The sequence below is a fragment of the Ictidomys tridecemlineatus genome, unplaced genomic scaffold (assembly GCF_052094955.1).
Source record: "Ictidomys tridecemlineatus isolate mIctTri1 unplaced genomic scaffold, mIctTri1.hap1 Scaffold_320, whole genome shotgun sequence".
Lineage (NCBI taxonomy): Eukaryota > Metazoa > Chordata > Mammalia > Rodentia > Sciuridae > Ictidomys > Ictidomys tridecemlineatus.
Genome location: NW_027522388.1, coordinates 22730 through 311087, shown reverse-complemented (window position 1 = coordinate 311087; position 288358 = coordinate 22730). Strand labels below are relative to the sequence as shown.

At 37.7% G+C, this 288358-nt stretch overlaps 5 protein-coding genes, 1 non-coding gene and 1 pseudogene across 6 annotated transcripts in view; 3 read left to right on the top strand and 4 right to left on the bottom strand.

Moving 5' to 3' along the window:
* Window positions 1-44182, top strand: part of LOC144373231 (uncharacterized) — a 66094-nt gene extending 21912 nt beyond the window's left edge. The window contains 3 exon segments of the mRNA XM_078036337.1: window positions 33229-33334; window positions 42038-42049; window positions 42714-44182. Coding sequence (XP_077892463.1) covers window positions 33229-33334; window positions 42038-42049; window positions 42714-44182 — 1587 coding nt within the window.
* A 36608-nt stretch (window positions 44183-80790) lies between these two features.
* Window positions 80791-83761, bottom strand: LOC144373230 (uncharacterized; annotated as a pseudogene).
* A 30354-nt stretch (window positions 83762-114115) lies between these two features.
* On the top strand, window positions 114116-182393 carry LOC101964942 (putative vomeronasal receptor-like protein 4). Its single transcript, XM_078036336.1, has 3 exons — window positions 114116-114127; window positions 181462-182018; window positions 182117-182393. The coding sequence occupies exons 1-3, from the start codon at window positions 114116-114118 to the stop codon at window positions 182391-182393; spliced, it is 846 nt and encodes a 281-aa protein (XP_077892462.1).
* A 12490-nt stretch (window positions 182394-194883) lies between these two features.
* LOC144373229 (vomeronasal type-1 receptor 90-like) lies at window positions 194884-207107 on the bottom strand. The gene is made up of 2 exons (XM_078036335.1): window positions 206987-207107; window positions 194884-195377 (listed from the first exon to the last, which is right to left on the bottom strand). The coding sequence occupies exons 1-2, from the start codon at window positions 207105-207107 to the stop codon at window positions 194884-194886; spliced, it is 615 nt and encodes a 204-aa protein (XP_077892461.1).
* Window positions 207108-257088: 49981 nt separating this feature from the next.
* LOC144373228 (vomeronasal type-1 receptor 90-like) lies at window positions 257089-258054 on the top strand. The gene has a single exon (XM_078036334.1). The coding sequence runs from the start codon at window positions 257089-257091 to the stop codon at window positions 258052-258054; it is 966 nt and encodes a 321-aa protein (XP_077892460.1).
* A 22923-nt stretch (window positions 258055-280977) lies between these two features.
* Trnat-ugu (transfer RNA threonine (anticodon UGU)) lies at window positions 280978-281051 on the bottom strand. The gene has a single exon. It is a non-coding gene; the product is annotated as a tRNA-Thr (tRNA).
* A 3409-nt stretch (window positions 281052-284460) lies between these two features.
* LOC144373227 (vomeronasal type-1 receptor 48-like) lies at window positions 284461-285414 on the bottom strand. Its single transcript, XM_078036333.1, has one exon. The coding sequence runs from the start codon at window positions 285412-285414 to the stop codon at window positions 284461-284463; it is 954 nt and encodes a 317-aa protein (XP_077892459.1).
* Between the last annotated feature and the right edge of the window lie 2944 nt (window positions 285415-288358).

Below are 288358 nucleotides of genomic sequence, written 5' to 3'. Positions count from 1 at the left end.
AGTCACTGCAGTGAGGGTTCCTGTGCCCATAATTTTCACATCATTTGCTTAGACACCTGGAGTGTGATGACTTAATTGTACATTTTTTTGCATTTATGATTAATTTTTGCATATATGATTATAAGCATCATTCATAGTCTTCTTTTTAATATTTTTCTTTATTTATTTAATTTGGATAATATGATAACTTATGCCTCAGAAAGACCTAGGAGTTGTTAACTCAACTTCAGTTTTTCCAGAACTTCTATGTTCTGGAAAAAAAGTAGAAAATTGGTGAAAGAGCCTTGCCTTGCCTTTTGGGGAAGTAATTAGTTACTGAGTCTGTTTTTCTCAGCAGCCATGGGCTCATCTATTTTGTGTATTTCCCCTTGTGTGTAAGTTGTAGGAGATTGTCTCTCTTAAAGAAATGGTCCAGTTTCTGCAAGTTGTCTAATTTGTGTCAAGCACATTTAAAATAATCTTGAAGTCCCAATGCATTGTTGATGATTACACTTTTAAATCTGTTAGTTAGGTTTTCAGTCCTTATTGTTTTTTTCTTTAATATTATTATATATTTTACACTTTTTCTTTTTTTCTTTTTATGTGGCAGTGAGGGTTGAACCCAGTTTCTCCCAAGCACTAGGCAAGCCACAACCCCAGTCCCTGTCCTCTGTATTCTTAGCCTTTTGACAGTTAATCATTGATGCTGATGTTCATGAAGAACTTGATTTTGCAGACTGTGGATTTCCTGATTGTGGTTTCTTCCACACTTTTTCTGTTACCTACCTGTGGTTAATTTACGTTTACCTTGCTCTTCTTTCTCTGGTTTTCTGAAGTTGCAGTATCATTGGTTGCTTTTAGCTCTTCTTTTCTGAAATGTGTGTTGAATGACTTAGATACCAATACAGCGCCACCTCTGGTGTTCTCTTTGAATTTCGTATGATGGACTCATAAATGCATGGGTAAATTCAGTGTACATGAGTTGTATGTACAAGGTAATGATAACAGCATGAGTTGTATAAACAAGGTAATGATAACACCTGAAAGATGAAGAAAGTAGTAATTGAGGTGATACAGAACTCTATAATTATGGGGAATAATAATAAAAATTTAATAAAAATAGATACTGTTATATCACTTTGGATATGCCTCTTTCCTCTGCTGTTCATCTGAATTTGATTCTCTCAAATAAGCTTAGGTGGGTAAAGTGCTTTCTGAATTTTTGTTTTCTTTTGTTTTCAAGATTTTGTCAGTAATTAATATGTTACCACAATGTGTCCATTAGAAACAGCTCATATAGAAGAAAACAGAGTAAAACCTCAAAATGAAAACGGTTACTGCAAATTATAAAGTAACAGTGAAAATTTTAAAAAGTCACAGTATATTCACATAAATGTAAGTGGATCCCATAATGAAAACTCAGCGCTTTTTTTTAACAGTAATAAGTTACATTTTTATTTCCCTATTTTACAGGCTTTAATTTTGGCTGCTTTATGAATTCCATAAATTATTTATGTTTTTATTCCTAAAAAGCACATGTGAACTTTAAATTAACTTTATAAATATTTTTAGGGTGTAATTCTTTATCATTTAGTATATTCACATGTTTACCATCCCCAGCATTTAGTTTCAAAAACTATTTTAGATGAAAAGAAATTAGTGCCCACTAGCAGTTTTTCCTTTTTTTTTTTTTTTTTTTTTTCACATAGGTCTAGGCAATGACTTATATGTGTTTTGGATTCATGAATTTACTTGTGCAAAAAATTAAATATAATATTAATTGTAAATCACATTACAGTTTCTCTGCTTACTTTCAATTAGCTAAAGGTTTCCATGTACACATTCATTGTAACATTTAGTGCTCTCATGAATCCTACTTGCTCAATATGGCTGGGATAATAACTCAGAGGTAGAGTGCTTTCCTAGCCTGTGTTAGGCCCAGAGTTCAATTTCTAGAAACACAAATATAATATTCCTGAGTAACAGTCTACTGTGAGGATTTACATGTTTCCATTTATCTATTTACCTTGCATTGATTTTACATATTGGTTCTTATGTGTAGTTCAGCAATAAATATTCCTATATGAATGACAGTCTCAATACATTTCCAGTTACTTTTGGTATATTTCAGAAATGAATGCTTCTTCATCTAGTAATTCTTTATTTTACCAAGAAACCATCAATATAATTTTACTTTTGTATCAGAAAGGCATGGAATTTTCAATTTTCTGCATATTTACATTTTATTCTTTTCCAAATTGTTTTGTTTTAGGGTATTTTTGCAAATATTTATAATTTTTGTTTACTTAATATAAAACGGTTGCTTTGGATAGGCAAAAGAAATAAAAAAAATAATGTCAAAATAAACACATAGTTGTTCATTCAAAGGTAAAACAAAGACATATTAGAACTGTGGTAGCAGTTCTATGTACTCTGTACTATATACTATGTACTATGAAGTCATCTAGATTTTAAGAATTATCATTGACTTAACAGCTTAAAATTTTTGGGGTCTCTGGAATGTATAACATTTTTTTTCAATGGTTTACTCCCTTATTGTTGGGTAATTATGAAGGTTGCATTTTGTCACTGGAGTATGAGAGCCTCAAAAGGTAATTATTTGGGCTCTGGGCTCAATCAGCCTCTCAATCAGGAGGAATGACTGCTCTCTAGCCAAGTCTAAAAACTTGGAAAAGATAGTTCTTTGAAAACAAAAAGAAAAACTTGATAATTATGTCTTCACTTTCACGGTGAGGTTATTTTTTGTACAGTGGTTCTTTCAAATCCAATTTCTTATTTTTTATTTTTACTTTGGAAGCATAATGAAGATTCCACAGCTGAATCTGATTTATAAATATGTAATTTTTTTCTTCTTATTTTTAATAGCTTTAATTCTTATATTCTAGTGTAAAACATATTTTATGTTAAATATTGTACATAATCTCATGTAAAATCCAATAACATTACTTAAAATATAAACATGCATTTTTATCAATCTACATTAAAGAAGAGACTACTTTTTCTCCATTTAATTTTTCTGACACAATTGTCAAAATTAAATTGACCAGAGTTATGGAGTTTACTTATAGACTTCTAGTTTTCTTCTATTGTTGTGTTGTTCAAACTTATTTGTGTATATGCTACCTTAATATTCAAATAACTATAATGATTAAGGTAATAGGATATGTCAATGTCAGTAAGATATAATATGTAATGACAGAACTTTTTTACTTAATTTTATGAGACATTAACAGAAACAACTAGTGAAAAAAATTGAAGCAGAACATTTTTAGAAAAAAAAGGAAACACTTTTTTTTTAACCTTGGATTGAACCAGAGGCACTTCACCACTAATCCACATCCTCATACCTTTTCATATTTATTTAGAGACAGAACCCCTAAAAGTTGCTTAGAGCCTCACTAAGTTGCTGATGCTATCTTTAAATTTCTTATTTTTCTACCTCTACCTCTTGAGACACTGGGATTTTAGATAAGTGCCACTATGTTTTGTTAGTTTTTGTATTTTATAAAGATAAAATATTGTTAACTTGCATTATTGAAAATCATTCTCAGTTATTAACAGAAGTGTTAATAATCAGATAACTTTAGGATAAATGTGGCCTATTTAGGTAATAGCTGGAACCGAATTTTTATCTTTATACCACAGATTACTCTTGACAGAGGGGGGGCTTTGCGTAACTCAGGTTTCTTTTACAATTGATTTTTATTTAAATTATTATTTGTTTTCTATTCATTTATATTTATTTTTTTACTCTAACTCATATATGGTTTTATCTTATGATATTTAAAATAATTCTTGCAATTAAATTTAAAATAGTGCTCTACCAATGCATATATATCATAATCATGGAATGCATTTCCCAATTATGTCTATTTGAAATCCTTTTGTATTGACACAAGTTCCATTTAGCTTTATGTTCTCATATAGAAAGGCACAGATAATAATCTCATCAGGGAATTCTAGTGTATTCTGTGGTATCTTGTTTAAAAGTGCTGTGTTCTTCTACACTATTTCATGGGTTTTTAAATTTTCATTTTTAGCACTTTTGGGACACAGATGATGTATTGTTTTTCTAAAATTTCCATAGAATATTTTAATGCCATGCCTGTGGGATGCATTGTAGCATTTTCATATTTCTAACATGGTAAGAATATATTGTTGATTACTGATTTTTTTTTAAATTGAGACATCAGCCATTACTCAAAATTATTGCAAGTTCTTATTAGAAGGCCCAGAAGAACACTCTTGAGTATATTGTCCCCACTGGTGATGTACATAATATGGATACAGATTCTGCTCTTTTTGGTATGTCTCTGTCCAAAACCTCAGAGAGTAAGCAAATTTGCATGTAGTATGTGGTTTAGTGGAAATCTTTGGGATTTGAAGTCATGCATAGTTGATTCTGAATTCTACCTGGTCTGCTTAATAGCTGTGGATATACAAACACATTTTTTCCTTCAAATCATTATATAAGCTTCATGTATAAAATAGGGTTGAATGATATAGAGTGCTTGATATAAGCAATTCTTCCTTATTTTCTGCCTTTATAAAGTATGTATTGTGTTTTTCATCTTCACCTCTTAAAATGCAGAATCTCTTCCTAAGTTTATCTAATATTTCTTTCTTTTTTTTTCTGTCTTTTTTTTATTGGAGTGGGGGTGGAGTACTGGGAATTGATTTCAGTGGCACTTGGCTATTGAGCCACATCCCCAGCCCTATTTTGTATTTTATTATAGACAGGGTCTCAATGAGTTTCTTATTTTCTCAACATTGCTGAGGCTCAGTTTAAAGAATGTTTTTAAGAATTCTCCTGCCAAAGTCTCCTGAGACACTTGAATTTTGTTCAGGCATCCACCACTGTTATTTTCATTTTTTTATTTATTGTGGCTCATAGGAACCAGTAAAGATGAAAGTGAGTAGTATAGTACCTACACTCAGAAGATCTTGATTTCTTTTGATTTTACTTTTCAAATCCTGTTGTGTCCAAAATAACAAGCCTACATTAGTGGAGGAATTATCAAAGCAGAGAATCAAGGTACTGCTGTGAGGATGATAGCTAACCCCCTGAAGTTCACCAGCCATTAGCTAACTTTTTCTACCAGAAAAACCCAGATAAGCCCAGCTTGAATTAATAAAGCAGCCCAATCAAAATCTAATAAGCTTTAGAGTGAATCATTCACCATTTATAATTGGAAACCAAAATTCTGTCACATACTTGGAGAAAATTCTGTGGAAAACAGCAGTTGCCTTATTGGTACTGTTTTCCTTTTTCCCTATGTTAAGTCTGAACCATTATTGAGGTGCTGTTAGCTAATGCAGACATGTATACATCAGATTGATGCAAAAACTGTCACAATACCTCATACAAACTGAGGAAACAATATCACAGCCTAGGTAGGCATTAGGTCAAAGGCTAAGTAACAAAATAAGATGTTTGTCTTTAATATATTTAAGTTTTAGAGTCAAGGCTGTGAAAGGATATATCAAAATTAGACATCCAACTTTTGGAACTCTCTGTTATGCTATCTGACATCTGGAATGGGAATGAGTCTGTGTCCAGCATCAAATAGAAAAAACAATCATTATCTTTTATACCTTATCTTTTGGTCTTACTTCTATTTCTGAGGGCAGTACCACTACTGCTGTTTTGTTTTGTGGAAAAGCATATTAGAAAGTGTATTCTCATATCTTTTGTATGGAATGCAGGGGTCCAGGCACTTTGACTCCCCATGGACAGGGAAGCCATATTCTCAAAATGGAATGTGATCATTATGAATTAAGTTGTGCTAGAGCATTAAAATTGAGGGAGTTGTGAGGATGGAGTTCTAAATACATATATCTTCTTTATTAGTAATTTTATATTTGTCTCATAATAAGAATGCTCTAGATATATTCAGTTTTGTGATTAAAATAAATTTCAATTATGTATTTTTAATATTTTATATACTAAAATAGTTAAATCTACATCTGTGCCTAACATATTATTTGTAGTTGGAGATTAGGGGAGTGCTTCTCAGATGAGAGCTCTAACTGTCTTTTTATAAATTAGATCAAGAGACTTTAATTAAAAAAATTATTGCCCATTATATAGTTTTCAGTAATTAACAATATGTATGCATTTAATTCATACATTGATATTATCCTATATAAAAGGCTTAATGTAAATATCCTATTGCCAGGCTAGACTCCATAACTTTTGGATAAACTTGCGTTTTAAAAAAGCTGCTGTCTATACTCAATTATAATCACCTTTAAAAAATGAAGTAAATGCACACAAGAACATGCCTATCTTGACTCATTCTGGCCTCACTCATTCCTGGAGTTTATGGCATCTACTGTTATTAGATAGTAGGCTCAGTGGATTCAGACTAGGAGAGACGCAGTTTCTAATCAGGTGCTCTTGGATGATAATTGTTTAATCCAACATATGATAAGTACAAAAGCTATGACTTACACTATCTGATCGAGTTTTAATTTCTGGAGCTTGTAATTTTTTCAGATTCATTTCTAGGCTTTCTTAACAGTGCTCAGGAGACTGAGGTTCTGCTTCCACATAGATAATAAAAAATCTATTGGGAAAATGCAAGTCACCTTGAAAGCCAGGCAATAGTTACTGCGCAGAGTATTGAGACCGTATCTGTACACTGGAAAGGGAGAAGCACTCTGAAATATTGTGTGGAAATTATCTGGAGAGTAGTTGGATGCCCTGCACCTGAAATAAATCTCCTGAGTGACCCTTCACTTGTCTTTTTTTTTTTCTTTGACTATTGGCAATACTGCTACATGATAGTGGTCATGCAGTCATTTCTTTACTTACTCATTTTAACTCCTTGAATTTATATACAGAATTAATTTAACCATGTTATATGTTACTTCTGTTTTAAAGAGTTCAAGGAGTTTACATTATTTTCACAAGTGACTTATTTAAACTTACATTTTCACCAACAGAGTGCAAGGGTTTTCTTTTTTTCCATATCCATAGTTTCTTGACTCTTTGGTATTAGATTATTGACAAAACTATTCTCTTTTGGGGGGGTAGGCACTTGGGATTTAACTCAGACGTACATTCCCAGCCCTATTTTATATTTTATTTAGAGACAGCATCTAACTGAGTTGCTTAGTGCCTCACTTTTTCTGAGTCTGGGCATTGAACTCGAGGCCCTCCTGCCTCAACTCTCCAAGCTGCCAGGGTTACAGGCATGTGCAACTGTTACTGGTAATGTAAGCTACTCTAACAACTGTGTTCAGTATACAATTGTCAACTATTTGACTTTCCTATCAAATATTTCAGGGAAGATTGTGGAGTCCAATTTGTCAAGTAACCACAGAGAAAGTGTTTGGAAACCTTCTCTGGGAATTAACAAATATATGTGCTTTATAACCCCTTATCTGAACTACTGCTTGGGATTTTAGGAGCCCATTTAGTTGCTTGCAAATCAATAGTAAACAAATATTTTGTTATCTAGGGGAGATTTGCCTATGATCAGTAAGCTTTATTCCCAGAACTTGAGCAAATGGAATGGCTTTTTATTTGGGGTCCTCTGCCTAAGCCTCCTACTTTTCTTTCTCTAGAGTGTTTTCTTATATGTGAGGTAACTAGTTTCTTCTATTGAATGGAAGATGTTGAGATATTACATCAGTCAATAAAGAAAATTTTTCCTGCTGGGAAAAATTGGCTGTCATGGAATTTTTAGAGGGGGCAAGCTGAAGACTGGAGCTCTTTGTGTGCTAAACACCCATAAATGCATAAACAAAGTTATTTGTGATTTAACTTCTCTGTCCCAATCCCAGGGTATTAAGCCCATAGAAGCCCTTGGAAGAACATAGATAACTATTATTTTTTTCTGTATTCTTAGTGGTATTAATGTGAGGATCCTTCTACAGCACAAGCAAAATTACGATCTAAAGCACAGAAAACAGTTTAGTGGTAGGGTGTTATATATATGATCCCAATCTTTCTCTTCTTAGAGTTTCACTAGCTGGTGGTAATTCTGTTCCAATTACATAACACATTGCCAAAGGCTGGACTGAGATCCCAGCCTACCCTAGCTTTTTAAGATCATCAAAGGGTAGACATTTTCCAAGTTGTAGAGTTTATATAAATCTTTCAATGCATTTTTTTTTACTTTGCCTAAAAGGAACTTGAAATATTATATTTCCATTTAAGGTATTCATTAATGGAATGTGAGTCAGGAGGTACTACTTATTTATATTCCCAACATTGCCCTCACTTAATGTATGCCTTTTATCATTGGGCTATTATTGTAATCCTGTGTTTTGCAGATTGTACACAAACTACGCCAGTGAATTTTTCCCTCAAGTTGATCTTTCTTCAGGTTGGCCATATCAACCATTCACATGTGATGTTGTTTTTGAGGTGTTTAGATTTATCTTTACCTTTCAATTTTTATTAAGTATACATAAAGTTTTACATACATACACATTCATCTATGGATTTTTTTTCATTATTGTAAAATAAGTTCTTCTTTAAATTGAGAATTTGGGGGCTGCTGGTTTCATATATAACATATAATATTCCAGATGAATTTTAGAATTTTTTTCTCTAGTCACTTCTCTCATTAAAATTAAAATATGCTAATATTTTAATGAAGTGATATTGTAGATTTAGGGAAAATTTTGCATCTTGGTAATGATCAGTTTTATCATGTACACAATGATGTGTATGATAAAGTCTTTTATGTCCTTTTGTATATTTTTATTTTCTCAAACTCTACATATTTTTATACATGCATGAATGCAAACTATCATGTATGTGACATCTACATAAAATTATGTGATGACTCACATATTTTTCAAACTGGATATATTATGATGAAAATGGGTTTTGAAAATCATTTTTCTCACTGTATTCCCTTTGCCTTTCTAACAATATTCTTGTTATATTTTTCTCAATGTACATTGCTTTTTCTCCATGTCCTGGATTTCAGCTGTTTGGACCAATACGGCCATACCCATATATGTTATCATGGTTCAGATATGCAGTAATTTTAATAAACATATGCTTCTGCTGGGGAAGAAACATGTATTTTTAATAGCCACTTCTTAAAAGAAATAACAATTTTTACTCTCTCTTTGGTTCCTGAGAATTTACTTGCTCCATGTTTTTACTTATACTATTGAATTTTTGTGCCACAGATATGATTTTAATTGCCATTTTCAAATTTCTAAAGCTATTGACCTATTTTATATTTATTGAACACTATGTTTCCTTTTAAAAGGTGGCTATTGAAGTCTCTTCCCTTTCTTTTATTGGCACTGAGGATTGAATTCAGAGGCACTTAACCCCTGAACAACATCCTAGATTTTAAAAAATATTTTCTATTGATACATTGTCTCACTTGATTGCTTAGTCCCTTACTACACTTCTGAGACTAGGTTTGGACTCACAATCTCTTTCCTGAGTATCTTGAGCTACTGGGAGTATAAAAATCTGCCACCAATCATAGCTCTTACTTTCTCTATTTTGGAGTCTCTGTTTTTGATATTCTTTTTATTTTTATTTTCTATTTTGGTGCCTAGTTTTAAAATCAGGGATTCTTAACTACTGTGCAACATCCCCTAATATTTTTATTTTATTTTTTAAGCTATAGACAGGGTCTCTAATTTGCTTATGGGCTTGGATGTGTTGCTAAGGCTTGGGATCCTTTTGCCTTAGCTTCTGTTACTCCTTTTTCATATGTGAAGCATACATTTTGTCATATGTGAGACAATTAGTTTTTTCCCCAATTTTTTACTTCAGTTTGTACCCTTTATGGTATCATATTATAAATATGATTTGCATTTAAGTATTTTCCTGTTTTGTTATAAAGGTATCATTTAGGGGCTGGGGATGTGGCTCAAGTCATAGCGTGCTCACCTGGCATCCACGGGATGCTGTGGTTGATCCTCAGCACCACATAAAAAAATAAAATAAAGATGTTGTGTCATCCAAAAATTGAAAAATAAATATTAAAAAATTCTCTCTCTCTCTCAAAAATAAAGGTGTCATTTAACTTTGAAAATAAAAATAAAACATTTCTGTCTCTTATTGTTATTATTCTTCATGATTAAAAAAAAAGTGTGTCATACTACTCAGACACATTCACAGCCATTTCTAAAGTTTATTTTCAGTAAGCATCTCACTAAGATGCTTAAGCTGATCTTAATTTTGCAATATTTCTTTCTTTTTCTTCCAAGTAGCTGGTATTACATTCACCAACTATTATGTACACTGTATAAAGTTCTTTCTTGTAAAAACTTTGGCATAAATCATACTTTTCTTTTATATTAAGGTATATTTTACCAGTGAGTGATTTATTAAGTAATACCAGGAAATGATACAATGGCATTTTTTATGCAGATACTCCATTATTTAAGCAGATTTTTTTTGGAAAGTTTATCTTTTTTTTTTTTTTTCTCCTTTATGGTAGTTCTGTTTCTGTTTTATATCATTGTCTAAATGGCCAGAGTCTTTTTAAGTATTCTGTCTTTAGTTCCACAGGGCTAATAACTCACCTCATCATGATATCTATATTGATTGCTATAATGTTAAATCCAATAGTCATATGTAGCACAATGTTTTCATTTATGATGGACTTTATGTACTCTAATGGCTAAATTATAACCTAGGTGTGTAGTGGTATATACCATGTAGAATTATGTAAGTACCCTGCATCATTCATCTTATGGTGCATTTTCTATAATGTATCCACATAATTAAATGAGGCATCATTATACATACCATACATTTTACAAGTATATAATATATAAATATAAAAATTTTACTTATAGAATTTACCAGAGCTCTTTTAATTTTAGTTGTGTTCTCAATGCAACATTTGGAATTACTGATACTTTCTATGCTATATTCACTGTTAATATGTTCAAGTATCACTCCTTTGTTAGTATTTTCCCTATACTCTCTACATATAAAAATTGCCTTTCTCAAAATATTGAGACTGATATTTAGTGAATGAATTCCTACTTTTATTTTGAATTAATCATTTAATAGTGTAATTTCAGGTACTCTAATTTTTTTGTCTCGTTTATGCTCTTCCCCACCAACTTTTATGAAATTAATTTGATTATATTTAAAAATGCAAATACTTGATCAGCATCACACTCTACCGATCAATGAATTATTACAAGTGGAACATTACTATGTAACTACTATTTCTATCAAGAAATAGAACATTATTGATGCTACATAGAACAGCTTCATGTTCTCTTGCTTTCACTATACAATCCAGGCACCCTAGTGGTAACTTCAACTTTTTTGTTTCAACTAGTTATTTTAAAGTATTATTCTTTAAACAAACAAACAATCAAAAACAATTGGGACCATTTATTTATTTCATCAATTGTACAAGAAATGAGTAAAATATGTATCTCATTGTGTAGCAAACAAAATCTTACAGCAATTATGCCTGAAGCTTTTTAGGTGGACCAAATAGTGTTACTGCTGTTGACCGGTGACGAGTCCTTGCTTCCCCGATGTTGAAGAATAACACCAAAGAAGCATGCTGAGGCAAGGTCAGAGTAGAAATTAGAGGTTTCTTAAAAGACAGCAGAAAAGACTTCTTCCGGAGGAAGAAGGGGACCCAAGAAGTTGAATCCATGGAAGTGTGGTTGTTTCCCCTTTTTATAGTTTTGGTGATAGAATGTAGGTTGGAAGGCCTGAGGGGTGGGACACAGGTGGGCTTAATTATCACCTTTTGGGATGGGATTATCACTTCTCTGGGATGGGCTATCTCCAAATCTGTTGGGGGCTATTCATTAATACTTCTTCCAGGTGGACTTTGGCCTAGGGCCTTTTAGGGACTTCATTAACATTCCATGAATTGTCCTGTGTTTTCCCGGAGTCATTCCCAGCATGGCCTCCATTTTAGATTTCACTCGATATTAGACCCGATTTACCTAACTACACTGACTACCTAAATTTAAATCTGGCTTCATTTCCCGCTCTAATTTGGGAACTCCTTACTGCTGTAAGGAAAGTGGGCGAAGAATATCTTTCTGGCTTCTTCAGGCTGAAAAGAGACGGTGTGTTGGGCAAGAAGTTTGGAGTTCCCCTTTAAAAATCGGGTCTATCGAGTGGTCCATGATAGGCTGGAGGGCCATTTGAGTGATGGGTGGTCTATAAAAGAAACAAGAATTCATTAGTACTGGAACCATATTTATGTAGCAATAAATCCCATAGTACATGAATATGCCAATGAGTATCATGGCAAAGACAAAGACTAACAATGTTTACCACCAGGAAGTACCAATAACCAGGAGCTAAGATTGTTTCCATGATAAAGTTGCTGAGGACATGGCTTCTATCTGAGCATGTAAATCTTTAAGGATATTTGTCACATTACCAGAAATGTCAGGGATGTAAACACAACATTTAACTTTTAGGGTTATAGTTGTCCTTCCCTTAAGATATAGTTTAATAATTTAATATCATCTGATCTTGCAAAATCCTTTTACTAGTATGACCTGTGCCTAATAGAGAAATCTTTAATTCTGTTACTTAGGGCTGGATAACCATACTAGCAAACATTAAGCCTTCCTGTGTAGGTTAGAAAAAAATGCCTTAAACTAAAAGTTACTCTGGCAGTTCCTTTTGATAGTTATCAGGCATTCCTGTCTGAGATGATAGTTATCAGGTATTCCTGTCTGAAAATCTCTTTTGTAGCCTCCAGTTTACTTATTTTTGGAAGTTACATTTAACTATTATTATTATTAAAATGTCCAGGAATAGCTGTGTTTTGGCTTTGACTGTCTTTGCTAAGTGTTTAAGATGAAGCAAGTAAAACTGACTTTGTTTATATCTATAGTTAACAGTCAGCTGAGTTACCCTAGGAGTCCTCGGGAACTTCACAGCAGCTTCTCAGTTCTGCTAGTGCCATTTACGCTAGGATGGGTCCAGGCCTTGCTTGACCCAGGAGTAATAAAAAAGAAGGGTAGCTCAAAATACCAGCAATGGAGCATGAAGAGTTCAGTTATGAGAGGTTACCTGAGTATAAGGGTTGTGGGATGGTTTGAGGAAAAAGAAAAAAAAAAGATTAGGTATGAGTTACTGGAGACAATCTGAGAGAGCTCAGACAGAATAGGTTCAGAAGTAGAGGACCAGCAGATTTAAGTTGGATGAGCAGTGCCTGGAGAGGGATAAATTCGAAGTCTTGAAAGAAAATAAGAGTGACATTTCTGGTAAAGCTCTAAGAGCCGGAAGCCAGGTGTGTGGCATACTTGTTTGATTACAGCATTCTGTTTTTCAGGAATGTCCAAATATGAGGCCACTGGGGTAAGTATCCTGCTGCCACATATTTCCTGTCTTCTTCCTTATGGGATCAACCTCTTTTCTCATCTAATACACAGTTAGCAATTTCTTCATCCTCCTTAGATCCATTTTTTTAGTCCTTCACCATTTTTTCTTCTTTTTCCAATTTGCTTTTTCATTCATTGTGTCCACATTCAGATCCTTAATTCTCAAGGATGCCACATTCCTTATGCTTTACTCTGACATTGTTGTGGGACAGGGCATGGGCTCATGGGAATCTTGGTAACCAGGGCCCTGACTTAGAGAAACTGGACAGTGAAAGATGGCGGCAGAAGCAGTGTATTTTCATGATGAAAACAGGAGTGTCAGTTACCTGTTGGAAAATTCAGAATATTAGGTGCCAAGAGTAGAACTGATTACTCATTTAGGTATACCTATGTAGGCAGTTCCAAATCAATTTTCCACAAGGATTATAATTTCAGTCATTTTTTTTGCCTTTCTATTTCATGTTCTCCTTCCTGATTGATATGCAATAGTGAATTTGCTTTTTTGTAAACTTGTCTCAATAGTCATGATTTATACTCCTTTTTGTAAATTTACATAATTGTCTAATATTTCCTCTTTAATTAAGTGAATTAGAAATATTTTGACCATAACATTCTCTTTTGTTATGCCTTCTTTTTCTCAAAAATATAAACCACTTTTATTCTGTCATATCAACTTTTTGCTACGTATGTACTTTGCAAGTATTTTCTCTCACTTTATATTTTAGCTTGGATACCTGAGTTTTCCTCATCTACAATATTAAAACTTGGCCTTCTCATACAGAAATCCATGAAAATAAACAGGAAAGGGTCTTAAAAATTGAGTAGTATAAGTCACTGATATAGTTTCTTTTTCCCAGTATTCAAATAAGTACCATGCACATTCATTGTAAGAGGATGACCAAGGACAGGCAGAAAGTATAAATAGAGTATTAGTTGGAATAATCCAAAGCTCCATGTAATTAAGAGGGTTTCCAGGGTTTCAAGAAAAAATAAATAATACTTCCACTCTGTACACAGCTCTGTCTTCTGCTCTGCATCTGGAGACAGTGTATGATGTCACATTTTATCTGTCATAGTCACTTTTGTGCATAATTAACCTGTTTTGCTACATTCTCCTGGATCAGTGTCCCCTCTCTTCCTTCATCTACTGTGCATGAAATGTTATTTTTTCTGATTCTGTCAAATACTCTGTGCAAAAATAAAAATAAGCTTAATGGAGGATCTAACTTCTATGTTGCTGTAGTTCTCAAATTCTATGAGGCTTCAATGTTGTAACTTGTTATCACAGCACCATTTTCTCTCTGTGTGTGTGTGTGTGTGTGCGCGCGTGTGTGTGTGTATGTGTGTGTATAGTCTCTCTTTATTCTTTTGAAGGATGTATCACTACTAGGAGAAGGGAAACATTTGTAACCACAGAAAAAATACCGATAGCCATTTAAAGCTGGAATGATATTCTTCTAGAGTTTCTGAAGGAGTGTGTCTTTGGTAATATTTATTATTAATCCTCTGTCCTGATAATAAAAACATCCATAACTATAAATGAATATGTTTTTATTATTTTAAGATGTTATATTTGTGATTATTTCCTTTAGTTGCAATAGGAATCTATGGATTTTTTTGCAAGTTTAATTGACAATGTAACCAAAGTGAATCCTCCTAAAGTGGTAGGTGTCAAATATAAATACTGGTTGTCCAGGTTGTTTATATATATTTGTAAGTTTAATTGAAAGCTTCCTAGCATATTTTCAGAAACAGAATGAGCTTGGTAAGGCAAATTCTTCAGTATTTCATTTATTTATTTATTTATTTATTTATTTAATATCCTACCTGCTGCTTACTGCAGATTTGACTCTATCTTTTATATAACTTCTCATTACTTATTTTTTTTTATTGGTTGTTCACAGCATTACAAAGCTCTTGACATATCATATTTCGAACAATAGTTTCAAGTGAGTTATGAACTCCCATTTTTACCCCAAATACAGATTGAAGAATCACATAGGTTACACATTCACATTTTTACATAATGCCATACTAGTGACTGATGTATTCTGCTACCTTTCCTATCCTCTACTATCCCCTTCCCCCCATCTTCTCTTTCTATCCCATCTATTGTAATTCATTTCTCTCCTTATTTTTCTTCCAATTCCTCTCACAACCTCTTTTATGTAGTTTTTTATAACAATGAGGGTCTCTTTCCATTTCCATGCAATTCCACTTTTCTCTCTCTTTCCCTCCCATCTCGTGCCTCTGTTTAATGTCAATCTTTTCTTCCTGCTCTTCCTCCCTACTCTATCCTTAGTTGCTCTCATTATATCAAAGAAGACATTTGGTATTTGTTTTTTAGGGATTGGCTAGCTTCACTGAGCATAATCTGCTCTAATGCCATCCATTTCCCTGCAAATTCCATGATTTTGTCATTTTTTAGTGCTGCGTAATACTCCATAGTGTATAAATGCCACATTTTTTTAATCCATTCATCCATTGAAGGGCATCTGGGTTGGTTCCACAGTCTAGCTATTGTGAATTGTGCTGCTGTGAACATCGATGTGGCAGTATCCCTGTAGTACGCTCTTTTAAGGTCTTCAGGGAATAGACCAAGAAGGGCAATAACTGGGTAAAATGGTGGTTCCATTCCTAGCTTTCCCAGGAATCTCCAAACTGCTTTCCAAATTGGCCGAACCAATTTGCAGTCCCACCAGCAATGTATAAGAGTACCCTTTTCCCCACATTCTCTCCAGCACTTGTTATTATTTGACTTCATAATAGCTGCCAATCTTACTGGAGTGAGATGGTATCTTAGGGTAGTTTTGATTTGCATTTCTCTGACTGCTAGAGATGGTGAGCATTTTTTCATGTATCTGTTGATTGATTGTATGTCCTCCTCTGAAAAGTGTCTGTTCACGTCCTTGGCCCATTTGTTGATTGGTTTATTTGTTGTCTTATTGTCTAATTTTTTGAGTTCTTTGTAAACTCTGGATATTAAGGCTCTATCTTAAGTGTGGGGGCGGTAAAAATTTGTTCCCATGATGTAGGCTCCCGATTTACTTCTCTTATTGTTTCTCTTGCTGTGAAAAAACTTTTTAGTTTAAGTAAGTCCCATTTGTTGATTCTTGCTATTAACTCTTGTGCTATGGGTGTCCTGTTAAGGAATTTGGAGCCTGATCCCACAATATGTAGATCGTAGCCAACTTTTTCTTCTATCATATGCAGAGTCTCTGATTTGATATCAAGGTCCTTGATCCATTTTGAGCTAATTTTTGTGCATGGTGAGAGGAGGGGATTCAGTTTCATTTTGTTGCATATGGATTTCCAGTTTTCCCAACACCATTTGTTGAAAATGCTATCATTCCTCCATTGCATGCTTTTAGCCCCTTTATCGAATATAAGATAGTTGTAACTTTGTGGATTAGTCTCTGTATCCTCTATTCTGTACCATTGGTCCACCCGCCTGTTTTGGTACCAGTACCATGCTGTTTTTGTTACTATTGCTCTGTAGTATAGTTTGAAATCTGGTATTGCTATACCACCTGATTCACGCTTCCTGCTTAGAATTGCTTTTGCTATTCTGGGTCTTTTATTTTTCCATATGAATTTCATGATTGCTTTATCTATTTCTACAAGCAATGCCATTGGAATTTTGATTGGCATTGCATTAAACCTATAGAGGACTTTTGGTAATATCGCCATTTTGATGATGTTAGTTCTGCCTATCCATGAACAGGGTATATCTTTCCATCTTTTAAGATCTTCTTCTACTTCTCTTTTTAGGGATCTGTAGTTTTCATTGTATAAATCTTTCACCTCTTTTGTTAGGTTGATTCCCAAGTATTTTATTTTTTTGAGGATATTGTGAATGGAGTGGTTTTCCTTATTTCCATTTCAGAGGTTTTGTTGCTGATATACAGAAATGCCTTTGATTTGTGTGTGTTGATTTTGTATCCTGCCATTTTGCTGAATTCATTTATTAGTTCTAGTAGTTTTATTTTAGACCATTTTGGGTCTTCTAGGTATAGAATCATGTCATCTGCAAATAGTGATAATTTAAGTTCTTCCTTTCCAATTTTTATGCCTTTAATTTCTTTCGTTTGTCTAATTGCTCTGGCCAGTGTTTCGAGAACTATATTGAATAGAAGTGGTGATAGAGGGCATCCCTGTCTTGTTCCTGATTTTAAGGGGAATGCCTTCAATTTTTCTCCATTCAGAATGATGCTAGCCTGGGGCTTAGCGTAAATAGCTTTTACAATATCAAGGTAAGTTCCTGTTATCCCTAGTTTTTCTAATGTTTTGAACATAAAGGGATGTTGTACTTTGTCGAATGCTTTTTCTGCGTCTATCGAGATGATCATATGGTTCTTATCTTTAAGTCTATTGATATGGTGAATAACATTTATTGATTTCCGTATATTGAACCATCCCTGCATCCCAGGGATGATTCCTACTTGATCATGGTGCACAATTTTTTTGATGTGTCTTTGTATCCGATTCGCCAAAATTTTATTGAGGATTTTTGCATCTAGGTTCATCAGAGATATTGGTCTGTAGTTTTCTTTCTTTGATGTGTCTTTGTCTGGTTTTGGAATCAATGTGATGTTGGCCTCATAGAATGAATTTGGAAGGACTCCCTCTTTTTCTATTTCCTGGAATAACTTGAAAACTATTGGTATTAATTCTTCTTTAAAGGTTTTGTAAAACTCCGCTGTATACCCATCCGGTCCTGGGCTTTTCTTGGTTGGTAGTCTTTTGATTACTTCTTCAATTTCATCCATTGATATTGGTCTGTTCAAATTGTGTGTGTCCTCCTGACTTAGTCTGGGCAAATCATATGTCTTAAGAAATTTATTGATGTCTTCACTATCTTCTATTTTATTGGAATATAGGTTTTCAAAATAGTTTCTAATTGTCTTCTGTATTTCTGTGGTGTCTGTTGTGATATTGCCTTTTTCATCCCTTATGTTAGTAATTTGAGTTCTCTCTCTTCTTCTCTTCGTTAGCATGGCTAAAGGTTTGTCAATCTTGTTTATTTTTTCAAAGAACCAACTTTTAGTTTTGTTAAATTTTTCGATAGTTTCTTTTGTTTCAATTTCATTGATTTCCACTCTGATTTTAATTATTTCTTGCTTTCTGTTGCATTTGCTATTGTTTTGCTCTTCCTTTTCTAGGGCTTTGAGATGAAGTGTGAGCTCATTTATTTGTTTTTTTTTTTTTTTTTTTTTTTTTTTTGAGGAATGACCTCCAGGCGATGAATTTCCCTCTTAAAACTGCTTTCATTGTGTCCCATAGATTCCGATAGGTTGTGTCTGTATTTTCATTTATCTCTAAGAATTTTTCGATTTCCTCCTTTATGTCTTCTGTAACCCTTTGATCATTCAGTAACATATTGTTCATTTTCCATGTGATATTGGATTTTCCCTTCCTTCTTTTATCATTAATTTCCAGTTTCAATCAATTATGATCAGATACAATGCATGGTATAATCTCTACCCCTTTATATTTATTGAGGGTTGCCCTATGGCATAATATATGGTCTATTTTTGAGAAGGATCCATGTGCTGCTGAGAAAAAAGTATATCCATTCGATGATGGTTGGTATATTCTATATATGTCAGTTAAGTCTAGGTTATTAATTGTGGTATTGAGGTCTATAGTTTCTTTATTCAACTTTTGTTTGGAGGATCTGTCCAATGGTGAGAGAGGTGTGTTGAAGTCACCCATAATTATTGTGTTGTGGTCTATTTGATTCTTGAACTTGAGGAGAATTTGTTTTATAAACTTCGAAGCGCCATTATTTGGTGCATAAATATTGATAATTGTTATGTCTTGTTGTTTAATGGTTCCTTTTAACAGTATATAATGTCCTTCCTTATCCCTTTGGATTAACTTAGTCTTGAAGTCGATTTTATTCGATATGAGGATTGCCACCCCTGCTTGCTTGCGAGGAGCGTGTGCGTGGTATATTTTTTCCCAACCTTTCACCTTCAGCCTGTGTATGTCTTTTCCAGTCAGGTGAGTCTCCTGGAGACAGCATATTGTTGGATTTGTTTTTTTTGATCCATGTTACCAGCCTATGTCGCTTTATTGGAGTGTTTAAACCATTAATGTTTAGAGTTACTATTGATATATGGTTTGTACTTCCAGCCATGTTTGATTATTTATCTCGTTCTTTTTTTTTTAATTGCGTTTGTTTCACCATGATTAGTTTTCCCCCCTTCGTCTGTCTTTACTGAGGTACTTCCCACTGTTGGCTTTGGTTATTGTTTTCCGTTTCTTCCTCGTGAAGTGTTTTGCTCAAGATGCTTTGCAACGCTGGTTTTCTGGCTGCAAATTCTTTTAGTTTTTGTTTATCGTGAAAGATTTTTATTTCGTTGTCGTATCTGAAGCTTAATTTTGCTGGGTACAGAATTCTTGGTTGGCATCCATTGTCTTTCAGTGTTTGAAATACGTTATTCCAGGATCTTCTCGCTTTCAGCGTCTGAGTTGAGAAGTCTGTTGTTAACCTTATTGGTTTACCCCTGAATGTAATCTTTCTCTTTTCTCTTGTAGTTTTTAATATTTTCTCTTTATTCTGTATATTGGATATCTTCATAACAATGTGTCTTGGCGTTGGTCTACTGTGATTTTGTATGTTCGGTGTCCTGTATGCATCTACAATTTGAATATCTGTTTCCTTTTTTAATTCTGGAAAGTTTTCTGTGATTATTTTATCTAGTAGATTACTCATTCCCCTTGTTTGAATCTCTATCCCTTCCTCTATCCCAATGACTCTTAAATTTGGTTTTTTTATATTATCACATATCTCTTGTATGCTTCTCATGATTTTTAATCAGCCTATTTGAGATGGCTAGCCTCTTTTCCAGATGATATATTTTATCTGATGTTCTAGCTTCTACTTGCTCCACTCTATTAATGATACTCTCATTTGAGTTTTTAATTTGGTTTATAGTTTCCTTCATTTCTAAGATTATGGTTTGATTCTTTTTTATACTCTGTATCTCCTGATAAAGATGCTTAACTTCTTCCTTTATCTGTTTGTGTAATACATTCTCAATGTGTTCTTTCGCTGCTTGAATTTGCTGTCTTGTATCCTCTTTAAGGTTCTGTTCCATCTGTCTCAGGTGTTCCATGAGTTCTTTATATGACCATTTTTCTGGTGGTTCTATATCCTCCTGCATATTTAGGCTGCCCTGCATTGTTTGCACTCCTTTTCTTCCTTGCTTTTTCATGCTGTTCATATTGTTTCTTGTTCTGTTTGACTGCTGAGTTACTGTTTACTCCTATAAATATATTTGAAGCTTGGGAGGAAAGGTATTAGAAGGGATGGGTAGAAGTCACTAAAGAGAATAAGAGTAAGCAGGTGGAATTCAAGGAAGGGGGAATAAGAAAATTAATAAGAGATGTAAAGACAGGAGAAAAGAAGGATAGAAAAAAATAGAAGATTAAAAGGGATTTAAAGAAAAATAATAATAGTAGAAATGGAAAATGAGATTTAAAAATAGAATAAAATAAAATAAGATGGATTAAAAAACATTTAAAAAGACAGTAAAAAAAATTTTATAAATGCAGTCCTAGAGTTCGATTAACTGCTCTTCCAGTGGGTGGAGCTATGCCCACCGGGCCAAGTTTCTCCTCTCAGTAGGCGGGAGTCAATCACTGTGGAGCGGTACTTCCTTCCGGATTGGGCGGGTCTCCATTCCTGCTGTTCGCTGTGTGGGCGGGGCCTTTTGCAGAGCTGGTCAGGGGTCGTTTGCAGCACTGGGTTGGCAGGTGGAGGGTGGTCGTCTGCAGCTCCAAACCACCAGAGGAGGTTCACAGAGTCGGGCCCTCGAGGCCGGGCAGGCAGCGCCTGCTCCCCCAGTCACTGCAAGGGTGTAGGCAGCGGCCGCTTGGCGGTAGCCAGCGGCGGTTCACAGAGCTGGTCTGCGGGGGCCCAAGCAGCCAAGCAGGCAGCGCCGGCTCCCATGTTCACTGCGCCGTGTGAGCAGCGGCTGGTTGAGGTTCACCAAGCCAGCCTGGGGGAGGGGAGGGGACAGGCAGACAGCCAGCAACTGCTCCCAAGTTCGATGTTACGTGTGGGCGGTTCACAAAGCCGGGCTGCGGGGACCTAGGCAGGCCGCTCCTGCTCCTAAACTCGCTGCAGCTTGTGGGCGGTGGTCGGCGTGGGTTCACAGGGCCCACCCGCGGGGGTCCAGGCAGGCAGCAATGGTTCCCAAGAACTATGCAGCGTGTGGCCTGCGCCGGCTGCGATTCACAGAGCCAGCTCACGGGACCCGGGCAGGTCACTCCTGCTCCTAAACTCGCTGCCGCTTGTGCGCGGCGGTCGGCTTGGGTTCACAAGGCCCGCCCGCCGGGGTCCAGGCAGGGAGCAATGGTTCCCAAGAACAATGCAGCATGTGGCCTGCGCCGGCTGTGATTCACAGAGCCAGCTCGCGGGGACCCAGGCAGGCCGTTCCTGCTCCTAAACTCGCTGCCGCGTGTGGGCGGCGGTCGGCTTGGGTTCACAGGGCCCGCCCGCGGGGATCCAGGCAGGCAGCAATGATTCCCAAGAACAATGCAGCGTGTGGCCTGCGCCGGCTGCGATTCACAGAGCCAGCTCGCGGGACCCGGGCAGGTCGCTCCTGCTCCTAAACTCGCTGCCGCTTGTGGGCGGCGGTTGGCTTGGGTTAACAGGGCCCACCCGCCGTGATCCAGGCAGGCAGCAATGGTTCCCAAGAACAATGCAGCGTGTGGCCTGCACCGGCTGGGATTCACAGAGCCAGCTCGCGGGGACCCGGGCAGGTCGCTTCTGCTCCTAAACTCGCTGCCACATGTGGGCGGCGGTCGGCTTGGGTTCACAGGGCCCGCCCGCGGGGATACAGGCAGGCAGCAATGGTTCCCAAGAACAATGCAGCGTGTGGCCTGCGCCGGCTGCGATTCACAGAGCCAGCTCGCGGGGACCCAGGCAGGCAACGACCGTTCCCACGAATGCTGCAGCGTGTGGGCAGCAGTCGGCTTGGGTTCACAGAGCCCGCCCGAGGGGGTCCAGGCGGTTAGTGTCCGCTCCTATGTTCACTGCAATGTGTAGGCAGTGGCCATTCGGCGGCCCCCGGCGGGACTGTGCCCCTGCTCTGGGTTGCCGAGATTCAGTATTTTGTGACAATCTGACACCTCCTATTAAACTTACTAGTTCCAGGAAGGTCTCCTTCAGAGGAAATTTGCTTGAAGTTTCCCAGCAGGACGCATGTGGGTGTATTAATGAGTCTCTTTGATCCCCTTACCACGGAGGCATTGTATGTGCTGCCTCTTCACTGGCAGCCATGTTCTTCCTCCCTCATTACTTATTTTTAATAAAATATTTTGTTCTAAATAGTTTTTAATATATTTTATTTTTTGCAGTGTTCAAAAGTGTAGGGCTGATTCTGAGAAACTTCCTGAAAATGTTTTTATTTTTTAAAATTGGAGGAATTCTTTATTGCTTCTGTCATCTACTTAATTGAGAATAGAAAATTTATTGGTTAATGTTTCTTTCACTTCTTTCATTGAGTCGATGTATTTGTGTCTCTTAAATGGTCTTGTTTTTTTTTATTTTTGGTTTGTTTGCTTCTGAATTGTAGATTTTTGAGATTCAAACCAACATTTTTAATATGGTAAAAATAAGGTATATACCAAGTAGCTTACTTGTGTCTCTTGCTATTTAATTTTGTTTTTTTCCCTAATGAGTTATAACAGAGCTAAAAAAGTATATATTTTCAAGGTCACCATAAATGAAGTGTTTAAAAATAGAAAAAAATTAGATAAAATGGAAAAGCCAACAAAGCATATGCACTTGGGCTTCTGATTAATGTGGTGAATTTCTGGATGAATGTTATCTAAAGTGTGCTGTCATTGTGTACATAAAAATTTGAGAGTGAAGACTTAAATTCAGAATGGTCACATAGAACTCTTTTTCATCTCTAATGTGTCTTAAAGTTTTTACCAGGGGTATTAAAGGATCTCTATACTCAATATTGTGTAGTGTTCAGTGACTTTGAAACTGTTTCTGAATTCACTTTCCTGAAACTTTAAAAAGCTGAGAAAAAGTGTCTTGTAAAACATAAAACAATCAGTATAAAAGAATAGTATATTGTGTTGTTTAAATGGTATCTCAACCTATAAATAATTATATTAAAATCTATACATAGAAATATATGCACATAGGAAAGAAAATTTAACAAAAACTGTTAATAATACTTATTAATATTGCAGCCAAAATGTCACTAATAACATTTTATAATTTCTCAGTATTATCTATTGAATTCTGTATGTGCTGTATTATTTTCAAAATTTTACCACACTGCCTAAATTTTGTAATATATTAGAAATCTTCTTTTTGTGGTACCACTTATTGAACCTAGGTACACTTAAGCACTGAGACAAATCCTGTGCTCCCATGCCCTTTTTATATTTTTATTAGAGACAGTGTTTTGCTGAGTGGTTTAGAGCCTTGCTAAGTAGCAGAAGCACTATTTGTCCTTGTGATCATCCTGCCTCATGCTCCCAAGTCACTGGAATTATAGGTGTGAACCGCCATGGCTAACAGATATTAGCAACGTTAAGGTTGACACTTGTTTCTCTTTGTTTTATAATAATCTATGGTTATTTTGTACAAAAATTATTCAGTGTATTTTGAGATGTATAATGTGTACATAAACATTTATAGTACTTGCACAAAGGGTACAAAAAAATAAACAGTCTGTGGTAATGTTTTTATTTTGTATTTAGTAAACTCATATAATATTGGCTCTAATTAAATTGAAATGATAAGATGGAAATTATAATTTTCTTAGCAACCAGTAAAAATAAAATATATTCTCATTGAAATACTAGGAAAGAATAAGCTGAGTGGAATAATTATTTGTTTCAAATTATTGATGGCCCCATTCATCCTAATGGTCCAAAATAAGAAATAACTCAAATGTTCTTGAATGTTGAAATGAACAATTTGTAGTGCATCCATAAAATACAAAAGCAGTCATCAATATAAAGGAACACTTTACTGATGCACACATGCTTATTGACTCTTACAGCAGCTGTATTTAAATTATATTGCATTATGCCAGGCAAAATAAAATTATAGTTTTTTAATACATTACAGTAACATCCTTCTGGGGAAAACAAAGATGCATGTAAAAGAAAATGTTTTTTTTTTTTTTTTGGGGGGGGGCGGCAATGATGTAAATACTCTGTGCTTAAAAGCAGTGAAGTTTTTAACATTCCAATTTTTTTGAACTGTATAATGTATTTCTATGACATTCAAGACATATACATATGATATCACCAAAAAATAAATATGCAAGGAGGATGGCTGGCCTATGTTGTGAAATGGGTAGCAGCATAGAAAAAATAAAAATGGCATATAATACACAGGTATTCAATCTGGTTAACTGGTAAAATATTTACTTTTTTAAGATACATTTTACATTTATGTAGTAAAACATTCCCATGCTAGTTATTAAGAACCTTTTTGCTCTTTGGCTTAGTAGATGAAATAACTGATTTAGACTGTCCTGAGCAAGGCTGATTCAAAATGTGTTTACTTTTGAATAACTTCTGAATCTTTACATAAATGCTTCATGTGGTTTTATATGTGCATCATACTTTCATAAAAATTTTAAAAGTTATGTTTGTGAAATAATTATGTTTCTCAGAATATTAGTAAAAATGTATGATTTGGTATAAATCTCAAATTAGTTTTCTTTCTATTTTAATATTTTATCATTCTCAAGCATTCATCTATGTTCTAACACTTGAACATAACTTTATTTATTTATTTAATTCAGCAACCATTTGGTTAACATTATTTTTTATTCACTTTTTTCCCTCAGTACAGAGGATGGAACTAAGTATCACTAAATAGACACACAAACACACACACACACACAAACCAGTGGAGATATGTGTGTGTGTGTGTGTGTGTGTGTGTGTATGTATATGTGTATATATATAATTCACTGGAAAATATTCACTTTGGGAATATAATTTTTTTTCTTTGAAATGACACGAATTCTGTCATTGAACGTGCAATCCAAAAGCATAAGGTACATTCATTGCTAGAATTATTGACATGCAGCACAATATATGGTTTAACACAATTTTTAATAATTTTATCCAATTAAATTATTTGATAAAATGATGTGGTTCATAATCAAGGCACTTAAAAAGTGTGTCTGGTGTATTCCCAGTAATTTTTAACTGAGTAGAATTGGCAAAATGGATATTAATGATCAGTGTATGCAAAGGATATCAATAATATAATACAGGCACTCTGGTTTGAATAATTGCCCAATAATAGTTCATATATTTAAGGTTTATTTTCAAGGGTGTTTTATTTAGTAAAAACTTTTCAAAAATAAAACATATTTGGAATTGTTCAGTTTATTGTAGACTATGTACTTGAAAGAAACTGTTGACACCTGGTGCTTCTGTTTGTCAAGGGCTTCTGCCATAATGTGCTCACTCACCTCAAACATAATGGTATAACACCAAGCATATATCAAAAATAATCTCCAGAACTTTGATTTAAATATAACATTTTCTATTTGTTAGTTGATTATAACAAGTATATTTCATAGATAAAAAATTTGCATAAACAAAAAATAGAAATTAGGTGGCCAATGTCATGAGCACATATCTTATATGTCTTTGCAACTCATTCATCAAAAAATGTTAATTTAAAGTAGTAGTTTTTTGGTTTTACTGCACATGGTAATTTATTTCATATCTTTCAAAGACACACATTCCTGGGTTTTTCTCCAGGGATATGGATTACATTGTTTTAATGCAATATTGATTTATTTTTTATTTTTGGAAATTAAGGAGCCCTTCAGGTGACTGTACACTTTAGCCAGAACTAGGAACCATTGGTTCATAGTTGAAAACACATTAGCTCTATGTGGTTTCCTTGTGTGTTGTGTGGAGTTGTCCACTTCAGCCTTTCATGTGGGGGTATATAGAGAATAGATTTTCAATGTTGAAAAAAATCAAAGAATGTTTTTTTAATATAACTTTAGGTGTTTAGTCAAACTCTTTGTGGAGGAAATATTTTTTCAGTAGACCTATCTTGTTCTCTTGCTTTCATATTAAGAAACTCTTTTATAAAAATTATGTCTAAGGTTATTCTAGGTTAAAAATCATAAGTAGACTATGAACACCAAAAAAGAGAATAAACTAAGTGGAAGATACATTGTGTGTTATGCACATTTTTACTATTATCTCATGATGAAAAATAAAAATGAATCATTTAGCTTTATGTTCAAAACATAGTCCAAATTGATTTACCCAAATTATTCCCTATTAAACACACACACACACACACACACACACACACACACACACACACACAAACACACACACAAACTTGAATATTTTTAAAAGTGTTTGAATAGAAAAAAATAGTAAAGGATATGAGACCTAAATAATTGTGCTTGTATAGCATAGGTGTAATTCTTCAGTTTCTTAATTCTTAGAAAATTTTTTATGATTTTTTTTTTTGGTGCTGGTAATTCAACCCAGGGTCTTTTGCATTCAATTAAAGTATATCAAGGGCCCTAGAAAAGTTTCATGATTATTGTGAACTGGAGAAAATCTGAATTCTTGAGGCAGGGTGTTGTGATTCTAAGTTTAAAACCTGAATAACCTTTTAGTACCTGTGGCATTGTAAAGTTTTATTAATTTAGAATAAACATAAAAATTGTTCTCTGAAAGAAAAGAAAAAAAAAGCATAAAATGCAAAAATATCTCCAGTTCCATATTCTTCCCTGTATCTCAGCAATTGGCAATACTCTTTTATAACTGTCCTTATGAAGAGGCAGTATCTCTTTGCCAATATGTGAATTTAAAAATAGCTGTTATATTACACCAAATAGAAGAGAGAGAATATGCGAATGTACTGGTATAGTGCTTAGATCTAAAGTGTCTTGAATTCTTCCTGTTTTTGTCTTTGTAAACCTCATCATCTTAAGAAGAAGAAGCTCATATTAGGCTTATGAAGGAGAAGAGGCTATGTGGATGAGAATGAAAAGTCCACAGTAGCTGAGAATAAAAAGACCAGAGTGGACAGCCATCTCTCTTCCAGAAACAGGGTAACCATGTCAAATAGCTGAGCTTACACTTGTAAAGTATCTGCTGAAATCAGAATAGCCCAAATAAACCCAGTCCAAATTTGGCTTGCTCATAAACTGCTCATTTGAATCGTGAATTAGTTTGCTGGTGGTTGTGATAATTAACAGCTTTGTAGTACTTAATAGCTTAAATACATTTAATGGAAACAGGACGCCAGAATTCAAAACATTCTAATTTAGGCTTGGAAGAAGCAGTGAATTTATTTATTTATTTTTTTTGATTTAATGTTGAAAGCCCTATAAAACTATATTGAGTAATGCCAAAATTCATGTAGACATTAAGATGTTATTAGTATTTTAACTCACAGCATACTCTGCAACAAAAAATAAACCAGACAACCATTGCTGGATCACTAGGATGAAGGCCCAATGGCAAAACAAACAGAAAAGTTAATCATTTTGTTCACAACTAAATTTCAGTTTCAAGGTGTAGGCAGAAATGTAGACACGAGGACACTTTTCCCTGGATTTGCATCATCCTTTGTTTTCTGTCTAATATATGAAAAGACTACTGACCTTAACAGTTTTCAGTTTGGAAGAATGGCCTGTCTTAGGCAACTCTCACCTTATAGCACACTCCTGGGTCTAAAAATACCATTTCTTTTTCATTTGGTTTAAAGAAGAAATATTGTTAAGGAAGACATATTTCCTCACCTCTGATAAGAAAAGAGGGTTTTAGTCATTCAATTATCTGCAGTCCAGAAAATCACAGCATATCAGATATACACTTGTGATGTGACAGCCATTTGCCACATGTGGCTAATGAGTTCTTGGAATGTGGTTGATCTACATTGAAAAGTATTTGAAGTGGAAAGAAGTTTGAGGTTTGAAAGCTTAATGAAAAATACATATAGTTAGCTAATAATTTTCATTGTTTCTATATTGGAATGATAAAATTATGGATACATTGGGTTAAAAATATTTGAAAAATTACTTAGAAATTATAATCATAATTTTATTATATAATGTAATGTTTAATGATTTTATAACTTAAATTATTACAAAGTACCAATTATTTCTAATAACCTATAAGTTATAAGAATTTATAGGAATTTATTTATACATTCTTATAATTATTTATTTTATTATTTTCCTTACAAACTCTAAAAGTTCAGTTACACATATATTTATCATATTATTTCTTCCAACTATAATGTCTATCTCTGGAACAAAAACAAACAAACAAACAATAAAGCCTTATTTAGCCAGAGTATGAAGGTTATGAAATCAAAAATGTAAAGTTATTCTCACTTTATTATTTGCATTTGTGAATCTTTCTTTGGTATTATTATCCTTGATAATTGATATAAATTTATATTCAACATTAAATACTTATGTCCCCTTTTATGGCCAGGTATTCTGGCACATAGAAAGCTCTGTCTATAAGGAATATAATTTACAATTTGTTATTTTTTGGTCCTACAGCCTGAATTAGAATTATTCACCTTACACTCAGAGGCACAGGTGTCTAAGCATGGTATGTTCTCTATTCAGGTAAAAATTATAAAATAAAAATGATTGAGGTGAGAATTATTGAATCCAAGGAAAAACCAAAGAATAAAGGTAAGGCTTCAAAATCTTAGAAACAATTCATCTCTGTCTCAGGCAAATCTCTTGATCCATCTCCAGGTTTTTGGATGCCTGGGTGGCTTTGTAATGGGCCCTTTCCCTCTGACTTTCAGAGTCTAGAGTATTTCAAAAATAAGAAGACTTCAGGGCTGGGCATTATAAAATAAAAACAAATAGGCTGAGTAAAAGTATTCATAACTAATTGTGAGAACATGCAGTTTCCTGAGGTCACCTTTGTAACCTTTTAACCCTTGTCTAAATTTGACAGAGCTCAATATACTGCCACATCTGGCCCTAAGAATGGGTTTGACAGTCAGTATTTTACTTTTTGTCCTCTGATTGGTGACCTCTGTCAGGCCTGAAACCAGCTCTGTATTTTCTTACCTACACCCCTTCAGAGTGGTTGTTAAATACAGGATCAGGACGTGAGCATTTTGACTCATACAAATAATTCATATTTGAGAGGAGTTGTGGTCCATGGAGTTTTCAGTTTCTCTTTCCTTATCAGGGGGCATTCACTTTTTAAAGTGCATCTTCCAATGTAGGCAAGCATGAGTTTCCTAAATGCCATATTTTCTCTGCTATATATTATGAAGTATTATTCCCTGGAACATTTCAAATTACATGGAGTTTTAATTCATCTTTTTCTCTTAGTTTTGTATGGAATTTTAAAAAGTGATTGTGTGTGTGCTTGTGAGTGGTTGTACTTTTACATGAGAGGAACATGAGGTTATAACATGAAACTCTTTAAAAAGTATTTGTACCTAATATCAGGTGTGAAGATGCAAGTTCATAATCTCAGCATTTTAATATGCTGAAGTGAGAGAATTAATATGTTGAGAATAAAAAAATATTAAGTGGAGGTAAATGTTGCTCAGTGTGTAGGCACTGATGAGTTTAATCCTTGATATTATAATAAAAAAAATCTTTGAACTTTTGTTTATTTGTCTTTCATAAGCATAGACAGCAAGTTTAAGGCCCCCTTAAGAAAGTTTAGTGTGTGGTGTCTCTTCAGTATCTGTCATGTTTTTGAGTGGCTATGGGGTAAAAATTACATGAAGCTGACCCAAGGTGCCCACAGGTTCCATGTTTGTTGAATTACCTAGAGAATGCCAACCTGTTTGTAATTCTCTCTTCCTACACAGCAGCTTGTCATCAGGGAATGGAACACCTTGTTGGACTAGCTGGATACTCTAGATACTCTAGAGATTACAGGAATATCCTCTATAGGTTTCATCTAAATAGTTCAGATATTGGAATATTAATATTATCTTCCCCAAATGTTAGGTTCAGCTCCCCTGAAACACATTACTGCTCAGATCTATTGATTCTGTAACTGAAAAGAAAGGCAAATATGATTTTTGTACTCCTTTTTCTTACTCATGTAGGGATAATTGATTATAAGGTGCCAGAATTTGAAAGGAGAATAAGCTGCAGCAAGGAGTTAGGAAAAAAAAATCCTAGTGTGTTTATGCAAATGTCTTCAAGATAAAACTCAATATATGCTTATTGGAAGGCATAATGTAATGCCTCAAGTTTGGGGTGGTAACTAAATATTTAAGTAAATAGGATGGTGGATTGAGCATGTCTCACTTAGTCTAATATTTTTATTACCTATAAAATGCAATTTATTACAAATATTTGAAAGATTAAGAAAAGTTGCCAAAGAGAAAAGATAGATGCAAATTTCAAATAAAATTGTATTCAAACTAAGGTAATTTTTTGAGCCTGAAAAAGAACATCACTGAAGGTTAAGTTAGATCTTAGGTGTACCTGTGGCTATAATTTTCATTGCTGTGGAGCTATTTCTAGAATGTCAGATTGGAAAAAATTCAGAGATAGGTAATAAGCAGCTTTTGTTTTTCTAAATCTATTTTGCAATACTTCAAATTAATCAAACATAAGATATTGATGCATCCAAAATCTTAGGCTGTCAAGGGTTTCTTTTTAGAAGAAATAGCAAATAAATAAGGTGAAATAAAAATGGACCAAAGGAGGTTAGAACATTTATATCTTTCTGGGCATATTATTACATGCCAGTAATTACAACAACCTTAAGATTGAGGAAGAAAGATCAAAGCTGAAACTCTGTGTAGCAAATTAGTGAGAGACTGTCTCAAAAAATAAATAAATAAATAAAAGGCCTAGAATATATCTTAGTTGTAGAATACCCCTGTACCAAAAAAAAAAAAAAAAAATCAAAATTTCAAATGAAGTATTGTTTACCCTGAAGCCAATGAATACTTAGGAGTTTTAAGAAAATTGTGTGTATGTTGGTTTGGGCTGCCATGAGATGGCTCAGTATTCTAAGGGTTTCATATAAAGGAAATTATCTAGAGAATACCAACCTGTTTTTTTTTTTTTAACAAATATTTTGTTGTTACCCCTGAATGTAAAAGTGTTAAATTAAATATTATTTTATGTGAAACAATGGGATTATTCAAAATGAGTATCTGAATCAGCATATTTAAAATAGTGAGGATCTTGTAATTCATAGTGGGAAAGGGGCTCTTCTATGGCAGAACATAAAAATTGGAGGTAATATCTTCAACCATTTATTTCCTTAAATGGCCTATATAGTGTCGCATTTTCCTCTGACATTTTTTTTAGATTCTATGCAAGGTTTCAATTATCAGCTTCCAGATTTATATAATTTATAACAAGCTGGTATACATAAGTGTGTTCTGTTTTTATCAGTATAAGTAACTTGAGTGAGTTGATGTAGAGACCCCCTAATTTATAGGAAATGAATTATAAATATAAATATTTTTCTATTCTGGGGCTTAAAACTGTCACCTCAGTAAAATTTGATAGTAGTGAACACTAAACTTGTGGAATATATACTGAATGGTATCAGAACTGAATTATTGGACTACTAGTTGTTGAAATATTGGTTGTTATGCAAGTTTGCACATTTGGTATCAAAGGTGGTTGCAGAGTCAAGACTGGTGGCACAAACCTGTAGTCATTGTGATATGGAAAAATGAGGTAGGAAGAAAGTAAATATGATTCAGGACTCAGTAATTCAGAGACCCTAAGCAACATTGTAAGCCCATTTATCACAATAAAAAAAAATCAAAACTTCTTGAAATCCATTTCAGGGGTAGAGTGCCCCTGGATTAAATCTCTAAATTAAAAAAAAAATAATGCTGAATCAGAAGAAAGACATCACAGATCAGATTGTTAAACTAACTTCATGTATGTGTTTGTTCACTAGTGATAACTGAGACCCTGGTAAAAGGAGTATTTCCAAACTGTCAGAGAGGCATTAAGGGTGCAATAGCCTTTTAGAATTTTTTTTCTTATCTGCTTAGTATTCTCTCAATTTCTACGTTGAAATGAGCCAAGTGAGTATACAGTTTCACAGTGAGAGTGGTTTTACAAATCTGGAAATGTTAAACCTGATATGTCAGTTTCCTTATGAACTGAGAGATTAATAGTCTATTCACTTACTTTGCTGTTTTATTTTTATTTTTTGTTATAACTTTGTGCCATGTGATTCAAGTTGACCCAAGTACCTAAGTGTTTTGTAATAGTTTGATAGTTAAAAATTTTATTCTTTTGTTTTAAAAGTGAGTTGTGATGTTCTAAAAGTAACTTTTAAAATACAGTATAGATTTATGGTATATTTAAATAATGAGAAGATAGACAACTTTGGAGATAAACATTAAAATAATTATGTGGATTATTGAAAGTTTTGGTGTGTCTTTAGTGATGTCGTATGTCTTCTACACACTAAGGTGACCACTGTCATATGAGTATAGTTATTACTGTTTTGCTATTCATATCTCAAGTATCATTGATTTGTTTGGTTGTTCTTTTTTTGAATATTCATTAACTAATTGCAACTATTATTATTTATCCTTTGGAATTATGTTGGATTTTTTCCCACTTTTTTGGCTTCAGTGTTTTGCTTTACATGTGCTGCTGGCTGGATTTCATTATACCAAAATTATCCACCAATTTTACTGCTTAAAATGAATTATTGGGGCTGGGGATATAGCTCAGTTGGTAGAGTGCTTGCCTTTCATGCAAAAAGCCTTGGGTTCAGTCCCGGGCACCACAAAAAATGTATCTTATTGAATGGTTGACATCACTACCATATGTAAAAGCCACCTCTTTTAACTCTCATTAATATTTGTATGAAATAAAGTACTATGTCATTAATCATATGGTTTATGTAATATGTATTTCTTCATTTTTATTTCAGGAACCATTGACATTAAGAGATGTGGTCATTGAATTTTCAGAAGAGGAATGGAAATTCCTGAACCCCTCTCAGCAGACTTTATATGGAGATGTGATGTTAGAGATCTGTAAAAACCTACTCTTTATTGGTGAGCCTAAATTTCATTCAGGATTTTTAATTAAAAAACAATATTTATTTTTTTAACTTTATAGAGTATCTTATGGTAGCTTCTATTCTGCATTAATAAGTTTGTTTCTTGTTTTTAGTACAAAGATTGGGTATTTGTTTATGTAGAAAAAAATGTTAAAGATTTTTTTTTCTTTTTAGGTGTAACTTATCTTTTCTAAGTACTGATTACAATGTACTTAGAAAGAAAATGGTTTCAAAGTATTTTAGTATTTTTATCTAGAAAAAACATATTTGAGAAAATAATTTTGTAAACTCTTATAGGATATTTTCTCTTTCTTTTTTTCCTAATGAGTGTAACATTAAAAAGACGTCTTTAGTTACCAAGAAAATAACAAAATGTGACATATTCCATCAAAAAAAAAGTATTGATGTCTCTATGTAATCCTTGCTCACCACTTGGTTTCCAATGAAATAACCTTGGGATTTGAAGAGAGAAGTGACAGTAGATATATCAAATTGGGTAGAAATCAATGAAGCAAAGAATACAGATAAGAAGTCCAAAATTAAAGAGGAATTCACATTTAAAAAATGTTAATTAATAAGCTAAAATATGACAGAAAGTATTTTATGAAACCTAGGTTTGTTTCAGTTCCAATCATTAAAGAGCATTTCATACTCTCTGTTTACCATGCATATCAATTATTTAAGGTCCTTCCTGTTCTTCAGTGATCTCCCTACATTTCAATTAACAAAATATTGTAGGAAAATCAAAAGACGAGGGGCTGGGGATGTGGCTCAAGTGGTAGCTCAGTTTCCTGGCAGGCATGCAGCCTGGGTTTGATCCTCAGCAACACATACAAACAAAGTTGTGGTGTCCACTGAAAAAAATAAATATTAAAATTCTCTCTCTCTCTCTCTCTCTCTCTCTCTCTCTCCCTCTCCCCCCCACTCTCTCTCTCTCTCTCTCCCTCCCCCACTCTCTCTTTTTTAAAGAAAAAAAAATCAAAAGAAGACACAGATAAGTGACAGGAAATGTGGCATAGTGACAGAGAGGCCAAACTGTCAAGCTTTATTTATATCAACAGGTTAATTTAGGTCATTGGCATCACTAGTACACACTGTTCACTTTATTACTAGGCAGATTACAAACTTAGCAACATTATGCAGCTTATATATCAGTTATATACTAAGTTGCAATGTCCAGTGTTAGGAGTTTTGTGTAGCTCTCAAGAAAGTCCACTGTATAAAGTTACTGTTTTATGGACATATTTAGATTCAGTGAGCCATTCTGCTTGTCTCAAAAGAGAGTTTCTTTATTCCAAGGAGTTGCATGCCAGAGACTATGTTTCAGGCTGATAATATTCTAGTGCAGAGCCTTTTCAAGCAGGGCACTGCCATAGCAGCTTTACATAGCACATGTATTTAATTACTTGACTAGTTCCTAGGGAAAATTGCAGGGCATTCTAAGGCCGGGAAACAAAGTCTTGTCCCCCCTACAAATTATTCCACAATGACTGTGAGGATATGCATAACCTGGCATTTATTTGCATTTGGAGGCTCCCTAGAAAATCTGCTCATTCCCAAATATCTCTAGGCAAACCATTGTAAGGTATTAATATTACAGGAGAGTTTCTTTAATATAATTTAAATATTTATTCATTCAAATTTTTCTCATCAGAACTTTATATGAATGCTTATATTGAATATTCTGTAAAGTTTTTCCACCATGTAATGAATAGCAGTATTTCACAATACCTACACCTAGTGGAAATGTAAGTATAGCTGATCAATGTGGTTTAAAGAAGAATTTTTAGGGCTGGGGCTGTAGTTTAGTGGCAGAGGGCTTGCCTCACACATGTGAGGTATTGTGTTTTATCTTTAGCACTACCTAAAAATAAATGGATGAAATAAATGCATTCTATCCATCTATTGCTACAAAAATTAAAAGAAAGATTTCTATTGTAATACAATTATTTATAATATTGTAGGTAACATTTCTCTAATTCTTGTGTCTTTTTTGACTCTCATGCTTTAGAGACCTTCAGTGTTGTTCATTATGTTTTCTCACATTAGTGATACTGTTTTTGTTTTCATATCTATATGTAATAATTGAATAGAAATTATCATGACTTGTCACTTTAGGACAACATTAGGTAAAATTAAACTGCATGTGACCCATATGCCAATATTCAATCAAGTTTTCTATGCTTTTACTAACAAGTAAAAATATTATCCCTGTTTTATATATAATTGTATATTGCCTTGATTATTTTTTCTGCTTTTGTGCTTAATCATGTAATATATCTAAAGTTTGTTTTATATATATATATATATATATATATACACACACACACACACACACACACACACACACACACACATACACATGCAGCTGATTGAAAACAGAGGTTCTTGTAATATTGAGCTACATCATCACCCCCTTTTGACTTTTAGTTTGAAATAGACTCTTGCTAAGTGGCAAAAGTTGGAATTGTATTTCCATGTTTCAGCCTTCCAAGTAGCTAGAATTAATGGCATATTCATCATCTCTACATATATGAATCTGTTCTTTTTTCTAGGAGTAAGACTTTAGCTTTTGAAAGGTACCATAAAGTTATTTATAATTCTTTATCTTTTATATATTTGTCAAATATATAATTGTGGTCAAAATTGTATATCTTTGCTGAACTTATTGTCTTATATATTTTAAATTTACTGGTCAGTTCTGTTCATTCAAATTTTTTTGTAACATTTTTTTTCTAAAAAATTTGTATCACATTTTTTCTTCAAACAAGTTCTCCTTTTCCTTACTTTTTCATCCCTAATGCCATTTCTTTTGGTCTTTATATTTGGCTACAGTAGATATCTCTAAGAAGTAGAATTACCTGGTATGTTTTTGGTGGGGGGGGTGTGAATTACTATTTTACTTAACATACTCTCCTGAATGTTGATCATTGTAGATATTATATAATTTATTATCTTTGAAAAGATTTCTAACTTTTTCATTTCAAATTGCCTTCATGTAGTCATTTGAAATGATATTTGATTTGCTTGCCACATTGGTCTATTTTGAATGTTATTTAATGAGAATAGGTCTGTAAATATATTTTGATTTGACCATCAAGTTGAGGGCTAATTGATATACTTTCAATTTTATTACCATGGCTTTCTCATTTAACCTCATTACATTGAATATTGTAGCTTTTTTTATTTTATATCAGGAATTACTATTTAAATTTTTTAGTATGTGTAGTTATTGATGTACCAAGACTATTCTAAAGAATTGTTCAAATAACTTATTTTGTTTACACAAAAATAATATTGATTGTTTGGTATTACATAGTCTTCTTAGATTTTTGGGGGTGCTACTGGCAATTTTTTTAAGGACAGGTGCTTAACCACTGAGCCACATGAACAACTCTTTTTGGGGAAGGGTACTAGGGATTGACCTCAGGGGCACTTGTCCACTGAGCTACATCTAAAGCCCCATTTTTTAATTTTACATAGAATCATGGTCTCCTTGATTTGCTTAGCACCTTGCTGTTTATGAGGCTGGCTTTGAACTCACAATCCTGCTGTTTCAGTCTCCCAAGCTTCTTGAATTACAGGTGTATATTACTGTGCCTAGCTGGCAGCTATTTTCATATTTTATTTTGTGACAGTACCTAGGTAAGTTGCTTAGGGCCTTGCTTAATTGCTGAATGTGGCTTTAAACTCATATTCATAAATTTTGAATATCACTTTCACTTTTGCTTTCCAACTTACAATTTTATGTTACAAAGCAACTTCAATATTTTAATATATTTAACATTTGTTTTGTATTTTTAACCTGATGTCTTTGGAACAATATTCCATACATTATAAAGAAGATTCCCTCTGTAAACCTAATTAGTTTTCAATGCTTTTTGAAGTATTTCCATTCCCTGAGTACTAATGCAATGATTTTTTTTTTTTACATCAACTGGGGATTGATGTATCCTACTATTACTGTGTTGCTTTTTATGCTGTTGAATTTTTTTTCTGTGATTTTTTTCTATATATAAAAAATATGATTTGAGTTACAAATATTTCGACTATGATTGTATTCCAGAGATTAGTCATATTTATTTTTATATGATATTGTACTTTGTCTCTCATTTATATAATTATCATAACCTTTGCAACTTTGAATGTAATATTTGTTATATCTTTTTGTTTTTAGACTTTTGTGACCTTATATCTTAAGAAAACATTATGTATATTTGCATCTGACATAGTTAAAATATTTTTAGGTTTAATCTTGTTAATCACACTGTTTTCTGTTTAGTTTTTTATAAATTAGTTTATTTCTACTTAAATTCCTGATGAGAAAGAACTTATTTCTGTAGATTTCAAATTTTGTTGATTTTTTTTAATAAAATTTTCTACTATAAAAAAAACTGCCTTAATTTGTATTTCATAGATTTTATGGTGATTATTTTATTTTATTACCTTCAATGTTTATTTTATCATTACTTTGGAATTATATAAAAGTATATAGGATCTCACTGAGGTACTTAGTGCCTCACCATTGCTGAGTCTGTCTTTGAACTTATGGTGCTCCTGCATCAGTCTCCCCAGATACTGGGATTATTGTCATGTACCAGATCTTCCAGGAATATCTGTGTATTTTAATTAATTCTAGCCTTTGATATATTTTCTTCCTCAAATTTCTAATTTATGAGACTGTGTGTGTGTGCGTGTGTGTGTGTGTGTGTGTGTGTGTGTGTGTGTGTGTGTGTGTGGTGCTGGGGATTAAGCCCATTCTTTTGCATGTGAGGCAAGAATTCAAACATGTGACCTGTGTCCCCAGCCTGAGACATGGTTTTTAAAAGAATATTTTTAGTATATAATTTCTAACTTTTTGTTGCTATTTTTTCTAATTTTTTTTCAATTTTCTACATTGATATTTAGTTTATTAACTACATTTCAGGTTGTTTTCTGGCATTACTTAGATAATTAACAACATCAATTTTTGAACTCTCAATTACTAGTATTACATTGTTTGTTTGCTTGAGTTGATTATACTTTTTATTGTGTGAGCTATTATTTTCATTGGGATATTTCTATTCAAAATCTCTTCAATTAGATCATTATAGTCATTTTGGAAAATATTTGGAAGTTACGAAGTAAACAACAAAAAAAAAAAGGTGATGTGCAATGATATATAAATTTAATTCCATATAAATGGAAAGCTGAGACAGTGGAATGCCAGTTTAAAATAAATTTCATTATCTTTTTAATAAACTGTTTTTTAAGAAAAAGTATATAGATATAGATATATAAATATAGAGAAATGCCTGTGGATCTAGTTTGGTGATAGAATACCCCTGTGTTCTCTTATGAAATAATCCCCCCAAAGATAAAAATAAAAATAAACAAATAAGAGATATTCATTTCCTGAAACACTTGAGTCACAGGTGGATTCTGAATATGTTGAAGTGAAGGGCTATGATTTGACATTGTTGTAGTAATATTAGTCAGTTTGCATTTTGTCCTTATCTGTGGTGCTACAATTTCTTAAGATAATTTTCAAAATTTTCAAAGCTTTTGTCATCATGTTGTAGTGAATTTTATGTATTTATTGAATAATAATCACCTTGAATCATACTGTTCTGTGGCTATTCCCCCCCACTTTGATAAAGTTTTATATAATTGCAGAGTTATTCACAATAGTAAGTGAAATAACTTTGTATTATTTTTTTAGGTATGTCTTCTAATCAAAACCAAGAATTTTCAGGGGAGCAAGAAATACAATATTTTTTGTAAAACTTGAAAAAGCAAAGGTATGGAAAGCAGGACAGTTAATACTTGGTTTTAAACAAGAAATTGAAATTGAAAGAGAGGGAAGTTCAGAAAATTTGTCTTAATGAATGGAAAAAAATATGAAAATTATCTATTTAAAAAATTACAAGTTAATCAGGTTATATTATTACAAAAATCTCAGAAGACTGACTGCTCATCTAGTGCCATTCAGTTTTTCTTTCATTAAAACTTTAAATTACACTATTGTAATTGTAAAAGTTTTACTACTAAGTATTTTTTTTAAAACCACTTGCAATACACGATGTTTTAAATTGCAAATCATGTATCAAATTACATTTACACAATGTTTACAGGGCATTATGAAGCTGTCTTTTAAAAATATCTTTAGGATAATAAAGACTCAACCAGTTTTCTCAGCTTTAGAAATAGGATTAGAATAGAAATAGGCATTTTAATAAAAAAAAAAACTCAAAAAGTTATAAAGTGCTTATAGTCAGTTATGTTTTTAAAACTTTTAATAATCTCTACATAAGTGCAGGTTAGAGAAAAGTGTACAGATCATTAATTTAAAGTTGCAGCATTCTAATCTGTTTTTTTATAAAGTAATAAAAAGAGATTTTCTACACAGTATAGACAAATTGTCTAATTTAAACACATGCATACGATTTCTACTTAAAAGAAATACATGAAGATTAAGGAAATGCTGAAACAAGCCTTAGTAAGACATTTCTGTTTTAAAAGAACAATTCAATAATTAAATGTGCTTACAGTGAAAGTTTGGTAGGTATTGCTTTTAAATGCAATAATAATTAAGCAAAAAAAAAAAAGAAGAGAAGCAGTTTAATCTTTCTAAAACACATCAAGTAAGCATACAGCTCATCTGTCATGTATGACAATCCAAACACAGGAAAGTTCCAGGAACTTTTAGCAGAGTCTCCCAGAAAGAACACAGCCCAAATGGCTTGCAGGAATCACACCCCAAAAGCAGACATGAGGGTCTTGTGAGAATTATGAAAGGCTTCTGACAGTTTTCCAGTATCTTGCTAAGAGGTATAATAAAACAAGCCTGAGATAGAAGTAGTAGGGATGGTGTGGGGCAAATGAAGAACAATGAAGGGCTTAAGCTAATAATTGTATAACCCTTTGAGAAAAGTAAAGCAGCCATAGTGGTGATTTAAGACAACCTTTGAATGAGGAATGGCTTACCATTAAACTTCTCCTCTGTAAGAAAAAAAAAAAAAAAAAAGATCTATAATGTCTTTGTCATTTCATGATTCTGTCTACCATTGCAGAAGCCCACTTTTGTAGAACCTTCTCCCTGAAACTTGATAGTTTGAGTCAAGGGTGCTTGTAAATATTTATTTATAATTTTAATTCAAATTGAAGCAGTCTTTGTGTAGTTACCAATGTATTTATGGCTCATAAGTTAGCATAATTACTCCATGTCATGGGACATCAAGCATCCCTCCTGAGTAATTTCTTTTTTGTAAGCTGATGAGCCATCTGAAAAAAAAATAAATATATGAAATAATTAGTAAAGGAATATAAGACCAGGCAAAAACTTATGTTAAAAGCGGTAAAACATCGTATAGATTCTCTAGACTACATAAGTTCTGATAAACAATTGCTAGATAATTTTTTTCAGTTCTTTTTTTAAGGGAGTGTGCATCAAAGTAGGAATAAGATTTCAACAGGAAGAGTCTTTCTTGAGATAGGTTCATTGGCATTCTGACATGTCTCACCCATCTCTGTGATGCTAAGTGGCTATATGGCTCCAATGGATGATACCATCTCCAATGCCATGCTTAATTTAGACAAAACTAGGTAGTATATAACATGTACTGGATAGTCTCAAACCAGCTGGATTTCAACTGTGAGTTCCTAAATACCAGACTTTTTACCTAAAGTCTTCCATGCTTTTTTTAAAATTTCATGCACAATTTATAGATATCTTTCAGCAGCTCCATCTGACATGCACTGCTTCATCTTTCATATAAACAGGGATTTTGACCAGACTCCAAGTGAATATCCCAAAAGATCTATGCATTTTTGTGGTTTTGGTTGGAATGAGAAAAACTTTCCTAATGTGAGAAACAGAGACTTCCTGGATCCTATAAAAGTCCCTAATAAACTAAATCCTGTTGCCATTAGATTTTTCTGAGGCCCTAGAACTATTTATCTGTGCATCTCAAAGAATATGTTTTCAACAAATCAAAAGTATTCTCTAACTTATTTCAGTAAGCTAGTTACATAGAAAGAATTTTAAGAACACCCTCAGTGATAGATATTTTTGCTGGAAAGTAGAGCAGCCAAGCTCAGATGAAGTTTGCTCTTTGGCTTAATGAAGAATGCTCTGGCACATCAGGGCAATAATATTTCCCAGTACCTGAAGGATTCCCCACAAATTAAAACTAGACAATAGTGTGTTGGAGGAAAGGTGGAACTGTAGGAATGTGAAGCATTGGCTAAGCTGGAGAGAGACAAGAACACATATGGCAGTCACATTTGAGGACCTGTGTGTTCTTTTAAACATTTTTGAACAGCATTTTTAATTATACTGTTTCTCTAAAAAATGAAAAATTTGCAATGGAGTCTATTTCATGCTTTAGTTAGTCACTGGAATAATTTAAAATTCACCATTGAGTAAATATATACAAATATTTCTTTAGACAAGATAGAATAAAAAGAAGGAGCAGAAGAAATTTCTTAGTTTTAGTAGTCTCTCTGACTGTTACTTACAAAAATGATGAAATGAAGAGTTTCTCCTTGTGGCAATGCATGGAATTATAATGATTGTTGGAGTACTTGTACTTACCTAATATTGCTTAAGTTAAAAGTAGAAAGAATTTTAAAAACATTCTCAGTGATACTCAGAGAGACCTATATTTATGATAAATCTTTTAGGACCTGTAGACAGTCTCTACCCTAGGTAATTCGCAGCATAATAGATTTGGTGTAAAACAATGTAAATTCTGTGAAAGTCATTAAAGTTTTCTTCTTTTTTTAAATCTTAGAAATCACCCATGTGATCGTTTAAAAGAGCTTTACAATGAGAAAAGTGAAAAAGTTTTTAATCCATACCCAAAATTTATTTATCCAAGCTTTTATAATCAAAAGACAAATTACAGCTATAAGGTATGTGAAATCATTTTTAATAAAACTACAAGAATTTCTGACCTCCAGAGAATTAATATTGGTGGAAAGCTCTACAAGGTAAAGAAATATGTAAAAGCATTTAAAAATTCCTCAGTTCTTTATGAGAGATGTGATAAATCCTCCATAAGTAAAGAATGTGAAAAAATATTTTACTCAAATTCTATGTGTTACTAAAAACAATAGGCTTTACAATGGAGATAAACCTTACAAATTGAAGAAATGTGAAAATGTATTTAAGTGTTGCTCAAACCTCTTTAAACACTACAGTAAGCATACTGGAGAGAAATTCTGGAAATGTAAAGAAAGTGTCAAAGCTTTTAATAAAAAATCACACCTTCCTGAACACCAGAAAATTCATACTGGAAAAAAGCCATACAAATGTAAAGAATCTGAAAAAGATTTTAATCGAAAATCATGCCTGACTGAACACCAGAGAGTTCATGCTGGAGAAAAGCCATACAAATACAAAGAATGTGGCAAAGCTTTTAATACAAATTCAAACCTTACTGAACACCAGAGAATTCATACTGGAGAAAAGCCATACAAATGTGAAGAATGTGGCAAAGCTTTTAATCAAAAATCATGCCTTACTCAACACCAGAGAATTCATACTGGAGTAAAGCCATACAAATGTGAAGAATGTGGCAAAGCTTTTAATCAAAAATCATGCCTTACTCAACACCAGAGAATTCATACTGGAGAAAAGCCATACAAATGTAAAGAATGTGAAAAAGCTTTTAATCAAAAATCATGCCTTACTCAACACCAGAGAGTACATACTGGAGAAAAACCATACAAATGTAAAGAATGTGGCAAAGCTTTTAATCAAAAATCAAACCTTACTCGACACCAGAGAGTTCATACTGGAGAAAAGCCATACAAATGTGAAGAATGTGGCAAAGCTTTTAATCAAAAATCATGCCTTACTCAACACCAGAGAATTCATACTGGAGTAAAGCCATACAAATGTGAAGAATGTGGCAAAGCTTTTAATCAAAAATCATGCCTTACTCAACACCAGAGAATTCATACTGGAGAAAAGCCATACAAATGTAAAGAATGTGAAAAAGCTTTTAATCAAAAATCATGCCTTACTCAACACCAGAGAGTACATACTGGAGAAAAACCATACAAATGTAAAGAATGTGGCAAAGCTTTTAATCAAAAATCAAACCTTACTCGACACCAGAGAGTTCATACTGGAGAAAAGCCATACAAATGTAAAGAATGTGGCAAAGCTTTTAATAGAAAATCAAACCTTACTCAACACCAGAGATATCATACAGGAGAAAAGCCATACAAATGTGAAGAATGTGGCAAAGCTTTTAATAAAAAATCATGCCTTACTCAACATCAGAGAATTCATACTGGAGAAAAGCCATACAAATGCAAACAATGTGAAAAAGCTTTTAATCGAAAATCACACCTGACTTAACACCAGAGAGTTCATACTGGAGAAAGGCCATACAAATGTAAAAAGTGTGGCAAAGCTTTTAATAAAAAATCATGCCTTACTCAACACCAGATAATTCATACTGGAGAAAAGCCATACAAATGTGAAGAATGTGGCAAAGCTTTTAATAGAAAATCATGCTTTACTCAACACCAGAGAATTCATACTGGAGAAAAGCCATACAAATGCAAAAAATGTGAAAAAGCTTTTAATCAAAAATCACACCTGACTGAACACCAGAGAGTTCATACTGGAGAAAGGCCATACAAATGTAAAAAGTGTGGCAATGCTTTTAATCAAAAATCAAAACTTACTCGACACCAGAGAGTTCATACTGGAGAAATGCCATACAAATATAAAGAATGTGGCAAAGCTTTTAATAAAATGTCAGAACTTACTCGACACCAGACAGTTCATACTGGAGAAAGGCCATACAAATGTGAAAATAAGTGACAAAGCTTTTAATCAAAAATCACACCTTACTTGATACTGGAGGCTTCATAGTGAAAAAGTGCCATACAAATGTAAAGAATGTGGCAAAGCTTTTAATAAAAATCATGCCTTATTCAACACCAGAGAATTGATACTAGGGAGAAACCATACAAATATCTATAATTTAGCAAAGCTTCTAATTGAAGGTCACTCCTTAGTCAACACCAGAGACTTTTTATGGGAGAAAAGCCATACAAATTTGAGATTGTGGCAAAGATTAATCAAATATCTTATTTGACATCAGAGAATTAATATTAGAAAAAAGCTATACAAGTTTAAAGAATTTGGCAAAGCTCTTTATCAAAGATTACACATTTCTCAACACCAGAGAATTCATACTGGGGAGAAAACATACAAATGCAAAGAATGTGGCAAAGCTATTCTATTAGGAAAAGTATTGTTGTTCACCAAATATTCATACTGGATAAGAACCATGTAAATGTTAAGAATGTGGCAAATTTTAAGTATGCTTCAAGAAACAGATCATTCATACTTTCAACAATTCTCACAAATCCATAGACTGTAAAAGTATTTTCCTGTAAGATCAAACCTCATTGGTCACCAGAAACTTCATACTGGGAAGAACAATTACAATTGTCCAGAGATAGCTCCACAGCACTGACTCCCCATAAAATTCCAACCTTTGCTCAACTGGCCATTATTCATTAGCCAGTGGAAGTCGGCAGGAAGCATGATTGAATCCTCCAGCTTCTTTCCTTCTGTGAACCTCTCTAGGTTCAATTGTCATTTCCTACGTTTTTCTGTATTGATTGAATTCAAATCATCTTTTTTTTTTTTCAAAAGCTATATTTGGACTTAAAGGCCTATTTGTACCAAACCAACATATTAATAAAATTATCTTGTTCCCGAAGTCTATGATCACATCAATATTTTTCCCATAATCTCAGCTGGACAGAATAGTCCTATGTCAATGTCTTATTTCTTTTATTTTGGGTGTATACCGAGGATTAAATTCAGATGCACTCATCCACTAAGCCACATCCCATCCCTATTTTGTATTTATTTAGAGACACAATTTCACTGAGTTGCTTAGGGTATTACTTTTACTACTAAGACTGGATTTGAACTTGTAGTTATCCTGCCTAAGCCTCCTGCACTACTTAGATGCAAAACCAGTCTCAGCAATTTCACATGAATCTAAGCAACTTAGGAAGATCCTAACTCTAAATAAAAAGATTTGGGGATGTGTCTTAGTGGTAGAGAGCACTTTGGTTTGATCCCTAGAACAAAAAAAAAAAAAAAAAAGACAAAGAGGCTCAGGTTTTGGGGTCATCAGACTGAGTTTATGCTGTACATAAATTTGAACAATTTCATCATTTAAAATTTTTTAAAAAAATATACTAGCTATAGTTACTTAGTGATCACCATAGTGCTATAAAGCACAGATACCTCCACTAACTTTTACTATCACAGAAGTACCTCCATAATAATCCCACAATATTAAGATAATGCCTCTGTTGATGCAGGGATTCATTTGGTAGCTTCTGTTCAATTACTCTCTCAAAACAGGTGTGCACTTAATCCCAGAAAGTTTCAGTAATTCAGACTCAAAAATCATGCCTTACTCAACACCAGAGAATTAATACTGGAGAAAACCCATACAAATGTAAAGAAGGTGTCAAAGCTTTTAAGAAATATTATCAGGCATGGTAGACACGTCACACCAATTGGAGGATGGGCAGAGCAGAGCCGCCACCTGTGCCCGCAAGGTAGGCAGACCTGCGACTGACAGGCAGATCAGGCCTAGTGGCCTGCCGGCATGGTAGACATGTCACCCCAATTGGAGTAGGGGCACAGCAGAGCCTTCGCCCGCACCCAGAACATGCCCAGCGCCCTGACAGCGTGGTAGTCACGTCACCCCAATTGGAGTAGAGGCAGAGCAGAGCTGCCACCCATGCCCGGAAGGTAGGCAGGTCTGTGACTGACCGGTGGAACAGGTCCAGTGGCCTGCCGGCACGGCAGACACATCACCCCATTTGGACTAGGGGCAGAGCAGAGCCGCCGCCGGTGCCCTCAAGGTAGGCAGACCTGCGACTGTCCAGAGGAACAGGCCAAGCGGCCTGCCGGCATGGTAGACACGTCAACCCAATTGGAGTAAGGGCAGAGCGAAGCTGCCGCCCACGCCTGCAAGGTAAGCAGACCTGCGACCAACCTACAGAACAGACCCAGCGGCCTACCAATGTGGTAGACAGATCACCCCAATTGGAGGAGTAGCACAGATGCTTCCCGCCCTGTAAGGGAGAGTATTCAACTATACAAGAGCAAGATAAATATATATCAGGAAAATTTCAAAAACAACAGTTTGACCAAGCAGAAAGAAACATGAGCAGTATGAAACGACAAGGAAAGAAAGGACCACAAGCAATGCAGGTCAACTAAACTTTAGAAGTGGTAATAGCTGCAGCAGATGAAATGTCAGATAAAGAATTCAGGATATACATACTTCAGATGATCTGGGGTCTCAAGGAAGACATTAGACAGCAAAACCAGACAATGAAAGAACACTTCTACAATTAATTACATAATCAAATCCAAAATGCAAAAGATCAACTATACAGGGAGATAGAGGTAATAAAAAACAAACAGATATCCTAGTAATACAGGAAGCAATAAACCAACTTAAAAACTCAATTGAGAATACTACCAGCAGAGTAGAACACTTAGAAGATAGAACATTAAACAATGAAGACAAAGTATTTTAACTTGAAAAGAACATAGACAGCTCAGCAAGACTGTTAAGGCACCATGAGCAGAACATCCAAGTAATATGGGATAACATAAAGAGACCTAACTTAAGAGTCATTGGGATACAGGAAGGTATAGAGGTTCAAACCAAAGTAATGAGCAATCTATTCAATGAAATAATACGAGAAAACTTCCCAGACTTGAAAAATGAGACAGAATCCCAAATCCTAGAAGCCTACAGGACCTTGAATGTACAAAATCATAAGAGATCCACACCTAGACACATTATAATGAAGATGCCCAGCATACAGAATAAGGAGAGAATTATAAAAGCTACAAGAGAAAGGAAGCAGATTACCTTTAGGGTAAACCAATCAGGATAACAGCTGATCTTTCAACACAGACTCTGAAAGCTAGAAGATCCTGAAATAACATATTTCAAACACTGAAAGAAAATGGGTTCCAACCAAGAATCGTGTATCCAGCAAAATTAAGCTTCACGATGGAAGATGAAATTAAAACCTTCCACAATATACAAAAGTTAAAAGAATTTGCAGCTAGAAAACCATCTCTTCAAAACATCTTTGGCAAAACATTTCAGGAAGAGTAAATGGAAAATAACAATGAAAACCAACAGTGGGAGGTAGGACAGTAAAGGGGGGAAATAATCAAAGAGGAAAACAAACCATGTTTAGTAACATAAATAAACAAATATGTCTGGAAAAACAAACCATATTTCAATAATAACTCTAAATGTTAATGACTTAAACTCACCAATTAAGAGACACAGGCTAGTAGAATGGATCACAAAACAAGACCCAACAATATGCTGCCTACAGGAGACGCATTTGATAGGAAAACATATACATAGATTGAAGGTGAAAGGTTTGGAAAAATCATATCACTCATATGGACTTCAGAAACAAGCAGGAGTGTCCATAGTCATATCAAATATTATAGATTTCAATCCAAAGTTAATCAAAAGGGAGAACGAGGGACACTACATACTGCTCAAGGGAACCATACACCAAGACATAACAATCATAAATATATATGCCCCAAAGAACGGTGCAGCTATGTTCATCAAGCAAACTCTACTCAAGTTCAAGAGTCTAATAGACCACCATACCATAATCATGGGAGACTTAAACACATCTCTGTCACCACTGGACAGATCTTCCAAAGAAAAGTTGAATAAGGAAACTATAGAACTCAATAACACAATTAATAACCTAGACTTAAATGACATATATAGAATATACCACCCAACATCAAGCAGTTACACTTTTTTCTCAGCAGCACGTGGATGCTTCTCAAAAATAGATCATATATTATGTCACAGGGCAACTCTTAGACAATATAAAGGAGTAGAGATAATATCATGCATCTTATCTGATCATAATGAAATGAAATGAAAAATCAACGATAAAAGAAGGAAGGAAAAATCATGCATCACTTGGAGAATGAACAATAGGTTACTGAATGATCAATGGGTTATAGAAGACATCAAGGAGAAAATTAAAAAATTCTTAGAGATAAATGAAAACACAGACACAACACATTGGAATCTGTGGGACACATTGAAAGCAGTTCTAAGGAAAATTCATTGCTTGAAGTTCATTCTTTAAAAAAAGAAAAAACCAAATAAATGATCTCATACTTCATCTCAAAATTCTAGAAAAAGAAGAGCAAAACAACAGCAAAAGAAGTAGAAGGCAAGAAATAATTAAAATCAGAGCTGAAATCAATGAAATCGAAACAAAAGAAACAATTGAGAAAATTGACAAAACTAAAAGTTGGTTCTTTGAAAAAATAAATAAAATTGATAGACCCTTAGCCATGCTAATGAAGAGAAGAAGATAGAGGATTCAAATTACTAGCATACATGATGAAAAATGAAATATCACAACAGACACTTCAGAAATACAGAAGATAATCAGAAATTATTTTGAATCCTTATACTCCAATAAAATAGAAGATAGTGAAGGCATTGAGAAATTTTTTAAGTCATATGATCTGCCCAGATTGAGTCAGGAGGATATAGACAACCTAAAAAGACCATTATCAATTGAGGAAATAGAAGAAACCATCAAAAGACTACCAACTAAGAAAAGCCCAGGACCGGATGTGTATACAGCAGAATTTTACATAACCTTTAAAGAGGAACTAATACCAATACTTTTCAAGCTATTTCAGGAAATAGAAAAAGAGAGAGAACTTCCAAAATCATTCTACGAGGCCAACATCACCCTGATTCTTAAACCAGACAAAGACACTTCAAAAAAAGAAAACTACAGATCAATATCTAATGAACCTACATGCAAAAATCCTCAATAAAATTCTGGCGAATCGGATTCAAAAACATAAAAAAAAATTGTGCACCATGATCAAGTAGGATTCATCCCTGGGATGCAAGGCTGGTTCAATATACAGAACTCAATAAATGTTATTCACCACATCAATAGACTTAAAAATAAGAACCATATGATCATCTCGATAGATGCAGAAAAAGCATTCAACAAAGTACAGTATCCCTTTATGTTCAAAACTCTAGAAAAACTAGGGATAACAGGAACATACCTCAACATTGTAAAATCAATCTATGCTAAGCCTCAGGCTAGCATCATTCTGAATGGAGGAAAATCGAAGGTATTCCCTCTAAAATCAGGAACAAGACAGGGATGCCCTCTCTCACCACTACTGTTCAACATAGTTCTCGAAACACTGACCAGAGCAATTAGACAGACGAAAGAAATTAAAGGCATAAAAATAGGAAAAGAAGAACTTAAATTATCACTATTTGTGGATGACATGATTCTACACCTAGCAGACCCAATAGGGTCTACAAACAAACCATTAGAGCTAATCAATGAATTTAGCAAAGTGGCAGGATATGAAATCAATACGCATAAATCAAAGGCATTCCTGTATATCAGCGACAAATCCTCTGAAATGGAAATGAGAAAAAACACTCCATTCACAATATCCTCAAAAAAAAAAAAAAAAAAAACCTTGGGAATCAACCTAACAAAAGAGGTGAAAGACTTATACAATGAAAACTACAGAACCCTAAAGAGAGATATAAAAGAAGATCTTAGAAGATGGAAAAATATACCTTGTTCATGGATAGGCAGAACTAACATCATCAAAATGGCAATATTACCAAAAGTTCTCTATAGGTTTAATGCAATGCCAATCAAAATCCCAGCAGCATTTCTTGTAGAAATCGAGAAAGCAATCATGAAATTCATATGGAAAAATAAAAGACCCAGAATAGCAAAAACAATGCTAAGCAAGAATTGTGAATTAGGCGGTATACCGATACCAGACTTCAAAGTGTATTACAGAGCAATAGTTACAAAAACAGCCTGGTACTGGTACCAAAACAGGCGGGTGGACCAATGGTACATAATTGAGGACACAGAAACTAATCCACAAAACTACAATAATCTTATATTTGATAAAGGGGCTAAAAGCATGCAATGGAGGAAAGATAGCATTTTCAACAAATGGTGCTGGGAAAACTGGAAATCCATATGCATCAAAATGAAACTGAATCCCTTTCTCTCGCCATGCACAAAAGTTAACTCAAAATGGATCAAGGAGCTTGATATCAAATCAAGGACTCTGCGTCTGATAGAAGAAAATGTTGGCTGCGATCTACATACTGTGGGGTCGGGCTCCAAATTCCTCAATAGGACACCCATAGCACAAGAGTTAATAAGTGAGTCATTGAGGACTTCACCTGCATTCTTGTGCATGTGCGCACATGTGTTTGCGTGCACGCACACACACACACACAAATTAATATTCAGGCCATCAGAATCTGCAACCCCATGCTTGAGCTTGTGACCTGGGACATTATCTTGCCATCTCCAAGAAAAACCTTTGACTTCTGATTCTGTACATTCCAGAATTTTCTATGCAGTGTTTCACTTTCCCTTTCCAAGATGCCATACGAGATAAAAAAAAGCTAGAGTGAGATTCAAAGCCTTTTCATTGCCATCTTCTCTGTATCTGAGTAGTCTTTCCTTGTCCCATACATCCTGAGTTTGTGCCAGCCAGTTATCACTTGGTGTCAAATTGAGGATAAAAGGACAGAGGAGAGATTGTTGAAAGGCATCAGAATTCTCTGCTCTTCTGGCTCACTGAAAGACACTCTATTAAAACAAAGAGTCCTGTTGCTCTGCAGTCACTCACAAGGCTGCATAGGGTTCATTAAGCAAAACAAAAAAAAAATGATCACAAACAAAGTCCCTTGCCTGAGGGAGCAGATAGCAAGCCTCTAGAAGAACCTACAGTCATTTTCTTTCTTTTTTCTTCTGGAAATAAAAAGTACTTGTGTTACCAAGGCCTTTTACAGTTGTGACTCTCTTCTGTGACACTGGGGCTTTGCTTGCCCTCAAGGGGATAAATTCATAAACTGTTTATGTGTGTGTGTGTATTTTGGAGGCAGAGGAAGTTACTGTGGATTTAACTCAAGAGCATTTTACAGCTATTCTAGTATACCTGAAAAAGATCTCTAGATGTGTTTTCGAAATTTTACTGTGAGCCAGGATCTCACTAAATTGTTCAGGCTTACCTTGAACTTACAATTCACCACCTGCAGTCCCTTGAATCACATGATTTATAGGCATGGACCACCTCACCCAGGCATGCATCACTTCACCCAGTCATGACCTTCTGGAGAGAGCTAGTTTTTAGAAATATTCAGCCATCTTCCCAAGTTGTTCATGTCAAAATTAACTAATATAATTATCATACTACCGATATCCTTCTAATTTTGCTCCCAGCATCCAAAGTCAGTCTTTGTGTGATATAATAATGGCATGTCCAGTTACCAGAATAACAGAGATGGCTCATGCCCCCTAAAGCTCACTGAAAATATAATAACATAATAACCCTAAATCTACTTATGCTGTATCATCTTTTTTCCTGTGCAAATAGAAAAAAAGTTTTTTTACATGTTCTCCATCACCTCCCACACCCCTATCTCCTGACCAACCCTGGAGCTTCCCAAATGTCTCTTCACTACTGCTTATAGAAAGCTGTAGCTCTCTGTGACAGTGCATGTGTTCATGTGCATCTCCTATATATGATTAAAACAAACCCTAAGGACTCTTACAAAAATGGCAAATCTATAAACCTCCTCAAAAGGGCCAGAATAACTGCATCTGTAACCTGTACCACTTAGACTTGGTCATAGGGAGGCACTAAAGCCCCTGCTTTCTGTTAGGCTTTCCCCATCTTAGTGCTGGGGAACACAAAAGGCTTCCAGAGGTGGGAGGAAAGGAAGGGCTCTGCACCTGGAATGTGGGAATTGTGCAGGCACTATTCCTGTTGCATACAGTCTCTTCCAGCATTGTAAATGTGGGTTGCAGAAGAGGTACATTAGCAGATAATGTCCACAATAGTCTGGAGTAGAGCTAGGCTGAGATTTAAATTTGAGATATCTTCCCACCTTCTCAGTTACCCTCCTTATAAATACTTTAAAGCATCAAAAAAAGGCAGGCTATATGTTCTGGGTGTTCATAAAACAGAGTATACCTTTCAGGAGAAGAAAATATTGTCTCTACTTTTCTCTTCCAAATTGGTATTATTAGGGCCTATGATCATATCTCTGCCACTATCAGGACTTCAGGCTGTGGGCAAATAGTCAGCCTTTCCTGTATGAGGAGGAGGACCTGCACCATTTTAAATAAATTTCCTGCTACAGTACTATAGTAGTACTGTAGTCAAAGACCCTGACTTCATATCACTTCCTGGAATCTGCAGTAAAACCTGCCTCAGCATAGGGACACTTCAAGGACTCTAATGGGAGCAACAAAGAGAATCCCCCAGCCACCTGCAGAGTGCCTCCTCTGGCAAAAAAAAAAAAAAAAAAAAAAAAGAAAGAAACGCTCGCCATCTAGTGGTCTTATCAGGCAACTGTGGGGATCTGCACATCATGAGCCATAAACTTTATTTAAGAAAACCATGGTCCATCCAATCATGGCTACAGTGCAGTAACTTGGCCTTTAGAGATTTTTTTATTTTTTTTAAATATTTTGTTTTTAGTTTAAGGTGGATGTACTTTTTTTAAAATTTTATTTTTTGTGTGGTGCTGAGGATCAAATCGAGTGCCTCATGCATGCTACGAGAACACTCTTCCACTGAGTCGTAAATCCATCCCCCTTTAGAGTTTTTAAACAAGAGATTAGGTATCACTTTAATCTCTGGAAGCGAAGTAAAGGTTAAAATGTTTACAGGGATTGACTCTTAGCTGTGGGAGGCAGGAAAGATAAAGATCCCTTGATAGAACTTCACATAGACCCTGTACTGGTAAGTTTGTTCCTGAGTTTGGGAGGTTTCCTGCCTACTAATATCTTCTAGTGTTTGATAAACATATATATTTCCACATCACCTTCCTAATTTTGGCATTCATATTGTTTATTTTTTTTGTTCACTTATTTTTCTTAAGTCAACTTCCCTGGTATACTTACAGAAATGTCCTCAAAACCTTAAGTGTTTGTGGCAGTTTTAAACCAAAATGAGTAATGTTTGCCTCAAATAAAAATTACATTAAAACTCCATGAAAGAATTTAATAAAAGGCTAGCCATCTGTTCACCATTTAATATCATCCCACAACTGAGGTAGGGTCTTCTGAATCAATTTGAATAATTAGAGCTACCAGGTCACAGAAGAACACAAATGACAACTATGCTTCTTTTTCATATGCATTTTTCTATTCCTGTAATTTCCTCTGCACTCTAAGAGCAAGTCAAAGGAAGTACCAGGTCCTCTAAACCAGGATTCCAGGTTATCCTACCCCAAATGTGGCCAAGTCTTCACACCTTTTCTCAGGCACTAGATCCTGGCCACTGCACCCCCTAGTTTCTGAACACATACTTTTATAGGTGTATAAATTTATTCAGGGGCTTTGGTTTCTTCCAGCACTATTTTATGTGAACATAATATCGTGTTGTAACTCCCATTTTACCTTTAGTATGATTATTGCTTTAAGTTCCCTGGGAAAAATGTCACCAGGTTTGCAAGGTGTATCCAGGAAGCCAGGCAGTGCTAGGCCATGCACATTTTTTCTCACTTTTCTTCTGCCTATCTGCTGCACAAATGTCTGACTTAGACCAATTTTCAGGGGAAGACACAGAGGATACCAACCCCAGAGTAAAAAAGGGCCTTTGAGAGTAAGAACAAACACCAGTCACTGTGAAAAAAAAAGTCAGTCCTCAGGGACCTGGTCTAACTATCTTGCACAAACAGCTAGGACAGAGCTGTATTTGATCAATATTTCCTGATTCCTTGCACAAAGTTTTCTTTTATTCAACTGAGATTATTTCTATCACAAATGACATTGATCTCCTTTCTCTAAGGATAGAGTGTGCAAACTTCTCATTGTAAAATTGTCTAGTCTGTGGAACAGCCATATAGTCATAATGACTTTCTCTCACCAAGGAGATGAATCACGTGACCTCCTAGAAGCTAATGATCCTATAGAAATAGAAATAAAAAAAACTTGAAAAAACAAAAGAATATAGAGAGCCCCACCACACCTTGCCCTCATCCTGAAGACTCCAAGACATTTCATTCTGTGGATGGAGAAGGCTTCATGTGATTGCATAAACCAGAAGGCTGCACATAAAGTACATTTCCTCTGTTTCAGAAAGCAATATGAAGTCATTGTGGTTTGAACTCTTTTCTCTCACAGTTGGCCACTCAGCTCCCTTCTGCTCAGCCCTGTTTCACAACTTGGTTTCAGTCTGGCTCCTCTCTCAGTGATGGTAAGGGTCATCCTTAGTAGGTCAGCGCATCCCACCTTCTCAAAATCTGTACAACTACACCAGAAAGATAGCTGAGTATGGGTGAGAGACACAAAGAGTCTAAGGAGTTGAGGTCCCAACAATTTAAGGACAGATATTCTCCCATAAACCTCGACTTCCATGAAAGTGTGGTCTTGTGAAAAGGGAAGGGAGAGGAAAGAAATCATTCCCCAATCAAGAACACTTCCTCTACACTCACTTCTTGTTTTATTATTTAGCATTAGATGTTTATTATGATTATTTTTAGAATGGCTAAAAACTATAAGAAACCCAATTGCCCAATATAGCAATATGGCTGGGTATCTATGGTGCAACTACTCTACAAGCTCTTATGCAGACCTAAGAATAATGGTTTAAAAGTATGGATGGTTTATTTCAGATATTGTTCATATGTAAAAACAAATTGTTAATTGCATGTGTGATGAGATTACTACTGTGCTGGTTGATGCTGAATTTCTTGAGCAAAATGTTTCAACCCATCTAAAACTACAGTGGTCCTAGTGAACTTCTTGCTAGTGCATACAAATATACAAATACATGACTGAAGTATAATCCCTGTTTCTACTCAGTGCCTCAGAGTGGCCTGGCATACCCAACTCTGTCCCTAAGAATTTATGCTAGGAAGCTCATCCAGGTACCAAACCTGTCCTGCTTCATAGGAGTTGCAAAACCAAGAAAAATGACACTGTATTTTTCAGAGTGCATGTGGTCTTGAGGAAAATTTTTTAAAAATTTAAGGCTTGGAATGGACATTCCTATGAGGATGAATGTGTCAGTGTTGCTTGGGGGTTGAGCCCTGACCCTAATCTTAGGGGGTTTACAATTCAGGATGACTATTCACAGGTCTTGCTCCTTCTCCAGTATTGTAAGAGAACTCAAGGTCACTAGTACCTGTCAAGTACCATGACCACAGTTCTCTGTGTCTGTTTCTCTGTCTCTTTTCTTGCCCATTTTTTTTTCAGCAGGATCCCACAGGGAGTTCCTTCATCAGCACTATGTAAAGCCATATTTGGCATGCTTCTTGTTAACACTGGGATGAAACTAGAGATTCTTTGTTGGGGCTGCTACCTCTACTGGTTAGAAAATACAAGGGGAGTGTGGGTCATGTCTGCCATTACCAAGAGTCTGTTGCAGCATTAATCTGAGCTCTTGGACCAATGTGCCCAAAAGGGGTGTGTGCATTAATTAAACCTTGAAAATTCAAGAGGATATTTACCTCAAGTTGTGACTTCCAGAGATACATGGCACACCATAGCTGGGAGCATCTTGGGCACATTACTACCAGTCTCAGCTTGGCTTAGCTAAGAAACTGGTCTTTGGAGAAATGGCCTATCCCTCTCCTAAACATCTGAGGACCAGGCCTGGTTTGGATTCACTTACACTTAATTGAGAAAGGTGTATTTTTTGTCCCCAATATGTTTCATTTCTTTCTTGCTCGCTATTTGTTTTCCCTCTTCTCACCCTATGTTCATTTTTTCCATAATCATTGTCATGACAACAGTGTTAAAGTCATCCATGGACTCATGGTCATGTGTATTAAGCTTCAGAGTCATTCCATCAAGTGAAATCTTGTCCACACTTCATAAATAAAGCAAAACTGGTTCCCAAAATGCCATAGATGCTGCTACCAAGAAGCAAAAGTCAAAAACACTGAGAAGGCAGCACCTCTAGCAATTAGAGAAATGCAAATTAAAACTACACTGAGCTACCATCTCATTCCAATTATAAGGAATATAAGTAAAAGCAAATTTTGGTGAGGATGTGGAAAAAAAGGAAACACTCAAACATTGTGGTGAGACTGCAAATTTGTGTAACCTCTCTGGAATGCATTGTGGAGATTCAAAAAAAGAATAATCTGGTATTTAATGCCCCCTCACTTTGAACCAATTATCACATTCTTCAATATTTATATATATATATATATATATATATATATATATATATATATATATATATATATATATATATATAATATGTATTATATATTTTAAGAGAACATATATGTATATCATATATATATATATATATATATATATATATATACACACATATATTACTTGGTATCAGCATAATACAGTGTGACAAAGTCACATCAATGTTTATAGCAAAACAATTCACAAGAGTTGAGCTATGGGACAAAGCTAGATGCTCATCAACTGGTAAATGGATAGAGAAATTGTTGTATATATATAAACAATAAAATATTACTCACCCATAAAGAAGAATGACTCTACTACATATCCCAGTAATTAAATGGATATGGAGACTCTCATTGTGAGTGAAACAAGAAAAAAAAATAAGTGGAATGTTTTTGCTGATATGTGGAGGCTAAACCACAATAAATGAGAGAGAAAAAGGGGAGAAGTTTAGTAGATTATCCAAAGATACCTTCAAGAAAGGTAGAATAGATAGGAATAGGAAAGACATTAGAATGAATAATTAGAATAATTATGAATTATTGTTTTAACTAGACAAAATATCATTATTTATTTTTCTGGTGCTGAGGATTAAACCAGATCTTTACAAGTGAGGCAAGCACTTTTCCAATGTAATATATTCCAAGCTCAAAATAATTATGAATTATAAATAAGAGTTTCTATGCTTGTATAATTTTTTCAAAATGGATTATATGCCATTAAACTTAAGAATAACAACTAAAATAAATTAAAAATAGGGAATAGGAACATGAAACAAAATTGATAGAATAAAAGTCTGATGATTAAATGTCTTTAGGTTCATTTCAGAATTTTTTGAATCTCTCCCTATGTGGAGTCTGCCGAAGGTATTCAGGCCTGAAAAGAGAAGAAGAAGGGACTGCACCCATTCTGAATTGATATACAGGTGAAGGGATCCAAATAAGAAGGTAATCTCAAGGTCCCCCATGTTTAACTAGGGCAGAGAGGAGAAAGGTGCTTGATTATATATTTATTTAATGGCACATACATGGAGATATATATAGAATTATAAAAATCTGGAATTAGTTTCCTGGATTTACAATGAAAGCCAAATGTTTTTTCCTTGAAGAAAAAAATCCTTGACCCTCTTTTAACAATGTCTCCTCTGTATTATATGACTTTTTGCACCCCTGATATTTGGGGAGCAAGATACAGAGCTCTTTTTTGAATCATATCAAAACAAGCAGGCAGAGGTGAGAAGTAAGTAATGCTGGGTTTTTTTCTTTGTAAAGTACAGAATGTCAATCTGCAATTAAGGATGCACCCCTTGGCAGGGCTTTTTTGACAGTTGTAGGAAGGCAGGTGAACATTCAGGTCCCAAAATCCAGGTGAGTGGCGGGAGCCAGAAAGATTACCCAGGTTTGCCTTGTTCTGTGGAAAGCTGCCATCATGTGGCCACCATAGGTATTTCTTTCAAAAAATGTCTCACCAGTGACCAAGGGAGCCCAGGGACAGCTGGATTTTACACACGCCTGTGGTTTCTGATGTCTCTTCTGTGATATTCTTCTTATTCTGCCTCTAGATTAAACCACTTAGAGAAAAATCAGGCTCTAATGTGGACATCCACATCCAAGTCTACTACAAGGCACCTGTCAAACCTGCTGGAAACACTCACCAATGTGGGCAAAAGGCAATGTGTTTATTGGGCACTGAATATTTCTTTTCTGTTTTTACTGTTTTTGTTTTAGCTACCTGCCCCAGGTAGCCTATGTATCAGTCAACTCTACTGGCTTTCCAGTACTTTTACAAGATGTATTGACAACTTTCCAACAAACTGAAAGGCCATATTTATTTGCATATGTTTAAATTTATAAAAGATAAAAAGTCAGCACTCCAAAGAATGCTTTGTGATAGTCTTATTATAGGAAGTGGCCCAGGAAATGAAGCTTTGAAATAAACCTCAATTTTTTAGCATTAGAACAAAATAGAACTTAGAACTTTGGTAACCAGGCACACACATTCAATAGAGGGTGCATTATTCATCTCATTTAAAGAGAGATGTTTTCATGGTGTATTCAAACCTTCCAGGGATCTAGGCACAAAAATTTTCAGAGCACATTTGCATGTTGGCTCAGCCTTCACACCAGGACCTATGACTATTTATCAGAAGGCATTTATGGGTAAAAGAGAGCAGTTTAGAGAAGACCAATCCAGGAAAGTTCTCATCTGGGATCAGAGGTGGAATGTTTTTTTTACATTCTCCTTCTGTGTGTGTGGGGGGGGGAGGGAAGTAATTGAGGGGCACCTTCAATGGCAGAATTAGGTTAAATCAGGACATGGGTGGTGAGATTTATATTTAAATATTGGATTCTAGTTTGTTTTTACTAAAATTACTATCCAAACACCTTATTCTGTAATCCAATGTGTGGAGTGCTATGCATATATTTTATCTATTTCTAATCTGTGTATAAAATTTTTCAGTGAGAATGTCATCTTTGTAAACAGCCAGTATTAATTATTGTCCAACATTTAAATCAAAATTTTTGCCAAGCTCCTTGTAGACCATAGTAAAGCTACTTGTTAATTCTGTCTCTTGGGGAAAGAGGAAGTGCACCAGAAAACTCAGAGTGACATCTGTGGTGTAAGCCTAGCTAAGCCTTCTGGAAAATTGTCTCTTCAAGAGAAAAAGAAAAGCTGGAGATGGCCAGAATATGCAGAACAAATACCCAAGATGAAGAATCTCCTAAACTCTAAGAATTTTACCACTTGAACAATCTACATGGCCATTCCAAAAGAATTCTATATTGTATTATTCTCCCTGACAAAATAATACTTGTAAATCTTCAGGTTATATATGTGGAGAAATAACAGAGAAATCATTTTCACTTTGTTGTCAGTGTTTATTTGGCACTTATATTTCTTTTCTGTTGCTACTGTTTTTGTTTTAACTACCTACCCCAGGTAGCCCATGTACCAGTCAACTCCACTGGCATTCTAGTCCTTTATGAGACTTATATATGAACATCCTTACTAAGAAAATTTTGACACAAAGATAAGTGGGAGTTACATAAACAAAGGAGGTAAATGTAGTCTATATTGTTTTATGGACGTGCCATACCAGAAAACAAGTCTCTTTAGCCCCATCTGGTAAGAAGCTATGTCCTTGAATGCCTTTAGAATATTCTAGTAAGAAATTTATTTATTTATTGTTGCAGCAGGTCAGCCTTTCAATGCTTTTGGAATGTGATTTGATCCAATTGTACATTCATTCAACCAAGGGGCAGGGACAGTATATCTGTATCCTAACGGGCTGCATCAGTGTCACAGGGATCTCATAAGACAATGAATAGACTTAGTTACACAGATATTTATTTGTTCTAATTCTTGAATTTTTACATCATGATACTTGCTGGAATGATTTCCTTTGAGACCCACTCTTTGAGATGTAGATTGCCATCTTCTGTCTCCATGTTTGCAAGACATTTTTCTGGGCTTCTCTGGGTCCTTAGAAAGTAGGTTGCTCTAAACATTAAACCTTCAAATACAATTGATTATACCTCCTGCCACTATTTGCATATTAAGTGAAACAATTAAAATTACCAATAATTTGAAAAGAATATCCTCATTTAAGAGTCCTAGCTCAGTCTTTAATGAAGAGCTAATTTGAGAATAGCTTGGTTATTTTTCAGCCAGTGCCCATGTAACATTATTCTTTGCAGCTCATAGTTCTGTTCTTTAATAGATGTTTAGGTGTCACTCTTACCCCTGAATTGTGTCTAGCTTCTAGTATTAATTTGGCCAGGCCTGTTGTTTACTAGTACAGCTGTGGGCTTTCCCTCGTTTTTTTTTTATTGAGCTGCGTTTGATATTACTTTCTCTAATGTTAAATCAGTAATCATTGCCTATTTTTCTTAATTATTTTATCAATTTTATTAAATTTGTCTAATTAGTGGTAATCTATTACAGAATAGTAACTTTATGATTGGTTAAGCATTATTTCAAGGTTTTTTTGTCTATCTCTAATACAAGATATTTTTATAATGCCAGATAGGTTTTCTTTATTTCAAGATTTAAGTTGTTAACAAGAATATTTGGTATACATTTTAAAAGATTGTATTTTTAATCTAAAGACAATATTCTGAATATAAAGGTTTTTAAAATAATAATTTTCCAAAGAATCATGAAAGCTTAGATTAAAATATATTTATGCAGCCAAGTGGATTCACTTAGGTGAAGAATTTTTATGAAAAAAGATTTTGTTGTGTTTTGTTGTTGAAAGCAGGTATTCCTAAGACAATTTTCTGAATAGATTTTATTAAAATTATGAAAGTAACTGTGGTATCAACTTTTTTTCCTCCCCTAACGGATCACCAATGGAATCTCCTTTTTATGCTCAGTTTGGTCATTTGTCCACCTTGGCCTTCAAATACTGTTTGAATCTAAGAGTATTTTTAAGCATATTTAGCAAATATTTTTTAGAAATGTTCTGGCAAATACCACTCAGAGTTACTGGAGATTGAACTCAGGGGCACTTAATCACCGAGTTACAAAAGACCCCATTTTTGTATTTTATATAGAGATAGGGTCTCACTGAGTTGCTCAGTGCCTTGTAATTCCTGAGGCTGACATTGAAATTGTGATCCTCCTATCTCAGCCTCCTGAGCTACTGGGATTAAAGGCATGTTCCACAATGACTACCTGTGTAAGATATTATAAGTCAGTATATGCATGACATTTTTTTTAAAGTTTATGTGTTACTCAAAGGCATATAGATTTTTGTTTCTAATGAAATTCTACTTTTAATTGAAGATGGAAAGACAGTCTTGCATTGCTCCTGCCCATATTGTTGACAGGAAAAATCATATGTCATCAGATGTGTTCTGTACCATCAGAGGTGCTTTTTAGCCTGAAAGATGTTGGTAACCACTCTGGACAGTACAAAAATTTAAGTTCTGAGTAAGGGGTACTGAATGGTTATTGCACCCCACAATATATTTGACTTTTATCCTCACTCGAATAATGAGGTGTGATTCCAATTTTGGGAATCACTCAGTGAGGTTGAGTTACACACTTCTGTTCCTTAGGAATCCTATCCCTTTTCACTTTTTGGGAAAAAAAATTGTTCCATGGAACTTCCCCTTGTGTGTCCCCTATATAAGAATAAAAAATTCCAGTGGCTCTCACTGTTTCCATGGAAACTAAAGGTTAGAGAGCCATCCCAAAGTGTATAACGGTACTTTTTTTTGTCTTATGTGCTTCTTTTACCATTTTCTTACTTTTTGAAATAGTCAGAGTTGTGAACACAGCATACGTCAACCAGCTCCATTGGATGGCAATAGGAATATTTGTCTGGAAGCCTCCTACACATTGAAACATTGTATCAGCTTTAAATTTCTTCAGTCAGTTCACAGACACAACAGGAGTGAGATATTTTTATGGAGGGAGAGGAACTTTTTCTCCACTCCTACTACTTGTTAATGTTATCTTGTGTTGAGCTTTTATGCTTACAGGTAATTTTTTTTCAGTTTGAAGAGAAACAGTAAGTCTTATTTTCCAACTTGAAAAATTGCTTAAATAGCCTACTAATAGTTCTAGTGGCTATTATATATTGAAGACCTCTTGAAACATATCTTTTTTAATTCCTCCAATTGGATTCTGAGGCAAGTATAATTAGTTTCCCTTACAATCCTCACAACTGCAGATTAGAGCTGATAACTTAACCAAGGGCACAAATGATGAACTAGGATTTCAACCCAGGTCTACACACCATGCTCTCTTCTGCATAAGCCTAATTCTTCTTTACAATTTGCTCGCTAAACTTTTTTCATGCTCTTGATAATTTTTTCTCATATTGTTTTCATTTTTCTTTTGTGTAGAAGATCGGGTTTCAATTTGAAAAAAATAATTTCCAGTTTTGGCTAAAGATGAAAAGGCATTTTACTTTTACTACTGCCGAAATGGTTTGCAGGTAAAAATCAGATGGCTTCAGCTGTGTTCTGCACCACCAGATGTTTCTTTAAAAAATCTGAAACATTTGACCAAAAGTTTATTGTGCAAAATAAAACATTTTTTATGCTTGCTATGTAGGTTATATTTAGACTAACCTCAGTTTGTGTAGCAGTGTCAGTTATTGCTATAATTCAAAACTAGAATAATATTTTTTGATATGGTAATGGCAAGCAGCCATGGATAATACTTAGGATTTCTGGCCTGATCAACCAATAGGATAGAGCTTTTCCTGAAATGATGAGACCCTTTTTATATTTATTTATTTACTTACTTACTTATTTTGAGATGCAAGTTTGTGTGTGTGTGTGTGTGTGTGTGTGTGTGTGTGCGTTTTGATGGTTGTATATGCAGTTTATTTTTGACATTTGAAATTTGAAATATATATTGCTTAGTGAACATTTAGAGAATTGTATGTACTTAATCCAAAGTAAGCAAAGGTACCTTGGTTAATTTTGTCATGTTAATAAAATTTAAAATTTTTTTAAAAACCTCTACAACATGTGAGGCAATTGGTCCAGCTCAGGGACTCCCATTGCATCAGGCATGCTCTTATCTAGGAGTCACAGTGTTGGGTTTGGTTATATGTGGTAAAAATAATTTTTGAAGTATATAGGGAGTTGTTCAGTTATACAACTTCCTATATACTTCAAAAATTATTTTTTTTCAAAAATTATTTTTTCAACAATAGAAGAGGACTCAGAAATTGTAAGGGTTGCTCTTTTGTTAAGTGAGCTAGTAAACAGTGAAATGGTTTCCCCATAAAATAAGTGCCTAATGTCTGAAAATTGTTAACATGTTAGGTTACATGGAACAGCGGAATTAAAGTTGTTACGTATACACAAAGAGAGAGAGGTCTAATTCTCTCAAGGTTCCTCTTCTCCCTCTGGAAAGAAAAAGGCTTAGCATTTCTTATGTAGTTCATGTAGGAGAGGTAGTAACGGAATCCTCATACCCACCTTATAGCTGTTCTCATTTACATTTTTGGGCTCTTACAACATTACTGTCCTAAGATTATGATTTTCATTAAAACTCTGAGGTAAGAGAAGAATATTTTATTCTTTTTAAATATCCTGGTTATTTTATATTGGAATAACTCTGTTTCAATCTGTAAGTGTTTTCTAGTTTTTGTTTGTTTGCCTCACTCACCTCTCATGGTATTGAAATTGAATGCAGGGAATTCTATATCTACATCCCTGATTTTTTTTTTAATTTTGAGAAAGAGTCTTAGTAAGTTGCAGAGGCTGGCCTCAATTTTGTGATTATTGTGCCTTTGCCTCTTGAGTCACTGGGTTTAGAAATGTGTGACACCACACCTGGCACAGATAGTTTCCTAATCTTACCTATCCCATAAGCCTAGGTTTTGACCCTCTAAAACATCTTTCTTTTTATAACTATATCTGGCCTGCTGATGTGTATAGCAGATATAAAGAATTGGTGCAGCTGAATAAATAAAAGGATGTGAAGGAAAGTCAGGTACTGTCTGTAAACTTCATCATAAGAAGCAAAACTAAAATAGTAACCAACCTCAAGACAAAAAGTGTTTAGAGCAGAAAAATATCCTGAACGAGCAAATGAGATTTAGAAAAAAATGAGAATAAGATATAAAAAAAATGAGAATAAGTTTTAGGTAATCATGGATTATATTTTTCTGAGAATATAAATAATGCATGTTTATTTCCTTGATTTACTAAAATCAAATAGTAAATTTTCTATCATTGTATTTGCATGTTGGCTCCTAGTCTCTTGGGTCTTTCTCCTCTCCCTGATTGGGAGCTTGTATAACTCTCCGGAGTTGTAAATCCCTTAGGGTGTACGGCTACTCTATAAAGTGAAATGTTAAACTCATAATTCAAACTACGGATATCTGGGCATTATTTTAGTATCCCTAGGTCCTTTCTATAACTCTCTTAGTTTTCCCATAATGACAAACAAGAGAGTATATAATTTACATAAATAATATTCTACAAATAATACTTGATTAAACATATGAAATAATTAATGAAGACATTATAGCATTATTTACCCAATAGAATGTTTTACTATTTCATCGATTCATTAGCAAAGTGAATAGTGGGAGATGTGTGACCTAATAACATCATTAAATGCATGACAAGGTTAACATTAAGAAATTCACACTTTATTTAGCAACAAATTGCATCTGAAATGAAATATAAGTAAAAATGCATGGTGGACCATGCTGTGACCCTAGGGATGTAAGAAGCTTTGCAAGTACAAAGTCAGTCTCCATAACTTAGTGAGGCCCTATGCAACTTAGCAAACCATATCTCTAAATAAAAAGAAAAAAATCTGAGGATGTGATTTACTGATTAAGTGCTCCTAAGTTTAAGGGGCACTGAAATTTTTAAATTTTAAATTTTATATAAATCTTAAGAGACTTCTGAAATAATCAAATCTGAGTATTATTATTTTTCCAGTTGTGAAAAATGAGACTCTTTAGTAATTGTTGATTTATACTAAAATTATATCCTTTTAGGGATGCACAATTCTATACTTGTATTTCCTTATTTCTACAATATCAGCTGAAGACGTTAAGAAAATTTTCAGCAAATGTCAAAAGCAATTACCCATTTTTTACATTTGAATGATTTTTTTCCCACCTAGGTCCTCAATACTTCAAGGGATGGGCTATAGATGAGAAACTTACTACAATCTTTATATTTGTCAAGGTGTTTTTGTAAATATTTTGCTGTTATCTAAGGTAAACACTTTGGACAAATGCTATTCCACATTTGCTCCAGATATGAGGTCAGAAATCCCCACACTTTTTACATTTAGAAATCTCTCCTTTAGTATAAATCCTCTGATACTTAACAAGTTGTAACTTTTCACTAAAAGTTTTTTCACATTCTTTAAATTTGTAGAATTTATCACTGTCATAGTATCTGCTGTTTTTAAAAGATATATCCAAGCATTTGCTTGCTCAATATTTTCTATACTTATAGGGCTGTCTTTCTCTATTAATTCTCTTGTATTAAGAAAGCTGTGCACTGTGGTTAAGAGCCCTTTCACATATCTAAACTTGAAGGTTTTTGTCTTGGTTATGAATATTTTAATGAATTCTAGTTTTTGATCACTGAAGCAAGACTTTCCTACATTTTTCATCTTGGTAAATTTCCTTTAGAAAAGGACTAGGAGTTCTCTATAGTCATAATTGTTATCACCAATGTAAATATACTGGTCATTACTCAGGGTAGTGACATGGCTCATTGTGTTACTTATAGCACTATCTATATAGTGCACTTTCCAGAAATCTATATCAGAATTGTCAATGAACAATAGTGGGGAAGTAGAAATTTTTCTATAATTTTTAATATTGTCCATTTCGGAACAAGGAAAAATTAATCATTTGTTTCAGAAAAATGGACATTTTATAAAGAAACTCCAAAAAGGATCACTTTTAGAAATATCTTTTCTGTGCAAATGTTTGATTGGAATTTTAACTCAGTGCTACTTCTATAATTGGCCAAGTTAAAAATTGATGCATGGACTAGATTTCAAATTTTCCAGATTGCCTTTCAGTTAAAAAATGGCTATAGATTTATTCTTAAAATACATATAAAGCCCCTCAAAATAATTGGAATACATTAAATTTTTGTTTCAGATATTAATTGTCTCTGATGTCTTTTGACCATTAAATTTTTATCATAAATAGGGACTACTGATTGATTTTGTCTATTATAATACAATTTTTGAACTTTACTCTCACCTATATTTTCCCATTGTTTTCTTGGTTGTAAATAGTCAAAGTCACACTTTCCATATCTTCCCCCTCTCTTTCTTTTATCCCTGCTCTGGGAAAATTTCTCAAGGATGATGAGAAGTCATGGCTGTAATAAATAAAAATAGTAAACATGCTTACTTACTGTACTGGGCTGAGTATATTTTTCAGAACTAAGAAATTACACCAAAAAATAACATCAACAGTGGAGTGGATTATTAAATCCAAGTCTATCATTACTGTAGAAATATATAAATCAAATAAAAATAAACACAGAAAATTACTTTGAAAATTTTCCTAATCATCTTTGTGTTCACAGTATCCAAGATGAGTACATTACTATGGAGAGTAACACAGTAGAGAAAAATACATTGTGTTATGCAAAGATTTTCCTTCTTCAGAATATATTTTCAAAACCTACCAACATTCTTCTGTTTCATTAAAAAATAAAAATATAAAATGTGAATATTTGGGGACTGTTCAGAAAAGGGGTTCCTGCTTACCAACAGAAAAAAAAAAACATGGCTAAATCAACTGTAAGCAAATTATGAATTACTCAAAGGGAATAGTCAATTATCATTTAAAAGAAGTTTACTGAAATAAACCAACACACAAAAAAAACAGAATAAAAATTAGTCAAGAATTATTACTAGTAATAAGCAGAAAATGTATGTTTAAAGACTTTCTTTAGAAAATGTCTGAAAGAGTCAAGGGTGGTTGTACATAGCAACATAGGAGGTTGAGCTAGAGGATCAAAATTTGAAAAAATGCAAAGTGCTAAATTGCCCTTAAGTTCTCTGTCCAGTACTAATAAACACATCTTAGAAAATAGGAGAAATGAAACATCCAAGCAGCTCAGTTTTCTCCAAGTTGTAAAGACTCATAGTAGGTTTTAATGAAAGTGTAAAAACTCAAGATACTGAGATCATCCAAGAGAAAAAGATGGGTCACCTAGAAATGTGTAACTATATAATTGTGAAATCCTTAGTCAAATCTTCACGACACAGGAAGAAATTCAAGTCTATCTATATTCAAGGGATGAAAGAATAAAATTATCAACCAAGACATTATATTCACAGATACTACCTTTTAAAAGAGAAGAAAAATGAAGACTTTAAACATATAAAAATGTACACACTATTCATCAACACTGGATCTGTACTCCAAAAAGTATTAAATATAATCCTTCATAATAAAATGTAAGTGCACACCATCATAAGTCATATAGAAGTTTAAACATTTCTTTGCAAAAACAATTCTATTTTATTGTAATGTCGGGTCTCCAAACATTTAATTTTGCAATAGAATTTGAAAGAAAAAAGCATAACAACAATACTGTTAATAGGCATATATACCTGAAACAAAAATATAATTTTAAGAGGACACATAAATATATTCCGATTTTTAATAAAGTGAAGTCAAGTTGATACTCATACAAAGTATGAGTAGGAGATTCTTCATTTTTAGAGTTTTTTTTGGCAACTGCAAGATTACAAAATTCTGATCAAAACAAAACTTGGATATCTGAATTAACTCATTGCAATTGTAGATAGTCTACAGGATACTCTAAATCTAAGAACACACACATACTGAAAGCAAAAGGATATAATAATGACAAATACAAAAGTGATTGAATAAAACCTGGGCTGTCTAAATTATAGTACACAAAACATAGTTTAAGACATCTATAGGACATAGAAGACACTAAATTAAAAAGTACTTTGAAAAGAGGCAAAAGAGAGAAAAGGACCCTTTCCCTACGTCTGAATTTAGAGTAAATACATTCGCCACATAGCTGACACTTACCAAACACACAAAGAAAACACTGACAGGGTTGAATGAAAACAAAGAATCACTGTCATACTTAGAGACATAAATCTCCACTTACTGAAAAGGGAAATACGGTGAAGCAAAAGGGTAATTGCAAAGCATAAGACTTTGAAAATATTTTGAAACTACTATAGACTTATAGAATCCCTGTTCTTAATCACAAGTGGGATATTATCCTGGTTAGATCAATTTTATATATTAAAACAAAGGTTAATAAATATTTAAGTGATAGTTTTTTTGTAACCAACATGGAATAAATATTTGAAGTCAAAAGTGGTAGGGATTTTCAAAAATCCCTAAATACGTGTCACTTGATTAAACTCTCTTTTGCATGCTGTTGTTCAAAATTGAAAGATTAAAATTAAAGATGTTTATAGAACTTAAAGTTAACTAGAGGCTCCATGTAGTATTCATCAACCTCCCATAGTTAATTTTTTTTTTTGCAGAGAAATATATTCTTTAAATTGTATGAATATCCCCCCTAACACAAATAAGACTATTTCCCTGCTAAAAAAATATACTAAAAGTTACAGCATTCAATTGTAAATGCAAACATGGAGTCAGGTAGATGGAATTCTTAGTGAGTGTGGCAATAAGCCCTCACATCAATAGCAAATTAGAAATATTGCACACCAGTTTTGTTACATTGTTACTCAACAGAGCCATCATGGGGGACACAAACCAAATATCCCTTGAAAAGAACGATGAGCCATATTGGAATATAGAAACTATAGAACTTTGAAGTCAAAGAATTTATTCTAATTATATATTTTACAAAATGTATGTACACTAGGTTAACTGAAATGTCACAGAAAGAATACTGCAGAATTCAGTGAACATGACATTTCTAAACTAAAAAAGAAGCTTTCTGAACAAAAGAGAATAGTTTTGTGATGAGGAGACAGAAATGAGTCCTTGCTTTCTAGGCATTCTTTTTTTTTTTTTTTGAGATGTAAACTTTGTAGAGATATATTGCATAACAATTTAAATTAATGATACTGAACTGTATATTTAAAATTTTGGAGACAGTAAGTTTTATTTTGTGGTTTTGATTACAATAAAAACTGAAAGATAAAGAGAATTGCAACATTTCTCAAAGCTACATTTAAAATAATGTGGTCTTTGTTCTATAAATAAGAACAAGCTCATCAATATACAAATGATGGGCATGCATGTAATCTCAGCTACTAGAAAGTCTGAGGCAAGTGAATTGCAAATTCAAGACATCCTCAATAACTTAGAGAGAACCTCTTTCCAAATATGAGTGAAAAGGAACTTGAGGTGTAGTTCAGCATGAGAGTATCACTGCCATAAATCCCCATTAAACTTATACATAGAAAACCTCAATTTCTATGTACATGGGCAGAATAAAAAGCCAATCAAGATAAAATACAAAAGTCATGGACAAAAGAGGCTTAATATTTATACAAGCAAAAAGACATATAATATGTTTGGCAATACAAAAAAGAATCATACATATCTTAGTTTGTGAAGCAATTAACTGATATGAGGAATCCCAGTCTATAACATGGAACCTACTGTACACAATTTTTAAAAAAGGAATAAAACAACCAAATTGTAAATATCCACAGATGTCTTATATTACAAATCTTCTAACTCAAATAAAACATACACCATCTCTCAAAACAGCAGTTTTTGTCCAACTTGACATTCATTCCATGGCAGATAATTTCACAGAAAATCCATTACACATATCAGAAAGAAAAATGTTAAGGAAATTTTAGTGAAAAAAAATGTACAAATAAGATTAGAGACACTGACTTATGATAGTAATGTATTTCAATGGGTGGACCTAGAGTTCTCCAGAAATGTGAAAAACTTTCCTGCAAATAATTGAAGAAGGGCTGGAGTTATAGAGTAGTGTTAGAGAGCTTGCCTAGCATGTGTGAGGCCCTGGGTTCAATTCTCAGCACCATATATGGATAAATAGGAAATTCATTAACTAAAAATAATTTTTTAAATTATGGAAGAGTTGTCAGATAACATTGACACTCGCAAGCCAAGGGGAGTGTTTTGTTGTTAATTTGAATGTATGAAGACATTACTGGAGGAAAAGCAGGATACTACATAATTTTAAAGCACAAAACACAGGACAGGTTTTTCTGATAACAAGAGAAAGAATTCAAAGCTTCTCAAAAATATTTTCTGCTGGATAATGTCTCAATTAACCTTTTTGAATATAGGCTTCCTCCCCTACCTCAACTATGTCCTCTGCTATATGCGGGCCACAGGAGTTGACATCACTGCATTCCTCTAAGTCAACCATATATCAAGTGAAAGATATATATCTTGCCACCAAAGGAAAACATTAAGGGTGAAAATAAACATCATTAACATTTTCTTGTCAGCACCAAGAACTACACCATCTTCTTTATTGAAAGCATAAATCTGCAACACATTCTTGTGGAGAAGTTCCCAAAACATATACTTCAAGGGAAGAAAACTAAATAATGATAATTAGGAATTTTGAAGAAAAGTTATGCTCACCCACAAAGACTAGGTTGCTGTAGTTTTCCAACATCACTTATCTATATAAATTCTGCTGGGCAGGATCTAGGCATTCCCATTCCTCCTCAGAGAAATCAGTAGCGACATCCCCGAATGTCAATGGCTCCTGAAATAAAAATTGTTAGATAAATAGAACATGGACCAAACCACTATTCAGTTTTTAACTTAAATTAAGAGTTTGTAGAACTGACTGTAATGTAAGAGAGTGACTTTAATTATTTAATAAGATACTTTCCATTATCTAATTCAGAGGAAAATACATGAGTCCAAATACAGTATATATATTCTATATCAGAGTGATGTGAAGGATATATACACCATAACCCAAGCACTGAATAAAAGCCCAACTCCTAACATTTCTGTCATCAGTGAATGTGAAATTTGGCAGACATTCCAGATGCAAATCAGACTTCTCAAAGATGTTTTCATAAGGTGATTGTGTACAAGGGGGAAAAAAGACTGGTAAGAAAGCTTTTGAAAACATTCTTGTTTCTATTCTCTCTGCTTTCTATCCATGAGATAGATTGAGATCCCCAATACAATTAGTTTCAAGTATCATCCATGACACATTCACAATGTGTAAAATATTCATAAAATATTAATGTTTGGAGACAGGTAAAGTGACACATCCACCTCGTGAAAAGACAAACTTGAAATATTTCAAGTTCTATAATCAGTTAAACGAAAGAATCAATTTGGTACACTAGAATGAAAAATGGGTTACAGGAGACTTCAAGGAGGAGATTTAAAAATTCTTAGAGGTAAACAAGAACATAGACAAAAACATATCAAAATCTATTGGACACTATGAAAGTAGTACTAGGAGGAAACTTCATTGCATGGAGTTCATTCCTTTAAAAAAGAAAAAAGCAATGATTCATCTCATACTTCATCTCAAAGCCCTAGAAGAACAAATCAACAACAAAAGCAGTAGAAGGCAAGAAATAATTAAAATTAGAACTGAAATTGAATTAAAAGAAACAATTAAACCTTGACAAAAAGTTGGTTCTCTGACAGACCCCTAGCTATGCTAATGAAGAAAAGGAGAGAGAAAATTCAAATTACCAGCATACATAAAGAAAAAGGTAGTATCCCAACAGACACCTCAGAAATAGAGAGGATATAGAAATTATCTTGAAAATGTATACCCCAATAAAATAGAAGTCATTGAAGGCATCAACAAATTTTCTAAGTCATATGATATGCCCAGATTTAATCAGGAAGACATACACAATTTAAACAGACCAATATTCAATGATGAAATACAAGATGCCATCAGAAGCTTATCAGCCAAAAAAAGCCCAGGCCCAGATGGATACACTGCCGAGTTAAACAAAACGTTTAAAGAAGAAATTCAAAATACTAATATTCTTCAATTTATTTCAAAAAATACAGAAAGAAGAAGCACTTCCAAACTCATTCAATCTGGCCAATATCACCCTGATCCCCAAACCAGGCAGGGACAAATGAAAGAAAGAAAATTTCAGGCCAATATCTCGAATGAACATATATGCAAAAATTTTGAATAAAATTCTGCCAAATTAAATACAAAAACATATTAAAATGGTCGTGCACCAAGATCAAGGGGAGTTTGTCCAGGAATATAGGGTTGGTTCAACATACAGAAATCAATAAAGGTAATTCATCACATCAATAGACTTAAAAATAAGAATCATATGAACATCTCAAGAGACACAGAAAAGCCATTTGACAAAATACAGCACCCTTTCATGTTCATAAAATTAGAAAAACTTGAGATAACAGGAACATAACTCAACATCATACTGGCTCTCTACATTAAGCCTAAGACCAACATCATTCTAAAGAAAGAAAAACTAAAGGCATTCCCTCTAAAAACTGGAACAAGAAAGAGGTGCTCTCTCTCACCATTTCTATGCAACATATTTTTTAAAACACTGGCCAGAGTAATTAGACAGATGAAAGAAATTAAAGGAATAACTACAGGAAAAGAACTTAAATTAGCACTATTTGCTGAAAATACGATTCTATACCTAGAAGAGCCCAAAAGCACCACCAGAAAACTTCTAGAACTAAAAATGAATTCAGCAAAGCAGCAGGATATAAAATTAACACACATTAAAGAAAGGCATTTCTGTATATAAGTGACAAAGCCTCAAGAAGGAAATAAGAAAACCTACCCCATTTACAGTAACTTCAAAAAAAAGAAAACATTAGATACTTGGGAATCAACAAAAGAAGTGAAAGATGTATACAAGGAAACCTACAGAACCCTAAAGAAAGAAATCAAAGAAGACCTTAGAAGATGGAAAGATCTACCTTACTCTTGCATAGGCAGAATAAATATTATCAAAACGAACATACAACCAAAAGCACTATACTGATTGAATGCAATTATGAACAGAATCCCAATGACGTTTCTCATAGAAATAGAAAAAGCAATCATGAAATTCATCTGGAAAAATAAGAAGCCCAGAATAGCTAAAACAATTATAAGCAGGAAGAGCAAAGCACGTGGTATCACTATAACAGACCTTAAACTATACTACAGAGCAACAGTAACAAAACAGCATGGTATTGGCACTAAAACAGGACGGTAGACCAATGGTACAGAATAGAGGACACACAGACTAACTCACAAAATTGCAATTATCTTACATTTGATAATGGTGCCAAGAACATGGATTGGAGAAAAGATAGCCTCTTCAAAAAACGTTGCTTTGAAAACTGGAAATCCATTTTCAAAAAAAATGAAATTAAAACCCTATCTCTCACCATGCACAAAACTCAACTCAAAGTGGATCAAAGACCTAGGATTTAAACCAGAGGCTCTCATCTAATAGAAGAAAAAGTAGGCCATGATCTTCATCATATGGGGCTATACTGCCCCAAATTTCTTAATAAGATGCCTATAGCACAATAATTAAAACCAAGAATTACAAATGGGATAGATTCAAACTAAAAAGTTTCTTCTCAGAAAAAAAAAAAATCTGAGGTGAACAGAGAGCCTACATCGTGGGAGTAGATTTTTATCCCTCACACATCAGATAGAGAACTAATATCTAGTATATAAAGAACTCAAAATGCTAATCACCAAAAAAACCAATAATCCAATCAACAAATTGGCCAAGGTTCTGAACAGACACTTTTCAGAAAAGGATGTAGAATCAATAAACAAATATTTTTTAAAAAGTTCATCATCTCTTGCAATTAGAGAAATGCAAATAATGACCACTGTAAGATATCATCTCACTCCAGTCAGAATGTCAGCTATCATAAAGACAAACAACAAGTGTTTGCAAGGATGGGGGGGGAATAGGCATACTCATACACTGCTGGTGGGACTGCAAATTGGTGCAAATAACATGGAAAATTGTATAGAGATTCTTTCGAAATTTGGGAATGAAAACATCATTTGATCCCACTGTTCCTCTTCTTGGACTATTCTCAAAGGACTTGAAAACACCATACTACAAGGTCACAGCCATGTCAATGTTAATGGCAGCACAATGCAGAATAGCAAACTGTGGAGCCAACCCAGTGGCCTTTAGTGGATGAATGGATAAAAATATGGGGCATATATACACAATGCAATTTTACTCAGCAAATATAAAATTATGGCAATTGCACGTAAATGGATGTTATTGGAGAAGTGAAGTTAGGCAAACCCAAAAAATAAATGTTGAAGGGTTTCTCTGATATAAGGGGGCTGACCATGATGGGGTAGGGAGGGGGAACATAGGAGGAATAGATGAATTTTACATAGGGCAGAGGGGTTGGAGGGGAGGGGAGGGGGCAGGGGATAAGCAGTGATTGTGGAATGTGATGACACCATTATTCAAAGAACATGTATGAAGACACAAATTGGTGCCAACATACCTTATATACTACCAGAGATATGAAAAATTGCGATATATATATATATATATATATATATATATATATGTATTAAAAGTTGTATTGCAGAAAGAAATGGGTACATATATAATGGCATAAATTAGCATAAATATACTTTCTATACAAAGATACGAAAAATTGTGCTCTATGTGTGTAATAAGAATTGTAATGCATTCCACTGATGTCATGTATTTAAAAAAATGAATAAATTTTTAAAAAAGAAATGTATTGAAACCCATTGGGGACACTATAAGCCGACATGGCTATATATCTTAAAAACACAGAGTTGGAAGGGAAGATGCATGAACAACATGAGAAACCAAGAAAGAATGTGCCCCAAACAAAGATGCTACATTATTAGAATCCATGGTCAGAATAGCAGCATAAATGGTAGAAGGTACATAATTTTCTGTGAATTAAAGGATGATATGAGAGCAAATACAGGCAGCAAAGGATTATTTTGATAAAGAGTTACATAAGCAAATACAGAAAGCAAAAGATTTCTTCAAAAAGGAGATAGAGATTTTGAAAAAAAAAAAACAGAGATCCTTGAAATGAAGAAAACAGTAAACCATATTAAGAACTCAATAGGAAGAATCTCCAACAGGATATATCACTTGGAAGACAGAACCTCTGATATTGAAGGCAAAATATATAATATTGAAAAAATAAAGTTGACCCCAGTGAGGATGGTAAGAAACCATGAGCAGAAGATTTAAGAATTGTGAGATAATATGAAAAGACCAAATTTAACAACTATTGGGATAGATGAAGGCATAGAGGTCTAAACTACAGTATTGGACAATCTATTCAATGAAATAATACCAGAAAAATTTCCAAACATGTAGAGTGAATTGGGAAATCAAATACAAGGATCCTATAGGACACCAAATGAACAAGATCACTACAGGTCTACACCAACACACATCATAAGGAAAACACCTAGCATACAGGAGGAGCAGACCATTTCAAAGCCAAAAGAGAAATGAATCAAATTACATATGGGAAAAACCAATCAGGATCTCAGATTTCTGAACTGAGACCCTGAAATTTACAAGATCCTGCAACAATATAAACCAAGCTCTGAAAGAAATGGATGCAAACCAAGAAGCATACCCAGCAAAATTAAATTTTGATTAGCAATTAGATTTCGATTCAGATGTTATTTTATGACAAAATAAAAACCTTCCATCATACACAAATTAAAAAAAATTACAATGAGAAACCTGAACTACAGAACATCCTTGGTAAAATATTCCATGAAGAGGAAATAAACAACAATAAAAAAATCAGAAAAGGGTAGTATTACTCTAATAGAAAAATCTATCAAAGAGAAACTGACTTAGTTAAATACCAAAAATAAACAAAAATAACTGGGAATACAAATCTTGTCTCAATAATAACCCTGAAAGTTTAGTTCCAACTCAGCAATCAAAAGACAGGCAGATTGGGTTAAAAAAAGACCAACAACATGCTGCCTCTAAGAGACTCATCTCATAGGAAAAGACACCTACAGAAGGAAGGGGACAGGTTGGAAAAAAAAATATATCACTCAGGCTGGGGCTGGGACTCGGGCTCACTGGTAGAGCACTCGCCTAGCACATGTGAGGCCCTGTATTTGATCCTCAGCACCACATTAAACTAAATAATAAAGGAATTGTGTTCATATACAAAAAATATTAAAACACATAACACTCACATGGAATGTGGAGGCAAACAGGGGTTTCCATTCTTATATCAAATAATGTGGACTTCAACTGAAAGTTAATCAAAAGGGATAAAGAAGGACACTACATACTGCTTAAAGGAACCATACACCAACAAGACAGAACCATTATAAATATACACACCCCCAAAACAATGGAGCATCTATGTTTAAACAGACTCTTCTCAAGTTTCAGGGCCAAGTAGATCACAGACAATAATTCTCGGTGACTTTAACACACCTATTTTACCACTGGATACATATTCCAAACAATATCCAAACAGAAACTATGGAACTCAACAATACAATCAATAACTTAGATTTAACTGACATACATAGAATATATCATCCTTCAACAGGCGAAGAGACTTTCTTCTCAGCAGCCAATGGATCCTTCTCTAAACTAGACCATATGTCATGCCAAAAAGGAACTCTAAGCAATACAGAAAAGTAAAGATACTACCCTAAATTCTATCAGATCATAATGGAATAAAATTAGAAATCAATGATAAAAATAGAAGCTGCTCCTATACCTGGAGACTAAATAATATGCTAGTGAATTAACAATGGGTTGCATAAAACATCAAAGAGGAGATTTAAAACTTCTTAGAGGTGAATGAGGACACAGATACAACATATCAAAATCTCTGGGACACTATGAAGGCATTACTAAGAGGAAAGTTCATTGCATGGAGTTTATTCCTTAAAAAAAAAAAAAGTCAAATAAATGACCTAAAATTACATCTCAAAGCCCTAGGAAAAAGAATTAATCAACACCAAAAGCAGTAAAGGACAGAAAAGAATTAAAAAATCAGAGCTGAGATCAATGAAATTGGAACAAAAGAAGCAAATAAAAATTGACAAAGTGACTGGTAATGGTACCACCATTTGACCCAACTATCCCACTCCCCAGTCTATACCTAAAGGACTTAAAAAACAGCATACTACAGGGACACAGTCACAATGTTTTTAGCAGCACAATTCACAAGAGTTAAACTGTGGAGCCAACATAGATGTCCTTCAGTGGACGAGTGGATAAAGAAAACATGGCATTTGTACACAATGGAATATTACTCAGCAATAAAAGAAAATAAAATCATGGCATTTGCAGGTAAATGGATGGCATTGGGGAAGATAATGCTACTTAAGCCAAACCAAAAATAAAAATGCTGAATGTTTTGTCTGATACAAGGAGGCTGACTCATAGTGGGGTAGGGAGGGGGAGCATAGGAGAAATAGATGAATTCTATTTTGGGCAGAGTGGTGGGAGGAATAAGGAGGGGAAGGGATTAGCAAGGATGGTGGAATATAATAGACATCATTATCCAAAGTACATGTATGAACACACGAATTGATGTCAACCTACTTTATATACAGAGATATGAAAAATTTGCTGTATATGTATATTAAGAATTGTAATATATTGTGCTGACATATATTTTTAATTTTTTTTTAAATTTTCAAAATGAAACTTTGGCTCTTTGAAAAACACATACATTTGATAAAAGCTTATATATGCAACTGTAGAGAAGGAGAGAAATACTCCAATTACTAAAATCCATGATGAAAAAGGAAATATCACCATGAAAATTAGAGAAATACAGAAGATAATTAGAAATTATTTTGAAAATTTGTACTTCAATAAAACAGAAAATATTGAAGTCATCAACAAATGTCTAGAATCATGTGACTTACCCAAACTGAGTAAGTTAAACAGATCATTTTCAAGCAATGAAATAGAAGACACCATCAAAGCCTACCAACCAAAAATAAATAAATAAATCTCAGGACTCAATGGATACAAGACCTTCAAAGAAGAACTAACACCAATACTCCTCAAATTATTCCATGAAATACAAAAAGAGGAAGCACTTTCAAACTTCCTCTATAAGGCCAATATCTCCTTGATTGTAAAATCAGATAAACACAGAAAAGAAAGTATACTTCAGACCAATACCTCTAAAAAGCAGAAGCAAAATTTCTGAATAAAATTCTGGCAAATCAAATACAAAAACATATCAAAAAGTTGGTTCATCATGATAAAGTGGGATTTATCCCAGGAATGCAAGGTTGGTACAACATACAGATATCAATAAATGTAATTCATCACATCAGTAGATCTAAACATAAGAACCTTATGATCATCTCAACAAATGCAGAAAAAGCATTTGACAAAATACAGCACCCCTTCATGTTCAAAACACTAGAAAAACAAGGGATAACAGGAACTTCCCTCAACATTTTAAAGGCTCTCTCTGCCAAGTCTCAGGCCAACATCATTCTAAATAGAGAAAAACTGAAGGCATTCCCTCTATAATTGGAAACAAGACAGGGATGCCCTCTCTCACACTTCTATTCAATATAGTTCTTGAAACACTGGCCAGAGCAATTAGACAGATGAAAGAAGTTAAACGAATAAGTATAGGAAAAGAAGAACTTAAACTAGCACTATTTGCTGATGATATGATTCTGTACCTAGAAGACTCAAAAAACTCCACAAGAAAACTTCTAGAACTAGAATTCAGCAAAGTAGCAGGATATAAAAATCAACACCCGTAAATCAAAGGCATTTCTGTATATCAGTGACAAATCCTCTGAGAGAGAAATGAGGAAAATTACCCCATTCACAATATCCTCAATAAAAAAAGATACTTGGAAATCAACAAGAGGTCAAGGATCTATAAAATGAAAACTATAAAACACTAAAGAGAAATCAAAGACCTTAGAAGATAGAAAGATTTAACTTGATCTTGAATAGGCAGAATTAATATTATCAAAACGACCATATTACCAAAAGCACTATACAGATTTAATGCAATTCTGATAAAAATCCAATGGCATTCCTAATAGAAATACGAAAAGCAATCATGAAATACATCTGAAAAAATAAGAGACCCAGAATAGATAAAGCAATTCTTAGCTGGAAAAGGGACGCAGGTGGTATTGCTATACCAGAACTTAAACTATACTTAAGAGACATAGTAACAAAAACAACATGGTACTGGCATCAAAACAGGCTGGTAGACCAATAGCCCAGAATAGAGGACACAGACACCAACCCACAAAACTACAATTATCTTATATTAGACAAAGGTGCCAAGAACATGGATTGGAGAATAGATAGCCTCTTCAACAAATGGTAATGGGGAAAGAAAGCAAAAGTAACACACACAAGCAACTGTATTCCCAGACTAGGAAAACCCCAACACTGAACCTATGAACTAGGGAGTCCCAAACAGCTTTTTAGGGTCCTGACTGGGAAGTCCTGGGCAGAGCATCCTCTCCAAAAGTGAGAATCTGAAATATTGTTTTAACTTGTATTGAAAGTGAGGCCGAATAAATACAAGTTAGAACAAAGAAAACTTCATTCTCACATTTTGGATGACCTAGTGATCCCATGAAGAACACTACATCCTCCCAAGAACAGGTCAGATCCTAGAGGAGGGAGTGATAGCCTTGAGATTACTCAATAAATTGGGGTTCCAATGAGTGAGTGACCGAGTCAGATGCATTGAGAAATTGGCATTCTTTAGCTGTTTCATCAAGGATATGCAGACATCATGCAATCACATGAAAAGGGAAGATCTTTAGTATTTTCCTTAGACCTCTAGTACTGATTCTTTCCTCTGGGCCTTATAAATAGTTAAAACTCTCATATGTAAAATGAAGCCAGTTTTCTGCATAAAATAATGTGGACATAAACATTAAACCTAGATATTTACCCTTAGGAATAAAAAAATGCTGTGAATATTATTCTCATAAGACTTATCATTATATTTCAATATATATTTTCTCAAATAAAGTTAAATACAATGTTTGTGGGAAGTGTTTTTTTGACCCCATAAGCTCACATATAAAGAGAATATTGTGTTTTTAGTTTTTGAACAGGAGTTGTAGATGAGAGTCTAGAGGTTTATTTCAATCAAAATTATGTTTCTCTCTCTGTGATGTCATGGGCTCTTAGAGCTTTAAGATCTGAAGAGGGACAGGGATAGTTTATAGTATCTTATAATTACTGGTTTCAGAGGGGTCCGGGAGACCATGACACATGCTATCTATTGTATAATCCAATAAGTATAACAAACATTATATTGTAAATTATTAACTAGAAACAAAGGGTCTACAAAATCAAAATACAAAATGAAATAAAAAACTGTGGGGGCATAAATGCTCCTATAGTATTTTTTTTTTTTACAATCATCATTTTACGTGTTTCTGGTTACACTTTTCTACTGGTTATTCAAGACTAAAGAGGTGGTCCCAAATTGGGATGTTTTTCCTACACTTAAGGTGAGTTTAGTCTCCTCAGTGATGAACATCATGCAATTCATGAGGAACTGCATGATTTCTTCAGTCCAAGAGTCAGGATGGGCCTGTGGATAATGAGGATTCACCAGGAAACTTTGAGACTAATTCCCCTTTCAGCAACCCTCCTCTTTTACCTGAGTATGCACGTTAGGGCCTAGTCTCTTGGGTGTTTCTCATCTCCTTGATTGGGGGCTTGTATAACTCTCCAGAGTTGTAGATCCCTTAGGGAGTACTTCAACACTATAAGGTGAAATTTCAAAGTCATAATTCAAACTACGGATATCTGAGCATTATTTTAGTATTCCTGGGTTCTTCCTATAACTTAATTTTTCCATAATCACAAACAAAAGAGTATATAATTTACATAAATAATATTCCCCAAATAAAACTTAATTAAACATATGAAATAATTAATGGAGACGATATAGCATTATTTACCCAATAGAATGTGTTACTATTGCATCGATCCATTAGCAATGTGAATCGTGGGAGATGTGTGACCTAATAACATCATTAAATGCATGACAAGGTTAACATTAAGAAACTCACACTTTATTTAAATACAAATTGCATCTGTAAGGCAAATATAAGAAAAAATGCTCTGTAAAACGTGCATGGTGGTCCATGCCTGTGACCCTAGGGACGTGAGAAGCTTTGCAAGTTAAAAGCCAGGCTCCATAACTTAGTGAGGCCCTATGCAACTTAGCAAACCACATCTCTAAAAAAAATGAGAAAAAAATCTAGGGATGTGGTTTACTGATTAAGTGCTCCTAAATTTATGTATAAACATAAAAACTAAAAATTTAAAATTTTATATAAATCATAAGAGACTTCTGAAATAATCAACTCTGATAATTGTTATTTGTCCAGTGGTGAAAAATCAGACTCTTTAGTAATTGTTGATTTATACTAAAATTATATCCTTTTAGGGATGCAATATTTTATATTTGTATTTCCTTATTTCTCCAATATCAGTTAAAGATGTTAAGATAATTTTCAGCAAATGTCAAAAGCAATTACCCATTTTCTACCTTTAAATGATTTTTTTCCCTCCTAGGTCCCAAATACTTCAAGGGATAGGCTATAGATAAGAAACTTACTACAATCTTTATATTTGTCAAGGTGTTTTTGTAAATATTTTGCTGTTATCTAAGGTACATACTTTAGAAAAATGCTATTCCACATTTGCTACAGATATGAGGTCAGAAATTCAAAAATGTCTGAAATTTGAATACAGTCTTGGACACATTCTTTGGGTTTCTATATGCTATAAATTCTCCAATGTTTATAAAATGTTTGATCAATGTACAAAAACTTTGCAAAAATTTTCCCACGTCCTCTCACTCGTATGAATTCTGAGGTTTTTAGTAGGGTATGAACAATTGTTGGAGACTCTGTCACCTATTTTAGACTTGTATAATTTCTGTGCTATCATATCTCTGGTATGAAATGCTGTTGAACTACTGTGAAAAAAGGGTTGATTCATCCTTAAAAAAAAAAAAACTGATGCAATGTTTTCACTTGTAAAACTTCTCTGCAGTAAGAAATATATAATGTTTAGTAATATGTAACCTTCAATTTGAAAGGTTTGCCATTCTTCACATTTATAGGACTTCTCTCTAGTATGGGTTCTCTGGTGTCGATTAAGTATTGATGTTTGATTAAAAGCTTTGCCACATTCTCTACATTTGTAGGGCTTCTCTCCCGTGTGGATTCTCTGGTGCTGTGTAAGTGATGCTTTGTGAAAACTCTTGCAACATTCTTTACAGTTGTAGGGCTTCTCTCCAGTGTGGATTCTCTGGTTCAGAGTAAGTAATATTTTTTGATTAAATGTTTTGCCACATTCGTTACATTTTTAGGGCTTCTCTCCAGTGTGGGTTTGCTGATGCTTAGTAAGTGATGATGACTGATTAAAACTCTTGTCACACACTTTACCTTTGTAGGGCTTCTCTCCAGTATGAATCCTGTTATGGCGATCAAGATTCGAGTTTATATTAAAACTCTTGCCACACACTGTACATTTGTAGGGCTTCTCTCCAGTGTGGAATCTCAGGTACTGAGTAAGTACTATTTTTTGATGAAAACTTTTGCCACATTCTTTACATTTGTAGGTCTTCTCTCCAGTGTGGATTCGCTGGTGCTGAGTAACTGATGATTTTTGACTGAAACTCTTGCCACACACTGTACATTTGTAGGGCTTCTCTCCAGTGTGGATTCTCAGGTGCTAAGTAAGTACTATTTTTCGATGAAAAATTTTGCCACATTCTTTACATTTGTAGGGCTTCTCTCCAGTGTGGGTTTGCTGATGCTTAGTAAGTGATGATGATTGATTAAAACTCTTGTCACACACTTTACATTTGTTGGGCTTCTCTCCAGTATAAATCCTGTTGTGGCGATCAAGATTCGAGTTTATATTAAAACTCTTGCCACACACTGTACATTTGTAGGGCTTCTCTCCAGTGTGGATTCTCAGGTGCTGAGTAAGTACTATTTTTTGATGAAAACTTTTGCCACATTCTTTACATTTGTAGGTCTTCTCTCCAGTGTGGATTCACTGGTGCTGAGTAACTGATGATTTTTGACTGAAACTCTTGCCACACACATTACATTTGTAGGGCTTCTCTCCAGTATGAATCCTGTAGTGGCAATCAAGATTCGAGTTTATATTAAAACTTTTGTCACACACTTTACATTTGTAGGGTTCTCTCCTGTATGAATCCTGTTGTGGCAATCAAGATTTAGGATTTTGTATTAAATCTCTTGCCACACACTTTACATTTGTAGGGCTTCTCTCCAGTGTGGATTCGGTGGTGCTGAGTAACTGATGATTATTGACTGAAACTCTTGCCACACACTTTACATTTTTAGGGCTTCTCTCCAGTATGAATTCTGTTGTGGCGATCAAGATTCGAGTTTGTATTAAAACTTTTGTCACACACTTTACATTTTTAAGTCTTCTCTCCCGTATTAATCCTGTTGTGGCAATCAAGATTTGAGTTTGAATTAAAACTCTTGCCACACACTTTACATTTGTAGGGCTTCTCTCCTGTATGAATTCTCTGGTGATTTTTAAGGCTTGGTTTTTGACTAAAAGTTTCACAAAATTGTTTATATATGTGGGGCATCTCTCTAGGGTGTGTCCACTGGTGACAAATAAGATTGGAGATTTTATTAGAAGTTTTGTCACCTTCTTTGCATTTGCATTGCACATCTCCTGTATGAACACTGTGATGTTGAGTAAAGTTCTTGAGTGCATTGCATTCTTCACATTGGTAGTTCTTCTCTGCAGAATAAATTTTTTGGTGTTTAGTAAGAGTTAAAAATTTTTTAAGTCTTTGCCACACTTTTTACAGTTAGAAGTCTTTAGTTCAGAATAAATCCTCAGATGCTAAACAAGTTGTAACCTTTAACTAAAAGTTTTTTTGAATTCTTTAAATTAATAAGGTTTAACTTTGTCATAGTATTTACTGTGTTTAGAAGATGCTGAGCAAGCCTATGCTTTGATATATTCTTTAAACATATAGAGCTCTCTTTCTCTATAAATTGTCTTGCATTGAGAAAGCTCTGCACTGTGATAAAGAACCCTTTCATATACCTTACACTTGCAAGTTTTGTCTGGACTGAAGCAAACTTTCCCACATTTTTCATCTTGGTATGTTTCCTTTAGAAAATGCCTAGGTGTTTCTCTATATTCATAATTTTTATCACCAATTTAAATATACTGGTAATTTCTCAGGGTAGAGACATGGCTAATGGTGTTAATGATAGCATTATGTATATAGTGCACTTTCTAGAAATCTGTATTTGATTTATCATTGAGCAATAGTGGGGAATTAGAAACCTTTTTATAATTCTTAATATTGTCTATTTGGGCACAAGGAGAAATTACTGTATTGTTGCAGAAAAATGGACATGTTGTAAAGAAATTCTCAAATTTTCACTTTTAAAAATATCTTCTCTGTGCAAATGTTTGAATGGAAGTTTAACTCGGTGCTACATTTATAATTGGCCAAGTTAAAAACTGATGCATGGACCAGATTTCAACTTTTCCACATTTTTTTTCACTTCAAAAATGGCTGTGGATATATTGTTACAGACACACAGCTCCTCAGAAGTAAGTGAAATAAATTGAATTTTTTTTCAGTTATTAATTGTTTCTGGTGTTCTTTGACCATAAAATTTTTATCATAAATATGGACTACTAATTGGTTTTGACCACTATAATATGATTTTTGAACTTTACTCTTACCTATATTTTCCCATTGTTTTCTTAGTTGTAAATGGTTAATGTCATAATTTCCATATCTTCCCTCTCTCTTGTATTCCCTGCTCTGGTAAAATTTCTTCAGGGTGATAAGTCATGTGTTTTTAAATGTGTTTTTAAAGAAATCCTTAGAAAATGTCTGAAAGAGTCATGGGGTGGTTGTACATAGCAACATAGGAGCTTGAGCAAGAAGGATCAAAATTTCAAGGACAGCCAAGGTAAAAAATGTAAAGTGGGAGTTCTTTTTCCAGTACTAATAAATGCATCTCAGAAAATAAGAAAAATAAAACATTCAAAACAGCTCAAAGTTGTAAAGACTCAAAGCAGGTTTTAATCCAACTTTTAAAACTTACACAGAATATTCAGAGCATCCAAGAGAAAAAGTTGGGTCACCTAGAAATGTGTAACTACATAATTGTAAAATCCTTAGTCAAAACTTCACAACACAGAATGGAATTCCGGGCTATTTTCAAGGGATGGAAGGATAAAATTATCAACCAAAACATAATATTAACAGCTACTATCTTTCAAAAAGAAGGAAAAAAAAGACATTAGAGATATAAATGTACACACTATTCATCAACACTAGATCTGTTCTCCAAAAAGTATGAAAAGTAATCCTTCATGCTGAAATGTAAGTGTGCACAGCAACACAAGTCATATGAAATTCTAACATTTCTTGGCTCAAAAAATTGATTCTATTGTAATAATGGGACACAAAAAATTTTGAAATAGAATTTGAAAGAAAAGAATAAAAGCAAAACTGTTAAAAGACATATATACCTGTAACAATAATATAGTTTTGAAAAGACAAAAATATATTGAATTTTTTAAAAAGTGAAGTCAAGTTGATACTCATACAAAGTATGAGTAGGAGATTCTTCATTTTTTCATATTTTTATTGGCAAATTTAAGATTACAAAATTCTGATGAAAACAAACCTTGGCTATATGAATTACCTCTAAAAATTACAACTCTAGGTAGTCCACAGTATACTCTAAATCTAAGGACAAACACATACTGAAAGCAAAGGGATACAAGCATGACACATAGAAAAGTGCCCAAAAAAACCTGTGCAGTCTAAATTATAGTACACAAAACATAGGTTAAGACAGTATTAAAACATGGAAATCATTTTAAATTTTAAAAAGAATTTGAAAAGAAGCAAAATAAAGAAAAGAAACATTTCCCTAGGTTTCGAATTAAGAGTAAATACATTTGCAACCTATATCCTACTCCCCAAACACACAAAGAAAACATTGAGAGAGTTGAATGAAAACAAAGAATCACTGTCATCCTAGGAGACATCAATCCTCACTTACTGAAAAGGGAAATACAGTGAAGCAAAATGGTAATTGCAGGGTATAAGACTTTGAAAATATTTGAAACTATTGTAGACTTATAGAATCCCTATTCTTAATCACAAGTGAGATATTATGCTGGATAGACAAATTTTATGTATTAAAACAAAGGTTAATAAATATTTAAGTGATAGTTATTTTGTAAGCAACATGGAATAAAAATTTGAAGTCAAAAGTGATAGGAATGTTCAAAAATCCCTAAATATGTGTCAGTTGATTGAACACCCTTGGGCATGCTGTTGTTCAAGAATTGAAAGATTAAATTTAAAGATGTTTATACTACTTAAAGTTAACTAGAGACTCCAGGTAATAAGCATCAGACTCCCATTGTTAAAAATATTTTTTTTGCAGAGAAATCTAACCTTTAAATTGTATGAATATCCCTCAAAGTACAAATAAGACTATTTCCCTGCTTCAAAATATAATAAAATTTACAACATTCAATTGTAAATGCAGACATGGAGTTAGATAGACAGACTTCTTAGCGAGTGTGGCAATAACCTTCACATCAATAGCAAGTTAATAACATTGCACACAAGTGTTTTGACATTGTTATTCAACAGAGCCATCACGGGAGATGCAAACCAAATATTCCTTGAAAAAATGATGAGCCATATTGGAATATAGAAACTATAGAACTTTGAAGTCAATGAATTTATTCTAATTCTATATTTTATGAAATGTATATACACTAGGTTAACTGAATTGTCACAGAAAGAATACTGCAGAATTCTACAAGCATGACATCTCTGAACTAAAGTAGCAGCTTTCTGAAGAAGAGAGAATGGTCTTGTTATGGGGAGACAGAAATGAGCTCTTGCTTCCTAGGAATAGATTTTTTTTCTTTTTTTTTGAGATCTAAACTTTTTAGAGATATATTGCATAACAATTTGAATTAATGTTACTGAACTTTATACTTAAATTTTTGGAGAAAGTAAGTTTTATTTTGTAGTTTCGATCATAATGAAAATTACAAACAATACATAAAAGAGATTTGCAACATTTCTCAAACCTTCATTTAAAATAATGTGGTCTTTATCCTATAAATAAGAACAAACTCATCAATATACAAATGATGGGCATGCTTCTAATCCCAGCTACTAGGAAGTCGGAGGCAGGAGAATTGCAAATTCAAGACATCCTCAATAACTTAGTGACAACCTCTCTCAAACTATGAATGAAAAGGAGCTTGGGGTGTAGTTCAGCATAATAAGTATAGGAAAAGAAGAAGTTAAACTAGCACTATTTGCTGATGATATGATTCTGTACCTAGAAGACTCAAAAAAACTCCACTAGATAACTTTAGAACTAGAATTCCGCAAAGTAGCAAGATATAAAATCAACACCTATAAATCAAAGGCATTTCTTTATATCAGTGACAAATCCTCTTAGAGAGAAATGAGGAAAACTACCCCATTCACAATATCCTCAATATAAAAGGTACTTGGGAATCAACAAGAGGTGAAGGATCTGTACAATGAAAACTATGAAACACTAAAGAGAAATCAAAGACCTTTGAAAATGAAAAGATTTAACTTGATCTTGAATAGGCAGAATTAATATTATCAAAATGACCCTACTACCAAAAGCACTCTACAGATTTAATGCAATTCTGATCAAAATCCCAATGACATTCCTCATAGTAATAGAAAAACAATCATGAAATTTATCTGGAAAAATAAGAGACCTAGAATAGCTAAAGCAATCCTTAGCAGGAAAAGGGAGGAAGGTGGCATTGCTATACCAGACCTTAAACTATACTACAGAGCCACAGTAACAAAAACAGCATGTTACTGGCATCAAAACAGGCTGGTAGACCAATAGTACAGAATAGAAGACACAAATACCAACCCACAAAACTACAATTATCTTATATTAGACAAAGGTGCTAAAAATATGCACTGGAAAAAAGATAGCATCTTCAACAAATGGTGCTAGAAAAACTGAAAATCCATATGCAGCAAAATAAAATTGAATCTCTCTCTCTGACCATGCATTAAAGTTAACTCAAAATGGATCAAGGATCTAGGAATTAAACAAGAGACTCTCCAAATAGAAGAAAAAGTAGGCCTTATCTCCATCATGTGGGATTAGGGTACAGCTTCCTTAATAACACTCCTATAGCACAGGAATTAAAACAAAGAACCAACACATGGGATGGATTGAAACTAAAGATTTTTATAAAAAAAAATACCCAATAGAATAGAGAGCCTACTTTCTGGGAGCAAATTTTTACCCCACATACAACAGATAGAGCACTAATATTTAGAATATATAAAGAACTAAAACGTCTTAACACCAAAAAAAAATAATCCAATGTATAAATTGGCCAAGAACCTGAAAATACACTTCTCAGAAGAGGATATACAATCAATCAACAATTATATGAAAAAATGTTTATCATCTCTAGCAATCAGAGAAATTCAAATTAAAACCACTCTAAGATACCATCTCACTTCAGTCAGAAGGGCAGCTATTATGAAGACAAACAACAATAATTGTTGGTGAGGATGTGGGGAAAAGGTACACTCGTACACTGCTGGTGGGACTGCAAATTGGTGCAGCCAATTTGGAAATCAGTATGGAGATTCTTTGGAAATCTGGGAATGGATCAACCATTTTACCCAACTATTTCTTCTCTCAAACTATACCAAGAAACAAAAACAGCACACTACAGGGACATAGCCAGGTCAATGTTTACAGCAGCACAATTTACAATAGCTAAACTATGGAGTCAACCTAAATGCCCTTCAGTGGAAGACTGGATAAAAAACATGTGGCTTATATACACAATGAAATATTACTCATCATTAAAAAAGAACAAAATAATGGCACTTGCATGTAAATGGATGGAGTTGGAGAAGATAATGCTAAGTGAAGTCAGCCAATACCTCCCCAAAAAAATGCTGAATGTTTTCTCTGATATAAGGAGGCTGAATCATAGTGGGTTAGGGAGGGAGAGCATGGGAGAAATAGATGAATTCAAAATAGGGCAGAGGTGTGGAAGGGAAAGGGAAGGCACAGGGGATTAGCAAGGATGATGGAATGTGATGGACATCTTTACACAAAGTTCATGTATGAAGACTTGAATTGAATGTCAACATACCTTATATACAAAGACAGATGAAAAATTGTGATATATATGTGTATTAAGAATTGTAATGCAATAAAGTACATGTAGAATGGCATAAATTGATATGAACATACTTATATCCAGAAATATGAAAAATTGTGCTCTATGTGAAATAAGGATTATGATGCATTCCACTGTTGTCATGTATTTAAAAAAATAATAAAAACCATAAAAAGTCATGATCTAAAAAAACATCTATAAAAAAGAAAGAAAAAGAAAAAAAGAAAGAAAGAAAAAAAACTAACTAACTAACTGAGATAGGATGCATTTGGTGCTACATACCTGATATATCCAGTGGTCTGGAGGCTGAGGCAGGGGGAATCACAATTGTGAAGTTTACCCTAGCAACTGAGTAAAACCCTGCCTAAATTTAAAAATAAATAGGCAGTAGTAATTTTAAGAAATTAAGAAAAAATTAAATTTTTTAAATAAAAAATTTAAAAGGACTGAGGATAGTGTTCAGTAATAGGACACCCTGTTTCCAATCCCCAGTTTCACAAAAGGAAAAAAAAGAAAGAAAAAAAGTCCTTTTCAAAGTTACAGAAAAAGTATTTTAAAATTTATACATTGTATATATGACAACAAAAATTCTATTCGTCAAATGACTCCATTAAAGAGAACAAAGAGAAGTGACAGATGAAAAAAACCAATTGCCTCACCTATAACCAAACTCTTCTGAGAGGAGACCAGAGAATACAAGAGAAACACAGGCAACAGCCATGAACAGCCCCTTCAAATAGCAGGTATCTAAATGTCCCTTCATCACAAAGCTATCAACGTCTTTAGAAAGGAGGGACTGTACCATAAAGTCACATTGAACACAAATTGAGATAGTGTTGAAGAACATGTGGGGTTATCATGAAGGTCCACAGAAACAGATGTGGACCCTACAGCACCTGTTCATATGGGGACACAGCACACTCCTCCAGAGCTGAGACCCGGGGTCTGGTGAAAGAGGATGTCCATTTGGGAATAAATATATACTATGGAAAATAACCATTTATGGAAGTCAGCCACATTTTGTTTGCCATATTGCATACAGTTTTAAAAATACTATGAAACACTGTGTAAGTTTTATATAGCTGTCACATAAATGTCACATTTCACATATAAGCATACTTAAATAGTACATCTGCAGAATTTGAAAAAATGTAAATACAGATAAGCACATGAAAGACTGAATTACACATCCTGGGTATAGATGTTAGGACTCCTCATTATAAAGAGGACAGCTTCCCTCAGGTTCATCTATGACAACACCCCATCAAAATTTTACCATGATTTCCTTTTCATTGAAGAAGGGATCAAAGCAAACAGTTTAAAAATTTTTCTGGAAGGTTGAATTGATATGAAATTAGCCAAGAATTCTGAACTCTAAGAGCAAAAGCAGGAGCTATCATTACCAGGCAATAATGCATATTATAAAATTATCATATTGCAGTAAATTGAGGACCAAGAAAATCACAATGCAGAAATTTCATAGATGACTCCATATTTATGTAAATGTCAATTTTATTATGAAGTGCAATGAAAAGCCCTAGATAAATGCAACCATCTCCAGCAGAGGATTTGATGTGAATAAACAAGGCAACCCAACGTGAAGGGTGGTATGGGAACTAGAGGCGCAGAGCACTCGTAGGGCTTGGGTGCAGGACGTGCGTGGTACTGGATTACACTCCAGCACCCCAAAGAAGCACATATTGAGAAGGATTATGTTTCAAAATTATACCAGAATAGGAGGCTCCTGGATTCCCTTCACACATGGATACACCAAATAAACACCTACTTTTGTTTTGAGTCTCTTTTAAATAAAATTATAATGGACTGAGAGACCTATGCATTGGACCACTGAGAAAATCTCTACCATCCAAAGGGCAGGCAAAGTTGGGGGACACGTGGGCATTAGTCCTGCCTTGAGCAATATGCCACATAATTGGGACAGAATAACAAAATCAAATGCCACCCAGAGTAGAGGAAAACTGATTTGCATTACAAATGGAGCACATGGGACACGAAATGACTTGTAGCTGGAAACAAAATTTGTCTGGTGCTCATAGAAGAAAGAGCTGGATATACACAAGTATCAGGATGAGAGAAAGGGGGTGATTTTCAATGGCTGTGGAGGGTCATGTGCTTTATCCATGGGGCAATGGCAGAAGGGGAGTGAGATCAAGGGTCCCAGTTTATCCCTAGAAGGGATTTGCAACATGATCTGCAAACTGTAGTTGCTAACAGTTGAGCTCCTCCCTAGCCAGTCCCTAAGTGTAGACAGGACAAATGCAGTCCACCCAGCAGCTCTGCCTGAGTTTTCTCCCCCCTACCTTAGTAATAACTCCAGGTCTAGCCAGTTCTTTCTAGAAGAAGGATCTCCAGGCACTTAGGGTCCCAATATTTTTCCCTTTCCATGGACTCCATCCTAACCCACCAAGCTTTGGGAGCAGTGGCAATTGTGCATGTGCATGTCTCAGAAAGGAGGGGTTTCACATTAGTGTGCAAGAATTTACCTGGACTATGATCCCCCCTCCCAGGAGGGAAGCAAAAGCTGTCAAAAGCACAGCTCCCTGTTTCTTTCTAGAATAGGCTCACACCACCTTCTTGCAGTGAGCACAGGCAGCCTGGGTTCTAACCAATTGCATCAGAAATTCAGCCCCCAGCCAAGTAGGACAGCTTCTCAGTCTGAGTGCAGCTGTGGGAAAGGCTCCTATCAAACAGTCAAAGGAACCAGTCCTCCAATGACATGGATATGCAGAAAGAGACCTGCTCACCTGGGGCTAGAATATAAGCTCGGTGCAGGCATTTTTAAAAACAGCATGGAGTTCTTTAAAAGCTAACAGAGTAACAACAACTCTGGATGCATTCCCAGAGGAACTTGAATCAGTGTGTTAATAAATGGCTGCATGCCCATTGCTGTTCCAGGATCCATAGGAGCCAGATCGAGGGAGCTCCTGAAGTGGATTCTGGATAAGGAGACTCCTCCCATTCACAGGGCTATCACCTACTCCCTTGAGAAACTACTTCCCCTAAATGCACCTGTTCATAGGTCAACAGGTGGCTGATATGTACCAGATGCTCAGGAGACCTCAGATGTGCCAGTTGTGGGAACCTCCTGTCAGGCAGAGCCAAAACAGGACCAGTAAAATATCACAGAGGGCATGAGACGCCTAGGACATGCAGTCCACACGGGGGACACTCAGCCCAAACACATTCTGACAAGGTGTCTGGCCTGGCAGAGGAAGGGAGAATACACATGCACAGATACACACACACACACACACACACACACACACACACACAATTTTTTAAATGTCAAGTGGTTTTTGGTGTACTTTTCTCTCATGTGAAATGCTCCTAAACAGAAAACAAAACCTTTGCTTCTTATTACAGTGGGGAGAAAGAACTGTCACTGGAAATGGGAACAGGGGACTGGAATTTGAAAAATTCATTGATACATGTGTACAGGTTTTCTGTGAGAGACAAGGTTGTGGATCTGAAACTTTGCTTTCTTTACATTTAGAACATTCAGGGGGACCCAGGCAGGAGGGCCACACCTGTAATCCCAGCCACTCCGGAGGCTGAGGCCCAAGTTTAAGGCCAGACTCAGCCTCTGTTTCAAGATAAATGATAAAAAGAACAAGGGATTTAGCTCTGTGGGAAAGGACCTCTGCGTTCAATCCTTTATGCTCCCCATGCCCCCCCCCCCAAAAAAAAGAAAGAAAACCTGAGGAGGGAGAAAACCCTGAGACCCCTGCAGATCCCAGCCCGCTTGGGTAGGAAAAGGGCCCACAAAGTGGTGATTCTCATGGTCCCAACACTCTGAAATCAAGCACAGAAGAAATTCAGGGAGGAGACTTGAGCTGCCAATTTGTACAGGAGATACCCATGTGTTTAATAATGAGAATAAAAGAATCCAACATCTTTAGAAACCCGAGAAATGTAAACTAAAACCCTATCAGAGAGAAAATGAAATAGTATCAATGAAGATAGGAAACCATAAAATTCTAATAAACTTAAGGAGTTTAAGTGCTTCTTAACTATTTGTGGAAACTGTATTGCCATTAAAGACACTTGATAATCCCCAACCGGAGTGCACTTACTCAAATCAGTTCACAGGATAATACATTAATAAAAATGGGATATTCAGATTAAAAATGGTATAAAATACCATGGGTAAATTTTACACAGTGCCATATGCATGTGGTATTATGTATAACTGTGATGCACTTATAAACAATCCAGCATGCTTTCGTCTTAATGCAAGCATTCAGTCCTAAAATTCATCTACAAAGTTAAATATATGTAAACTTAGCCAAGAAACTTTTGAATTATAAAAACAAAAAATTATAAGAGCAAAAAAAAAGTTATTACCCAACATGTGCATTGGGAAGCTGTACTGATACAACTGTCATGGAGGAATCACGACGTCAACAGTGTCCACCCACGAACCCATGTGGAAGTGAAAATCATACACTTAATTGCAACGGAAAAGTCATTATCAATTAAACCATAACAGGGCCAATCTCAGCAACTTAGCTAGACCAGCGGGCAGAATAAAAACTAAAAACTACCAGGGACATTGCTGAGTGGCAAAGAACACCCTTCTGTTAACTACAAAACAAACAAACAAAAACAATAAAACAAACTTCACAAAACTAGCTCAGGAATAAGCGAGGTCCCTGTACACTGCAGCTCCTCTCCTAGAGGTGTTTGGGGATTTGATTTATTATTATTATTATTATTATTATTATTATTATTATTATTTATTTTGGGGTACCAGGCATTGAACTCATTGGCCCTCGACCACTGAGCTCCATACCAAGCCCTATTTTGCATTTTATTTAGAGGCAGGGTCACACTGAGTCTCTAAGTGCCTAGCCAACTTGAAGAGGTTGGCCTTGACCTCCCAATCCTCCAGCATAACCCGCCCTCTCTCCAGCCTCCAGGATGACTGGTGTGTGCCATCCCCTGGCTTGGAATTGGATTCTCCCAGTGGTTCCACCTGTCAATCACCACAGCCCAGGAAGACGCCAGGCAGCAGCGCTCACCTGCCACATAGGACCTGACCAGGGGCTGAGGTTTCCCCCAAGGGATGGGGAGGCCACGAGGGTTCTCCGCCACTGTCACGCTCCCCACCAGGCTGGCCAGGGGACCTGAGGGGCGCTTTCCCCAATGGGCTCAGGCCTGTGTAGGCAGAGAGTGCCCTGAGTCAGGGTCAGCCAGCTCAGGTTCCCACCACAGCCTGTCTTGCCAGACTGCCTCCTTGCCCCTCCTCCCTCCTGAGCCTTCCTGTCCAGGCACCAGGTGCCACTGCACACTTACCATCTCCTGGTGCCGAGCAGCCAAGCCTGCCCTGGAGAGCTTCAGCCTCTGCATGGCAGGGCCACCCGGGATCCCGGGCATGAAGCAAACCCTGGAGTCCAACTGCAGGAGTCCTGGAACCGCGGACCACGGAGAAATAAATCCCAAACCACGCGCAGAGACCCTCCCCCTGCGCACTGGCTGCGCTCAGGATTGGACAGCGCTCAGCACCGGGTCTTCTGATTGGACAGGGCCTCAATCAGTCTCCGCTCTCCCCTCCCCCCCTTCAGGCCAGCGAACCTTCTTTTTGAGTGACAGCGGGCTGATATCTGCTCCAGGCAAGGAGGAGGTCAGAATGGCAGGGTTCGGGTGCAGCTTTTTTCTTTTCCTTTTGAGGTCTGGGCATTGGGTTAGGGTAAGGGAAGTTCTGTTAGGCTTTGATGTTAGGAAGTTGAAGTCATTTCTTGAAAGTTTCATCACCTGGACCACCCAAAGCATCTTCGGGAGTCTGACTTGTCCTCCGTTTATATGTGCAAAATTTTCCAAGTAGAACTGGCCTTTCGCCCAGTGCGTCATGGCAAGCACTGGTGGAGGCTCACTGGGGGCCTAGCAAGCGCCCTGGAGGAGTTTACCACCCAATTAGCAGCATGAGAGCTGATGTTCCTCCAGCTGAGTTGAATCTGTCTGGAGCTCATTTTGAGGCTGGAGAATGAGTAAGGCAATCAGCACAGAAGAGACCCCCAGAGAGCAGATCTGGGTAAACCCCAGCTGCACCCAGGCTCCTGCACTCTCTGGCGAACTGGTGGTTGAATTCAGAGGCCTCGACCTCTGAGCCCCTTCCCCAGCCCTAGCTTGAAGTTTATTTAGAGACAGGGTCTCACTTAGTTGCTTAGCACTTTGCTTTGGCTGAGGCTGGCTTTGAATTTGCCATCCCTCTGCTTCAGCCTTCCTAGCCACTGGAATGACAGGCCTGTGCCACCTTTTTTTTTTTTTTTAACCTGCGGTGCCCACAGGATAACAGCCTTACACAGATCAAGGCCACCCTGGATCCTGACAGTCCCCTGGATCCCAGGCAATTGGATCCTGCCTCCTCCTAAAACTAGAGACACCCTGCCCAGGTGTGCATCCTTAGTATCAGCTGAATACTCTGCACTTGACAAGAAAAAAGAAGCAACAAAAAGACAGACCCTACCTGCTTGTATTGATGCAAACAAAGTCAATGTGTTGCCAAAGACAGCTCTGGTCTTGTCCCCCCAATTCAGTGGTGCAAAAAGTCACATAATACAGAGAAGACTTCTCCTTAAGAGCGGCTCAAGGGTCTCTCTGTTTAAGGAAAAACAATTTGCATTTGATTGGGAGTCCAGGAAAGACAACTCCAGGTTTTCCTAATTTTGTAAATAACTCCATAGAGTCCAATGCACCCTGCTCCTCTCTGCCTTTGTTAACCATAGAGGCCTCGAGATTACCTGCCCCCTGGGACCCCTGCACCTGCAGATGAATGGGGGGGGTGTCCTATCTTTTCCATGCAGAGCCCTGAACCTCCACCTTCTCACAGACTCCAACACCTTTGGCAGCATCCAATAGGGGAGTGGTTTAGTAAATTCTGGAATGTACCTAAAGACATTTCCTTATCTGGCTAAGATGCTATCAAGTTGGATACATGGTCCTTTTAAGTACTTTTTATCTTTTTTCTGTTTTATTCATCCTTTATAGTTATACATAACCATAGAGTCAATTTGATAAAATTATCCAAACATAAAATATACCTATATACCTTATTCTCCTTAGTACCCCATTCGTGTGGGTGTGCATGATGGAGCGATTCACTTAGGTATTTTCATATATTTAAATAGGAACATTATGGTCGATTCATGCTACTGTTTTTCCTGTTCTTATCTCCCCTCCCTTTCTGTTGTTCCCCTTTGTCTAATCTACTGAACTTCTCTTTGTGCCCCCTGTTCCTTGTGATGTAGATATCACATATCAGGGAAAACATGTGACTTTTGGATTGGGGGCATTGCTTTATTTTACTTTAGAATGATAATCCCCACATCCATTCATTTACTGGCCAATGTTATGAAGTCATTCTTTTTTAAGGCTGAGTAATATTCCACCATGTATATATACCACAATTCCTTTATCTACTCATCTGTTGGTGGGCATTTATGCTGGCTCCATAGCTAAGGTAGGGCCGCACCCAGGGTCCACCAGATGCCCCCCTGAGGGGCTAGACCTCTCAATACCGGGTGCTAGGGGGACATCAGGTACGATTGCAAACAGAGACCAGGGGATGCCCACTCACAGGGTGAGATCCCTCGAATCTGGGTGTCAGGAGAGATCAGGTACAGCCTCACCCACTGTCCAGGTTTTCCCCTCTTTATGGGCAAAACCCCTCGAACATGGGGCTGGTGAGAAAACAGGTACAGTTGCACCCAGGTTCCAGGGGACTCCCCCCTCTAGGGGCGAGACCTCTTGTACCAGAGTTGAAATCAGGTACCACTGCACACAAGGTCAAGGGAACTTCCCCCTCCAAGGGAGAGACCCCTCAATCCCGGTTGGTGGGGTGAAATCAGGTTCGGCAGGATCCCGGAGACTCGCCCATCTAGGGATGAGACCCCTTGAACCCAGTTGTAGGGGAAGATAAGGTATGGGCACACCCAGGGTTAGGGAATCTCCCCCATCTACGGGCGCGCCATGGGGAAGATCAAACCAGGTGCCATGGGGAGATCAGGTATGGCCACACCCAGGCTCTAGGGGACTACCCCTGCTAGGGGTGAGAACCCTCAGACCAGGGGCTGGAGGAAAGTGAGGTACAGCCACACCCAGGGTCAGGGGCACCCACCTCTAAGGGCAAGACAACTTGAACGTGGTTGTGCAAGGTGATAAGGTACAGCCGATCACAGTGTCCAGGGAATTCCCCCTGCTAGGGTTGAGACCCCTGAAACCCCATGCCTAGAGGAGATAAGGTATAACTGCACCCAGTATCCAGAGGACTCTCCCCTCTAGGGACAAGACCACTGGAAACTGGGTGTCTGTGGGACATAAGTTTTGGCCCCACCCATGTTCGAGGGGATACCTATCTAGGGATGTGACCCCTCAAACCCAGTTGTTGGTGAGAGAAAAGGTTCGATTACACCCAGGGTCCAGGGGACGCCCCCCTCTAGGGGCCTCACCCCTGGAATTTGGGTGCCGGGGAAGATCAGGTACAACCACACCCAGGGTCCAGGGTTCCCCCTATTTAGGGGCAAGACACTTTGTACCCAGGTGAATGGGGGAGATCAAGTACGGCCACAACTGGGTCCAGGGAACTCCCCCCTCTAGGGGTGAGACCCCTGAAACACGGTGCCTGGGGGAGATTTGGTACGGGTGCACCCAGGGCCCAGGGGAAGCCTCTCTCTAGGGATGAGACTCCTCAAAACCAGGTGCCGGGGGTAGATCAATTAAGGCCACACCCAGGGACCAAGGGCTGCCCCCCTTTAGGGGAGAGACCCATGGAACCTGGTTGCCTAGGAAGATAAAGTACTGCCACACCCAGGATCCAGGGAAATCCCCTCTCAAGGGGCCAAAGCCCTCAAACCTGGGTGATGGGGGCACATCAGGTAAAGCGGTACCCAGGGTCCAGGGGAAAACCTCCTCTAGGGAGGAAACCCCTGGAACCCGGTTGATGGGGGGAGACAAGGTACTGCCACACCCAGGAACAAAGGGACATCCACTTCGAGATGCGAGACATCTGTAACCCGGGTGGTGGTGAAGTTCAGTTACTGCTGCAACCAGGGTCCAGGGAACTGCCCCTTCTAGGGGTGAAACCCCTCGAAACTGGGTGTCAGGGAGGAGATCAGGTACAGTACAGTCGAGACCATGGTCCAGGGGACTCTGTCCTCTAGGGAGGAGACCCCACCAACCCAGGTGAAGGGGGTATATCAGGAACTGCCTAACCCATGGTCCAGGGAACTCCCCCATCTAGGGGCCAGACTGTCAAACACGGTGCCGGGGGGAGATCAGGTACGGCCACAACCGGGGTCCAGGGAACTCACCCCTCTAGGGGCGAGACCCCTGGAACCCGGGTAAAGATCAAGTACTGCCGCACACATGGTCGAGACGACTCCCCCCTCTAGGGGGAGACCCCAGGAACCTGAGGGAAAATCATGTACCACCACACACAGCGTCGAAGTGACTTCCCCCTCTAGGTGCAAGACCTTCGAACCTGGATGCCAGGGGTAGATCCGGTATGGCCACTCCCAAGGTCCAGGGGACTCCTCCTTCAAGGGGAGAGACTCCTCACACCTGGGTGTCGGAGGAAGGTCGCTCCACAGCCATTGTCTAGGGGTCTCTCTAATCTAGGGGAGAGACCCCTCAAACCTTGGTCCTGGGGTGAGATCAGGTATGGCCGCACCCAGTATACAGGGGACACCCACCTCTAGGATAGAGACCACTCGAACCAGATGCAGGGGAGAGATCCGGTCCAGAAGCACCCAGGCACCAGGGGACCATCTGGGGAGGAGACATTTGGAACCCTTGTGCTGGGGAAGATCATGTACTGCCGCACCCAGGGTTCAGAGGACGCCTCTATCTAGGTTTGACACCACGGAACCCGGGAGGAGACTAGGTTCCACAGCACACAAGGACGACTGGAATCACCCCTCTAGTGGTGAGACCCCTGGAACCCGGATGCCAGGGCAGATCAGGTACAGCTGCACCCAGGGACCAGGGGACCACCCCCTTCTAGGGGCGAGATGCCTCTAACTAGATGCCAGGGAAATTTCAGGTATGGAAGCACCCAGGGTCCACGGATGCACCACCTAGGGGCGAGACTCTTCAAAACGGATGCCGTGGGTAATCAGGTATGGCTGCACCCAGTTTCTAGGGGACTCTCCCCTCTCGAGATGAGACCGGTCAAACATGGTGCCCGGGGAAGATCAGGTACGGCCAAACTCATGATCCAGGGTTACACTCGAACCTGCGTGTAGGGGGAGCTCCGGCCACATCCAGGGTCGGGTGGACTCCCCACTCTTGGGGCGAGACCCTTCAAACCCAGAAGCCAGGGGAGAATAGTTACGGCTGCACCCAGGGTAACGGGGACTCCACCCTGTAGGGTAGAGACCTCTCAAAACAGATGCTGGGAAGAGATCATGTATGACAGCACCCAGGGACCAGGGACTCTCCCCTCTATGGGCGGGCGAGTCTCCTCTAACTAGGATGCCAGGGTAGATCAGATACGTCCGCACCCAGGGTGCAGGTGACTCCCCACTTTAGGGCGAAACAACTCAAACCAGGTGCCTGGAGAGAGATCAGGTAGGAGGCACCCAGGATCCAGGGAACTCCCCCCCTAGGGGCGAAACCCTGTGAACCTGGCTGCCAGAGGGAGATCAGATATGGTACAACAGCGACCATGGTCCAAGGGACTCCATCTTCTAGAGTCGAGACATCTTGCACCCAGGTGATATCAGGTTTTAGGGGCAAGACCATCAAACATGGTGCTGGAGGAGATAGATATGGCTGCAACCTGGGTCCAGGGTTCTCCCCACTCTAGGTGCGAGACCCACCGAACCTGGGGGAAAATCATATACCATGGCACCCAGGGTCGAGTTGACTCCCCTCTCTAGGGGAGAGATGCCTCGAACCCGGGTGTCTGGGAAAATTCCCATCACAGACATTGTCGAGGGGACTCTCTACTCTAGGGGTGAGAACCCTAGAACTGGGGTCCTGGGGGGAGATAAGGTATGGGGCACTCAGTGTCCAGGGGACTCCCCCATCTAGAATAGAGACCACTAGAACAAGATGAAGGGGGAGATCAGGTACGGAAGCACACATTGTCCAGGGACACCCCCCACTATGGGTGAGACCCCCCAAACCCGTGCAAGGGGGGGATCAGGTTTACAACCACGCCCAGGTACCACGGGATGCCCCCCTGTAGGGAGGAGACACCTGGAACCCAGGAGATGGGGAATATCAGGTATTGCCGCACCCAGGTTCCAGGGGACTCCTCCATCTAGGAGCGAGACCCCACGAACCCAGGTGGAGATTAGGTTCCACTGCACACAAGGAAGAGGGGAACGGCCCCTCGAACCCGGGTTCTGGAGGGATATCAGCTACCACCCCACCCAGGGTCCAGTGGACTCTCCCCTCTAGAGGTGATACCCTTCAAACCGGGTGAATGGGGAGATCAAGTAGGGCCAAACCCAGGGCCAGGGGATGCCCCCCTCTAGGGTCGAGAGTCCTCAAAACTCGGTGTCAGGGGGACATCAGGAACCGCCTAACACAGGTAAAGATCCCCCTATTTAGTGTCCAGATCCCTCGAACCTGGGGTCCAGGGGCAGATCAGATACACCTAGACCCAGGGTCAGGGGATTTCCCCCATCTAAGTGCGAGATCCCTCGAACCCAGAGGGAGATCAAGTACCTCCGCCCACAGGGTCAAGGAGACTTCCCCTTCTAGGGCAGAGACTCCTCAAACCCAGATGCGTGAGGAAGATCATGTATGTGGCTGCACCAGGATCCCGGGGACTCCCCACTATAGGGAAGAGACCACTCGAATCCGAGGGTTGGTGTGAGATTAGGTACGGCCACACCCAGTGTCCAGGGGTCCCCCTTTTTAGGAGTCAGACACCTCGTACCCAGGTGAAGGGGGGAGATGAGGTGCCCGCACTCAGTGACGAGGGAATTCCTCCCTCTATGGGAGAGACCAGGCAGGTCCCCACCCAGGGTCCAAGGGACTCCCCCTCTAGGGATGAGACCCCTCAAAACCGGGTGCCAGTAGTACATCAGGTACGACTGCACACAGGGAACAGGGAGCGCCCCATCTAGGGGTGAGACACCTGGAACCCAGGTGCCGGGGAAGATCAGGTAATGCTGCACCAGCGTCCAGGGATCTCCCCGCTCCATGGCAGAGACCCCTCGAACACGCATGTTTGGGGGAGCTCCCGCCACAGGCAGGGTCAAGGAGACTCTCCAATTTATAGGCGAGACCACTCGAACCTGGGAGCCGGGGGAGATCAGTTACGGCCACACCCGGGTTCCTGGGGCCTCCCCCATCTTGGTTAGAGACCCCTCGAAACAGATGTCAGGAGGAGATCAGGTAAGGCAGGCAGCACCCAGGGCCCAGTATGCCCCCCGCTCTGGGCAAATCTCTTCTAATATGGATGCCCGGGGTAGATTAGATACGGCTGCACCCAGGATCCAGGGGACTCCCCACTTTAGGGGAAAAACCTCTCAAACCAGGTGCCGGGGGGAGATCAGGTACGGCCGCACTCATGGTCCAGGGAATTCCCACATTTAGGGGCTAGACCGTCAAACATGGTGTGGGGGAGATCAGGTTCAGCAGCAACCTTTGTCCAGGGAACGCCCCCCTCGAGGGGCGAGACCCCTGGAACCCAGGTAAAGATCAAGTACTGCCGCACACAGGGTCGAGGGGACTCCCCCCTCTATGGAGGAGACCTTCTAACCCGGATGAGGGGAGAGATCATATACAGCCACACCCAGGGTCCAGAGGACTCCCCCCACTGGTGGGAGACCCCATGAACCTCTCTAATCTAGGTGAGAGACCCCTCCTGGGAGGAGATCAGGTACTTCCACACCCAGTGTACAGGGGACTCCCACCTCTAGGGTAGAGACCACTCCAAACAGATGCATGGGGAGATCAGGTCTGAATCACCCAGGGACCAGGGGACGCCCCCTCTATGGAGGAGAACTTTGGAACCTGGTTGCTGGGATAGATCATGTACTGCCGCACCCGGGGTTCAGTGTACGCCTCCATCTAGGTTCGACACCCTTCAAACCCTTGAGGAGATTAGGTTCCACAGCACACAAGGAGGACGGAGGACGGGAATCACCCCTCTAGTGGTGAGACCCCTGGAACCCGGGTGCCTGGGGTGATCAGGTACAGCCGCACCCAGGGACCAGGGGACACCCCCTTCTAGGGGCGAGATGCCTCTAACCAGATGCCGGGGAAATTTCAGGTATGGCAGCCCCCAGGGTCCAGACACACCCCCTAGGGGTGAGACTCTTCGAAACAGATGCCGGGGGGAGATGAGGTAGGCCTGCACCCAGGTTTGAGGGGACTCTTCCCCCCTCTACAGGTGAGACCCCTCGAACCCTGGGAGGGAGATCAGGTACCACCGCACCCAGGGTCCAGTGAACTCTCCCCTCTAAGGGGATAGATCCCGGTGTGTGTGGAGACCTGGTAGGGCTGCACCCAGGGTCCAGGTGATGGCCCTCTCTAGGGGCGAGTCCCCTCAAAACTGGGTGCCAGGAGGACATCAGGTATGGCCTCACACAGGTACCAGGGGACTCTCCCCTGTCAGGTCGAGACTGCTCAAACACGTTGCTGGGGGAAGATCAGGTATGGCCACACCCATGATCCGGGGGACTCCCCCCTCTATGGGAGAGACCTCTTGAACCCAGGTGCCTGAGGAGCTCCTGCCACAGCCAGTGTCGACGGGTCTCCCCACACTACAAGCGAGACCCCTGGAACTTGGATGCCATGGGAGATCAGGTATGGCAGCATCCAGGGTCCAGGATGCCCCGCTTTAGTGGCAAGACTCCTGGTACCCAGATGCTGGACAGAGATCAGGTACAGATGCACCCAGGGTCCAAGGGACTCCTCTCTCTAGGGAAGAAACCCCTCGAACCCGAGTGCGGGGGGAGATCAGGTACCAGTGGACTCACCCCACTTGGGGCGAGACCCCTCGAACCTGGTCCTGGGTGGACATTAGGTACGGTCGCACACACAGAGCAGGGGACGCCCCCCTCTAGGAACGAGACCTCTGGAACCTGGGTGCCGGGTAAGATCAGGTACCGCCGCATCCAGGGACAGGGGACACCCTCCTCTAGGGGCGAGACTCATGGAAGCTGGGTGCCAAGGAAGATCAGGTACTGCCACACCCAGGATCTAGGAAACTGCCCCCTCAAGTTGTGAAATCACTCGAACCTGGGTGTGGAGGAAGATCATGTACAGGGGCACCCAAGTTCCAGGGGACAAGTTCCTCTAGGGATGAGACCCCTGAAAGCAGGTGATGGGGGGAGATAAGGTACAGCCGCACCCAGGGTCCAGGTGACACCTCCCTCTAGGGGAGACACATCTCAGACCCGGGTCGCGGGGGGAGAACATGTATGGCCACACCCAGGATCCAAGGAAATCCCCACCTAGGCTAGAAACCCCTCAGACCCGATGCGGGGGGAGATCAGGTACCATAGCACCCAGGGTCTAGGGACGCCCCCCTCTAGGGGTGAGACCCCTCAAACCCGGTGTGGGGGCGAGATCAGGTACAGATGCACCAAGGGACAAAGGGACTCTCCTTTCTAGATGCGAGACACCTGGAACCCGGTTGCTGGGTAAAATCAGGTACTGATGCACCCAGGGTTCAGGGAACTCCCCCCTCTAGGGGCAAAGCCCCTCGAACCTGGGAGCTGGGGGGGAGGTCAGGTATGATACAGCTGGAACCATGGTCCAGGAGACTCCGTCCTCTAGGGAGGAGACCCCTCGAACCCAGGTGAAAGGGAGATATCAGGTACTGCCACAACCATGGTCCAGGGGACTCCCCCAATACGGGCAAGACGGGCAAACAGGATGCCAGGGGGAGATCAGGTATGGCCGCAACCAGGGTCCAGGATAATCCTCCCTTTAGGGGAGAGACCTCCTGAACCCAGGTTAAGATCAAGTACTGCCTCACACAGGGTCGAAGGGACTCCTCTCCCTATGGGAGACACCTTCGAACCTGGATGCCTAGGGAAGATCATGGACAGCCACTCCCAGAGTTTAAGGGAGACACCCCTCGAACCTGGTTGTCAGGGGAGCTCCCGTTACAGCCATTGACCAGGGGACTCTCTACTCTAGGGGAGAGACCCAAGAAAACCCTATCGCAGCAGGAGATCAGGTACGGCAGCACCCAGGGTCCAGGGACACCCCGCTCTAGGGGTGAGTCCCCTCAAACACAATGCAGGGCAGAGGTCAGGTACAGCAGCACCCAGGGACCAGGGGACGTCCTCCTCTACGGAGGAGACCCCTGGGACACGGGTCTGCAACACCCAGGGTCCACGTATTTCCCTGTCTAGGGGTGAGACCCCTCCAACCTGGGTGCCTGGGGAATCAGGTACTGCTGCACCCATGGTCCAGGGGCCTCTCCACTTTAGGGGAGAGACTCCTCGAACCCGCGGGTCGGGTGGAGCTCCCGCTGCAGCCAGGGTCAAGGGGACTGCCCAACCTAGGGGTGAGACCCCTAGAACCCAGGAGCCAGGGGAGATCTGCTTCGGCAGCACCCATGGTCCAGGGGAATCCCCCCCCCCTTCTATGGTAGAAACACCTTGAAACAGATGCCTGGAGGAAATCAGGTCCAGCAGCACCCATGGTCCAGGAACGCCCCCTTCTATGGGCAAGTCTCCTCGAACCCAGGTGCCAGGGGTAGACCCGATATGGCTGCACCCAGGGTCCAGGGCACTCCCCACTTTAGGGGCGAAACCTCTCAAACCAGCTGCTGGGGGGAGATCAGCTACAGCCACACGCAGGGTCCAGGGAACACGGCCTCTCTAGGGATGAGACCCCTTGAACATGGGTGCTGGGGAGATCAGGCATTGCTGAACCCAGGCCCAAGGGACACCCTCCTCTAGGGGAGAAATCCCTGGAACCCAGGTTACTGGGGTATATCATGTATGGTACATCTGCACACAGGATCCAGGGGACTCCCCTCTCTAGGGGCAAAACCCCTCAAACCTGGGTGCCGGGGGGAGGGGGGAGATCAGGTACAATATGGCTGTACCCAGGATTCAGGGGATTTCCCTCTCTAGGGACAAGTCCCCTCAAATCCAGAGATTGGTGTAAGATTAGGAATGGCCACCCCCAGCGTCCTGGGGTCCCACTCTTTAGGGGTAACACCCCTCTTACCTGAGTGAAGTGGGGAGATCAGGTACGGTCACACCCAGGGTCCAGGGAATTCCTCCATCTAGGGGCAAGACAACTCAAACCAGGTGATCTGGGGAGATCAGGAATGGCTGCAACCAGGGACTAGGAGAGGAACCACTCTAGGGGTGAGACCCCTGTAAACCGTGTGCCGGGAGAATCAGGTACGGCCTCACTCAGGGTACAGGGAATTCCCCAATCCAGGGGTGAAACCCCTTGAACCTTGGTGCTGGGGGGAGATCAGTTAAGGTACGGCTGCAGCCAGGATCAAGAGCACTCCCCTCTGTATGGTTGAGACCCTTGGAACCCGGGTGTTGGTGTGAGATTTGGTATGGCTGCATCCAGGGTTCAGGGAATGCCCTCCATCTAGGGGCATTAGCCCTTGAATTTAGGTTCCAGGGAAGATCAGGTATGGCCATACCCAGGGTCCAGTGGCCCCCCTCTTTAGGGGCGAGACCCCTAGAACCCGGGTGAAGGGGGAAGATCAGGTATGGCCAGACCTAGGGTCCAGAGGATGCCCACATCTAGGGGTGAGACCCCTCCAACCCAGGGAGAGATCAGGTACCACTGCATACAAGGTCGAAGGGACCCCCCCCCTTCTAGGGGTGAAAACCCTTGAACGTAGGTGCTGGGGAGAGATCAGGTATGGCTGCACCCAGGATCCAGGGGACTCCCCCTCTCTATAGGTGAGACCACTTGAACCCTTGTCTCGGGAGAGCTCCCGTCACAGCCAGGGTCGAGGGGATTCCCAATCCTAGGGGCAAGACCCTTCGTACCATGGAGCTGAGGGAGTTCACTGACAGCCGCACCCAGGGTCCAGGGGACTCCCCCCCTCTATAGGCGAGAACACTCGAACCCTTGTCTCGGGAGAGCTCCCTTCACAGCCAGGGTCGAGGGGATTCCCAATCCTAGGGGCAAGACCCCTTGAACCGGGGAGCCGAGGAAGTTCACTGACAGCTGCACCCAGGGTCCAGGGGACTCTATCCTCTAGGGTAGAGACACCTCGAACAATATTCCAGGGGGAGATCATGTGCGACAGCACCCAAGGCCAAGAGACCCCTCCCCTCTAGGGCCCAGACACCTCATAACCGGATGTGGAGGTTTTATCAGGTAAGGCCACACCCAGGGTACAGGGGACTCCCTACTTTAGGGGTGAAACCCCTTGAACCAGGTGCCGGAGGGAGATCAGCTACCAAGGGTCCAGGTGATGCCCCTCTCCAGGAACAAGATGCCTTGAAACCGAGTGCTGGGGGAGATCAGGCCCGGCTGTACCCAAGGCCCAAGGGACTCCATCCTCTAGGGGAGAGACCCCTCGAACCCGGGTACCGGGGAAAAATCAGGTATCACCACACCCACTGTCCAGTTGACTCCCCTTTCTAGGAGAAAGACCCTTCAAACACGGTGCAAGGGGGGGGGATGAGGAACTGCTGCACCCAGGGACCAGGGGACGCCCTCCACTAGGGGCGAAATGCCTCGAACCTGGTGGCAGGGGGACGTCAGGTACGGCCGCAAGCGGGGACCAGGGGACGTCCCCCTGTAGGGGCAAGACCTCTGGAACCCAGACACTGGAGAAGATCAGGTACTGCCGCAACCAAGTTCCAGGGAACTGTACACTCAAGGGGCGAATGCCCTCGAACCTTGGTACGGGGAGGGGGGGAGATCAGGTACGGCAGCACCCAGGGTCCAGGGGATTTCCCATCTAGGGAGGAGACCCCTCAAACCCGGGTATTGGAGGGAGATAAGGTAGGCTGCACCCATGGTCCAGGGGACTCACCCCTGTAGGGTAGAGACCCCTCAAACAAACTGCCAAGGGGAGATCAGGCACAGCCGCACCCAGGCACCAAGGGACACCCCCCCGTAACCTGGTGCCAGAGGGACATCAAGTATGGCCGCACTCAGGGAATACCCCTATCTAGAGGTGAGACCACTGGGACTAGCGTGCCAGGGAAGGTCAAGTACTGCTGCACCCAGGGACCAGGAAGCTTCCCCCTAAAAAAAAGGAGTACCCTCCACGTTGTGTGCGGTGGTACCTGATGTCCCCCCGTGTTGGAGGGGTCTCACCCCTAGAGGAGGGAGTCCCCTGGACCCTGGGTGCGGGTGTACCTGATCTTCCCCAGCATCTGGGTTCCAGGGTTCTCACCCCTAGAGGGGGCATCCCATGGTCCCTGTGTGTGGCGTTACCTGATGTCCCCCTGGCACCTGGTTTTAAGGGGTCTCGCCCCTAGAGGGGGTGTGTCCACTGGTCCCTGGTTGCCGCCATACCTGACCTCCACCCCGAACCGGTATCGAGGTGTCTCGCCCCTAGATGGGGGAGTCCATGCAACCCTGGGTGCGGTAGTACCTGATCTCCCCTTGGCACCCGGGTCACAGGGGTGTCTCCCCTACAGGGGTAGTCCCTTGGACCCAGGATGCGGCCTTACCTGATCTCCCCTGGCACTCGGCTTCAAGGGGTCTTTTCCCTAGAGAGGGGTGTCCCTTGGACCCTGGTTGCGGCTGTACATGATCTCCCCCCAGCACCCAGGTTCGAAGCTCTAGCCCCTGGAGGAAGGAGTCCCCTTGGCCCTGTGTGTTGCAGTACTTGATCTTTCCCTGGGTTTGAAGGGTCTCTGCCCTAGAGGGGGGAGTCCCCTGAACCCTGTTTGCGGCAGTACTGATCTCCCCATGGCACCTGGTTTGAGGGGTCCCGACCCTAGAGGTGGGAGTCACCTGGATCCTGGGTGCGGCTGTACCTGATCTACCCTGGGACCCGAGTTTGAGGGGTCTCTACTCTAGAGGGGGGAGTCCCTTGGATCCTGCGTGCGGCCATACCTGATCTCCCCTGGCACACGGCTTCAAGGGGTCTTTTCCCTAGAGAGGGGTGTCCCTTGGATCCTGCGTGTGGTCATACCTTATCTCTTTCCTGCATCCGGGTTTAGGGTCTCGCCCCTACAAGCTGGAGTCTCCTAGACAATGTGTGCGGTGGCACTTGAACTCCCTTGGGATTTGAGGCGTCTCGCACCTATAGGGGGGAATCCCCTGGACCCTGGATTCAGGCGTACCTGATCTTCCTCTGGCACCCGGGTTTGAGGTGTCTCGACCCTAAAGAGGGGAACCCCTAGACCCTGGGTGTGGCCATACCTGATCTCCCAATGACACTGGGTTAGAGGGGTCTCACCTGTAGAGGGGGGCATCCCCTGGACATTGGGTGCGGTCGTACCTCATCTCCCCTCGGCACCGGGTTCCAGGGGTCCCACGCCTAGAGCGGGGAGTTCTCTGGACACTGGGAGCAGCAGTACCTGATCTACACATGCCACCCAGGTTCGAGGGGTCTCGTCGTAGTGAAGGGCATCCCCTGGATCCTGGGTGCAGATGTACCTTACTTGATCTCCACCCCGGCATCCAGGTTCGTTGGGTCTCTCCCCTAAAGTGAGGAGCCCTTGGACCCTAGGTGCGCCTGTACCTGATCTCCCCTGCACCTAGGTTCAAGGGATCTGGTCCCTACAGAGGGGCTTACCCTGGATCCTGGGTGCGGCTGTACCTGATCTCGCCCAGGCACCTGGTTCAAGAGGATTCACCCCTAAAGTGGGGAGTCCTCTGGACTCTGGGTGCTGCTGTATCTGATCTAACCCCGGTATCTGCATTCCAGAAGACTCGCTCATACATGGGGGCATCCCTGGACCCTGGGAGGTGCCATACCTGATCTCCTCTCAGTATCTGTTTCGAGGGGTCTGTCCCCTAGAGGGGGCAGTCCCTGGACCCTTGGTGCTGCAATACCTGATCTCTGCCCGCCACCGTTTCGAGGGCTTTCGCCTCTTAGGGGGTAGTTCCCTGGACCCTGGGTGCGGCAGTACCTGATCTTCCTCCGCATACAGTTTCCATGGGTCTCACCCCTAGAGGGGGATGTCCCTTGTTCCCTGGGTGCGACCGTACCTAATATCCCCCTGACACTCAGGTTCGAGGGGTCTCGCCCCTAGAGTGGGTCGTTCCCTAGTCTCAGGGTGCAGCCATATCTGATCTCCCCCCGCACCAAGTTCGAGAAGTCTCGCACCCAGTGGGGGGAGTCCACTGGACCCTGGGTGCAGTGGTACCTGATCTCATCCTGGCACCGGGTTCGAGGGGTCTCTCCCCCAGAGGGAAGAGTCTCTCGGATCCTGGCTGTGGCTGTACCTGATCTCCCTCAGGCATCCAGGTTCCAGGAGTCTCGCCTCTATAGGGGGGCATGCCTGGCCCTGGGTGGTGCCGTACCTCATCTACCCCTGGTATCTGGTTCGAGGTGCCTCTACCCTAGAGAGAGGAGGCCCCTGGACCCTAGGTGCAGCCGTACATGATCTACCTCTGCACCCGGGTTTAATGGGTCTTGTCCGTAGAGAGGGGCTTTCCCTTGATTCTGGGTGCGGCTGTACCTGATCTCCCACCGGCTCCTGGTTTGAGAGGTTTTTCCCCTAAAGTAGGGAGTCCCCTGGACACTGGGTGTGGCCATATTTGATCTATCCCCAGCATCCGGGTTCGAGGAAACTCGCCAATAGAGTGGGGCATCCCTGTACCCTGGGTACTGCTGTACCTGATCTCTCGGCATCTGTTTCGAGGTGTCTCTACCCTAGAGGGGGGTGTCCCCTGGACCCTGAGTGCGGCATTACCTGATCTCCCCCTGGCATCCGTGTTCGAGGTGTCTCGCCCCTTATGGGGCACCCCTGGACCCTGATTGCTGCCATACCTTATCTCCCCATGCCATCACATTCGAGGGGTCTCTCCCATAGAGGGGGAAGTCCTCTGGACCCTGGGTGTGGCAGTACCTTATCTCACCCAGCACCCGGGTTCCAGGTGACTCATCTCTAAAGAAGAAGTCCCTTGGACCCTGGGTGCCACACTACCTAATCTTCCACCAGCAACCAATTTCCAGGGGTCTGACCTCTATAGGGGGGATTCCCCTGGACCTTGTGTGCAGCTGTACCTGATCTCCCCAAGACACCTGATTCGAAGGGTCTTGCCCCTTGTGGGGGAAGCCCCCTGGACTTGGGTGCAGCTGTATATGATCTACCCAAAGTTCCGTGTTCGAGAGTTGCTTCCACACCTGATCTCCCCCTGGCATCAAGTTTCAGGGTTCTCTCCCCTAGAGGGGGGACTCCCCTGGACCTAAGTGAGGCCGTACCTCATTGACCCTGTCACCCATGTTCCAAATGTCTCATCCCTAAGGGGCGAGTCCCCTGGAACCTGGGTGCCACTGCACCTAATCTCCCCCAGCACCGGGTTTGCTGGGTCTCTCCCCTAGTGGGGGTTTTCCCCTAGTCCCTGGGTGTGGCCGTACATGATCTCCCCTTGGCCCTGGGTTTGAGGAGTCTTGCCCCTAGAAGGGGAAGTCCCCTAAACCGTGGGTGTGGCTCTACCTGGTCTCCCCGAGCATCCGTGTTCGAGGGGTCTCATCCCTTAAAGGGGAGACGGCCAGACCCTGGTTGCTGCCATACCTGATCTTCCCCCAGCATATCTGATTTAAGAATTCTCGTTCCTAGAGGGGGGGCATCCCCTGGCCCTTGGGTGCGGCCATACCTTATCTCCTACCAACACCCGAGTGTCAGGGGTCTCATCCCTAGAGGGCAGAGTCCCCTGGACCATGGGTGCGATTGTACCATACCTGATCTCCCCCAGGCACCAAGATTCCAGGGGTTTTGCCCCTAAAGGGGGGCGTTCCCTGGACCCTGGATGCGGCCATACCTGATCTTCCCTCTGCACCGGGATCGAGGTGTCTCGTCCTTAGAGGTGGGTGCCCCTGGACCCTTAGTGCGGTTGTACCTCCTTTCCCCCCAGCACCTGGTCAGAGTGGTCTGGTCCCTAGAGGGGGAAGTCTCCTGGACCCTGGGTGAGGCAGTACCTGATCTCCTCCCGACATCCTGGTTCCAGGAGTCTCGCCCCTTAATGAAGGGACAACTGGACCCTGGTTGCTGCCATACATGATCTCAACCCAGCATCAGCTTCGAGGGGTCTCTCTTCTAGTTGGGTTGTCCCCTGAACCCTTGGTGCAGCAGTAACTGATCTCTCCCGGCACACGATTTCCAGGGATCTCATCCTTAGAGTTGGGCATCCCTTGGACCATGGGTGCGGCCTTCCCTGATCTCCTCCTGGCACGTGGTTCGAGAGGTTTCCCTCCTAGTGGCGGGAGTCCTCTGGACCCTGGGTGTGGCCGTACCTGATCTCCCCATGGCACCTGGTACCAGGGCGACGCCCTGGTTCAAGGGGTCTTGTCCCTATAGGGGGGAGTCACCTGGATACTGGGTGCGTCAGAACCTTATCTAGCCCTGTCACCTGGCTGCGAGTGGTCTCGCCCCTAAATGGGGAAGTCCCCTCGACCTTGTGTACAGTGATACCTGATCTCTCCACAAGTTCAAGGGGTTACTCCACTATAGGGGGGATCCCCTGGACCCTGGGTGCTGCCATTCCATACCTTGTCTCCTCCCTGCACCCAGGTCGAGGGGTTTTGCTCCTAGAAAAGGGAGTCCCCTCGACCTTGTGTGTGGTGGTACCTGATCTCCCCTGGGTTCCAGGGGTCACGCCCCTAAAGGGAGACGTCCCCTGGACCCTGGATTACGTCCTCTCCCTTGGGCACCATGTTCGAGGGGTCTCGCCACTAGAGGGGAGAGTTCCCTGGACCCTGGGTGCAGCCTTACCTGATTTCCCCACCTTCATCTGGGTAGGAGGGTTCTCGCCCATACAGTGGGGGACCCCTGGAACCTGGGTGGGGCCCTACCTGATCTTTCTCGGCACCCAAATTCCAGGGGTCACACCCCTAGAGTGGGGCATCTCTTGGACCTTGGGTGTGGCCGTACTTAATCTCACACAGACACCCGAGTTGGAGGGGTCTGGTCCATGGAGGGGGAAGTCCCCTGTATCCTGGGTGCAGCCATGCCATACCTGATCTCCCGCAGGGACCCAGGTTTAAGGGGTTTCCCCCCTGGAGGGGTGAGTTCCCTGGACTCTGGGCCATCTCTGATCTTCCCCAGAACCTGGGTTCCAGGGATCTCGCCCCCAGAGGGGGGTTCCCCCGGTCCCGGGATGCAGCCGTACGTGATCTTCCACAGTACCTGATTTGAGGCATCTCTCCCCTGAGCGGGGGGGGGGGGGGGGGGGGGGGGCTCTTGTACCATGGGTGTGGCCGTAACTTATCTCCCCCTGACACCTGGGTTCAATGGGTCTCCTCCTTAGTTTGGGGGGTCCCCTGGATCCTGGGTGTGGCCAAACGGGATCTTGCCCCCTCACCAGGGTTTGAGGTGTCTCGCTCCTAGTTGTGGAAGTTCCCTCGACTTTGTGTGCAGTGGTACCTGATCTCCCCATGGTTTCGAGGGGTGTCACACCTAGAGGGGGGAGTTCCTGGACCCTGGGTGCAGCCGTATCTGATCTACCCCCTTCACCTGGGTATGAAGGGTCTTACCCCTAAAGAGGAAGCCCCCTGGAACCTTGGTTGGGCTGTACCTTACCTGGTCTCCCCCAGGCACCCATACACGAGGGTTTTCTCCCCTAGAGGGGGGATTCCCCTTGACCTTGTGTGTGGTCGTATCTGATTTTCCCTGGGTTTGAGGGGTCTCGCCCCTAGAGTGGGTTGTCCCCTGGACCCTGGGTGCAGCCATACCTGCTCTCCCCTGGCACCGTGTTCGAGGGGTCTTGCCCCTATAGAAAGGAGTTCCCTGGACCCTGGGTGCAGCCGTACCTGATCTTCCACCTTCACCTGGGTACGAGGGTTCTCACCCCTAAAGAGGGGGATCCCAGGACCCTGGTTGGGGCTCTACCTGATCTTCCCCAGCACCCAATCTCCAGGGGACATGCTCCTAGATTGGGGCATCCCCTAGACCCTGGGTGTGGCCATACCTTATCTCCCACCAATACCCAGGTTCTAGGGGTCTTGTCCCTAGAGGGTAAAGTCCCCTTGACCCTGGGTGTGGCAATACCATAACTGATATCCCCCATGACCCAGGTTCAAGGGGTTTAGCTAATAGAGGGGAGAGTTCCCTGGACACTGGGTGCAAGAGTACCTGATCTTCCTCGGCACCCGGGTTCTAGAGGTCTCACCCCTAGAAGGGCCATCCCCTGGTCTTTGGGTGTGGCCATTCCTGATCTCCCTCTCGCATGGGGTTTGAGGGGACTCATCCCTAGAAGGAGGAGTCCACTGAACACTGGGTGTGGTGAAAAATGAATTCCCCCACAGTACCCGATTTGAGGAGTCTCTCCCCTAGAAGGGGGAGTCCCTTGGACCATGGATGTAGCCGTACATCATCTCCCATGGCACCCGGGTTCAAGGGGTCTCGTCCCTAGAGAGGGGCATTCCCTGGACCCTGGGTGCAGCCGTATATGGTCTACACCCGGTACCTAGTTTGAGAGATTTCAACCATTATGTGGGGAGTCCCCTGGAACCTGGGTGTGGGCTTACCTGATCTACCCTTGGCATCCGTGTATGAGAAGACTGGGCCCTAGAAGGGGAGGGTCCCTGGACCCTGAGAGCAGCTATACCTTCTCTCCCCCCCAGCATATGGTTCGAGGGGTCTCTACCCTAGAGTATAGAGTCCCCTGGACCATGGGTGTGACCGTAAGTGATCACCCTTGGCTCCCTGGTTGGAGGAGTCTTGCTCCTAGGTTGAGGAGTCCCCTCCACCCTGGATGTGGGGGGAGCTCCTCTCGACATGTGGGTTCAAAGGGTCTTGCCCCTAGAGGGGGGAGTTCCCTGGATCCTGGGTGTGGCCATACCCTATTTCCACCACCACCACCACCCCCCAACCCCCCACCCCCCGCACCTAGGTTGGAGGGGTCTTGCCTTTAGATGGAGGGATTTTCTGGACCCTTTTTGTGGCCATATCTGATCTTCCCCCTTCACCCAGGTATGAGGGGTCTCGTCACATACAAATAAATAAAATAAATGTATTGTGTTCAACTACTAATATAATAATAATAATAATAATAATAATAATAATAATAATAATAATAATGCACAGAAGGAGCCACCAGCCCTGAGGCAGCTGCAGCTCTGGCCAGCTTAAGAATTCCTTCTTTCTTTGCAGACTCTGGTGGTCCACCTTCCCAAGTGTCTGATGGGTATTCATGCCCTCTAGATTATTCCAGTAGACCATATCTAAGATGGTCCACATCACAAGACTGTCTGAAGGAAACATACTCTGTCAAGACCAGGTTTCAGCATACAAATTCACATTCGTTTTTGTGTTAGTCAGCTTTCCTTGACTTTAACAATTACCTATGTTAATACATTTATAAAGATAAAAGGACTTCTTTTTTTGTTCTGCTTTTGTTTTTGAGGGGAATGCCAGTGATTGATCTCAGGGTCACTCATCCATGGAGCCAGATCCCAAGCCCTATTTTATATTTTATTTAGAGACAGGGTCTCACTGTGTTGTGCAGTACCTCGCTTTTTGCTGCAGCTGGCTTTAAACTTGCAATCATCCTGCTTCAGCCTTTTGAACCACTGGGATTATAGGCATGCACCACAGCTCCTTGAAAGAAAAGGATTATTTTGGCTCACAATTTTGGAGTCCATGACTGGTTGCCTAGTTGCATTTGGGCTTGTAGTTAGGGAGGACATCAGACTGAAACTTGTGTTAGGAAAGACTTCTACTCAAGGCCAAGTGTAACAGAGGCAGACAGAAAAATACTGGGTTTCTACAATCCTTTTTGGGGGGTCACCTTCAGTTACCTACAATGCCTACTTTCTCTCTCGCTCTCTCTCTCTCTCTCTTGCTCTCTGTCATGCTCTCCAACTATGGATTAAATCCAAGGGTGTTCTACCACCTAGATATACACCAGTGCTTTTTGACATTTATTTTGAATCAGGTCTTGCTAAGTTGCCAAAGCTAGCCTTGAACTTGTGATACTCCTACTTCAGCCTCCAGAATAGCTGGGATTACAGTCTCCCCTAAACTTGGCTAGGTCCCACCTCTCAAAGGCTCCATAACCACCACCCAAAAGCACCAAGATAGGAAATAAGCCTTTAATAAATGGGCACTGGGTAGATGTTGCAGACCTAAGCCATAGCAGATTACTCACTGGTCTCTAACCTTCTCTACTCTCAGAAAAAAATTTCACACAGTCCACGTCCTCCATCTCTCCAGCCTCAGAGAATCAAACACTTCACAGCCTCTCAAAGAAGCTGGACTAGAGGTACAGAAATAGATAAAACATCTCCAAATTTGGTGTATGCATGTGTTCATCAGAAGGTGAATAACAGTCTAAAAATGTTTTGTAAAATTCTCTAATACCTATAGATTTTTTTATATCCTCTTTCTGGACTAGGAATTTGTGAAGCTGGCAGGATTTGTGCAGTGAGACAAGTTCTAAAACTTTGTCTGTAGAAATTTACATCTTCATTTTATAACTAACTTGCCACTTTTGCAGCTTTGAAATCTTGGTGCTCCATCATTATTTCCTCAGGCATGACCCTTCTTATCTATTGGGGTTTTGGGGAGATGCAGTGACATCACTGAAGCTTGCTAGGTCCCAAGCAGAGTGCCCAACACTTAGTAAGACTCAGATATTGATTGACATTATTTTGCCCAAATTTCTGTGCCCTAAAGAAGATGTAGCACATCAGAAGCATTTGATAAATGTTGATGAATGAGTTTTAGATATGCCTCAGTGTATTTCAAGGTAGATTAAAATAAGTACTAAGTAGCTACAAGTTTTATATGGTCACAACCAAGAGCAGTGACAGATTATTCTGCCTGGTGCATCCTGAGGAAGTTTTGGCCAGGAAATGGCCTTTGGGATTTGTGTAACTGGGACTGGAGCATATGGAGCATGCAGATGGGCTTTTATTTATGGGTAGCACTGGGTTATTATTTGGACCAAACCATGTTTTTTGCGGGGCCAGCCTCTCTCAGGTAGAGCTCTTTCCATTACAATGATAGAAGATAGACTTTAACCAACTTAAACAGTAAAGGGAAAGATTTTCTAAATGTGCAACGTGGAAGCACAAGTTTCAGCAGCAGGCCCAGCTTGATTTAGGCTTTTGGATGCCAACAGGACCCACTTTGCAGTTCTGGTTGTTCTCAATGCAGATTTCATAATCATTCCAGTAGCCAGTCTCCCTCTGCAGGGACAAGGTGTTGGGTACTTCCAAAACTGCCTATTTCCAGTTCAAATCCAGTGAAATGAAAGTCCAGCATGACTCCATCTTTGCCTCCACTACAGCAGTCCTGACATCCGATATAATCACCTGGCCTTAGTTCCATGAATTTGCCTAGAAGATTCTTACGGTTGGGGAGGTGCTGCTAGGGGCTTCACCCCAAGATGAGAAACCAGAAACTCCTAAACTGATAGTGGAAAGAGATGGCACCTGGGTGAAAAGAGGAGCTGCCAGCAGAGATAGCCAGCAGAGAAAACTCCCAATTCTTATTATTTATTATGAGACACCAGCCATACTCTGGAGTCACAGCTGCACAGCTTCCAACCATAACTCACCAGGTGCATGATGTTGAGCAAAGTGCATCATCTCTCTGTGCTTCAGTTTCCTCATCTGCAGAAAAGAAATAATAAGTCCACATCATAGTGTTATAGAGAAACCTAATGAATTTTTACAAATCTTTTAGAATATTGTGCTGAAAGACCCTGTCAGAGTTAATGGAGCTATCATTATGAAATGATTCTTTTCCCCGTGATTTTATGTATACTCAGTTATTCTGGTGGTTTGAAAAGATGACTGGGTAAAGCTTGAACTCTGGTGTGATGCCATTAGAGACTGAGTTCTGGAACTGATCTCAGAGATGTCTTGCCATGAATTGTGTTGAGATTTTACAAGGCCAGGCATCAGAGGAGCCTTTGGAAACCGAGATCTAGGCCGAGGGTGGCTTTGTCCACAGCACTGGGAATCTCAGCCAGGATTTCACATGATTTTGCTGTTAAACCCTTTTCAGCTATAGTTCAGAGCCCAAACTCACATGAATCTCATATTTTACACCCCAATGGGCCTGGATTTCTGTGACCTTTTGCCACACCTAGAAAAGCCTTACCTGCATGCGATCTACAGAGCTTTTACTGAAAGGAGATTCCTTAACACTTAATGGCTCCTGAATGAATCAAAACCCACAGTGCCAACTTCTGCATTCTTGACATATGGCTAGGCCAATACCATGAAGTTTTTGAGAATCCCATGACCAGAAACCCCTGGAGAACCTTTAGATTTCCTGTTGCTCATCATGACTGAACCAGTGAGTGCCCCTTTTGACTGAGTGGAATTCATGACCATGGTGAAGAACAGAGATGCCAGTGAGTAGGAGCCAGCAGAGAACTTGGCCTGGAGCAATGGAGTGCTGGTGTGTGACCAAGATCTGTGGTGGGCCCCTGGGGTTCTGTCATTGGTTTCCAAATGACATGTGACTGACAAGGTGTAGCCAGCAGACTCTAAAATATAAAGGCATGTTGTTGTGGGGAGAGGATTTGGTACGATGCTCAGAATCAAGTTGCTACACTCAAGTGGGAAAGATATATGGGGTAGCAGCCCAGTTTGTGTTTTTTCCTTCAGACCCTGACTCACCCCACGTGACAGAGCTCCCTCCAGCACTGTGTCCCGGTTGACCTCTATGTATTTCAAAAACAAACACCAATTTTCCAGGGAAGCTGCAAGAAATGCCATTAAAACTGGAGGCTGAGCCAAAGGCTTCACAATTCACCCAGGGAGACATTCATACCCCAATGGCCACAAACACCTACAAAGAGAGGATTCAGCTCTGCTGCCTCTTGTTCCTATTGAAAAACATGAAACCATGTCCTACTGTTCACATATACTGAGACCAAGCTTTCATGGTCTCACTGCAAAGGAAGCTAAAGCACAAAGCTATATTTCTAGAGCACAAATGTCAGAGGCAGACAGTCAAGAAGTCATTAGGCAAGCAATGTTGCATGTTTGTGGAATGTTTACCCTGTCCCCCACTTTTGGGATCTCTTCTGCCACACCCAAGTTTGTGAGCGCCTCAGAATTTCCAATTAGAGATATGTATTCACAGAGTTTTTTCCTCTTCTCCTCTTATTGTGTCTTATTTGGGGTGATAGTAATGTCGAGGCACTGTGGTGGATGACAGTGGAAGATTTTTATGTGGCACGTGTTCGCATATATATTAGACTCATTTTCTGTTTCGCCATTTGAAATATTGAATCTCTGACACTAACGCATAACCTACTAGACTCTGACTACTTATCGTAAAATGCATAAAAATAATCCTAAAGGAATAGAAGTAGAGGCATTTGATGGGGGCACGGTGTATACTTGGACTTGCCTTTTGCTTCATCAGAGATACATATTATACAACCTCTCACACATTTTTCTCCTTTTATTTCTCCATGAATTTTCAAAATTAACAAATATGTAACTTCCTGACTCCCTGTCTCTGTTGCCTGGGTCACAATGTATATTTGTATGTACACATATATAATCCTACTGCCATCACAGGTATATTCTTGAGAGTACTCTGACTTTGGAAAATACAAATTTCTTGAAGATATCACTGCCCCCTAATACACCGAGGTAACTGAAAATTCAAGCTGTGGTGAGCTTATACTTCAACAAGTTTATACATGAAACAATGTAGAGGAAAATGAATATTTTGGCTACATATGTGAAGGATATATATCCCCTCAGGAATTTTGATTGGCATATGTACTATTACATTTTAATATATTAAATATATAGTATGGATTTGCAAACATGAAATATAGGTGTCATATACTTATAGTACCTGATTTTTTCATGTCCACCTGTGTGGACTTATAATCAACTTTTCACAAGATATTTCTCAGAAATATTCATTTTCTTGACATACATATGCATTTCTGAATACTCAAAATGAACTTCAATGAATATTGAGTAGTAACCCTAATATTTCTACAGTAAGTGACCCAGTTTAACATCAATGAAAGTATATTCATATGGGACATGATGTGTATTTTGAAGTAAATTTTTATTCAAAATTGTTAAATTTCTATTTCTTCAGAAATGATACATCATAGGATGTATCATTTCATCCAACATTCACAAGTTGATATGCATATGATTCACTTTCATTCACTCCCGGTTTCAGAACCCATGTATTTCTCCATGTTGCTTTACTTGCTTTTTCATGAGATTTCTTTTAGAACACATTACTTTTGAATTCCATCATCATTTTTGAAGCAAAACTCAAACACAGTTTGGTATAATTAGTAGCCCTAATATTACCACTAGATGTATGACTATTTGGATTGAATGTTTGTATGTGAATACCAGCTTTAATGTATTTTAAAAAATATCAATTCAATCCATTATTTAAAATAGTAACCTGTTGTATTTTTTATTCACCCTATGGTCTATTCATGCATCATCTCTCTATATATAGGTAGACCCAGGGTCCACCTCTTTTTATCCCCAAACTCTAAATTATAGGGTTTCCAAACATGCTCCCATAAATGGTGGAAGAAATACGCATGTCACCTGCTCCATGTATTCCTTTCATCACATCATCTTCTGGACACAAAATGCAAAACTCACACTTATCTTATTCTTCTACCAAAGCCTAATTTTAATGAGAGCATGGATTACTAAAATCATCTACGTCTGTGTTGCCTATAGTTTTCAAATTTCAGTCCTATGGTGAGTATACACTTTTTCTTCCTAGGATAGTGTATTCAACCACCCCCCTTTTGAAAATACCCCTGATCTCTTCACTCATTTTGTACATTCCAGATCTCCTAACATCCCTATTGATATCTATTTCCCCAAGTGCCTTCTTGTGACTGACTCTTCATGTGTGCTGACATTCCCTTTTACACTCTAATAGAAATTCATTCGATTGCAAAAAGGTTTTTTTGTCCAAATCCTAATCTCACTCTTCTTCCTTACCCTACACTGGAATCCTGCCTACTCTCTCAATTTCACTGGAAGTTCTCTTTTACATTCAGAATTCCAGGTACAAGATCTTATGCCATTGTATATGGATTTAGAGGATTCAGCTCTGCAGAACATAATTCAAAACTATGTATTCAAGTCAAGGGCCCAACACCCTTGTGTGCTTCAGATCCTACCTAGTTTTCTATTTTCATACTTACATTTCACATTACATTCTTATAAATATCCCAGTTGCCCAATACCCGTATTCATCCAGCAGAATGACTCCTAACCCAAATCGAACCTGATATGACCCTTAAGCATACTCTGTTCCCTCCATCTATTTTCACAGAACAGCAGGTCCTGAGTTGATCTTGCCATACAGGTATGTAGGGAATCCTACAGCTGCTGAGAAGCTCAAAGGTAGATGCAGAAGTGATCCCTGGAGCAAATGTAGGCAGCTAGGTAGTTTCTGTGAGGTCTAAAGTCATCTTCCATGGCCAAAAACCCAGTCAGGATTAAGGGATGTGGCTGAAACAGCCTCTCTCTTCTCAATGCAGAGAAGATGGACACAGTCAGGCCTGTGTGGGTTGCTGATCCCCGGCTCCTAGGGTATATAAACCTTTATGTCTTGTGAAAATGTCACAGGAAGGTAGGGCAGCCTCCATCTCATGGGACCCTTGGAAACAACTGTTGGGCAAAGTGGTTGCCAAGGCAGTGATCTCATTCACTTCCCTGAAGAAAGTGACCTCACCTTACTTCCTTGGTGATGGAACTCTCTGAACTTGGGATCCAGGAGGCGAGGCACCCACAGGCAGTTCCAGTCCCAGTGGGCTCACTTGTTTGTCTGTACCAAGGCCAGAGTCATTCTTTCTTGGCACCTAGTGATGTGTGGATAGCCAAATGCCTTGAATGGTCTGAACAGGGGCCTTTTCTGAGAAAGAAGTGTTGGCTCATTGCTGGCTCCTGATAACTACACAGAGATGGCCAAGGAGACCAGCGCTGACACAGGAAAGGCCACTGCTGGGGAACATATTTTCACCCACCAGTCAGAGGACAGAGTGGATAGATGCAGACCAAATGCAAGGGTGGTTTGTGTGTCTTAGTGGGTGTGTGTTTCAATTTGTCGTTTTGTCTCATGTTCTGAGAACATGAAGGAAAAAATTTGTTGTTGTTGTTGTTGTTGTTGGTTTGTAATAGACTCTTAACTAGTGAGTCTTTCTATGTCAGTGCATCCCACTGGGTTTGTGGTTAAAGAGAGTAGAGAGAAGAATGCCGCCATGAATATGTCCTGTCTAGTGGAAATCTTTGCAGGACTCCTCATGGCCAATTTATGAATGGACTGCTGCTTGCCTTGTAGATGGGCAACAGCTACCAAGATCCTAAATTCCTGTATTGTTCCTGAATTTTTGCCACTCTCTGAAGGGGTTCATTGTCTTTTGTTTAAGATGGGTACCACCATCAAGCTCTGTGACATGGCCATGGACTGGATTGCTGAAGGGAATGCCAAGCCTCTCAGAAAAGTCAAAAATTAGCATGACTGGTAAGGATCTCTCTGGAGAATCCCTGCTTGGATAGATAGCCACCCAAGTTGCAGGATTAGGAGCTACAGGTGCCAGTGTTTAATTAAAGAAAAGTTTTTCTCCAGGCTTCTTTCCTCCCTATTGTTCTGTTCTCCTGAATGTCAGGGAGGTGTTTGCCTTGGGGCACTCCTTTGGGAATCCTCAAGAAAAGAGTTTCCAATGGAAATGAAGAGGCCTAATCTGTGCCTTTTAGGTAAAGTGCTTTGTAAAACCTGTGTCTGAATCAGACTCTTGGCCCTGTGTGTGGCTGTGAATTACATTCTCAGCACCTCAGGAAACTCAAGAAAAATCCTATGTGTCTATCCAAATCTAAAAGGATGAAAAAAAAGTGTAATATTGGATGAAGTGTCTTGCCTTCCTCTGGTCAGGCTCCTGACCCCTATGAAGTAAGAACAGGGATCCTCTGGGTCAAAAGAGTTGTTGAAAGCCCTCCAGGAACTAGCACACAGGTGTTTGAATTTTTTCATGAGTCCAGTCCGCATACAGAATCTACCCATGGCAGGCAGGAGGCCTCTAATTTGAGAAGCAGAGCAGTATTAAGTAGAGGCCAATTTTATCTATCCTGTTTCTCAGGAAGGGTGTCCAGGCCACCATGAAATTGGGCATATAATGGGCATGAGAGCTTACTTTGCACACCATCTTAGACTGCTCCCCTTATGGAAACCCCCTGCCAGAATGTTATGATGCATGTCTGTATGTTAATATCATTTCATCTCATAGTACTTATTTTATCATACTTATTCTGCTTATTAATATCTTATACCTATAATCTATAATTATTGATTAGACTCAGACCATAACAATATTCATGTAACTTTGTGGAAGGCTATTTAGCAAAAATTTCTAACATTTAAAATGAAAGGATTATTTTCTATAACTTTGCTTCAAGGATTACACTTAGAAACACTGTGGAGTGAAGTATGTACCACAAAAACTGTAAATAGATTAAATGTTTATCAGTAGAAAGAGAGTTAACTACATAAATTAGTGCAAAAGTGTATAATGCAGGAATTTTTAAAATAAGCATCTCAATATGCTTATTGAATAAAAATTCCCAAGAAAAATTATTGAGATAAAATATACAAAGAAGAGAGTACACAGGTGAATTTGTACATAAATATGCTTTTATATATGCATTCTGTAACCATGATTTAGAGCTTAATATCTCATTGGAAGAGTCTACATGTGAATAGAAATTTCAAAATACACCAGAAACCATTCTTAGTGGTTGGATAGAGTGATTAGAATAATTAGCTTCATATTTTATATAGACCATTCTTTATAATATAGAGAAATCACATGGATGTAATTGTGGATATGCACCTCCCCTATCTCCTTAAACTTTCACTACTAGTTAATTCCTTGTGCACACAGGACTAATCTTTTTATGCTCATTATTCTTGTTTACATCCAAAAACATAAGAAACTCAGGACTCCCAGGTTGGCCCTCATTCCTTAGATTCCCTTCCCCAAACAGTTCTAAATCTGTCTCATCTTTTTTAAAGTCTAAAATATTCCAATTGCATCTGTAATTCACAGTCCCTCATGAGCAAAATCTCTTTTTTTCTAATTGTGCTTTCACGTGTTACCCAACCTGAAACTTATTAGTCCTGTGAAGACTGCTTCCCCTGTAACTGTCACACAGTGTTCCACATCTTCTTTGTTTCTCATTTCAATTTTCAGGCAACTCTCCTTACTGCATGTCTAACACACTTAAATATAACTCTTATCACCAAACTACACTATACTACTTTTTTGGGTCATCTTCTTTGGATCACCTATTCTTGTTCTCTTAAGTTTTACTACCTATGTCACTGCCATTCTTCAGCACTACTTCTTACATATACATATTCATTGGTAATTTTAATTTCCATGTAAAAAATCATGAGCCTTATAATTTTTTCACTTCTCGTCCTCCTAAGATCTGTCATCAATCCCACCTTTGTCACTTCAGTCTCTTGCTGTTGAAAATTACAGAAAGCCCAGCATTATTCTTTCACAATTACCTCTTAATTTTTCAGCTCACTCCCAGAATTCTGACAATTTTTAACTCCATTGCTATATATAATTCACTGTTCTTATATCACTTGACTACTTCCACCCACCTCAAATTGTCATGTCTGTAATTACTTGCACTACATTCCTGGATCTTTTATTATAGCCACTGCCTTGCCATCTTTAAAATTCTTTGCTCTTTTTATACTTACTGTACTCATTGGCTGAAATCTAAACCTAATAAAATCAACTCTCAGACTAATCTGTGTGTATGTACCTAAATATGGCTACTGGGAAAATAGTATAATCAACAACATCTATCTATGGTGATATTAACTTCGCAACAACCTACCTCAGTAATACCCGAGTCTCTGCTTAACACTCTTCTGTGATTTTTTGGTCCATTCATTGAATCACTTGCTTTAAACATCTCTTTCATAAATCTTCCAGTATCTTTCTATCAGTATCTTTTTTTTTGTACTTGAGATTGAACCCAGGGGTGCTTGACCATTGGTCCTTTTTATTTTTTTTTAATTTTGAAACATGGTTTCATTAAGTTGTTCAGGGCCTTGCTTTGCTGCTCAGGCTGGCTTCAGACTTGCAATATTCCTGCGTCGGCCTTCCAACTCTCTGGGATCACAAGTGTGTGGCACCATGAATGGCTCTAATAAAAATAAAAGCAATGAAAGAAATTGGTATGCTGCTACCATACATCTCTTAGTACATTATTGTATGTAACTGTTCAAAATATTTACACTAGTAAAGGTAAATAAATGATTCAAATGTACCACAAAGACACAATATTTAGTTTGCCTGGGATGGTTCCACTTAAGTAGGTGGAAGATAGTGTAAAACTTCCATTCTGTCTTGTCTCAACTGCTTGATAATGAAAATAACAAAATTAGTAAGTGTTAGAATTTAGTAAGTTTTCACTTCCTTGGTTCTCGTTCTCTCTTAAATTCATAACTCAATTTTGTTCCTACAACTCTACCCAAGTATTGATTTCTAGATTGATATATTTGATTATCAAATGTTAGGTTATGGCTTATTGAACCTATTAACACTATTTGAGAAGATCGGTCACTTTTCCTTAAAATTTCTTCTTTATTCTTCACTAGAACACCATTATTATTCTGTTGGTCTTCTATCTTATACGCCTGTAGTTTTCAATTTTCTTTGATAGATCCAACAGATCTGACATTTTTCAATATATATAACAATGTTCACTAAATTAAACTTAGTTTGTTTGCATCCCTGTTTAGATGGTGATGGTGTAATAGGTTAGAGAACAAAAGTCTCTCTATTTATTCCCCAACCTCAGGCAATGAATCTCAAGTGTGAGACTTAGGTTTTATATTTTTATAAGGTGAAGATTATTTTTTATTTTCTTTAGTCTGGATTGTCTTTAATCAAATGAGACAGAAGTAATATTTTTGCCACTTCTGAGTCTAGGCCTCAATGTATCATTCACAGTTCCACTTTTTCTTTGAAAATGCTATGACTATTATGAGTGCAAGGCTGATTTATCTTGCTGGAGGGAAAGATATAGTCCCATTAAATCTTTTGCCCCCGATGATGGTTAGGTCATTGTCATGTATGTAAAAGGGGACCAATTAAAATACCTAGTGCTCAGCCCAACCCAATTGTTGACCACAGGATTATGAACAGACAGAACCAATATCAACTGAACCTCATCTAGAGTAGCATAACTGCCCAAGTGACTTGTAGATACAAGAGTAATAATGCAGATATAATTTTTAGATACTAATTATTGTAACTGCTCATATGAGAAGGAAAGGAGAAACATGTCCATATCCTTGAAAAATACTCTGAGGATATGGGGGTAGTGAATAACTGCTTGCAATCATTGTTTGTTGTTTGTTTTGTTTTTGTTTTATTTATCAGATAACTAGGTCTTTGTTCTGCTTTGTTGTAGTTATTTTTTAAAACAAGAATGTTAAGCAAGGAGTAGAGAAGGGCTTGGGGTCATTGGAAATTCAGACTTAATAATAAGATTTAAAGACTTTGTGAAGTGAATTGAAAATATCAACCTTTTTAATAGAGTATTTGTATTCTATGGAGCTCAAAGAATTTTTAATAATAGGGTAAATATATATTCAAAAACTAATTTATAAAGTAGAGGTAACAGAATGTATTTGAATGTTGGTTTCATTAGAAATTGATACAAGAAATAGAAAACATTCATAGCTCATTTTCATAAGAAATAAAATTTTTATCTCACTCTTCTTAAATTTACCCTTTAAAAAAATTCTACATCACTATATTTGAATTTCTTTAATTTATTTGGACAATATGAATAGAAGATGTATTATCTCAATTTTTGAATGAGTTCTTGGCTAGATATATTTGCTTAATTCCTTTTAAATCATTATGTCTAATTTTATGCAGAATATAAACATCAGTGTATTAAAATATATGTCATGCTATGACTATGTAATATATAATTATTGAGTTTACATAAGAAAATGTATAAAATCCTTTTATACATATAATATTTTTATTTTTAATAAAAAGACAAAAGAATCAGTCATCTTAAGGGATTCCTTTATATTCAACACTAGCATAACATTTATATCAATGAATACTTCCATATATGGCAGTAGTTGACATCTTGGACACACATGTTTCTAAATGATAAAGACTTGAAATTTTGAAGAAGGATAGGTCATAAAGGAAAATTTGGAGGTTACATAATTGAAGCCCAGGAATTATGCTACAATTAGGGTACACATTGCAAAACTGTATATCTGACTGATTGACAACGGAAGTGGGGGAGACAGAGAGAACACAGAGTTATAGAGTTCATATAGACTAATGATTAAATTTTATATTAACAGCAGTGAAATTAATGTTGAATAGGACCGAGACAGGAAATCTTCAGGATGAGCTTGTAGCTTTGATATAAGTGAGTGCACTCACACTTCAATGCATGTATGTTAAAGGTACACAGAGGTGAGCTGAGAGAGCTCTAAATGACCAAAGGTGGGATAGTTTGAATGAAAATAAAATAAAATAAAGTAATATTGGCATATAATCCAAAGTACAAATTAAATAGCCATTAGTTTATGCTTATACACATAACTGATCAAGTAAATAGAATAGAAAAATATCCCATATAGAATAGTAGGTAATGTATACGTAAGAATGGTTATAATGACTTTTTCTCCTAGAGTACAATCTGAAAATTGGGAAAAATAACTTAATAAACATAACCAGCACAAACATCCAAGTGATCAAGACAAACATCAACATTGATATCTTGTTGATAGTTCCTTCCTTTAATATGATATTAATGTGGCATTTTGCCTCTGTGACATTATCCCCATCTGGAGTAAAACAACTATATACAACTTCACACTTCACAAAACACATCAGACCAACCTTTATTGGAGGACTTCAACAAAATTCCTAATCAATACTTCTCAAAACTGTCAAGGTCATCAGATATCAGAAAGTCTGAGAAACTTTGACAACCAAGAACTTCATCTGCTCACTAAATGTAATGTGGAATTCTAGATGGGATACTAGAATAGAGAAATAAAATTAGGTAAAAATTGAAGGAAACACGAAAAACATATGGACCCTAGTTATAAGGAAATCTCAATTCTAATTCATCAACTCTGACATCTGTGCCACACCAATGTTAACATAGGCAAAACTCCTATGTAGTGTGCATAAGAACTCTTTGTACTAGATTTACAATTTTCAGTGAATTTAAAACTATTCAAGACCTTTTATAACAGTTTATTTAAAAAAAATTAAATGTGGAGCTCAGGTATGTACAAAAAAGTTAACTTTGTTGTATATAAAGTTAAAACATGTCTGGCTGCGTTGGTGCATGCCTGTAATCCCAGAAGCTAGGAGGATGAGTCAGGAGGATTGTGAGCAGAAAGCCAGCCTCAGCAACAGTGAGGCAGTAAACAACTCAGTGAGACCCTGTCTCTAAATAAAATACAAAATAGGGCTGGGGATGTGGCTCACTGTTCTACTGCCCCTGAGTTCAATCCTTGGTACTTAAAAGAAAAAAAAGTGAAAACATGGAGCTTTCTATCAGCCTGCTTAGCTTTTTTCATACACCATGAATCCCTCTCAGTGGTCTGAATATTCATCCAGTGACACCATAGCTTTACAAGACATAATTAAGAAGCCACTAATTTAAACAGATAAGATTACTCTTGAGATTCATAAAATGAGTGTGAAAATGTGTATATTCTAGTATAAGAAAAATCATAGATTTCAGTACTTTTTCTTGTTTCCTTTGCAATATACATAATAAGGTCATACCCTGACTGTGCCAACAGAGAGAATCAGTTTAGTAATTGGAAATCAGCATTGTTAATACTAGTCTGAAATAAAACCACTGCATTGGGTAATTGAGCACAGAAAAAGACAGTGATAAGTGGACCAATAAAGGTGAGGTATCATTTCATAGAACTCCAACACTCATGAGTGTTTAATATTTTCATATTTGTTTTAAGAAACTATACAGATAAGATTTGTGTTTTACTCATTCCCCAAAATAATAAAGCTATATACATTGCTCCTATCATTTAGGTGAACATAAGTCAAATATAGCACAGGAAGCATCTATATTTGAACATTCTATCTTGTAAAATGTTACAAATAGTTCTCCTATCTCTATTTTAGTTGGAAAGATTACTCCTTGCTTTGTAATATATACTGTACCATTAAAGATTCAAATTTTTCTTTAAGGGAGGATGCAATTTGCTGTTTTGATAGGAAGAAAAACATCTGAAGTGGTTTGAAGTATTTTCTACATCTCATGTGAGCTGCCTTCATAATAGTACATCAGTGAATTCGATCTATTAACAAAATTTGGTCTGCTAATGATATAGAAATGTGATATAATATTAGCCAAGGCATTTGTGGATCATTCTTGTTTGGGGAAATTTTTTGAGTTGATAAAGTGCTGCTGAAAGCTGTGGTCTGTACTTTGATATAATATTTTGCCATTCTATGTAGGAATAAGCTCAATCTTTTTTGACGGCATTAGCACAGATATATTCAATTTAAATTTAAAATGTCCTCAAATCAAAGAAGCATCTAAACAGCAGTAAAATTCAAGCATAAGAAAAATGAACTTTCTGAGTAAAAAAAATGAAACAACCATGACATCCAAAAGGAACACATGTCCTTAGATCTTTGATGACTTTCACTTCAAAATGCTAGTTTTTTCAGTGTCATGATAAATCTGCCCATAATAAAGTATCACCTGTGTGGTGTATCCTTAGTCTCATTCTCTATATTACATTGGTTTTCTTCATTTTTCTTTTAATAAAATGTTTCGTCAAAGGACTAAATCAAGGAGAAAGAAAAAGAAAGGCACTTAAATCCAATATTTTCATGGGTTTTAAAAACAGGCTTAGACTTTGATCATTTCTCATTTGATCAAAGAGTATTTGGTACCCTTTGAAGGGAATGGTATTGTTGTAGCATCTGTCAAGTTTGATTCACAAATTTGTTATCACGAAAATGAAAAAAATCTACTTTTACTGTGCTTTCATAAGCGTATATATTTAAAATATTTAATAACATACATGCATATGTATAAAAACATATATTTAAAATATCTAATTATACATACCTATGTATATATACAAACACAGACATATTTCAAATATCTAATTATTGGTCTGGTATAAACAGCTATCTTAGAATAAAACTGGAAAAATATAAAAAGAAAAATATAATTTCATCTCTAAAATATGGCAGTATTCATTCTTTTATGAGTATTTCCAATAAATTATACTCATTAATGATCTCTTATCATAAGTGATAAACAGTAGAAAATCCTGGTAAGAATATTTTTAAAAATAACTATAGAAGCACTAACTATAATTAATGTGCTGAACCTAACAACTAACTTTATTTAAACTTAAAGCTCATGTAGAATCCAATCCTTAAATCACATCATTAAATATAAATCTCCTCAGGTTCTAAGGCACTTCCTAGAATAATGTTAGGTGTGCTGAAGAGAAAAACAAGTTTAATATCCAAGGATGCCTAAAAATTAAAAAAAAATTAGATATATTTCAAAAACTCTTTTATCTGTGTAAATTCTTTGACATTTTAACTGGCTTATGAGTACATGGGGGCCTATATTATTTTAATTTAGTGTTTCATTATTTCTCATAGTGTGATAAATACATGCAGAATACATACATGGGTACAGGTTAAATTCTTAATGCTTATAAGGCGGAATGCTTTTGTTTCCCTACTGTTTCTGAAATGCATATGCAATGTGAAATATAAAGGTGAAACAAGAAATCTGGATCTTTTATTGATACAGTTTCACATATCTATTTTATTAGAAACACATGAACATATATACCCTCATGGAAATGTTCTTAGTTATTGGTTGAGAACAGTTTAGATATAGCCATTGGAATGCTAGTGATGGTATATTCTTGAGATTTTGCTTCAGTTCAAATATGCATTAATAAATGTACCCAATGGGACTATTTTGTCTCAGTACACTATAATTTTGTCTTATTGTTTTTGTACAGATCATCCTAATGTAGTACAGCCATTCACTACATGATAATGTTTTGGTTAGTGACAGAACACACATATGATACTGATTTCAATAGATTATAGTGATGTCATATAGTGATGTCATAGCCTAAGTGTGTGTGTGTGTGTGTGTGTGTGTGTGTGTGTGTGTGTGTGTGTATAGAGAGAGAGTATGTGGAGTATCTTTAAATTTTTATAAATATTTATATACATAATTGCATGTTGCCAAGTGCTGTTGTTCTCCCTGCTCCTCTTTGTTTATTTAAATATTTATAATTCATAATAGGTTTAGCACTAATTTGAAAGTGGAAATGATGTTATCTTTTGTGAAAGGGAAAATGAGATGTTTCTTATGGTTGTGACTATTAAGTAAATTTTTATTACTCCCTTTAAGTTTTTTTGAATGATTCAAAGAATATTCTGAATCCCTTGGGTCTTAGTTCACTTTCTATTGCTATAACAGAGTAGAACAGGTTGAGTAATAAAATGAGGGGAGTTGGCTCACAATTCTGGAGTCTATGAAATCCAAGAGCATGGCCACAGCAGCTAGCAAGGGCTTTGGTGTTGCATTATCTCACAGAGCAAGTGAGTATGTGTGGAACACACAGCCCAGGAGGCCAACTTACTTTCATAACAACATTCTTTCATTAATTAACTCATTCCCATGGTAACGACATTAATCTGTTGACAAGGGCTCTACCCTCATGACCCAAGCATCTCTCATAACCATCCTATCAACACTGAGAATTAAGGCCTCTACCCAAGAACCTTTGGAAGACACACCCAAATTACAGCACCTTGCTTTTAATTCATTTTTTATTAACATATAAGTACCATTTGTGTTGTGTATGAAGCTTAGTGTTTTCTTAATATTATCTATTAGTTTTGCAAGTTAACAACCAAGACCAAGAATAATGGACTGTATGTGGCCTCCTTAAATATATTAATATGACTATATTCACTTTTTAAAATTTTCTACTACCATGAGATAAATAAAAACATAGAGGAACAAATAAAATGTGTTTTATAATAAAGTCAAAAGTTTTAAAAACAATTGGAAATAACTAAAAACCAACATTATAATCCAAAGCACAAACAATAAAAGTTATAATCCAAAGCTCAACAAAAAACTGGGGGAAATTGGGTCCTAATATATCATGCCCTTAGGAATGTAAGACAATACAACAACTTTGAAAACAGCTTAGTAAATGGGAATTCATAACCCACTTGAATCAAATGTATGAAATATGATATGTCAAGAGCTATGTAATGTTTTGAACAACTAATTAAAAAAACAACAGCTTAGTAATTATTCAAAATATAAAACAGATTATCATTTGACTTAACAATTTGACTCTTAATAATCAAGGTTAAATGAATACCTATCTCCCCATAAAGAATCGTACATGAATTTCATGGCATTATTAGTCACGATTTCCCAAAATGGGTGTGGGGGGAGTAACAAATGTTCACCTATTGATGAGTGATTATGTAAAATGTGGTATACCATATAATGTCATATAGTTTGGTAATAAAAATGTTGCAAATTGGATGGATGGACTTCAAAAACTCTGTGCTAAGTGAAGGAAGTCACAAAGCTCCACTTATTGTATAATTTCATTTGTAGAATTTTATTTCCTAGAATACAAATATGTTTATATAGTAAGTAGTCCAGTGCTTGCCCAAGGTCAGGAACTAAGGGTATGGGGGATAATTGGGAGTGAATACTAAAGCATGAGGTTTTTTTTTTTTTTTTTTGAGGTGGTGAAAATATTCTAAAATTAGACTATGTGGTTAATCCAATATTTTATAGTTGCTTGTGGAAGTTAAGATCAACCTCCCTCCAAAAAGGATGATGATGATGATGCTACACACACCAGGAAGATATAGAAAGAGTAATCATTCATATTATGAGACTCTCCAAGAAAGCAGGGCCCAGGTGACAAAATTGAGGAGAGACAAGTGACTTGGCTTTTATACTGGTCAGGAAGTGATGCCAAAGTTAATATTGTTACTTATGGCCAAATTTGCATGATTTGAAGACTGAGTCAGTGTTAAGGGGGAAAGAATAAGCGATTTCCTATTGTCTTGCCTAGGTTAGAGCAAAAGAGAAAGGAAAGAGAAGGAGGCAATGGTTACTGAAAAGTTTTGTTCAAATAGGCAAAATAAGTCTTCCTCCCTATTACACATGACTCTAAATATAATTTAAAAACCTGTATTTTGCACATTTTAAATGGGTGAATTTTTATATGTATTTTATATTTTAATGAAATTACTTTTAAAAAGCTGAAAAATACAAAATATTGGCTAACTTATGAAGCAAATAGAAATCTTATGTACTGGTGATAAATATAAAATGAACAAAATCACTTTGGAAAAAGTGTTGGATATGTGATTTCACAGTAAATATTAACTTACTGTTCAAGCAAGCATTCTATTATTGGTATTTTAACTAATGAGTAATAAAAGTATATTTCTTTTTTTATAGTTATATTTGTTCAATTTTATTGTTAATGTTGCTATTCTCTTACTGTGCCCCATTTATTTTTTTTTTCTGGGTGTGGTTTATCTGTCTCTCTTTCTTTTGTTTTTTGTTGGTTGTTCACAACATTACAAAGCTATTGACATATCATATTTCATATATTAGATTGAAGTGGATTATGAACTCCCAATTTTACCCCAAATGCAGATTGCAGAATCACGTCGGTTACACATCCACAAGTTTATATAATGCCCAATTAGTAATTGTTGTATTCTGCTACCTTTTCTATCCCCTACTATCCCTTCTCCCCTCCCCTCCCATCTTCTCTCTCTACCCCATCTACTGTAATTCATTTCTCTCCTTGTTTATTTAAAAGTATATTACTATAAAAATTTGAGAGAATGTTTATAGGAGCATTATGCATAATACACCTAGGCTTCAAACAATCCATTGATAGGAAAATAGATACACAAAGTGTGATATATGCACAAACAAAATTCAATGCACCATAAAATGGAATAGGGCACTGCTATCTGCAACCACAGAAATGTATCTCATGGACATTATGTTGTATCAAAGGTGCTATATGGAAATCAGTTTTATGATACAATTTCTGTTAAATATTTGAACTAGCAAACTAATTCATAGAAAAAATAATCACAAAATGCTTGCCTCAGTCAGGAGGATGGAGCAATTAGGCAAACAAGGAAAATTGTCTGAAGTGATAGAAATGTTCTATAGCTTGCTCTGGGATATATATATATATATATATATATATATATATATATATATGTATATATATATACATATATATATATGTATATATATATATAATATAAACATATTTATGTAAATATATTTTAATAAATATATTTATATAAACATTCATATATAAAATACATAAATAAAATAAATTTTATTTATATAAATATATATGAAATATAAATCTATATGTATAAATATATTTCTAAACATATATATTCATTTTTCAAAATTACACAGTTTATATGGATAGAATTCAATACACATGAATTATATTCTCAAAAGTAGCTATAAAATGGCAATATTGAAATAGGGGACCAAGTATTTGGAGTACATATTTACTATGTTTTGCTATTTCTAATTGCATAAATTTGTGAACAACTAAGATAAGAGTTTTTTTATTCATAAGACTTTATTTATGAACTAACTTGTATTTAAAGTATCAAAAGTATGTATAGAGTCACACTTTTAGGCATTGGCAAAGATATGACTCGTGATATTAAATTTTGCTCAATTCTTGTGTGTGTGTGTGTATGTATGTGTGTATGTGTGTGTGTGTGTATGTATGTATGTGTATGCATGCACAGAGGTGGTGAGAGGAATTTAACTCAGAGTCTTAAACATTCTAAATAAGTGCTCTACCACTGAACTAGATCTTCAATAATATTTTTCAAATTAAATGTCAATTGTATCATTCAGGATTATATCATTAATTTTATGTGAATTTCTCAATCCATGAGCTATTCTACAATAAAATGTAATCTCTTTTTCTACTATGTTAAAAGTCAATCTTATGCCTCATAGAAATCATGAGGTTATTATTAACCTTACATCTGCTTGAAAAAAATAAATTTCATTAAGTTTAGATGTCTTAATTTTTAAGCATACATATATTTTCTTTAAATGTCACATAAATATGTATATTACTATAGTATTGATGTAAATATGTGTTCTACAATTTAAACAGGTACTTTCTGCAACTATGTATGTATTATTTTTGTCATTTTACATTATTTTTGAAAGATAAGTAATGAAATGAGGAATGCAAGATAAAAAGAGCTCATTATTTAGACTTGGATGTAACCTTTATTTCTCCTCAGATAATCCATCAAAATAATCAATGCAAATTTTCATATCTTTTAATTTCAAGCAGATTGATAAACAGAATCAACTCAATGCATAGCCTCAAAGTCACAACACATAGAAGTGAGATAGTGTAGCTGAATCATTAAATTTCGACAGTTTAGTCAACAATATTTGTAAGTCAATCTTTAGAAATTAGTAATAAATCATAGAAAATAGGTTACTGTTTTAAATGAAGAAATCAAGATTGAGAATAATTATGTTAATATCATACACATCCCAAATGCAATATAGGAATTATTTCTTTTTAAAAAAATGGCTCTCTGTGTTTACTTGATCTCACTTCTGCCTTAATTTTGTTCTCCACCTCCCACTCTCAGAAGTATTTCTCTACCTCTCGGAAACCATTAAAATATTTGTAACTTTTGAGTAATCTTTAGGTAGGTTTGGATGTGAATGAATGAGGGAAACCTGTGAATCAATCAAATCTTTAAAAAAGTTGAAGAATAGTATTATGTCTCAGTCAAGTTACATTCCCATAGTTGCTGCCTTTACTTTACAATATCTTTTGTTTGCATTGAATGAAGATGCAAAAGTATAGATTATCCTGTCAAACTTTTCCTTTATCCTTGACTTCCACTCTTCATCTCCAAGAACAAAGAATGTGCCAGAACTCACATATTGCCTATCTGCTTTCATTAGCAGGAATTAAGAAGGAGCCCAGTCCTGCATATTAGCTTTTTTACATTCTTTCCAGACTCTTGAAATCATCAGAAACTATGTAAAGCCTACCATCAGGATAATCATAACAGGTCCTGCATGACTATTTCCCTCAGACTGAACAACAAGACCCAGGAACTCTTGCTCATTCTCATAGCACTTTGTGTATCCCCTATTAAGACTTCATTCACCACCTCTTTTGAACCCTCAAAATCCTTTTAATCTAATTGTCTGTAAAACAGCAGGATATCATCAGCAAAATACCATACAATTTTAATCATGCATTAATCTGTGAAACCATGATCTTGCCTGGCAAATATCTAATACTGATTAAATCAATAATTCACCTATTGCACATTTATACATTGTCAAAGCATATTCCCATCACACACAAACATTCTGACATTTTTTATTAGAAAAATAAATATGAAACCCATTCTACATGTTGCATCCTTTCTGGGTATTGACTTAGAGTTCTATCTCCTTCACAGCAAAAAGTTTTTAAAAAGTTTGTCTAAGCTTTCTGTTTTGGATTTTTTCCCATCTTTTCTCATTGAACACTCATTTCTCTCTCCAATCACCTCCCACCTCCTGTCAAGGCCACAACCAATGACTGATACATCTAATGGTCAATTATATGATCTCACCTTGATTCATCAACATTCATTGATAAAGTTTATCCCTCTCTCTTTCTGGAAACATTCTGCTATGGTGTGGACAAGTGTGCCTCAAAGACCCATGTGTTGAAGGTTTGGTCCTCAGTCCATGTCCCTGTTGGGAGGTGGTGAAATATTTAAAAGGTGCTATTCAGCGGGAGATCTTCTGGTCATTGAGGCAAGCCCTCAAAGGGAATTTGGGACCCTGCTTCTGGCTCTTTCACTTCTTGTCCAGCATGGGATAACCAGGACTGCCTTGCACTCTGCCATGATGTGCTGCCTTGCCACAGGCCTCAAATAACGGTCCACTGAGTATCGACTGAAACTGATATCCAAAACAAAACTTTTATTAAGTTGATTAGTTGCAGATATTTATCATGGTAAATATGAATATAAAAGCTGACTAACTCATGGCTTTTGGGAAAGTGTTTCTCTCAATTTCCTTAACAAATGGCTGCTCCTTCTCAATTTTTTTTTTTCTGTTTTTGCTCCAACATTCTAACTTCTCTGCCTGAGACCTTAAATGTTCTCTCCTATTCATCCACTCACACTTTTGGAGTTTTCATCTAGTCATTTTTCTTTAAATATTGGCTCTGTGCTGATAACTCACAAAACTACCTCTCCCTTCAACTTCAGATGTGTATATGTTTGCCTGCCTGATATCTCTGTTTTGATGTCCCCTAAATAATTTTACCTTTTCTACTTCTAAGTATTCTCTTTCCTCATTCTTATTGACCTCAGTAAATTCAATTACTCAGGATAAGCAACTGGGGGTCATCTAAGATTCATCTTGCTCTCATAGACCACATTCCATACATTTCCTCTGTGCACTGTTGATGTTACATTTAAAATACCCTCCAAGTCTGAAGCTTTCTTACTCATCCTTTATAAGCTTGACAGAACTCTCATTATGCTGGGCTTTTATTACACTTTAGCTACCTAAGGACTTGGGATGTAGCTCAGTAGGAAAGCATTTGCCTAACATGTGGGAGGTCTGGGATTTCATCTCTGGGAGCAAAACCAAAACTAAAATCAGTATACTAATTGGACCTTATACATAGACATACACACACACACACACACACACACACACAGAGAGAGAGAGAGAGAGAGAGAGAGAGAGAGAGAGAGAGAGAGAGAGAGAGTTCTTGCTTCTCTTTTCTACAAAATATTTTTAATACAGAACTAAGAGTGAAAATTTACAAGTCTAAGCAAACCATATTATCTCTGTGTTCAGATGTCCCAATGGCATCTAATTTCATTCAAAATCAAAGCCAATTTGCTTAGAATGCCTTACTGGCTCTTATATGTACCACTTTTTTGACCTCACTCACCTTTTCTTACTGGATTTGACTCCCTAGAATTTACATGAACATTGCAAGGATTTTCTCACCTACATGGCATTTGTACCTGATCAGAAATGCTAAATTTTGTTCCTCTGTGTTTCAGTGCTTCAAGTTTCTGTTCAAATATCATTTTAGCATTGAAAATTTCTCTTGCACTAAAAATATTTACCATTGATACACTATTGTGTATCTCAGGTATGCGTTTTTTAAACTTTCTTCTGTCTTAGACGTAAAAACCATTGAAGGTAGAAGCTTTGTTTTTTTCATTACTAGATCCATTGTTTTTCCAGTGCATGACCCATAATAACATGTAATAATTGATTGTACTTTGAATATGTGGTCCATTATGTAGGAATTATAATGTGTGGGAATTGTGAATTAAAGAAGAGGGTTAAAGAGGTAAGGTATGAAAAACAAAGGCACAATGAGAAGTAAAAAAAGGTTAAGATGAACAGGAAATCTTAAAATATAAAGAATAAGTGTGTGTGAAAGTTTTAGAATCGGAAAACATAGCTGCAGATTGAAGCTTTGATACTTACTAAATGTGTGTTCTTGAACAAATGACTTAAATTATCCGTGTCTCAGGTTTCCATATTTGATAAATAGAGATAGCAGTTTCCTCACACTGTTAATATTAAATATCATAATGCTTAAAATTTGTTTAGCAACATGGTAGCACATAGTAAGCAAACAGTAAATAGTAGCTGAAAACTACTATTTAAAATTACAAAATAAATCAGAAATCAAATCACATAAACCCCTATTTCAAGAGTCAGTTAGTCCTAAATTATGAAAAACAGGAAATCTTTTTGTTGTCTTCCTTCTCTTATAATTTGTGGGATTATGGTAACATGATGCTTCACATTATGAGTGAAATGAAATTTTACAGGCTAGTAAACCAATAATGTGATTAGGGAGAGAACAGAGGAATATGAATGTTTGTGTGTCAAACAGAATGTTGTTCCAATCCCAGTTCTTTCACTTAACCCCTTTTGGCTTCCATTTTTTCATTATTCTAAAATGAGGATAATAATACCTGCATTTAAAAGCTATTATGTATGATTTCATATATATATATATGTATGATTTCATATGTATGAAATATATAAATGTAATTTCATATATGTAATAATATATGTACAATAATTATATATAATATATATTATATATAAACATATCTATCTATATTATATATATTTTAGTGCTGTTCAACAAATTTTTCTCAAGTTTTGTGTCTTAAAACAATGAATGTTTATTACCTCACAGTTCCTGTGAGTCAGAAATCTGGGCATGAATCAGTGGATTCTGTCTTCCCCCAAACCTAGAATCAAGGCATTTAGGCAGGGCTATGGCTCTCATTTGAACCTCTGCTTTCTCTTCTAAACTCATTCAGGTTGTTGCAGAGTAGTTTCTTGTGACTGGGGCACTGATGTGTCTCCTGTATTTATAGGGATAAGGTCCAGGCACACATCCTCTTCCACAGGCAGTGTTTTGTTTTTGCCTAATCCAGCAGGAAAGTGTTTGTTGCTGTTTCTTGTGCCTCTTAAAAAAGCAACTGAATAAGTCAAGTTTATACCAGGTAATCTCCTTTTTATAGTAACTCAAAGTCAATTGTTTAGAAAACTTAACTATATCTACAAAATCTCTTGCACTTTATACTGTAACATGATCATGGGATTGATACACATCATATTCACAGGTCCCATTTAAATTTAAGATAACAATATTATAAAAGTATGAGTTACTGGGGGTTAGCTCCAAATTATTAGGTCCACCATGTGAGAATGAAAACAGCTCTTTAAATATAAAACTATTTCCCATGCCTTATGAAATGTGGGCACTGAATAAAAAAGCTTTATTAGTATTTTTCATATTTTGCGGGATTAGCTTGTAGTTTTATTCTATTTGTAACATACAAAAATAATTAAGTACAAAGATAAAGTAAAATTATTCTCATGGATTTTTTTTAATTAAACAAGATCAATAAAATTTGTGAAATACCTGTTCTCTTTTACCTCCATTTTAACTCACTGTTTTTCCACTTGAGCAATTTGCTCATCCATTCCCTAGGGAACTGAGAAAATTGTACTTGTAAGATGTTGCAAAAGGAAACTTCCATGGCCTTCAAGTACAAGCTACATTATTTATTATCAGATCAATGTTCTAGCAATATTGCTTGTAAGTAGATATACTGATTTAATCTTAAGATCAGTCAGGTGAGCTCAGTTTTGCCTTGGGCTACAAGATAAGGAATGCATCTTACTTTTCTAGTGCATTTGAAGTCAAGCCTAATGAAGAAAATAATCACCAGTTGTTAACAAATATTAGTCTATTTCCTTGGACAATATAAATGAACAAAAACCTAAATGTTTAATTGAAATCATTCAGCATATATCAGCCATGAAATTTTGATAAAGACAAGATGTCTAGGTAAAGATGAAATTGACTAATTCAACATTCAACCTGGTTAATTCTACATCTAGGAAGATGAAAAACCTCTAATCCATAGTTTTTCTCATCAGATGTCCCCCTCCCCTTTTTTTTAGTATCAGCACTTTATTAAACATTAACATGCCAACATTATATGATTAAATCTTCTAACTTCATAAAAGCACCTAGAGAAGGACTATCAATAATGTTCATAAACAAATATTAAATTAAGATAATTCTGATATGAAGTATAGGAATTTTAAAAAAAAGTTATTTTGTAAGATTATAAATTTAGTTGACCATAGCCTAAAAGCGCCACATCATATTTGGGTAGAAGAGAACAGTGTGTACTCACAGAGTATTGCATCTGGTCCAGGTTACCCTAATGTAATGACTTGACTAGGTCGGAACTCTGCCCTTATCCTTCTAATCACCCCCTTTGGAGTCAAGAACCACTGCATCTAGGAGAACCCACTTCTCCAACAGTGCACCAGTCTTATTCTTGCTTTTTTTTTAAAAAAAAAATTAACCTTTACTTGCTTACCAGATTTAGCTTCTAATGAACTTGGCTATTGCTCCTGTGAGTTTTCATTACCTGTTACTTTCTCTACCTTAAACTCATTTTAAACTGTTTTCGTCCCTGTCATTTCCACCCTTCCTCTTAAGAACTAGAGATATTCGCTAGACCCAAACACTGAGATACCCATTTCACTGAATTTTGTGGTTTTCTTTTAATTATGTTCTACCAGATAATTTCAAACTATCTTTTTCTGACCACAAGAAGATGAACAAAATCAAAAACTATTCTGACACGTTTAAAAGGTCAAAGGCAATATTCCCTTCCACTATGTACAAGTAAATTTAAGGTTGTTTTTGTATGCTTTGTTTTTAGTTCTGGTTCTCTTTGAATTAAACTTATTCTGCTGCCAGTTGAAGTCAATTTCTGATAGCACAATTCCAAAATTAAATACCTCTACATTATAGCAATCAATTTATATAATGTGTATACATTTTATGAGATTTCTTAAAAATCTAAAAGTACCATAAGAATGTGACAAGAGCCATCAGCATAAAATTATGTAAGGATTGTTTCTTTTTTGCTCATTGAGATCTTCAAAATGATACATTTACTTCACAATTACTAATTTATTAATTTTACTTAATGATATAACAAATAAAACCTCTTGAATGTTTTAGAGTTTCTTAAATTATCATTATCAACAAGAGGTTCTGTGTATAATTTAAACCAAAACATGCATTGCTTCATAAAACAGGGCATTTAAAATATAAAACTCACAGATATACTAATATTTTTTTCTTATCCAGCCTCTACAAAAAATGTCTATTTTGTCAATTTTATTGAAGAATAATACATGGACATATAAATCAAAAGTATAGAATGACATAAGTTGCAATAATACCTAGGAAGTTTTTAATAAAAATTATTTGAATTACTGAAGTTCACATCAAGTTTCTGCTTATTCTCTATCCATTAGTTAAAGTTAAATGCAATCTTATTTATACCACTATTGGTTAACTTGGTCTATTTTTTATATTTATGCGGTGGAATTACATAATATATACTCTTTTTCTAGCTTCTTTCACTCAATATGTTTATGATTTACAGTTGTATTTTGTTCACAATTATTGGTACACATACTTGCATGTTGTTCATATTTATTATATATAGAATTCTCTTTTATTAATAGTTTACCATACATTGTACAGTTTTATATCTAAATATGGATACTTGCTTCATTTTTGTTCATTTGGTTTTATTAAAATCAGTACTTCTATGAACAGTTTTTGTGTGGTATGGGTAAAGATTCTTTGTTTTGATTTGTTTTCAAATGAATATACAACCCAGCACAAATGAATATCAAATGAATCAGATATTCATTTGAAATGCACTGTGCTACCACTGATACAATCAATTAGGTGACAGCATGGATGTGGGTCTGTTTCCAGACTCTCTATTCTGTACCTTAACCTGTTTTTCTATTCTTGTGCAAATACCACACTCTGTAGTTTATGCGATGAATATGTTTTGATATAATTTATTTTTTTAGTCACTTTCCCCTTCTTTAATATTACTTGAATTTTCATATTCTGTATAATAAAAATCAGTTTTTCGATTTCTAAAGAATATAATTCTGTGGATATTTTCATTGGAATTGCATTAAATTTGGAAAAATTAAAATTTTTTCAATACTGAACTTTCCAATTCATGGACAGAGCATATTCCATTTATTTAGGTCTATTTTAATTTATTTCTGTGATGGAGTGTATATTTTACTGAAGGAAAAATACAGATCTTTTTTTCAAGTTAAAGTTTTAGATTTTATGTATTTCATAGTATTTTACATTTAAATTTTTATTTACTATTTTGTAGTGGTAGGATGGAATTCAGAGCCTTGCCTACGCTAAGTAAGAGCTCTAACACTGGACTACATTCCAGCCCCTGATGTTATTTTAAATGAGTTATCTGCATATAATGACTATTTTGTTCTTATATAATTTTCTTCTACTATTTTGTTCTTATAACCCCATTTTAAATTAAGTTTTTCTTATTGTACTGCTCAGAATGTCCAATACAATATTGGACAGAAATGCTGATGAATGGCACCATTCCTGATGTGAGGGGTAACATTTTACATAATTCATTACTTGATGTAAATAATCTTGCAAATTAAAAATGTATTTACTTGCCTCAAAGTTGACTCCCAATAATACTTATATGGTTATACTCTTCATTATATTTATGCTTTTTGGTGTTTTTCCTTGAGTATGGAATGGACTTAGTAACCCACTTCTAATTAGATAAATAAGACAGAAGTGATATGCTATGACTTGTAGCCTTGGTTATCAATGTCACTTTTGCTTTCTCTCATCTTACTTGCTCTATGGGAAGTCTGCTGCCCTGTTGTGAGATGCCCCACAATAATACCATTTGGTAAGGAGTGGAGCTCTTCATAACTGTCAAGAGGGGCTGAGCCTGGTCAAAATGCACATGCATGAGCTTGGAAGAGGATCTCTAGCTTCAGTCAAGCTTTGAGTTGACATGAAGACTGGCCAAAGAGGACTAGGATGTCACAAAAGACGCTACCAAACCCAGACCTACTTCCAGGTTCCAGATCTTTGAAAGTATGTGACACAAATCATAATTTTTGTTTCAAGTTTGCTAGGTTTGGGAGAAATTTGTCAGGCAGCATTGCTTACTAATACAATAAAATCTCTTCAGTTTCTGGATTCATAAAATATTTAATCATAAGTGGTTTTTAAATTCTCTTTTTATCTACATCTATTAAATTAGAAGCTTATTAGCAATATTAAAAATAGTTCATATATGGATTATAAGAAGAGAAGAGCAAAAATTCTGATGTGAATATATACAGATTATTTTATTTTTATGATAAAACTGAAGGTCTCTACCTAAATTAGCTTAATGTGTGAATGATAATATTAATTTGTCTGGTTTATGCTTTTGTCTACATATATATGTTATTTCTGTGTTTTGTTTGTTTAATAACTTAAAATATGATATTATTGATAATAATGGCACAGATTTCATAAGTTTACTATTACTAAATATTGGTATGTTGGAATTTTCAGGAAAAACCATTGAGTTGCATTTTTTTGAAATTTATTTTCTAGGACACCAAGAGATGAGGTTATGCTTTTCTTACAAGTAAGGTAAATGAAGATTGTTGGAGTGAAGGATTTCTGAACTTGCTGCAAAACTTGGAATTTTATGTAATCTCTTTCTTTTAGAAATGAGACTGTGGCTTTAAGTGACCATGTGCACTGGGTCAGTGATGATAACGTTTGACTTTCATCTACATGCAATTGTTACAAGAATGTTATTTGTTTTCTCAGGCTTAGAAGTCTATATCTTAAGGACTGGTATGTAGTAATATACATCTATATTCCTTGGAGTTCTAAAGAATGTAATAAATGTTTGCTGATATGCTACAAATTAGTATGAGAAAATATGAATGGACAAATATAAATACTAGCTGACTGAAATAACTAATCCCAAAAGTAAATTAGGTTGTCATCTCTGAGCCGTAACATCATAACTAATTATAAGGTTTAATTAAAACATAATTATTTTTTCTAATGTGACAAGCTTATTACTTATGAGGTAATGCAAACAAATATAGACATTTTAAAATTCTTTAATTTTTAAAGATTGAGCTATTTGTCTAACTTATTTTTATTCAATAAAATAAAAACCTCAGATGTTAATAACCTTCTTTAAATGTTAACTTTCTAATTAAAGATAAAAGCAACATAATTCATTGTTGTTTGCCTGGATTTTTGCCACAGGTTTGGAACCTGTGTGTAATGCTTTTTTTAAAAGCTATTTTCTGAATTCCTCTTAGAAGCCAAACAAGAACCCATCATTCTTAAAGAGGAAAATACGAAGGCATAACTTCTCAAAAACATATGAAAGAAATGACGAACTTCACTAGCAAACAGAAAAACAGGAATTAAAACTATATTGTTACAGTATTTTTACTAGAAAAGATAAAGATTTTCTGAGATACAGTGTTCTTTCAGAGGTATAGAAAAATGATACTTTCATGCATTGTTGTAAAGATATCAGATCATATCTATTAATATTTGAAAATTCTATATTTTTAATACAACAATTTCTCCTCTGAATGAATTCATACATGAAGATTTTTTTTACATTATTGTTTATAATAGCTTTGAATTGGGTTTAATCTTCCATTAATGACAGCTTAATTATTTAATTTTGGTATAACCAGCCACAAAAGATTAATAGCATGAAGCCACTGAAAAGTATAAAACAACTTTAAAGGTAATAATAATAAATAACATCCAAAATATTTTCTTAAAAATACAATGCATAATTGCTTACATAATATAAAGGATCTTTAAATGTAGCCACCAATATTTTTCATCCTTATACTCACAGGTCTCTTCTCCATCAAGAGGACAGAGTCAGTTTCCCCTCACATTAATCTGGATTAGTTCTGTGGTTCGTTTTCACCTAAAGAATGTGGTGAAATTGATGCTTTCTGTTTATTTCTTAGGGAATCTAGAAGTTCACATTTTCATTGGCTAAAAAGCTAGTTGTCATCATTAAAAGAAACTCATTCAATGTATTTTACTAAATAATGAGAGGCCAAGAGGAGAAATTTTATGCAGGATGAGAGACCACCAAATATCTATGTGGACATGTGACCTCAGGATGCACCATATGGAACAGAGGGAAGTTCAATTTAGTCAATTCAACTCAGAAAATCTCGAGAAATAATAAATCCTTGAAATCTTAAATTGTTAAGTTTTGAGGTGATATGGACAGAGCAATATATAAATAATCCCAAAATCAATACATTATAAAGTAAAGCAACAGTTTACATAATGTAGAATTGTGAAATGTGGTCATCAGCAATGCCATTTCTCCACCAAGAGGGTTATGGTGGTTAACCTGGATTGTCAACCTGGTTGAATTAAGAGATTTCTGGGTGTGTTTATGACAGTGTTTCCTTAGATGATAGGCATATGGGACAGCAAACTGATGGGGGAAACCTGCCCTGAATGTGGAAAGCCTGAATAGACTGGGGGACTGAAAGAAGGAGCCAGGCAGATGCACTCTCAGATCTTCTGGAGTGGGTGTGCTAATTGTTGCTGCCATCTTCCAAGGACATGAGACTTCAATTCATTAACTTTTCTAGAAAGCAAGCAAAATATTTCAAAGAAAGACTTCAGAGTAAACAAAACAAAACAAAAAATCTAGGATGTATTCTAAGCTCCTTTGTTAATTGAGCAGAAATTTTAAGATGATATCTCATAATAGATAACAGGTCCACAAATGGATAACTGAGTTAAATTTTTTAGTATCTATATTTGTGTATTTTATCTTGAACTAAGGCATAGGATATCATGATATTATTTAAGATTTAGTATAACTGTTTTGGTTTATCTTGTCCTTTGTCCCCTTTTGAGTACCATGATGAGAGGGACAGACCCTACAAGTATGAGAAAGTCCATACACAGATTCAGCTGAAATTGCTGCATGGAAGTTCTCCCACTCTTAGAGAGGGAAAAACATCCTTATTTTGCAATTGAAAGGAGTCCTTTCTGAGAGACTAGGGGAAGGTACTTAAATGGATGAAACACTTTGTCATGCAAACAAATAAAAGGCTCCAGAAAACATAAACCTGCATATCACTCTGGAGGTCTCCAAAGTGCAAGGTATACTCAATATTTAAATATATTTTAATGCAGTTTGCTAGTAAATTTTTCTTGGAAAGCCTTGTTCATGATGGAATATGAAAATACCTTCCTCAGATTTCCTTCCCTTTTTTCTCATGATATGGTTAACGTCAAATTTAACACTTACATGTCACTATGTCAGCTATTCTCATCTCTTTTACCAAAAGGGTCTGGGAGCAATATGCTTGGTTTGTCTTCTATAGCACTTATCAAGGCTATACTAGCAACAGAATTCAGAGCAGCAGACCAAGACCAACCTACAATGTTGAATTCAGCCAATCCTACTGAGCAATTCAGATTCGGTCAGCCAAGTACATTCTATTAACCATTAGAGTCTAACTTAGAAAGCTAGATGTCTTGATAGAATCTTCTGGATCAAGGCACAAACTTGTACAGCAGGACATGTTAATAGTTCACACACACGAGGTGAACTTGGCGTGCAGAAGAGGAAGTTTAAGACAATTCTTTCACCTATAAGAAACATGACCAGTTAGTTAAGGATTTCTGGGCTGAAGTAATGCCATCAATCATTTCAGTTAAAGTAAGGGTCTAATGACATTTCTAATGAAAGATCTTCCATTATATGTAAAAATATGTGACATATTTGCATTGAGGCTTGAGAGGCATAGAGGCAGCTCCACTCAAAGCCTTATCACTAAACTTTGAGAACTAATTAAATGCCTTTTCTTACCTCACCTGTACACCTGTAATATGGTTGGACCATCCAAGTCTTAGATTTAGGGATACTTGGATCCATTTCCTCTGTCTTGGAGGGGAGAAAAACACAATCCTAGAGACTATACAAACCCTAAACAATCTTTGGAAATTCCCAGACTCTTCTTCCTCTCTTCTAAAGGAGACACAAAGAAAGAAGACCCCATCTGGATCTGTTATTGCATTTCTAGCTCTTAGTGAGCTAACAACCCACCATCTTCCTAATCCCTCCATTATAGGCAACAAAGTACAGTAAGTTTGCTCAACCTGTTCTCTTCCTACTTCCACCTTCATGGGCCTGGGATGTCACTTTTGCTTTCAGAAAACCTTCTCACAGAATCCCAATTCTCATCAAGCATTAATATTGCTATCTAATTTTCATACAGACATGCAATGCACCACAATATTTTAGTCAATGATAGACTGCATATATATTAGTGGTCTTAGAAGGTGATAACAGAGCTAAGAAATTCCTATCATCTGTGACACCACAGCCAAAGTAATGACATAGCATGGTGCATTATTCACATGTGAGTGAAGGCAGTGATGTGAACAAACCTGTGCTGCTAGCTGTACAAAACTATAGCATAGACAATGATATACAACATAGTACTTGAGAATGACTTGAATAAATGACTATGGCACTGGTGTATATGTTTACTATACTTTATAGTTATTGTAGAGCATACTTCTTCTACTTGTAAAAAATGTTTACACTAAAATAGTCTTCTGTTATGATAGCAGCAGCCTCCTACATCTTGTTTGCCAAGTCCCTTGGTGACCTCAAGGGGCCATGTCTAGTGATACACCTGTTTCATTTAGGTTAGTGTAAGTACATGCTCTGATGCTTGCACAATAACAAAATCACCTAAGCATGCCTCAGAATGTGTATCTTTCATAAGGTGATGCATGACTATAATTATTTATTCTGAAAGCAAACAGAAATATAAAAACTCAAAATTTTTCAAAATTAAAAAGTATAAATTATGTTGTACATTGTATTATTTTAATGTGGTTATTTCTAATGGTAGTGAAGATATGGTAAAAGTAAGCAAAATCATAATATATGGTTTATCTTTCTACTTACATAATGCAATTCTAGATGACTATTAAGTACAATGGAGTATTTTAAATATACTTGAGAGGAAATATATTCCAGATGGAACAATTCATGTTTACATAATTAAAAATTTCTAATAGGATACATGCTATTATACTTATTTTGTTAATAATGAAAACTCTCTGTGTATACCCATATAAAACTAGGATTTACTAGAACACTGGTAAAATAAAAAGTGATTTTTCTTAGGGTATTCAGAAGAGGTAAAAAAATAAAATATGGATCTTTCATACTTCTACATTTATACATTTCTCTACCTTTTGTCATTTTAATAATATATTTAATGTTCATATAAAGCTGAAAATTTCTTGAAGCATATGTGTTTTTGGATAAGTATGCTTGCTTCTATTGTGAAATATTCCTTTATTTGCAAGCTTCTGTTACAGGAACTATAGAAATTTAATAAAGAAACTAGGTCAATCAGAAAACTTGGAATGAAATCCCCATTTGACCCAACTAACGCACTCCTTAGTATTTACCCAAAGGACTTAAAATCAGCATACTACAGTGATGTAGCTCAATTCATAATACCTATACTATGAAATGAACAAAGATGCCTTTCAATAGAAGAATGGATAAAGAAAATGTGGTATATATACACAATGGAATATTACTCAGCCTTAAAGAAGAATGAAATTATGACATTTGCAGGTAAATGAAAGGAGCTGTAGAATATCATGCTAAGAAAAATAAGCCAATACCAAAAACCCAAATATCAAATGTTTTCTCTGATATGTGGATGCTAATTCACAATAAGGGGAGGGGGGGCTAGGGAATAATAGAGGTTCTTTGGATTAGACAGAAGGGAGTGTAGGGAGGGGATAGGGTATGTGTGAAGGAATGATAGTAGAATGAATTGGACATTATTACCTATGTACATATGTGATTACACAACCAGTGTGATTATACACCATGTACAATGAGAATAATGAGCAGTTATACTTCATATAGATATAACGTGTCAAAATGCATTCTACAGTCACAGATAATTAATTAGAACAAAAAAAGAAAGAAACTGCATCAAAGAAAGTAAAAGTTGTTTGGCCACAGTGTTTTGTTATTATTTTTTATAGTCCTGAGGTTAATTGCAATACTCAAATATGCATTATATTTTCACTACCACAGTTTAAGTACCATCTTGGCAAGGATTCATGACATGGGCTCCTTCCCACTCTTTCTCATGTAGCAGAATTCCCTAATGAAACACTATTGAGTAAATTTCTTACCTTTCTTTGGTCTCATCACATGTGATGATGTTAATCACTGTGCCCTAGGAATATGGCAAGCTTAATTCACTGGACAAAATACTAAAACAATGACAGAGACTGCTATCTACAGAATAGCTATCTATAGAATGCTGAAGAACAGCTCTTCAAAATTGCCCATATCCTAATCCTCAAACACTGTTAGTGCTCTCCTTACAAGTGAATCAAAGTCAGAAGGAGAAGATATAAAGGTGGAACCAGAGGATACAGTGATGGGCTCTAACAGCAGAAGAGGACGTGACTCACCAAGGAATGAAGGTGTCCTCTAAGCTTAAAAAGGCACGAACAGATTTTCCACTTTGCCTCCAGAAAGAATGGAGCTCTCCTGATACTCCTGACAGCCAGAATTGTAAAGGAATAGGTCTGTGCTGTTTTAGACATCCAGCTTGTAATGATTCTTATTTAGTGCATTAATAACAACTAGGAGGGAATTACTAATCTGTTAAGAAGTAAATGATACTCTTTGCTCTACCAGAAAACATGACCACATTTAATTTTATTATAAACTTTTCATTCAGTTTCTCAGGAGTAATCCTTTATTCTGTTTTTTCTTTCTACATTTTATCGGTGTCTTGTATTTGTACACAACGATGGGATTTGTTGTTACATATTCATATATACACAGAATATAACAATATCATTTGTCCAATATCACTTCTGAGCCTTACCCCTTCCCTCCCTACTTCTCATCCCCTGCTCCATTTCCTCTACTGATTTCCCTTTAATTTTCATGAAATGCCCCTCCACCCGCCACACACACACCCTGTTCATCTCTTTATGAGACAAAACTTACAACCCTTGACCTTCTAAATTTGGTTATGTTCTCAAATTAGATCCTTTTTCCAGCAAATGATATAATTTCACAATCTTTTACTTTTACAGTATTTTGGTATAATGTCTAGTATTTTTGCTCCAAATGTCCTCTTCAGAACAAAAATATAAGCGCAGAAGAAGCTCTATTTAAGTACACAAACACACACACACAAAAAAAATGTTGTGGAATCTATTACATCAGTTCTATAAGCAATAGAAATTGTACAATTTGTGATAGAATTGATCAGTTTGCCATGATTGAAAATGCTATACAATATATTACAGGTTAGAATTGGATAGAATGGAGGTGATAAAACACTTTTCAAACCCATTGGAATACTTGTCTCTTAAATCCCCTTGAGGTGTAGTCTAGAAAGAAACCACTTATAAAAGGTCTTTGTTTTCTCACATATCCAAGTAAATATAAGAACTTTTTGTTCTAGAATAAGTCTGCTTACAATGGATTAAATAGATAGTTATCATCAGTATATTTTCCAGTTTCTCGAAATTTAAATACTAACAAAAATAATTAAGCTCTCTTGATCAACTTACTTGAGCATGGGATAGTGTCACATTAACAGTGTTGAAGTTGGAAAAGGGACAGTCTCAATTCAGGCAGATCAGCATATGAGGCTCTGTTTCGATTTGTTTCTTCTGAGGTACAACTTAGACATTTTTTTATTAGGGCAAGAATTTCCTTATAATGGGCTCTTTGTATCAGTCTTAAATCTCATGCAAACAAAACCCTGGCATGTTTACTCTAATTCTCCATGAAGTATGTGTTGCTCTCGCTCATGGTGACTGAGAGAACTTGGTCTATAACTCTTTGGAAACCTTGTAACTTTTTGAAAATCAGCCACCAGATTGTACTGCTCAGTTTTTAATGTTGCTTTCTGTAACATTAAAAAAATAGTTAATAATTTAGAATAGAAATGAACAGAGTTTAGCACATTTTTTTTTCTCTTTCTTGTCTGATATCTATTTGCCTTATTATTATTTTTTTTTATATTACATGCCCGGTCAAAAGAACCATATTAATTCACAACACTGGTGCTATTTTTTTTTTTTTGCCAATTTCATGTTTCTTTTCTCCCAATTATATTATGTGCTTAAAGAATCTTGGAAGCAAAGAGGTTGTCGTTTGTATTTGTATCAATTTTTTTGCAGCTTCTCCCTTCCCCATTGCTTTAATGTTCCAGTAAACATTTGTTGAATGATTGATGTCAATATTGATTTTTTCCATATGTCTAAGATGCCCTGGCTATAGAAAATAAAAAAGAAAATCAATGGATGTGAAAGAGAAAGATTCTGTCAGTTTTCTTTCAGAATAGTGGAGTGAAGATTCACAGATAGCAATATTTTCTCTCTTGTAAGTTTTCTTGAAATAACCTCTTATTTTTCCCCATGCAGAAATATTTCTATTCTTAAGTGCCAATCTTTCATGAAAAGTCTGCATAGATCTTTCTCATGTTAATAATGACATTTAGTTTTGCAACGCTGTAAAAAGTAGTTTTCTAATATAAATTCTCTTTAGCATATCATAAGGGTTATTTTGTTTGTTTTTACTCAGTACGAGGAGGTTACAGAGAGAGATTAAGAGTATAAGTCAATATCACAGAACATAATTTATTAAAAATCACTCTAAGCAAATATAAATAGAAAAAATATAACAGCATAAATTACCTAGAATATACTCAGTAGAAATGTAAAGGTAATATCTATAGCAAAGCATAATTTTGGGTCTTGATTTCAAAGTTTCTGAAAATATTTTAATTATTTTGTCATTTAGGGCTCTAATATCCTGTGTTTATTTTTATCTTTACTCTCAACTTGGTTGGAAGATATACGGCTTATATATACAGCCACTATGAGTCTCTGTTTCTGAACCATAGAATTACACAGAAAATCCTTTCATCCAATCTCTACATGAGAACTCTAAAATGGTGTATGACATTTATGTTAGCTCTGATGCTTATGGAAACTTTTGCTGAAATGAAAGGACTGGGATATTAATTTACTTGTATGTTAAATATAAAATATTCACAGTAAAACAATGATGGATATTTTCTTTTGATTCTATGTTCTTATATTTTGTTTACAAAAATTATTATGGAATTTTCTGTTGTAAAAGCTCTAATACCTGATCATGAATTTGAGTTCTTATCTTGGTGCTCTTATTAGCCTTTATTCATGTTTGTTGCATTTTTTAGCACAATTTAAATCTTCGTTGCACATATTTCTCTTTCATTGTCATGTAGTCTGAGAGATCATCCCCTTTATCTCTGAATCTTTGCAAAGATTCAAAAAAATCCAGGTATACATATTTCTAAATTTTAAAGTCTATCTCTCATTTTGAAACTGATAATCCAGCCTTTTCATATTTATTGCATTAAAATATCATAAGGATAAAAAGAAAATGCTGAAAAATAAGTTGTATAATTTTATGACCAAAGCACATTGGTTCTTTTCATTATCTGCTTAGTAACAAGATCCTAGAAATTAAAAAAAAATAAAAACACTTATTATTAATCTGGAACACCAGTTCCCCAAAATACAATGTCATAAGAACACATAGGTGAGTGTGAGCATTTGCCTGGGACTTTATTATCTAATTGACTTGCACTCTAGTCTTTGAGTGGTAGTAACTCCATGAAGTATAGGCTGTGTAAAATGAAATCTCCCATTGTGAAAATTAGTCCCTAAAATCTGACCTGTGACATATTTCTATTAATCCTATTAGAGAGAACACTTTGCCCAATTCTTGATATTTTTCTTCTTGTGGAAGTACTTCCATTTTTTTTCTGCCTCACTCTTCTGAGGAATGATTGCTGTGTTATTTTAAGTTTGGTATAGAGAAGCACGTATCTCAGTCATTCCATTCTGTGAAGCTTCCTACCTGCAGAGAGCAGGTCCTCTGATTTACTCCTGCCTGAAGAGGCTTAGATGTCAAGTCTCTGTCTAATTGAGCAATGCCTGGAGGCTTCAGTAGGATTGTGTCCAGGTGGGTTGTCCACCTAATTCTGCAGTTCACTATTAGAAGCACATAATTGTCTCATACCTCACTAGTACTAAATCTGCAACTTTGACCTCCCTTTTAAAATATGTTTTATTGCTATGTAGGTTTTGTAGGGAAAAACCTCAGCAGGTGTCCTGCAGTATGGGGAAGGGCAGTTCAGTCAGAAGTGAAGCATTACTAATGTGTGCATCCATCAGAAAATTTTGAGCCTCAAGGGATAATTAAACACATAAAGGTATTACAATATGATGGAGGCTTTGATGATGTCAGAGAAGAAACTTTAAACATTGTTGTTCCTCACCTTAAAAACAATGAAAATTCATTGCTACAATTACAGCAGTAATAGTAGTATGAACCTGGAAGGTTTACAGTGTCCAATATTGTGCCACCTGTCAGCTTTCTCAGTTGTGTAGTTGGCTTTTAACTGTTTATGGCCTTAAATTCAGACTTGAAGCGAGTGGGCTGCATGGGTCTTTGTGTCTTACCTATATCCTATGTCATTTTCATAAAGAGAAGTCTGCATTCGGATAGAGTCAAATGGCAATAATGTAAAAAACAGGCTTGGGGTCTTACTGTACAGGCTGCTATAGCTTAGCCTTAAATTGAACTAGTCTGGAGGATATTTCAGATGAGGGTGTTTTGAGTATAAATTTTATAAACACTGTCAAAAATTTTTAAAAAATATAAAAAAACTAGTGCTTTCCTGTATTATTACTCATGTCTGTAGGATGGAAATACCAAACAGGAAGGCACCTGACTTCTGCCTGAGCCACACAGCACTGGTGAGTTTCCAGGTTCAGATTGCTAACTCCAGGTCTATGTAAGCATAAGTAGATGTACTATGACATCTGTGATCTGCTTTCAGGGACAAGAGTGAACACTGGGGAAGATGACTTTATCTTTCTGTGCCTTGTTCATAGGCTCAAGATTCACCCTTTATGACATGCCCTGTAATTAATTGGGTTTTGCATTGATTAATTATATAATCTATTCACCCTGGCTTTGAAGTTTCAAGATCCAAATTTAAACAGTATTTGGAGGAGCACATGGTAGGGATGTTGATTCCCTCTATCACTCTGGGGCACAAGCTTCAGAGGCATCAAAATAGAATATTCAGTTCAGGAAACCTCTGAGGATAATTTTTAAGCTAAAACAAATGTTGGGATTATAGAACACTCGAGTGCCAGAAACACAGGACTCAAATGGAAATACAAGTTAAGAATTTTGAATATACCCAAAGGAAAATGAAATAAGTCTCTATCAAGGCCTAGTGACTAGAAATGATTCATTTCTAATCCTTTAAACTCTTAAAATAAGGTTGAAATGGGTCTTAAGCACTCTGTGAGTGCCTTCAATATTATACACACACTGTCTAATATCATGATCATGAATTCTGGATAAATACCACAGATAGACAGCCTTCTAACAATGATCAGTAAGCACTGGACTCTGGTAACACATATTCATATTCATTAGAGACATTTTAGGCAGCAGTTACACATAAAAAATTTTTTAAAAGTACTCAAACATTGATAATCTCTCTAGATGACATAGAATTTATTAATAAATTAGGTAGGATAGGTTTTGAACTTCATTTAAAAAATAACTTTACATAGTAGGAAAGAGACTGTGACTGTGAACTCAAGTTAATTTGGAGGTTAATTTGCAAAATAATTTAATTAAATTTTTATATGGAAATTTGATCATGGAATGGAATTGATTCAAATATTGGGTAACTTACAGTGTATTGTATTATTTTTGTGAAGGCATTTGATACCACCAAAGGGCTTCTTGTAGACTATATCAGACTTCAGGGAGGAAAAAAGTTGACAAGTAAAAGATAGGACAAATTTTCAGCCTTGGTTCTATAATGGCCTTGTAGCTAACTCAATTAGTGCAATATTATACCTCACTCCAGGTCAGTGTGTTTTCCAAAAGGATTTATAAATGCTATAGAGTAAACATTGTTTGCCCTGCCGAAGTCAAGCAGAAATTTAATACTCAAATTATATGTTAATGATCTTAGGAAAGTTGAAGTTTAATGTGACTATGGTGTTAGATGTGAAATATGATTTGGATTAAATAAGGTCATTACTATGGAGCTCCTGTCTGTGGATCATGGTAATCTTATAAGAGGCAGAGAAACCACCCATACACAATAATGTGCTTCTTCAATGATCTGTTGCATCCAAAAAGATTCTTACCAGAGCCTGCACCCATGCTACATCATGCTGTTTGGCCTCCAAAAGCAGAGCCAACATTAAGCATTTTTACATTATAAAATAACATTCATCAGATATCTCATCTTAGTATCAAATAAAAGAAGGACTAATATAATACAGGAGTAGTGCTTTATTTTTGGTCATTCCTTTTCTGTGCCAATGGACTAAACTGTAGCCTTCACAGTAGAACAAAATGAACAAAATGGATTTAAAGGAAAAAAAAAACTGGGACTTTTTTTAAAAAAGCATGCTTATTTTTCATTTATCATTATTATTTTAAAGTAGGAAAGACTGTTAATAAAAGACTCCTGCATTTTTTTGTCCTTTAAGGTATTGACTTATCTTATTAGTGATGATCATACAAATTTCACAGCAAATATGGTTTTTATCCTCTTAGAGGGTAACATCTTCCTGCAGAGGAAATAGGATATGGGCTGTTCTAGGGCTTGCATTAAACTTAGCAGTAGATGGGTTCTACTCTCTGGAAAAATTCCTTCAGTTGGTTAGCACTGCTTTGTGATTGGTTTGGGAACTTACAACTCTAATGGTTAGCATTAACAAGGCCATTTTCACTGAATTCCTAAGTCATAGCCAATTCCTAGGCCTAACTTTTCTAAAATATATATCCCAAGTAAAAATAAATAAATAAATTCACTCATATTTGATTTTCCATCTTCCTGACTGATTTTCTTGGATATCAAAACTTGCTTAGAAAAAAATGCATATATTCATCAACTATTAAAATCATAACAAACACTAAGAATTATAACCACTAACTGAATAAATCCTACCTATCATTTTTAGATAATTCTTTTTGTGTAAATGATAAAGACCATAATGAATAACAGGTGTACTCTATAGGAAGCTAAAACATCATTCAAAATATTTATGAGTGTCAAAAGAGACATTTCAGTACCAAAATTATTGAAGATTCTGAAACTTAGCTCTGTTACAAAAATAAAAATAAAAAATGAAAAACCAACCAACTTTATTTTGTATAATTGCTTAAAAAATGGTTAACTTTAAGATTTTCAACTACTTTCTAGCTTTTGCTTTCCTAATATAGAGTTTTGTTGATATTTTAACAGAATGGCTGTTTCTAGGCTAGCAATAAATTTGCTTAATGGTAAACTCCAAGAAGCCACCACAGGCAGGCTCAAGTTTCATGGCTTCAGCCAATGAATTACATGTTAGCCAGGTAACCTAAAGAGTTATAGTAGAGCTCACTATAATATAGCTTTGGATGAATTTTGCCCTCCTCCTAACATTTGGCCTGAGTTGTTTTTATCAAAATTGCTTCCGCCATTTACATATCTGCTCCAAAGTTAGTGTTCAATTCATTGTATCATTTAATAATAAAAAGAAAAACTTGAGAGAATAGATGGCATTAAAAACACTGAGAGAGTTTAGAATTCATTACTAAAATGAATATTTCAATATATCCAACTCTTCCAAGTGAATGACCCTCAGTGTGATACAAGGTTATATAATTTCTTAAATATAAAATTTGATAACCATTGTTTTGCTTATTTTCCTTACTGAAAAGGTGGTAATGTTTTAAATGTACATCCTTCAGTTTTATATACTAAGTGTGTATTGTAAGGGAAAGTTATGGAAAGGTTGTAAAAATAGAAAACATTTTTTATCTCAGTTTTCTTCTGAACAAATTGAGAAATAATGTAACAACTGCCTGAATATTGTATTCATATGTGATTGTAATGTTAACTTTATAAGTATTCAGATATTTCATACAAATTACAAAGTCTATAACAAATGATTGTCTATCATATAAACATTCATATCAAAACAAAGACTGAAAAAAGTAACAAATTCAAAAAAAAGAATTCATTAGGGACTCCTTAAAAAAAACACATTTTTTTGGCATTGTACAATAAAATAAAATTTAGAGTTACTGAATTAGATGTCAAATTGGCAATATGCCTTCTACTAACTCATCAGAGTTGCTCATTAGCATGAAAAATAAGTTTTTATAACATTTTTGCTCATGTTAGAAGTATGTAATGAGTGAAAATAAGAAAGCATATAAAAGATGTCACTGCTTCAAAGCCAAGCTATAAACAAAAATAATGAAAAGATTACAACCATCTTGGCTTACATGTTAATTAGGATAATTTGTCTTCATTAACAAATGAAGTTAGAGTTAAAATATGTGAAATCATTGACCAGAGTGGAAAATTTCAGAGGAAATATTAGGGAACTGCAAAACGAAGAATTTTGAGTTAAATCTCTTTGAAGATAGTGAAGTTAAAACTCCATTTTGCAATTATCAGTGTCTTTGATAAGTTTAAGTTTGCACAACAAACGTACCATGAAAATCTGTACTCAAATGATATATTTCTTAAGTTGTAAATTCAAGAAGTAGAGCCAAGGTCAGTTCTTCCCACTCACTTCATAGACTAGGAAATGAACTCTATATTTCAAGGGTTATTTAAATTTCCTTCACTAACACTAGCCAGTACTAGAAAACTAACATTGTAACCCAGGTTTCCTGCATTTCAATATGTGTATCAGACTGAGAATTCATGATCTGAAGATGCCACAAGAACTCAAATAATGGTCAACCTCTCAACTCCCCCATCCCCCCAAAAAATCTAAAGAATAATTCAAAATATGGACTAAGAAATTGCTTATGTAAAACTCAGCTCTCAAAGTCAAGGAAGAGACATTTTTCCAGTGCAACAGTAAAACCCATGTGAGTAAAGACCAGAGGCCCGTATCATGAACTAGATAACCCAACAAAGATTGACAGTTGTGCTTAAAAGCATTTGGAAAGCATTTCCTGTTTTCTAAAATCACATCATAACAGAGTATCCCAGCCTACTAGAAGCCTTGCTCATAAATGATTCTAGTTAAAATACCACAAACTCTTGCTGTTTTCATCCACATTTAGAAGGTTTTCTTGAATGAATTTTTTTTAATTTGCTACATGCTCCTTTCCAGAGACACCGAATTTCTAGATACTTGCATGATTGCTTTTTTTTGTCTCTAGTTAAATGAACTTTGTTGGGGGAGATTTTTCCTTTTAACGTTTCCCTTAATTGCCTTTACTTCTAGTTTTAAAGTTGTTTTGGTGGTTCTCTTTTAAATTGTAGGTATTAAACACTCTTGAAGTAAGAATTTGTTAATGAGATATTTGGGAAATGGGTACATTCACTACTTCCATAACAGTGATTCAGTAGGAAGGAGATTAACTATTTTTTTATTTTCTAAAATAGCCCTGCAGATTAATAAAAAATTCATTTATTTTATTTTTTCTGGACAACACATCTGTTTTGATCATTAATGTTGTATTTTATACATCTTGCCAATAAATTATTTGTAATTTTACTTTTTTGAAGAAAGAAGTCACTGAAATACCCTCTCTGATACAATACACCTGTTCCTAATTTCTCATTTTTTTCTCTGTTGCCTTAGGCTTCTGGGTTTTTTCAGCTTTATAGGCATGCTGTTTTGTCTCATTCAATTTAATCCTTTAATTGAAAAAAAATTAAATTTCTAAGTGTTACTTTTTTGCATACTTTTTCTCTAGTTTATCTATTCCTATTGTATTTTTTCCCTATCATCTGAAAACAATCTCTAAACCCCTTCTCCATACTCTAATTTGATACTGGAAGACCGGATCCCTAGATTGATTCATATAACTATCTTATAATTTACTTTTGCTTAAACTAGAGCTCATGCCTCTCATAAACATATCAGGTTTAAATATGGCATTTTCATACTTTTTTTCTAATCAATACCATATCAAAGAATAACAGCCACACACAATACTTCACATCCTTATTGAAATATCCCATACCAATTTTACTTGCCATAAAGAATTTTCAAATAAATTAACTTTAAGGTTATTATTTTAATAAACATAGCAGGAAATGATATTGATATGAACAGATAATTCTCACCAGTGCTTCCAACTGAATCAATCAATTTTAAAGAAAATCACACTTAACTTTATTTTCTCAGTTTATTCTAGTAAGACATTTTAAATAAAAATATTACACATTTTCAGTCCTGTCATTTCCTAATCATTTATTTTGAAGCTTGGCTGCCATTTTCAACCAGAAAAACATTTGTATAAAGCTTTAACCTATGGCATTTATAATTTTTTTTCAATTGTGTAACTTTCAAATTCCAGGGTGATATCAAATCTAATAATGAAGAACATTTTAAGGTAGATATCATGACTTATTTTATCAAACATTCTAATATATCTCTTCTGGAAAACCAATATCTTACTTGGTTCAAAATAGTTTTAATGACTGTTCTTTGCATTTTAAAAAAGTCCCAAGATACATGATTTCACAGTCAGTTACACTATGGATTTTCTTAGCTTTTTATATGTGATTTTATTTAACAGTACTAAATGTCTAATTTTAAATCATCCTATGAGTACAATTTCTAATTTTGAATTAGATATCCCCACTTCTCAGTAGTTTAATAACTTCAGATGGGTCAATATTATCAGTTTGTGCACAGTGAAAAGGATTTTAAGCTCTATACTTAATTTAATCAGTTTTTAATATTGTGTTATGTTCCATACTATTGATTTAGAGATTTTGACAACATTACTATGGGCTGTGCATTTTTACATATCCATATTGAAGTATAAATGTGCTACTTTAACATACAATAGAAGAAATTCTGCTAAGTGAAAAGAGACAGACATAGAAAAATGCTGCAAAATCTACTATTAAGTGGACTCTAAAATAGAGTTGAATACATGGGAACAAGAGCATGGTAGTGTTTACCAGAAGCAGAGGGATGGAGGAGATGGGATAACTTGAAGTTATGTGAGGTGGATAAATGTAGGAATTTAATATATGGCAAGAGAACTATAAGTAAATTATATTGTATTGCATATTTAAAATTTGCTGAGGGCATAGATTTAGGTGCTCTTACCATGAGGGTGGGGAGTGGACCAAGAAAGTTGACACATGTATTAATTTGTTTCACTGTAGTAATCAGTTCTTTATGAAAATGTGTATCAAAACATCATGTTGTGCACCTGAAATATAAATAATCAAAATAAATTTTTAAAAATTCTTTTTTATTTTTATAGTGATATAAATAAAATGGTGTCTTTATGCTTGGAGGTATTAGGAAGTGTGACAACGAATGGTAAGATCTCTGTCTCTTACTCCTTTCCAAATGCACTATGGCTATATGAGACTCCCATTTACCATTTTTGTCTTAGTATTAATTTTACATTTGTACATGTGGAAAATGTATACAATGAAAAAAAAAGAGTTTTTGAAAGTTATCCTAACAAGAATCATATATATTTTTCCTTGCAAATTCACAATTAAAGATTTATTGCATTTTATTTGTTTACTTGTCATCTTTGTTTATATGTCTAAATGTGTCTTTTATGCAGCATATAGAAGAATCTTCTTTTTCTATACTCTTTATTTCATTAAACTGGAGTTTGAGGAACAATAATGCTTACAGTAAATACTGGTAGATTAAGATCTAGACAGACCTATAATTTTATTATTATCTGTATTAGTTTTTGTTTCCCCTTTTTTGTATATGTCTATTTTTTTTCTATTTTCTTTCACATAATATATATGTATTCATATCATCTAGTATTCCATTTTAATTATTGTTCTGTCTTCTTCTTTTTCTTCTTCTTCTCCTTCTCCTTCTCCTTCTCCTTCTTCTTGTCCTTGTCCTTGTCCTTCTCCTTCTCCTTCTTCTTCTTCTTCTGGCTGCTCTAGAGATTGCAAAATGCACACAGAACTTTTTACTGTCTGAGAGTTAATTTTGTAACTATTCCTTTTTCGTTCCTTCCCATTGAATTTTGTGCTGTGGTTATTATAAATCTACATGCATTAAAAATTACCAGACCTTTTTATAGTTTTTACTTTAAGCATTCTTTCATATATTAAAGAACTCAAGTGGTGAACTACATCTTTCATGTTTACCTAGATATTTGGTATTTCTGTTGTTTGCTCCATATGCTTGATTCTAAGACTATTCAGGTCTAAGATTTCCTCTAATATCATTTACCTTTACTTTTTTGTTTTGCTATTAGCATTGCCAATTGAGTAGGTTTTTTCAGAAATAAATTCTCTCATCAGAAATATTTTTACTTCCATTTTATATCTAAAGATCATTTTCAATGAAAGTAAAATTCTAGGTTGACAACTGTTTTTACTTAAGTACTTTAATGATGTAACACTGTCTTCTAGCCACTGTTCTATTTAGAAATTCAGAGTCGTTATTGTTATTATTTTCAGTTGCTTTTAAGTGGCTATTACCTTAATCTTTGGTTTTCCACAGCTTGATCATTATGTATCTAAGAAAAGCTTTCTTTGGTTTTACGCTCTCTGAAATCCTGAGTTTCTTAAATCTGTAACTGTATATCTTTTACCTTATTTATGATGTTTCAGCCACTATTTCACCTATACATATATGGATACATTTACATGTGTATTTGTGTATGTAAAATATAAATGCACATATATAATATTTTTGTGTGTCCATTCTTTACTTTCTTCTGAGTTTTCAAGATCCCGATTACATGTTCAAAATTTTTCACAGTTTCTCACAAGTGCCATGCAATCTGTTATTTATGATATTTCCCCTGTTCTTTTTTTTAGTTGTAAATGGAAACAATACATTTATTTTATTTATTTATTTTTATGTGATGCTAGTGAGGCTCAAACCCAGTGCCTCATACCTGTGAGGCAAGCATTCTACTGCTGAGCCACAACCCCAGCCCATTTTTCTCTGTTTTTTAAATTAAAAAGTAAAATAAAACTCTTGGGATATCATATGTTAACCATCTATTTCTCCTGACATCTACATTCTTCTACCTATTCCCCCAATATTCTCTATTATTTAGGTCCACATTTCTCATTTAGTTAAAATGTTTACTATCTGTTTTTCACTGTTAAGAATTTCTATTCTTTTTACTTTTTCTTAGTTTTAGGTTGGCTTCTTTTTACTTCTCTAAATATTTGTTACATTTTCATTTGCTGCCCCTATGCAATTTTCAGGATTTAGTCTAAAGATAGTGTCAGTAGTTCAAATGTCACTTCAGCTTGTAAAGCTCTAATTGGGGTCTGCCCCATGATCAGTAGGCTTGGGTTAATGGCTTTGTGGGTTTCCATTTAGAAAAACATTTTTTTCTAGCTTTTTTTTTTTTTTTTTTTTTTTTTTAGATTAGTCTGTGATCTTTGTCGACAGAGGTTTCTGGCTTCTCTGAAGCATACATGGGATTTCTAATGATGTTTTATCCTCTCCACATTGCTTCACTTCTCCATAAGTAGATCCGACACCTACAGTCATAATAATGGAAAATATGTCCTGAGAAGAATAATTTTTCTAGTCCTGACTAACTAGATTTTATTTACTTTTTGAACTTCTCAGGTAATCATATTTGTCTAGCATATAGAAATTTCATCATGTCCTTATTTCTTTCTAGTTTCCTCATGAGAGAAAATATTTGAGTCTTGACTCTCTGAGTCTGACTTATTTGACTCTTGACTTTCTGATTCTCACATATTTCACTTATCATGATGTTCTCCAGTTCCATTAATTTACCAGCAAATGCTATAATTTTATTTTTCTCTATGGTTGAGTAGAACTCCATTAGACATGGATGTCACCTCTGGAGAGATGGTTTTCGGTGGGCTTACTTTTGTAAAAGTTAACCACCTTTTACTATTGCTTAAAATACAACATATTACAAATAAATAATTTTAAAATTACCAAAGACATTTCAGTCCAACCCATTAATTTACAAATTAGAGAATGTAAACATGAATTAATCTTTAATAATTGCAAAATTTTTGTTATGTAGATATAAATATAACTCATATTCTCTAATGAAGTGCTACATGAGAAACACTTATGAAAATTAAGGTTCAGATAAACAATTCAGTTTATTAACATTGTAAGATAATGTGTGTATTTTCATTCAATCAACTAATGATTATGAATTACTAACAATGCACCTGTTTTTAATTTCAAATAAAGTGTTGGAAATTAGTAAGAGACATTTAGAAGAAAAAAATTATAATGACAGAGTTTTCAAAAATGTTTACAAGATGAGGTTAGAAATTAAATTTCCAACAACAAACCAGGAACTATTTTCAACATATCCTGCTAAAATTCACATTGGAGTATATTCTGTGCAATAAAACTCCACACTGCAATTCACTCTAATTAACTACATTGCATTATAACTATATGACCTTAGATTTTTGCTTTGTGTGTCTATTTGTATTATATATAACAAATTAATTACAGGGGCATTGTTAGCACAGAAACATGGTGAACTGGACAAAATTTATCATTTATCAAGCTCTATGGGCCAAAATCTTTATAAATAATACCAAGTTCTACCACTCTGAATGTGAGACTTGCTCATGAATTCCTCTCCTACCCATAATATGGCACTTCATGCACTGTAGAGTCTTAGAAATGGGGACAACTTTTCAGAATTTTTTCTTTTCTTTCTAAGACATTACCCAATTATACACTTTGATAGGTAGCATACATGTAATCAAATTCACCTTCACTTGATTATAAAGTTGTTTTAAAATACTCTTCAAAGTGACTGGTATGATTGCTAAGAGTTAGCTCTCAACTGTGTTAAGAGGAGGGACTTTTAGGAAGTGATTAGCTCATGAGGACTCTAACATCATCAAAGGATTAGTTCATTTGATGGATAAATGATTTGAAAGGAGGTGAAAATTGTAGGCATTTGGGGTCTCTTTGAGTAAGTGAGTCTCTCCCCTTTGGGGAGTATATCTCAGCCTGTCTCCTTTCTCTTTCTCTATTTGTTTACCAACTGCCATGAGCTAACAGGTTTTCTTTGTCTCAACTCTGGCTCAGAGCAGTGGAGCTGACTGGCCATGGACGGAAATCCCTGAAACCATAAGCCAAAATCAGTCTTTCACCTTTTAGGTTGCTCATGTTAGGTATTTAATCACAGTGATGAAAAACTAAGACAATGATCTTTTGTATATTCCTGAACTACTTAAATGTTTCTGTCTAATGTAGGCTGAAAGTTTTGGTATGCTGGTATAAAATGAAAAAGGTGAACACATTATAGTAGAATTTTCTGGACAAGGATACAAAACTTTCAATATGTTCTCTCAGTCCTCCAAACTGAACTTTCTGTTAATAGTTAACTTCTTATAGTGGTGTTGCTTTATTCTTACTTAAAGTGGTAGTAGAAGTAAGTGTTTTAAAGGAAAGTAGAAGTTATAATTAGCACTATTCAAAAATCGTGCTTGCAAAGTGTGAGTTGTGCATTTTTGGACTGGAAACTTTATTACTCTTATAAAGAGAAAGTGTTTGGGGACTACTTTATTAGTAGTTAAGCATAATGCACAGGTTTTCTCTAAGTGCTTTCAGGGTCATTAATTTCTTTTCTAATCCAAGTCTGTTTGGTAACCCCAGCTCTTACACAGGCAATTTGGCACTCCAGGACTTGTAGGACATTCCCCAATGGAATTTTTGTCTGGGCAAACAAAGTGTTCCTAGAGTGTAAACCTGAATGTCCTAAACAAAATTATTTCCAACAGTTTGAAACTTGGTTATAAATAGCAACACAGGCCTGAGAGTATTACATTATTGGCATAAAACTAAACAATTTATCTGAAACAAATGTGTACCATGAGATTCAAACATTTTGAAATGTTTTTCAATATTGAAATCAGATACTTGAATAAATTTAAAACCTGTTCAGGTTTTTATAAATAAATCACAAATTAAATTTAGGTATTAGGGTCTCAGTGTGTAACACAGTGATGAAATGCTTGCCTGGTATGTATGAAGCTCTGGATTTTATCCCAACCACGCTTTAAAAACTTACATGTTAAACTTATGAATAATTTTGATTTTGAGTGAAAAATAGTTGTATAATTACAAAGTGTATAGCCTATGTAGATAGTACGTTTTCTTCAATAGAAAGTTTCTTTTTCCTATTTTTCTCTACAAAGATATAGTTAAAGGTATAATTTTTTAATTTGTGATTAAGTGCAATGTTTCACAGATATTTTCATCAATAAGCATATTTTAGAAAGGAAAAATAAACTTGTATTCTCTAGAATTTCTTCTCCATCTCATACCTGTCCCTAGTTTATATAGCAATTGTCTTGAGGAAACACTTGCTTATTTTATATAAATGCAAAGTCTTGGAGATTTTCATTAAACCACAATTTATTCATTTCCATTTTAGAACTCAAAATGTCCAGTAAAAGGTCACATTTTAGAAAGATGGGGAAAGCCTATCTAGGAGATTCGTGTAATTTAGAAACAAGAGGTATAGGCAGTCAAATTCAAACAGCAATGAACCAGACAAATTTTCATGTTAGAAGATAATGCCTTTCCTGGTCTGTGAGATAACGTCCTCTTTTATGTGCTCAAGGGGTGACACATTTTGCTCCACCATGCATTCTCTCCCATGATGTACTGCTTCAGGCTCCAAAGAAATGGGGCCAACTGACCATGAACTGAAAACTGTAAAACTGAGAGCCAAAATAAACGTTTTCTTTTCAGAAGCATATTGTCTCAGATATTTGTTAGAGTAATGAAAATCCAATTCACACAGAATCACTAATGGTGGATTGAAAAGTGAAAAAAGTTAAAGTAACTTTCGAAATTTAAATAAACACAGCCATTTAGCTTGAGATGACCGAGCTCAGTACTGTGTAAGGGAGGAGAATATTTTCATAGCTCTAACTTTAACTTTGCCTTTCTCTGGCCTCTAGGAGATCAGAAATATTAGGAAACACTGTTTCCTAATATTTCACCATTCTCTCAACGAAATGAAGCTGCAATATGAATATATGGTAAATTAAATAAACTTCAACAGTAGATCATGAAATTGAAAGAAAACCTATGATGACTATTTTCTCAGCATGATACATAATCTAGTTTGTGATACACACAGAAACTGATTTAGGAAATGTAAAAAATAACTGAGTTGGGAGCTACAGTGTTGAGGCTGATTTAGTTCATGGGTATGTTAATTTTCATCCTAAGTCACTCCACCATCACACATGCTTCTTTAATTTAAAAGATGATGACATTTGCATTAATAAATGGCATACACCCTAAATATATGTCATACTATAAAGTAATCAAAATTGGTGTTTTAACTACTATTTTCTTTTCATATCCCTGTTCTCAGTTGGCAGTATTACTTTTCCTTAAAAAAATAGAACTAGAAATCTCCAGTTACAAATGAGGACTTCAATTTTCATGAGTATTTTTAGTTTGTTAAGGACATGTTTGTGTGTAAAGCATACAAATTAACCAAGTGTCTTTGTACTCTTTACTTACTTATTTCCTTTTTGTATAATACAAGCTTTAAATCAAGACATTTAGGGGATTAACAGTGTTTCTCCTCCCATCACAGGCGCAGAGTAACAAGGCCTGGGGAAGAAAACATATTGAAAATAAAGGCCTAGATCAGCCTCAGGAACTTGGGGTTCATTACCCAAGGTCACCTCAAGTTTCTGATTCCCACATTAATGCACAACACTGCTTTAACATTTCAGATGTGGCTCAAAGGGGCTCAGTGTGGCTAAGGTATTTACTTCAGCAGGAGTAAAAAGTAAATCTTGGTGGTATTCACACAGTGCTAAATCTCTAGTCATGAAGAAAGTAATAGCTTGTAGATGCATGGCTTCTTCAGTCTAGATCTCAAAGTATGTCATAAACAGCCTGTAGGACCAAGAAAAAACTTAAAATAGGAGTGAATCTATGCAGAACGCCTCACTATGGCAATGCCTACCAGAAGAGTTCCCACTAGGATAATGCCTAGTGGAGTCGTTGCATTGTGGCCCTATGGAGTCACCTGAACCCAACACCAGTCTGGGAAAGATGCAGCTGTGGGCCATCATCAGAAATATCATGGGAATAGAGCTGCCCTATGCCTTGAAAACCCAAGCTAGACCCCACTGCGATCAGAATGTAGGACATTATTCTGGATTATTCAGGAGTTTTTTTGTTGTTTACCTTTTGGGATTTGGACTTATGTTTAACCAATTATTTCTTTCCTCTGTTCTTTTCTTTTCCCTTTAGAAATGGGAATATCTGTTCTATGCCTGTCGTACAATTGCATTTTAGAAGTAGATAATTTATTTGATTTCACAGGCTCACAAGATAGATGATCGCAGGACAGATCTTGCCTTGAGTCTTACCCATATCTTATTTAGATGACATTCTGAATTTAGAGTTTTTGAGTTGATACTGGAATAATTTTTTTAAGGCTTTGGGAACTATTAAAAAGAATGATTATATTTTGTTTGAGAGAAAGACAAGAGTTTTGAGGTCTTTGCTGGAATATTAGACTTCAACAACTGTTTCAACCTATTTAATCATGGTTTTCTAACGCTCTTATATTTATTCTATTTTATTTTTTCCTCTACTTGTTCATAATTATTCTCCAATTTTCTATTTAAATTTTATCTCTGATATTTGTAATAGTCTATCCATGCTGCCATAGAAGAAAACATTCTGGCTAAATTAACAAAAGTTCATTTCTCACAGTTCTGGAGGCTAGAAGTCTAATATCCAGGTGCCAGCAGATTTATCTCTTGAGGCCTGTCTGTCAGGCTTTTATGTGGGCATCTTCTGTGCATCCTCACATGGCCATTAATTCTTTGCTCTCATTCTAGATGTCTCTTTCTAGTAAAGACACTATTGGATTAGGAACTCACTCTTATGACCTGATTTAGTCTTAATTACCTTTTTAGAGACTATGTGCATAAACAGGAAAGATTGAGGCTTCAACATACAAATTTTGGGTGAAATAGTCCACAACGACATTCATAAATTTAATTTCAAGTGCTCCTTTTTCCCCCTATTTCTTTTCAGTAGTAGTGTGTTTTTTCTCCCACGGGTGAAATTCTGCCTCAGTTCTTTGAAGATATGTTAATTATAGTAGATTTGAAGATTCTTTCCCTTGCCTAGTATGAGAAAACAATTCTTTTCTGTTAGCTTCTTTTGTTTTCTGTCTCATTATTAGATTTTGACCTTCAATTTCTTGGAATTCCTTAGCTGTTTCAACATGTTTAAGAATTATTAATTAAAGCTATTTGAGATTGCCTGGTGTGAATGTGCCCTATCAACTGTGAATTTGGTGGAAGGATGATTTGCCAGGACTATTGTATTTAGAAACCCAACATAAATATATCTTTATGTCTTTTCTCTGGGGAAATTTATTTCTCCAATAGAAGATGTTTACCATCTGCTAAAAGGATACTGATTAACCTGACCTGTTACATTATGGGGGTTGAGTTTATTGCAGGAAGAATGTTTTCAGATGACAATATTATTTGATTACTTATTTTCAGATTACAATATTATTTGATTACTTATTCTGTACAATACACTCTTATTTTCCTCATTTATTTCTCTCACAATTCTAAGATACATGAATTATACATATGCTACAAATGATAAATCAGAACTAGAAAGGTTAAATAACTTTTGTGAAGCTTAGAAAATTATGAGGTGAAAAAAATTGTGTTAATCTTTCTGTAGAATGAAGGTTTTTTTTCTTTTGACCTGTGATCAAAGGTTTTCAATTTCTACTGAAATTTTTAGAAAGTTTATTAATATTTTTGCCTATCTTATTGTTTATTTTGATCTTAATTCTCCAAAACAAATTTATTCCCAACTGCACATACCATTTTTTGTTACTATATATAAATGTTTACACATGAAGACATACATATATGGCATGTTTTGCTTTTGCCTAAGTAAAAATACACTTCCAAAATCATAAGAAAGCTTTTACATATTCACATTATACTAGGGTCACAATATAGTAATAAAAGAGAGAATTATTCAATTATTATTCTTTCTAGTTGCAAACAGAATTGTTTTACTGCTTTTATACTTAGAAACTGAAATTTTTCTGACATAGAAACTGTAGTTATCCTTTGACAATATATCTATTACAGCTATTTTATCTTTTACTCATGGAGGAAACAACAAAGAGGAAGTGAAACAACAAAAAAGAAAACAACATGGAGGAAAAAACAAAGAAATGACCAGAAATGACCAACTGGCTTTGAATTTGTGTGTGTGCATGTGTGTGTGTATTTATCCTATCTATCCTTAACTAGGGTTAGAAGAAAACTAGAAAAAAATGCAATCACATGTATTTCACAAAAGTGATTAAATATTAAAGTGAAAAGATATTGCCTTTCTTACAAATTGTGGTAAATATTGATTGTGAGTGAAAAATTTATAAAACATTAAAGATGATAATGTGAATAATGAAGGCTCTTTTCTATCCTCATATCAGACAAAGTGGAATTCAAGCTGAAGTTAATCAGAAAGGACAAAGAGAGACATTTCATCCTGCTTAAGGGAATTACACATTAACAAGTCAAAACGATCATAAATACTATGTCCAAAAAATTTACATATGTCAAACAAAACCTTTGCAATTTCTATAATAAAATATACCACAACATAATAATAGAGGGTGACTTTACCACACCTCTTTCCCAACTGGATAGGTCCTCCAAATAAAAACCAAACAAACTATAAAACTAACTAAAACAATCAATAATTTAGATTAACAGATATATATATGGAATATTTTATCAATCAGTGAGAGAATACACTTCCTTCTCAGAAGCACATGGATGCTTCTCTAAAATAGACCATATCTTAGGCCACAAAACAATTCTCAGAAAGTACAAAAATACAGAGATAATATCTTGTATTCTATAAGAGCATAACAGAATAAAATGATAAATCAATGATAAAATAAAAAATAGAAGCTACTCTAACATCTGGAAACTAAATAATATGCAATTAAATGATGGAGGGTTAGGAGAAAAAATCAGAAATTAAATTTAAAAAATTAGAGGTAAATGAGAAAAGCAACAATATATCAAACTCTCTGGGACACTATCAAGGCAGTGCTAAGAGGAAAGTTCATTGCATTGAACTCATTCATTAAAAGAATAGAAAATCACCAAATAAATAACTTAGAAAAGAACAAACCAACACCAAATGCATTAGAAGCCAAAATAAATAAATAGATACAAAAAATAAAATAAGGTCAGAGCTGAAATCAGTGAAATTGAAATTAAAGAACAATTTAAAAAATTGACAAAACAAAAAGTTGCTTCTTTGAAAAAAGCTCAATAAAATTGACAAACCATTAGCCACACTAATAAAGAGAAAAAGAGAGAAAATTTTAATTATTAAAATTTGTGATAAAAAAATGAAATATCATGACAGACACTAATGAAATACAAAAGATAATTAGAAACTATATTAAAAGTTTATACTCTAAGAAAATATAAAATCTTGAAGACATTGACAAATTTCTAGAGACATATGACCTACCCAAACTTGCCAAGGTCTCGGCTTGGCACCAGAATCAGGAGCCACCACACACCTTTGTAGGTTCAAACAGCAATTCTTTATTCCCACTCTCACACCGCCTCCACACAGGTCCAGGAGCAATCCCAATCTCCAGCACAATTTAAGTTCTAAATACTTTCTCTCCAGGAGAACTCAGAGGGAACTCAGGCAGCAGGCATGCCTTACTCCCAGCAGGAATAATTTTCAACCTCCAACTTCCCTAAAACTCCTATTGTTACGCCCTAAACCCAAGGACAGGGATACTTCCTGCAAGATACACACTAATCCTGTATCCACCCTGGTGATTGAGCAGGGTCACCTTTCTCAAACACACAAGCAAGGTCGCAGCAAATTTCCAAGGCAAGTCCATTTAACATGGGGTATGCTGGCAAGGATTTCAATGTGTCATTCCTACTTGGTAATGGCCCTCAGCATTTCCCCCCTTCTGATTAATTAAACAACAAGCAATGTGTCTTAGGACCGTGCCTGGTAGGTTGTCCAGTTCAACATATGGTTCTTACCCGTCATGGGAGAACTGACCTTTAGGCATCAGTTTCCTGTCTTAGGTTGAATCCATTGCAACCAGATCAACCCGTCACTGACTACGGGTCCAGCATTCAGCCATGCTTGTGGATAGGCCTAAGCACCAGTGGGGGTGTGAGGTTCTTGCGTCACCTCTGTTGGCCCCCAAATTTAACCTTGGTGCCAGTGGGGGGGTGAGGTTCTTGCCTCACCTCTGTTGGCCCCCAAATTTTAGACCATCACTAGTAGAAGGGAGGAAGATACAGAAATGCAACGACACCAAGCCAATTGACAGCTCCTTTGGAAAAAATTGTGTCACTTGTCACATCGTTAGCAAAGATGCCATCATTACCACAATTAACATGGGGTGCACTGGCAAAGAAATTGCATCACTGGTGACACCATCAGCAAAAATATGCCAGCAGTACCACAATTCGCTGCACCAGACAATAGTTCACAATTCATGCAACTGATATATATATATAGTCCAGGCAAGTTCTGCAGGCAGTTCAAAGTGGAAGAGTCTATCAATATATCCATTTCCTCCCAAAGTAAATCAAGTCTTTGATTGAGCATTACTTGTTGAGTTATATTCATTGATGCATCAGTTTATACAGTTTACTGTGGTAGCTATCATGTAGTTTGGTTTTCTTAGTCTTCACCAGCACTGGGATGGAGATGGGAATTCTAGCAATGATGTTAAAGAGATATTATCCTGAACAGAATTATTAAATATAATGAAAAGGAAAAGTGAAAGTAAACAAACAGATCTGTTAATCACCTTTAAAAACAATAGTAAGCAAACAGATCTATTAACCACCTTTGAAAACAATCATTAATAGCTGTTTACCTAATTTAGATTAAACCACTTAAATCACGTGAATAAAAAAAAAAGAAAATTTGAATCCATTTTTTCATGAGCGCTCCTCATATAAAAATATGGACATACACACATACTGACATGCAACACAAAACAGTGAAAAACTGCATTAAGCTCTACCTTTTGAGCTGTTTGTTTGGAAACTAAAAATGTAAAAGTTTGATCAGGGGTAACTACTGCAGCTGTACCATTATTAGACCCATCAGTGAATATATTTGGAGCATTCACGATAGGTGTTTTTCTTGTCATTTTAGGAAAAACTACAGGATGCTTAGACCAAAAAGACAACAAAGGATTAGATGGCAAATGATTATCAAATGAAACATTTGATTTACACATGATTATTGCCCAAGTATTTAATTCATTAGCTAACTCATCAATTTGCTCCATAGTATATGAAGTAATAAATTTATTGGGAAAAATTCCAAAAACTCCCTTTGCTGCTCTTATACCTTTGAGTATTAATTGTCCTACAGCCTCAGGATACCTAGTAAGAATAGTGTTAGGAGAATAAGATAAATGTATCCACAATAATGGACCTTCCTGCCATAATACTCCTGTAGGAATATTTCTTGTTGGTAGTACAATAAATAATAAAAGCAAACTTATATCAATTCTATCTAAATGCATATTTTCCATATATGTCTCAATAATTTTTAATGCCTTTCTAGCTTTAGGAGTTAACATTCGGGGTGAATTTGGATCTGATTGACCTTTTAGAATATCAAATAAAGGTCCCAACTCTCCTGTTGGTATGCCTAGATAAGGCCTTATCCAATTTATATCTCCCAACAACTTTTGAAAGTCATTAAGTGATTTGAGTTGATCTACTCGTATTTGAATTTTAGGTGGATGGACCATGGTTGAGGATAATAGAACTCCTAAATAATTAATTGGAAAATTTAATTGTACCTTATCTATTCCTATCTCTAGATTATAATTTTTTAACAAGTTTGTAAGTGTGGCATAACATTCCAGCAATGTGTTCTTATCTTTATGTGCTAATAATACATCATCCATATAGTGAAATATTTTTAGTTCAGGATTTTGATTTCTAAGTGGCTGGATTGCTTTATTAACATATATTTGACACATAGTTGGACTGTTAGCCATTCCTTGAGGGAGTACTTTCCATTCATATCTCTCATCAGGACCTTCATGATTTAATGCAGGGACAGTAAATGCAAAACGTGGACTATCCTCGGGATGAATTGGAATTGAAAAAAAGCAATCTTTAATGTCTATAGCTAAAACATGCCACGTTTTTGATAAAGCAGACAATTGAGGAATCCCTGATTGAGCAGGTCCCATAATAACCATCTCATTATTAATGGCTCTTAAATCTTGCAATAATCTCCATTTACCCAATTTATTTTTAATGACAAAAATGGGGGTTTTATGGGGAGATACGGAAGGTTGTAAATGTCCTTCCGCTAATTGTTTTTTGACCAGATCATTGGCTACTTTTATCTTTTCTTTAGTCAGGGGCCACTGAGGAACCCACACTGGTCGTTCTGATTTCCAAGTAATTTTGATTGTCTCAGTGGCCCTTTCTGAAAATCCAACCCATGTCTGTCTGTTCCTTGATCTATTTGAATTGGTGCTGCTATACCTTGTTCTTGTTTTCCTAATTTTTTTCTTTCCTGATACCTTGTCTAGCCCTAGTAGTGGGCGCATTAGGATTGATGTTATTTGTTAACATCAAACCTAGTTGATCTAGGACATCTCGTCCCCATAAATTAATAGGAAGGTGATCCAAAACATATGGCTGTATAGTTCCTTCACATCCTTCAGGATCCTTCCAATCTAATACCATAGCATTTCTATGGGGATTAGTCGCCACTCCTAGGCCTCGAAGTGTTTGATTGGCTTGTTGTAATGGCCAATGTTTTGGCCATTCTTGAAGAGATATGATGCTAAGGTCAGCACCTGTGTCCAGCAGTCCATTAAATTCATGACCCTGAATATTTAGTTTTATCATTTGGCGAGAATCTAAATTTAAAGACAACATAGCCCAATCTACACCTGTGGAGCCTAATTCCTTGGAACCTCTTTCTACATTAATACTAGAGAACTTATTATGTAGGCTGGGTATTATTAATAACTGTGCTATTCTATCTCCAGGTGAAATTACTGATATACCTCCTGGAGAACTAGCTATAATTTTTATTTCACCTACATAATCGGGATCAATTACCCTAGGACTTATCATAAGTCCTTTTAATATAGATGAACTATGTCCCAATAATTGTTCTTTGGGGAAGAGGTCCTTTTACTCCTGTAGGAATGATTTGAACTCCCATCTCTGGAGTTAATACTGCTCTGGCAGAGGCGCAGATGTCCAACCCTGCGCTCCCTCGGGTTTGTCTGATGAGGGATTTAATGAACAATGTGTCCTGGGCACCACCCTGATGGTGTTGCTGGGTTCCTCCACTGCCCTGTATATTTGTGGTTGTGGGCCCCGGAGCATTGGGCCCCCCAGTCCGTTTTTTGGCAATGAAGCCTGATGCCTTTCTCCACGATATCGTGGGTAAATGCCTGATCCTTGTCCGTTTTTTGATAAGGGAGTACCTTCTATGGTGGTTTGAGAATGGCATTCATTAGCCCAATGTCTCCCTCTACGGCATCGTGGGCAAATACCCGGTATTCTATTCCTTTGATTTCTAGTTTTGTTAAACCCTCCTCTTATGGGGCAACTCCTTTTAAAATGTCCTGTTTGTTCACAATTATAGCATGTTTCTGGCCTGGCATCTAAAGCCTGTTGTACTGCAGCTGCCAAGACTTGCCCTTGTTCATTAACATCTCTACATAATTTAATATATGTGTTTAAATCTTCATGTCTCCATGGTCTAATAACCTCTCTGCAGCAACGATTTGCTTGGTCATAAGCCAGTTGTTTTATTAATGGCATTGTTTGTTCTGTGTCACCAAAAATTTTGGCAGCCGTTTGAATAAGCCTATCTACAAAGTCAGCATAAGGTTCATTAGGTCTCTGTATTACCTTAGATAGCTGACCTTGTAAATCTCCATGTCCTTGTAAAGTCTTCCATGCCCTGTGTCTGCAGCAATGTGTGCATATACAGCAGGATCATATTCAATTTGTTGCCGCTGACCCTCATAAGGTCCCTTTCCTAACAACATATCTAGATTTCTTTGAGGGTAACTGGCTGCTGCATTTCGCTTAGCTGTCTCCATGCAAAATTCCTCATTGGCAACCTTCCATAACAAATATTGTCCTCCATTTAGCACAGATTTACACATGCTAGCCCAATCTGCTGGCGTCATGTCCAAGTTAGTAATGGACTCGACCATACTTACTGTAAAGGGAGCCTGAGGACCATAGGTTGTTATAGCCTCCTTTAACTGCTTTACTGTTTTAAATTCTAAAGCACGGTGAATTCACTGCCCTCCTGCCTGTTCAAATACAGGGCATGCTAATCTTTGAGGTCCTATCTCAGGATCCCACTTATCAACTACGGGGTTTGAGGGCCACTCAGCTGTCTCCATCAGCGGGGCTGTTGGTTGAATTACACCCTCTGGTAATAAAACGGAGTTATTAACAGCCTCTTGTTCTGGCCTTTTTCCTAATAACCCCTTTTCCTTTAAATTTTCTTACTTTCTCTGACTAGCTCGAGAGACCTTCTCTTTTGCTTGATCTAAAATGTCTTTCTCCATGGTCTAAATCTCTAACAACTTACTTAACACCTTTTTGGTTTCTTTTTTACTAATTTCTAATCTTCTATAAAGATAACGCAACCCAATAAGATAATACAAAACAAAACCACAACTGAATGAAACAAAAACGGAATAAAAATTCGCTGTATCAATTTTTTCTTTCTTGGGGCTAACAAACTTCAAACCTTGAGCCAACCATTTTTCCCAGTTTGCCTGAGAAATTTCTAGGGACAGGCAACTTGAAACAAAAATGAAATAAAACAAGAATACATTGTTTTTTTAAATGGTCACCCATTCTCTCACCTACCCTCAGGGGAGAGCAATTTACTCACCTCCAAGTTTCAGACGTTCCGCGTACGGACCACCAAATGCCAAATGCCAAATGCCAGTGTCTCGGCTTGGCACAGAATCACGAGCCACCACACAGCTTTGTAGGTTCAAACAGCAATTCCTTATTCCCAATCTCACACCACCTACACGCAGGTACAGGGGCAATCAAAATCCCCCACACAATTCACGTCCTAAATACTTTCTCTCCAGGAGAACTCAGCGGGAACTCAGGCAGCAGGCACGCCCTACTCCCAGCAGGAATAATCTTCAACCTCCAACTTTCTTAAAACTCCTATTGTCATGCCCTAAACCCAAGGATGGGGATACTTCCTGCAGGATACACCCTAATCAGAGAACTGCAAATTAAGACCACATTGAGGCTGGGTGCAGTGGTGCACACCTATCATCCCAGCGGTTCTAGAGCCTGAGGCAGGAGAATTGTGAGTTCAAAGCCAGCTTTAGCAAAAGTGAGTAATTAAGCAGCTCAGTGAGACTCTGTCTCTAAATAAAATACAAAATAGCGCTGGGTATGTGACCCAGTGGTCAAGTGCCTCTATGTTTAATTCAGAGTACCCATCCCCATCAAAAAAAAAAAAAAAAAAACAAAAAAAAAAACTAAACCACACTGAGATTCCACCTGACTCCATTCAGTGTGGTAATTACCAAGAATGCAAGTAACAATAAAGGTTGAGGAGGATTGCAGAAAGAGATTCATTCATACGCTGCTGGTGGGAGTGCAAATTGGTGCAGCCACTATGGAAAGCAGTATGGAGATTCTTTAGAAAAAGGAGAATGGAAGCATGATTTGAGCCACTTATACCATGTTTTGGTATATACCTACAGGACTTCAAGTCACCATACTTTATTGACACAGCCACATTCATGTTTACAGAAGCTCAAGTCACAATAGCTAAGCTATGAAACCAACCTGGGTGGCCTTCAACAGATGAATAAAGAAAACGTGAGATATATATATATATATATATATATATATATATATATATATATATATAGAAAGAGAGAGAGAGAGAGAGAGAGAGAGAGAGAGAGAGAGAGAGAGAGAGAGAGAGATGGGAGGGAGGCAGGCAGGCAGGCAGGCAAGAAAAGGAAGAAAGAAGAATCCACAGGTTCCAAGACAGATAGATTGGAATACAGAAGTCAGTGGGCTATTTTTGAAGTGAGCCAATTTACTCTCCACAATTTCCTCTCAGGACCAATGTCTCGATCCAAGGTGGTTGGGAAGCATATGCATTGGGAGTGGGCGTCACTGCTCGGAGCTGCTGTCATTCAGCAGACCTGAGACACACTCCCTCCCTGTATTGCCGTCCACAGATTACATCACATAGGTTGATATTTTATCTTAAGTCACACTTACTCTGTGCCTCAATGTGAGAGGCCTGAGGTTGGTTCGTTATGATTGGAACTGAGAAAGCAACCCAGGCTCCTCTGACCTTGGACAATGACAGATTCACTCAAGAAATTTCCCTCCAGACCCTTCTTGTTTACCATTATCTGAGGACAGGAAAGAAATTGGCCTTGCCTTTGGGGACACCATCTCTGTCTAGTGCAATACAGGTCCTGTCAGGCTTCAGCAGAACACCAAGGTTACCAGTCCACTGAGGGGTGAGCTCAGGCCCTTGGTCTCATATAACCTCCTCCTGGAGGCTCAACTCCATATCTGAATGCACAAGAGGCAGGAGAGGCAGGGAGATGCTGCAGTAAGGCATTTTGGAGTCCGACTCTTGCCACATTATAACTGAAACCCATGTACTTATAGAATTGCTATTTACTTGAAATGTTATGGCATCAGCTTTATTTCATAGCATTAGTATGATTTATAATATTACCAGTATTATTGTTCATGAGTAAATTAGTATAAGTGTGCACAAGGACTAATAATTCAGGAGATCAATAGATCTAGCTCTACAATAATCTCTAGGACGTAAAGTGTTTCAAAACCTATCATTTTGGCTCAAAAGCTCAGACATGCAAACTAAAAATCCTATCTAATATTAGTCATAATAGAAACTTACAAAAAGTTGACGAAATTTAATTGTTTTAAATGTACCCAAATTCACTACATGTGAATGATTAATTATTTCTTCTTCACTATCACATAGTTGTTATTTTAAATTTAGACAATGTTCATGCCTTTTGAAAATGTCCTCAAAGAAAAAAGGGAAGAGGGCTAGGGCTGGGGCTCAGGGGCAGAACACTCACCTAGTACGGGTAAGGGATGGGTTCCAACCTCAGCACCACTTAAAAATAAAGGGACATATGCACCTTCAACTAAAAAAATACATATTTACAAATTTCATAAATAAATTTCAGAGGGATACATAGAGTTAAGGGAAGGGAGGTGAGAGGGGAATGCTGGGGACTAAATTAGAACAAACTGTATTTCATGCTTTGGCGATTCTGTCAAACTTAATCCTAATGTTATAAATAACTAAAAATAATCAGTAAAAAACAATACCCAAAAAAGTAAAAAGAGATGTGATTCAAGAGTTTGCTACCAATTAAAATACTTTACAAAATTAAAAATGGAAACCCTAAGGATGCATAGAGATAGACAAATAGAATGAATTTCATTACCAAATAAAATATACAATGCTTTCACAGCTGATCTCTCTCTATTGGTATTAGAACGCAGAGCCCAGGGACATTCATCTGATGACATTTAGGACCTCCTCATGTTGGAAACACTGTTCCTTGACACCTATTGTGTTTCTGAAACTCTGAGGTTCACTGAGCTTATGTTTAGATTTAGAGTCTTTACTAATGCAAACCATGGAGAGAAGAAAGAATTTAACCCCAGAATTTTCTAGAAAAGGCAATTCTTTTATGTAAATTTATATATATGTACATCCCATGTATAAAAATAGATTTAAAAACGCAATAAGATGGGGCTGGGGCTCAGGGGCAGGGGCCAGGCCCCAGGGGCAGGGCACTCGCTCACCTGGCACATGTGAGGCACTGGGCTTCATCCTCAGCACCACAAAAAAATAAATGTTTTTTGTCCATATATAACTAAAAAAATACATTAAAAATACTAGAATAAATACATTGTTCCACGATTCCTAAAAATTGCTAGAGTCCCTGCCCTCTCCTGGCGGATCTGTTAGCTTTATTCTTTAGTAAATCCCTGAGACAGCACAGAGAATTATAGACAAGAATTTTTACAAACGTGTGATTTCTGAAAGAGTAAGGCATATTCTGCTTCTGTTAGATTTACTGGTGCCTCTGGAAATAAACCACATCTTTACTATAATTTCACTGAAGTTTCTGTGGCAAAAAAGAGCAGCTTACAGTAATCTGCAGGAAGCTTATTTTATCTTCCATGAGATACATTTCATTTTCTAAAGTTTTTTTTTCTGTGTGTGTGTGTGTGTGTGTGTGTGTGTGTGTGTGTGTGTATGTGTGTTCTTGCCATGCTAATCTTGATTAATGATGTTTGGAAATGAAAATGATCTTCATAAAAATATAGTCCAAGGACAGTTTCTATCCAGTCACTGAATGATCACAGAATTTACATTTGCACATTCATCAAGGTAAATTATGGAGAATAACCTCCATGAATCCATGTAATTTTAGAGGACAATAAATGGCAATTAGACAATAATAGAGATCTTTCCCATCTTGTTCCCAAATGTCTGGATGGAGGCATTGGAAGCAGGATGGCAGAAGCTTGGGAAACAATGGCAGAGTCCCTGAAGGACACTCAATGGCTCAGGGGTCTGCTCCCAGCACTCAGGTGTCCTTTGGGGTCTGAATGAATATGCATCTAGAGATTTTTGATCTAAGGAATGTTCCAGCATCTTCCAAACAGGAACAATTCAAATGGAAAACATGCAGCTTCACCTTGCTCATTGCAGACACTCCCTATTCCTCCTTGGAGGAACAGGCCAACTAGAATGTAATGGGTGAATTTTATTGATCCTGTTACCAGTGCCTAGAGCTTAGTTTTGAAATACTTAATTTCCCTTGAAATTGAAAGTTTTATTGAATTTACAAAGAGTGTGTATGAGACCTCTTCTTTTATTCGAGGAGAGGCAAGCAAACAGGTAAACTGTTGGCTAAACTCTCCTTGTGCCAGGCAAAAACATGTGACCAGAGATCCAGGAACTTGGGAGTCTCAGACAGAAGGATGCCAAGTTCAAGGCCAGCCTCAACAACTTAGTGAAGTCCTAAGATCCTCAGTGAGAAACTGTCCCCATATTAAAAAACAAATAAAAAGGGCAGGGGGTTGGGGATGTTGCTCAGAGGTAAGGCACCCCTGCATCCAGGCACAAGTTCTCTTCCTGAAAAAGTGTCCCCTTTGTTGATTTCTATAAATGACCCTGGGCTGGATCTCCAGCTAATGTCAGCAAGGGGTGAGTGACAGCACTACTCCTGTTTCCACATCTCCTGATCCTACTTTACAAAACACACACACACACACACACACACACACACACACACACCTTGGGTAGGAATCAGCCCAACGCCAACACAAGGATATTAGCTTCACCTGTCACAGTACTCTCACCAATTTGGCTCACACCAAAAGGACCAGGGCACAAAACCTTCCCCCTCTTTGACTTAGGATGCAAACAGAGTTGAAATTATTCACATGGGGCTACATGACTGACCCTGAGGGTAAGTGATGGTGACTGGATTAGAGGATGCTATGGAGGGGCAGTACATATAAGTACACAATTCTTCCCAATTGTACACTCTATAAAGAGAGAGAAGGAGAAGTTGTTCTCCTAGAGGATCTGTTTCCAACTCCAATCTGGGGGGGTCTACAACTTTCCCTGGGCAATGTCTCTGTAGTAGCAGTGTTTCAGAGATGCTGTTCCCAGGACAAAGAGGACCACATCTTAGAAACTGGGAAGGAAGAGATTAAAAGGGGGTGATGGAATTTATAATCTAAAAAAAATGCAGTAGGTCCGCCAGATAGAGGGGAAGGCATCAACACCTCCCTGAGGTTAGGGGCTTCTACAAAATCATTGATCTCAAGGAGTGGTGCACAAGCTAAAGTTAGTTGATTATTTTTAATTGATTTTCTCCTTGGTCTGTGTTAGGGTGGACCAGCTTTCTTGCAGGCTGGACATCATTCTGCCCCCGAGCCACACACCATCCCTTGAATTTACAATGATAGTGGAAATAAGAAGCTATTCTACTTCCAAAGAATGTTTTTTGAGTAAATGATGATTTTAGTAACTGTAAAATGTGACAAAACGACAAAATTCTGCTGCTGTCAAACACTTCTGGTTCTCTCTGCAGAAACATGGCATTTGCTTCAACATCCCCATGAAGATGGACCAAGATTCCAGGCTCAGGGTAACAAGAAGGGCCTTTTTCCTGCAGGGTGAGGCCGGGATCTCAGCCAACACCTGTCTGCTCTGTCTCCGCCTGGCCGCCATCCTCAGGGGCCACAAACCCAGGCTCAGGGACCTCCCCATCACCCACCTGGCTCTGACACACATCGTCCTACTCCTCATTGTGGCCCTTTTGGTATCTACAGACATCTGGGTAGTGCAAGACATTCTGAGTGACGTCAAATGCAAAATGCTGGTATTCCTGCACAAGGTCATGAGGGGACTGTCCCTCGGCACCACCTGTGTCCTGAGTGTGCTCCAGGCCCTCACCATCAGCGCCAGTGGCTCCTTGCTGGCCAACTTCAAAGTCAAATCTGCAAACCCCATCCTGGGGGCATGTCTGTTCCTGTGGGTCCTCACCATGGCCATTACCAGCGACCAGCTGCTCTGCATGGTGGCCACCCCCAATGTGACACAGCCTGGTCTTCTCTTTGTCAACAGCCACTGCTCTTTCCTGCTGAGGTACAGGGGTGTTTTTCTCCTCCTGGTAATGCTCAGAGACATCTTCTTCGTGGGCCTCATGGCCTGTCCAGTGGGTATATGGCCACCCTTCTGCACAGACATCAGCAGCGCTTCCTGTCCCTTCACGACTTTAGGCTGGCCCCCCAGACCTCCCCTGATCACAGAGCCACTCCCAGTGACCTGCAACTGCTCGACTGCTTTGCCACCCTGTACTGTGCAGACTCTGCACTCTCTCTGCTCATCAGCGGGATGAGGAGAAATGTCCCCATGCTCTGGAGCATCCACAATACAGTGACCAGCGGTTATGGCATGCTCAGTCCCCTGGTACTGCTCAGGGTGGACACGCAAATCCTGAACAATAAAGGAGCCCAGTGAAAGAACAAAGCTCTGATGCTGACAAGACGCAGCTCCTCCACTCTCGCTTACAAATCCCTCTATCCACACAAACTTCTTTCTGAAATGATTTCAGCAAGTACACCAGATTTACTGTCTGGTAAGGTTATCTATATGACTACAAATGACCTTGTGTATGGTTTTACTTGATATCTGCATCAGTGTCTTTAGGTACATCCACGGAATTTTACAGTCTCATCTTATTTTCTTTCTTCTTGCTTTATGAAAACTTTTTTTAAAGAAGTTCTATTAGAGCCACATTTTTCCTTATTCTGTCTGAATATATGCTATTTAAAAAAAAAAGACTACCATATGGCTATCAATCAGGCAATGCCATAACCCTAAATGTCCATCAAGAAAAGAATAGATATTGTGTAGCATGGTCCAGGCCATGGGTTCAATCCACAGCAACTACAAGAAAAAAAAAATGGATAAACAAATGCAGTGGGGCTAGAGATGTGTGTATGAACAGGCACACTATATATCCATATACACAAACATGTAAGCATATATATATATATATATATATATATATATATATATATATATATATTATAGATATAGAATATCACTCTGCCATAAAGAGAAATGATACATGCAACAATATGAATAAATTACAAAAGTATTCAGCTAAAAAAATCAGAAAAAAACATCACAGATTGCTGAGTAAAATTCCATTGTGTTAATAGAAAATAATGCTAAGGGAAGTTAGCCAATTGCAAAGAAAAAAAATCAAATGATGAACTTTTTCTCTCATATAAGGAGGCTGACTCATAGTGTTGTAGGGAGGGGGAGCATGGGAGGAATAGATGGACTCTAGATAGGTCAGAGGGGAGGGAGAGGATGGGACAGGGGATTAGAAAAAATGGGGTAATGTGATGGACATCATTATCCAAAGTCTACATATGAAGACATAAATTGTGTTAACACACTTTTTCTGTATTTAAAAACATTGTGCTATATATGTGTAATGAGAATTATAATGCATTCCATTGTCATGTATTTAAAAAATCAATATTTTTTTAAATCACAGATATATGTATACTCCACTCTTAGGAAGTATGCAGAATATGGAAAACCCAGAGTCACAGAGCAGAAGTTGGTGACCAAGTCCTGGGAGGGCAGGAGATTGACCGTCTGCCTGAGGGACACCTGGTTTCCTTTGGTGGTTATTAAAAGCTAGGGAACCAGGAAAGGTTGTAATAACACTGCACCATTTCAAATATCACTAGATCTGATTTTCAAATGGACACTATTAGGAGAAATGAATCTCATTTAAAAATAAACCCCCCAAAAAAACCTGAAAATGCTGGGATTCTGCTCAATGACGGCAGGTATACACTCTGGTGACAGGAAGGCACTGTGGCGCTGCAGACCCCAACCGTACTCTGGACCACCAACTCAGAGTTGTTAGGAATACCGGCTTCCAGGAACTGAGAAGCTACTCTGCCGAGTCACATGTGGCTCTAGCTTCTTCCTAAACCTTGATCCTAATTTTCCCAGTGGTCTTGGGTCCTATAGGAGGAATCCTGGCTTTATGGAGAACAAACAAGGGCTGGAAACCAAACTGATTGTCCCAGGGTCACACCCACCATGCAGACCAGAGCTCTGATGGACTGACAGTCTTTGCAAATAAACTCCAGTCCAGGGTCATTTCTGGACAGAGAAGGGTGAAAAGGGAGGAATCATCAAGAGGCTCCAGGAACCTTCAAGACAGAATTAGTCTTCACAGTCTTTATTGTGGTCATGGTTCCATGGGTGTATTTATGTGGCAGACCTAACAAACTGATCATTAAATATGTTGCTTTATTCTTATCAGTTTCATCTTAATAAATTATTTTTAAATGAATAAAAGATATTAAAAGACAATTCAACAATAGGTAGATGACAACTATGCCTAAGGAAATATGGCAGACACCACACATCATTATGGAATTTTAAGAAATCAATCAATTTGAAAACAAATAAAATTGACAAAATAAAAATTTGATTCTTTGAAAAAATAAATGAAATTGAGAAACCATTACCCACAAAGAGAATGGGGGGAGAAAATTACTAAAATTCATGATGCAATAGGAAATATTATGGTGGACACTAGTGAAATACAGAAAATAATGAGAAACTGTTTTGAAAGTTTATACTCCAATAATATGCAAAATTGTGAAGACATTGACCAATTACTAGAGACATGTGACCTCCCCAAACTGAACCCGGAGGACATACATGGTTTAAACCCATCAGGTTAAAGTAATGAAATGCAAGATGCCATCAAAAGCCTACAACCTAGAAAAGCCCAGGACTAGAGAGACTGTCAGCCAAGGTCTATGAGACCTTCAAAGCAGAACTAACACTGATTTTCTCAAATTATTATATGAAATAGAAAAAGAGGAACACTTCCAAACTCATTCTATGAAGCTAGTATCACCCTGATTCCAAAACCAGACAAAAGATACAAGGAAAGAAAATTTCCCACCAGTATCCCTGATGAACACAGATGAAAAAATTCTCAATAAAATTCTGGCAAAATGGGAGTTCACAACCCACTTGAATCTAATGTATGAAATATGATATGTCAAGAGCTTTGTAATGTTGTGAACAACCAATAAGAAAAAAATAAATAAATAAATTATATAATAATAAAAAAAATGAAAAAAAAATTCTGGCAAATAGGGGCTGGGGCTGTGGTTCAGTGGTAGAGCACTCACTCCCCTGCCATGTGTGAGGCACTGAGTTTGATCCTCAGCACCACAGAAAAAATGAATAAAAATAAAGTCATTGTGTCTATGTACAACCAAAGAAAAATATTTTTTTTTTAAAAATTTCTGGCATATAGCATACAAAAATATTTTTAAAAGATACTGCACCATGATAAAGTGGGGTTTCTCCCAGGGATGCAAGGTTGGTTTAACACATGGAAATCAATAAACATAATTTATCATACAAATGAAATTGAAGATAAGAGTCATATGATTATCTTGATAGATGCAGAAAAAGCATTTAACAAAATCCATGCTCAAAACATTTGGAAAACTAGGGATGGTAGGAACATACCCTGACTCTGTTAGAGACATCTATGCCAAACCCATGGCCAGCATCATTCCAGATGGAGAAAAATTCAAAGCATTCCCTCTAAAACCTAGAGCCCCACAGGGATGCCCTCTTTCACCATTTCAATTCCACATCTAACTGCTAGCCAGAGCTGTTAGAGAGAAGAAAATTAAAGGGATACAAATGGGAAAAGAAGAACTCAAACGATCACTATTTTCTGACAATATGATTCTATATCTGGAAGATCAAAAAAAATCCACTGGAAATCTTCTAGAACTCATAAGTGAATTCAGTAAAATGGCATGATATAAACTGAAGACCCATAAATCCAATGTGTTCCCACAGATCTCTGATGAATCCTCTGAAATAGAAATTGGGGAAACTACCCCAATCACAATAGGCTCAGAAAGAAAAATAAAATATTTGCAAATTAATTCAACCAAAGAGGTGAGATACCTCCACAGTCAAACAACAGAACAGTAAGAAGAGAAACTGAGGAAGGCCATTGAAGACCAAGGCATCTCCCATGTTCTTGGGTGGGCAGAATTAATCTTGGGCCATTGTGACAATGGCCCTACTGCCAAAAGCACTGTACAGATTGAATGAAATTCCTATTGAAACCCCAATGCTGTTCTGCATAGAACTAGAACAAGATGTCATGAAATTCATTTGGAAAAATAAGAGGCCCTGAACAGCAAAAGCAATCCTCACCAATAATAAGGTCAAAGTAGGCATCATAATACCCATCCCTGAATCACACCACAGTGCTACAGTAACAAAAATGGCATGGTTGTGGCATGAAGACAGACAGACAGACCAACAAAACAAGATAGAAGACACACAGAAACCCACATAGACACAGTTCTCTCACACTAGACAAAGGCACCAGAAATACATGGGAGCAAAGAGCCTCTTCAATAAATGGTGCTGGGAAACCAGGAAATCCATCTGCAGCAAAGTGAAATTGAACCCCTCCCTCTTACCCTACACAAAACTCAACTCAAAGTGAATCAAGGACTTTAGCAGTAAAGCAGAGACCCTGAACCTAATGGAAGAAGAAATTAGCCCCAAACCTCCACCGTGGAGCTGATTTCCTTAACAAGACCCCTAAAGCACACACACACACACACACACACACACACACACACACACACACACACACACAAAAGTCAAGAATCAATAAATGAGGTGAATTCAAAGTAAAAAGCTTTCTCTCAGCAAATGAAGCAATCAGTCACATGGAGAGAGCCTACAGAATGGGAGAAACTGTTTACCACATGCCCCTCAGAGCATTGATTTCAAGAATCTATAAAAAACTCAAAAATCTTTTAACACCAAAAAAAGCCAATCAATAAATGGGCAAAGGAACTGAGCAGACACTTCACAAAGGAGGAAACATAACTCATCAACAAATATATGAGAAAATGTCCTCTTGATATGCAGATGATAATTCACAAGGGAGGCACTGGGGAGGATAGAGATTCTTTGGATTACAAAGAGGGGAGTGGCGGGAGGGGTTGGGAGGGGGGAAGGAGAGTGGAACGAGTCAGACATTATTACCCCACATGCACATACCCCACATTCCACATCCTATATAGCAAGAAGGGTGGTAAATTATATTCCATTTATATATGATGTGTCAATGCGTTTTACTGTCAACTGTAACTAACTACAACAAATGCAAGAAACAAACCGAAGAATCCAAAAATTACAAACCTATAGGAATTAAAACACTGTGGTGCTAAAACAGTAGGTAATGTACAGACCAATGCCAGAGTGAGCCCCAAGGGCTTGTGGCATGCTCAGCTTTGACCAGTGGATCCATAATAGAGAAAGGACAGTCTCTTTTACAAATGGAGCTGAGGACATTTGATATCCACATGCAAAAGACATAAATCAAAGCCTATCTCACACAATACCATACCAAAGATAAACTCTAAAAGAAAAAAAATTGAATGGTGACACTTGAATCTGTAAAATTCCTAGAGGAAAATCCTCGGGCCCCATGTACCCACCTCTCCCCATCCTTCTAAAGTGATGCATATCATCTTGATTCTAGTTGAATCCCTACAGAGTGTGACATGGATCCTAGTATCATGCTGTACTAATTAGCAGGTCAAGTTATGATGTTTCTATCTAAAATGAAAAAATAAAAGATAACTTGGTGAGTGAAATATAAAAAGAAAACTCAAGAGAAAAATTTGACGACATTGCTTTAGAAAATGGTCCCTTAGCTATGACACTATGATACAGGACAGAAGCATAAACGGGCAAATGAAACTTCATCAAACCAAGAGCTTTTACACAGCAAGGAAAGCAAAAACAGAGAAAAGGATCCAGCTGACAATGAGAGAAGATACTTGCACATCACCTAAGAGCACAGTGTCTTAATACAGAGGTCATCCCTGTAACTCTAAGAAAACCCAGGTAAAAACTCCTAAAGGGGCCAGGCACAGCAGCACATACCTAGAATCCCAGTGGTTCAGGAGGCTACATTGGGAAGATCGCATGTTGGAGGCCAGCCTAAACAAGTTAGCAAGGCCCTAATCAACTCGGTGAGAACCTGTCTCTAAATAAAAAATAAATAAATAAAAAGATATGGGACTGTGGCTCAGTGGTTAAATGCCCTAGGTTCAATCCCTATTAGAAAAGGTCAGAAAAACTTTTAAAATGCTATATTTATTAAATTCATGATTTTGATGCAATATGCCTTGTTTGACATGATTTTCTGATTACACTCTGCTTTATTCTAAGGCCAACTTATAAGGGTTAACTCTCAATCTAATAGGTTTTACAAAATAAGCTACAAGGCTTTTGTTTGCTTTGTGTGGGTGCACCAATAAATACATTTGGTACAAAAAAATTGACATATGAGCTCATAAATTAACATTTTAATAAAATGGATCCAAATACCTTTGGTTAATATGGTTTAAAAGGTTGAATTTAAATTGGAAAAATAAAAGTACAAATGTCTTTAAGGTTACTAATGCACAGTTTTGTTTCTAGGTGGTTAAACAGATGTTAAAATGTTAATGTCTACAAAGTATCTGACATCCATTGTCTCTAGGATTTTCCTTTAACAGAAAAAAAGATTACTAATACTATTCATTGCACTTGTCAGATAATTGTTTTTAAAAATAGATACATAAATTAAATCTAAATGCATATTAATCATGGATGTGTTTCTTAGAGACATCTAATTGGTTTACAAAGTTAAAATGCAAACTGTTATATGTAATAATAAGTACTCTTAACTCCTTAAATTCCATAAGGTAAAATACTTAAACAATGTTGGTGTTTTCATAAGTTGGTAAATTAAAAAAAAATTAAATTATTTTGTTTTATCATAAAACAATGCTACAATAAATTAAAAGATCAACAGGTATAATTCTACTTACAAGGAGTCAAGAGGTTTCAACTGCATTTCAATTAAAGTACTATAAATAACAAAACTATCTCATCTTATTAAAATGGAATAATTTATCTAAATTCAAAATTTATAAGGGTTATTTCAAGGTACAAATTAAAAGAAGGATCAATAGATTAAAAATGATTAAAGGGTTCTAAATGTAAAAATATATTTAGGAAAAAACGTCTCCAGGTAAAAAAATCTTTATGTGGTAAAGTATAATTATAATACATCTAAGTAAACAAAAGGGTCTAATTAAATAATATAGATATCTACAAATAAGATATAAATATTAAAAGGTATATATGTATCTAAGCTGGTTATATATGTAAACAAATAGTTAAAACTATTCAAGGTTTTTCCCTAAAGACAAATATTAATGTTCTGATATATTTATATGTTCAAATGACAGAAACTTCTAAAAATGTAAGTTACATTGTGTGTTAAGTTTTATCCCCTAGAGCAAGTAATCTTGGAAAAATTAAAGTTTCTACATCTGTGGTTAAACAGCAACTGTTATTTTAAACTATTGTCCTACTTTACGGAGTCTAGATTTGTTTAAAAGTTAACCTTGGTTAATATAAAAACATCAATAAAAGTGTGGTAAATTACTGTTTTTTACAGATTAAATGTGTTCTTATCTTTCAGGTATAAAAGTCTTTAAGGTAAAAGGTTTAACAGAACATTTTATCAAGCTGGTGTCATCCAAACTAAAATTTTCTGTAATGGTAATTTAAACTTATAAGGATAATATAAATAAATCCCCAATAAAATCTATTATTTGATGTTTTGTAACCAAATCTTATGTTACCTTTTACACTAAGATATAAAATTTAAAGGTATCTTAAAAGAAAATAAAATATATTAAAGGTTAATATATATTAAATAATATTAAAAGATATTAAAGGTTAATATTACAAAATATTTTTGCCACTTTTCCACATAAAAGCAAAGAGCGCTCAGCCTTACCTTAATTAATGTCTCAGATGTATGTCATATTGTGCTAACTGACATTCATACAGAGTCAGGAAACAACATATGTAAACTTTGTAAAATTATATTTAAAAAAAGACGAAGATCAGCTTCAGAACCACAACATTTGCCTAGGATCTGTGAAGAGCCCTGCCTTACCTGAGATAAGTCTCTGCCTCCCACCTACAGCTCATCACAATGACTTCAAGGTTTTGCTTGTTTGTCTGAAGCTGAACACTCAACTCCCACTCAACTTGTGCAATTGAAATGCACATCTGACCCCTGTCCTGTTTGCCTGAAGGCGGAAGATGAAACCTTAGCAACTACTGTGTGACACAGTCACTGTATGTAGACTTTGGTTGGTTTAAACTTATATTCAAAAATTGATTTTTAATAATAAAAATGACTGTGATCTCAAATAGAAAATATAAGCTATAAGTCAGCTAAGTTTTAAAATTATATACAAGCTAACTATATTCATACTATTGTTAATTTCACTGTGTATTTTCATTATAACTGAAAGGAAACTGACCAGGACACTCCAAGCAACAAAGAGACCTTTATTGTGGTAGTGCCTGATTAACAGAGAGAGGGAGAGAGGGAGGGGGAGGAAGGGGGAGGGGGAGAGAGAGAGAGAGAGAGAGAGAGAGAGAGAGAGAGAGAGAGAGAGAGAGACCTGGCAAGAGAGATTTTATAGCCAAAATCTAATGGGTTCTCTGGGTCTGCAAGCTGCCTTGTTGGCATACAGTGACTGTGTCACACAGTAGTTGCTAAGGTTTCATCTTCCGCCTTCAGGCAAACAGGACAGGGGTCAGATGTGCATTTCAATTGCACAAGTTGAGTGGGGGTTGAGTGTTCAGCTTCAGACAAACAAGCAAAACTCACATTTGTTCAACCTGCTCCCCAACTAACAATAACTGTTGACTGTTAAGGTTTTACAGAGGTAATATTTCATGAACACAAAATGTACATTAATTTTAGATATTGAGCCATCATCTGTAGACAGATAAGAATTAAAAAGGGATTAAGTTAACTGTAACAGGGGCTGGTGTAATGGCTCAGCAGTAGGATGGTTGCCCTGCATGTGGGAGGCACTGGGTTCTGTCCTCAACATCACATAAGTCAATGGATAAGATAAAGGTATTGTGTTAGGTACAAATTAAAAAACAAAAATATTAACTGTAAATTTATAAATATTAACATTAAAGCCCAATATTCTTAGTTTAAGACTGATAAGACTGACTTGATGGATGTTTAAGCCAAGGCTTAAAAATTTAGGTTAAAATAAAAGGGCCAAGAAAACCAATGTTTGGCTCTTGCCCTCTAAGTCAGCCTAAACCCAGGACAGGGGGAAGAGCTTTACAACTCTGGACCACCTAACCTTTCAATAAGGGAGATTAATGAGACCCCTGGAGTACAGAAAGCCAATCAGTGTGCATACTACAGAAGAGGAGGGTCATTAAAAAGGGAGACATGCCTGATGCTTTCGAGGGAAGCCACATGGTCAGCAAGACCTTGACCCATCCTAACGCAGATGACATGAGCAAAGCTAAAATGCTGCTCACAAGTTCTCCAAAAGTGTCTTCCAAAGAAACTCAGCTGACTCTTACCAATAGATAGGAACAACGTCAGTTTAACCAGCTTGGTCTTCAAAACCTAGCAAAACCACTTAAAAACAAAAGCACAGCCATTCCTGGGCATTTAAAAAGAAACAACAGTTATTTATTGGAACTTAAGATATACACTAGTGTTAGCCCCACCCCCCACAAAAAAATAAGACTAAAGACAACAGAAGAGATTTTTAGGCAAAAATACCTGGTAACTATCAATAAACACTGCCAGAAATTTTTAGTCAGTTTAAGGCATACAGATATTTCTAACCTCCTTCACAGGTATATGTAATCAACGTTTAGTAATATGATTATCTGGCCCCAAGTAACAAAGAGATCTTTACTGAACACAGAGGTCGTGCCAAAAGGTATTTTTACAAAAAACAGATGACATTAACTAACGTAACTAAATTTTGTGTCTACATTCCTGATAATTCTGACAATGTTAAAGATTTATGTTCCCTAAAAAAGGGCCTAATTAGGCTTTGATAGGCCTTGGTATGGGGACAATTTCTCAGGTCTTCTGCCTCCTGGTAAAGAATTATTAATTTCTGTCATTTTCATGATATTCATGGACAGGTTCCAGATGCTACAACTGCTATTTTGTATTAATCTTTTTTTCACTACTCATGTCTTTTTGTCTCTCTCATAGAGGTGCCCACACCAGGTGAATGTACATCCTGGTCTCCCTGAACCAGATTTTTACCATAGACTTTTTGACCCACTCAGTTTCTAAAAGGGGGATTCCGAACTGCTTGCCCACTGTACATCAACCCCTCTCAGGTCAAAGCAAGAAGGGTCATTGCCCTTTTCCCCTACAGCAGTAGGAGTTCCTAACATTAGAGAAAAATTATGGTCAATATAGATGTTCACCAATATGTCTGGCTTAGGAAGATGTACATGGAAAACTACTCCCAAGATCACCCTGGGTGATCTCCCAGAAAGAAACACTTGTTTCCACAACCCAACTTATAAGTGGGACAACTCCCTGTTCACCAAAAATTGTGCTTTCTGGGTCCCACTTCATACTCCTTACCTAAATCTCCAAACTGTCAATAACTCTGAACTATGGAACCTACTATTTTGATGGAGTAAAAAGAAAGGAACATCTGGACTTATAAGAAGGCCAAGGCCCACTGATTTATTAACCCAAATAGGCTGCCCGCATTGGAGTTCTCCTCCTGTCTGGTTTTAGAATAGCTGGATCTACTGCTTTAGGAATGCAGCTCTGATCACTGGCTCCAAAAATGTTAAGTCCCTCAGCTGTCAGAATATAGATATAGATTTAGGAAAACTAAAAGATCATTATGAACTCGGGCTTAGACACCTCCTCTCGAGTTCACGATCCATCCCATACAGTGTGTCATCGTGCATTTAATCAAGACCTGTAACAAAGAACAGCTTCTACTGAGATGGAAGGACCTTACCAAGTGCCCCTAATCACCAGAATGGCTATCCCAAATGCTAAAAAAAAAAAGAGCTGTGTGTGTGTGTTGCTGGGGACTGAACCCAGGGCCTTGTGCATGCAAAGCAAGCACCCTACCAACTGAGCTAGATCCCCAGCCCAGGAAAGAATGCACCAGTGCCCCAGGAATGCAGGGTCACAGCCCGTGGTGTGAGTTCAGAAGACACTGCTGGAGGGGCAGGCAATACCATAGGCTAAGTACGACTTTGAATGTGCTATAATGTTTGAGCTGGGCCCAGCAGGCCCAGCTGTGGGTCCTGCTACTCAGGAGGCTGAGGGAAGAGGATCCCTGGAGCTCAGGAGTTCAAGACCAGTCTCTGCAACAGAGCAAGATTTTCTTCTGAGAAGCAGAAAACAATATCTGAGTATCTTCTGGCACAGGGTTTGTAACTTGTAAGGTGGAGGCCCTCATGTCGGACATTCTTCCTCTGATTAGAGTGGACATTTTGAGAGTCAGAAGGAATGGCAGCCTACTTGATTCTTGGGGACCAATGACCATGGAAGGCCCCCACAGTACCCCCAGAAATGCAGCTGGAATCTTCACATACTAGGTGGAGGAAGGTGATGTCTTGGGCTGTCCTTAGGTTGACAAATGCTGAACCACTTTCACATTGACCTTGAGTTCAATCCAGCAGCCAGACTTCTTGAGTTAAGACTATGTCACAACAGGTTAAAATCTGCCATCCCTCTGTGCTTTAGTGATGGAAGGGACTGGGGTTGGCATTTTAGCTCCGGGTTCTATGTAGCACTTGCTGTGACTCTTGTGTTCCACTTAATTTAAAGGTCATTGGTGAGTGTGGTGGCAAACACCTGTAATCCCAGCAGCATGGGAGGCTGAAGCAGGAGGATCATGGATTCAAAGCCAGCCTCAGCCTTTTATCAAGGCATAAATCAAATTAGTGAGACTCTGCCCTCTCAAAATTACTATGGTAATGAATGGTGAATATATATGTAAAATGTGTGTGCACAGATAGTACCTGTTACTCTTTTTTTAATTATTGTGGCATGCTTTATAAATTTGAATCCTTGTGCAGGGGTTAGGCTAAGATTGGCTACTGTTTCCATTTCTACCCTCACAGTGGGTTTATCATTCAGATGAAAACAAAATAATATAGACCAAAATTAAAATACAAAATGAACTTGAAAAAAACACATGGAGAATACAGGTATGATTTTGATGACAGAATCTGCAGTGTTAATTAGACCATGCAAGGTATCTGCCTTGGGCAGGCACAATAACAAAACAGCCCACTTGAGATCCAGCATTTCTTTTTGGTACTAGGAATTTAAACCAGAGGCACTTAAATGCTGAGCCACAACCCAGCCATTTCCATATTTTATTTTCAGACACGGTCTTGCTACTTTGCTTACCATCTGGATTAGGTGCTGAGGCTGGCCTTGCATTTGTGATCCTCCCACCTCAGCCTCCCATGTTGCTGGGATGACAATTGTGCCCAGGTTGATTTAGCATCTTCACAAAGAGCAAATGTTTAGGTTACACCTCCATCAACGTCATTCTGTTTTTTTTTTTTTCAACATAAAAACGTTTGTGGACATTTAGAAATAAATGATGAGGGACGACTAAATGACAGGTCGCCCAGCCTGGCATGAATATTTCCTCTCCTTTTCTAATGTGCACTAGAAGAACCCCAGTGTCTGTTGATCAGCACAGATGAGTATCAAGGCACTGAGGGTAGCATAGCCATTACCCACCAGCATCTGGACCCCCAGGCGAGTGGGATTGTCCTTGTGCATCTGTCCCGAAGAGGAGGAGAACACACAGTCCACAAAGTACTTGAGCACAAAGAGTCCCATGAGCAACAGGATGGTCCTGATGGCCCTCAGTTCTGGGGAGGCTCTGGGGGACAGGCTGGTGCTCTGAACGTGCTGGCACTGCCTCTTATGCCTGCACAGGAGAGCCACCATGTACCCACTGGAGAGGGCCATGAGCCCCATGAGGAAGATGTCTCAGAGTATTCCCATCAGGGAGAAGAAGATCCTGAAGTGGTTACCTGTGGGGGCAACATTGCAGGACTCAGAGACAAACTGGAAAGCTGCTGTGTCATTGTAGGGGCCTCCCATGGAGACTAAGATGTGGACATTGAAGAACACGTTGAACACCCAGAGAGTGAGCAAGGTCCACACACTGCACTGTGGGGACGTGTGCTTGGACTTGGCCAGAAAGGAACTTCTGGGGCTGAGGGTGGTGGCCTGCAGGACACTCAGCAGGCAGGCAGTGCTGACCAACAAGCTCCTCATCAGCCTGTACATGTAGATGAAGTCTTTACATGTGATGTTGTTCCAAAAGTTCTGAAACCCCAAAATGCCTAGATCCAGGTGCGTCCTGATTATGCACATCAGCAAGTGAATAAGGGCCAGGTGAGCAATGGCCACATCCGTGGGCCTGGTCCTGCACTGGAGAAGAAGTGTGAGGACATGGAAGAGGTTCAGGAAGACGTTGGCTGTTATCCCAATGACAATTTGGAAACAAAAGGCATTTCTTACAGCAAGAAAAATGTAAAGTGTGCTGCTTTAGGTCATTTTTTTTTTCTGGGGAGAAGAATCAGATGGTCAATGCCTTAGAATGAAAGGAAGGTCAACTCCTACTCACCGCCACTACTAGCTTCAACATCCAACCCCCAATACTTCCCGCTTCAAAATGTGTGGGTCCCCTTGACACCCCATCTCCAGACCTCTCAGTGCTCAGGCACAGCATCTCCCATGGGTCTCTGTGCTTTCATGGCCAGGGCCACAATGGATGTGCCTGGGCACGTGCAGCCACCTGACCAAAAGCTGAGTATGTGGCATTTGAAGGGGACTCCAGTACGAAAGACTGCAGGAACACCCACATAGACCTCTCAAGGTAAGGGTGTCAAGGGGACCATCTCATAAAGCTCTGTACTTTCAGTGTCCTATATTCTGGGTTGTTCATAAACCGGTTACAGACAAAATATCAAAATATTAAAATGTTGCCTCTGAAAACAGGCTTCTTGCATTTGTTGATTAATATGTAATTTTTGGTACTGGATATTGAACCAGGTTTGCTAACCACTTAGGATATTTTATTATGCCAGAAAAACCACATCTAAGTGAGCAGAACCATCAGTTATTAGCAGGATCATATTGCAAAATTTATTTTCTGTCCATTCTTTGGCACATGGAAAAATTTTAGTGTGAAACCCAGCATGAACCACACCCCCAACGCTTTTTATTTTTATTTTGACACAAAGTGTCTCTAAGATGCATAGGACCTCACTAAATTGATGAAGTTGGTCTTGAACCTGCAACCCTTCTGCATCAGCTCCCCAAATCCCTGGGATTACAGGCTGGCACCACCACACCAGTAAAATTTAAGTACTTTAGGGGACTTCATTAAGAGACAGGAATTCACCTCACTCTGATAAAGGAGTTGACATAGTGAGCCAGCTTTTTTGTCTTCTTTAAGTAAGCAATGATATTTCTCCCCAGAAGAGAGAAGAAAAACTGGAGTAGAGAATTGGCTGACGACATCCTCGTGGAAAATCTCCCTATAAACTGAAGGAAGTTTCTTTATTTCAGTTTAAATTCTGTTTTAGAGCTGTGAAATAAGTCACATTGACAACGAGATTAGCCACCTGGCCCTACATTTTGTCATGAGAAAAACAAGCGGGTAAGAGAATAAATTATATTCACCTCTACCTAGAAAATCACAGTGTTATCACATCAGTTACTAAAGAGTGCACAGAAATAACAAGGAGCCCAAGCAATTTAAGTGTCTCAAGCCTAGTTCAATAATTGCTTTGAAGTCTTTGAAGAAGTATAGTTGTATAAAATGGAAATTCATTAGTCCCATTAAAAAAAATTAACCTCTTCTATATGATTAAGTGAGTAAGAACTTTTTTCCTCCATTCACACCTTCAGCAATAAAGATTTCCTCCCTTAGTGTGCTCAAAAAAACAAAAGAAAAATGCTAATATACGGTCTAGGAGTCTCCACATTCCAAGAGTCACAGATTGTTATTAATAGGCACAGTTTAGTGAGGCTTTTCTGTCTTTTGGGTGGCTGTGAGTAGATTCTGTCTATTCCTCTGTGCACCCTGACAGTAAGTTATGAGACAGACATGGGGACTTTGATCCCCAAAGTCCTTTATAACAGCACAAATTTGATATATACCATGTAAAGTTGCCCTTTACAAATGATAGGAAATAAAATAACTCTGAGTCTCTTCTGTTGGGTTATGTAATGCAGGTTTCTCTTTGAATAAAATTAAGAAAATAAAATGCACAGGACTGGAAAACAGGAGGAGGAGTCCGTCTGAGTTATCTGTGGACAGAGGGCACAGGAATCTCTGGTTTTAGCCCTGCCAGGGAGATGGCTACCCTGCCTGTATCATCATGGGAGGGAGGGATGGAACCAGAAGGAACCATGGACTTGCAAACACAGGTAGAGTATTGGGTTTTCTGGGGAGCATTGCCTGAAAACAACTGAAAGATTACTCTTTTTTTTCTATAGAAGAAATTTCCTGGTTAAAGCTGGAAAACCTTATAATTTTACTAAAGTTCTGATCATGGGAAGTGGCAGAGTTGGATGCTGCCATGTGTCCCCTGTCACAGGCATTGGTTCCTTGCAGCATCAGGACACAGCAGGCAGAGAAGTAGCTGGCTGTCTGTGCACACTGTGCAGGTCACACACGTGTGTATCAGTGAGAGCCACAGTGCCCTCCATGGTTCACAGGTAGATATTTTATAAAGAATGCAATGTTGCTACTTTTGTGCTAATATATCAGGTTTGTTAGAAAACATCCTGCAAATGTGAACATTTCATAAAAGCAAGTTAAAAGGAATTCTATGAGCCTTTCCCCTCCCAGCTGGGCCTCACCCCACTCAAACCTGTCAAGACTACTCCAACCACAAGATCTGGGTGCAGACAGAAGGCCTGTCCATCACCAGGATAATCCCAGAACCCCTCCTCAGCTCTGGGGAGAGAGGGGATGCAGCAGCTCCTGGCTGCCCTGATGGGCCAAGCCCCAGGTCATTACTTAAACCCTAGTGGAAAAAAGCTCGTCTCAGACTGGAGGTTATGAATATGATGACACAAATCCAAAGAGAATAGTGTGCAAAAGAAGTTCGGGGACAGTTCCCAGTGAGGGAGGTCCCAGTCTAAGTGGGCAGATTACAGGAGAAACCTAAGTGGAGAACAAATGAGAATGGAAATCTATCTCTTAAAAACTTATCCCCAGGGTCCTTAGAGCTAAGGGCGTGAGGTCCTTTCCAGGGAACTGTAACCCAGTAGAGACCTCCTTTTCTGCGCTGACCAAAGAGCCATCACTTAAATATTTCACATTCTGCCACTGTCCGAGTCATGGACAACACAGAGATGCATGCCATCGACCAGGGGCCAGAGACTATTGAACAATCCCAAAGTTGGTGCACCCTGGTCAGCGGTGAGGAAAGCAGACCCACAGCACCTTGGGATTCTGGAGCCTGTTTGTGGAGAGACACCGGCTGGAGGGAGGAAGGGGACATAGCTGCTTTCTCAGGTGCACCATGGACACTGTCCTGTAAATACTATGATTTGCAACCTTACTTCGTGGTGGATATTGGGTACATGAAAGGGCAGATGTCATTTCTGTCATCACCCAGATCAAGTTCACCGTCACCTCTCTACTAACATCCCCTTTCTCTTTGGAGAGAGGACACCATGGGACCTTTGGAAGCCAGGAAGGGGCAGTCACTACACTTACCAGTTGGTTGTAAAATTAAGCAATCAAAGCCCCTGGTCTCTGATCCAGCTTGAGACGCCTCCCCCCATAGCCAGAGCACCACTGGGTTACTTTTGGGAGATCAAAACTGAGACAAAATACGTCTGTAAAAAAAATAAAACATTATTAGACTTTTGCTAGAAATGTGAGTTTGAACACTCTTCATAATTATACAGTGTGAAGAAACAACAGCGCCTTCTGAATAGAAAAGAATTTCAGTGTATATGATTCTTTCTCACTATCTCAGGTCAGAGAAGTAAATGCTGAAAAAATTATTTTAAATTGATTTATGGAGATAAGAGAAGAAAAATAAAGATGTGAAATAAAATTCTTGGGATAGAACTTATCTCTTCCTTGGTGAAGATAAATAGGAGGACGGAGCAGAAAATAACAAGACAACTCAATAATACATACTCTGAGGACTGGGAGAGCCATAAATTAAACTCACTATACAAACAGATGGGAACTGGGTTTCCAATCCCCATTGGTTCCGAGGTACCAATGGGGATTGGAAACCCAGTCCTGTGAGTCCAGAGCAAGGTCCACATGAAACTTTGTGAGCTCAGAAAAGGCTTAACTAGCCTGAAAAACCATGAAAAATCAGAAACTGAGAGCATTTTGTCCAGAAGAACACAAGTTGGAGATGCTTGAGAGACCCCAACTCTCCCCAACCCTGTGAGACCTGTGACTCACAAAGAATAACCAGGCAAGCAGTCCAACCAGTGGGCCCCAGAGACTGCCAGTCTAGTGCCATCTGAGTTCTTAGGGCCCACTCAGGCCATTCTCTTCTGGGTCCCAGCACCAGCCCAGTCCCTAGAGCCCTTCAAGCTCCCTTGGTCCCTAAAACCAACCAGGTCCAGCAGCTGCCTGGTTTCTGATACTCAACAGGCCACTACCACTTACCTGTCCCACCTGGTTCATCACCTACAAGTTCCCCAGGTCTATGGTAAACACCAGATCTAGCATTAGTTCAGCACACAACCAAGCCCCTTGGCCACCCATATCCAAGTCCCCTACCACCTAGGTCCCCTACCTAAACAACTGATTTTCCTACTAGGCCTGGAGATTCGCCACCAGCCCATCACCCAGGGTACCTGGCCTGCCCAGCCCTGTTTAGTTCCCTGCTTCATCAATGGCCATCAAGGCCCATCATCCAGTTCCGATCCACAAGCCCAGGCTAGCCAGGCCCAGTGGATGTATTTAGCTGTGTCACCACCCAGCCACAGCCCCCAGCCCACCCATGCCCATCACCCAAGAAGGGACAATCCCATGCTCACTGATTATCTTATCTACCACGGTGGAAAGGACTCCTTAATTCATTAACATTTCACCAAGATTTCTCACTTTTTTTGCTGTTGTTATTTTGTTTTGATTTTTTATTTTGCTTTTCTTTTTTATATATTATTTGTGTACTAAGTGACTCAAGAAGTCCTATACATATACACCCTTGTTTCTATTTCTCCTAATTTCTAGTCTTTATCTAGGCCACACCTAATTCATGATTATTTTACTTTTTTTAACTGATGGAGATGGCTCAACCAGCTTCCTGGACATTGCAACAACTGACACTGTAGATATCACCTAGGGACTGTGTACCTAGACCTCTGCCGTGTATTGTCCATATACATTGGTGCCACCACGGGGCTCCCCTCTCCAAGTCTGTGAGGTATTGGAGCACAGAGATACTGTGAGCTCATTAGGTAGGAATCCTATGGCTTCTGATATATCCATAAAGGTGAGGAGACCACAAACAGTATGAACATGCAAGGGAACAATCCATCCCCAACAGCACAGAATACCTCAGAAACTAACTCCATGGATACCACGAGGACAAAGTGTCAGAGATGGAACTCAGAAAAGTTCATGGTAAAGTTGGTCTGCAAAATAAAATGTGATGTAAGAAATAAAATCAGAGAAAATACAAAAAAGTGAATGCTCACTTTAATTAGGAGGTAGACATCCTGAAGAAGAATCAGTCCAAAATCCTCAAGATAAAGGGATCAATGAGCCAACTTGAAAATTCATGGGAAAGCAGCAGCAGCAGAATGGATCTCTTGGAAGACAGAGTTTCAAGAAAAGAAGAAAAAATATACAACCTTGAAACTGAAGGAGAGGGGCTGTGGCTAGTGCTCAGTGGTAGAGCTCTCACCTAGCATGCACAAGGCACTGGGTTCAATCCTCAGCACCACATAAAGTAAAATAAAGATATTGTGTCCACCTAAAACTTAAGAATAAATATTTTAAAAACATAAAGAAAATAAAGGAGGAAAGATGTTAAGAAACATGAACAGAACTTCCAAGAAATATGGGATAACATTAAAAGGCCCAAATCAAGATGGATTGAGATAGATGAAGCCCTAGAGATACAAACCAAAACAATCCTCAGTTGTTCAGTGAAATAAAGTCAGAAAATTTCCCAAACCAAAAGAATAAAATGAAGAATCAAATAAAAGAGAGTCTGGGGTTGTGGCTCAGTGGTAGAGAGCTTGGATTGCACCTGTGAGGCACTGGGATTTATCCTCAGCACCACATAAAAATTAATAAACAAAACAAATAAAAAAGAAAATCAAATACAAGAGATGTAAAGAACCCCAAATATGCAAAATTATAACAGACCCACACGAAGTTGTGTTATTATGAAAATGCCTAATATAAAAATAAGGATAGAATTTTAAAAGCCTTTCAGAGAGTATAATGGGACACACTTAGAAGGAAATCAATCTGAATCTCAGCTGATTTTTTTTCAACCAAGAATCTGATAACTAGGATTTCTTGGAATAATACATTCTGAACTCTGAAAGAAAATGAGTACCAGCCAAGAATACTGTACCCCGAAAAATAAAACTTCAGAATTGATGAGAAAATAAAAACCTTTAATGATGAACAAAGTTGAAAGAATTCACAACAAGAAAGCCTGTTGAACAAAATATACTTGATAAAATATTTCATGAAGAAGAAATGAAAAATATAAGTTAAGACCAGTAAAGGGAAGAGCTATACTAAATAAAGAGAAAATTCAAAGGACAAACTAACTCAAAAACCAGTGATAAACCAAAATGACTGGAAATGCAAATCATATCTCAAAGACAATGAAAGGTAAATGAGCTAAACTTTCAATCCAAAGACACAGATTGGCACATTGGATTAAGCAGTAAACCCAACAATATGCTGCCTCCAAGAAACTCAACTCAAAGGCAAAGACATCCACAACTGAAGGTGAGAGGATGGGAAGAAATATCACTCACATGGGTCTCATAGGTAAGTAAGCAGGGGGGTCCATCCTCAAATCAGATAAAATGTCCTTCAAGCCAAAGTTCATCAGAAGGGACAAAGAAGGACCTTTCAGATGGCTGAGAAAAATTAGACAACAACAAAACATAAATATTGAACTTTTATGCCCCAAACAATGGAGAATCTGCATACATCAAACGAACCCTTCTCCATTTCAACAATGATATCCATCACAACAGAATAATACTGGGTCACTTTCACACACCGCTCTCCTGATGCACAGATCCGCCAAACATCAACTCAACAAAGAACGTATAGAAATACATGATCCAATCAGTCACTTGGACTTCACAGACATACAGAGCATTTCATGCATTAATGATGCAATGCACTTTCTTCTCAGCAGCACACAGATACTTCTCTAAAAGGGACCATATCTTAGGCCACAAACCAACTCCTAGTGAACACCAAACCATATGAATAATACCTTGCTTTCTATCAGATCCTAGTGGAATAAATTTAAAAATCAACAATAAAGGGCTGGTGTTTGGGCTTAGCTGTAGAGTGCTCACCTAGCACGTGTGAGGCCCTGGGTTTTAATCTTAGCAACACATTTAAATAAATAAATGTATTGTGTCCAGCTACTACTAAAAACTAATTTCAAAAAAAGGAAATCAACAATAGGGACTGGGATTTTGGCTCAGTGGTAGAGCACTTGCCTAGCATGGGTGGGACCTGGGTTTGATCCTCAACACCACATAAAAATAAAGGCATTGTGTTTTGTCCATCTACACTTAAAAATAAATAAATATTTTTTTAAAAAGAAATCAACAATAAAATTAAAACTGAAATTACTCTCAAACATAGAGACTAAATAACATACTACAGCATGACCAATGGATATCAGAATAAATCAGAAATAAATTAAAAAGTCCTTAGGGGTAGATGAGAATATTGACACAACATATCAACCTCTCTGTGACACTATAAAGGCAGTTCTAAGAAGAAAATGTATTGCTCCTTTATCCATAGAATGTAAATCACCCAGTGAATAATCTAACATTACATTTCAAAGGCTTGTAAGTCATGAATTTCCATTTTATACTAGATCTCATAAATACTTATGTAATTCTGTATAAATTGCTTACGAAGGAAACAGATTTTTATTGTTCCTCTCTGGAAAAAAAGCATGTCTTAAATTTCTTCAATAATGAGTATGAGGGTTGATCACTCAGGTTCCCAGCAGGGAGGAGCCGGGCTCAGACTCTGCCTGAGCGTCACGTCCATTTGGCCTCCCTGCCATTGGACCTCAACCTCAGCCTCCAAATCTGCCTCTCTTTCTCTGTTTTATTTCATGTGCACTTTCATGGGATGCACAGCTTGAATGCTGAAATTTTCAGAATGGAAATTACGAAGTACCTGCATGAGCAGTAACAGGAAGAAACCAGGTGATCCACACGAGAATGGATTGGGAAAGAGGGGCCCCATCAGAAACTGCAGTGAGGGGATCTTCAGAGCCACAAGGGACACCAGGAGTCACTCTTTCTTCCCAGAATCCAGGCATTCCAACCTGTGGAATGGCTGTGGGATTATTTAAACTTTGGATACAGTGGAGAACAGTTGTGTCAGCACAAATTATCATTTTTTTGTCAAGGGAACTTAAGAGAAAATTTGAACACCCATCATCCTAAATGGCTATTATCCAGAACAAGGGAAATGTTCCCCTGGGGACTCCATAGACCTGTGCTCCCCAAAGGGATCCCATCACCTTACTGAAGATACTAAAATGACAGGCTGCAGAGAGATGAGCTCACAGCACCCTTTCCTTAAAATTAGGCAGGTTGTTTCTCAGGTGCACCAAGTGCCCTGCATCCATCCATGCAGGTAGTTGTCTCTCTCTGCACAGATATAGGGAGTGAGTGCACGGGATTCTGGGATGAGAAGAGAATGGGGCAAACTGGGTCTCTTAGTGCAGTTTCTAGTTGCTTGAGAAAAGACATTAAGCTCTGACCACTATACTCCACCAGACAATATGCACTGAAAAAAGCCTTCTGAAGTTATGCCCTCTGTTACATTTGAGAGGGAAAATTAGTGCCTCACATGGCTACAAGCATTTATTTTTAGATTTCCATAAAATCTTTCTGGTCCTACATTTAATTAAATTGAAAATTAATGGTGCCCCATTCAAAGCATATGTTCTGTGCATCATCAAATTTCAAGGGGGGAGGCCGTGACCTTGAGGTTACATTCACATGAAATATGAAAAAGATAAGTGAACCTGATCGTGAACACGTTTTCCTGCTCCAAAAGACAGGGTCTTTTGTAATTTGCAATACTTTTGTTGGAAGAATATTTATGGCCATTCCTATTCTGGAAACGTTAGAGCTCATCCTATTCAGGTCTGAATGCTCAGGATTCGATTTTATTTAAAGTACATCTTTTCATGCAAATGTATTTACAGAGAAAATGTGAGCTAATCTCCTTTTCTTCTCCATTAAACATCTTGGACTTGACTCATGTCATAAATTGATTAATCATGAAGACCTTCTCCTGCAGATACGTGTGGGTCTCTCAGTAATGATGGTTCAGTGTCATGATGAAGCTCCGTTGGAGTTTATGGTTGATGTTAGAAAAGTAATTTTTTTTATGTTGCTCAAGACAGACTTGACATATATGGTTAGTGTCTTCTTGCCATTGGAAACTCTGATCTGTCCTCAAATCCTTCCAATTTACAGAAAGAATGGATTTTTTTCAGGCAGGTTTTTCAGTAGTTCTCATTCACATACACAAGTCTTCTCCGGGTTTTTCTGCTCCACATCCATGAAGCTTGGGTATTTCTCAGGGGCTCTGTCCACAGCAGGTCACCAGATGGGTAATGTCCATGCCCTCCCTGATGTGCAAGCTGTATCTCTCTAGTGCTCTCCATAGTTTCCAAGATAGAAGTGTGCCACAAATTAGAGTTTGCTGCCCAATTTCCCCTCAGTCCCAAACCCAAATAAAGCAGAACCAGTACCCATCCCTGATCTCATTTGTCCCTCTTTACCTTAGCATGCAGAAGACCATGTGGGAAGGGTTAACTATAGGACAATGAGAAACCAAGGTATGCTCCTTTGAAACTATTATTATTATTATGATGATGATGATGATGATGATGATGATGATGATGATGATGATGATGATGATGTCAGGGATTGAGCCTAGAGATGCTTAAACTCTGAACTACATTCTCAGCCCTTCTTATATTTTATTGAGAGACAGGTTCTTGCTCAGTTGCATAGGGACTCACTCAGTTGCTGAGGCTGGCCTTGAACTTAGGACCCTTCTTTCCAAGCCTCATGAGCTGGTGGGAATTCATTAGTATCTGCAATTCAGAGGTATAAGCTCATGAGCTGCTTTAACCTTAAGGCTTTGCATTTCAGGTGATATTGTGGTTCCAAATGAGAAAACACACATTAAATCTTAGTCATTACATATGGAAGAAGTTTGGATGAAAGTAAATTCATGTCCAGGAAAATTCTCTGCCAGTAAGTCAATACAAATGTTCTAGAATACAGGGTGTGGTGGGGCTCAGTGGAACATAACTTACTACCATGTGTGGGGTCCTCGGCTTGATCCTCAGCATTGCAAGAAAAAAATCCAGTATCAATTTTATACATGGACCTCTTTAGTCCAGTGAAATGCCCATGCTCCCTGAAAGTAAGGAGGAAAATCTGGACTCTGAGAGGACCCAGACTTCCAGGTTAGGTTGGATCCTTATTCTTAATTGGTACTGTAAAATGCATTGAACCTGAAACTCTTTGAATTATGGTTATGTGGACAACAAAAATTCCACATATTAAACTAGAAAAAAAATCCAAGTGTGTTCTTGCTTAATATTTAATAACTGGACTTGGCTGACATAGGCCAACTTTTGATAAGAAAAAAATAAAATTACACAGCTGTATAGGGGGATTCAAATAGACCTAAAATTCTATCACCTGTCTCTGGGCTGAGATTGCCAACAGACTCAAATATTCTGGTAATTTTTCAGCCTCTCTGAGTAGGTGATACATGGGATCCGATATTAAGAGAACTCTGTGAAGTCTACCAAGTGACACGGATGATGGTCAATTGTGAAAAACAGAGCCATTCCACAGGGACCACTGGTGGCAGGAAGCCCTCCCGAATTTGCATGTGTGCTTCACTCTGTTGCAGCCACTCAATCTCCAGGACTCACATGATGAGTCTGGGTGCCATTTACAGGTGACAGGAGCTCAGGCTCCTTGGCTTCTCAAGGTCAGATACTCACCCCTTAAATGGCAGATCTTATTGATCTTTTCAAGCCATCTGACTTCAGAGTGTGCAATTCTTCATATTTTCTGGGAGAATGTGCTAAGAAAATCACCTGTGTTTTTAAACCAACCAGAATGAAGGCAACAGAAATCTAATATGAATCTGGGTCATACAAGAGACTGACTCTCTTTGCTTTGGAGGGTATTCTTACCAATGCAACATATATGACTTTAATTTACCAAATATTGTACAGTTTATTGTACGTGTCATGTTCCTGGATGAGAATGGATAGAAAGAGAACAAGAAATTTCTCTTGCAGTAAGATATTCTTATGAAAAACTCAAGGTCATCCCAAGAAACAATTTCTAGGATGTATGATCATTTTTTTTAATGTCGATAGTAATGTTTGGTAATTTGCACCAAATAGAATCCAGGCATGGTTGGATAATGAAGAGAATAGAGAGGAGGAATGGCTTCCAGAGGCTGCTATGGAAAGTTGCATGTTGAAGAAAGAAAGGGACATTGGGACTCCAGAAATTTTCCTCGTAGCAACAGTATTGACTGAGATGGATGAATTTTAATACATATGATAATGAACTTATTCCTTTTCTCCTAAGGTATGTACTCCATGAGCCTTGCCCCCAAAGATGGGAAAACACCCTGAGATGAACGGTGTTTCTAACCTAAGAAGCACCTTTTACTCTGAAGTGGGAATTGGGATCATGGCCAACACCCTCCTCTTTTTGTTCCATGTCATCAAGTTCCTCTGTGACAAGAGGCTCAAGAGCATTGACTGGATCATTGGTCTCTTGGCCCTAACCCACGTACTGATGCTGCTCACCATGGGGTTTCTAGCTGCAGACACTTTGTCACCACAACAGGGACTTTGAGTTGACATGAGATGTAAATCAGTCACCAACTGGTACAGGTTGATGAGGGGCCTGTCCATTTCTGCCACCTGTCTGCTGAGTGTCCTGCAGGCTACCACCCTCAGCCCCAGATGCTCCTGTTTGGCAAAGTTCAAGCCTAAGTCCACACAGGACAGTATGAGGTCCTTTTTATTCCTGTGGGTCTTCTACATGTCCTTCAGTGCCCACATCTTCATCTCTGTGGTCAATGACTCCAATGGGATGTCACACAATCTAATGTTCCTCAGTGACACCTGCACTATGATTCACAAGAGCTACTTCCTCAAAAATTTATTTACCATCCTTGGTGCATTTCGGGATGTTGTCCTTATAGGGCTCATGGCCCTCTGCAGTGGGTACATGGTGACCTTCCTGTGCAGGCATAAGAGGCAGTGCCAGCACCTCCACAGCACCAGTCTGTCTCCAAAAGCCTCCCCAGAACCAAAGGCCACCAGGACCATCCTGCTGCTCCTGGGTTTCTTCAGTCTCATGTACTCTTTTGTCAGCATCATCTCCTCCTTAAGAACCATGTGGAAAAACGACCCTGTTTGTCGTTGTATCCAGATGATTGTGGCCAACGGCTATGCCACAGTCAGTCCTTTGGTTTTCATTTGCACTGAAAAACAAAGTGTTGCTTTTGGAAAGGCTTGTGGCAGAAGAATCGTCAATACTTAATTTTTTCATGACAGATCAGTCCCCTGCATGAGCCACAGCCCAGCTTTGTCACAATGAACCATGGAGTGGTTGGTGCATGTACTCTCTGTGTTGAAGGAATACAGGAAGTGGGGTTTTTTATTTAATTTTATTTTAAAATTCATTTAAATATTTATTTTTTAGTTTTAAGTGGACTTGATTTTATTTTTATGTGGTGCTGAGAATCGAACCCAGTACCTCACGCATGGCATGCTGGGCGAGTGCACTACAACTTGAGCCCCAGCCCCAGCCCCAGCCCCAGTGGGCTCTTTTAAATGTTTACTTTGAAACCTGTGAATGATGCTCCAAGATAAACTAAGAACTTCATATTTCTGCTTGATGTGGACAAGGGAGCCCCAAGAGACCGTTATCATCTTATTTGTCTGAGTCCCTACATCTATAAGTATGTATAAATGTATAAATATTGGTTAAATCCAACATTATTAAGTTCCCTCCTATGTTTTTGCAAGGGCCTTATAGGGTTAGTGTGGTCACTTAGGTGCTTGGTCAACTGGGAGTTGCTTTTTGTGAATTTTAGAAGTGATGTCCCAACTTTATTATCTGCGTGTGGATATTCAGGTTTCTCAGCTCTGCTTGGTGGAAGAGGTGCCCTCTCTCATTGGAATGGTCTGGCATTCGTTATAAAAAAAGCATTTGACCATTTCTGTCAGGGTATGCCTCTGGATTCTCTATTCCATTTGTCGATTTTGAAGCTACTACCACACTCTGTAGAATGATATCTTCCAGAAATGTTGAATTCCAGAAATAATGCCTCTGGCATAATTTAGAAATATGTATGACCAGAATCACAGCCTTTAGAATGGGAGACCCCAGTCTCCATTGGTAGCAAAGCAATAAATCTTCTTTTTCCTTTTTGTTAAATAACTAGGAAAAAAAGAAATTTTTATGATTATTAGGAAGGATTTTTTCTGCTTTTGTGAAAAAAAAAATCAGTGGGATTCTGATGGGTATGGTTGTTGACTTTGCATGGAGTTGGATTCTTAGCAATTCTTCCAATCAATGGACCTGAGGTGAAGGATCAGGAGAGTCAGCAGCTAGTTTTTAAATGTTCAATGTTATTATTAATCCGGAAAAGGCAAATCATTGTGACAGTGACCTGTTCCCTGGTCCCTAGTTGAATACTTAATTACAAAAAGGCAAAATTAAACGCTGGTGAGGATGTGGAGGGGAAAAGCTCATTTATTGTGGGAAGGTAAATTAGTGCAATAATAATACAGATCAGTGACACGGATGATGATGGAGGCTTTTCAAGAAACGAAAATAGATCCATTAAATTATCCAGATATCCCACATCCAGAGGAAATAAAATTGTCACCAGAGTGATTCTGCATGACTGCGTTTTTCTTATCACCATTAAAACCAGCTAAGAGTCCCTAAGCCCAGGTGCCCACCAACACACCAATGGATAAAGGGGTCACTTTCCACACCCCAAGTGTCTGTTGTACTTTTCATGAAATCTTTCTTGCCCCACATTTAATCTCACATGTTCAAAATGCACAGTGCCATCCATAATCTGCCTGCCAGCAAATTCCAAAGGAGAGGGCAGTGGTCCTGGGTCACCTTCACACCAAAGGACAAGTGATCCTGGTGGTTTGCTGCCAAAGACCTGGGAATATGAGTTCCAGTAGCTGGGCTGGAGGAACATATGTGCCCATTCATCTGGTCTCTTTTTATTAGTCATTTATAAATTCTCCTTCCCATTTTCCTAATAATGAAAGGGTTTGAGAGGCATTTTATTAGGACAAGTATTTAGAGAAGTTGAGCCTCATCCCATTCAGGTCTGTAAGCTCATGCTTATTTTTTTTTATGACATCTTTTCATGGAAATGAATCGACAGAGAAAAAAATGTGCACCATGTTATGTTCTTCACCTTTAAGCAAATTGGACTTGACTCGTGTCTTCATTGAGTTCATCAGGGACACAGATTCTCCTGCACATATGTTTGCATTTCCCAGTCCTGACAGCTTTGGGCCAGTCGACCTTCAGGATCTCTTTCTTCCAGTTTTACCTTAGGATACAGAAGGTGATGGGAGCCCTGGTGAGTTTTAACTACATGAAAATGACCCAGCAAAGTATTATTTTCTTGGTACCAGGGTTTGAACCCTGGGTGCTTAACCCCTGAACCACATCCTCAGCCCTTTTTAAATCTTATTTAGACAGAAGGTTTTGCTAAGATTTTTAGGACCTCGCTAAGTTGCTGAGGCTGGCTTTGCAGTTATGGTACTCTAGCCTCAGCCTCCCAAATGCTGAAATCACAAGCATGCACCCCCATGCCCAGCAAAGGTTAGTTTTCCTATGATTTATGTCATTCTCTGTGGAAGGTCCAGTATTTTTGACAATGTTTGCTTTCTCCATTTTATAATATGTGATAGTTTTTGCTTTTCAAACTGAATGGTTTCCATGTACCATTGCAGGGCTAAGAGCCATAATTAAGGAGCCCCCTTGATCACTCTGCAGTGATGGGAGGGAGATTTAATCTTGTTCCTGAGTCTCTAGACTCCTGTTTAGTACACAAATGTAAGTGGCAGAGTCCATGGCTGGGAGGTGACATGTCTGATAATTTCTTTTAGCTTGGTTTTATGCAAGGCTCCTATTCACCAGAATGCTTTCTAATAAAAATGAGATATTAACCCAGACATTGCTACATACCCATCTTTAAAATACTTATATGTAATAGTTCAGTGAGTAAGTTGCATGTATTTCATGGGTTTGTTGTACGGATACATTAGTGTGTGATAGGAATTTTGGAGAGAAACTGGATATGGTGGTTCATGCCTGAAATCCCAGCAGCATGGGAGGCTGAGGCAGGAGGATCGTGATTTTAAAGCCAGCCTCAGCAATGCAGCAGGGCCCTAAGCAACTTAGCATAATCCTGTCTCTTAATTTAAAAAAAGAGGTGACAGTGACTTAGAATGTGGTTCAGTGGTTACACACCCCTGGGTACTCATCCTCTTCCAAAAATTGTTAGAACCAGCTGGATACCTCCAGATGTATGTGACCTCGCCCATTCTACACAGTTAGGTTTTGTAGTTAGAAATGACCTCTCACTCTTGTTTATGCTCTGGAGAAATGTGACTCATTTTTCTTGCTGCTATTGTGGAATTCTACCTTCAGAAAAATAGGACTTGTTGGGAGTGGCCCTTGCTCCAAAGACTAACTTCCCCATCCCCAGAGAAGAGTGGTCCAATGGTGAGCCCTGCTGGCTCACATGATCCTTACCCACCAATCAGACTAGCCCTGCTGGCTTACATAATCCTTACATGATTTTTACCCACTAATCAGAAAGCACCCCTGCCAACTGTCAAAGCCTTCAACCATTAAACTGTCATAACTGTCAAACCACCACCGGCTCTATAAATATGCAGAGTTGTTCCTCAATAAACAGGCATTTTCTCCAACAACGAGCCTTGTTCATTCTTTCAGGACTTACCAATCATTTTAAAGCAACAATGAACTGAGGTCTTAATTTCTGAATAGCGTTGAGAATTCATGTTTTCTTCTCATCCCTGCTTTATCCAAAAATTTTATTCCATTACTGTATTATTTGAAGTCACATGAATATAATTCCAACTGAATCATATATTTACAGGTTACTACAGCAAGTGCTCTATGAGTTTTACAAAGTTGTATTTGGGTACCTCAACTTTTAAAATGATTTAAATTTGATGAAAGCAAACTCCACTTCTAAATATGGAATAAGGGAAAGCAATTTCACAATAATCATTGTACATTTTCACGTAAAAATGTTATAAATAAATGTTTGTATGTTCACTATAAATACACAGATAAACAATTATTCTTTAAAGCATCATTTGAATTAGTAATTAAAACAAGTATATGTGAAAGGACTATGACATTTTTATGTACAAACAACTCAGTAGAGGGGAAGCATTCTGAGCCTCCTTATACTTAGAAATGATACAATTTGAAAAAATAAATTATGGTTAATTACTGTAATGTGATCACAAAACAATTTAAACATCTATAAATTTATAATAGTGTACTCCAAATATAAGTCAAGATGTTACATCAATTAAAGGTTAAAATTTTAAAATATCTGCATTTAAGCTTTTAAGCAAATATCTACTTGAATTCTGAATTCTTAAAAGTTACCTTATATTCTCAAATCTTTCACATGTCAGAATTCCTTAGCAATTTTTTTTTCTTTTTGGTACTTGGGATTGAGCCCAGGGGCACTATGTGACTGAGCTATGTCCACAACTCTTTCATTAAAATTTTGAGACAGGGTCTCTCTAAGTTACTTAGGGCCACTTTAGTTGATGAGGCTGGCCTCAAAATTGTGCTCTTCTTGATTCAGCCTCCCAAGTCCCTGGGAGGACTTAGAATTTCTTAGCATCTTATCTTTCACATCTATATGCCCATGAACTAATTTAGCTTTAAGACTTTACTTATTAGATGATATTCTAATTCAGTATGTAGAAACACAAATTAAATCATAATTATTACATATATGAGAGGCTTGCATGAAATTCAATACGTGTTTTCCAGAAAAATATTCTGATAGTAAGTTATTACGAATTTTTCTCAAACACGGGTTTTGGATGTAGTTCAGTAGTAGAAAATTATGTATGGGGTCCTGGGCTTGAGACCCAGAAATGCAATAAAAAATTTGAGTATCAATTTTATATCTAAACCTCTTTGAGTTTGGAGAAATGCCACTGCTTTCTTGAAAGATGGAAGAAAACCTGTACTCCAAGAAGACTCATATTTCAAGATTAGTCTGGATACTTATCCTTTAATAAAATCTTTATAATGGAGTGTACCTGGATCTATTTTAGTTTATGATTTGGTTTATCATAAGAATTCCAAAAATATAAATAGATAACAATGCAAAAAATGTGTTCTTTCGAATATTTTATAATAGCAGTTGTGTGAATAGGCCAGATTCTGACATGGTAATCAAAATATATAAAATATGTAACTATATAGAAAGATTCAAATAGTCATGAGCTCCATCAATTTTCTCCAAACAGAGATTTCCAGTATACTGTACTATTCTGGTAATTTTTTTTAGCTCTCTGAGTTAGTGACAAAAGGTGAACAGATATTCAAACCATCCTAAGAATTCTACTAACTTACATAAATGAGGATCTGCATTTTAAAAATTAAAACAATCCTGAAAAGATAACCTGCACAGGAATTCCTGCCTGTGTGATTTGTGTGTGTCATTCTCCTTACATCTGGATTCATTAAATAAAAATTCCCCAGGGCACATTTTCCTCAACTGCTGGAAAACGCCATATTACATTCTGTCTTTATAAATTATAGGACCCAAATTTCCATCTTTTACAGGTAGATTTACACCACGTTGATTCTTTTGTGAGTGAAGGTAACTTGACTGAATGATTTCAAGATTCATCTGTTTTTTTATGCTATGTTTAGGATTTAATGCAATATTCGGTCTTTGCATATTATACTACTGAAGATTCCACCTGCTGTGTGTAAATGTATACAGTTTTGATTCTGATGCCTATGCAAGAGGATTGCCATGTACCCTCTTGACATAATAAATTCAAGAATCATATTTGAATTCCTATGCATCAGAATCATTTTCCTATTAATGTTGAGTAGTACTCCATGATATATCAAGACCATATCTTCATACATTCATGCTTTGGAATATCAGGCTCCCTCTATCACTGACTATTATAAAATAGTCTCTTTAGCAATGGTGTTTAAATAATAGTTTTTGTCCCTATATCCAGTTTTTTGTTATATTCATAAAAATTTGATAGATGAGATAGCAGTTTATAATAAGAGATGTTTATAATCTATTAGGCATAAAGGAGATTTCTGAGACTCTTGATTTTTTAAAACTGCTGCAATCACTCATATACCTACAAATATATGGACTGATTCAGAAAAAGAAATATTATATTTATACCTAGGGTTCCTTTCACACATCAATCAGAAATATAAAGCTACTAGCTTTGTTGGAGCCACATGGACAATAATCTGTCCTGTTTTTCTCATTTTCAGGCTTCAATGTAATTATTTTTAAAAAACCACTTTATGCATTCATCCAACATAAAGAGCAAACTCACTATGCCATGATGCATTGATACATGGTGGTGTGGTGGCTCAGGTCAAGAACTAACCAATCATGCAATGATTCAATGTTGACTGTCCTTCTCCCACAAACATTTCAAAAAAGCTACATATTGTTTCACTGTGCAGACAAAAACCAAAGGACTGATGGTGGCATAGCCATTGGACACCATGATCTGGACAGAATGGCACACAGGGTCATTGTTCCACATGGTTCTTGAGAAGGAGACAATGCAGCCCAAACAGTACATGAGCACAAAAATTCGGATGAGCACCAAAATGGTTCTGGTGGCCCTCCATTCTGGGGAGGCTTTTGGGGAGGCTGGTGACATAAAGGTGCTGGCAATGCCTCTTATGCCTATGCAAGAGGGTCACTATGTACCTACTGGAGAGGGCCATGAGCCCTATAAGGAAGACCTCCTTTAATGCACCCAGGACGGTAAACAAATGCTGAGGAAGTAGCTCATGGGTAACATAGTGCAGGAGTCAGTGAGGAATATAAGGCCCTGTGAGGTCACAGTGGAGTTGTCAACAGCAGAGATGGAGAAGTGGGCACTGAAGGACATATATAAGACCCACAAGAAGAGAAGGGACCTCATGCTGTCCTGTGGAGACTTAGGCTTGAACTTTGCCAAGCAGAAGCTTCTGGGCATGTGGGTGATGGCCTGCAGGACACTCAGCAGGCAGGTGGAAAAAATGGACAGGCCCCTCATCAACCTGTACAAGTAGGCAACTGATTTACATGTGACATCACCCCAAAGCCCCATTTGAGATGTAAAAGTGTCTGCAGCTATGAACCCCATGGTGAGCAGCATGGGGTTAGGGCCAAGAGACTGATTATCCAGTCTGTGTCCTTGAGCCTCTTTTCACACAGGAACTTGATGACATGGAACAGAAAGAGGATGGTGTTGGCCAAGATCCCAATTCCAACTACAGAGTAAAAGATGCTTCTTAAGTTAATAATGCCATGCACCATGTAGTTTTTTTGTCATATTTTGGGGTAATGAATCATGGAGTACATGTCTTAGGGGAAAAGTAAGAAAATTCATTATAACAAATATTAAATTGAATTACTCTCAGCCAACATTGTTGCCAGAAGAAAAATTTGTTGGCCTATCCCAATGCTCCCTTTCCCCTCTAACTGAAGTTTTGCTGACACACCCTGGAAACCATTCTTTCCTCCCTCTCTTCCCATCATTTCCCAATCATGGCTGCATTACATTTTATGCAAAGTACAAAAGAATTTCTTGTGCATTAAAAATGATCACATCCGTTATATATATCTCATTCACAAGCTCCAATGTTATAGAAAATCTTTCCTGGATGCAGCCTTGAATTTTTCTTGGTGATATCTTACTGCAAGTGTGGAGTGTGTGTTCTTCCTTTAGTAAGGACTATGTACTTTTGGGTCAATTGAAATTATGGTTGTTTAATCTGAAAGAAAACCCTCCTAAACAAAGATACTCAATGTCTTAGGCCATGCATATTAACATTAGCTTCCTGTTACCTTTATTCTGCTTTGTTCATGAACACATTAATTTTGTTCATATATTCACAGAGAAAATGATAAGTATTGAAACTCTGAAGTCATATGGCTTGAATATACCCATATAATCTTCCATTTAAGTGTAAGTATTCAATTTTGAGAAGCCCATGAACCTGGGCTCTGGGCTCCTCTCATCTATAAGCTGAACAAAACCTCATCATGTCTGCACATGAGATACCGTGCATGAAACAGGATGAAGCATGTTTTCCATACAGGGAAGGCTTGCTCTGCAGAAGGATCTCTGTGGAAATTTTCAATTTTTTAGAATTCTGCAGATCCTTATTCATAGAAATCTCTTAATATTTGATTATCTCTATCACCAAATCAGAGCGGCTAAAAAATTACCAGAATTACAGTCTGTTGGGAATCCCTGTTTAGAGAAAACTGAGTGAATTTTAGGACGATTTGATTCCTCTACTCAGCTACCTATGTTAATTATTTTTGTTATCAAATCACAATTTGACCTATGTGATCCAAGTCCAGTATCAAATACTAGCAGAAATACATTTCAATATTTTTCTACTTAAATATGTGTAGCCAGGCATACTGGCATACTTCTGTAATCCAGCAGGTTGGGAGGCTGAGGCTACAGGATTGTGAGGTCAGTGCCAGCATCAGCAATGTGATGCACTTAGCAACTCAGTGAGACCCTGTCTATATATAAAACATAAAATAGGGCTGGGGATGGGACATGCTTATTCAGTATCCCTGAGTTCAAGCCCCAGTACCAAATCAAAACAAAACAACAATGACAGCAAAACAAAACAAAACAGAACAACAACAACAAAAAAAACCCAAACCCTTATATATGTGGAATCATTGTAGTAAACAGAACAACAATTAAAATAGATACAGATTCACTCCACTTGAGGAATTTATTACAGTGTAAGTATTCAACCTAACTTTGAAATAGGAGTCTTTTTGGAGTCCAAGTTTTCTGTCTTCCTTTAAGAATGCAATTGCATTTCTCTCGACTCAAGGGGTCCTCATGCAAAATTGATACTTGAGTTTATTATATTGATGTCTCACACACACCAGATACATTTTCTACTACTGAACTAAATCTCCAGCTCTGATTCTAGAGAATTTTATAATGATTTACTGGTAGAATATTTTCCTGGAAAACATATATATTTACTTTAACCCAAGAATCTCCTATAAGTACTAAATGATATTTAATTTGTGTTTTTATATACTAAGCCATAATAACACCTGAATAAAAAGTCTTAAAGCTAAATTAGTTCATGGGCCTATGGATGTAAAATACACTAAGGAAATCACAGCTACTCAGAAGGCAGAGACAAGGGGATTTCAAGTTCAAGGCCAGTCAGCAAATTGGTGAGACCCTGTCTAAAAATAATAAATTAAAATTGGGCTAGTGATGTACCTCATTGGTAAAGAGCCCTGGGTTCAATCCCTGGTACAAGAAGGAAAAGAAATCACAGATACTCAGAAGGCAGAGACAAGGGGATGTCAAGTTCAAGGCCAGCCAGCAAATTGGTGAGACCCTGTCTAAAAATAATAAATTAAAATCGGGCTAGTGATGTACTTTATTGGTAAAGAGCTCTGGGTTCAATCCCTGGTACAAGATCCAAAAGTGCTAAAGAAAGCAGACATCTTAAAGATGTGTGAACATTTTTGGTGCCATGTGAGAATGCAGAGTGTAATGTACAGGTTTCCTTTAAACATTGAAATGAAGATCTATTTTTTTTTTATTTTAACTTTTAGCTGACATAATATCTGGACTTAGGGAGTCTCGTATTAGAAATCAATACATGTTTACATTGCTTGCTGAACACACGCGGGAATTAACATTTTGATTTTCTCAAATTGTATGATTTCTAAGTGTGCCGAGTCTCAAAACCCTTATTTGGTCACATGTAATTACCTGATGCAGACTCTGGAGACCACATTGAGTTATAGGCATGAGACCTCTGATCCCAGCCCTGCAGCTGTGCCCAGGTGTCCCTCACCCCTCCTCGGTCTTCTCCTTCTCCTGCCCCTTCCCAGATTCTTCTAGGTGCACTGCTATGTGAGCAACAGGTTTACATTCCCTACATGAGTGAGGACACGCATTAATTGACTGAAAGGACAATTCTATAAAAAATTAGGGTAAAAAGTTCAATTTTTCTGAAGTGGGATGAACAGGCAAAATTACAATTTTATTTTTTCACTCATTAGCATATTTGGTCTGTTTCCTGGAAAAGCTTGAAAAAGACACTAGAAGTATTTTACATAAGGGCACATCTGTTAGATGTTTTAAAGATCACAGATGATCACAGGTGCATGGCCCTGCTATTCTATGATTTCCTTGTACATAAAACTGACATACATCTCTTCTTATATACCTGTTAATTTTAAGGTAATATATATACAGGTGAAGATATACAGAATGTCTATACAATATGTATATTATCCATTTTTGTGAATTGAAAAGATTTATGTAAAACTCAGGATTTCCAGGGTTTTATCTACCTATCTGTATATCTAACTATCATCCATCTACCTGTATATATCTATACATATAAAATCATTTTTTACAACATTCTAAAATAAAAAATTTAAAATGATAGTGCTGAATTTGCATTCTTTTATGCCATTTCTGAAAAATGGAGACTTTAATTAATTGATTTTAAAACATGGGGCCACTCAAACACCTACCATTATAAAATATATAGTAACATTTTAATCACCTGTACATTTGAGAATTAGATAACATTATTTTCAGTGTTACTTAAAAATCTATTCGTGCAAAGGTAGACATTTTGGAGAAAGCATAGATGAGAAGAAGCCATGAATTTCTAGTACCATGCAGAAATTATAACCTCAGTTCATTGTTGCTTTAAAATGACCAGAAATTCTTATTTTTTTCTGAAAGTGAAATTCCAGCATAGTAGCAAGAAAAAAAATCTCCTTTCTCCAATGCATATGAGAGTAAGTGAACACCCTAACTGCAACAACTAACTGTGCAGAAGAGGGAGAGATCATGTGTTTCTAGATTTATACAGGTGTGTCCATATTTTTTTCTGGTTCCAGGGTTTGTACCTAGGGGTACCTGATCACTGACCAACATTTTCAGTCCACTCCACCTCTTTTTAAAATTTAGAGAGAGGGTTTTGCTAAGATGCTCAGGGCCTTCCTAGACTTCTGAGGCTGGCTTTGAAATTATGCTTCTGCCTAAACATTTCCCCTGGAATTATAGGCATGCACGACTTTGCCAGCTTCTGTCCAAAGTTTAGATCACATACTGATGTATTTGTATATCATATTCATCAGACACATAGGCCTTATTCACTTAAATATTATAAGATATGTAAGTGTTCTAAAGGTAAGTATACAGCTATGTCTGTGTTAATATCTCCTTTATATTATAAAGCATTCTAGTGATCAAGAGCCCTTTATAATACAAGCTAAAGTAAATCACCAGGCATGTCCTCTCCCAGTCATGAGAATTGCCACTCAGCACAGAAGAGTCTAGAGCCTCAGGGACAAAATAAGAACTTCCTACCCACCTGCAATGTGTTCAAGGAGCCTCCTAAACTAAGGCACTTAACTTGGTGATCGTACTTGAAAACATACTGTTTGAAGTATAAACATTTTTTTTAAACAAGAGAAAGCCAACTATTCTAAAAAATGCTGGACAGTCCACAAAGGGGGACATAAATCACAGGGAAAGTAACATGGGTTGGGCATGGTGGTGCACATCTGTAATCCCCACAGCGTGGGAGTCTGAGACAAGAGAATTTCATTTTTGAGACTAGCCTCAGAAAATTAGTGAAGACCTAAGCCTAATAGCAAGACCCTGTCTCTAAATAAAATGTTATAAAGACTAGGGATATGGCTCAGTGGTTAAGCACTCCTGGGTTAAAACCTTCGTACCAAAATAATAATAATGATGATGATGATGATGATGATGATGATGATAATAATAATAATAATAATAACAACAGCAGCAGCAAAGGAGCATAATTTGTTTTATCTTTTCCATGTACTTAATGCCCCCCTGCTCCCATCACCTACTGTATGTTAAATAAAGATGAAAAATTGAGCTCTGGAAGGGGGGCTTCTCCTGCTTCATGTCACTTTGGGACTGAGGGGAAATTGGGCAGCCAGATGTACTTTGCATCACAGTGCTAGCTGGGAAATATGAAGAGCACTAGGGAGAAACAGCTTGCATATCAGGGAGGGCACAACCACTACCAGCCAGGTGCTATGCTGTGTGAAAAGCCACTGTGAAATGTGCAACCTACAGGAATATTAAGGAGAAAAGCCTGTAGAATATTTGGGTAAATGAGTGATGGCTATTCCTGAAAAATATGGTTGATGATCATTCATTGTTTAATCAATTGGAAAGATTTAAGTAAAGCTCAGAGTTCCCAGCTACAACTGCACAATAACAATACTTTGAAATCTTTCTTCAGGTTCAGTATAAGGAAAGTTACTTTTCTAACAGAAACAATAAACTCCAAAGGAGCTTCATCACAGACACTAAGCTGTCCTTACTGGGAAATTCAACGTACCTGCAGAAGGATCTGTTTCTCTGATGAGGTCAATAATGACCTGAGTCAATTTCAATTTGCTTAAAAAAGAAGAAAAGGCGGTAGGTTTACATTTGTTGTGTAACTGCATTTGCATGAAAATATGAACTTAAAAGTAAATGTGAGCCCAGACACCTGAATAGAATGAGGATCAACTTTTCCATATATTCTCCCTAACAAGATGCCTATCAGACACAAGCATTATTAGGGAAATGGGAATAAAGATTTTAATATGAATAATAAAACTAGAACAGATTGATGGACAATATGTTCTTCCTGTTCAACTATTGAAAATTATATTCCCAGATCGTTGGGGGGCAAGGAAAAGGAAACCACTATCAGGGTCACTTGTCTTTTCATGTGAAAGTGACACAGGACCACTGCCTTCTCACTCGAATTGGCTACTGAGCAGAACACCCAATCTGGAGAGGCACCATTAATTTTTAATTTGTGAGATGAATTGTAGGACAAGGAAGATTTCATGAGAAATTACAACACATGGTTGTGGTAATAGACGGTCACCCCTGTTACTTTTGGGTTTATGTAAAATTACTTTTTAATTCCTGAAAATTAAGAAAGTCACATATCAATGAGCATTCCATTTGTTTTCAGGAACACGAGAGAAGCCAAGCTGAGTATATTTAATAAAGAGGAGACAGGGAACATGATTACTTCTCTGATTATTTGTATAGGACTAAATAACATAGAAAACAGGAGCTAGAACAGATTGCATATGCAACTGTCCAGAGAAAATCAAATAGGAACCTGAAATAGTGGAAATTTCTTATGGAAAAGAAGGATTAATATTCTAAGTCTCAGAACTAAAGAATGACACATCCTAGGAAGATTTCCTTCATTGCATCTTATAGAGCACCATTTTCTGCCTGAGCACCGTGGTTAATGCTAGGTGGTTCTTCTAAAGCTACCAATAACCTCACTAGGAGACCCAGTTTGCCCCTTCCTCCCTCATCCTAGAAGCCCCTGTACTCACTGCCTACATCCAGGGCTGAATAGGTGCTGGCCACTTGGTGCACCTGACAATAACCTGAACACTTTTAAGGAAAGGATGTGTTGAGCTCATCTCTATGTAGCCTGTCATATGAGTGTGTATAGTTAGAAGACAGGATCTCCCTGGGGATCCCAGGATAATGGAGTCCCTAGTGGAATGCTTCAATTGCCCCTTGATAGGATTATTTCCTGGATAACAGCCATCTGGGAAGAGGTGTGCTAAAAATTTTCTCCAAGTTCCTTTAACAAAACAAAACAAAAAGTCTTTCCCAATCATGTGAAAACCCCATGTTCTGTCACTTCCATCCAAAGTTCAAATTAGCCCATACCCATTCCACATGTCATGATGCCTGGATTCTGGGGAGAGTCTGCTCGTGTCACTTGTGGCTCTGAAGATCCTCTCTCTACAATGTCTGATAGTCAACCTCTTCCTCACTCCATTCTCACGTTTATCACCTGAGATTTTTACGTTACTGATCATGTGCACCAGGACTTGCATACTGACGATTTCAGGATCCAAGCTGTAGCATCTCATGAAAGTGCACTTGAAAGGAAATAGAAAAACAGAAACAGAGCTGAAGATTGTGAGCTAAAGTCATAGTAGGAGATGAAACATCTTTGAATGCATGGTCGCTCTCGTCCACAGTGGAGGTCCACGGAACAGGTTGTAGAGGAGAGTATGCCTGCAGGGTCACTAATCAAGACCTCCAGAGACCAAGCAGAAAGCAGGTCTGATTTTATTGCACAGTTACTGTGTGTGTGTGTGTGTGTGTGTGTGTGTGTGTGTGTGTGCATGTGTGTGTGTGTGTGTGTGTGTGTGTGTATTCAGGCAGTAATTTAGCAGATTATAGGCAGCCAATACAATTTCAGGCCAACTGTCCTTGCAGAGACCAATCAAGGATTGGGCCATGGAGCAAGTGCAAGGATGCAACATATGCCCTCACACCCAGTGCTATGCCTATGGGGATATGGGGTTTGCCGCTCACTCGCCTAGCATGGGGGAGTGGCCTGCCACTCAGATGCCCTTAACATATGCCATGTATATAGTACTCCATGAACTTGTCCCCACATCTCCCCCCCTCTGACTGTGCTGCAAGGATTTCATCCAGCATTGCTGTTTTCCATTCCCCAGCCTTCATAGGATTACATAAGTGTCACACAACACAAGAAAATATTATCACTATTATAAACAGTACGGCCAGGGTGATAGCATTATACAGCTTAGTTAATTTGACTATCCGGTTTTTCCCATGTTCAGTCAATCCCTGGAAGAAAGAGGAAGTTGTCAAGATAGACACCTTTGTCTCATTGGTTTTAACAATTGTCATGGTAAGGTTATGCATGGTCATAACATAGTCAGCATCCCAAGCCCCCTTAATATACTGAGAAAAATGAGAGAGGTGTAAGGTTACGTTTTTCAGAAACAGAATATTGTGTGACACAAATGCTATGAAATTCAGGGTCACAAGTGAGATATGCAACATAAATAGAATATCTAGTTGTTCCTGGTGGAGGTCTAGTTCTTGATGAATGACTAAAATAGCTACTCAGGACAGTTTATTTAGGTCATTCTGAATGGCAAGGGCTTCTGCCATGGCAGTAGACACCTTGTTCATAGTCTGAGCCATCTGGACACTCAAAGTGAGCAAAGCAGTGACAGTAGCTGTGGTGGCAATGGTGGCTACCAGGACAATAATCCCAGTAATGATGAGTCTAATTGCATGCCTTGTACAGTGCAGGGTCTCATTCAGAAGGTTCTTCATCTCCAAGTGCCAAAGACCTCTCCACTCTCTGGACAGTTTCACTGGAAGCCAGATTGCTGGGGACACTCTAAGGATAAATATAATTTTTAGTTTTCATAGCAGGAATTAGACAATTTTTAAACCAGAAGGATGTATTGTCTGCACAAGAGATCTCTGTATGATTGATATTTATGTCATCAGTATCATTGATTATTAGCATGGCAAAGGGTGGTGTACATAAGCTTGTGCATTGTGAATATGGGTGTAATTTGGCACAAGGCAAATCCATGGTCAGAGTCTGGACTCACTATAGACCCATTCATCCAGCTGGCTGCTGTCCATTTGATGGAGCTAGCAGCTAGCAATATACGTGTGATACCCATTATGCCATACTGATTTCCTGCATAACAGTTGGTAACAGCTTGTCCCATGAAGCAGGTACTGCAGTGGCCCATATGTTTTGGGGGCACATCAGTTACATTCCAGAGAGCTGCACCCACCCAGGTGCACAGATGTTGTTCTTCCCCAGAGAAGTTCCTCTTATCAAGAAGATGAGGTATGGCAGTGACATGTTGATTCTATGGGATGCCATCATTATCTGAGGGGGGCTTTTTAAAAAGCCTTGTTGGGCATATTGGCAGCAAGGATTTCTTACATTTGCCATGGGGAAGTCTATGGCTATAGGTAGCACTAACTATAACTCTAAGGTCAGTGAGAGATAGCCCAACATATACCTGATTATAGTTATCTACAACTGTTTCATGGGCAATAGTAAAACAGAGGGGACAGCCTGGATTGTAGATTTCATTACCTACTATGGAGAAAAAAAATGGGCAGAGCTGATGTGGAAATGCTGGCATTCCAGGGTACGGTCACCTCCTGGATAGATAACTCAGGATCAATGATGTTGGAATTATTAGAGAAGAGCTTAAGTAAATACCCTTCCTAATTAGCCATTGCTAAAGGTGGTGGCCTAGAGACTAATCATATTTTCTTAATCCATTCATTCATTGACACCCATCTGGGTTGATTCCTTAACTGGGATATTGTGAATTGCACTGATATAATTATTGATCTGGCTGTAAGAGTACAGTATGCTGATGTTCATTTTCTTGGATAAATACTGTGTAGTGGGATGGCTGAGACCAATGTTTGTGTCTTCCCTTGATTCACTAAAAAATGTAAGCATGTAACATTTTCACATATCCCCACCAACATTTAAGTGCCATTCTCACTGGAGTGAGGTGAGATCTCAGTAACATTTTAATTTGCATTTTCCTTATTTCTAGAGACGTTAGACATTTAAAAAATATTTTTGTTGCCGATCCATATTTCTTATTTGATGGATTGGGTAATTTGTTTTGTTAGGGTTAAATACTTTGAGTTATTGATATATTCTGGACATTATTTCCCTGTTGGTGGAGTAACTGGCAAAGCTTTTCTCCCATTCTGTATATACTCTGTTCTCATCTATCATTATTTTATCCGATGTGCAGAAACATTGTTATTTGGTGGAATTTAATGTTGATGCTTTATTTCATGAGCTTAAGTGTTTGGTTAAGAAGCTGGTGCCTGTGCCTATGTGATGGGAATGTTGACTCTATGTCTTCATCCAGCAGTTTCTGTGAAATTTTTCCAGTGAATTTTTTTAAATTTTTGATCTATTTTGATTTTGACTTTGTGCAGGTTAAAATATAGGGATCTATGTTTATTCTTCTATGTATGGATATTCCAGTTGTCCCAGCACAATTTATTCAAAAACTTTTCTCTAACATTTATAATTGATACTTTTGTCAAGTATCAAAAGGCTGGAAGTATGGGGTTTGTCTGCACCTCCTATACCATTGATCTTTGGGTCTTCTTTGATTCCAATACCATGATGGTTTTGCTACCATAGTTCTGTAGTTATAATTTGGGACTGGATATTGCAATGCCTTCTGTAGGAGTTTCCATGCTCAGATTGTTTTGACTACAGTGGGATTTTATGCCTCCAAATAAATTTTAAGATTTTTTTTAGTTCTATGGAGAATTGGCATTAGTATTTTGATGGAAATTGATTTCAATGTGTATATCATTTTTGGTTGTATGACCATTTGACTATTAATTCTGCCAATCAAGAACAAGAGAGGTCTTTGATCTTTTGATTTTCTCTTCAATGTCTTTCTTCAGTATTGTAATTTTCATAGTAGCAATATTTCAACTTTTGGTTAAATTAATTACCAAGAATTTTTTGAAGATATTTGAAGGGGGGGGGTGGCTTTCCTAATTTCTTTCTCAGAAAAGCTATCGATTTTTTAGTATTGGCCTTGTATCCATCTATTTTGCTAAATTCATTTATTAGCTCCGGAAGTTTCCTGGTGGAATAATGAGAGGAAGTTCCAGATATAGTATTGTGTCATTAGCAGACCGTGATAGTTGACTTCTTTTCCAAATTGTATGCCCCTAATTTCTTTCTCATGCCTGATCGCCATGGCTAGAGTCTTAAGATCTATATTGAACGGAAGTGGTGAGAGTGGAAAGTCTCATCTGTTTCTTGATTTTGGAAGAAATACTTTCAGTTTTTCTCCATGATGTATGATGTTGGCTATGGGTTTGTCCTATAAAGTTTGTATAATGTTAAGTTTCTTGAATCCCTAGTTTCTCTAGTGTTTTTAAAATGAATATTTGCTGTATTTTATCAAAGGCCTTTTCTGCTACTATTGAGATGATCATAAAATTCTTGTTCTTAATTCTATTAAGGTGGTGATTTATATATATTAATTTGTGTTTGTTGAACTAGACATGCATCCCTGGGATCAAGCCTACTTGATAATGATGTATTATCTCCCTAATATGTTTTTGAATGCTGTTTACTAAAATTAAGGGGTTTTGCATTTGTGTTTATCAATGTTGGTGTGTGTTATTCCTTTTTAGATTGTTAGTCTGATTTGGGAATAACAGTTATACTAAACTCATAGAATGTGTTTGGGAGCATTGATTCTTTTTTTAATTTCATGAAATAATTTAAGAAATACTGGTATTATTTCTTCTTTGAAGGTCAGGTAGAACTCTCTTTAAAACCCCTCTAGTCTTGGATTTCTTTGTAGGTAGGCTTCTTTAAAAATAAGTAGATAGATACATAGATAAATAGATAGATAAATAGATAGATAAATAGATAGATAGATAGATAGATATCTCAAGGGGCCTTAATTTTTTTATTTATGTGTATGCTGTGCTTAAAATCAATCCCAGTGCCTCAAACATGCTAGGCAGACATGCTACTCCTGAACTACAACCCCAGTATATTTTCTGAGACTTTTAATCACTGTTTCTGTTTAATAATTTGGCATTTCTCTTTTGACACTCTATATATTCACTTTAGGCAATTTGCATATATCTAGAAGTCAGCCAATATTTTCTAGAATTTTGAGGTTTAGGGTGTGTAAATTTTGCAAATGTCTTTTGTTTACCCACTTGATTTCACAAGAGTCTGTGGTGATAGTTCATTTTTTAATCTCTCATTTGTTGATTTGGGTCTTCACTGTCTTCCTTTGGGTCATCTTAGCCCAGCATTGATCAATCTCATTGGTTGTTGATATTTGTTCTTTCTACTTATACAGTATTTCGGCATATTGTTCATACCCAGAGTATACCTTATTCGTATTAGGATCCCAATCTTTTGGATAAATGTGATGTGGAGTTGCTCTTGTTGTGTACTTATCTTTTAACAAAGGAAAGTTATGTCTTTTTCATTCTACTGCCCTTTCTATTCCCATCCCACTCTCTATTGCTATTCTGCCTTTAGCTAATCCAACAAACTTCTATTGCTCCTTCCCCAATCCCTTATTATGTGTTACCATCTACACATCAGAGAGAATATTTAGCATTTGGGATTTGGGGATTGGCTTATTTTACTTTGCATAATAGTCCCTAATTTCATTCATTTACCAGAAAATGGCATAATTTTATTCTTTATTGTGACTGAGTACTATTCCAACACCTAGGTTTATTCCATAGCTTAGATATAGTGAAATGAGCTGATACAAATATTTATGTGGCTGCCTTACTGTAGTATATTGAGTTTGAGTCCTTTGGGGATATACTGAGAAGTGGGATGACTTATTGAAATGATGGTTCTATTCTACATTTTCTAAAGAATCTCCATACATATTTCTATAGTAGTCACAAAAACTTGCAGATCCACCAGCAATGTTTGAGTGAAACTTCCCCCTACACACACACACACACACACACACACACACACACACACACACACACACACATATCCTTGCCAACATTGATATTTGCCATTTGGACTGGATTGAGATGGGATCTTAGGGTACTTTTAATTTGCATTTCCCTAATTGCTGGACATGTTGATCATCTTTCCAGTTTGCTTGCCATTGGTATTTCGTCTGTGAAGTGCCTGTTCAGTTACTTTGCCCATTTGTTCTTTTGTGTGTGTGTGTGTTTGTGTGTGTGTGTGTGCAAAATATATGAGTCTTTTGTATATCATGGAGGTTAATTGTGTATCTGAGAGACAAATATGTTCTCCCATTCTCAGTCTCTCTCTTCACCTTCTTGATTGTTTCCCTTGCCATGAAAAAAAAAAAACATTTTTAGTTTGATAGCATCCCATTTGTTAATTCTTGATTTTCCTTTTGCTCTTTAGGAATCTTGCTAAGGGAGTCTATTCCTACAAACAACATGATATTGAGATGGGCCTATGTTTTTCTTCTCATGGACACAGGGTTTCTGGTCTAATACCTAGGTCCTTGCTCAGTTTGAGTTGAGTTTTAGGCAGGGTGAGAGATAAATTTTATTATACTACACATGAATGTTCAATATTCCCAGAGCCATTTTTTGAAGAGTTGATCCTGAAGAATTCCTGAAGAATGAAAAGAAATTAGCTTCAAATGATGTTTTTGGCTTTTTTTTTTTTTTTTTTTTGCTATGGTCAGAATGGATGTAGTGGTAACTTCCTTAAACTGAAACAGAACTGAAAACCTCAAGCAGAGTTTGGAAATCCTACAAGACATATTACCCCAACCACGTGGTCAGCATGTTAATTGACCAAGAAACATGATCTCACATTTTAGAGAGTGGACCCCAAGAGCCACTTGGAATTCATGGGAGGAGCCAGGATCCACTCATCCCAGAGTAGAAGCATTATAGGATAGGATGTGGTTTGAGACTAATTTTAATGTAGATTTTAAAAGGAAGAGAATGTTTGTGGTCTATGTGATTGGGACCCTTCACATCCCTCACACAGATGTGTCCAAGGAATTAAGGGAAAATATTTAAGTTTGATTCTCCCCAGGTTGCTACTATCCACCAGAGACTAAAGTACAAGTAAGAGACAGGTGACATGTTCCACTGGGGGAAGCCACAGTTTTGCATTCTCCAGTAGGAACCTTCCACCTTCTAACAGATTCTAAATATAAAGCCCTACAGAGAGGTGAGTTAAAGACCTCCTTTCCTTAAACCATGCAGGATCAGCTCAGCTCCCCTGACTCCCCATGTGACCTTCCCAGGTAAGTGCCTCTCTCTTTCTGAGATGCAGAACCAGCGTGTGAGTGGGCTTCTGTGATTGTGATGAAGAATCAAAAAATCAAAATAGCCAAATTATATGTTAGGTTCTTTGGTAGCTCTAAATTATGCATCCAGGTCTACCCACACTCACCAGCTTCGAGGATTAAAGAAAATTTTCTTCTTACTATCTTTTGCCTTTTAATTTGGTTACTCTTGAACATTTATTAATTTTTTTTCTAATTTATTTCTTTATTTTTAAATGTGGTGCTGACCATCAAACCAAGTGCCTCACATTTGCTAGGCCAGTACTCTGCCACTGAGCTACAACCTAAGCCCCTTATTAAATTTTTAATAAGAAAAAAATATTTTAAATAAATCATTTTAGGTTTTCATCTATTTCTCAGACTGCAGTAAGTTTTATTTGCTATTTTGCTCTATCAGTCCTCAAACTACATACTTTTAAGTATTCTGGTTATTTCTGCTTCCACATTACTAATTTGTATCCCTATTCACTACAGAAGAGATAAAATTTTAGCCCAGAATTTTATTAAACACACTTGGTTTTCTTTATCTTCTCTCAAAAATCTCAATTTAAATTCATTTAAGCATTTCCTTCTATAGCTGAGATAATGAGAAATAATTATATATACCAAGATACTTTTTTTAGCTAATCAGAAGAAAATGATATTGTTTGTTTTCAAATATGATACATATAAATAAAGTTTATCTTCAACAAATAGCAGTTTATTTAACAAATAGCAAATAGCATTTTTTTTACGCTGATGAATTTTTCTCAGTTTTGATGTCACAAAAGTATAGCAATGGTGCTCTGGCTCCCTGAAGATTTCTAACTAGAGCTTGGACCAGGGGTTGTAGTGGCTTAATTTTACAAACAAAGTGACAATAGTAATCGCCCCTTCCTGACTTCCAAAGGTCCAATGTTGTCCTCTCTCCAAAAAGATAGGGGATGTTAGTGGAGAGGTAATGGTGATCTGTGCAATAACAACAAATGAAAAATGCCCTTTCATGAATCTAAAGCACCTCATTAAATGAGGAGACAAATTACAGAATTTACATAGTTGTGTCCATGCTGAGAAAGCAGATATGTCTTCTTCCCTATCTCTAGCCCATGTCTCTCAACACACAAGCCCTAAAAGCCCAAGATACTGTTGGGATCTACTTTTCTCATCACTGACTGGGGTTCACTGACCTCAGCATTCTTCACTAGTTTCTGGCCCATTGGGGGACAACATATATTTCAGTGATTTGGACAATGGCAGAATGCAAAATACTTAACTGATGGCTTGCTTGGTCAGGACAGGAAAGGAATCATGCACTGGGTTACATTTCCCAGAAAAGGACCTAACACTGACAGCTCTTAGGACCCTGGCTATATTTTTTAAAACAAAACAGCATTACATTTCCATTTTATTCTCCACTTTTGTTTTATCCTCGAATCTGCCCACTTAGACTTTCCTTGTTTTCTCCCCACTGTATCTTTTTTGACTGGGACCTATTTCTGAACTTCTTTTCCACATTATTTTATTTGAAATTATGTCATCATATTTAGAACCTCCAGTCTGAGGATGGCTTGTTTTTTCCATATTTAGAGTATGAGCTGGGGGCTTGGCCCATCAGGGCCGCCAGAAGTTGCTGCAGCATCTCTCTCCCCAGAGCTCTGAGGAGAGATTCTGGGGCAATCCTGGTGATGAACAGGCCTTCTGTATGCACCCTGATCTCGTGGTCGGACAAGTCCTGGCAGGTGTCAGTGGGGTGATTCACAACTGGGAGGGGACAGTCTCAGAGGATTCCTTTTAACTTGCTTTTATGAAATGTCCACATATTGAGGATGTTTTCTAACAAGACTGATAAATTAACACAGAAGTAGCAACATCACATTCTTTTTAAAATATCTACCTGTGAACCATGAAGGGCACTGTGGCTCTCATTAAATCACACATGTGTTACCTGCAGTATGCAGATGGCCAGCTGCTTCTCTGCCTGCTGTGTGCTGGAGCTGAAGGGAGCAAATGCCTGTGGGGGACCCGTGACAGCATCCAACTCTGCCACTTCCCATGATTAGCAGTTTACTAAAACGATAATGTTTTCCAGGTGTAACTAGGAAATTTCTTCTATAGAAAAAAAAATACTATTCTACTTGTTCAGGCAGTGCTCCCCAGAAAACTCAGGTCTCTTCCTGTTTTTACAAGGCCACGGCCCCTCCTGGCTTCATGCCTCCCTCCCATGACAATGCATGCAGGGTGGCCATCCCCCTAGAAGGGCTGAAACCAGAGTCCTGTGCCCTCTGTCCACAGATAACTCAGACAGACTGCTTCTCCTCTTTTTCAGTACTCTCCATTTTATTTTCTTAAACTGCATTAGGCTGAGGTCTGGGGATGTGGCTCAAGCGGTAGCATGCTCGCCTGGCATGCGTGCGGCCCGGGTTCGATCCTCAGCACCACATACCAACAATGATGTTGTGTCCGCCGAGAACAAAAAAAATAAATAAATATTAAAAATTCTCTCTCTTTATCTCTCTCTCTCCTCTCTAAAAAAAAAACTGCATTAGGCTGAATTGAAGACAAACCTGTATTTTATAACATGACAGAAGGTAATCCTATTTTTTTCATTTTCTGTAATTCTTCTGTTGAGAGTTCTATGTGGATATTCCTGCAACTTGCCTCATTTGAATCCACTTCAAATGTTACCTACTGAGCTTTTTTTAGCAGGTTTCTGTGCATACAAAGACAAATTAATCATGAACCTACCCAGGAGAAACAATAACTGAAGATGGTATGCTTCAGGATTGAGAGTTTGGAAAGGACATATTGAAAGTTAATAATTGGGCTGGGATTGTGGCTCAGTATTAGAGTGCTCACCTAGCAATGGCAGGACACGGGTTTGATTCTCAGGACCACATAAAAATAAAGGTATTGTGTGTGTCCATCTACAAAATAAAAGATTTATTCTCTCTCTCTCCAAAAAAATGTTAATCAAAAGTATGAACATACTTTGAGTTGGGCAGACTTGGTAGTTGGCAAGATTGAAGCTGATAACAATTGTCATGATGAGAATTTATCCTCATTTTATCCTCAGACATGGATTCTGTACCATCTTTTTACCACAAGACAAAATAACCAAGAGCAGCACACTTCACATTTTTACTGCCATAGAAAATGTCTTTTCTTCCTAAATTATTTTTGGGATCACAGCCAACGTCTTCCTGCTCTTCTTCCATGTCCTCACATGCCTTCTCCAGGGCAGAATCAGACCCGCTGATTTTATTATCACTCACCTGGCCTTGATTCACCTGCTGATGCTCATAATCAGGATGTTCCTGGATATAGACATTTTTGGGGTTCAATATATTTGGAACGACATATCATATAAAACCATCATCTACCTGTACAGGCTGATGAGGAGCATGTCAGTCAGCACCACTTGCCTGCTGAGTGTCTTTCAGGCCACAACCCTCACCCCAAGAAGCTCCTTTCTGGCCAAGTTCAAGCACACGTCCCTATAGCACAGTCTGTGGTACTTTCTCATTCTCTGGGTGTTCAACATGTTCATTAGTATTTGTATTTTAGTCTCTATTGAAGGCCCCACAAATAACAACTTAGATGTTTTGTTTTCCACTGAATCCTGTAGGGATTCCCCCACAGGTTACTATTACAGGATCTTATTTTCCCTTGTAGGAATACTCCAGGACGTCTTCCTGCTCGGGCTCAATGCCCTCTCCAGTGGGTACATGGTGGCTCTCCTGTGGAGCCATAAGAGGCAGTGCCAGCACCTCCACACAACCAACAGTATTCCACAAGCCTCCCCAGAGCAGAGGGCCACTAGGACCATCCTGCTCCTCATGGGTTCCTTTGTGGTCTATACTTTGTAGACTGCATGATCTCCTCCTCTTATGGGAAAATGCAGAAGAAAGATCCAGTTTGCCTTTTGTTCCAGATGACGGTGGGCAATGGCTATGCCACCTTCAGTGCTGTGATGCTCAATAGTACTGAAAAATGAATAATCCAGTTCTTCCAATCCACACTGGGGAAGACGAGGACATGTTTACACAGGGCCAGATAACCCCTTACAGTGTCATCCCACGTTATTTCCTCCTGAGTTTCCAAAAATTAGTTGATGTTGGAAAAAAACCTAAATGGGGATGAGGGAAATAAAACTTCTGTTTTTCTTTGTAAGATCTTTATCACACCAGGTGAGGTAGTGCACATCTGTCATGCCAGCAGCTCAGGAGGCTAAGGCAGGAAAATCTCAAGCTGAATGCTAGCCTCAGCAACTGTGTGTGTCCCTAAGCATCTTAGTGCAACCCTGTTTTAAATTAAAAAAAAAAATACAAAGTATTGGGGATGTGGCTCAGTGGTTAAATGCCCCTGGGTTCAGTTCCTAGTTAAAAAAATGTGTTCACTGATACATGGGCTGTTTTCATACTGTGCTTGTTAAAGAGGATAACTTCCCTATCCATAAATGGACCATGACTGGTAACCCTTTGCCTGGAGAATGCATTTTGGAAAAAATAATTTTGTTTAGTCCTTGGAAGAGAAATATCTTGCACAACTACCATTTTTTATATGCCTGAGGCAATTAAGGGTGGCCTGTCCAGTTCCCAACAGGTTACTCACATCTCCAGACCTACTATGAAGTATCTTCCTAGTAGACCAGAGACAAAGGTCACATGCATTGGACAATCTATTGCCCTGGGTAGTTCACAATGCCAAACCTAAATTTCCCTGGCTTCTATACCAGGATAAGACCCTCATGTAACTTACAGATGTCCCCCCACCAAATCTGCCTAGGAAGGAGCTCAGGAAAATTGTAGGTCACAAATTGACTCAGAACAGTCTTGTGATTCTGGAAGATGCTTCCTATATAACCTACCAGTTTCACTTAACTTTTGGAAGGAATGACATAATGTTCATCTCCAGGAACAATAAAGAATGATTGTGTTCTCTTTCCAATGCTCAAGCCTGACTGTGTTTCAGTAATACACTTCCTGCCAGGTATCAAAGACCAAGTTGGTCAAAATGGATCCTTTTCCTGACTATGGTTAGAGTCAGCTGAGATTTTCAGAGATTACTCTTGGGAACTTTTGAAAAGCCTCTTGGTTTCTTTTTAACTTTTTCTTTACCAGTTGTGCCATATGACAGGTTGGGTCAGCATCGTGTTGAATGATTTTTGCTTCTCTTAGATATATCTGAACTGTTTCCCTGTCCAGTGACCCTCCTCTTTGTAGGATGTGCTCTGGTTGGATTTCTGTTTTTTTGGGTCCCTTTCAATCCCTCTCATGGGGCTTTTAGGTGCCTCACCAGTGTCATGGGGACCTTAGAGGGGCACTATTATTTTCTGTATCTGAGCTGACCTTAAAGGGTAAAGAATACAGCATTGGCTTTTTTTACCTTGACCCTTTTATGTCCTTAACTTTGGTGCCCAGGATTTCATTTGAAACATCGGACAGGTCAGTTTCATTAGTGTTGTAGTATGAGTCCTGAGCTGTAACTTCAGGGTGTATAATTTTATAGTGACTCGTTCAATATGCTTGAACTGGAAGTCACTTTTATATTCTATTTGTCCTGTAGTAAGTACATGAATTTTACTTACTTCTGGTCTACGTGGGAGCCATGCTAAATTACAGTGAGAGGCAGAGACTTATCTCAGGTTAGCGGGGGCTTGTGGCAAATGCTAGCTAATGCGAATTATTTTTTGAACCTGATCTCTGCATTTGTGAAAACTTTGGAAGCTGAGACACGAGTATTACCAATTGAGCCCACACTCAGCAAATTAGCATGAGCTCTAAGTAACTTAGTGAGACTCTGTCTCAAAATAAAATATTTTTTAAAATGCCTGGGGATGTAGCTCAGTGGTATAGTTCCCATGGTACAATCCATGGCACCAAACATACATATGAACAAAAAAAAAATGCCGAGAAAAGATGACAGGCTAAAGGTTTGTGAACATAGAGTAACATTTATAAATTAAGACCTTCAGTGGATGTTTGGTTAGAGAATTGAAATGCAGATTTGTTCATTATTTTGAGCTTATTGATATAGTGTTTGGAAATCAAATTGGAATACAATATTACAATTCTAGACATGTTCACAGAGTTTGTTGATCTCATTAGCACGCTTAAATTTTATATTTCCTCAAATTTCAGCATTTTTGAAGTTTGAGGAGTCCCAAAACTCTTCTCCTTTATTCTTTGGTTATATATAATCACTTGATGAAGACTCTGGTGACCACATTAGCTATAGACATGAGAACTGCTGACCCCATCCCTGCAGCTGTGCCAAAGGGACTCTCAACTCTCCTCTGACTGCTCCGTCCCCTGACCCTTCACAGCCTCTGTGAGATGCATGTCTATGTAGTAAATATTTTTAGTTTTCATACATGAGTGAGGATAGGCAGTTTCTTTCTAAAAAGAAAATTCTATACACCATTAGAAAAAAAATGTCATCTTTTTCAAAATTTGATCATCAGGAAAAATGACAATTTCATACTTTTACGCACTCCGCCTTTTTGTGTCTGCTCCTAGGACAAGCCTGGAAATGACTAGATAGTTTTTCCATGAGGACACATCTGTTTCATATTTTATGGGTCATTGAAGATCAGATTCACTGAGCCCTGTTATCCTCTGACATTTTTTTTACATTAAAAATGACACAGGTCTGTTCTTCTATATTTGATTTATTTAAGGTAAAATATACACCAAGGAAGGTTTAAGAAATAAATTTATGTAATACAAATTTTATCATTTGTGTAGAAAATTGTAAAAATAAAAACATAAATGCTAGCTATTAAATTGTGTTCTTTTACACCTTTCCTGTAAAATTGAGGTTAGGGCTTTGAGTATTGTTGCAAGCCCTGCCTCAATGAAAACTTGTCAAACCTATTCATATGCCTGTATAATTTTTTTTGTACTTTTCTATATGTACTGTATCATCAAATTTTTTATTGGTTGTTCAAAACATTACAAAGCTTTTGACATATCATATTTCATACATTACAAAACATTACAAAGCTCTTGACATATCATATTTCATTAGATTCAAGTAAATTATAAACTCCCATTTTTTACCCCAATTACAGATTGCAGAATCACATCGGTTACACATCCACATATTTACATGATGCCATATTAGTGACTGTTGTATTCTTCTACATTTCCTATCCTCTATTATTCCCCCCCTCCCTTCCCATCTTCTCTCTCTACCCCATCTTCTACAATTTATTTCTCTCCTTGTTTTTCCCCATTCCCCTCACAACCTCTTGCATGTAATTTTGTGTAACAATGAGGTTCTCCTTTCATTTTCATGCAATTTTCCTTTTCTCTCCCTTTCCCTCACACCTCATGTCTCTGTTTAATATTAGACTTTTCCTCCTGCTCTTCCTCCCTGCTCTGTTCTTAGTTGCTCTCATTATATCAAAGAAGACATTTGGTATTTGTTTTTTAAAGATTGGATCGCTTTACTGAGCATAATCTGCTCAAATGCCATCCATTTCCCTGCAAATTCCATAATTTTGTCATTTTTAGTGCTGCATAATGTTCCATTGTGTTTAAATGCCACATTTTTTAAATTTATTTATCTATTGAAGGGCATCTAGGTTGGTTCCACCATCTAGCTATTGTGAATTGTGCTGCTATGAACATCTATGTGGCGGTATCCCTGTAGTATGCTCTTTCAAGGTCTTCAGGGAATAGTCCGAGAAGGGCAATAGCTTGGTCAAATGGTGGTTCCATTCCCAGCTTTCCCAGGAATCTCCATACTGCTTTCCAAATTGGATGCACCAATTTGCAGTCCCACCAGCAATGTACAAGTGTAACCTTTTCTCCACATGCTTGCCAGCACTTGTTGTTTGACTTCAAAGTGGCTGCCAATCTTACTGGAATGAGAGGGTATCTTAGGGTGGTTTTGATTTGCATTTTTCTGACTGCTAGAGATGGTGAGCATTTTTTCATGTACTTGTTGATTGATTGTATTTCCTCCTCTGAGAAGTGTCTGTTCAGGTCTTTGGCCCATTTGTTGATGGGGTTATTTGTTTTTTTATTGTTTAATTATATATTTTTTAGTTCTGCGTATACTCTGGATGTTAAGGCTCTATCTAAAGTGTGAGGAGTAAAAATTTGTTCCCTAGATGTAGGCTCCCTACTTACCTCTCTTATTGTTTCTCTTGCTGAGAAAAAACTTTTTAGTTTGAGTAAGTCCTATTTGTTGATTCTAGATATTATCTCTTGTGCTATGGATTTTCTATTAAGTAATTTGGAGCCCGACCCAACAATATGTAGACCGGAGACAAGTTTTTCTTCTATCAGGCACAGAGTCTCGGATGTGGTATCAAGCTCTTTGATCCATTTTGAGTTAACTTTTGTGTATGCTGAGAGAAAGGGATTCAGTTTCATTTTGTTGCATATGAATTTCCAGTTTTCCCAGCACCATTTGTTGAAGATACTATCTTTCCTCCATTGCATGCTTTTAGCCCCATTATCAAATATAAGAAAGTTGTAATTTTGTGGATTGGTCTTTGTTTCCTCTATTTTGTGCCATTGGTCCACCCACCTGTTTTGGTACCAGTACCATGCTGTTTTTGTTACTATTGCTCTTGAGTACAGTTCAAAATCTGGTATCACTATACCGCCTGATTCACACTTCCTGCTTAGAATTGCTTTTGCTATTCTGAGTATTTTATTTTTCCATATGAAGTTCATAATTGCTTTATCTATTTCCACAAGAAATGCCCTTGGGATTTTGATTGGCATTGCATTAAACCCATAGAAAACTTTGGGTAATATCGCCATTTTGATGATGTTAGTTCTTCCTATCCATGAACAGGGTATATTTTTCCATCTTCTAAGGTCTTCTTCTATTTCTCTCTTTAGGGTTCTGTAGTTTTTATTGTATAAATCTTTCACCTCTTTTGTTAGGTTGATTCCAAAGTATTTTATTTTATTTTTTGAGGATATTGTGAATGGGGTGGTTGTCCTGATTTCCATTTCAGAAGATTTGTCGCTAATATACAGGAATGCTTTTGATTTAGGTGTGTTGATTTTATATCCTGCCACTTTGCTGAATTCATTTATTAACTCTAGTAATTTCTTTGTAGACCCTTTTTGGTCTGTTAGATATAGTATCATATCATCCGAAAATAGTGATAATTTAAATTCTTCTTTTCCTATTTTTATGTCTTTAATTTCTTTTGTCTGTCTAATTGCTTTGGCTAGTATTTCAAGAACTAAATTGAATAGAAGTGGTGAGAGAGGGCATCTCTGTCTTGTTCCAGATTTTAGAGGGAATGCCTTCAGTTTTTCTCCATTCAGAATAATGCTAGCCTGAGGCATAGCATATATAGCTTTTACGATGTAGAGGTAAGATCCTGTCATCCATAGTTTTTCTAGTATTTTGAACATAACTGGATGTTGTACTTTGTTGAATGCTTTCTCTGCATCTATTGAGATGATCATGTGGATCTTTTCGTTAAGTATATTAATGTGGTGAATAACATTTATTGATTTCCATATATTGAACAAGCCTTGCATCCCAGGGATAAATCCTACTTGATCATGGTGCACTATTTTTTTTGATGTGCTTAAGTATTAGATTCACCAGGATTTCATTGAGGATTTTTTCATCTATGTTCATTATAGATATTGGCCTGAAGTTTTCTTTTTTTGAAGTGTCTTTGGCTGGTTTCGGGATCAGAGTGATGTTGGCATCATAGAATGAATTTGGAAGATCTCCTTTTTTTTCTATTCCTTGAAGTAACTTGAGAAGTGTTGGTATTAATTCTTCTTTGAAGATTTTGTAAAACTCCATGTATATCCATCTGGTCCAGGAATTTTCTTGGTTGGTAGTCTTTTTTTTTTTAGAGAGAGAGTGAAAGAGGAGAGAGAGAGAGAGATAGATAGATAGAGAGAGAGAGAGAGAGAGAGAGAGAGAGAGAGAGAGAATTTTTAATATTTATTTTTTAGTTCTCGGCAGACACAACATCTTTGTTGGTATGTGGTGCTGAGGATCGAACCCGGGACGCACGCATGCCAGGCGAGCATGCTACCGCTTGAGCCACATCCCCAGCCCTTGTTTGGTAGTTTTTTGATGGCTTCTTTTATTTCCTCTTTTGTTATTGGTTTGTTTAAATTGTGTGTATCTTCCTGACTCAATCTTAGCAAATCATATGACTTAAGAAATTTACTGATATCTTCACTATCTTCTATTTTATTGGAATATAGGATTTCAAAATAATTTGTAATTATCTTTTGTATTTTTATAGTGTCCGTTGTGATATTGCCTTTTACAACCCATATGTTGGTAATTTGAGTTCTCTCTCTTCTTCTCTTCGTTAGCATGGCTAAGGGTCTGTCAATCTTATTTATTTTTTCAAAGAACCAACTTTTAGGTTTATCAATTTTTTCAATGTTTATTTTGTTTCAATTTCATTGATTTCCACTCTGATTTTAATTATTTCTTGCCTTCTTCTACATTTTCTGTTGTCTTCCTCTTTTTTTTTTAGAGTTTTGAGATGAAGTGTGAGTTCATTTATTTGTTGGTTTTTTCTTTTATTTAGGAATAAACTCCAGGCAATATATTTCCCTCTTAAAACTGCTTTCATTGTGTCCCATAGATTCTGATATGATATATCTGTATGTTCATTTATCTCTAAGAATTTTTTTTATTTCCTCCTTTATGTCTTCTGTAACACATTGATCATTCAGTAACATATTGTTCATTTTCCAGGTGATGCAGGATTTTTTCTTCCTTCTTTTATCATTGATTTCCAGTTTCATTCCATTATGATAAGATGCATGGTATTATCTCCACACCTTTATGTTTACTAAGAGTTGCCCTATGGTATAACAGTCTATAGTGGCCTCCTTTATCCCTTTTGATTACTTAGGTTTGAAGTTGATTTTATTTGATATGAGTATGACCACTCCTGCTTGCTTCGCAGGACCATGTAAGTGGTATGATTTTTCCCAGCCTTTCACTTTCAACCTGTGTATGTCTTTTTTCTATCATATGAGTCTCCTGAAGGTAGCATATTGTTGGATTTGTTTTTCTAAAATCAGGTTATTAGCCTTTGTCTCTTGATTGTTGAATTTAAGCCATTAATATTTAAGGTTATTATTGATATATTGTTTGTACTTCCAGTCATGTTTATTTATTTATTTATTTTAATATGGCTTGTTTTTCCTTTTTGGTTATATATTTTTTTTTGTTCTTCCCTTTACTGAGTTACCTCCCAATGTTAGTTTTGGGTGCTGTTTTTCAATTCCTTATCTTGCAGTGTTTTGCTCAAGATGCCTTGCAGTGCTGGTTTTCTGGCTGCGAATTCTTTTAGCTTTAGTTTATCTTGAAATATTTTAATTTCATTGTCAAATCTGAAGCTTAATTTTGCTGGATACAGTATCCTTGGTTGGAATCCATTATTTTTCAGGGTATGAAATCCGTTGTTCCAGGATCTTCTTGCTTTCAACGTCTGTTATGAAAAATCACCAGTTAACCTGATTGGTTTACCCCTGAATATAATCTGCCTTTTTTCTCTCATAGCTTTTAATATTCTCTCTTTGTTCTGTATGTTAGATATCTTCATAATTATGTGACTTGGAGTTGGTCTATTATAGTTTTGTATGTTTGGGGACCTGTAGGCTTTCAGGATTTTGCAATCCATTCCATCTTTCATATCTGGGAAGTTTTCTAGGATTATTTCATTCAATAGATTGTTCATTCCTTTGGTTTGAACCTCTATAACTTCTTCTATGCTGATGACTCTCAAGTTTGTTCTTTTTATAACATCCCATATCTCTTGGATAGATTTCTAGTGATTTCTTAGCATCATTTCTGTGTTGACTATATTCTTTTCAAGTTGATACACTTTATCTTTATTATCTGATGTTCTGACTTCTATTTGATGTAGTCTATTTGTAATATATTCATTTGAGTATTTAATTTTGTTTATGGATTCCTGCATTTCTAGGATTACTGTTTGATTTTTTAAAAATCTCTATCTCCTGATATAGCTTATTCTTTGCTATTTGAATTTGCCTATTTAATTCGTTTTCAAAGTATACTCTCATTGTTTGGACTTGCTGTCTAGTGTCTTCTCTAAGATTCTGTTACATCAGAGTTAGGTATGCCTTGAGTTCTTTCTCTGTCCATTTTTCTGAAGCGTCTATGTTCTCCTGTGAATTTAACTTGTCCTGCATTGTTTGTAATCCTTTTTTCTCTTGTTTTTTTCATGGTGCTCACGTTGCTGTCCAACTCTGTTTGACTGCTGTGTTTCTCTTTTCTTCTTTAAATTTGTTTTGGTTTTTATAGTTTTAATATATCTTCTTTGTGTTGGGAGACAATGTTTAGACATGTTGAATTTAAATGTGATTTAAGGTAAATTCATTAGTTTCATTAGAGGCCTACAGAATTTGATGGCATGTGTAGAATTGAGGTCTGAACTTAGGATTTTATGTTGAGGTTGGGATGCTTTGATGATATGGAGGTTAGTATCTGTTAGCTCCTTTGGGGGGTTGCTCAAATGCAGGCAGATATTAACAAGAGAATAGACAGATGTACTTGGGAGTAGTTAAGGGCTTAGGCGGACTATGTACCAATTTGTAGTATTCATCTATTTGCATTTAGTAGGTTGTACATAATCTGGGTGGTCATGCTTAAGAGGAAAGATGGAGAAAAGGTAAGGAAGCAAACCAAGAAAGAGAGAGAGAGTGAGAGGAAAAAAAGAGAAAAGAATAGAAAAGAATAGAAAATGATAATAAAAATAATAATAAAATGAAGTAAAATAAAAATTACATTTAAAATATAATAGTATAATTGTAGAAAAGAAAAAAAATAAAATTAAAAAATTAAAAAAAAATAAAAGAAAAAAGGGACACTGTAAGGCTTCTATTTTCTTCACTTTCAGTAGGTGGTGCTGTGACTTCCAGGCCAAGAATTTGCCCTCCAGCTGTAGGAAACAATCCGTGTGAGGCCACTCCCTCCTTCCCCCACTTGTGTCTCTCAAAATCTGTTAGCTTAGGTTTATTCCTGGTTTCTAGTCCCCTGGCTCCTACTGTCAGCCAGGCCTTTCCCAGTGTAATACCTCTTTGCAGTTCAAACTTCACTCTGTTCCTGCAGTTTCCTGGACCTGGAGCACGGCTTTTGGGAACCAAAACCTTATTGTTTTGATTCCCTCCACTAGCTACTCCTCCTAGAGCTGGCAAAACAGGTTTTGTTTTCACCACTGGTGGGAGGGAGGATTTGGAGGTCAGGTGCCTTTACCTTTCCCCCACACCTCTACTCAGGCTCACTCTGTTAATCAGGCCCGCAGAAAGCTGGGGAGAGATTTTATGTGATTTCCCCACTGTATGGGAGATAGTCTAAATGTCACAGACCTGTTCTATCGCTAAATGAGCTGTGATCAGTTGAAAACTGGCGATGGTGACATCAGCTCTCCAAGATGCTGACTGCTGGCTTCCTCGGTGGTCTGACTGATGTGGAGGACTGAAATAGACCGATTTCTTCCCCCGTCTCAAACCCAGAATTCAGCACTAAGCACAGTGAGGGCACAACTGGCAGGAACCCACAGAATCAACAGTGCCGTTTCTCTGCGTTGGTAGCTAGCCATTTGTATGGATGCCGTTTCCCAGAGCACGCCACAGTCTCTAGCAACGGGGCAAGCCACTAAATAAACAGCTTGAATCTCAGTGCAAACAAATCACTCATGGTTGAGCCCCAGTAACCGATCCTCATGTGATGGAAATTCTTCCTGTAGGTTTCAGTGCACCCCAATTTTGCTGAAAATTCCTAACAAGATAGCTTTTGGCCATTCTAACTCATCATTTAGCCATGCAGTAATGTGGTACACGGGGGTGATGCACTCTATTTGCCGCCATCTTTCTTATTCTGTGTTATTTTATTCCTTTCCTGTAAAATGGAGATTAGGGCTTTGAATATTGTCGCAAGCCCTGCCTCAATGAAAACTTGTCTGACCTATTCATATGCCTGTATACTTTTTTTGGTACTTTTCTATATGTACTGTATCATCAAATTTTTTTAAAAGCAAGAAAATAAAAACTGTTTGCAAATCAATCCTAATTGGGATTAGCAATGTATAGACGACAGTCTATTAGACCATAGTTACAGTCTGTGTTTTCATTGAGGAATTATTGGTATGGATAAGAAATTACATTTGTTGTCCTAATTATTTTTCTGGCTTTTCATCCTTTGTATGTTTTGGTATGTGTTTTGTCTCTTTCTTTCTCTCTTATTGTTTATTATTGAGGTTGTTTGTTTTTGTAGAGAGATTAAGTTTGCCTCTTTTGCCCTCATTTGTGTAATACAACACAAATAATTTATTCAGTTTCATGTGCTGTTAAACTATTTTGCTAACGTGTTTTCACCATGTGCAGTGATGAGGTTCAGTGTGACATCTTCATACACATGTGCAACATCCTCTGATTGAATCTATTCTCTGTAAATGCAGCTCTTTATAAACCTCTATTTATTTCCATATCATATCCATGTGATTTATTCCATTGTCATCCACACAGGAAAGTGTCCATGCAGGGCTTCTCTTTCTGTGCCTGGCTTATTCACAGAACACAGTCCTGCAGTTCTATCCATTTTCCTAACACAACAAGATGCCAAAGTCAAGTCCGATTTGCTTTAGGAGAAAGAAAAGGAGATAATTTTACTTTTTTTTTTCATTGTAAGTGCATGTGCATGAAAAGGTGTATGTCAAAAATGAGCATACCATACCTGAAAAGGATGAAGATGAGCTTGAAGTCTACGTATTCTTCTGAACAAAAATGCCTTTCAGACATGTTCATTATTAGGAAATTGGCAAAGTGAATTTTTAAATGAATAATTAAAAGAAAAAAAATAGTGAAAAAAATATTGTTTCTACGCAGTGTTTGCAAATTATAAACAAGGGTCTTTTGGAGCAAGGAAAATGTATCTAACATCAAGATCCCTTATCTTTTTAATATTTCATGTGAAGGTGATATCAGGATCACAGGCATTTTCCAGAAAATTTGGTAATGAGCTTTGGAGGGGCATCATTAATTTTCAAATTGTTAAATGTAGGACAAGAAAGGTTTTATGAGAACATAAAATAGATGCTTGCAGCAATGTAAATTCACCCTCGTACCTTATGGAATGTGTCAAATTAGTTTTTAATGTCTCAAGATTTAATTTTCTAAGTTTTTTTTATTGGTTGTTCACAACATTACAAAGCTCTTGACATATCATATTTCATACATTAGATTGAAGTGGGTTATGAACTCCCAATTTTTACCCCAAATGCAGATTACAGAATCACATCGGTTACACATCCACAATTTTACATAATGCCCTATTAGTAACTGTGTATTCTGCTACCTTTCCTATCCCCTACTATCCCCCCTCCCCTTCCCTCAAATCTTCTCTCTCTACCCCATCTACTGTAATTCATTTCTTTCCTTGTTTATTTTCCCATTCCCCTCACAACCTCTTATATATAATTTTGTATAGCAATGAGGATCTCCCTTCATTTCCATGTAATTTCCCTTTTCCCTCCCTTTCCCTCCCATCTCATGTCTCTGTTTAATGTTAATCTTTTCTTCCTTCTCTTCCTTTCTTTTCTGTTCATAGTTGCTCTCATTATATCAAAGAAGACATTTGGTATTTGTTTTTTAGGGATTGGCTAGCTTCACTAAAAAAAATCTGCTCTAGTGCCATCCATTTCCCTGCAAATTCAATGATTTTGTCATTTTTAGTGCTGCATAATGTTCCATTGTGTATAAATGCCACATTTTTATTATCCATTTATCTATTGAAGGGCATCTGGGTTTGTTCCACAGTCTAGCTATTGTGAATTGTGCTGCTATGAACATCGATATGGCAGTATCCCTGTAGTATGCTCTTTCAAGGTCTTCAGGGAATAGTCCAAGAAGGGCAATAGCTGGGTCAAATGGTGGTTCCATTCCCAGCATTCCCAGGAATCTCCATACTGCTTTCCAAATTGGCTGCACCAATTTGCAGTTCCACCAGCAATGTACAAGTGTACCCTTTTCTCCACATCCTCGCCAGCACTTGTTGTTTGACTTCAAAGTGGCTGCCAATCTTACTAGAGTGAGATGGTATCTTAGGGTGGTTTTGATTTGCATTTCTCTGACTGCTAGAGATGGTGAACATTTTTTCATGTACTTGTTGATTGATTGTGTTTTCTCCTCTGAGAAGTGTCAGTTCAGGTCCTTGGCTCATTTGTTGATTGGGTTATTTGTTATCTTATTGTCAGTTATTTGAGTTCTGTGTATACTCTGGATATTAAGGCTCTATCTGAAGTGTGAGGAGTAAAAATTTGTTCCCATGATGTAGACTCCCTATTTACCACTATTATTGTTCCTCTTGCTCTGAAAAAACTTTTTAGTTTGAGTAAGTCCCATTTGTTGATTCTTGTTATTAACTCTTGTGCTATGAGTGTCCTATTAAGGAATTTGGAGCCTGACCCCACAATATGTAGATTGGAGACAAGATTTTCTTCTATCAGACATAGAGTCTCTGATTTGGTATCAAGCTCTATGATCCATTTTGAGTTAACTTTTGTGCATGGCGAGAGAAAGGGATTCAGTTTCATTTTGTTGCATATGGATTTCCAGTTTTTTCAACACCATTTGTTGAAGATGCTATCCTTCCTCCATTGCATGCTTTTAGCCCCTGTATCAAATGTAAGATAGTTGTAACTTTGTGGATTAGTCTCTGTGTCCTCTATTCTATACCATTGGTCCACCCACCTGTTTTGGTACCAGTACCATGCTGTTTTGGTTACTATTGCTCTGTAATATAGTTTGAAATCTGGTATAGCTATACTGCCTGATTCACACTTCTTGCTTATAATTGCTTTTGCCATTCTGGGTCTTTTATTTTTCCATATGAATTTCATGATTGCTTTATCTATTTCTACAAGAAATGCCATTGGGATTTGATTGGCATTGCATTAAACCTATAGAGAACTTTTGGTAATATCACCATTTTGATAATGTTAGTTCCGCCTATCCATGAACAAGGTATATTTTTCAAGCTTCTAAGATCTTCTTCTACTTCTCTCTTTAGGGTTCTGTAGTTTTCATTGTATAAATCTTTCACCTCTTTTGTTAGGTTGATTCCAAAGTATTTTATTTTATTTTATTTTTTGAGGATATTGTGAATAGGGTGGTTGTTCTGATATCCATTTCAGAAGATTTGTCGCTGATATACAGGAATGCCTTTGATTTAGGTGTGTTAGTTTTGTCAATTTTTTCAATAGTTTCTTTTGTTTCAATTTCATTGATTTCCGCTCTGATTTTAATTATTTCTTGCCTTCTGCTACATTTGCTGTAGTTTTGCTCTTCCTTTTCTAGGGCTTTCAGATGAAGTGTGAGCTCATTTATTTGTTTTTTTTTATTTTTTTCTTTTTTTGAGGAATGAACTCCAGGCGATGAATTTCCCTCTTAAAACTGCTTTCATTGTGTCCCATAGATTCTGATATGTTGTGTCTGTATTTTCATTTATCTCTGAGAATTTTTTTATTTTCTCCTTTATGTCTTCTGTAACCCATTGATCATTCAGTAACATATTGTTCATTTTCCATGTGATGTAGGAATTTTCCTTCCTTCTTTTATCATTGATTTCCAGTTTCATTCCATTATGATCAGATAAAATGCATGGTATTATCTCCACCACTTTATATTTACTTAGGGTTGCCCTATGGCATAATATATGGTCTATTTTTGAGAAGGATCCATGTGCTGCTTAGAAAAAAGTATATTCATTTGATGATGGTTGATATATTCTATATATATCAGTTAACTCTAGGTTATTGATTGTGGTATTGAGTTCTATAGTTTCTTTATTCAACTTTTGTTTGGAGGATCTGTCCAGTGGTGAGAGAGATGTGCTGCAGTTACCCATAATTATTGTGTTGTGGTTTATTTGATTCTTGTACTTGAGAAGAATTATTTTAAGAACGTCACAGCACCATTATTTGGTGCATAAATATTGATAATTGTTATGTCTTGTTGGTGAATGGTTCCTTTTAAAAGTATATAATGTCCTTCCTTATCCCTTTTGATTAACTTAGTCTTGAAGTCGTTTTTATTTAATATGAGGATGGCCACCCTTGCTTGCTTACGAGGACCATGTGCGTGGTATATTTTTTTCCCATCCATTCACCTTCAGCCTGTGTATGTCTTTTTTAATCAGATGTTTCTCCTGGAGGCAGCATATTGTTGGATTTGTTTTTTTAATCCATGACACCAGCCTATGTCGCTTTATTGGAGAGTTTAAGCCATTAACATTTAGAGTTACTATTGATATATGGTTTATACTTCCAGCCATGTTTGATTATTTATCCTTTTTTTTAAAATTTAGGTTGTTTCTCCATGATTATCTTTCCCCCCCACCCTCTGTCTTTACCGAGGCACTTCCCACTGATGGTTTGGGTTATTGTTTTTTATTTCTTCCTCGTGTAGTGTTTTGCTCAAGATGCTTTGCAATGCTTGTTTTCTGGCTCCAAATTCTTTTAACTTTTGATTATCATGAAAGATTTTTATTTTGTTGTCATACCTGAAGGTTAATTTTGCTGGATACAAAATTCTTAGTTGGCATCCATTTTCTTTCAGTGTTTGAAATACATTGTTCCATGACCTTCTTGTTTTCAGCATCTGTGATGAAAAATCTATTGTTAACCTTATTGGTTTACCCCTGAATGTAATCTGGCTCCTTTCTCTTGTAGCTTTTAATATTTTCTCTTTGTTATGTATATTGGATATCTTCATAACTATTTGTCTTGGCATTGGTCTACTGTGATTTTGTATGCTCGGTGTCCTGTATGCATCTACAATTTGTATATCCGTGGTTTTTTTTTTTATTTCTGGAAAGTTTCTGTAATTATTTCAATCAGCAGGTTACTCATTCCCTTGGTTTGAATCTCTATACCTTCCTCTATCCCAATGATTCTTAAGTTTGTTTTTTTTATGTTATCCCATATATCTGGGATGTTTTTCTCGTGATTTTTTTACCTGCCATTCTGAGTTGGCTAGACTCTTTTCAAGATGATATATTTTGTCTTCATTATCTGACGTTCTGGCTTCTACTTGCTCCACTCTGTTAGTGATGCTCCCATTTGAGTTTTTAATTTGGTTTATAGTTTTCTTCATTTCTAAAATTATTGTGTGATTTTTTATAATCTCTATCTCCTGATAAAGATGCTTAACTTCTTCTTTTATTAGTTTATGTAATTCGTTTTCAATGTGTTCTTTCACTGTTTGAATTTGCTGTCTCATATCCTCCTTAAGGTTCCATTCCATCTGCCTAAGGTGTTCCTTGAGTTCTTTATATGACCATTTTTCTGATAACTCTAAGTCCTCCTGAATCTTTAGTCTGTCCTGCATTGTTTGTACCCCTTTTCTTCCTTGCTTTTTCATGCTGCTCATGTTACTTCTTGTTCTATTTGACTGCTGAGTTACTGTTTACTCCTATAAATTTATTTGATGCTTAGGAGGAAAGGTATTTTAAGAGAAGGGAAGAAGTCATTAAAGAGAATGAGAGTAAGCAGGTAGAATTCAAGGAAGGGTGAATAATATAATTGAAAAGAAATAAAAAAAAGAAGAAAAAAATAGAAAAGAAAAAAAGAAAGAAATTAAAAATAATAATAATAAAAATTAAAATTAAAATTAGAAGAAAAAAATTTAAAAAATAATAAAAATTTAAAAAACAACAAGAAAAAAAATGAAAAAGAAAAGAGAAAAAAAACTAATAAATGCAGTCTTAGAGTTTGATTAACTTCTCTTTCAGTAGGTGGAGCTGTGCCCACCAGGCCAAGCTTCTCCTGTCAATACATAGAAACCAATCACTGTGCAGCAGCTCCTCTTCCCAGACTGGGCAAGTCTCCAATCCTGAGTGCCTAGGGCCTCTTCTTGTGTCCAGTCACTTCCCTACTTTTCCTCTAGCCAGGCGCCTCTAACCGGTGATGCTCACCACAATACTGGCTACACACCAGGTCTGCTGCTCCCGGGAGCCCTGTTTTCATGAACGACTGGGCACACTCTCCCTGTTTGCCATTCCCTCAGACCCTAAGTTTGTAGAGCTTGGGGCTGAGAATCCTCAGCGAATTTTACTTGCCTTCTGGTAGCCACGCCCTCAGTACCTGGTGCGAGAGACCTCAGTTGTCAGCACTGGTGTGAGCGTTGTCAGCACTGGTGGGAGCAGTAGCCAGGAGTTCTGCGCTGCGAGTCCCGCACCACCCGTCCCTCGCCACTTCTGATTCCCTTGGTCTGGCTATCGAGCTCATGGGAGAGCTGGGAGGGGCCCTTACAGGAGAGCTGGGAGGGGCCCTTAAGGTTTCCTTGATGTGTGGAGATGGAAGGCTAGGGGATTACACACCTGTAGCCGCAGGTTTCAATGAAGTTATCTCCTCCACTGCAGTCTGGTGACGTCAGTTCTCTGCCATGGTGGTATCTCATGCAAATAGTGACAGTTCGTTTCCCTTTGCCGGGTGACCAATGCAATGGGTGGGTTCTTACTGTCTCTCCCAAGCCCCGTTTCAAACCTGTGGCCACTACCTATGAAGGCTCGGTTGGCATTTACAACCATAGGATCAGAAGGGCTGACCAGTTGTTTCAGCCAGATGGATTAGTGCTGAGTTACAACTGTTTGTCTGCAGGAAGCAGGCAAGCCGGAGCTTGAATTCAGCCAATCCGGGCTCAGTGTGTGTTCTGAGAGGCCCAGACTGTTTGCCCCAGATCCACGTCAGCTCAGCATTGCCTAGTGATCCTGAGCAAACAGGATTTAGACTGTTTACGACTCCCTATGCCCGCACAGCTGAAGAGGTCAGAGACTTGATCTCTCCATGCCTGCCGCCATGTTGGATCTCAATTTCTCAAGATTTAGAAGTCACATATCAATAATAGATTTATTTGTTCAGGAAAATGGAAGTAGCAACACTCAGTATTTAAAAAAAATCAGGAGGGGCTGGAGATGTGGCTCAAGTCCTTACCTGGCATGCACAGGGTGCTGGATTTGATAAATTAAAATAAAAATTATAAAAATAATAAAAAATAAAGATATTGTTTCCACCAAAACCTGAAAAATAAATATTAAAATGTTCTCTCCCTCTCTCTCTCTCTCTCTCTCTCTCTCTCTCTCTCTCTCTCTCTCTCTCTCTCTCTTTCTTTTTAAAAAAATCAGGAAAGCTTTTTACTTTCTGCTTATTTTTACAAAATAAAATATTAAACATAAGATATAGATGGGCATACATAACTTGATTGCTGCTACATCTGGCTGATGAAAATGTAACAGAATGCTGATAAAATGGACATTTCCCATAGAAAGCATTGACTAATATTGTGTCTCAAATGTAACAGATGAAATAACATAGAAAGAATTTCTTGACTGCATTTTACAGACACTGTTGTCTGGGTTGAGTATAGTGGTCAGAGCTGAGTGTCTCTTCTAAATCTACAAAAAATACCTAAGAGACTCAGTTTCTCCCTTCCCAACCTCCTCCTCCTAGAAGCCCCATGCACCAACTTAGCACTTATCTGGATGGAAGTCGGGCAATTGCTGCACCTGAGAATAATTTGCAGAGTTTTGAGAAAAGGGGGCTGTTAGGTCATCTCTCTACAGCCTCTAATTTTAGTGTCTCTAGTAAGGTGTAAAGATCCCACTTGAGGGCACAGGACTACGAAGTCCACAGTGGAACATTTCCCTTGTCCCTTAATTTGATTCTGATCTGAATAATAAGCCATCTGGAGAGAGTGGTGCTCAATATTAGAGTCTAAGTTCCCTTGATAAAAATAAAATGTGTATCCATCATTTAAAAAACACAACTACTCTCACTTTGTATCCATTCCTCATGGTGTGATTCCTGAATTCTGGGAGTAATAATTATTAGTGCCTCTCATGTCTCTGAGGGTCCTCTCTCTACAATGTATGATTGACACCCTCCTCTTGATTCTATTCTCAAGTGTATCATCTGGTTTTCTGACATTTCTGCTCATGTTCTTTATGGTTTCCATGCTGAAAATTTCAGAATTCGAACTGTGCATCACTTGAAAGTGCACAATAAAAAATATGGAAAAACAATGGTACATCTGGAGGTAGAGATTGAGGTAATAGAAGTCCGATGAAAAATACTTGAAGCTCAGGCAGAGTCCATTCTTTTGGAAACCTGAGACATTATTCATCATCGTCATGAATGGAGAAATTTTTAAAAAAGAAAAAGAAAAGCAAGAAAGAATCTAAAGAAATCTAAGTAGAATAATAAAAGCTAAAACTACCCATATTTTCTGAGGACATCATTCCACATTTTAAAGACCCATAAAAACTTCACTCAACAGCTTCCAGAACTCAAACTAATGCAGCAAATTAGCAGGATATAAAACTACTACACACAAATTAGACCTGCAAGACTATCACCAAGGTCCCTGCAGGTCTGGTTACACTGGAGGTATCCATGCTAGCATACTTCTCTTGATTCCTCTTTGTTTTTCCTATGATCTAATAACTCTATGTTCTCAGCTCCTACCTCATGAACCCTACATCAAACATCACCCCCTTTGCCCACAATCAGAAACTATAAATGCTTATGCAACCATATATATATATATATATATATATATATATATATATATATATATATATATATATTTAGTAGACACTAATTGAACACATCTTTTCTGTTTATTGTTACAGAACTGTAATTGTCTAAACAAAAGCTATTTGGTTTAAGGCTGAATATTGTTTGCATTGGGTGCTGTAAACATGGATCTCCTCCTTAAAAGTGTGGTATTGGGGACCTGCAGGGACACTTGAAGACTGTATTATACAAACTTTAATACCTTGGATTCCCCACTGCTAGACAGGGAGACAAAAAGTCAACATGAAAAAAAATAAGGAAATAAAGTGCCATAGACAAACCAAGATGGTAAAATAACAGAATTCATTCACATTACAGTAGATGAAATGTCAGAGAAGAAGTTTCAAATATACATAATTAAAATGATCTGTGAAGCAAAGAATAATAGAAGAGAACAAATACAGGCAACAATGGATCACATCAACAAAGAGATAAGAGAGAAAATATAGGTAGTAAAAGTTTATTTCAAGAGATAGAAATGCAAAAAATTTTCTTGAAATGAAGGAAACAATAAACCAAATAAAAAAAATCAATAGATACTATCACCAACAGACCACGTCACCTATAAGACTGAACCTCAGACAATGTAGACAATATATATATATAATATTTTTTTATATATTTACTTTTTAGTTGTAGTTAAATACAATACCTTTATTTTACTTATTTATTTTTGTGTAGTGCTGAGGATGGAATCCAGGGCCTCACCTGGGCTAGGCAAGTACTTTACCATTAAGCCACAACCCCAGCCCTGAGAACATATATAATATTGAAAATATAGTTGACCACATGAGAAAAATGGTAAGAAACCATGAATAGAATCTTCAAAATCATGGGACATCATAAAAAGATCAAATCTAAGAATTATTGGAATAGAAGATAGCACAGATATACAAATCAAAGGAATGCACAATCTCTCCAATAAAATAATATCAGATTTCCCAAACATGAAGGACAAACTGGAAAAACAAATACAAGAAACTTAAAGACACACCAAATGTACAAAATTACAGAAGAACCACACGGAGACACACTATCGTGCAATTGCCTAGCATACCGAATAAAGATAGGATTTTAAAAGCCACCAGAGAAAAGGTTCAGTAAACAATTTGGATCTCAGATATATATTTTTTTTGTCCAAGGAACTTAGAGGAAATTTTGAGCATCCATCTCCCCAGATGGCTGTTATTCAGGACTGAATCCAATCAAGGGGCAAGTGAAATGTTTCACTGGGGATTCATTCATCCTGTGCTCCCCAGAGGGATCCTGTTATCTAACTATAGACACTCAAATGACAGGCTACAGAGAGATGAGCTCACCCTTTCCTTAAAAGAGTTCAGGTTATTCTCAGGTGCACCAAGTGGCCGGCATCCATCCAGCCAAGCTCTTCTCTGTTTCCCCGGATGTAGGCAGTGAGTACATGGGCTTCTAGCATGAGGGAGGAAGGGGAAAACTGGGTCTCCTAGTGAGGGTTTTGGTAGCTTTAGGAAAGCCATGCAGCATTAACCACGGCACTCAGCCAGACTCTTTGCTCTGTGGGATGCAATTAAGGAAATCTTCCTAGGATGTGTCATTTCTTTAGTTTTGAGACTTAGAAAATCACTCCTTATTTTCCATAAGAAAGTTCCACTATTTCAGGTTTCTATTTAATTTTCTCTGAACAATTGCCTATGCCTTCCATGCTAGCTACTGTTTTCTATGTTATTTAGTCCTATACAAATAGTCAGAGAAGTAATCATGTTCTCTGTATTCTCTTTTTTAAGTATGCTCAGCGTTGCTTCTCTCATCTTCCTGAAAAAAATGGAATGCTCATTGATATATGACATTCTAAATATTGAGAAATTATAAAAGTGATTTTGTATAAACTCAAAAGTAACAGGGGTGACCTATATTACCACAACCATGTGTTGTAATTTCTCATGAAATCTTCCTTATCCTACATTTTATCTCACAAATTAAAAATGAATGGTGCTTCTCCACATTGTGTGTTCTGCCTAGTAGCCAATTCCGAGTGAGAGGGCAGTGTTCCTGTGTCATCTTCATATGAAAAGACAATTGAACCTGATAGTGGTTTCTTTTTCCTTTCCCCACAAAGGTCTGGGAGTATAATTTTCAATAGTTGATCAGGAAGAATATATGGTCCATTCATCTAATCTTTTTTTTTATTATTCATTTTAAAATCCTCCTTCCCATTTCCCTCATAATGGTTGTGTCTGATAGGCATTTTTTTAGGGAGAATATTTGGAAAAATTGATCCTCATTCTCTTCAGGTGTCTGGGCTCACATTTATTTTTTAAGTTCATATTTTCATGCAAATTCAGTTACAGAACAAATGTGAACCTATCATATTTTCTTCCTCTTTAAGCAAATTGAACTTTACTTAGGTCATTATTAACCTCATCAGGGAAATAGATCCTCCTGCAGGTATGATGGTTTTCCCAGTAAGGACAGCTTAGTGTCTGTGATGAAGCTCCTTCGGAGTTTCTTGTTGCTGTTAGAAAAGTAACTCTCCTTATACTGAACCTGAAGACAGATTTCAAGCTATTGTTATTGTGTGGTTGCAGATGGGAACCCTGAGGTTTACTGAAATCATTCCAATGTATTAAAACAATAAATGATAATCAACTAGATTTTATAGGAATCGCCATCATTAATTTACCAAAATATTCTACAGGATTTTCTCCTTCATATTCCTGTAGCTTGTACATTTCACAGAGGCTTTTTACCCAGCATAGCATGTGGCTGGTAGTGGTTGTGCCTTCACTGATATGCAAGCGGATTCTCCCTAGTGCTCTTCATAGTTTCCCAGCTAGCACTGTGATGCAAAGTACAGCTTGCTTCTCAATTTCCCCTCAGTCCCAAACTCACATGAAGCAGGACCAGTCCCCCTCCCAGAACTCAATTGTTCATCTTTATTTAACATACAGTAGGAGACGGGAGCAGGGGGAGGTTTAAGTACATGGAAAAGACAAAACAAATTATGCTTTTTTGCTGCTGTTATTATTATCATAATTATCATTTTTATTATTATTATTATTATTATTATTATTATTATTATTATTATTATTTTGGTACCAACGTTTAAACCCAGGGTTAGTTAACCACTGAGCCATATCCCTAGTCTTTTTAACATTTTATTTAGAGACAGAGTCTTGCTATTAGGCTTAGATCCTCACTAAGTTGCTGAGGATAATCTCAATAATGCAATTCTCTTGCCTCAGACTCTAAAGCTGTGGGGATTAAGGATGTGCACCACCATACCCAACTAATGTTATTTTTCCTGAGATTTATGTCCCCCTTTGTGGACTGTCCAGTATTTCTTAGTATAGTTTGATTTCTCTTGTTAAAAAAAATGATTGTTTTTGCTTTGAACAGTATGTTTCCAAGTACCATCACTGTGTTAAGATCCTTAGTTGAGGAGGCCCCTTGAACACACTGCAGGCAGGTAGGAAGTTCTCATCTTGTCCCTGAGGCTCTAGACTCTTCTGTGCTAAGTGGAAGGACTCATGGCTGGGAGAGGACATGCCTGATGATTTATTTTAGTTTGTATTATGAAGGTCTCCTGATCACCAGAATGCTTTATAATATAAAGGAGATATTAATACAGACATAGCTGTATACTTACCTCTAGAATACTTACATATTTTACAATATTTAAGTGAATAAGGTATATGTGTCTGATGCATATGATAAACTAATAAATCAGTATGTGATCTAAACTTTGGACAGAAGCTGGGCACAGTTGTGCATGCCTATAATCCCAAAATAAAAAATGAAATTGCCATTTTACTGTTCACTACATTTCAAAATAACTTTTTTTTCCTAATGGTTTATAGAATTTTCTTTTCAGTCAATTACTGCCTGTTCTCACTCATGTAGGGAATGTAAACATGTTGCCCACATAGTAGTGCAGCTCAGCAGAATCTTGGCAGGGGCAGGGAAAGGAGGGTTCAGAGGAGGGGTGAGGGGTATGTGGACATAGCTGCAGGGCTTCAGTCAGCAGTTCTTATGTCTATAGCTCAATGTGGTCACCAGAGTCTGCATCAGGTGATTACATGTGACCAAATAAGAGTTTTGAGACTCTTCACACTTAGAAATTATACAATGTGAGAAAATCAAAATGTTAATTTCCCCATGTGTTCAGCAAGCAATGTATACATGTATTGACTTCTAATATGAAACTCCATAAGTCCAGATATTATGTCAGCTAAAGGTTAAATTTTTTTTAAAAAAAATCTGCATTTCAATGTTTAAAAAATACCTGTACTTACACACTGAATTCTCACGTGGTACCCAATGTTCACATATCTTTAACATGTCAGCTTTCCTTGGCACTTTTGGTTTTTGTACCAAGGACTGAACCCAGGGCTCCTTACCAATGAGGTACACCCCTACCCAAATTTTAATTTATTATTTTGAGACAGGGTCTTACTAATTTACTAGCTGGCCTTGAACTTGACAGACTCCTGTCCCTTCCTCCTGAGTAGCTGGAATTTCCTTAGTGCCTTTTACATCCATTGGCTCATGAAGTAATTTAGCCTTTGTTTTCAGGTTTTATTATGTGAAAACACAAATTAAATCTTAATGATTACTTATAGGAAATATTTGAATTCAATTAAATATATTTGTTTCCAGGAAAACATTCTGCCAGAAAATCATTTCAAAATTCTCTAGAATTAGAGCTGGAGATGTATTTCATCAGTAGAAAATGTATCTAGTATGGAGGCATCATATAATAAACCCAAGTATCAATTTTATATGTGGAACCCTTGAGTCGGGAGAAATGCCATTGCATTCTTGAAAGAAGACAGAAAACTTGGACTCCAAAAAGACATATTTAAAATTTAGGTTGGATACTTACACTGTAATAAATTCCTCAAGTGGAGTGAATATGTATCTATTTTAATTATGGTTCTGTTTATCACAATAATTCCACATATTTAAGGTGGTTTTTTTTGTTGTTGTTGTGTGGTTTTGTTTTGTTTGGATTTGATTTGGTACTAGGGCTTGAACTAGGGGACACTGACCAAGCAAGCTCCATCCCCAGCCTTATTTTGTGTTTTATTTATAGGCAGGGTTTCACTAAGTTGCTGAGTGCATCACAATTGCTTAGTCTGGCACTGAATTTGCAGTCCTGTAACCTCAGCCTCCCAAACTGCTGGATTACAGGAGTGTGCCACCATGCCTGGCTTCCCATGTTTAAGTAGAGAAATATTGAAATGTGTTTCTGCTGGTATTTGATACTGGTCTTGGTTCACATAGGTCAAATTGTGATTTAATAACAAAAATAATTTACATAGGTAGCTGTGAAGGGGAATCAAATCGTCCTAAAATCCACTCAGTTTTCTCTGAACAGAGATTCTCAACACAATGTAATTCAGGTAATTTTTTAGCCTCTCTGAGTTGGTTCTAGAGATGATCAACTATTAAAAGATTTCTATGAGTGAGGATCTGTAGAAGTCTAAAAAATTGAAGAATTCCAAAGAGATCCTTCTGCACAGCAATCCTTCCCTGTATGGAAAACGTGCTCTATCCTGTTTTATGCACAGTATCTCGGGTACAGACATGATGAAGTTTTGTTCACCTTATAGATTAGTCCAGAGCCCAGGTTCATGGGCTTCTCAAAGTTGAATACTTATCCTTTAAGTGGATGATTATATAGGTATATTCAAGCCACCTAACTTTAGAGGTTGCAATACTTAGAATTTTCTCTGTGAATATATGAACAAAATTACATGTGTTCATGAACAAACCAGAATAAAGGTAACAGGAAACTAACATTAATATGCATGGCCTAAGACATTGAGGCTCTTTGCTTAGGAGGGTTTTTTTTCCTAATTAAACCTCTATCATTTCAATTGAACCAAAAGTACATAGTCCTTACTACAGAAAAGACACATAGTTCACCCTTTTAGTCAGATATCACCAAGAAAAATTCAAGGTTGCATCAGGAAAAAATTTTCTATAACATTAAAGCTTGTGAATGAGAAATATATGACAGATGTGATCATTTTTAATGCACAGGCAATCACTTCGTACTTTGCATAAAATGTAATCCAGCCATGATTGGCAAATGATGGGAAGAGAGAGAGGAAAGAATGGTTTCCAGGGTGAGTCAGCAAAGCTTCAGTTAGAGGGGAAAGGAGTCATTGGGATGGGCCAACATCTTTTCCTCCTGGCACCAGTGTTGGCTGAGAAAGATTAAATTTAATATTTGTGATAATGCAATTTCTTACTTTTCTCCTAAGACATGTACTCCATGATTCCTTACCCCCAAAAGATGACAAAAAACCACATGGTGCATGGTGTTATTAACTTAAGAAGCACCTTTTACTCTGAAGTTGGAATTGGGATCTTGGCCAACATCATCCTCTTTCTTTTCCATGTCATCAAGTTCCTGTGTGACAAGAGGCTCAAATACACGGACTGGATCATCAGTCTCTTGGCCCTAACCCACCTCCTGATGCTGCTAACCATGGGGTTTATAGCTGCAGACACTTTTACATCTCAGGTGGGGCTTTGGGATGATGTCACATGTAAATCAGTTGCTTACTTGTACAGGTTGATGAGGGGCCTGTCCATTTCTGCCACCTGCCTGCTGAGTGTCCTGCAGGCCATCACCCTCAGCCCCAGAAGCTCCTGCTTGGCAAAGTTCAAGCCTAAGTCCCCACAGGACAGCCTGAAGTCCCTTCTTTTCCTGTGGGTCTTCTATATGTCCTTCAGTGCCCACTTCTCCATCTCTGCTGTTGACAACTCCACTGTGACCTCACAGAGCCTTATATTCCTCAGTGACTCTTGCACTATTTTACCCATGAGCTACTTCCTCAGGCATTTGTTTACCGTCCTGGGTGCATTACGGGATGTCTTCCTTATAGGGCTCATGGCCCTCTCTAGTGGGTACATGGTGACCCTCTTGCACAGGCACAAGTGGCAGTGCCAGCACCTTCACAGCACCAGCCTGTCTCCAAAAGCCTCCCCAGAACAGAGGGCCACCAGGGCCATCCTGCTGCTCATGGAAATTTTTGTGCTCATGTACTGTTTGGACTGCATTGTCTCCTCCTCAAGAACCATGTGGAACAATGACCCTGTGTGCCGTTTTGTCCAGATCATGGTGTCCAATGGCTATGCCACCATCAGTCCTTTGGTTATTATCTTCATTGCAAGACACAACATTACCTGTTTGAAATGTTCGTGGGGGAAGGACAGTCAACATTGAATCATTGCATGATTCGTCAGTTCTCAACCTGAGCCACCACATTGCCGTGCATCAACACATCATGGCATGGTTAGTTTGCTCTCTATGTTGGATCAATGCATAAAGTGTTTTTAAAAAATGATTACATTGAAGCATGAAAGTGAGAAAAAAATGACAGATTATTGTCCATATGGCTCGAACGAAGCTAGTAGCTTTATATTTCTGATTGATGTGTGTAAGGAACCCTAGATAGTAAATATCACTTTTTTCTGAATCAGTGCTTATATTTATATGTATGTGAGAGATTGCAGCACTTTTAAAAGAATCAAGAGTCTCAGAAATCTTTTTTATACCTAATAGAGTGTAAACATCCCTTATACTAAACTGTCATCTCATCTATCCATTGAACTTTTATGAATATAACAAAAAAACTGGATATAAGGACAACAACTATTATTTAAACACCATTGCTCAGGATACCATATTTATAATAGTCAATGATAGAGAGAGTCTCATATGGCCAAGCGTATGAATGTATGAAGATATGGTCTAGATATATCATGGAGTTTCACTCAACAGTAAATAGGAGAAAGATTCTGATGCACAGGAAGCCATAGATGATTCTTGAATTTATTATGTCAAGAGAGTACATGGTGACCCTCTTGCATAGGCATAAGAATCAAAGCTGTATACATCTACACACAGCAGGATGGAATCTTCAGTAGTATAATATGCAAAGATGGAATATTGCATTAAATATTAAACATAGCATTAAATATGAAGGTGATGCTGATATATAAGAAGCCATGGATGAATCTTGAAATCATTCGGTCAAGTGACTGTAACTCACAAAAGAATCAACATTTGTATAAAATATACCTGTAAAAGATAGAAGTTTGGGTCATATAATTCATAAACACAGAATGTAGTAGTATGGCGTTTTCGTGCAGCTGAGGAAGGTGTGCCCTGAGGAATTTTTATTTAATGAATCCAGAGATATTTTAGGAATAAGAAAAACTGGGGAGATGGTAGAGAGAATCCATGCACCCACACCTGAATTTGATTAAGGACACTGACAAGTATTCTTAATAATGGTAAATAATAAATATCATCTTTTGTGTACTTAAATAATAATAAAATGTGTCAACTACCTAATAATCAGGGGTGAGGAAAACTTTCTCTGAAATTATAAAGAAAATTGCAAGTAGCCCAGGATGGTGGTGCCCACCTAGAATTCCCAACATCTCGGAATCTCGGGCATCAAAACATGTGGAGTAAGGAATGGGCTAATTTGAACTTTGGATCAAAGTGACAGAATGTGACATGGTCCATATGATTAGGACATACATTATTTTTCTCAAGCTCCTGTTTGGCAAAGTTCAAGCCTAAATCCCTACAGGAAACCTGGAATCCCTTCTTTTCCTGTGGGTCTTCTATATGTCCTTTAGTGCCCACTTCTCAATCTCTACTGTTGACCACACCACTGTGACCTCACACACACTCTTATATTCCTCAGTGACTCCTGCACTACATTACCTATGAGCTACTTCCTCAGGCCTTTGTTATCCAAATGCACTACATTATAGGATGTCTTCTTTATAGGGCTCATGGCTCTCTCCAGTGGTTACATGGTGACCCTCTTGTATGGACCTAAGAGGCAGTGCTGGCACATTTACCACACCAGCCTGTTTCCAAAAGCCTCCCCAAAACAGAGGGCCATCCTGCTGTTCCTGGAAATTTTTGTGCTTATGTACTCTTTGGACTGTGTTTTCTCCTCCTCAAGAACCATGTGGAAAAATGACCCTGTTTATTGTTTTATCCAGATGATGGAGGTCAATGGGTATGCCAAAACTAGCACTTTGGTTTTTATCTGTACTAAAAAACACAGCCTTAACTTCGTGAAATTCTTATGGGGGAAGGAGAGTAAATGTTGGATCATTGCATGGTGGTTTAATTTTTATAATGAGCCACCACATGACTGGGCAAGCATTCATCATGTCATAGTGTGTCTGCTTTCTGTCTTGAATGAATAGACAAAGGGGGACTTTTATATGATTACTTTGAAACTTGTGAATGAGAAATACATGCTAGATATTTTTCATACACCCTTGAGATAAACTACAGTCAGTATATTTTGCGGGGGTGGGAGAGCTACTGATGATTGAATCAGGAACAATCAAACACTGAGTCACATCCTCAGTCCTATCTTGTGTTTAATTTAGAGACAGGGTTTCACTGAGTTGCTTAGCACCTCGCTTTGGTTGATGCTTCCTAAACACATGATCCTCCTGATTCCGTTTTCTGATCTGCTGGAATTACAGAAGAATTTTACTGTGGTTTGCAGTACATTGTATTTCTGACTGAAAATGTGAGATCGACCCATGAGAGGTAAATCTCAATTTTATTATCTGCATTAGTCCCTGTATTTATAAATATATGAAACTGGAGTAGCTTTTAATAAGTAAATCATCTCTGTAGTCTCTCTGATGCCTAATAACTTGTAAACATCTTTCATCATAAACTGCCATCTGAGTTATCAATTTTTCTTTTATGAATATAACAAATAATATAGGCAAGGACTCAAAACTGTCACTTGGACACCTTTGTTCCTGGTACCATTATTTATAACAGGCAATGGTGCAAACAATCTGAAATCCACATGCATAGGAATGTATAAAAATGTGGTCTGGATATACCATAGGGTACCATAGGAAAGTTGAAGACATTATGTCCAATAAAATGTCACTCTAAAAAGAATCATCATTGGGCTGGGGATGTGGCTCAAGCAGTAACACACTCCCCTGGAATGTGCAGGGTGCTGGGTTCAATCCTTAGCACCACATAAAGTAAAATAAAGATGTTGTGTCCACTGAAAGCTGAAAAATAAATATTGAAAATCTCTCTCTCTCTCTCTCTCTCTCTCTCTCTCTCTCTCTCTCTCTCTCTCTCTCCCCATTCACCCCCCCTCTCTCTCTTAAAAAAAAAAACAATCATCATTGTATAAATCCACACATAGAATGTGGAACTTTGGGTAATGGAATCTATAGAGACAGAATATAGAATGACATTTTCCAGTAGCTGAGGAGGGGATTCAGTAGGGGAATTGTTATTTGATGGATATAGAGATCATTTAGGGAGAAGAAAAATTTCTGGACATGGTGGAGATTATACATATCCACAAAATTGAATGTGCTTAATGCTGCTGACTGTACTCTTAAACATTGTTAAATGAGAAATTTGGTCTTTGTGTATTTACTCACCATAAAACATTTCAATCACTTTTAGCCAATTGGGAGAAAAACATCCTCTGAATTTACAAAGAAAAGTAAAATGACTTTCAAAGTGTCAAAATATGTTTTTCCAACAAATCTAAAACGTTTCAGCAAAACTGTGCCAAACCACCTGGTTGTGGTGGTGCATGCCTGTAATCCTGCTTGCTAGGAAGGCTGACATAGAAGGATTTCGAGATCAGAATCAAGTTCAGCAACTCAGTGTGGCCCTAAGCAAATCAGTAAGATGGTGTCTCTGAGTAAAATATAAAAATGGGTGGGGATGTGGCTCAATGGTTAAGAATACTGAGTTCAATGGCTGATACCAAAAATAAAACATAAATAAAAACCTATCCCAAACAGTCATTTGATGATGAACCTCTGAAGTCCCCCATCACTCCAACTTTTGGATGAAGAAGTAATTGAAGTTCTGGTGTGAGTTTAGTCTGGGCACCCCATCTATCTCAGTATTGTCTTAAATAATTTTTTTAGGGTAACTATCTGAATGAAATGTTTTAAATTAGGACAAAATACCAGATTTAAGCAGAACCTGGAAAATTACTAACCTTGATAACAGTTCATACCATGAAATATGAACTCTTTAAAGTCTTTTACATCAGGAAAAAGTGTGATTAATAATGCCAATTTCTTTCTTATTTAACCAGGAATACTAGGTTTATTGAAGATATTGCAATGCTATTTTCAAATAGCCTGTATCATTTTATCAGATGCCAAATGATACAGTCTATTTGAAAAGAGCATTGCAATATCTTATCTTTCACAGAGAGTCACACACATGATCCAACAATCACAATCTGTGCTTTACCCCTCAAATGTACACAAGCATTCATAGAAGTTTTATTCATGATCACTATAAATTAGAAAAAAAATAAATTGGAAGGAATATAATTGTACTTGAGGAAAGTAATGGTTAAGAAAATATTGTACTTCCAAAGGAGCCACTTCCAAGTGATTTTGTTGGTTAAGTCAATAAAAGAAATGAAGCTCAATTGCATTTGAATAAGTGAAACAAGCGTCACTTCACCCAGCCTCACCTGCCTGTGAATACCTTTACCCCCACTGCAGCTTCACCTGCACTCTTGATATTTACTTCAACACATTTCAATTCAAATTTAATTTGCACTCACACCTTGAACCCAGATCCTCGAACTTTGAAAAATGGAGAGCAGAGCCAACACTCCCCAGAAACCAGGTCCTCCCAGTAAGAAGGGGCTGAGGGAGAAGATGCACATCATCTATGGTAGCTGAGACACCCGGCCATTGGCAACTCACAGGGTTGCCAGGAAGATCTCAGACCAGGAAGTGCCCTAAAAAATGTTAGGTGATTTTAGACAAATTTGGCCCATGTCACAATGTAAGAAGTTGATACTTTCTGAATAATTGGGATATCTGTGACCCCCCAATACACATGTCAATTTACTTAAGAGAAAAGTTGAAAGCCCAGTTCTCCCTAGAGAGCTGTTATTCACCTGAGCATAAAGTCAAATGGAGGGGCAGATGAAATGTCCTATTGGAGTCCTGATGGTTTGACGCTCTCCAGTGAGACATTGTCACTTTCTTACAGACACAAAAATTAAGGCCCTGAAGAGATATGGGTTAAAGGCCTCTCTTCCCTAAACCATCCCAGGTTTTTCTCAGGTGAACTGAGTCTTCCCATTACCTCCATCTGGGTAAGATGCAGAACCAGTAGGAAGAGGGGGGTCCTAGGAAGGCTATGGGAGGAGGAAGTTTGGGCTTCTTGGTGAGGTTGTTGGTATCTGCACAAGAGACCTGAGCCTTTATGAGTACCTCTCAGGTGAGAGGACGTGCCCTGTATAGCAAAATGAGAACATTTCCTTCCCAGTCTACTCATGACTTTACAGACTGATAAGAGATGTCTCCGATTTTTGCATAGGGACATCAATAAGTTTTAGGTTTTCATGAACAAGACTATAGTTACTGACTAGCTCTGTTAATATGCAAGCTCCCTATGAAATGTTATGTTCCAATTTTAAACATTACTTATTCAACGTGTTTGATCAGGTAGGTGACATGTTTTAATTTTATATTTTTTGATAAATACACATAGGTTCTGTTTCTGTCATTATTACAGCTCAAAAAAGAACTACTGTTGATATAAGTGACTTCTGTGTTCTGTTTAATTGTTTTCATGTTTTAGAACAATTAATCTAAAAAATATTAGCAAAAATTAAACAATTAATTTATTGTTCTGTGTTTTAAAGTCTTTATAAAAAAATCTCCTATGTTTAAAACCTCATCTGGTAGAGGGTTACCCCACATTACTGCCAAGTGTATCCTAGGATTTTCTCATGAAACATTTCCTGCCACAATATATATTATGGGCCCTGGGGCTGTGCTCAGCCACTTAGGAAATTTCAAATTACAGGTGCAGGATGTTGAGTTTGCAAGTACATTAAATATTTAAAAAGTTTTTTTCCCATTTGTGGCTACAAAACACCCAGCAATACAAATTCCTAGAACTTGGGAAAAGAATATCTCTGTTCTTAAATTTAGATTTTGGGATTTGGAGGATTTTCCTGGGATTACCAGATTGGTGGGGCTCTGCTCAGTCCTCATTTGTTCAAAAAAAAAATATATATATATATATATATATAAACACTCTCTTTTTCTCCTAAAATTTCTGAAGATTTATTTTAAAATTTGGGTAATGTCAAGATTCTCAACACAAGCTATGGTGACAAATCTTTCAATTCACCAAGCATTTTGTAAGACTCTTACCCTGTTCTCATAAATAGAATTTCCATTAATTTGCTCAACTGTATCTCAGGTTTTTTAGGACTGCACACTGTGTGTCATTTATTTCAGAGAATGCCTGAACACAGCACTGTCACCTTGCTGATGAGGGCTTTGTTTCCCCCCAACACACCAGCTGTTTCTTCATAATAATCTTCTTACTCTCCCAGCTCAAGTTGGGCCAAAAAAAATACATCATGCAGCCCACTTTATCCATATTTCCTGAGTCACTTGCCTGAAGTAAGCTCAGTCTCACTTTCCAAGAGATCAAATTTTAAAACTATTTCTAGAAGAAAATGATAGAGATGATAATGATGGTAAACTTGAGCTATGGTTAAAAAATATCACCTAGGTGACAATGACAAACCAAGTTCTGCTCTCTCCTGTATGTGTGTTTGGGGGGGGGGACATGGAGTGCTAAGTGACAGTGATGAATCCTGTTATTTACACCTTATCTGCACCCTAAAAGGTAGGCATGACCACTTCAGGTTTCAGAAAAAAGATACTGGTCCCTTTTTCATGCTGGAATCTGTCCACCAAAATGTCCAAGATCACGTTGCAGGGTACAAAGAGCTTTTCTCCTTCCTTTCCACGCTCCCATTCCCCCCAGACCCCAAGTTCAGGTGCAGCATCCTGAACCCTCTTTACTAGTTTGGGGACCTCACAAGTACCCAGGATCACAGTTACTGTGAGTTTAGGCAGGCATCACTGTGCCCAGCACCAGAATTCACTCATCATGTGGAATAAAGGCATGTTTTGATGAATCCTCTTTATTTTCCTGATTGCAAGGTTGTCCATTGGGATTGATGAAGGTCATATTTGCAAAAACAACATTTTCTTGTCTTTTTTTGAAGGTGTTCACAGAATTCTTTCCCCAATAAGATGAACAAAGCCAACAGACTGTACAGCAATATTCACATAAGAAACACCATGTACAGCGTGACTGGCGTTTGGGTCATGGCCAACGTCCTTTTTCTCCTTGTCCACATCTTGTTGCACATTACTGGGCACATTCCTAAGCCCACAGACCTGCTCATTGGCCTCCTGGCCCTAATTTACCTGATAATGCTGCTCATGAAGGGCTTCATAGCTGTGGACATTTTTACATCTCAGAGGAGCAGATAGGATGACCTGACGTGCAAATTTCTCATCTACCTGTATAGGTTGATGAGGGGCTTCTCCATCTGTGCCACCTGCCTGCTGAGTGTCCTCCAAGCCATCACCCTCAGCCTCAGGAGCTCCTGCTTGGCAAAGTTCAAACATAAATCCTCAAGTCACAACCTGTATTTCCTTCTCTTCCTGTTGGTCATCTACTCATTCTTCAATAGTCACCTCTTCATTTCCATTGCTGCTACCCCTAATTAGACCTCAGACAACTTTATGTACATCACAGAATCTTGCTCCTTTATCCCCATGACCTTCTTCCTCTGGCACAGCTTGTCTATCCTGCTGACCTTAAGGGAAGGCTCCATTATAGGAACAATGGCTCTTTCCAATGGATATATGGTGGCTCTCCTGTGCAGGCACAAGAAGCAGTCCCTGTGTCTCCACAGCACCAGCCTGTCTTTAGTGTCATCCCCTTAACTGAGGGTCACACAGACAATCCTGCTGCTCATGAGTTGCTTCGTGGTCATGTCCATCTTGGACAGCGTTGTCTCCTATGCAAGAATCACACTGAAGGGTGATCAAATATTTTACTGTATCCAGATCTTCGTGGCCCATAGCTATGCCTCATTCAGTCCTTTGGTGTTTATTTCTACTGAAAAACATATAATTAGTATTTTGAGATATATGTGGAAGAACACAGAAAATATTTCAGTAACCAGTGATGGATGCAGTTCTGTTAAAATAAGAAAATGTGATTTCTTTGGGATGATGCACCATAGCTCAGTGTATATACTGTTTTTTTTTTAAATACAATATAGAGTTCTTCTGTTAGAGCCATATATTTTAATATGTAAGTGGTAAATACATAAAAGAAAATCAAGCCATCTTTATCTGTGAGATATTACCAGGGTTTTATGTTTCTCATTGAGTCCTCCAGTGGGGACTCTGAGGTGAATGCAACTTTTAGTAACTTGGGCTATTCAAAACTATTTTTAGGTACAATAGTCCCAATGCTTTTCAATAATTGTATTGCCTCAGTTATCTACATTTTTTTCAAACTAGACATGTAAACATTTGCTACCATGAAACACCACATCATAGAGCATGCATGTGTGCACATGTGCACATGCACATTCACACACACACACACACACACACACACACAGTACATGCAGAGAGTCAGACAGTCATTTCCACAGCATTGCTCATAAAACCATGTTTAAAATAATCAAATGTAGAAAGAACCCAACACCCAGAATCATAAGAATACATAAACAATATGTTATTCAGATACTGGGCTATAAACACTTAAAATGAAAGAAAATTCTGGCACAGGATGCCACATAGCTGAGCCTTCAAGGTACTCTACTTGGTGAAGCAAGTCAGTCACAAAAGAACCAATATTGTATAAAAAGTACTTAAAGGACGTTGAAGTTGGAGTTCCCAAATTGATATTTACAAAAAACAGAATGATATTCCACCAACTCCAGGACATGGGGATGGGGGAACTTTGTCATCTTTACCCAGTGGTGGAAAATATATTTTCTTAAATTAAAAAGTGAGTGATAAATTTCTGTTTTCTTAAAATTTTTTAGGTATACTTGGAAATATGTATATTTTTATTTTATTTATTTATTTTTTATGTGGATCAAACCCAGCACCACAGCCATGCCAGGCAAGTGCTTGACTGCTGAGCCACAACCACAGCCCAGTGGAAAAATTTTTAATGTGCCACACAATGTCATGTGGTGAGCTTAAAATATTAGAGCTGATTCCTTCCAGTGGTTTGGAAATGGGTTTTTGAAAAGCTCAAATCCTATTCTCAGTCCCTCCCCCTACAATTATAAATGTTAGCAAACGTAGTTAAATGCACATGAAGTTTAGTAACTCATTATTGCACTGTTATAAAAATGGGAAGAATCAAATTTAATCCTTCTAGAAAGCCAACAAACCTCAATCATAATCAATAAAAGAGAAAGGAAAGAATAAAGCATATACAAAAATATACAAAGGATATTAAACCAGAAAATTATTAGGAAAACAAGTGTAAGTTGTTATATGTGTCAATAACAACCTGGCGAGTGAGTGAATTTCTCAATGAAAATACAGAGACTGTCTACATGCCTTGCTAATCCAGGTCGTGATTGATGTACAAACAGTTTTTATTTTCTTGCTTTAAAAAAATTGATGATGATGTACACATAGAAGAGTACCAAAAACAATGTCCAGGTGTATAAATATGTCAGACATGTTGTCCTCAAGGCCAGGGCCAGCAACAATCCTTGAAGTGCATGTCCTCCAAAATCTCCATTTTACAGAAATTGCAGAAAAGGACACACTTTTGGAACTATCGTTTACATTTTTATTTTACAATTTCATACAGAAATGATACTAAGTGTGTTATATAAGTTGATTTTTAAAGGCTCCTCAGTATCTATTTTACCTTAAATAAAGCAAGGATATGAGATCAGATATATGTAATTTTGTGTGTGGTGCTGGGGATTGAACCCAGGACCTTGTGCATGTGAGGCAAGCACTCTACAACTGAGCTATGTCCCCAGTCCTGATGCAATTTTTATATATAAATATGCCAAAGAAAAATGGGGCTCTGTGCCTGTGATCTTCTGTGACCCATAAAACACATGTGCCCTCATGGAAAATCTTTCTAGTGTCATTTGACACTTGTCATGGGAGCAGACCAAAAAATGTTGAGTGAGTGAAAGAACAAAGTTGTCATATTTGCCCGATAATCACATTTTGGAAAAGATGAAATTTTTTTCTAATGGAAAAAAATGGTGTATAGAAATTTTTTTTTAGAAAACACCCTGCCCATCCTGCCTCATGTATGGAGGCTATAAAGGTTGCCCACATGGAAATGCAGCTCAGAAGATGCTGGGAAGGGGCAGGGGAAGGGGAGGTCAGAGGAGGGTGAGGGGCCCCTGGGCTGGGGTCAGCAGTTCCCAGGAGTAATCTGTGAAGATCTCAGCAGACTCTGGCATAGATAGGAAAAAGATCAACTTTGACCAACTTGGTCTTAGACACCTGGTGGGAGAGTATAACCAAAACACAGCCATATATGGACTTTTAAAAGATAAGACAATCATTTCTTTTTGTTACTACAAATGGATATTATGTTCGTCCTTCCAACAGTCAAGTGAAACTGGTAGGTTATGAAGCAAGCGTTTTGATCTGGGAGGGCCTGATAAATATCACAAAAAGTTCCATCAGTCCCAAGTCTGTTCTGAGCCAATCTGAGACCTACAAACCTTCCTGACCTCCTGCACGGGAAGACTTGATCTGTGTGTGTTTTTGATTATTTGTCTGTTTGCTAAAATCATTATGATGAAACCCCAGGATTTCCAACACTAACTGTAAGACACGGTGGCTGTTTTTCCTTAATAATCTTTTCTGGTCCCTCTTGTAAATGACCCTACAGGTCACACAAGATTCAAATGCAGACATATCCACTCTCTTTCCTAACAGGTAACAACAGTTTCTCCCATATCCTTATGATGTTAAAGAGAATGGATTTAGTTGACCATGAACTGCTTGAGGGACAGGAAAAGTCATAGCCTCAGCACTAATTTTATCTTCTGTAATATTTCATCTGGGCACCACATTGTGCAGCTGTCGTTCTAGCGATTCAGGAGGCAGAGGCAGGAGGATCTTTTGAGCACAGGAAGTTCAAGACTAGTCCCTGCAATGGAATGAGACTTCATCTCAGAAGCAAAAAAAGACAATATTTGAATATTTTCTGCTACAGAGTATTAATAATTTACACCAAGGGAGGCAAAAAATTCACCCCATGCCTAACCTTCTTCCTCTTGTTCAAGTAGACTTTTCAAGGGTCAGGAGAACAAGCAGCTTCCTACCTTTGCAACCATTGCCCTTGAGAGTCCCCCCACCGCACCCCCAGAAGTGCATTTGGAATCCTCCATATGCTGCTCCAGAAAAAAGGTGATGGCTTGTGTCCCCTGCAGGGGTTGAAAATTCCACCATAGAACAGCTTTCACAGTGGCCTCTTAGGGTTCAATCAAGCGGCCTGACTTCTTTGGTTCAGGTCAACCCATAGCCACCTGCCATCCAGCTGTTTCTGGGCTGAAAGAATGCAGAAAAAGGGTGGGCCTTTTAGTCCCAGGTTGTCTGTATCATTGGCTGTGACCCCTGTGTGCCACGTTCCTATGCATGTCATTGGTCTAGTAAGGAAGACGGACCATTGGTTAGATTCAGGACTGGAATCCTGGGCTTGAGAGTTCACATTCTGTCTTTCCTCATGTATTTCCTCTGTAATCTCCTGACTAGTTTATCTGGGTTTGGTTTTCTTCACTCTAAACTGGGTGATAGTAATACTACTGCATTCAGAGCATCACTATGAAAATTAAGAGTTAATACAGGATGTCTGTGTACACAGAGGTGAGCTGCTACTCTTGCTTTTTCAATGACACATGATTTATCAATTATATGCCATCCTTGGTCGGGGGACATGCTAGTAATACTCTTTGCATCCTTCCAATCTCAGGACACATGATGCCAAAGGAGTGCTATTTTTTGTTTTCATTCACATGATAACCCTAAAACAGATACAGTCATTATTTTACACTGAGGCTGAAAGAACTAGGCCACTACTTCAAGGATGCAAGGCCAATAAAAATTAGATGGGAATATCGATTAGATCTGTGTGTTTTCATACTCACTCTGAAAATGGAGTTTACAAAAGAGAACAAAATTTCTTATCTTCTTTTAGTAAGCAATGATATTTCTCCAGAGGACAGAGAGAAAATAGTGTAATAGAAAATTTGATGGTGAAAAACTCATGGTATAGCTCCCTATAGAATGAAGGTATTTTCTTTATTTCCATCTTAATTCTGCTTTATAGCTATGAAGCATGTAACATTTACAATAAGGTGATCAGCATATCCCCACATTCCATCATCTAAAAAACAAGTGGGTAAGACAAGCAATCACTCCCACTTCTACCTAGAAAATTATAATTTGATAACATCAGTTACAAAGTGTAAGAAAAAACAACCAGGAGTCCAGACAATTTAAATGTTTTAGCCTAGTTAAATGATTGCTTTGAAATCTTTGCAGAAGTGTCATTGTAAATAGTGGAAATTAATTCATGACATTAGAAAAATGTAATCTCTTCCAAATGATTCATTTAGTAAGAAATGTTTTGTTTATTTCTTCACTCACACATTCAGGTAAAAAAGATTTCTTCCCTTGTACTGCTTAAAAAAAACAAAAAGAAAAATGGTAATATAATTGTCTAGGAGTCTCCACATTTGAAGAGTCACATATGGTTATTAGTAGGTACAGCGCTACAGGTAGCTATGGATAGATTATGCCTATTCCTGTGTGCACACTTGAAGTGAGTTGTAAGATGTACACTCATATTTTGACCCCAAAACACCTCTACAGCAACGTAAACTGGATATGAAAAACTTGAAGAGGCCTTTTAAAAATTACAGAAAATGAAATAATGATGATTTCCTTCTATCATTTTATGAAATACAGGTTTGTCTTCAATTCAGTTAAATGCAGATTAGAAAATAAAATGGAGAACATTGGGAAAAAAACAAAACAGGAGAAACAGGCTACCTGATATATCTGTGAATGGAGGGCACATGATTCTGGTTTCAGCCCTGCCAGGGGGGGGATGGCCACCCTGCATGCATTGTCATGGGAGGGAGGATTGGAGCAAGGAGGGCCCATGGACTTGCAAACCCAGGTAGAGAACTGGGTCTTCTGGGGAGCATGGCCTGAAAACAACTGAAAAAATACTCTTTTTTCTATAGAAGAAATTTCCTGGTTACAGCTGGAAAGACTTATCATTTTAGTAAAGTGCTGATCATGGGACATGGCAGAGTCAGATGCTGTCACAGGTCCCCCACAGGCATTAGCTCTTTGCAGCCCCATGAGACAGCAGGCAGAGAAGCAGCTAGCTGTCTGCACACTGTGCAGGTCACACACGTGTGTATCAGTGAGACCCACAGGGCTTTCCATGGTTCACAGGTAGATGTTTTATAAAGAATGCAATGTTGCTACTTCTGTGCTAATTTATCAGTTTTGTTAGAAAACATCCTGAAAAATGTGGACATTTTATAAAAACAAGTTAAAAGAAATCCTCTGAGCCTGTCCCCTCCTGGCTGTGCCTCACCCCACTCACACCTGCCAGGACTAGTTTGACCATGTGATCAGGGTGCAGAAAGAAGCCTGTCCAGCACCAGGATGATCCCAGACCCCCTTCTCAGGTCTTGGGAGAGAGGTGCTACAGCAGCTCCTGGCAGCCTTGATGGGCCCAGCCCCAGGTCATGACTTAAATCCTGGTGAAAATAAGCTCTCCTCAGACTGGAAGTTCTGAATATGATGACCTAAAGTCAAAGAGAATACTTTGGAAAAGAAGTTCAGGGACAGGTCCCAGTGAGGGAGGGTCCAGTGGTGAAGGACAAGGAAATTCTAAGGAGAAACCTAAGTGGAGAAAAAAAGAATAAAAATCTAGTCCTTTCCTGCCCTACCAAGGAGCCATCACTTAAATATTTCAGATTCTGCCCCTGTCTAAGTCGTGGACAACACAGAGATACATGCCATCACCCAGGGGCCAGAGACTAGGGAACTATCCCGAAGTTAGTGCACCCCACTCAGCGGTGAGGAAAGCAGACCCACAGCACCTTGGGCTTCTAGGGCCTGGATGTTGAGCGACACAGACTGGAGGGAGGGAGGGGTCATAGCTGCTTTATCAGGTGCCCCATGGACACCGTCCTGTAAATACTGTGATTTGCATCCTTACTTCCTGATGTGCATTCCATACATGAAAAGGCAGATGTCATTTGTTGTTATCACACAGATCAAGTTCACCATCACCTCTCCACTATCATACCCTGTCTCCTTGATGACCTAGAGGGAGGAGACCATGGGACCTTTGGAAGCCAGGAAAGGGTGGTCACTACTGTCCCTTGGTTGTGGTATTAAGCAACGGCACCCTTAGTCTCTTCTCTAGTTCAAAACCTTCGGGCAGCCAGAGCACCATTGGTTTATTTTTGTGAGATAAAAACGGAGACAACATACATCAGCATAAGAAAATGCTATTTGCTATTTCTCTAAAACGTGAGAATAAACTTTCTTCATAAGTATCATATTTGCAAAAAATAAACCATATCATTTCCTTCTGATCAATTAAAATGTATTTTTGGTGTATGCTATTATTTCTCACTATCTCAGTATTAGAAGAAAATGCTTAAAGTATTTTGGATTGAGTTTTTGAGAAAAGAGAAGGAAAAACCAGTGTGTTTAATAAAATTCTGGGGTTAACATTTATCTCTTCCTTGGAGAATAGGAATATAGATTCATAATACTGAAGCAGAAAATAACCAGGACCCTTATTATTATGCACTTTGAAAACTAACAGAGAAGCAAATCAAACTCCCTGTAGTCTGAGAAATGGATAGAAACCTAAAATGATTTACTTAAAATGTTTTTTTCTTATTAAAAAATTAACAAAGTTTCATGAATCACCAAATTAATGGGCAAAATCTAGTAAGAACAAAACTTTCCTCTGAATTCTAAACAGTCCTCTAAGCTGTTGAGTGTGTAGAGCTGGATGCATAACTTAAAGCTATGTTGTTCATTACAATAACAGAAGCCCACTCACACACTGGTGCTGCATCTCAGGAAGAGAAAGGCACTTACCTGGGCAGATCGCATGGGGAGTCAGGGGACCTTAGTGGATCCTGCACTGTTTTAAGGAAAAGACGTCTTTAACTCACCTCTCTCTAGGGCTTTAATTTTAGCTTCTGCAAGAAGGTGACAAGATCCCACTGGAGATCACAGAACCGTAGCTTCCCCCAGGGGAACATGTCGCCTGACTCTTACTTTTACTTCAGTCTCTGGTGGATAGGAGCAACCTGGGGAGAATCGAACTCACAACTTTTCTCTTAATTTCCTGGACACATCTGTGTGAGGGATCTGAAGGCTCTCAATCATGTAGCCCACAAGCATTCTCTCCTTTTTTAAATCCCATATTCGAGTTAGGTCAAACCCACTTCATATATTATAACACTTTTACTCTGGGACGGGTGGTTCCTGGCTCCTCCCATGAATTCCAAGTGGCTCTGGGGGGGGGGTCCTCTCTCTAAAATGGGAGACCATCTTCCTTGGTCCACTCTCACATTGACCATGTGGTTGTGGTAATATGTCTTCTGGGATTTTTAAGCTCAGCCCCAGGATTTCACTTCTGTTTTAGCTTAATAAAAATAACAAAATACCCATTATTATGATAACAAAGGAAGCAAAAAAAAAAAAGCCAATTTCTTTTCATTGTTCAGGAATTCTCCAGGATCAACTCTTCAAAAAAATATGGTGCTGGGAATACTGGCCATTCATATGTAGTCAATCAAATTTAACCTCTATGCCTCCTCACCCTGCATAAAACTCAACTCAAAATGACCAAGGACCTACGTATTAGACCAGAAACCCTGTGTCCACTGGAAAAAAAAAATATAGGCCCAACTCAGTATCATGTTGGTATAGGAACAGACTCCATTAGCAAGATCCCTAAAGAGCAAAAGGAAAGTTAAGAATCAATAAATGGGAAACAATCAAGAATATTGGGCTGTGGTTGTGGCTCAGTGGTAGAGCACTCGTCTAGCACATGTGAAGCCCTGGGTTCAATCCTCAGCACCACATAAAAATAAATAACAAAATAAAGGTGTTTTGTATAATTAAAAATAAATATTTTTTAAAAAACAAGAATGTAAAGAGAGAGCCAACAGGATGGGAGAATGTCTTTGCCATCTGCACCTCAAATAGACACATTCATCTCCAGGATATGCAAAGAACTCATCTACTTGACACCAAACAAATAGGCAAGGCAACTGAACAGGCACTTCACAGGAGAAGAAATACCAATGGCCAGCAAACATGGAAAGATAATCAACATCTCTAGCAATTAGAGAAATGTACATTAAAACTACATGGATAGTCCAGCAATCCAGTGAGAATGGCAATCATCAATGTTAGCAAGGATGCAGGGGGAAATTTTCACTAATACATTGCTGGTGGGTTTTTTAAATTTTTGCAACTCCTACAGAGAGCTATATGGAGATTCTTCAGAAAATGAGGAATGGAACCATCATTTGAATTAGTTATCTTACACCTCAGTATATACCCAAAGGACTAAAAATCCACACAGTATAGTGACCTTGGGTTGTGGCTCAGTGGTAGAGCGTTCACCTAGCATAAGCAAGGCACTGGGTTCAATCCTCAGCACCACATAAAAAAATAAAAAATAAAGTTATTGTGTCCAACTACAATTAAAAAATATTTAATAAAAAAATCCACTGTAATACACTAAGGCAGCCACATCCATGTGTAGAGCGGCTCAATTCACAACATCTAAGCTATGAAACCAACCAAACTGCCCTCCAACAGATAAATGGATAAAGAAAATGTGGTTATATATTCACCATGGAATATTACTAAGTCAAAATAAAAAAAGAAAATTATGGGGCAAGGTTTGTGGCTCAGTGGTAGAGCACTTCCCTAGCATGCGTGAGATACTAGGTTCAATTCTCAGCACTGAATATAAATAATTTTTAAAAGGTCCATAGACAACTAAAAATACTTTTACCTGATTTTTATTTTTTAAATATATGACAGTGGAATGTGTTACAATTCTTATTACACATATAGAGCACAATTTTCCATAACTCTGTGTATAAAGACACCAATTCCTGTCTTCATACATGTACTTTGGATAATGATGTCCACCACATTCCACCATCCCTGCCCCCTCCCTTCACCTCCCACCCCTCTACCCTATCTAGAGTTCATCTATTCCTCTCATGCTCCCCCTTCCTACCCCACTATGAGTCAGTTACCTCATATCAGAGAAAACATTCGGCTTGTATTTTGGGGGTTGCCTGACTACACTTAGCATTATCTTCTCCAACGCCATCCATTTACCTGCAACATTACATCCCTGCAGTGCTGAGCTCTGGCTTTGAACTTTTGATCCTCCTGAGTGAACCTCCTTTGCCACCAAGGTTACCGGTTAGGGCCAGCATGCCCAGCTTCTGTCCAAATTTTCTATCACAGAGCAAGGATCATACCTGAGTCCTGTTATGCCATAAGGAGTCTAGACCCTGGTGCTTCCTGTGTGAAACCTCACGTGCACCCAGGAAGCACCTGGGGGACCACAGTTGCAGGCTTCACTCCTGCTTTGGGAATGTAAACTGGCAGCAGAAGACAGGCAGGCTCCCACCAGCCTCATCTCGCATCTATACCAGGTGACCTTGAGCAGGGGACTCCTCTCCAAGTTCCTTCTGGGGTGGAAGTGTCACTGAGAAGTCATTGATAAGCATTATTGTCCACCTGTCAGGTTTAGCAAAAGGAGCTGGGCAGAGCCGAAGTGCTGGGCGGAGAGGTCCTGGGAGGCCAAACCTTAGGAGCAGTGGGTGGGGCGGGGCCCAGCGAATGGGCAGAGCTGGGGGCAGAACCGAGCAGAGTGAGTGGAACCTCACCCCAGTAGGAGGAGCCTAGGGAATCAGGTTGGGCGGAGAGGAGCTAGAGGAGCCCAGCCAATGGGTGAAGCTGGGGGCGGAGCTAGAAGTCTGAGTGGAGCCCGACTAGTGGGCACAGCTGGGGGTGGAGCCGAGCGGGGCTGAGTGGAGCCCTACCCCTAAGAGCAGAGGGGGCAGGGCCAGCAGAAACACGTGGGAGGCGCGGCCTGCCCCGGGGTCCCCAGGAGAGCGCGAGGGGAACAAGGAGCCTCCAGGGGAGCCGAGGGCGAGGCGGGCTCATGCGCACATGGTGAAGGAACAGGAGAGGCGCGTGTGTCTAGAAATCCCCTCAGAGGTCGCCTTCGACCCAGCGGGGAGCGGGCCCTGGGGCTCCCGCGGCCTGAGATGTGACCCCAGAGTCCGTTCCGCTGCCGTAGTTCCCCCCTCACAGGGGAGGCCGCGGAGGGAGGCTGAGGACCTGCTGCGCAGCCTTCTTAGTCCCTCCTCAGGGACGTGGGGGACTCTCCATATGTCCAGGTAGGTTTGTCTGGGGGTCTCTGGGAGGTTCCTGGGATGTCGCCTTGGAGACTTTGTTTCTGGGCGAGAAACTGGTCGTAGTCCGGTCCCCGCGGTCCCCCGCACTGACCCAGGCAGTGCATCCTGGCCCTGGGCAGGGGGAGAAGAGCGGACGGGAGCGGAATCGACCCCACCAGGGCGACTTTGGGGACTCCCTGCAGCTATGAGCAGGACAAGCCTCTCAGGCTGGACAGAGGCCAGCGCAGCCCTGGGGTCTCTAAGGGACGGTATGGGGTGGGGGGGCGCAGAGGTGACGGCGACGTGGTGGAGACGGACAGGTGGACAGTTTCGTCCTCTATAAAACAGTCAACACTCGGTGTCGCAGGCTCCGCCCTGGACAGTGAGGACACAGGTGAAGACCCCTGGCCTGGAGTCCCCATGTCTCCTGGGAGTCCCCTCCTGTTCCTGGTCTGGACCTAGAGTTCAGGCGCTGAGCAGGCGTCGGACACTAGGTGGCACCAGAGCTGTGCAGGTGCCAAACAGGCGTGGGCTCCTTTAGGTCCTTGATGTCCTGACACCCTCAATGGGGACATTTCCACTGCTGAGTTGTCACACTGTCACCTCTCATAGTGTCACTCAGCTGCCCCGAGCCCCTCCTACCTGAGATAAAGGCCTCCTTCAGGAGATGGCCCTTGCCGCCTTCTGTAGTTGCGTCCCCATGAGTCCCCCCCAAATTCCAAGGGCATCTGTCAACCTATCCCACCTGGTGCTCCCTGGGCTTAGTGTCATTTCCCCCGTTAGACGTGCTGAGCTGAGCATTGGACACCAGGTGGCGCCAGAGCTGCGCGTAAACTCTCCCTGAAGCCACAGCCTTGGGCTCTGTGCTCATGAGCCTGGTTCCTGGAAAGCCTTCAGGATTCCTCTTAAGAGCAGCAACTAGTTTTAGTGTAACTAAGTGAAGTTGATGCATGGAATAAAATTTCCCGCCAGGAAAGAGAGGAATATTACACTCTTCCCAGAGTGTTTTGGGTCCATCTTCTTAGAAAGCAAAATACACAATTAGATCCACAAGTGAGATGAGGGTCTGAATTCTGCCATGACTTCTCCCTATAACTGTCATTACTGGGAGGCTTCTGGAATCTCTGCCAATGTTGGGGACATTTTCTTCTCTTTTTGGGAGGTTCTAATTTTCATAAGCCATGAAATAGAATTCAATCAGAAGCATCCCCACCCGATGAGTTTCATTAGTGTTCTACTGAACTAAACTACATAAAGATCAAGTAATGTGCTCTGGTTTCTAGAATATAGTTTCAATTCAAATGCTTGAGCCTGTGCATTTCTTGCTATCTGAGAAGATATAATAAAATAAAATTGCATCCAAAATCATAATAGTGGATGACACTTTTTTTTCTGTATTTCATTTTGGGAGGTGGGGAGTATTGGGGATTGTTCCCACAAATGCTTAACAACTGACCCACATATCCAGCCATTTGTCTGTATATTATTTTGAAACAGGGTCTTCCTAAGTTGGTGAAACTGGGTTTGAACTTGCAATTCTCCTGCCTCAGCGTTCTGAGCTGCTGGGATTACAGGCTTGCAAGGTCCCACCTGGCTTACCTCTTTTAAAAAAATACATTTTAAAGTATACATTTAAAGTATACATTTGTGGCATGTAATGTACATATACATAATACATCACTTGCTTCTATAAAGCCTTCGTTTTGCAAGATGCCTTTAAGAATGTCATAGGGCAAATGCCTATAAATCTTGTTGGGTTTTTTACAAACCTCGGGCCCAAAGGAAATCTGTGGGGCCTGAGAGTTTCTTTTAGGAGTGTCTCCTGCAGGGTTTTGACTTTTCTCATGTCTCAGCTTCAGTTTCTTCATTTGTAAAATGTGGCTCTTGATTTCTGCTTCGTGGTGCTGAGAGAATTCAGCCAGATGTTGGTAGGAGACAGCTGCTTTAGAAGATCCCTTAGGTGCTGAACCCATAGAACAAGTGCTGTCAATCCCTCATCCCCTCTTAGAGTCTGTGGCAGTAAAATTGAATGGGACATTTATATGAAGAACATCATGGGTACTTTAATGGGAATTATAGATCCTTGCATTGGATCTGTAGAGCGCTTTCAGTAGTATGGTGTTTTAACAATATGAATTCTGCTTATCCAAGAACGTGGGAGGTCTTGCCCTCTTCTTACAACTTCTACAATTTAGGGATGAGGGTCAGAAAAAAAGAAAGACAGTCATATGAACCTGACCTGACTTTGCTCTGCACATATACGAATACACCACAGTAAATCTTCACATCATGTACAAATACAGGACTGGAACCTAATTAGAATAAGACCTATTTCATGGTTGTATAAATGTGTCAAAGTAGATGCTATTGTCATGTATAATTTAAAAGAACAAAAAATAAAATAAATATGAGCCGAGCACAGTGGCATACTCATGTATCTCAGCAGTTCAGGAGGCTGAGGCAGGAGGATCATGAGTTCAAAGCCAGCCTCACTAAGAATGAGGACCTAAGAAACTCAGTGAGACCCTGTGTCTAAATAAAACACAAAATAGAGCTGGGGGTGGGGCTGGGTCAAGTGCTCCTGAGTTCAATCCCTGGTACCCCCCAAAAAAATAATTAATAACAAGTGTGCATAAGCTATAAACATTCAAAAATTTGCATAATTACAGATCCAAAACTAAAAGAAAAGACAGGGAGTAAGAGGTGGAAAAATAATGGACTAAGTTTTATTTTTTTTTTTTTACAAGCTTGATGAAAGAATATTGACCAAAAAAAAAATGGAAGGAATCCTAGATCAAAATATAGTCAAAATTTATGGAAATCCTCTTGCTGAGACCAGGTTAAAAATTCCTTGTAAACTTGAAAAAGTTGTAAGTATACTTTCTGTTTCAGAATATTGACATTACCGATACTTTAGAATAAGTCTCCAGCAGTTCTGGGAGAAAAGAGAATGTTTTTTTTTTTTTTAAAGTAAAGAAATGGGGGACATTTATAGTGGTGCACAACCATAACCCCAGAAAAAATCTTGACATCCCAAAAATCTGAGTTTAATGGGCATAAAATATTATTTTCCACAGTAGAAGGGGTAGAGAGAGAAAAGGGGAGCGGAGGGGAGAGGAGGGGGGATAATAGAGAATAGGAATGACAGCAGAATACATCAGACACTAGAAAGGCAATATGTCAATCAATGGAAGGGTAACTGATGTGATACAGCAATCTGTATACGGGGTAAAGTTGGGAGTTCATAACCCGCTTGAATCAAACTGTGAAATATGATGTATTAAGAACTGTGTAAGGTTTTGAACGACCAACAATAAAAAAAAAATATTATTTTCCCAAGTTTTAGGAACTTGTATTCCTGGATATTTTGTCACCAAGAATGGGAAACCACCACCACCTTTTCTCTTTAAATATCCTTGCAACCTCACTGTCATGCACCTAAGTGGTTGAGTACAGGACTGACTCTATTAGCTTGTAATATGTGAAATTAGTTTTGGAAAAGAAATGCTTTGTGAGAAAATCCTAGCAAATATTTTTTCAGTAATGCAGGGTTACCCTGTATAAGCTGAGGTTTTGATATAGAACACAACTTTTTTCTAAGGTCTTTAAAACTTGGAAAAATTACACAGAGTACAGAGTCACTTATATCCATAGTATTTCTATTTGAGTTATGATATGGTCAAAAAAACACAAATGACAATGGCACTTTGCATTTAAACTGCCAGAAAGCAGGAGGTTGTCTTAAAAGCAGATGATGCTCTCCAAAATCAGCTCATCAGAGGCCATGAATAACAATGAAAGCACGTTGCTCTCAGAGACCCTGGAACCCAGAAGACAATGAGACCATATTAAAAAAAATTAAATTTGTTTTAATTAGTTACACATGACAGTAGAAAACATTTATGCACTTTGGTATATTCTACATAAATGGGATACATTTTTTTCTCATTTTTTCTGAGTGTACATGTTGCAGAATCGTATTGGACGTGCAATCACATATATACATACAGTAATAATGTCAGTTTCATTCTACTATCTTTCTACCCCCACATCCCCTCCATATCTTAAAAGTGTAAAAAAAAAAAATAAACAACTCTTTTCCTCCAAATGTTATACATGAAGACCAAATATTTTTCAAGAATAGAGTTGAAAATGACATTTTCCAGATACAGAAACCTGGATGTATTTCTCCACAGGGCATACACAAATAGACTATGTCCAGGATCCAGATAAATCAAAACAGAAGTTGTCCAGGATTCGGATTAATGATAAATGATGAGAACCTAGACCTGTGGATCGAAGGGAAGCATCAAATGCATGAGAAATGGCCAGGAGAACCCAAGACACTATGTTTGATCTGGGTGGCAAAGAATGGCAGCAGATATGTGTCCATCCATCCCTTCTGCTCAGATCCTGTTCTTTATTGGACTTTGCTTACAAAACACAAGTACAATGGTGATGTTTATCAGAATTTCTCGAGGGCCGTGACAGGCATCCAACCAGGCACAGGGCACCTTCCACAGTCATGGTGACCTTTCCCTTTTATATCATCACCCTCCTGACTGTTGTGACAGGACCTCACCTCATGGTGGCTCTGATTGGCATTTCCTTGAGAACTGATGGATGTTGAGCATCTTTTCTTTGCTCGTTGGCTACATACGTGTTTTTGCTTGGGTGAGATATCTATTCATATCTCGTGCTGTTTTTAATGAAGTTATTATTTTTTATTAAGTTCTGAGGTTTTAATAAAGGTTAACTTTTTGGGGTGCTGGGGACTGAACCCAGGGCCTTGTGCTTACAAGGCAAACACTCTACCAACTGAGCTATATCCCCAGCCCCAAACGTTGAAAATCAACCTCTTTCCTGATATATGATCTGAAAATGTAATCTTCATCCTGTGTGTTGTCTATTGACAGCTGATTGTTCACCTTCCTGTACAGAACTATTGTAGTTTCATGTCATCATATTGCTGACTTTGTAGCCTGTACTTTGGGTGTGATATCCCAGAAAATCATTTTCTTTTCCAATCTCATGAAGATTTCCAACTGTTTTCTTTTGGCACAGATTCAGGTCTCACATCTACGCTTTCAAAACATCTCGACTTGATCTTTGTGTGTGCCATAGGAAAAGGGTCTATCATTTTTCTTTTGCATACAAATATCTGTTGACAAGACAATTTATACTACATTGGCTATATATGGCAGTGCTTTGAAAGATGTTTTCATGACGTTGTATAAGGATGTTTATCAAGGCACCCTGTTCTGTTCCACTAGTTTATAGATTTACTATTATGTAACTATACCATAATGTGTTTTTTTCATTCTTTCTTTTCTATTTCTTTTGTACGCATGTGTGGTTTTCAAGTGTTGGTGATGAACCCCAGGGCCTGTAAATGCTAGGCAAGTGCTACATCTCCAAGTTCCATCCCCAGCCCTAACACACTGTTTTAATTACTATAGCTTCATAATATATTTAAAAATTGGGTGTGGTTCCATCAGCTTTGTTGTTTATCAGGGTTGATCTACCTATTTAGGATCTGGTAGGGTGGCATGTAGATTTTAGCTACCTCGTTTCCTATTTCTATAAAATATTCTTCTGAGATTTGGATAGGAATTGCATCTGTACATAACTCTGATTGTATGGACATTTTGATATTGACTCTTTGCATCATGAATATGATGAATGGTTCCTCTAATTTATGTTTGCTTTAATTTATGGCATCATTATACTTTCTGGGTACAAGTGTTTTCTTTCATTGGCCAAGTTCATGCCTCGGTATTTTGCTCTTTATAATGGTTTATTATGGGGATTGTTCTCTGAGACAAAGCAGAATTCTTGGGATGTTGCCTCTGTGTTCTGCTGAATGCCTGTCAGAATCCTGAAAGAAATTCTGTGGGATCTTTAGTGTTTATACATAAATGAACATGTCACTCCTGAGACAACGTCTCTCCTTCCTTGGAATTTGTATGCTATTGGGTGTCCCTATAGATGATCTGCATGTACTGAGCCACCTGTGTCCCACAGATAAACCCCAGATCTTCACCATGGATGATGCTTTTAATTTGGAGAAAATCAAGATGGTTTGGTGCTAATTGTTTAATGTGTAGCCCTCCATCATGAATTTCTGTGTATCTGGGCTCCTTTTTGGAGGGGTGGGGTGTCTTGGGTTACTGGTTCACTCTCCTCCATCAATAGTTGCTTTGTTCCACTTTCCAAGCTCAGTGTTCTGAAGTTGTGTGTGTCTAGGGTTCTCTTTTTTCAATCTTGTTGTGAATGGAGATGTGTTTCTTCAAGTCTCTGTGACATCCTCCTGATGCACCTCCCAAGTTCTAGTAGGTGGTACTTTGATTTTCGTTTTTCTCAAGAAAATTTCTTATTCCACTTGTGAATTCTCCATGTGTGACTAGTTAAAAGATGTTGTTTAATCTCCACATAGTTGGGATGGACAGTTTTAAGTCTTTAATTTATATTCATTCTATGGTGCTTGTTGATATACTTGACGGGATATCAGTGTCCTTAAGATTGAGGAGGCTTGTTTGTGACCTGGTGTGTGTCCTCTTGTGAACACTGATCTCAGCACATCAGAGTAGTGTTTTCTGCCCTTGGTGGGATGTTCTACATGTCTCTTGAATCCTTTTGTCCTGGTTTACAGCTACACCTTCATGTGAAGTCTTAAGATTGTGTTGCAGTCATTGTGATTTCAGCCACCCAATATCAATTGATTGAGGAGTTTAATTGATTCAAACTTAACACCTATTCACGATAACTTAAACAGCCACTTTGTTCTGTGCTGTAATCCTTTGGACCCCTTTCTCCTCTTTTCTATGTTCCTTTTCTGATTTTAAAAATGTTTGGTCTCATATTCTTTGCTTCCTTTACTACTTACATTTTTATAAAGACATTCTATTTGAGAGTATTTTATATTTGGCTAATTTTTCTAATTAAATACAATATATGACAAGTGCATAATTTTCACAGCACTGCTATCATGATTGGTAAACTCCCACATGTGACTTACTGTCTAAACCTTGTGTTCTGACTGCATGCACCTCTCACCCAGAAAGCCTCAACATGGGAGCTACCCACTGCGATGCTGAACATCTTTAGAAGGCTGAGAGACCAAAAGTGGCGTGTAACAGCATCCGCATGGAGAACACCTCTCCTGGGAGAGGCTGAGATCAGAAGTGAGCTTCTCAAAACCAATCTTCACATCCCTGGGACAAATCAGCTCAGATGTTTCAAAGCTCATCAAATAACCCTGCGGCACGTTTAGAGTCTTATCCCTTACTTTATAGTTTCAGAAAGAATGTTTTCCACAACTGAGTTGATAATTAAAATAATTTTATGAGGATAAAATGTATACAACATAAACATTCTGACCACTTTTCAGCATTCAGTAGAGTGGCCTGGAATCTATTCAGATTATTGCACAACAGTCACCACCACCCATGACAGCATTCACTTCCTAACTGAATAGAGGTTCTCCACATACCAAGGGATAGTGCCCCGCTGCCCCCTCTCTTGGTCTCTGGGATGCTTTTGTGTTCCTGCTCTGTCACTCTGCCCACTCCAACTCCCACCATCTTTAAGTACATTTATACAATGTTTGTTCTTTTGCGACTAAACTGACTTCACTGAGTATAGTAACTTTAGGACTCAGCTATGCAGCCCCGTGTTCCAGAATATTTTCGATTTTAAGGTCATTGCGTATTGTTTACATTTTCTTATGGTTGTAGATGTTGAGTTGTTTTTAAGTTCAAATATTTAAAGCATGGTTTTAGGAGCAGTGATGTGAAAATGACTATTTGATTCCCTGCGTGTAAAATGGGTGTGTGTGTGCCTTTGAGTGTGTATTGTTTGTGTGCTGGATCATGTGATATTTTGTGGTAGAATATGTTTACAAATGTAGTTAGGAAAAATACAGATAATGGAAATGATGCAATATTTTAAAACCATTGGAACTGTGGTTTATCTAAAAAGAGTTTGTAATAACCAAGGTTATGACAAGTGACATCCAACTCACACGCCCCTATTAAAGATCCAGTGAGAAATATGACATTGCCATAATATCTCAGAGAGGCACATGGTTTGGCTTTCATTGATGTAATTGTCATCCCTGCATGTCCAAGTAGATGGTTTAACAGAGGAAACGAGACTTTGTATTGCATTTAAACCAAAGATTCTAAACACTCTGTCATGATAAATCACTCCAAATTCAGCGCAATTTCTTGTCTTAACAGAACTTATTCACCACTGCCTACTGAAATGTTTACAGTCTTCTCCAACATGTATCTGAAAATAACAATTATACGTTTTGCAGTACAAATAAACACCAAAGGACTGAACGAGGCATAGCTATGGGTCACGAGGATCTGGATACAGTAAAATATTGGATCATCTTTCAGTGTGATTCTTGCATAGGAGACTATGCTGTCCAAGATGGACATGACCACGAAGCAACTCATAAGCAGCAGGATTGTCTGGGTGGCCCTCAGTTCTGGGGATGACACTGGAGACAGGCTGCTGCTGTGGAGATGTTGGGACTGCCTCTTGTGCCTGCACAGGAGAGCCACCATGTATCCATTGGAGAAGGCCATGATTCCTATAAAGGAGACTTCCCTGAAGGTCAGCAGGGTGGACAAGCTGTGCCGGAGGAAGAAGGTCATGGGAATGAAGGAGCAGGATTCTGTGATGTACATAAAGTTGTCTGAGGTCCAATTGGGGGTAGCAGCAATGGAGATGAAGAGATGACTACTGAAGGATGAGTAGATGACCCACAGGAAGAGAAGGAAACACAGGTTGTGAAGAGAGGATTTATGTTTGAACCTTGCCAAGCAGGAGCTCCTGGGGCTGAGGGTGATGGCTTGGAGGACACTCAGCAGGCAGGTGGCACAGATGGAGAAGCCCCTCATCAACCTGTACAGGTAGATGAGCAATTTACACGTCAGGTCATCCCACCTTCCTCCCTGAGGTATAAAAATGTCCGAAGCTATGAAGCCATTGATGAGCAGAATTGCCAGGTGGATCAGGGCCAGGAGACCAATGGGCAGGTCAGTGGCCTTAGGTCTGTGCCCAGTAATGTGCAAGGAGATATGAACAAGGAGAAGAAAAGCATTGGCTATGACCCCAATGCCAGTCACGGTGTACACGGTGTTTCTTATGTGAATATTACTGTAAAGTCTGTTGGCTTTGTTCATCTTACAAGGGAAAGAAAAATATGGTGACCACAGTAACTCACAAAAATGTCTTTTTTTTTTTTGCAAATCTGACCTCTTTCATCAATCTCAAATGAACACCAGTTCCATTAAGAAAAACAGAAAATTCATCCAACTGTATTTTTATTCCACATGAAAATTCAGTTCTGGTGCCGGGCAGAGTGGTGTCTGCCTGAAATCCCAATGACCCCAGACGCTGAGGCAGGAGGATCACAAGAGTAAAGACAGTCTGGGAGTATTAGTGAGACCCTGTTTCAAAATACAGAATAAAGTTGTAACTTGGTGCTGGTGCACTTGCCTACCAGGCAGCCCCCAGCACAAAATTAAAAAAAAAAAACTATGTTCTATTCACACCCTGGAGAATGCATCTCCATGCACCACCTTATCTCCATACCTTCCAATCTCACTGGGACCTCCACAGCAGCATACATATTGATATTTCAGTTTTCTTGTACATTAAGAATTGTCATCCAGGTGCCATGGTGCACTCATGTAATCCCAGTGGCTCGGGAGGCTGAGATGAGACAATGGCAAGTTTAATGCTGATGTCACCAAGTTAGCAAAGACCTAAGCAACTTCCTGAGACCCTGTTGTCTCAAAATTAAAAATAAAAAGTGCCAGGGATTTTTTTTAAATGGGGCCACGTCATGGCTCAAAAGAAGTGCCATCTATCTTAAAATATACTTCTTTCCTATTTTCTCATGTCTGAGGTTGTCTGGGGCAAGATAGGAGCTTACTTGATTTGCCTTTTTGTGATCTTGTCTGTCAGGTGCATAATAGGAGATCTACAAATTGGGCCAAATTGCAGGGGTTGATTGCAAGAAACTGGAAGTGAGACCCTCCCAAACATGAGTGTGCACAGACTAGACCTGCACGGAGTTACTTCAGGTCAGCACCATGTTAACACTGGCTTATTTCCCACCATACCAAATTTTTGTAATATATAAACAATGTTGGTGTGAACTCTGTTGTCAGACTGATTGAAGTTTCGAGTCGGAGCTGCCATTTACCACAACTTCTTATTATGCACCTTGGGATGCTGAGGTCCAGTCATCTCAGCTGTCCACATGAAGAGTCCTGTTATGTGAATCCTGCAGAGACTATTTGGGAAAAAGTATAGTGTGCCTACAAACTTTGGAAGTGTTTGTGGCACATAATGAGCTCTCAAGAAATGTTGGCTTCTAATCTTATTATCATACAGTACTTCATTCACAAGACTTGGGAGAATCAATGCAGTTTTTTTAATAACAGATCAGCTGTGTCCCTTCCTGAAAGAAAGACAAGAAAGAAATTACCGCAGGGTGTGAGGGTGCACACCTGTAATCCCAGCAGGTCAGGACCTGAGCGTGGAGGATGTGAGTTTAAAGCCAGCCTCAGACACTTACACAGGCTTTAAGCAACTCAGAAAGACCCTGTGTCTAATTAAAATATGAAAATAGGTGGAGATGTGGCTCAGTGGTTAATTGCTCCTGTGTTCAAAATCTAGTTTAAAAAATAGAAAAACCAACATCGTAGAATATTTGCACAATCCTGTTGTGAGGACTCGAAATTTTATGTCGGTCCTTGGAATCCTCTGAGGTGGCTACACATGTCACATTTTTGTTCATCCTCCAGCCAGAATAACTAGATTATGTTAGAATATTCTGGAAAAATTACCAAGAGCATAGTTATTTTTTTTTCCTTTTAGGACTTTACAATCAGAGTAGTAAATAGAACTACATTTAAAACAGACTCGTTGCTGTTTTAAAACAGAGTTGGTGTTTCAAAGTTTTAATTAAAGACACGTGTCCAGCCCACTCCTGAAAGATGAGCTCTAAGATGCTATCTCTATTACAAGTTCAAAGTGACATTTTTCTGTAATCAAATGCCCAAGACTGAAATTTATGTTGGAGAATTTGTTGAATGATCTACTGGAACAACATTTCTTGGAGAGTGTGTGCAATGCTTTTTAGGTTTTGTACATGAGTAAGAACATGCAGTGTTTGTCTAAGAGGGAAATTCTCTATACCATTAGGGAAAAAAGTTCTGTATTTCCCAGATGTGGTGATCAGGAAAAATACAATTTTATTCTTCCACTTATTCAGTATATTCAGGATTGCTACCATGACAAGCCCAGAAATGACACTAGGAAGTTCTTTCACAAGGCACACATGATCACAGGCACAGATGTTATTCCCTTTTATCTTTATACATAAAATTACATATATCTGTTCTTATCACAACTGTTTCATGTAGGTTAAATATATGCTGATGAAGCTTTAAAGAATAACTTAAACATCTATTTTTAACTATAATCATTTGTGTACAACATTTTTAAATAAAAATTTAAAATTTTAGTTCTAAAATTGTGTTTTCTTTTATAGAGAGGGACATTTATGTGAAATGGTGACTTTGCTTCCATTGTGTTTAATTCATGTTAAAACATGTGCAAGGCTAGCACACAGTATCGTAAAACCATTTCAGTAACAAGTTTAAATCACCGCAAATTGGAGCATTCAAGGACAAGATTTTCAGTCTTACTTCAAAAAATGTACTCGTGCAAACAGGAAAGTTTTAGGAAAAGTAGGAATGAGAATAAGTTAGGAATTTTCAAAAATATTTCAAAATTAAGATTCCAGTTCATTGTTGCTTTAAAATGACCAGAAAATTTTATTTGTCTGAAGGCAAAACTGCACAGTAGCAGAATGAAAAACGAGTCTACTTTCTCCAGAGCATGAAGGAGAGTGAGCAAACACTTTCAACAACAGAAATGGTGTAGACCCATGAGCAATTTTTTATATATGAATCTATCCAGCTGTGAACAAAGAGTTTATTTTTTCTATCAGCAATTGAACCGAGGACTCCTCAACCACTGATACACAGCCTGAGCCCCATCCTCTTTTTTATTTTGAAATAGAGTCTCACTAAGTTGCTGAGGGCCTTGCTA

Bases quoted from the DNA above. Each gene is read 5' to 3' on its own strand.
- LOC101964942 (XM_078036336.1), top strand. The intron at 182,019-182,116 runs GTACAGGGGTGT...CCTTCTGCACAG, and splicing joins CACTGCTCTTTCCTGCTGAG to ACATCAGCAGCGCTTCCTGT.
- LOC144373229 (XM_078036335.1), bottom strand. From the start codon at position 207,107: ATGGACAGGCCCCTCATCAACCTGTACCAGTTGGTGACTGATTTACAT. The intron at 195,378-206,986 runs GTACGTGGGTTA...TTGGGATAACAG, and splicing joins CCCCATGGTGAGCAGCATCA to CCAACGTCTTCCTGAACCTC.
- LOC144373228 (XM_078036334.1), top strand. From the start codon at position 257,089: ATGTACTCCATGATTCCTTACCCCCAAAAGATGACAAAAAACCACATG.
- LOC144373227 (XM_078036333.1), bottom strand. From the start codon at position 285,414: ATGAACAAAGCCAACAGACTTTACAGTAATATTCACATAAGAAACACC.